Here is a 259,733-nt window from a genome sequence, read left to right as displayed (position 1 = left end):
GGGTTGTTTGTTGTTAGGGTGTTAGTGTTGTTTGTTGTTAGGGTGTTAGGGTTGTTTGTTGTTAGGGTGTTAGTGTTGTTTGTTGTTAGGGGTTTAGGGTTGTTTGTTGTTAGGGGTTTAAGGTTCTTTCTTGTTGGGGTTTAGTGGTTTTTGTTGTTCGGGTGTTAGTGTTTATTGTGGTTAGGGGGTTAGTGTTGTTGGTTGTTCGGGGGTTAGGATTGTTTGTTTTTAGGGGGTTAGGGTTGTTTGTTGTTTGGGTGTTAGGGTTGTTTGTTGTTACTGGGTTAGTGTTGTTTGTTGTTACGGGGTTAGGGTAGTTTCTTGTTAGGGGTTTAGTGTTGTTTGTTGTTAGGGGGTTAGTGTTTTTTGTTAGGGGTTTAGGGTTGTTTCTTGTTGGGGTTTAGTGGTTTTTGTTGTTAGGGTGTTAGTGTTGTTTGTTCTTAGGGTGTTAGTGTTTTGTGTTGTTAGTGGGTTAGTGTTGTTTGATGTTAGGGGTTTAGGGTTGTTTGATGTTATGAGGTTAGTGTTGTTTGTTGTTAGGGTGTTAGGGTTGTTTGTTGTTAGTGGTTTAGGGTTGTTTGTTGTTCGTGGGTTAGGGTTGTTTTTTGTTAGGGTGTTAGTGTTGTTTGTTGTTAGTGGGTTAGAGTTTTTTGCTGTTTGGTTAGGGTTGTTTGTTGTTAGGGAGTGGTGTTGTTTGTTGTTAGGGGTTTAGGGTTGTTTCTTGTTGGGGTTTAGTGGTTTTTGTTGTTAGGGTGTTAGTGTTGTTTGTTGTTAGGGTGTTAGTGTCTTGTGTTGTTAGTGGGTTAGTGTTGTTAGATGTTAGGGGTTTAGGGTTGTTTGTTGTTAGGGGGTTAGTGTTTTTTGTTGTTAGGGTGTTAGGGTTGTTTGTTGATTGTTGGTTAGGGTTGTTTGCTGTTAGTGGGTTAGTGTTTTTGGTTTTTAGGAGTTAGGGTTTTTTGTTGCTTGGGGGTTAGTGTTTGTTGTTAGGGGGTTAGGGTTGTTTGTTGTTAGGGTGTTAGTGTTCTTTGATGTTAGGGGTTTAGGGTTGTTTGGTGTTTGGGGGTTAGGATTGTTTGTTGTTACGGGGTTAGTGTTGTTTGTTGTTACGGGGTTAGGGTAGTTTCTTGTTAGGGGTTTAGTGTTGTTTGTTGTTAGTGGGTTAGTGTTTGTTGTTAGGGGTTTAGGGTTGTTTTTTGTTGGTGTTTAGTGGTTTTTGTTGTTAGGGTGTTAGTGTTGTTTGTTGTTAGGGTGTTAGTGTTTTGTGTTGTTAGGGGGTTAGTGTTGTTTGATGTTAGGGGTTTAGGGTTGTTTGTTGTTAGTGGGTTAGTGTTTTTGGTTTTTAAGAGTTAGGGTTGTTTGTTGCTTGGGGGTTAGTGTTTGTTGTTAGGGGGTTAGGGTTGTTTGTTGTTAGGGGGTTAGTGTTGTTTGTTTTTAGGTGGATAGGGTTGTTTGTTGTTAGGGTGTTAGTGTTGTTTGTTGTTAGGGAGTTAGGGTTGTTTGTTGTTAGGGTGTTAGTGTTGTCTGTTGTTAGTGGGTTAGGGTTTTTTGTTGTTTGGTTAGGGTTGTTTGTTGTTAGGGGGTTAGTGTTGTTTGTTGTTAGGGGTTTAGGGTTGTTTCTTGTTGGGGTTTAGTGGTTTTTGTTGTTAGGGTGTTAGTGTTTATTGTGGTTAGTGGGTTAGTGTTGTTGGTTGTTCGGGGGTTAGGATTGTTTGTTGTTAGGGGGTTAGAGTTGTTTGTTGTTTGGGGTTTAGGGTTGTTTGTTGTTTGGGGGTTAGGATTGTTTGTTGTTACGGGTTTAGTGTTGTTTGTTGTTACGGGGTTATGGTAGTTTCTTGTTAGGGGTTTAGTGTTGTTTGTTGTTAGGGGGTTAGTGTTTGTTGTTAGGGGTTTAGGGTTGTTTCTTGTTGGGGTTTAGTGGTTTTTGTTGTTAGGGTGTTAGTGTTGTTTGTTGTTAGGGTGTTAGTGTTTTGTGTTGTTAGGGGGTTAGTGTTGTTTGATGTTAGGGGTTTAGGGTTGTTTGTTCTTAGGGGGTTAGTGTTATTTGTTGTTAGCGTGTTAGGGTTGTTTGTTGTTAGTGGTTTAGGGTTGTTTGTTGTTAGTGGGTTAGTGTTTCTGGTTTTTACGGGTTAGGGTTGTTTCTTGTTGGGGTTTAGTGGTTTTTGTTGTTAGGGTGTTAGTGTTTGCTGTGCTTAGGGGGTTAGTGTTGTTGGTTGTTCGGGGGTTAGGATTGTTTGTTGTTAGGGGGTTAGTGTTGTTTGTTGTTAGGAGGTTAGGGTTGTTTGTTGTTAGGGTGTTAGTGCTGTTTGTTGTTAGGGGGTTAGGGTTGTTTGTTGTTAGGGTGTTAGTGTTGTTTGTTGTTAGTGGGTTAGGGTTGTTTGTTGTTTGGTTAGGGTTGTTTGTTGTTAGGGGGTTAGTGTTTTTTGTTGTTAGGGGTTTCGGGTTGTTTCTTGTTGGGGTTTAGTGGTTTTTGTTGTTAGGGTGTTAGTGTTTATTGTGGTTAGGGGGTTAGTGTTGTTGGTTGTTCAGGGGTTAGGATTGTTTGTTCTTAGGGGGTTAGGGATGTTTGTTGTTTGGGGGTTAGGGTTGTTTGTTGCTACGGGATTAGTGTTGTTTTTTGTTACGGGGTTAGGGTAGTTTCTTGTTAGGGGTTTAGTGTTGTTTGTTGTTAGGGGGTTAGTGTTTGTTGTTAGGGGTTTAGGGTTGTTTCTTGTTGGGGTTTAGTGGTTTTTGTTGTTAGGGTGTTAGTGTTGTTTGTTGTTAGGGTGTTAGTGTTTTGTGTTGTTAGGGGGTTAGTGTTGTTTGATGTTAGGGGTTTAGGGTTGTTTGATGTTATGGGGTTAGTGTTGTTTGTTGCTAGGGTGTTAGGGTTGTTTGTTGTTAGTGGGTTAGGGTTGTTTGTTGTTAGTGGGTTAGTGTTTTTGGTTTCTAGGGGTTAGTGTTGTTTGTTGTTTGGGTGTTAGTGTTTGTTGTTAGGGGTTTAGGGTTGTTTGTTGTTAGGGTGTTAGTGTTCTTTGATGTTAGGGGTTTAGGGTTGTTTGATGTTAGGGGGTTAGTGTTCTTTGCTGTTAGGGGGTTAGGGTTGTTTGTTGTTAGGGTGTTAGTGTTGTTTGTTGTTAGGGTGTTAGGGTTGTTTGTTGTTAGGGTGTTAGTGTTGTTTGTTGTTAGGGGTTTAGGGTTGTTTGTTGTTAGGGGTTTAAGGTTCTTTCTTGTTGGGGTTTAGTGGTTTTTGTTGTTCGGGTGTTAGTGTTTATTGTGGTTAGGGGGTTAGTGTTGTTGGTTGTTCGGGGGTTAGGATTGTTTGTTTTTAGGGGGTTAGTGTTGTTTGTTGTTAGGGTGTTAGGGTTGCTTTTTGTTAGGGTGTTAGTGTTGTTTGTTGTTAGGGGTTTAGGGTTGTTTGTTGTTAGGGTGTTAGTGTTGTTTGTTGTCAGTGGGTTAGGTTTGTTTGTTGTTTGGTTAGGGTTGCTTGTTGTTAGGGGGTTAGTGTTGTTTGTTGTTAGGGGTTTAGGGTTGTTTCTTGTTGGAGTTTAGTGGTTTTTGTTGTTCGGGTGTTAGTGTTTATTGTGGTTAGGGGGTTAGTGTTGTTGGTTGTTCGGGGGTTAGGATTGTTTGTTGTTAGGGGGTTAGGGTTGTTTGTTGTTAGGGGATTAGTGTTGTTTGTTGTTTGGGGGTTAGAGTTGTTTCTTGTTACCGCGTTAGTGTTGTTTGTTGTTACGGGGTTAGGGTAGTTTCTTGTTAGGGGTTTAGTGTTGTTTGTTCTTAGGGGGTTAGGGTTTTTTGTTAGGGGTTTAGGGTTGTTTCTTGTTGGGGTTTAGTGGTTTTTGTTGTTAGGGTGTTAGTGTTGTTTGTTGTTAGGGTGTTAGTGTTTTGTGTTGTTAGGGGGTTAGTGTTGTTTGATGTTAGGGGTTTAGGGTTGTTTGTTTTTAGGGGGTTAGTGTTGTTTGTCGTTACGGGGTTACTGTTGTTTGTTGTTAGGGTGTTAGTGTTTTGTGTTGTTAGGGGGTTAGTGTTGTTTGATGTTAGGGGTTTAGGGTTGTTTGTTGTTAGGGGGATAGTGTTGTTTGTTTTTGGGGTGTGAGGGTTTTTTGTTGTTAGTGGGTTAGGGTTGTTTGTTGTTAGTGGGTTAGTGTTTTTGGATTTTAGGGGTTAGGATTGTTTGTTGTTAGGGGGTTAGGGTAGTTTCTTGTTAGGGGTTTAGTGTTGTTTGTTCTTAGGGGGTTAGGGTTTTTTGTTAGGGGTTTAGGGTTGTTTCTTGTTGGGGTTTAGTGGTTTTTGTTGTTAGGGTGTTAGTGTTGTTTGTTGTTAGGGTGTTAGTGTCTTGTGTTGTTAGTGGGTTAGTGTTGTTAGATGTTAGGGGTTTAGGGTTGTTTGTTGTTAGGGGGTTAGTGTTTTTTGTTGTTAGGGTGTTAGGGTTGTTTGTTGATTGTTGGTTAGGGTTGTTTGCTGTTAGTGGGTTAGTGTTTTTGGTTTTTAGGAGTTAGGGTTTTTTGTTGCTTGGGGGTTAGTGTTTGTTGTTAGGGGGTTAGGGTTGTTTGTTGTTAGGGTGTTAGTGTTCTTTGATGTTAGGGGTTTAGGGTTGTTTGTTGTTTGGGGGTTAGGATTGTTTGTTGTTACGGGGTTAGTGTTGTTTGTTGTTACGGGGTTAGGGTAGTTTCTTGTTAGGGGTTTAGTGTTGTTTGTTGTTAGGGGGTTAGTGTTTGTTGTTAGGGGTTTAGGGTTGTTTTTTGTTGGTGTTTAGTGGTTTTTGTTGTTAGGGTGTTAGTGTTGTTTGTTGTTAGGGTGTTAGTGTTTTGTGTTGTTAGGGGGTTAGTGTTGTTTGATGTTAGGGGTTTAGGGTTGTTTGTTGTTAGTGGGTTAGTGTTTTTGGTTTTTAAGAGTTAGGGTTGTTTGTTGCTTGGGGGTTAGTGTTTGTTGTTAGGGGGTTAGGGTTGTTTGTTGTTAGGGGGTTAGTGTTGTTTGTTTTTAGGTGGATAGGGTTGTTTGTTGTTAGGGTGTTAGTGTTGTTTGTTGTTAGGGAGTTAGGGTTGTTTGTTGTTAGGGTGTTAGTGTTGTCTGTTGTTAGTGGGTTAGGGTTTTTTGTTGTTTGGTTAGGGTTGTTTGTTGTTAGGGGGTTAGTGTTTGTTGTTAGGGGTTTAGGGTTGTTTCTTGTTGGGGTTTAGTGGTTTTTGTTGTTAAGGTGTTAGTGTTTATTGTGGTTAGTGGGTTAGTGTTGTTGGTTGTTCGGGGGTTAGGATTGTTTGTTGTTAGGGGGTTAGAGTTGTTTGTTGTTTGGGGTTTAGGGTTGTTTGTTGTTTGGGGGTTAGGATTGTTTGTTGTTACGGGTTTAGTGTTGTTTGTTGTTACGGGGTTATGGTAGTTTCTTGTTAGGGGTTTAGTGTTGTTTGTTGTTAGGGGGTTAGTGTTTGTTGTTAGGGGTTTAGGGTTGTTTCTTGTTGGGGTTTAGTGGTTTTTGTTGTTAGGGTGTTAGTGTTGTTTGTTGTTAGGGTGTTAGTGTTTTGTGTTGTTAGGGGGTTAGTGTTGTTTGATGTTAGGGGTTTAGGGTTGTTTGTTGTTAGGGGGTTAGTGTTATTTGTTGTTAGCGTGTTAGGGTTGTTTGTTGTTAGTGGTTTAGGGTTGTTTGTTGTTAGTGGGTTAGTGTTTCTGGTTTTTACGGGTTAGGGTTGTTTCTTGTTGGGGTTTAGTGGTTTTTGTTGTTAGGGTGTTAGTGTTTGCTGTGGTTAGGGGGTTAGTGTTGTTGGTTGTTCGGGGGTTAGGATTGTTTGTTGTTAGGGGGTTAGTGTTGTTTGTTGTTAGGAGGTTAGGGTTGTTTGTTGTTAGGGTGTTAGTGTTGTTTGTTGTTAGGGGGTTAGGGTTGTTTGTTGTTAGGGTGTTAGTGTTGTTTGTTGTTAGTGGGTTAGGGTTGTTTGTTGTTTGGTTAGGGTTGTTTGTTGTTAGGGGGTTAGTGTTTTTTGTTGTTAGGGGTTTCGGGTTGTTTCTTGTTGGGGTTTAGTGGTTTTTGTTGTTAGGGTGTTAGTGTTTATTGTGGTTAGGGGGTTAGTGTTGTTGGTTGTTCAGGGGTTAGGATTGTTTGTTCTTAGGGGGTTAGGGATGTTTGTTGTTTGGGGGTTAGGGTTGTTTGTTGCTACGGGATTAGTGTTGTTTTTTGTTACGGGGTTAGGGTAGTTTCTTGTTAGGGGTTTAGTGTTGTTTGTTGTTAGGGGGTTAGTGTTTGTTGTTAGGGGTTTAGGGTTGTTTCTTGTTGGGGTTTAGTGGTTTTTGTTGTTAGGGTGTTAGTGTTGTTTGTTGTTAGGGTGTTAGTGTTTTGTGTTGTTAGGGGGTTAGTGTTGTTTGATGTTAGGGGTTTAGGGTTGTTTGATGTTATGGGGTTAGTGTTGTTTGTTGCTAGGGTGTTAGGGTTGTTTGTTGTTAGTGGGTTAGGGTTGTTTGTTGTTAGTGGGTTAGTGTTTTTGGTTTCTAGGGGTTAGTGTTGTTTGTTGTTTGGGTGTTAGTGTTTGTTGTTAGGGGTTTAGGGTTGTTTGTTGTTAGGGTGTTAGTGTTCTTTGATGTTAGGGGTTTAGGGTTGTTTGATGTTAGGGGGTTAGTGTTCTTTGCTGTTAGGGGGTTAGGGTTGTTTGTTGTTAGGGTGTTAGTGTTGTTTGTTGTTAGGGTGTTAGGGTTGTTTGTTGTTAGGGTGTTAGTGTTGTTTGTTGTTAGGGGTTTAGGGTTGTTTGTTGTTAGGGGTTTAAGGTTCTTTCTTGTTGGGGTTTAGTGGTTTTTGTTGTTCGGGTGTTAGTGTTTATTGTGGTTAGGGGGTTAGTGTTGTTGGTTGTTCGGGGGTTAGGATTGTTTGTTTTTAGGGGGTTAGTGTTGTTTGTTGTTAGGGTGTTAGGGTTGCTTTTTGTTAGGGTGTTAGTGTTGTTTGTTGTTAGGGGTTTAGGGTTGTTTGTTGTTAGGGTGTTAGTGTTGTTTGTTGTCAGTGGGTTAGGTTTGTTTGTTGTTTGGTTAGGGTTGCTTGTTGTTAGGGGATTAGTGTTGTTTGTTGTTAGGGGTTTAGGGTTGTTTCTTGTTGGAGTTTAGTGGTTTTTGTTGTTCGGGTGTTAGTGTTTATTGTGGTTAGGGGGTTAGTGTTGTTGGTTGTTCGGGGGTTAGGATTGTTTGTTGTTAGGGGGTTAGGGTTGTTTGTTGTTAGGGGATTAGTGTTGTTTGTTGTTTGGGGGTTAGAGTTGTTTCTTGTTACCGCGTTAGTGTTGTTTGTTGTTACGGGGTTAGGGTAGTTTCTTGTTAGGGGTTTAGTGTTGTTTGTTCTTAGGGGGTTAGGGTTTTTTGTTAGGGGTTTAGGGTTGTTTCTTGTTGGGGTTTAGTGGTTTTTGTTGTTAGGGTGTTAGTGTTGTTTGTTGTTAGGGTGTTAGTGTTTTGTGTTGTTAGGGGGTTAGTGTTGTTTGATGTTAGGGGTTTAGGGTTGTTTGTTTTTAGGGGGTTAGTGTTGTTTGTCGTTACGGGGTTACTGTTGTTTGTTGTTAGGGTGTTAGTGTTTTGTGTTGTTAGGGGGTTAGTGTTGTTTGATGTTAGGGGTTTAGGGTTGTTTGTTGTTAGGGGGATAGTGTTGTTTGTTTTTGGGGTGTGAGGGTTTTTTGTTGTTAGTGGGTTAGGGTTGTTTGTTGTTAGTGGGTTAGTGTTTTTGGATTTTAGGGGTTAGGATTGTTTGTTGTTTGGGGGTTAGTGTTTGTTGTTAGGGGGTTAGGGTTTTTTGTTGTTAGGGTGTTAGTGATCTTTGATGTTAGGGGTTTAGGGTTGTTTTTTGTTAGGGGGTTAGTGTTGTTTGTTGTTAGGAGGTTAGGGTTGTTTGTTGTTAGGGTGTTAGTGTTGTTTGTTGTTAGGGGGTTAGGGTTGTTTGTTGTTAGGGTGTTAGTGTTGTTTGTTGTTAGTGGGTTAGGGTTGTTTTTTGTTTGGTTAGGGTTGTTTGTTGTTAGGGGGTTAGTGTTTTTTGTTGTTAGGGGTTTCGGGTTGTTTCTTGTTGGGGTTTAGTGGTTTTTGTTGTTAGGGTGTTAGTGTTTATTGTGGTTAGGGGGTTAGTGTTGTTGGTTGTTCAGGGGTTAGGATTGTTTGTTCTTAGGGGGTTAGGGATGTTTGTTGTTTGGGGGTTAGGGTTGTTTGTTGTTACGGGATTAGTGTTGTTTTTTGTTACGGGGTTAGGGTAGTTTCTTGTTAGGGGTTTAGTGTTGTTTGTTGTTAGGGGGTTAGTGTTTGTTGTTAGGGGTTTCGGGTTGTTTCTTGTTGGGGTTTAGTGGTTTTTGTTGTTAGGGTGTTAGTGTTGTTTGTTGTTAGGGTGTTAGTGTTTTGTGTTGTTAGGGGGTTAGTGTTGTTTGATGTTAGGGGTTTAGGGTTGTTTGATGTTATGGGGTTAGTGTTGTTTGTTGCTAGGGTGTTAGGGTTGTTTGTTGTTAGTGGGTTAGGGTTGTTTGTTGTTAGTGGGTTAGTGTTTTTGGTTTCTAGGGGTTAGTGTTGTTTGTTGTTTGGGTGTTAGTGTTTGTTGTTAGGGGTTTAGGGTTGTTTGTTGTTAGGGTGTTAGTGTTCTTTGATGTTAGGGGTTTAGGGTTGTTTGATGTTAGGGGGTTAGTGTTCTTTGCTGTTAGGGGGTTAGGGTTGTTTGTTGTTAGGGTGTTAGTGTTGTTTGTTGTTAGGGTGTTAGGGTTGTTTGTTGATAGGGTGTTAGTGTTGTTTGTTGTTAGGGGTTTAGGGTTGTTTGTTGTTAGGGGTTTAAGGTTCTTTCTTGTTGGGGTTTAGTGGTTTTTGTTGTTCGGGTGTTAGTGTTTATTGTGGTTAGGGGGTTAGTGTTGTTGGTTGTTCGGGGGTTAGGATTGTTTGTTTTTAGGGGGTTAGTGTTGTTTGTTGTTAGGGTGTTAGGGTTGCTTTTTGTTAGGGTGTTAGTGTTGTTTGTTGTTAGGGGTTTAGGGTTGTTTGTTGTTAGGGTGTTAGTGTTGTTTGTTGTCAGTGGGTTAGGTTTGTTTGTTGTTTGGTTAGGGTTGCTTGTTGTTAGGGGGTTAGTGTTGTTTGTTGTTAGGGGTTTAGGGTTGTTTCTTGTTGGAGTTTAGTGGTTTTTGTTGTTCGGGTGTTAGTGTTTATTGTGGTTAGGGGGTTAGTGTTGTTGGTTGTTCGGGGGTTAGGATTGTTTGTTGTTAGGGGGTTAGGGTTGTTTGTTGTTAGGGGATTAGTGTTGTTTGTTGTTTGGGGGTTAGAGTTGTTTCTTGTTACCGCGTTAGTGTTGTTTGTTGTTACGGGGTTAGGGTAGTTTCTTGTTAGGGGTTTAGTGTTGTTTGTTCTTAGGGGGTTAGGGTTTTTTGTTAGGGGTTTAGGGTTGTTTCTTGTTGGGGTTTAGTGGTTTTTGTTGTTAGGGTGTTAGTGTTGTTTGTTGTTAGGGTGTTAGTGTTTTGTGTTGTTAGGGGGTTAGTGTTGTTTGATGTTAGGGGTTTAGGGTTGTTTGTTTTTAGGGGGTTAGTGTTGTTTGTCGTTACGGGGTTACTGTTGTTTGTTGTTAGGGTGTTAGTGTTTTGTGTTGTTAGGGGGTTAGTGTTGTTTGATGTTAGGGGTTTAGGGTTGTTTGTTGTTAGGGGGATAGTGTTGTTTGTTTTTGGGGTGTGAGGGTTTTTTGTTGTTAGTGGGTTAGGGTTGTTTGTTGTTAGTGGGTTAGTGTTTTTGGATTTTAGGGGTTAGGATTGTTTGTTGTTAGGGGGTTAGGGTAGTTTCTTGTTAGGGGTTTAGTGTTGTTTGTTCTTAGGGGGTTAGGGTTTTTTGTTAGGGGTTTAGGGTTGTTTCTTGTTGGGGTTTAGTGGTTTTTGTTGTTAGGGTGTTAGTGTTGTTTGTTGTTAGGGTGTTAGTGTCTTGTGTTGTTAGTGGGTTAGTGTTGTTAGATGTTAGGGGTTTAGGGTTGTTTGTTGTTAGGGGGTTAGTGTTTTTTGTTGTTAGGGTGTTAGGGTTGTTTGTTGATTGTTGGTTAGGGTTGTTTGCTGTTAGTGGGTTAGTGTTTTTGGTTTTTAGGAGTTAGGGTTTTTTGTTGCTTGGGGGTTAGTGTTTGTTGTTAGGGGGTTAGGGTTGTTTGTTGTTAGGGTGTTAGTGTTCTTTGATGTTAGGGGTTTAGGGTTGTTTGTTGTTTGGGGGTTAGGATTGTTTGTTGTTACGGGGTTAGTGTTGTTTGTTGTTACGGGGTTAGGGTAGTTTCTTGTTAGGGGTTTAGTGTTGTTTGTTGTTAGGGGGTTAGTGTTTGTTGTTAGGGGTTTAGGGTTGTTTTTTGTTGGTGTTTAGTGGTTTTTGTTGTTAGGGTGTTAGTGTTGTTTGTTGTTAGGGTGTTAGTGTTTTGTGTTGTTAGGGGGTTAGTGTTGTTTGATGTTAGGGGTTTAGGGTTGTTTGTTGTTAGTGGGTTAGTGTTTTTGGTTTTTAAGAGTTAGGGTTGTTTGTTGCTTGGGGGTTAGTGTTTGTTGTTAGGGGGTTAGGGTTGTTTGTTGTTAGGGGGTTAGTGTTGTTTGTTTTTAGGTGGATAGGGTTGTTTGTTGTTAGGGTGTTAGTGTTGTTTGTTGTTAGGGAGTTAGGGTTGTTTGTTGTTAGGGTGTTAGTGTTGTCTGTTGTTAGTGGGTTAGGGTTTTTTGTTGTTTGGTTAGGGTTGTTTGTTGTTAGGGGGTTAGTGTTTGTTGTTAGGGGTTTAGGGTTGTTTCTTGTTGGGGTTTAGTGGTTTTTGTTGTTAAGGTGTTAGTGTTTATTGTGGTTAGTGGGTTAGTGTTGTTGGTTGTTCGGGGGTTAGGATTGTTTGTTGTTAGGGGGTTAGAGTTGTTTGTTGTTTGGGGTTTAGGGTTGTTTGTTGTTTGGGGGTTAGGATTGTTTGTTGTTACGGGTTTAGTGTTGTTTGTTGTTACGGGGTTATGGTAGTTTCTTGTTAGGGGTTTAGTGTTGTTTGTTGTTAGGGGGTTAGTGTTTGTTGTTAGGGGTTTAGGGTTGTTTCTTGTTGGGGTTTAGTGGTTTTTGTTGTTAGGGTGTTAGTGTTGTTTGTTGTTAGGGTGTTAGTGTTTTGTGTTGTTAGGGGGTTAGTGTTGTTTGATGTTAGGGGTTTAGGGTTGTTTGTTGTTAGGGGGTTAGTGTTATTTGTTGTTAGCGTGTTAGGGTTGTTTGTTGTTAGTGGTTTAGGGTTGTTTGTTGTTAGTGGGTTAGTGTTTCTGGTTTTTACGGGTTAGGGTTGTTTCTTGTTGGGGTTTAGTGGTTTTTGTTGTTAGGGTGTTAGTGTTTGCTGTGGTTAGGGGGTTAGTGTTGTTGGTTGTTCGGGGGTTAGGATTGTTTGTTGTTAGGGGGTTAGTGTTGTTTGTTGTTAGGAGGTTAGGGTTGTTTGTTGTTAGGGTGTTAGTGTTGTTTGTTGTTAGGGGGTTAGGGTTGTTTGTTGTTAGGGTGTTAGTGTTGTTTGTTGTTAGTGGGTTAGGGTTGTTTGTTGTTTGGTTAGGGTTGTTTGTTGTTAGGGGGTTAGTGTTTTTTGTTGTTAGGGGTTTCGGGTTGTTTCTTGTTGGGGTTTAGTGGTTTTTGTTGTTAGGGTGTTAGTGTTTATTGTGGTTAGGGGGTTAGTGTTGTTGGTTGTTCAGGGGTTAGGATTGTTTGTTCTTAGGGGGTTAGGGATGTTTGTTGTTTGGGGGTTAGGGTTGTTTGTTGCTACGGGATTAGTGTTGTTTTTTGTTACGGGGTTAGGGTAGTTTCTTGTTAGGGGTTTAGTGTTGTTTGTTGTTAGGGGGTTAGTGTTTGTTGTTAGGGGTTTAGGGTTGTTTCTTGTTGGGGTTTAGTGGTTTTTGTTGTTAGGGTGTTAGTGTTGTTTGTTGTTAGGGTGTTAGTGTTTTGTGTTGTTAGGGGGTTAGTGTTGTTTGATGTTAGGGGTTTAGGGTTGTTTGATGTTATGGGGTTAGTGTTGTTTGTTGCTAGGGTGTTAGGGTTGTTTGTTGTTAGTGGGTTAGGGTTGTTTGTTGTTAGTGGGTTAGTGTTTTTGGTTTCTAGGGGTTAGTGTTGTTTGTTGTTTGGGTGTTAGTGTTTGTTGTTAGGGGTTTAGGGTTGTTTGTTGTTAGGGTGTTAGTGTTCTTTGATGTTAGGGGTTTAGGGTTGTTTGATGTTAGGGGGTTAGTGTTCTTTGCTGTTAGGGGGTTAGGGTTGTTTGTTGTTAGGGTGTTAGTGTTGTTTGTTGTTAGGGTGTTAGGGTTGTTTGTTGTTAGGGTGTTAGTGTTGTTTGTTGTTAGGGGTTTAGGGTTGTTTGTTGTTAGGGGTTTAAGGTTCTTTCTTGTTGGGGTTTAGTGGTTTTTGTTGTTCGGGTGTTAGTGTTTATTGTGGTTAGGGGGTTAGTGTTGTTGGTTGTTCGGGGGTTAGGATTGTTTGTTTTTAGGGGGTTAGTGTTGTTTGTTGTTAGGGTGTTAGGGTTGCTTTTTGTTAGGGTGTTAGTGTTGTTTGTTGTTAGGGGTTTAGGGTTGTTTGTTGTTAGGGTGTTAGTGTTGTTTGTTGTCAGTGGGTTAGGTTTGTTTGTTGTTTGGTTAGGGTTGCTTGTTGTTAGGGGATTAGTGTTGTTTGTTGTTAGGGGTTTAGGGTTGTTTCTTGTTGGAGTTTAGTGGTTTTTGTTGTTCGGGTGTTAGTGTTTATTGTGGTTAGGGGGTTAGTGTTGTTGGTTGTTCGGGGGTTAGGATTGTTTGTTGTTAGGGGGTTAGGGTTGTTTGTTGTTAGGGGATTAGTGTTGTTTGTTGTTTGGGGGTTAGAGTTGTTTCTTGTTACCGCGTTAGTGTTGTTTGTTGTTACGGGGTTAGGGTAGTTTCTTGTTAGGGGTTTAGTGTTGTTTGTTCTTAGGGGGTTAGGGTTTTTTGTTAGGGGTTTAGGGTTGTTTCTTGTTGGGGTTTAGTGGTTTTTGTTGTTAGGGTGTTAGTGTTGTTTGTTGTTAGGGTGTTAGTGTTTTGTGTTGTTAGGGGGTTAGTGTTGTTTGATGTTAGGGGTTTAGGGTTGTTTGTTTTTAGGGGGTTAGTGTTGTTTGTCGTTACGGGGTTACTGTTGTTTGTTGTTAGGGTGTTAGTGTTTTGTGTTGTTAGGGGGTTAGTGTTGTTTGATGTTAGGGGTTTAGGGTTGTTTGTTGTTAGGGGGATAGTGTTGTTTGTTTTTGGGGTGTGAGGGTTTTTTGTTGTTAGTGGGTTAGGGTTGTTTGTTGTTAGTGGGTTAGTGTTTTTGGATTTTAGGGGTTAGGATTGTTTGTTGTTTGGGGGTTAGTGTTTGTTGTTAGGGGGTTAGGGTTTTTTGTTGTTAGGGTGTTAGTGATCTTTGATGTTAGGGGTTTAGGGTTGTTTTTTGTTAGGGGGTTAGTGTTGTTTGTTGTTAGGAGGTTAGGGTTGTTTGTTGTTAGGGTGTTAGTGTTGTTTGTTGTTAGGGGGTTAGGGTTGTTTGTTGTTAGGGTGTTAGTGTTGTTTGTTGTTAGTGGGTTAGGGTTGTTTTTTGTTTGGTTAGGGTTGTTTGTTGTTAGGGGGTTAGTGTTTTTTGTTGTTAGGGGTTTCGGGTTGTTTCTTGTTGGGGTTTAGTGGTTTTTGTTGTTAGGGTGTTAGTGTTTATTGTGGTTAGGGGGTTAGTGTTGTTGGTTGTTCAGGGGTTAGGATTGTTTGTTCTTAGGGGGTTAGGGATGTTTGTTGTTTGGGGGTTAGGGTTGTTTGTTGTTACGGGATTAGTGTTGTTTTTTGTTACGGGGTTAGGGTAGTTTCTTGTTAGGGGTTTAGTGTTGTTTGTTGTTAGGGGGTTAGTGTTTGTTGTTAGGGGTTTAGGGTTGTTTCTTGTTGGGGTTTAGTGGTTTTTGTTGTTAGGGTGTTAGTGTTGTTTGTTGTTAGGGTGTTAGTGTTTTGTTTTGTTAGGGGGTTAGTGTTGTTTGATGTTAGGGGTTTAGGGTTGTTTGATGTTATGGGGTTAGTGTTGTTTGTTGCTAGGGTGTTAGGGTTGTTTGTTGTTAGTGGGTTAGGGTTGTTTGTTGTTAGTGGGTTAGTGTTTTTGGTTTCTAGGGGTTAGTGTTGTTTGTTGTTTGGGTGTTAGTGTTTGTTGTTAGGGGTTTAGGGTTGTTTGTTGTTAGGGTGTTAGTGTTCTTTGATGTTAGGGGTTTAGGGTTGTTTGATGTTAGGGGGTTAGTGTTGTTTGCTGTTAGGGGGTTAGGGTTGTTTGTTGTTAGGGTGTTAGTGTTGTTTGTTTTTAAGGTGTTAGGGTTGTTTGTTGTTAGGGTGTTAGTGTTGTTTGTTGTTAGGGGTTTAGGGTTGTTTGTTGTTAGGGGTTTAAGGTTCTTTCTTGTTGGGGTTTAGTGGTTTTTGTTGTTCGGGTGTTAGTGTTTATTGTGGTTAGGGGGTTAGTGTTGTTGGTTGCTCGGGGGTTAGGATTGTTTGTTTTTAGGGGGTTAGTGTTGTTTGTTGTTAGGGTGTTAGGGTTGCTTTTTGTTAGGGTGTTAGTGTTGTTTGTTGTTAGGGGTTTAGGGTTGTTTGTTGTTAGGGTGTTAGTGTTGTTTGTTGTCAGTGGGTTAGGTTTGTTTGTTGTTTGGTTAGGGTTGCTTGTTGTTAGGGGGTTAGTGTTGTTTGTTGTTAGGGGTTTAGGGTTGTTTCTTGTTGGAGTTTAGTGGTTTTTGTTGTTCGGGTGTTAGTGTTTATTGTGGTTAGGGGGTTAGTGTTGTTGGTTGTTCGGGGGTTAGGATTGTTTGTTGTTAGGGGGTTAGGGTTGTTTGTTGTTAGGGGATAAGTGTTGTTTGTTGTTTGGGGGTTAGAGTTTTTCTTGTTACCGCGTTAGTGTTGTTTGTTGTTACGGGGTTAGGGTAGTTTCTTGTTAGGGGTTTAGTGTTGTTTGTTCTTAGGGGGTTAGGGTTTTTTGTTAGGGGTTTAGGGTTGTTTCTTGTTGGGGTTTAGTGGTTTTTGTTGTTAGGGTGTTAGTGTTGTTTGTTGTTAGGGTGTTAGTGTTTTGTGTTGTTAGGGGGTTAGTGTTGTTTGATGTTAGGGGTTTAGGGTTGTTTGTTTTTAGGGGGTTAGTGTTGTTTGTTGTTACGGGGTTACTGTTGTTTGTTGTTAGGGTGTTAGTGTTTTGTGTTGTTAGGGGGTTAGTGTTGTTTGATGTTAGGGGTTTAGGGTTGTTTGTTGTTAGGGGGATAGTGTTGTTTGTTTTTGGGGTGTGAGGGTTTTTTGTTGTTAGTGGGTTAGGGTTGTTTGTTGTTAGTGGGTTAGTGTTTTTGGATTTTAGGGGTTAGGATTGTTTGTTGTTTGGGGGTTAGTGTTTGTTGTTAGGGGGTTAGGGTTTTTTGTTGTTAGGGTGTTAGTGTTCTTTGATGTTAGGGGTTTAGGGTTGTTTTTTGTTAGGGGGTTAGTGTTGTTTGTTGTTAGGAGGTTAGGGTTGTTTGTTGTTAGGGTGTTAGTGTTGTTTGTTGTTAGGGGGTTAGGGTTGTTTGTTGTTAGGGTGTTAGTGTTGTTTGTTGTTAGTGGGTTAGGGTTGTTTGTTGTTTGGTTAGGGTTGTTTGTTGTTAGGGGGTTAGTGTTTTTTGTTGTTAGGGGTTTCGGGTTGTTTCTTGTTGGGGTTTAGTGGTTTTTGTTGTTAGGGTGTTAGTGTTTATTGTGGTTAGGGGGTTAGTGTTGTTGGTTGTTCAGGGGTTAGGATTGTTTGTTCTAAGGGGGTTAGGGATGTTTGTTGTTTGGGGGTTAGGGTTGTTTGTTGTTACGGGATTAGTGTTGTTTTTTGTTACGGGGTTAGGGTAGTTTCTTGTTAGGGGTTTAGTGTTGTTTGTTGTTAGGGGGTTAGTGTTTGTTGTTAGGGGTTTAGGGTTGTTTCTTGTTGGGGTTTAGTGGTTTTTGTTGTTAGGGTGTTAGTGTTGTTTTTTGTTAGGGTGTTAGTGTTTTGTGTTGTTAGGGGGTTAGTGTTGTTTGATGTTAGGGGTTTAGGGTTGTTTGATGTTATGGGGTTAGTGTTGTTTGTTGCTAGGGTGTTAGGGTTGTTTGTTGTTAGTGGGTTAGGGTTGTTTGTTGTTAGTGGGTTAGTGTTTTTGGTTTCTAGGGGTTAGTGTTGTTTGTTGTTTGGGTGTTAGTGTTTGTTGTTAGGGGTTTAGGGTTGTTTGTTGTTAGGGTGTTAGTGTTCTTTGATGTTAGGGGTTTAGGGTTGTTTGATGTTAGGGGTTAGTGTTGTTTGTTGTTAGGGGGTTAGGGTTGTTTGTTGTTAGGGTGTTAGTGTTGTTTGTTGTTAGGGTGCTAGGGTTGTTTGTTGTTAGGGTGTTAGTGTTGTTTGTTGTTAGGGGTTTAGGGTTGTTTGTTGTTAGGGGTTTAAGGTTCTTTCTTGTTGGGGTTTAGTGGTTTTTGTTGTTCGGGTGTTAGTGTTTATTGTGGTTAGGGGGTTAGTGTTGTTGGTTGTTCGGGGGTTAGGATTGTTTGTTTTTAGGGGGTTAGGGTTGTTTGTTGTTTGGGTGTTAGGGTTGTTTGTTGTTACTGGGTTAGTGTTGTTTGTTGTTACGGGGTTAGGGTAGTTTCTTGTTAGGGGTTTAGTGTTGTTTGTTGTTAGGGGGTTAGTGTTTTTTGTTAGGGGTTTAGGGTTGTTTCTTGTTGGGGTTTAGTGGTTTTTGTTGTTAGGGTGTTAGTGTTGTTTGTTCTTAGGGTGTTAGTGTTTTGTGTTGTTAGTGGGTTAGTGTTGTTTGATGTTAGGGGTTTAGGGTTGTTTGATGTTATGAGGTTAGTGTTGTTTCTTGTCAGGGTGTTAGGGTTGTTTGTTGTTAGTGGTTTAGGGTTGTTTGTTGTTCGTGGGTTAGGGTTGTTTTTTGTTAGGGTGTTAGTGTTGTTTGTTGTTAGTGGGTTAGAGTTTTTTGCTGTTTGGTTAGGGTTGTTTGTTGTTAGGGAGTGGTGTTGTTTGTTGTTAGGGGTTTAGGGTTGTTTCTTGTTGGGGTTTAGTGGTTTTTGTTGTTAGGGTGTTAGTGTTGTTTGTTGTTAGGGTGTTAGTGTCTTGTGTTGTTAGTGGGTTAGTGTTGTTAGATGTTAGGGGTTTAGGGTTGTTTGTTGTTAGGGGGTTAGTGTTTTTTGTTGTTAGGGTGTTAGGGTTGTTTGTTGATTGTGGGTTAGGGTTGTTTGCTGTTAGTGGGTTAGTGTTTTTGGTTTTTAGGAGTTAGGGTTTTTTGTTGCTTGGGGGTTAGTGTTTGTTGTTAGGGGGTTAGGGTTGTTTGTTGTTAGGGTGTTAGTGTTCTTTGATGTTAGGGGTTTAGGGTTGTTTGTTGTTAGGGGGTTAGTGTTGTTTGTTTTTAGGTGGATAGGGTTGTTTGTTGTTACGGTGTTAGTGTTGTTTGTTGTTAGGGGGTTAGTGTTTTTTGTTGTTAGGGTGTTAGGGTTGTTTGTTGATTTTGGTTATGGTTGTTTGTTGTTAGTGGGTTAGTGTTTTTGGTTTTTAGGAGTTAGGGTTGTTTGTTGCTTGGGGGTTAGTGTTTGTTGTTAGGGGGTTAGTTTTGTTTGTTGATAGGGTGTTACTGTTCTTTGATGTTAGGGGTTTAGGGTTGTTTGTTCTTAGGGGGTTAGGGTTGTTTGTTGTTAGGGGGTTAGGGTTGTTTGTTGTTACGGGGTTAGTGTTGTTTGTTGTTACGGGGTTAGGTTAGTTTCTTGTTAGGGGTTTAGTGTTGTTTGTTGTTAGGGGGTTAGTGTTGTTTGTTGTTAGGGGGTTAGGGTTGTTTGTTGTTAGGGTGTTAGTGTTGTTTGTTGTTAGGGGGTTAGGGTTGTTTGTTCTTAGGGTGTTAGTGTTGTTTGTTGTTAGTGGGTTAGGGTTGTTTGTTGTTTGGTTAGGGTTGTTTGTTGTTACGGGGTTAGTGTTGTTTGTTGTTAGGGGTTTAGGATTGTTTCTTGTTGGGGTTTAGTGGTTTTTGTTGTTAGGGTGTTAGTGTTTATTTTGGTAAGGGGGTTAGTGTTGTTGGTTGTTCGGGGGTTAGGATTGTTTGTTGTTAGGGGGTTAGGGTTGTTTGTTGTTTGGGGGTTAGGGTTGTTTGTTGTTACGGGGTTAGTGTTGTTTGTTGTTACGGGGTTAGGGTAGTTTCTTGTTAGGGGTTTAGTGTTGTTTGTTGTTAGGGGGTTAGTGTTTATTGATAGGGGTTCAGGGTTGTTTCTTGTTGGGGTTTATTGGTTTTTGTTGTTAGGGTGTTAGTGTTTTGTGTTGTTAGGGGGTTAGTGTTGTTTGATGTTAGGGGTTTAGGGTTGTTTGTTTTTAGGGGGTTAGTGTTGTTTGTCGTTACGGGGTTACTGTTGTTTGTTGTTAGGGTGTTAGTGTTTTGTGTTGTTAGGGGGTTAGTGTTGTTTGATGTTAGGGGTTTAGGGTTGTTTGTTGTTAGGGGGATAGTGTTGTTTGTTTTTGGGGTGTGAGGGTTTTTTGTTGTTAGTGGGTTAGGGTTGTTTGTTGTTAGTGGGTTAGTGTTTTTGGATTTTAGGGGTTAGGATTGTTTGTTGTTTGGGGGTTAGTGTTTGTTGTTAGGGGGTTAGGGTTTTTTGTTGTTAGGGTGTTAGTGTTCTTTGATGTTAGGGGTTTAGGGTTGTTTTTTGTTAGGGGGTTAGTGTTGTTTGTTGTTAGGAGGTTAGGGTTGTTTGTTGTTAGGGTGTTAGTGTTGTTTGTTGTTAGGGGGTTAGGGTTGTTTGTTGTTAGGGTGTTAGTGTTGTTTGTTGTTAGTGGGTTAGGGTTGTTTGTTGTTTGGTTAGGGTTGTTTGTTGTTAGGGGGTTAGTGTTTTTTGTTGTTAGGGGTTTCGGGTTGTTTCTTGTTGGGGTTTAGTGGTTTTTGTTGTTAGGGTGTTAGTGTTTATTGTGGTTAGGGGGTTAGTGTTGTTGGTTGTTCCGGGGTTAGGATTGTTTGTTCTAAGGGGGTTAGGGATGTTTGTTGTTTGGGGGTTAGGGTTGTTTGTTGTTACGGGATTAGTGTTGTTTTTTGTTACGGGGTTAGGGTAGTTTCTTGTTAGGGGTTTAGTGTTGTTTGTTGTTAGGGGGTTAGTGTTTGTTGTTAGGGGTTTAGGGTTGTTTCTTGTTGGGGTTTAGTGGTTTTTGTTGTTAGGGTGTTAGTGTTGTTTGTTGTTATGGTGTTAGTGTTTTGTGTTGTTAGGGGGTTAGTGTTGTTTGATGTTAGGGGTTTAGGGTTGTTTGATGTTATGGGGTTAGTGTTGTTTGTTGCTAGGGTGTTAGGGTTGTTTGTTGTTAGTGGGTTAGGGTTGTTTGTTGTTAGTGGGTTAGTGTTTTTGGTTTCTAGGGGTTAGTGTTGTTTGTTGTTTGGGTGTTAGTGTTTGTTGTTAGGGGTTTAGGGTTGTTTGTTGTTAGGGTGTTAGTGTTCTTTGATGTTAGGGGTTTAGGGTTGTTTGATGTTAGGGGTTAGTGTTGTTTGTTGTTAGGGGGTTAGGGTTGTTTGTTGTTAGGGTGTTAGTGTTGTTTGTTGTTAGGGTGTTAGGGTTGTTTGTTGTTAGGGTGTTAGTGTTGTTTGTTGTTAGGGGTTTAGGGTTGTTTGTTGTTAGGGGTTTAAGGTTCTTTCTTGTTGGGGTTTAGTGGTTTTTGTTGTTCGGGTGTTAGTGTTTATTGTGGTTAGGGGGTTAGTGTTGTTGGTTGTTCGGGGGTTAGGATTGTTTGTTTTTAGGGGGTTAGGGTTGTTTGTTGTTTGGGTGTTAGGGTTGTTTGTTGTTACTGGGTTAGTGTTGTTTGTTGTTACGGGGTTAGGGTAGTTTCTTGTTAGGGGTTTAGTGTTGTTTGTTGTTAGGGGGTTAGTGTTTTTTGTTAGGGGTTTAGGGTTGTTTCTTGTTGGGGTTTAGTGGTTTTTGTTGTTAGGGTGTTAGTGTTGTTTGTTCTTAGGGTGTTAGTGTTTTGTGTTGTTAGTGGGTTAGTGTTGTTTGATGTTAGGGGTTTAGGGTTGTTTGATCTTATGAGGTTAGTGTTGTTTCTTGTTAGGGTGTTAGGGTTGTTTGTTGTTAGTGGTTTAGGGTTGTTTGTTGTTCGTGGGTTAGGGTTGTTTTTTGTTAGGGTGTTAGTGTTGTTTGTTGTTAGTGGGTTAGAGTTTTTTGCTGTTTGGTTAGGGTTGTTTGTTGTTAGGGAGTGGTGTTGTTTGTTGTTAGGGGTTTAGGGTTGTTTCTTGTTGGGGTTTAGTGGTTTTTGTTGTTAGGGTGTTAGTGTTGTTTGTTGTTAGGGTGTTAGTGTCTTGTGTTGTTAGTGGGTTAGTGTTGTTAGATGTTAGGGGTTTAGGGTTGTTTGTTGTTAGGGGGTTAGTGTTTTTTGTTGTTAGGGTGTTAGGGTTGTTTGTTGATTGTGGGTTAGGGTTGTTTGCTGTTAGTGGGTTAGTGTTTTTGGTTTTTAGGAGTTAGGGTTTTTTGTTGCTTGGGGGTTAGTGTTTGTTGTTAGGGGGTTAGGGTTGTTTGTTGTTAGGGTGTTAGTGTTCTTTGATGTTAGGGGTTTAGGGTTGTTTGTTGTTAGGGGGTTAGTGTTGTTTGTTTTTAGGTGGATAGGGTTGTTTGTTGTTAGGGTGTTAGTGTTGTTTGTTGTTAGGGGGTTAGTGTTTTTTGTTGTTAGGGTGTTAGGGTTGTTTGTTGATTTTGGTTATGGTTGTTTGTTGTTAGTGGGTTAGTGTTTTTGGTTTTTAGGAGTTAGGGTTGTTTGTTGCTTGGGGGTTAGTGTTTGTTGTTAGGGGGTTAGTTTTGTTTGTTGATAGGGTGTTACTGTTCTTTGATGTTAGGGGTTTAGGGTTGTTTGTTCTTAGGGGGTTAGGGTTTTTTGTTAGGGGTTTAGGGTTGTTTCTTGTTGGGGTTTAGTGGTTTTTGTTGTTAGGGTGTTAGTGTTGTTTGTTGTTAGGGTGTTAGTGTTTTGTGTTGTTAGGGGGTTAGTGTTGTTTGATGTTAGGGGTTTAGGGTTGTTTGTTTTTAGGGGGTTAGTGTTGTTTGTTGTTACGGGGTTACTGTTGTTTGTTGTTAGGGTGTTAGTGTTTTGTGTTGTTAGGGGGTTAGTGTTGTTTGATGTTAGGGGTTTAGGGTTGTTTGTTGTTAGGGGGATAGTGTTGTTTGTTTTTGGGGTGTGAGGGTTTTTTGTTGTTAGTGGGTTAGGGTTGTTTGTTGTTAGTGGGTTAGTGTTTTTGGATTTTAGGGGTTAGGATTGTTTGTTGTTTGGGGGTTAGTGTTTGTTGTTAGGGGGTTAGGGTTTTTTGTTGTTAGGGTGTTAGTGTTCTTTGATGTTAGGGGTTTAGGGTTGTTTTTTGTTAGGGGGTTAGTGTTGTTTGTTGTTAGGAGGTTAGGGTTGTTTGTTGTTAGGGTGTTAGTGTTGTTTGTTGTTAGGGGGTTAGGGTTGTTTGTTGTTAGGGTGTTAGTGTTGTTTGTTGTTAGTGGGTTAGGGTTGTTTGTTGTTTGGTTAGGGTTGTTTGTTGTTAGGGGGTTAGTGTTTTTTGTTGTTAGGGGTTTCGGGTTGTTTCTTGTTGGGGTTTAGTGGTTTTTGTTGTTAGGGTGTTAGTGTTTATTGTGGTTAGGGGGTTAGTGTTGTTGGTTGTTCAGGGGTTAGGATTGTTTGTTCTAAGGGGGTTAGGGATGTTTGTTGTTTGGGGGTTAGGGTTGTTTGTTGTTACGGGATTAGTGTTGTTTTTTGTTACGGGGTTAGGGTAGTTTCTTGTTAGGGGTTTAGTGTTGTTTGTTGTTAGGGGGTTAGTGTTTGTTGTTAGGGGTTTAGGGTTGTTTCTTGTTGGGGTTTAGTGGTTTTTGTTGTTAGGGTGTTAGTGTTGTTTGTTGTTAGGGTGTTAGTGTTTTGTGTTGTTAGGGGGTTAGTGTTGTTTGATGTTAGGGGTTTAGGGTTGTTTGATGTTATGGGGTTAGTGTTGTTTGTTGCTAGGGTGTTAGGGTTGTTTGTTGTTAGTGGGTTAGGGTTGTTTGTTGTTAGTGGGTTAGTGTTTTTGGTTTCTAGGGGTTAGTGTTGTTTGTTGTTTGGGTGTTAGTGTTTGTTGTTAGGGGTTTAGGGTTGTTTGTTGTTAGGGTGTTAGTGTTCTTTGATGTTAGGGGTTTAGGGTTGTTTGATGTTAGGGGTTAGTGTTGTTTGTTGTTAGGGGGTTAGGGTTGTTTGTTGTTAGGGTGTTAGTGTTGTTTGTTGTTAGGGTGTTAGGGTTGTTTGTTGTTAGGGTGTTAGTGTTGTTTGTTGTTAGGGGTTTAGGGTTGTTTGTTGTTAGGGGTTTAAGGTTCTTTCTTGTTGGGGTTTAGTGGTTTTTGTTGTTCGGGTGTTAGTGTTTATTGTGGTTAGGGGGTTAGTGTTGTTGGTTGTTCGGGGGTTAGGATTGTTTGTTTTTAGGGGGTTAGGGTTGTTTGTTGTTTGGGAGTTAGGGTTGTTTGTTGTTACTGGGTTAGTGTTGTTTGTTGTTACGGGGTTAGGGTAGTTTCTTGTTAGGGGTTTAGTGTTGTTTGTTGTTAGGGGGTTAGTGTTTTTTGTTAGGGGTTTAGGGTTGTTTCTTGTTGGGGTTTAGTGGTTTTTGTTGTTAGGGTGTTAGTGTTGTTTGTTCTTAGGGTGTTAGTGTTTTGTGTTGTTAGTGGGTTAGTGTTGTTTGATGTTAGGGGTTTAGGGTTGTTTGATGTTATGAGGTTAGTGTTGTTTGTTGTTAGGGTGTTAGGGTTGTTTGTTGTTAGTGGTTTAGGGTTGTTTGTTGTTCGTGGGTTAGGGTTGTTTTTTGTTAGGGTGTTAGTGTTGTTTGTTGTTAGTGGGTTAGAGTTTTTTGCTGTTTGGTTAGGGTTGTTTGTTGTTAGGGAGTGGTGTTGTTTGTTGTTAGGGGTTTAGGGTTGTTTCTTGTTGGGGTTTAGTGGTTTTTGTTGTTAGGGTGTTAGTGTTGTTTGTTGTTAGGGTGTTAGTGTCTTGTGTTGTTAGTGGGTTAGTGTTGTTAGATGTTAGGGGTTTAGGGTTGTTTGTTGTTAGGGGGTTAGTGTTTTTTGTTGTTAGGGTGTTAGGGTTGTTTGTTGATTGTGGGTTAGGGTTGTTTGCTGTTAGTGGGTTAGTGTTTTTGGTTTTTAGGACTTAGGGTTTTTTGTTGCTTGGGGGTTAGTGTTTGTTGTTAGGGGGTTAGGGTTGTTTGTTGTTAGGGTGTTAGTGTTCTTTGATGTTAGGGGTTTAGGGTTGTTTGTTGTTAGGGGGATAGTGTTGTTTGTTTTTAGGTGGATAGGGTTGTTTGTTGTTAGGGTGTTAGTGTTGTTTGTTGTTAGGGGGTTAGTGTTTTTTGTTGTTAGGGTGTTAGGGTTGTTTGTTGATTTTGGTTATGGTTGTTTGTTGTTAGTGGTTTAGTGTTTTTGGTTTTTAGGAGTTAGGGTTGTTTGTTGCTTGGGGGTTAGTGTTTGTTGTTAGGGGGTTAGTTTTGTTTGTTGATAGGGTGTTACTGTTCTTTGATGTTAGGGGTTTAGGGTTGTTTGTTCTTAGGGGGTTAGGGTTGTTTGTTGTTAGGGGGTTAGGGTTGTTTGTTGTTACGGGGTTAGTGTTGTTTGTTGTTACGGGGTTAGGTTAGTTTCTTGTTAGGGGTTTAGTGTTGTTTGTTGTTAGGGGGTTAGTGTTGTTTGTTGTTAGGGGGTTAGGGTTGTTTGTTGTTAGGGTGTTAGTGTTGTTTGTTGTTAGGGGGTTAGTGTTTTGTGTTGTTAGGGGGTTAGTGTTGTTTGATGTTAGGGGTTTAGGGTTGTTTGTTTTTAGGGGGTTAGTGTTGTTTGTTGTTACGGGGTTACTGTTGTTTGTTGTTAGGGTGTTAGTGTTTTGTGTTGTTAGGGGGTTAGTGTTGTTTGATGTTAGGGGTTTAGGGTTGTTTGTTGTTAGGGGGATAGTGTTGTTTGTTTTTGGGGTGTGAGGGATTTTTGTTGTTAGTGGGTTAGGGTTGTTTGTTGTTAGTGGGTTAGTGTTTTTGGATTTTAGGGGTTAGGATTGTTTGTTGTTTGGGGGTTAGTGTTTGTTGTTAGGGGGTTAGGGTTTTTTGTTGTTAGGGTGTTAGTGTTCTTTGATGTTAGGGGTTTAGGGTTGTTTTTTGTTAGGGGGTTAGTGTTGTTTGTTGTTAGGAGGTTAGGGTTGTTTGTTGTTAGGGTGTTAGTGTTGTTTGTTGTTAGGGGGTTAGTGTTGTTTGTTGTTAGTGGGTTAGGGTTGTTTGTTGTTTGGTTAGGGTTGTTTGTTGTTAGGGGGTTAGTGTTTTTTGTTGTTAGGGGTTTCGGGTTGTTTCTTGTTGGGGTTTAGTGGTTTTTGTTGTTAGGGTGTTAGTGTTTATTGTGGTTAGGGGGTTAGTGTTGTTGGTTGTTCAGGGGTTAGGATTGTTTGTTCTAAGGGGGTTAGGGATGTTTGTTGTTTGGGGGTTAGGGTTGTTTGTTGTTACGGGATTAGTGTTGTTTTTTGTTACGGGGTTAGGGTAGTTTCTTGTTAGGGGTTTAGTGTTGTTTGTTGTTAGGGGGTTAGTGTTTGTTGTTAGGGGTTTAGGGTTGTTTCTTGTTGGGGTTTAGTGGTTTTTGTTGTTAGGGTGTTAGTGTTGTTTGTTGTTAGGGTGTTAGTGTTTTGTGTTGTTAGGGGGTTAGTGTTGTTTGATGTTAGGGGTTTAGGGTTGTTTGATGTTATGGGGTTAGTGTTGTTTGTTGCTAGGGTGTTAGGGTTGTTTGTTGTTAGTGGGTTAGGGTTGTTTGTTGTTAGTGGGTTAGTGTTTTTGGTTTCTAGGGGTTAGTGTTGTTTGTTGTTTGGGTGTTAGTGTTTGTTGTTAGGGGTTTAGGGTTGTTTGTTGTTAGGGTGTTAGTGTTCTTTGATGTTAGGGGTTTAGGGTTGTTTGATGTTAGGGGTTAGTGTTGTTTGTTGTTAGGGGGTTAGGGTTGTTTGTTGTTAGGGTGTTAGTGTTGTTTGTTGTTAGGGTGTTAGGGTTGTTTGTTGTTAGGGTGTTAGTGTTGTTTGTTGTTAGGGGTTTAGGGTTGTTTGTTGTTAGGGGTTTAAGGTTCTTTCTTGTTGGGGTTTAGTGGTTTTTGTTGTTCGGGTGTTAGTGTTTATTGTGGTTAGGGGGTTAGTGTTGTTGGTTGTTCGGGGGTTAGGATTGTTTGTTTTTAGGGGGTTAGGGTTGTTTGTTGTTTGGGAGTTAGGGTTGTTTGTTGTTACTGGGTTAGTGTTGTTTGTTGTTACGGGGTTAGGGTAGTTTCTTGTTAGGGGTTTAGTGTTGTTTGTTGTTAGGGGGTTAGTGTTTTTTGTTAGGGGTTTAGGGTTGTTTCTTGTTGGGGTTTAGTGGTTTTTGTTGTTAGGGTGTTAGTGTTGTTTGTTCTTAGGGTGTTAGTGTTTTGTGTTGTTAGTGGGTTAGTGTTGTTTGATGTTAGGGGTTTAGGGTTGTTTGATGTTATGAGGTTAGTGTTGTTTGTTGTTAGGGTGTTAGGGTTGTTTGTTGTTAGTGGTTTAGGGTTGTTTGTTGTTCGTGGGTTAGGGTTGTTTTTTGTTAGGGTGTTAGTGTTGTTTGTTGTTAGTGGGTTAGAGTTTTTTGCTGTTTGGTTAGGGTTGTTTGTTGTTAGGGAGTGGTGTTGTTTGTTGTTAGGGGTTTAGGGTTGTTTCTTGTTGGGGTTTAGTGGTTTTTGTTGTTAGGGTGTTAGTGTTGTTTGTTGTTAGGGTGTTAGTGTCTTGTGTTGTTAGTGGGTTAGTGTTGTTAGATGTTAGGGGTTTAGGGTTGTTTGTTGTTAGGGGGTTAGTGTTTTTTGTTGTTAGGGTGTTAGGGTTGTTTGTTGATTGTGGGTTAGGGTTGTTTGCTGTTAGTGGGTTAGTGTTTTTGGTTTTTAGGAGTTAGGGTTTTTTGTTGCTTGGGGGTTAGTGTTTGTTGTTAGGGGGTTAGGGTTGTTTGTTGTTAGGGTGTTAGTGTTCTTTGATGTTAGGGGTTTAGGGTTGTTTTTTGTTAGGGGGTTAGTGTTGTTTGTTGTTAGGAGGTTAGGGTTGTTTGTTGTTAGGGTGTTAGTGTTGTTTGTTGTTAGGGGGTTAGTGTTGTTTGTTGTTAGTGGGTTAGGGTTGTTTGTTGTTTGGTTAGGGTTGTTTGTTGTTAGGGGGTTAGTGTTTTTTGTTGTTAGGGGTTTCGGGTTGTTTCTTGTTGGGGTTTAGTGGTTTTTGTTGTTAGGGTGTTAGTGTTTATTGTGGTTAGGGGGTTAGTGTTGTTGGTTGTTCAGGGGTTAGGATTGTTTGTTCTAAGGGGGTTAGGGATGTTTGTTGTTTGGGGGTTAGGGTTGTTTGTTGTTACGGGATTAGTGTTGTTTTTTGTTACGGGGTTAGGGTAGTTTCTTGTTAGGGGTTTAGTGTTGTTTGTTGTTAGGGGGTTAGTGTTTGTTGTTAGGGGTTTAGGGTTGTTTCTTGTTGGGGTTTAGTGGTTTTTGTTGTTAGGGTGTTAGTGTTGTTTGTTGTTAGGGTGTTAGTGTTTTGTGTTGTTAGGGGGTTAGTGTTGTTTGATGTTAGGGGTTTAGGGTTGTTTGATGTTATGGGGTTAGTGTTGTTTGTTGCTAGGGTGTTAGGGTTGTTTGTTGTTAGTGGGTTAGGGTTGTTTGTTGTTAGTGGGTTAGTGTTTTTGGTTTCTAGGGGTTAGTGTTGTTTGTTGTTTGGGTGTTAGTGTTTGTTGTTAGGGGTTTAGGGTTGTTTGTTGTTAGGGTGTTAGTGTTCTTTGATGTTAGGGGTTTAGGGTTGTTTGATGTTAGGGGTTAGTGTTGTTTGTTGTTAGGGGGTTAGGGTTGTTTGTTGTTAGGGTGTTAGTGTTGTTTGTTGTTAGGGTGTTAGGGTTGTTTGTTGTTAGGGTGTTAGTGTTGTTTGTTGTTAGGGGTTTAGGGTTGTTTGTTGTTAGGGGTTTAAGGTTCTTTCTTGTTGGGGTTTAGTGGTTTTTGTTGTTCGGGTGTTAGTGTTTATTGTGGTTAGGGGGTTAGTGTTGTTGGTTGTTCGGGGGTTAGGATTGTTTGTTTTTAGGGGGTTAGGGTTGTTTGTTGTTTGGGAGTTAGGGTTGTTTGTTGTTACTGGGTTAGTGTTGTTTGTTGTTACGGGGTTAGGGTAGTTTCTTGTTAGGGGTTTAGTGTTGTTTGTTGTTAGGGGGTTAGTGTTTTTTGTTAGGGGTTTAGGGTTGTTTCTTGTTGGGGTTTAGTGGTTTTTGTTGTTAGGGTGTTAGTGTTGTTTGTTCTTAGGGTGTTAGTGTTTTGTGTTGTTAGTGGGTTAGTGTTGTTTGATGTTAGGGGTTTAGGGTTGTTTGATGTTATGAGGTTAGTGTTGTTTGTTGTTAGGGTGTTAGGGTTGTTTGTTGTTAGTGGTTTAGGGTTGTTTGTTGTTCGTGGGTTAGGGTTGTTTTTTGTTAGGGTGTTAGTGTTGTTTGTTGTTAGTGGGTTAGAGTTTTTTGCTGTTTGGTTAGGGTTGTTTGTTGTTAGGGAGTGGTGTTGTTTGTTGTTAGGGGTTTAGGGTTGTTTCTTGTTGGGGTTTAGTGGTTTTTGTTGTTAGGGTGTTAGTGTTGTTTGTTGTTAGGGTGTTAGTGTCTTGTGTTGTTAGTGGGTTAGTGTTGTTAGATGTTAGGGGTTTAGGGTTGTTTGTTGTTAGGGGGTTAGTGTTTTTTGTTGTTAGGGTGTTAGGGTTGTTTGTTGATTGTGGGTTAGGGTTGTTTGCTGTTAGTGGGTTAGTGTTTTTGGTTTTTAGGAGTTAGGGTTTTTTGTTGCTTGGGGGTTAGTGTTTGTTGTTAGGGGGTTAGGGTTGTTTGTTGTTAGGGTGTTAGTGTTCTTTGATGTTAGGGGTTTAGGGTTGTTTGTTGTTAGGGGGATAGTGTTGTTTGTTTTTAGGTGGATAGGGTTGTTTGTTGTTAGGGTGTTAGTGTTGTTTGTTGTTAGGGGGTTAGTGTTTTTTGTTGTTAGGGTGTTAGGGTTGTTTGTTGATTTTGGTTATGGTTGTTTGTTGTTAGTGGTTTAGTGTTTTTGGTTTTTAGGAGTTAGGGTTGTTTGTTGCTTGGGGGTTAGTGTTTGTTGTTAGGGGGTTAGTTTTGTTTGTTGATAGGGTGTTACTGTTCTTTGATGTTAGGGGTTTAGGGTTGTTTGTTCTTAGGGGGTTAGGGTTGTTTGTTGTTAGGGGGTTAGGGTTGTTTGTTGTTACGGGGTTAGTGTTGTTTGTTGTTACGGGGTTAGGTTAGTTTCTTGTTAGGGGTTTAGTGTTGTTTGTTGTTAGGGGGTTAGTGTTGTTTGTTGTTAGGGGGTTAGGGTTGTTTGTTGTTAGGGTGTTAGTGTTGTTTGTTGTTAGGGGGTTAGGGTTGTTTGTTCTTAGGGTGTTAGTGTTGTTTGTTGTTAGTGGGTTAGGGTTGTTTGTTGTTTGGTTAGGGTTGTTTGTTGTTAGGGGGTTAGTGTTGTTTGTTGTTAGGGGTTTAGGATTGTTTCTTGTTGGGGTTTAGTGGTTTTTGTTGTTAGGGTGTTAGTGTTTATTTTGGTAAGGGGGTTAGTGTTGTTGGTTGTTCGGGGGTTAGGATTGTTTGTTGTTAGGGGGTTAGGGTTGTTTGTTTTTTGGGGGTTAGGGTTGTTTGTTGTTACGGGGTTAGTGTTGTTTGTTGTTACGGGGTTAGGGTAGTTTCTTGTTAGGGGTTTAGTGTTGTTTGTTGTTGGGGGTTAGTGTTTATTGATAGGGGTTCAGGGTTGTTTCTTGTTGGGGTTTATTGGTTTTTGTTGTTAGGGTGTTAGTGTTGTTTGTTGTTAGGGTGTTAGTGTTTTGTGTTGTTAGGGGGTTAGTGTTGTTTGATGTTAGGGGTTTAGGGTTGTTTGGTGTTATGGGGTTAGTGTTGTTTGTTGTTAGGGTGTTAGGGGTGTTTGTTGTTAGGGGGTTAGGGTTGTTTGTTGTTAGGGTGTTAGTGTTGTTTGTTCTTAGTGGGTTAGGGTTGTTTGTTGTTTGGTTAGGGTTGTTTGTTGTTAGGGGGTTAGTGTTGTTTGTTGTTAGGGGGTTAGGGTTGCTTTTTGTTAGGGTGTTAGTGTTGTTTGTTGTTAGGGGTTTAGGGTTGTTTGTTGTTAGGGTGTTAGTGTTGTTTGTTGTCAGTGGGTTAGGTTTGTTTGTTGTTTGGTTAGGGTTGCTTGTTGTTAGGGGGTTAGTGTTGTTTGTTGTTAGGGGTTTAGGGTTGTTTCTTGTTGGAGTTTATTGGTTTTTGTTGTTCGGGTGTTAGTGTTTATTGTGGTTAGGGGGTTAGTGTTGTTGGTTGTTCGGGGGTTAGGATTGTTTGTTGTTAGGGGGTTAGGGTTGTTTGTTGTTAGGGGGTTAGTGTTGTTTGTTGTTTGGGGGTTAGAGTTGTTTCTTGTTACCGCGTTAGTGTTGTTTGTTGTTACGGGGTTAGGGTAGTTTCTTGTTAGGGGTTTAGTGTTGTTTGTTCTTAGGGGGTTAGGGTTTTTTGTTAGGGGTTTAGGGTTGTTTCTTGTTGGGGTTTAGTGGTTTTTGTTGTTAGGGTGTTAGTGTTGTTTGTTGTTAGGGTGTTAGTGTTTTCTGTTGTTAGGGGGTTAGTTTTGTTTGATGTTAGGGGTTTAGGGTTGTTTGTTTTTAGGGGGTTAGTGTTGTTTGTCGTTACGGGGTTACTGTTGTTTGTTGTTAGGGTGTTAGTGTTCTTTGATGTTAGGGGTTTAGGGTTGTTTTTTGTTAGGGGGTTAGTGTTGTTTGTTGTTAGGAGGTTAGGGTTGTTTGTTGTTAGGGTGTTAGTGTTGTTTGTTGTTAGGGGGTTAGGGTTGTTTGTTGTTAGGGTGTTAGTGTTGTTTGTTGTTAGTGGGTTAGGGTTGTTTGTTGTTTGGTTAGGGTTGTTTGTTGTTAGGGGGTTAGTGTTTTTTGTTGTTAGGGGTTTCGGGTTGTTTCTTGTTGGGGTTTAGTGGTTTTTGTTGTTAGGGTGTTAGTGTTTATTGTGGTTAGGGGGTTAGTGTTGTTGGTTGTTCAGGGGTTAGGATTGTTTGTTCTAAGGGGGTTAGGGATGTTTGTTGTTTGGGGGTTAGGGTTGTTTGTTGTTACGGGATTAGTGTTGTTTTTTGTTACGGGGTTAGGGTAGTTTCTTGTTAGGGGTTTAGTATTGTTTGTTGTTAGGGGGTTAGTGTTTGTTGTTACGGGTTTAGGGTTGTTTCTTGTTGGGGTTTAGTGGTTTTTGTTGTTAGGGTGTTAGTGTTGTTTGTTGTTAGGGTGTTAGTGTTTTGTGTTGTTAGGGGGTTAGTGTTGTTTGATGTTAGGGGTTTAGGGTTGTTTGATGTTATGGGGTTAGTGTTGTTTGTTGCTAGGGTGTTAGGGTTGTTTGTTGTTAGTGGGTTAGGGTTGTTTGTTGTTAGTGGGTTAGTGTTTTTGGTTTCTAGGGGTTAGTGTTGTTTGTTGTTTGGGTGTTAGTGTTTGTTGTTAGGGGTTTAGGGTTGTTTGTTGTTAGGGTGTTAGTGTTCTTTGATGTTAGGGGTTTAGGGTTGTTTGATGTTAGGGGTTAGTGTTGTTTGTTGTTAGGGGGTTAGGGTTGTTTGTTGTTAGGGTGTTAGTGTTGTTTGTTGTTAGGGTGCTAGGGTTGTTTGTTGTTAGGGTGTTAGTGTTGTTTGTTGTTAGGGGTTTAGGGTTGTTTGTTGTTAGGGGTTTAAGGTTCTTTCTTGTTGGGGTTTAGTGGTTTTTGTTGTTCGGGTGTTAGTGTTTATTGTGGTTAGGGGGTTAGTGTTGTTGGTTGTTCGGGGGTTAGGATTGTTTGTTTTTAGGGGGTTAGGGTTGTTTGTTGTTTGGGTGTTAGGGTTGTTTGTTGTTACTGGGTTAGTGTTGTTTGTTGTTACGGGGTTAGGGTAGTTTCTTGTTAGGGGTTTAGTGTTGTTTGTTGTTAGGGGGTTAGTGTTTTTTGTTAGGGGTTTAGGGTTGTTTCTTGTTGGGGTTTAGTGGTTTTTGTTGTTAGGGTGTTAGTGTTGTTTGTTCTTAGGGTGTTAGTGTTTTGTGTTGTTAGTGGGTTAGTGTTGTTTGATGTTAGGGGTTTAGGGTTGTTTGATGTTATGAGGTTAGTGTTGTTTCTTGTTAGGGTGTTAGGGTTGTTTGTTGTTAGTGGTTTAGGGTTTTTTGTTGTTCGTGGGTTAGGGTTGTTTTTTGTTAGGGTGTTAGTGTTGTTTGTTGTTAGTGGGTTAGAGTTTTTTGCTGTTTGGTTAGGGTTGTTTGTTGTTAGGGAGTGGTGTTGTTTGTTGTTAGGGGTTTAGGGTTGTTTCTTGTTGGGGTTTAGTGGTTTTTGTTGTTAGGGTGTTAGTGTTGTTTGTTGTTAGGGTGTTAGTGTCTTGTGTTGTTAGTGGGTTAGTGTTGTTAGATGTTAGGGGTTTAGGGTTGTTTGTTGTTAGGGGGTTAGTGTTTTTTGTTGTTAGGGTGTTAGGGTTGTTTGTTGATTGTGGGTTAGGGTTGTTTGCTGTTAGTGGGTTAGTGTTTTTGGTTTTTAGGAGTTAGGGTTTTTTGTTGCTTGGGGGTTAGTGTTTGTTGTTAGGGGGTTAGGGTTGTTTGTTGTTAGGGTGTTAGTGTTCTTTGATGTTAGGGGTTTAGGGTTGTTTGTTGTTAGGGGGTTAGTGTTGTTTGTTTTTAGGTGGATAGGGTTGTTTGTTGTTAGGGTGTTAGTGTTGTTTGTTGTTAGGGGGTTAGTGTTTTTTGTTGTTAGGGTGTTAGGGTTGTTTGTTGATTTTGGTTATGGTTGTTTGTTGTTAGTGGGTTAGTGTTTTTGGTTTTTAGGAGTTAGGGTTGTTTGTTGCTTGGGGGTTAGTGTTTGTTGTTAGGGGGTTAGTTTTGTTTGTTGATAGGGTGTTACTGTTCTTTGATGTTAGGGGTTTAGGGTTGTTTGTTCTTAGGGGGTTAGGGTTGTTTGTTGTTAGGGGGTTAGGGTTGTTTGTTGTTACGGGGTTAGTGTTGTTTGTTGTTACGGGGTTAGGTTAGTTTCTTGTTAGGGGTTTAGTGTTGTTTGTTGTTAGGGGGTTAGTGTTGTTTGTTGTTAGGGGGTTAGGGTTGTTTGTTGTTAGGGTGTTAGTGTTGTTTGTTGTTAGGGGGTTAGGGTTGTTTGTTCTTAGGGTGTTAGTGTTGTTTGTTGTTAGTGGGTTAGGGTTGTTTGTTGTTTGGTTAGTGTTGTTTGTTGTTAGGGGGTTAGTGTTGTTTGTTGTTAGCGGTTTAGGATTGTTTCTTGTTGGGGTTTAGTGGTTTTTGTTGTTAGGGTGTTAGTGTTTATTTTGGTAAGGGGGTTAGTGTTGTTGGTTGTTCGGGGGTTAGGATTGTTTGTTGTTAGGGGGTTAGGGTTGTTTGTTGTTTGGGGGTTAGGGTTGTTTGTTGTTACGGGGTTAGTGTTGTTTGTTGTTACGGGGTTAGGGTAGTTTCTTGTTAGGGGTTTAGTGTTGTTTGTTGTTAGGGGGTTAGTGTTTATTGATAGGGGTTCAGGGTTGTTTCTTGTTGGGGTTTATTGGTTTTTGTTGTTAGGGTGTTAGTGTTGTTTGTTGTTAGGGTGTTAGTGTTTTGTGTTGTTAGGGGGTTAGTGTTGTTTGATGTTAGGGGTTTAGGGTTGTTTGGTGTTATGGGGTTAGTGTTGTTTGTTGTTAGGGTGTTAGGGGTGTTTGTTGTTAGGGGGTTAGGGTTGTTTGTTGTTAGGGTGTTAGTGTTGTTTGTTCTTAGTGGGTTAGGGTTGTTTGTTGTTTGGTTAGGGTTGTTTGTTGTTAGGGGGTTAGTGTTGTTTGTTGTTAGGGGGTTAGGGTTGCTTTTTGTTAGGGTGTTAGTGTTGTTTGTTGTTAGGGGTTTAGGGTTGTTTGTTGTTAGGGTGTTAGTGTTGTTTGTTGTCAGTGGGTTAGGTTTGTTTGTTGTTTGGTTAGGGTTGCTTGTTGTTAGGGGGTTAGTGTTGTTTGTTGTTAGGGGTTTAGGGTTGTTTCTTGTTGGAGTTTAGTGGTTTTTGTTGTTCGGGTGTTAGTGTTTATTGTGGTTAGGGGGTTAGTGTTGTTGGTTGTTCGGGGGTTAGGATTGTTTGTTGTTAGGGGGTTAGGGTTGTTTGTTGTTAGGGGATTAGTGTTGTTTGTTGTTTGGGGGTTAGAGTTGTTTCTTGTTACCGCGTTAGTGTTGTTTGTTGTTACGGGGTTAGGGTAGTTTCTTGTTAGGGGTTTAGTGTTGTTTGTTCTTAGGGGGTTAGGGTTTTTTGTTAGGGGTTTAGGGTTGTTTCTTGTTGGGGTTTAGTGGTTTTTGTTGTTAGGGTGTTAGTGTTGTTTGTTGTTAGGGTGTTAGTGTTTTGTGTTGTTAGGGGGTTAGTGTTGTTTGATGTTAGGGGTTTAGGGTTGTTTGTTTTTAGGGGGTTAGTGTTGTTTGTCGTTACGGGGTTACTGTTGTTTGTTGTTAGGGTGTTAGTGTTTTGTGTTGTTAGGGGGTTAGTGTTGTTTGATGTTAGGGGTTTAGGGTTGTTTGTTGTTAGGGGGATAGTGTTTGTTTTTGGGGTGTGAGGGTTTTTTGTTGTTAGTGGGTTAGGGTTGTTTGTTGTTAGTGGGTTAGTGTTTTTGGATTTTAGGGGTTAGGATTGTTTGTTGTTTGGGGGTTAGTGTTTGTTGTTAGGGGGTTAGGGTTTTTTGTTGTTAGGGTGTTAGTGATCTTTGATGTTAGGGGTTTAGGGTTGTTTTTTGTTAGGGGGTTAGTGTTGTTTGTTGTTAGGAGGTTAGGGTTGTTTGTTGTTAGGGTGTTAGTGTTGTTTGTTGTTAGGGGGTTAGGGTTGTTTGTTGTTAGGGTGTTAGTGTTGTTTGTTGTTAGTGGGTTAGGGTTGTTTGTTGTTTGGTTAGGGTTGTTTGTTGTTAGGGGGTTAGTGTTTTTTGTTGTTAGGGGTTTCGGGTTGTTTCTTGTTGGGGTTTAGTGGTTTTTGTTGTTAGGGTGTTAGTGTTTATTGTGGTTAGGGGGTTAGTGTTGTTGGTTGTTCAGGGGTTAGGATTGTTTGTTCTAAGGGGGTTAGGGATGTTTGTTGTTTGGGGGTTAGGGTTGTTTGTTGTTACGGGATTAGTGTTGTTTTTTGTTACGGGGTTAGGGTAGTTTCTTGTTAGGGGTTTAGTGTTGTTTGTTGTTAGGGGGTTAGTGTTTGTTGTTAGGGGTTTAGGGTTGTTTCTTGTTGGGGTTTAGTGGTTTTTGTTGTTAGGGTGTTAGTGTTGTTTGTTGTTAGGGTGTTAGTGTTTTGTGTTGTTAGGGGGTTAGTGTTGTTTGATGTTAGGGGTTTAGGGTTGTTTGATGTTATGGGGTTAGTGTTGTTTGTTGCTAGGGTGTTAGGGTTGTTTGTTGTTAGTGGGTTAGGGTTGTTTGTTGTTAGTGGGTTAGTGTTTTTGGTTTCTAGGGGTTAGTGTTGTTTGTTGTTTGGGTGTTAGTGTTTGTTGTTAGGGGTTTAGGGTTGTTTGTTGTTAGGGTGTTAGTGTTCTTTGATGTTAGGGGTTTAGGGTTGTTTGATGTTAGGGGTTAGTGTTGTTTGTTGTTAGGGGGTTAGGGTTGTTTGTTGTTAGGGTGTTAGTGTTGTTTGTTGTTAGGGTGTTAGGGTTGTTTGTTGTTAGGGTGTTAGTGTTGTTTGTTGTTAGGGGTTTAGGGTTGTTTGTTGTTAGGGGTTTAAGGTTCTTTCTTGTTGGGGTTTAGTGGTTTTTGTTGTTCGGGTGTTAGTGTTTATTGTGGTTAGGGGGTTAGTGTTGTTGGTTGTTCGGGGGTTAGGATTGTTTGTTTTTAGGGGGTTAGGGTTGTTTGTTGTTTGGGTGTTAGGGTTGTTTGTTGTTACTGGGTTAGTGTTGTTTGTTGTTACGGGGTTAGGGTAGTTTCTTGTTAGGGGTTTAGTGTTGTTTGTTGTTAGGGGGTTAGTGTTTTTTGTTAGGGGTTTAGGGTTGTTTCTTGTTGGGGTTTAGTGGTTTTTGTTGTTAGGGTGTTAGTGTTGTTTGTTCTTAGGGTGTTAGTGTTTTGTGTTGTTAGTGGGTTAGTGTTGTTTGATGTTAGGGGTTTAGGGTTGTTTGATGTTATGAGGTTAGTGTTGTTTGTTGTTAGGGTGTTAGGGTTGTTTGTTGTTAGTGGTTTAGGGTTGTTTGTTGTTCGTGGGTTAGGGTTGTTTTTTGTTAGGGTGTTAGTGTTGTTTGTTGTTAGTGGGTTAGAGTTTTTTGCTGTTTGGTTAGGGTTGTTTGTTGTTAGGGAGTGGTGTTGTTTGTTGTTAGGGGTTTAGGGTTGTTTCTTGTTGGGGTTTAGTGGTTTTTGTTGTTAGGGTGTTAGTGTTGTTTGTTGTTAGGGTGTTAGTGTCTTGTGTTGTTAGTGGGTTAGTGTTGTTAGATGTTAGGGGTTTAGGGTTGTTTGTTGTTAGGGGGTTAGTGTTTTTTGTTGTTAGGGTGTTAGGGTTGTTTGTTGATTGTGGGTTAGGGTTGTTTGCTGTTAGTGGGTTAGTGTTTTTGGTTTTTAGGAGTTAGGGTTTTTTGTTGCTTGGGGGTTAGTGTTTGTTGTTAGGGGGTTAGGGTTGTTTGTTGTTAGGGTGTTAGTGTTCTTTGATGTTAGGGGTTTAGGGTTGTTTGTTGTTAGGGGGTTAGTGTTGTTTGTTTTTAGGTGGATAGGGTTGTTTGTTGTTAGGGTGTTAGTGTTGTTTGTTGTTAGGGGTTTAGGATTGTTTGTTGTTAGGGTGTCAGTGTTGTTTGTTGTTAGTGGGTTAGAGTTTTTTGTTGTTTGGTTAGGGTTGTTTGTTGTTAGGGAGTGGTGTTGTTTGTTGTTAGGGGTTTGGGGTTGTTTCTTGTTGGTGTTTAGTGGTTTTTGTTGTTAGGGTGTTAGTGTTGTTTGTTGTTAGGGTATTAGTGTTTTGTGTTGTTAGGGGGTTAGTGTTGTTTGATGTTAGGGGTTTAGGGTTGTTTGTTGTTAGGGGGTTAGTGTTTTTTGTTGTTAGGGTGTTAGGGTTGTTTGTTGATTTTGGTTATGCTTGTTTGTTGTTAGTGGGTTAGTGTTTTTGGTTTTTAGGAGTTAGGGTTGTTTGTTGCTTGGGGGTTAGAGTTTGTTGTTAGGGGGTTAGTTTTGTTTGTTGATAGGGTGTTACTGTTCTTTGATGTTAGGGGTTTAGGGTTGTTTGTTCTTAGGGGGTTAGGGTTGTTTGTTGTTAGGGGGTTAGGGTTGTTTGTTGTTACGGGGTTAGTGTTGTTTGTTGTTACGGGGTTAGGTTAGTTTCTTGTTAGGGGTTTAGTGTTGTTTGTTGTTAGGGGGTTAGTGTTGTTTGTTGTTAGGAGGTTAGGGTTGTTTGTTGTTAGGGTGTTAGTGTTGTTTGTTGTTAGGGGGTTAGGGTTGTTTGTTCTTAGGGTGTTAGTGTTGTTTGTTGTTAGTGGGTTAGGGTTGTTTGTTGTTTGGTTAGGGTTGTTTGTTGTTAGGGGGTTAGTGTTGTTTGTTGTTAGGGGTTTAGGGTTGTTTCTTGTTGGGGTTTAGTGGTTTTTGTTGTTAGGGTGTTAGTGTTTATTTTGGTTAGGGGGTTAGTGTTGTTGGTTGTTCGGGGGTTAGGATTGTTTGTTGTTAGGGGGTTAGGGTTGTTTGTTGTTTGGGGGTTAGGGTTGTTTGTTGTTACGGGGTTAGTGTTGTTTGTTGTTACGGGGTTAGGGTAGTTTCTTGTTAGGGGTTTAGTGTTGTTTGTTGTTAGGGGGTTAGTGTTTATTGATAGGGGTTCAGGGTTGTTTCTTGTTGGGGTTTATTGGTTTTTGTTGTTAGGGTGTTAGTGTTGTTTGTTGTTAGGGTGTTAGTGTTTTGTGTTGTTAGGGGGTTAGTGTTGTTTGATGTTAGGGGTTTAGGGTTGTTTGGTGTTATGGGGTTAGTGTTGTTTGTTGTTAGGGTGTTAGGGTTGTTTGTTGTTAGGGGGTTAGGGTTGTTTTTTGTTAGGGTGTTAGTGTTGTTTGTTGTTAGTGGGTTAGGGTTGTTTGTTGTTTGGTTAGGGTTGTTTGTTGTTAGGGGGTTAGTGTTGTTTGTTGTTAGGGGGTTAGGGTTGCTTTTTGTTAGGGTGTTAGTGTTGTTTGTTGTTAGGGGTTTAGGGTTGTTTGTTGTTAGGGTGTTAGTGTTGTTTGTTGTCAGTGGGTTAGGTTTGTTTGTTGTTTGGTTAGGGTTGCTTGTTGTTAGGGGGTTAGTGTTGTTTGTTGTTAGGGGTTTAGGGTTGTTTCTTGTTGGAGTTTAGTGGTTTTTGTTGTTCGGGTGTTAGTGTTTATTGTGGTTAGGGGGTTAGTTTTGTTGGTTGTTCGGGGGTTAGGATTGTTTGTTGTTAGGGGGTTAGGGTTGTTTGTTGTTAGGGGGTTAGTGTTGTTTGTTGTTTGGGGGTTAGAGTTGTTTGTTGTTACCGCGTTAGTGTTGTTTGTTGTTACGGGGTTAGGGTAGTTTCTTGTTAGGGGTTTAGTGTTGTTTGTTCTTAGGGGGTTAGGGTTTTTTGTTAGGGGTTTAGGGTTGTTTCTTGTTGGGGTTTAGTGGTTTTTGTTGTTAGGGTGTTAGTGTTGTTTGTTGTTAGGGTGTTAGTGTTTTGTGTTGTTAGGGGGTTAGTGTTGTTTGATGTTAGGGGTTTAGGGTTGTTTGTTTTTAGGGGGTTAGTGTTGTTTGTCGTTACGGGGTTACTGTTGTTTGTTGTTAGGGTGTTAGTGTTTTGTGTTGTTAAGGGTTTAGTGTTGTTTGATGTTAGGGGTTTAGGGTTGTTTTTTGTTAGGGGGATAGTGTTGTTTGTTTTTGGGGTGTGAGGGTTTTTTGTTGTTAGTGGGTTAGGGTTGTTTGTTGTTAGTGGGTTAGTGTTTTTGGATTTTAGGGGTTAGGATTGTTTGTTGTTTTGGGGTTAGTGTTTGTTGTTAGGGGGTTAGGGTTTTTTGTTGTTAGGGTGTTAGTGTTCTTTGATGTTAGGGGTTTAGGGTTGTTTTTTGTTAGGGGGTTAGTGTTGTTTGTTGTTAGGAGGTTAGGGTTGTTTGTTGTTAGGGTGTTAGTGTTGTTTGTTGTTAGGGGGTTAGGGTTGTTTGTTGTTAGGGTGTTAGTGTTGTTTGTTGTTAGTGGGTTAGGGTTGTTTGTTGTTTGGTTAGGGTTGTTTGTTGTTAGGGGGTTAGTGTTTTTTGTTGTTAGGGGTTTCGGGTTGTTTCTTGTTGGGGTTTAGTGGTTTTTGTTGTTAGGGTGTTAGTGTTTATTGTGGTTAGGGGGTTAGTGTTGTTGGTTGTTCAGGGGTTAGGATTGTTTGTTCTTAGGGGGTTAGGGATGTTTGTTGTTTGGGGGTTAGGGTTGTTTGTTGTTACGGGATTAGTGTTGTTTTTTGTTACGGGGTTAGGGTAGTTTCTTGTTAGGGGTTTAGTGTTGTTTGTTGTTAGGGGGTTAGTGTTTGTTGTTAGGGGTTTAGGGTTGTTTCTTGTTGGGGTTTAGTGGTTTTTGTTGTTAGGGTGTTAGTGTTGTTTGTTGTTAGGGTGTTAGTGTTTTGTGTTGTTAGGGGGTTAGTGTTGTTTGATGTTAGGGGTTTAGGGTTGTTTGATGTTATGGGGTTAGTGTTGTTTGTTGCTAGGGTGTTAGGGTTGTTTGTTGTTAGTGGGTTAGGGTTGTTTGTTGTTAGTGGGTTAGTGTTTTTGGTTTCTAGGGGTTAGTGTTGTTTGTTGTTTGGGTGTTAGTGTTTGTTGTTAGGGGTTTAGGGTTGTTTGTTGTTAGGGTGTTAGTGTTCTTTGATGTTAGGGGTTTAGGGTTGTTTGATGTTAGGGGGTTAGTGTTGTTTGTTGTTAGGGGGTTAGGGTTGTTTGTTGTTAGGGTGTTAGTGTTGTTTGTTGTTAGGGGTTTAGGGTTGTTTGTTGTTAGGGGTTTAAGGTTCTTTCTTGTTGGGGTTTAGTGGTTTTTGTTGTTCGGTTGTTAGTGTTTATTGTGGTTAGGGGGTTAGTGTTGTTGTTTGTTCGGGGGTTAGGATTGTTTGTTTTTAGGGGGTTAGGGTTGTTTGTTGTTTGGGTGTTAGGGTTGTTTGTTGTTACTGGGTTAGTGTTGTTTGTTGTTACGGGGTTAGGGTAGTTTCTTGTTAGGGGTTTAGTGTTGTTTGTTGTTAGGGGGTTAGTGTTTTTTGTTAGGGGTTTAGGGTTGTTTCTTGTTGGGGTTTAGTGGTTTTTGTTGTTAGGGTGTTAGTGTTGTTTGTTCTTAGGGTGTTAGTGTTTTGTGTTGTTAGTGGGTTAGTGTTGTTTGATGTTAGGGGTTTAGGGTTGTTTGATCTTATGAGGTTAGTGTTGTTTCTTGTTAGGGTGTTAGGGTTGTTTGTTGTTAGTGGTTTAGGGTTGTTTGTTGTTCGTGGGTTAGGGTTGTTTTTTGTTAGGGTCTTAGTGTTGTTTGTTGTTAGTGGGTTAGAGTTTTTTGCTGTTTGGTTAGGGTTGTTTGTTGTTAGGGAGTGGTGTTGTTTGTTGTTAGGGGTTTAGGGTTGTTTCTTGTTGGGGTTTAGTGGTTTTTGTTGTTAGGGTGTTAGTGTTGTTTGTTGTTAGGGTGTTAGTGTCTTGTGTTGTTAGTGGGTTAGTGTTGTTAGGTGTTAGGGGTTTAGGGTTGTTTGTTGTTAGGGGGTTAGTGTTTTTTGTTGTTAGGGTGTTAGGGTTGTTTGTTGATTGTGGGTTAGGGTTGTTTGCTGTTAGTGGGTTAGTGTTTTTGGTTTTTAGGAGTTAGGGTTTTTTGTTGCTTGGGGGTTAGTGTTTGTTGTTAGGGGGTTAGGGTTGTTTGTTGTTAGGGTGTTAGTGTTCTTTGATGTTAGGGGTTTAGGGTTGTTTGTTGTTAGGGGGTTAGTGTTGTTTGTTTTTAGGTTGATAGGGTTGTTTGTTGTTAGGGTGTTAGTGTTGTTTGTTGTTAGGGAGTTAGGGTTGTTTGTTGTTAGAGTGTTAGTGTTGTTTGTTGTTAGTGGGTTAGGGTTTTTTGTTGTTTGGTCAGGGTTGTTTGTTGTTAGGGGGTTAGTGTTGTTTGTTGTTAGGGGTTTAGGGTTGTTTCTTGTTGGGGTTTAGTGGTTTTTGTTGTTAGGGTGTTAGTGTTTATTGTGGTTAGGGGGTTAGTGTTGTTGGTTGTTAGGGGGTTAGAGTTGTTTGTTGTTTGGGGTTTAGGGTTGTTTGTTGTTTGGGGGTTAGGATTGTTTGTTGTTACAGGGTTAGTGTTGTTTGTTGTTACGGGGTTAGGGTAGTTTCTTGTTAGGGGTTTAGTGTTGTTTGTTGTTAGGGGGTTAGTGTTTGTTGTTAGGGGTTTAGGGTTGTTTTTTGTTGGTGTTTAGTGGTTTTTGTTGTTAGGGTGTTAGTGTTGTTTGTTGTTAGGGTGTTAGTGTTTTGTGTTGTTAGGGGGTTAGTGTTGTTTGATGTTAGGGGTTTAGGGTTGTTTGTTGTTAGTGGGTTAGTGTTTTTGGTTTTTAAGAGTTAGGGTTGTTTGTTGCTTGGGGGTTAGTGTTTGTTGTTAGGGGGTTAGGGTTGTTTGTTGTTAGGGGGTTAGTGTTGTTTGTTTTTAGGTGGATAGGGTTGTTTGTTGTTAGGGTGTTAGTGTTGTTTGTTGTTAGGGAGTTAGGGTTGTTTGTTGTTAGGGTGTTAGTGTTGTCTGTTGTTAGTGGATTAGGGTTTTTTGTTGTTTGGTTAGGGTTGTTTGTTGTTAGGGGGTTAGTGTTGTTTGTTGTTAGGGGTTTAGGGTTGTTTCTTGTTGGGGTTTAGTGGTTTTTGTTGTTAGGGTGTTAGTGTTTATTGTGGTTAGGGGGTTAGTGTTGTTGGTTGTTCGGGGGTTAGGATTGTTTGTTGTTAGGGGGTTAGAGTTGTTTGTTGTTTGGGGTTTAGGGTTGTTTGTTGTTTGGGGGTTAGGATTGTTTGTTGTTACGGGTTTAGTGTTGTTTGTTGTTACGGGGTTAGGGTAGTTTCTTGTTAGGGGTTTAGTGTTGTTTGTTGTTAGGGGGTTAGTGTTTGTTGTTAGGGGTTTAGGGTTGTTTCTTGTTGGGGTTTAGTGGTTTTTGTTGTTAGGGTGTTAGTGTTGTTTGTTGTTAGGGTGTTAGTGTTTTGTGTTGTTAGGGGGTTAGTGTTGTTTGATGTTAGGGGTTTAGGGTTGTTTGTTGTTAGGGGGTTAGTGTTATTTGTTGTTAGTGTGTTAGGGTTGTTTGTTGTTAGTGGTTTAGGGTTGTTTGTTGTTAGTGGGTTAGGGTTGTTTGTTGTTAGTGGGTTAGTGTTTTTGGTTTCTAGGGGTTAGTGTTGTTTGTTGTTTGGGTGTTAGTGTTTGTTGTTAGGGGTTTAGGGTTGTTTGTTGTTAGGGTGTTAGTGTTCTTTGATGTTAGGGGTTTAGGGTTGTTTGATGTTAGGGGGTTAGTGTTGTTTGTTGTTAGGGGGTTAGGGTTGTTTGTTGTTAGGGTGTTAGTGTTGTTTGTTGTTAGGGGTTTAGGGTTGTTTGTTGTTAGGGGTTTAAGGTTCTTTCTTGTTGGGGTTTAGTGGTTTTTGTTGTTCGGTTGTTAGTGTTTATTGTGGTTAGGGGGTTAGTGTTGTTGTTTGTTCGGGGGTTAGGATTGTTTGTTTTTAGGGGGTTAGGGTTGTTTGTTGTTTGGGTGTTAGGGTTGTTTGTTGTTACTGGGTTAGTGTTGTTTGTTGTTACGGGGTTAGGGTAGTTTCTTGTTAGGGGTTTAGTGTTGTTTGTTGTTAGGGGGTTAGTGTTTTTTGTTAGGGGTTTAGGGTTGTTTCTTGTTGGGGTTTAGTGGTTTTTGTTGTTAGGGTGTTAGTGTTGTTTGTTCTTAGGGTGTTAGTGTTTTGTGTTGTTAGTGGGTTAGTGTTGTTTGATGTTAGGGGTTTAGGGTTGTTTGATCTTATGAGGTTAGTGTTGTTTCTTGTTAGGGTGTTAGGGTTGTTTGTTGTTAGTGGTTTAGGGTTGTTTGTTGTTCGTGGGTTAGGGTTGTTTTTTGTTAGGGTGTTAGTGTTGTTTGTTGTTAGTGGGTTAGAGTTTTTTGCTGTTTGGTTAGGGTTGTTTGTTGTTAGGGAGTGGTGTTGTTTGTTGTTAGGGGTTTAGGGTTGTTTCTTGTTGGGGTTTAGTGGTTTTTGTTGTTAGGGTGTTAGTGTTGTTTGTTGTTAGGGTGTTAGTGTCTTGTGTTGTTAGTGGGTTAGTGTTGTTAGGTGTTAGGGGTTTAGGGTTGTTTGTTGTTAGGGGGTTAGTGTTTTTTGTTGTTAGGGTGTTAGGGTTGTTTGTTGATTGTGGGTTAGGGTTGTTTGCTGTTAGTGGGTTAGTGTTTTTGGTTTTTAGGAGTTAGGGTTTTTTGTTGCTTGGGGGTTAGTGTTTGTTGTTAGGGGGTTAGGGTTGTTTGTTGTTAGGGTGTTAGTGTTCTTTGATGTTAGGGGTTTAGGGTTGTTTGTTGTTAGGGGGTTAGTGTTGTTTGTTTTTAGCTTGATAGGGTTGTTTGTTGTTAGGGTGTTAGTGTTGTTTGTTGTTAGGGAGTTAGGGTTGTTTGTTGTTAGAGTGTTAGTGTTGTTTGTTGTTAGTGGGTTAGGGTTTTTTGTTGTTTGGTCAGGGTTGTTTGTTGTTAGGGGGTTAGTGTTGTTTGTTGTTAGGGGTTTAGGGTTGTTTCTTGTTGGGGTTTAGTGGTTTTTGTTGTTAGGGTGTTAGTGTTTATTGTGGTTAGGGGGTTAGTGTTGTTGGTTGGTAGGGGGTTAGAGTTGTTTGTTGTTTGGGGTTTAGGGTTGTTTGTTGTTTGGGGGTTAGGATTGTTTGTTGTTACGGGGTTAGTGTTGTTTGTTGTTACGGGGTTAGGGTAGTTTCTTGTTAGGGGTTTAGTGTTGTTTGTTGTTAGGGGGTTAGTGTTTGTTGTTAGGGGTTTAGGGTTGTTTTTTGTTGGTGTTTAGTGGTTTTTGTTGTTAGGGTGTTAGTGTTGTTTGTTGTTAGGGTGTTAGTGTTTTGTGTTGTTAGGGGGTTAGTGTTGTTTGATGTTAGGGGTTTAGGGTTGTTTGTTGTTAGTGGGTTAGTGTTTTTGGTTTTTAAGAGTTAGGGTTGTTTGTTGCTTGGGGGTTAGTGTTTGTTGTTAGGGGGTTAGGGTTGTTTGTTGTTAGGGGGTTAGTGTTGTTTGTTTTTAGGTGGATAGGGTTGTTTGTTGTTAGGGTGTTAGTGTTGTTTGTTGTTAGGGAGTTAGGGTTGTTTGTTGTTAGGGTGTTAGTGTTGTCTGTTTTTAGTGGGTTAGGGTTTTTTGTTGTTTGGTTAGGGTTGTTTGTTGTTAGGGGGTTAGTGTTGTTTGTTGTTAGGGGTTTAGGGTTGTTTCTTGTTGGGGTTTAGTGGTTTTTGTTGTTAGGGTGTTAGTGTTTATTGTGGTTAGGGGGTTAGTGTTGTTGGTTGTTCGGGGGTTAGGATTGTTTGTTGTTAGGGGGTTAGAGTTGTTTGTTGTTTGGGGTTTAGGGTTGTTTGTTGTTTGGGGGTTAGGATTGTTTGTTGTTATGGGTTTAGTGTTGTTTGTTGTTACGGGGTTATGGTAGTTTCTTGTTAGGGGTTTAGTGTTGTTTGTTGTTAGGGGGTTAGTGTTTGTTGTTAGGGGTTTAGGGTTGTTTCTTGTTGGGGTTTAGTGGTTTTTGTTGTTAGGGTGTTAGTGTTGTTTGTTGTTAGGGTGTTAGTGTTTTGTGTTGTTAGGGGGTTAGTGTTGTTTGATGTTAGGGGTTTAGGGTTGTTTGTTGTTAGGGGGTTAGTGTTATTTGTTGTTAGCGTGTTAGGGTTGTTTGTTGTTAGTGGTTTAGGGTTGTTTGTTGTTAGTGGGTTAGTGTTTCTGGTTTTTACGGGTTAGGGTTGTTTCTTGTTGGGGTTTAGTGGTTTTTGTTGTTAGGGTGTTAGTGTTTGCTGTGGTTAGGGGGTTAGTGTTGTTGGTTGTTCGGGGGTTAGGATTGTTTGTTGTTAGGGGGTTAGTGTTGTTTGTTGTTAGGAGGTTAGGGTTGTTTGTTGTTAGGGTGTTAGTGTTGTTTGTTGTTAGGGGGTTAGGGTTGTTTGTTGTTAGGGTGTTAGTGTTGTTTGTTGTTAGTGGGTTAGGGTTGTTTGTTGTTTGGTTAGGGTTGTTTGTTGTTAGGGGGTTAGTGTTTTTTGTTGTTAGGGGTTTCGGGTTGTTTCTTGTTGGGGTTTAGTGGTTTTTGTTGTTAGGGTGTTAGTGTTTATTGTGGTTAGGGGGTTAGTGTTGTTGGTTGTTCAGGGGTTAGGATTGTTTGTTCTTAGGGGGTTAGGGATGTTTGTTGTTTGGGGGTTAGGGTTGTTTGTTGTTACGGGATTAGTGTTGTTTTTTGTTACGGGGTTAGGGTAGTTTCTTGTTAGGGGTTTAGTGTTGTTTGTTGTTAGGGGGTTAGTGTTTGTTGTTAGGGGTTTAGGGTTGTTTCTTGTTGGGGTTTAGTGGTTTTTGTTGTTAGGGTGTTAGTGTTGTTTGTTGTTAGGGTGTTAGTGTTTTGTGTTGTTAGGGGGTTAGTGTTGTTTGATGTTAGGGGTTTAGGGTTGTTTGATGTTATGGGGTTAGTGTTGTTTGTTGCTAGGGTGTTAGGGTTGTTTGTTGTTAGTGGGTTAGGGTTGTTTGTTGTTAGTGGGTTAGTGTTTTTGGTTTCTAGGGGTTAGTGTTGTTTGTTGTTTGGGTGTTAGTGTTTGTTGTTAGGGGTTTAGGGTTGTTTGTTGTTAGGGTGTTAGTGTTCTTTGATGTTAGGGGTTTAGGGTTGTTTGATGTTAGGGGGTTAGTGTTGTTTGCTGTTAGGGGGTTAGGGTTGTTTGTTGTTAGGGTGTTAGTGTTGTTTGTTGTTAGGGTGTTAGGGTTGTTTGTTGTTAGGGTGTTAGTGTTGTTTGTTGTTAGGGGTTTAGGGTTGTTTGTTGTTAGGGGTTTAAGGTTCTTTCTTGTTGGGGTTTAGTGGTTTTTGTTGTTCGGGTGTTAGTGTTTATTGTGGTTAGGGGGTTAGTGTTGTTGGTTGTTCGGGGGTTAGGATTGTTTGTTTTTAGGGGGTTAGTGTTGTTTGTTGTTAGGGTGTTAGGGTTGCTTTTTGTTAGGGTGTTAGTGTTGTTTGTTGTTAGGGGTTTAGGGTTGTTTGTTGTTAGGGTGTTAGTGTTGTTTGTTGTCAGTGGGTTAGGTTTGTTTGTTGTTTGGTTAGGGTTGCTTGTTGTTAGGGGGTTAGTGTTGTTTGTTGTTAGGGGTTTAGGGTTGTTTCTTGTTGGAGTTTAGTGGTTTTTGTTGTTCGGGTGTTAGTGTTTATTGTGGTTAGGGGGTTAGTGTTGTTGGTTGTTCGGGGGTTAGGATTGTTTGTTGTTAGGGGGTTAGGGTTGTTTGTTGTTAGGGGATTAGTGTTGTTTGTTGTTTGGGGGTTAGAGTTGTTTCTTGTTACCGCGTTAGTGTTGTTTGTTGTTACGGGGTTAGGGTAGTTTCTTGTTAGGGGTTTAGTGTTGTTTGTTCTTAGGGGGTTAGGGTTTTTTGTTAGGGGTTTAGGGTTGTTTCTTGTTGGGGTTTAGTGGTTTTTGTTGTTAGGGTGTTAGTGTTGTTTGTTGTTAGGGTGTTAGTGTTTTGTGTTGTTAGGGGGTTAGTGTTGTTTGATGTTAGGGGTTTAGGGTTGTTTGTTGTTAGGGGGATAGTGTTGTTTGTTTTTGGGGTGTGAGGGTTTTTTGTTGTTAGTGGGTTAGGGTTGTTTGTTGTTAGTGGGTTAGTGTTTTTGGATTTTAGGGGTTAGGATTGTTTGTTGTTTGGGGGTTAGTGTTTGTTGTTAGGGGGTTAGGGTTTTTTGTTGTTAGGGTGTTAGTGATCTTTGATGTTAGGGGTTTAGGGTTGTTTTTTGTTAGGGGGTTAGTGTTGTTTGTTGTTAGGAGGTTAGGGTTGTTTGTTGTTAGGGTGTTAGTGTTGTTTGTTGTTAGGGGGTTAGGGTTGTTTGTTGTTAGGGTGTTAGTGTTGTTTGTTGTTAGTGGGTTAGGGTTGTTTGTTGTTTGGTTAGGGTTGTTTGTTGTTAGGGGGTTAGTGTTTTTTGTTGTTAGGGGTTTCGGGTTGTTTCTTGTTGGGGTTTAGTGGTTTTTGTTGTTAGGGTGTTAGTGTTTATTGTGGTTAGGGGGTTAGTGTTGTTGGTTGTTCAGGGGTTAGGATTGTTTGTTCTAAGGGGGTTAGGGATGTTTGTTGTTTGGGGGTTAGGGTTGTTTGTTGTTACGGGATTAGTGTTGTTTTTTGTTACGGGGTTAGGGTAGTTTCTTGTTAGGGGTTTAGTGTTGTTTGTTGTTAGGGGGTTAGTGTTTGTTTTTAGGGGTTTAGGGTTGTTTCTTGTTGGGGTTTAGTGGTTTTTGTTGTTAGGGTGTTAGTGTTGTTTGTTGTTAGGGTGTTAGTGTTTTGTGTTGTTAGGGGGTTAGTGTTGTTTGATGTTAGGGGTTTAGGGTTGTTTGATGTTATGGGGTTAGTGTTGTTTGTTGCTAGGGTGTTAGGGTTGTTTGTTGTTAGTGGGTTAGGGTTGTTTGTTGTTAGTGGGTTAGTGTTTTTGGTTTCTAGGGGTTAGTTTTGTTTGTTGTTTGGGTGTTAGTGTTTGTTGTTAGGGGTTTAGGGTTGTTTGTTGTTAGGGTGTTAGTGTTCTTTGATGTTAGGGGTTTAGGGTTGTTTGATGTTAGGGGTTAGTGTTGTTTGTTGTTAGGGGGTTAGGGTTGTTTGTTGTTAGGGTGTTAGTGTTGTTTGTTGTTAGGGTGTTAGGGTTGTTTGTTGTTAGGGTGTTAGTGTTGTTTGTTGTTAGGGGTTTAGGGTTGTTTGTTGTTAGGGGTTTAAGGTTCTTTCTTGTTGGGGTTTAGTGGTTTTTGTTGTTCGGGTGTTAGTGTTTATTGTGGTTAGGGGGTTAGTGTTGTTGGTTGTTCGGGGGTTAGGATTGTTTGTTTTTAGGGGGTTAGGGTTGTTTGTTGTTTGGGTGTTAGGGTTGTTTGTTGTTACTGGGTTAGTGTTGTTTGTTGTTACGGGGTTAGGGTAGTTTCTTGTTAGGGGTTTAGTGTTGTTTGTTGTTAGGGGGTTAGTGTTTTTTGTTAGGGGTTTAGGGTTGTTTCTTGTTGGGGTTTAGTGGTTTTTGTTGTTAGGGTGTTAGTGTTGTTTGTTCTTAGGGTGTTAGTGTTTTGTGTTGTTAGTGGGTTAGTGTTGTTTGATGTTAGGGGTTTAGGGTTGTTTGATGTTATGAGGTTAGTGTTGTTTGTTGTTAGGGTGTTAGGGTTGTTTGTTGTTAGTGGTTTAGGGTTGTTTGTTGTTCGTGGGTTAGGGTTGTTTTTTGTTAGGGTGTTAGTGTTGTTTGTTGTTAGTGGGTTAGAGTTTTTTGCTGTTTGGTTAGGGTTGTTTGTTGTTAGGGAGTGGTGTTGTTTGTTGTTAGGGGTTTAGGGTTGTTTCTTGTTGGGGTTTAGTGGTTTTTGTTGTTAGGGTGTTAGTGTTGTTTGTTGTTAGGGTGTTAGTGTCTTGTGTTGTTAGTGGGTTAGTGTTGTTAGATGTTAGGGGTTTAGGGTTGTTTGTTGTTAGGGGGTTAGTGTTTTTTGTTGTTAGGGTGTTAGGGTTGTTTGTTGATTGTTGGTTAGGGTTGTTTGCTGTTAGTGGGTTAGTGTTTTTGGTTTTTAGGAGTTAGGGTTTTTTGTTGCTTGGGGGTTAGTGTTTGTTGTTAGGGGGTTAGGGTTGTTTGTTGTTAGGGTGTTAGTGTTCTTTGATGTTAGGGGTTTAGGGTTGTTTGTTGTTTGGGGGTTAGGATTGTTTGTTGTTACGGGGTTAGTGTTGTTTGTTGTTACGGGGTTAGGGTAGTTTCTTGTTAGGGGTTTAGTGTTGTTTGTTGTTAGTGGGTTAGTGTTTGTTGTTAGGGGTTTAGGGTTGTTTTTTGTTGGTGTTTAGTGGTTTTTGTTGTTAGGGTGTTAGTGTTGTTTGTTGTTAGGGTGTTAGTGTTTTGTGTTGTTAGGGGGTTAGTGTTGTTTGATGTTAGGGGTTTAGGGTTGTTTGTTGTTAGTGGGTTAGTGTTTTTGGTTTTTAAGAGTTAGGGTTGTTTGTTGCTTGGGGGTTAGTGTTTGTTGTTAGGGGGTTAGGGTTGTTTGTTGTTAGGGGGTTAGTGTTGTTTGTTTTTAGGTGGATAGGGTTGTTTGTTGTTAGGGTGTTAGTGTTGTTTGTTGTTAGGGAGTTAGGGTTGTTTGTTGTTAGGGTGTTAGTGTTGTCTGTTGTTAGTGGGTTAGGGTTTTTTGTTGTTTGGTTAGGGTTGTTTGTTGTTAGGGGGTTAGTGTTGTTTGTTGTTAGGGGTTTAGGGTTGTTTCTTGTTGGGGTTTAGTGGTTTTTGTTGTTAGGGTGTTAGTGTTTATTGTGGTTAGTGGGTTAGTGTTGTTGGTTGTTCGGGGGTTAGGATTGTTTGTTGTTAGGGGGTTAGAGTTGTTTGTTGTTTGGGGTTTAGGGTTGTTTGTTGTTTGGGGGTTAGGATTGTTTGTTGTTACGGGTTTAGTGTTGTTTGTTGTTACGGGGTTATGGTAGTTTCTTGTTAGGGGTTTAGTGTTGTTTGTTGTTAGGGGGTTAGTGTTTGTTGTTAGGGGTTTAGGGTTGTTTCTTGTTGGGGTTTAGTGGTTTTTGTTGTTAGGGTGTTAGTGTTGTTTGTTGTTAGGGTGTTAGTGTTTTGTGTTGTTAGGGGGTTAGTGTTGTTTGATGTTAGGGGTTTAGGGTTGTTTGTTGTTAGGGGGTTAGTGTTATTTGTTGTTAGCGTGTTAGGGTTGTTTGTTGTTAGTGGTTTAGGGTTGTTTGTTGTTAGTGGGTTAGTGTTTCTGGTTTTTACGGGTTAGGGTTGTTTCTTGTTGGGGTTTAGTGGTTTTTGTTGTTAGGGTGTTAGTGTTTGCTGTGGTTAGGGGGTTAGTGTTGTTGGTTGTTCGGGGGTTAGGATTGTTTGTTGTTAGGGGGTTAGTGTTGTTTGTTGTTAGGAGGTTAGGGTTGTTTGTTGTTAGGGTGTTAGTGTTGTTTGTTGTTAGGGGGTTAGGGTTGTTTGTTGTTAGGGTGTTAGTGTTGTTTGTTGTTAGTGGGTTAGGGTTGTTTGTTGTTTGGTTAGGGTTGTTTGTTGTTAGGGGGTTAGTGTTTTTTGTTGTTAGGGGTTTCGGGTTGTTTCTTGTTGGGGTTTAGTGGTTTTTGTTGTTAGGGTGTTAGTGTTTATTGTGGTTAGGGGGTTAGTGTTGTTGGTTGTTCAGGGGTTAGGATTGTTTGTTCTTAGGGGGTTAGGGATGTTTGTTGTTTGGGGGTTAGGGTTGTTTGTTGTTACGGGATTAGTGTTGTTTTTTGTTACGGGGTTAGGGTAGTTTCTTGTTAGGGGTTTAGTGTTGTTTGTTGTTAGGGGGTTAGTGTTTGTTGTTAGGGGTTTAGGGTTGTTTCTTGTTGGGGTTTAGTGGTTTTTGTTGTTAGGGTGTTAGTGTTGTTTGTTGTTAGGGTGTTAGTGTTTTGTGTTGTTAGGGGGTTAGTGTTGTTTGATGTTAGGGGTTTAGGGTTGTTTGATGTTATGGGGTTAGTGTTGTTTGTTGCTAGGGTGTTAGGGTTGTTTGTTGTTAGTGGGTTAGGGTTGTTTGTTGTTAGTGGGTTAGTGTTTTTGGTTTCTAGGGGTTAGTGTTGTTTGTTGTTTGGGTGTTAGTGTTTGTTGTTAGGGGTTTAGGGTTGTTTGTTGTTAGGGTGTTAGTGTTCTTTGATGTTAGGGGTTTAGGGTTGTTTGATGTTAGGGGGTTAGTGTTGTTTGCTGTTAGGGGGTTAGGGTTGTTTGTTGTTAGGGTGTTAGTGTTGTTTGTTGTTAGGGTGTTAGGGTTGTTTGTTGTTAGGGTGTTAGTGTTGTTTGTTGTTAGGGGTTTAGGGTTGTTTGTTGTTAGGGGTTTAAGGTTCTTTCTTGTTGGGGTTTAGTGGTTTTTGTTGTTCGGGTGTTAGTGTTTATTGTGGTTAGGGGGTTAGTGTTGTTGGTTGTTCGGGGGTTAGGATTGTTTGTTTTTAGGGGGTTAGTGTTGTTTGTTGTTAGGGTGTTAGGGTTGCTTTTTGTTAGGGTGTTAGTGTTGTTTGTTGTTAGGGGTTTAGGGTTGTTTGTTGTTAGGGTGTTAGTGTTGTTTGTTGTCAGTGGGTTAGGTTTGTTTGTTGTTTGGTTAGGGTTGCTTGTTGTTAGGGGGTTAGTGTTGTTTGTTGTTAGGGGTTTAGGGTTGTTTCTTGTTGGAGTTTAGTGGTTTTTGTTGTTCGGGTGTTAGTGTTTATTGTGGTTAGGGGGTTAGTGTTGTTGGTTGTTCGGGGGTTAGGATTGTTTGTTGTTAGGGGGTTAGGGTTGTTTGTTGTTAGGGGATTAGTGTTGTTTGTTGTTTGGGGGTTAGAGTTGTTTCTTGTTACCGCGTTAGTGTTGTTTGTTGTTACGGGGTTAGGGTAGTTTCTTGTTAGGGGTTTAGTGTTGTTTGTTCTTAGGGGGTTAGGGTTTTTTGTTAGGGGTTTAGGGTTGTTTCTTGTTGGGGTTTAGTGGTTTTTGTTGTTAGGGTGTTAGTGTTGTTTGTTGTTAGGGTGTTAGTGTTTTGTGTTGTTAGGGGGTTAGTGTTCTTTGATGTTAGGGGTTTAGGGTTGTTTGTTTTTAGGGGGTTAGTGTTGTTTGTCGTTACGGGGTTACTGTTGTTTGTTGTTAGGGTGTTAGTGTTTTGTGTTGTTAGGGGGTTAGTGTTGTTTGATGTTAGGGGTTTAGGGTTGTTTGTTGTTAGGGGGATAGTGTTGTTTGTTTTTGGGGTGTGAGGGTTTTTTGTTGTTAGTGGGTTAGGGTTGTTTGTTGTTAGTGGGTTAGTGTTTTTGGATTTTAGGGGTTAGGATTGTTTGTTGTTTGGGGGTTAGTGTTTGTTGTTAGGGGGTTAGGGTTTTTTGTTGTTAGGGTGTTAGTGATCTTTGATGTTAGGGGTTTAGGGTTGTTTTTTGTTAGGGGGTTAGTGTTGTTTGTTGTTAGGAGGTTAGGGTTGTTTGTTGTTAGGGTGTTAGTGTTGTTTGTTGTTAGGGGGTTAGGGTTGTTTGTTGTTAGGGTGTTAGTGTTGTTTGTTGTTAGTGGGTTAGGGTTGTTTTTTGTTTGGTTAGGGTTGTTTGTTGTTAGGGGGTTAGTGTTTTTTGTTGTTAGGGGTTTCGGGTTGTTTCTTGTTGGGGTTTAGTGGTTTTTGTTGTTAGGGTGTTAGTGTTTATTGTGGTTAGGGGGTTAGTGTTGTTGGTTGTTCAGGGGTTAGGATTGTTTGTTCTTAGGGGGTTAGGGATGTTTGTTGTTTGGGGGTTAGGGTTGTTTGTTGTTACGGGATTAGTGTTGTTTTTTGTTACGGGGTTAGGGTAGTTTCTTGTTAGGGGTTTAGTGTTGTTTGTTGTTAGGGGGTTAGTGTTTGTTGTTAGGGGTTTAGGGTTGTTTCTTGTTGGGGTTTAGTGGTTTTTGTTGTTAGGGTGTTAGTGTTGTTTGTTGTTAGGGTGTTAGTGTTTTGTGTTGTTAGGGGGTTAGTGTTGTTTGATGTTAGGGGTTTAGGGTTGTTTGATGTTATGGGGTTAGTGTTGTTTGTTGCTAGGGTGTTAGGGTTGTTTGTTGTTAGTGGGTTAGGGTTGTTTGTTGTTAGTGGGTTAGTGTTTTTGGTTTCTAGGGGTTAGTGTTGTTTGTTGTTTGGGTGTTAGTGTTTGTTGTTAGGGGTTTAGGGTTGTTTGTTGTTAGGGTGTTAGTGTTCTTTGATGTTAGGGGTTTAGGGTTGTTTGATGTTAGGGGGTTAGTGTTGTTTGCTGTTAGGGGGTTAGGGTTGTTTGTTGTTAGGGTGTTAGTGTTGTTTGTTGTTAGGGTGTTAGGGTTGTTTGTTGTTAGGGTGTTAGTGTTGTTTGTTGTTAGGGGTTTAGGGTTGTTTGTTGTTAGGGGTTTAAGGTTCTTTCTTGTTGGGGTTTAGTGGTTTTTGTTGTTCGGGTGTTAGTGTTTATTGTGGTTAAGGGGTTAGTGTTGTTGGTTGTTCGGGGGTTAGGATTGTTTGTTTTTAGGGGGTTAGTGTTGTTTGTTGTTAGGGTGTTAGGGTTGCTTTTTGTTAGGGTGTTAGTGTTGTTTGTTGTTAGGGGTTTAGGGTTGTTTGTTGTTAGGGTGTTAGTGTTGTTTGTTGTCAGTGGGTTAGGTTTGTTTGTTGTTTGGTTAGGGTTGCTTGTTGTTAGGGGGTTAGTGTTGTTTGTTGTTAGGGGTTTAGGGTTGTTTCTTGTTGGAGTTTAGTGGTTTTTGTTGTTCGGGTGTTAGTGTTTATTGTGGTTAGGGGGTTAGTGTTGTTGGTTGTTCGGGGGTTAGGATTGTTTGTTGTTAGGGGGTTAGGGTTGTTTGTTGTTAGGGGATTAGTGTTGTTTGTTGTTTGGGGGTTAGAGTTGTTTCTTGTTACCGCGTTAGTGTTGTTTGTTGTTACGGGGTTAGGGTAGTTTCTTGTTAGGGGTTTAGTGTTGTTTGTTCTTAGGGGGTTAGGGTTTTTTGTTAGGGGTTTAGGGTTGTTTCTTGTTGGGGTTTAGTGGTTTTTGTTGTTAGGGTGTTAGTGTTGTTTGTTGTTAGGGTGTTAGTGTTTTGTGTTGTTAGGGGGTTAGTGTTGTTTGATGTTAGGGGTTTAGGGTTGTTTGTTTTTAGGGGGTTAGTGTTGTTTGTCGTTACGGGGTTACTGTTGTTTGTTGTTAGGGTGTTAGTGTTTTGTGTTGTTAGGGGGTTAGTGTTGTTTGATGTTAGGGGTTTAGGGTTGTTTGTTGTTAGGGGGATAGTGTTGTTTGTTTTTGGGGTGTGAGGGTTTTTTGTTGTTAGTGGGTTAGCGTTGTTTGTTGTTAGTGGGTTAGTGTTTTTGGATTTTAGGGGTTAGGATTGTTTGTTGTTTGGGGGTTAGTGTTTGTTGTTAGGGGGTTAGGGTTTTTTGTTGTTAGGGTGTTAGTGATCTTTGATGTTAGGGGTTTAGGGTTGTTTTTTGTTAGGGGGTTAGTGTTGTTTGTTGTTAGGAGGTTAGGGTTGTTTGTTGTTAGGGTGTTAGTTTTGTTTGTTGTTAGGGGGTTAGGGTTGTTTGTTGTTAGGGTGTTAGTGTTGTTTGTTGTTAGTGGGTTAGGGTTGTTTGTTGTTTGGTTAGGGTTGTTTGTTGTTAGGGGGTTAGTGTTTTTTGTTGTTAGGGGTTTCGGGTTGTTTCTTGTTGGGGTTTAGTGGTTTTTGTTGTTAGGGTGTTAGTGTTTATTGTGGTTAGGGGGTTAGTGTTGTTGGTTGTTCAGGGGTTAGGATTGTTTGTTCTAAGGGGGTTAGGGATGTTTGTTGTTTGGGGGTTAGGGTTGTTTGTTGTTACGGGATTAGTGTTGTTTTTTGTTACGGGGTTAGGGTAGTTTCTTGTTAGGGGTTTAGTGTTGTTTGTTGTTAGGGGGTTAGTGTTTGTTGTTAGGGGTTTAGGGTTGTTTCTTGTTGGGGTTTAGTGGTTTTTGTTGTTAGGGTGTTAGTGTTGTTTGTTGTTAGGGTGTTAGTGTTTTGTGTTGTTAGGGGGTTAGTGTTGTTTGATGTTAGGGGTTTAGGGTTGTTTGATGTTATGGGGTTAGTGTTGTTTGTTGCTAGGGTGTTAGGGTTGTTTGTTGTTAGTGGGTTAGGGTTGTTTGTTGTTAGTGGGTTAGTGTTTTTGGTTTCTAGGGGTTAGTTTTGTTTGTTGTTTGGGTGTTAGTGTTTGTTGTTAGGGGTTTAGGGTTGTTTGTTGTTAGGGTGTTAGTGTTCTTTGATGTTAGGGGTTTAGGGTTGTTTGATGTTAGGGGTTAGTGTTGTTTGTTGTTAGGGGGTTAGGGTTGTTTGTTGTTAGGGTGTTAGTGTTGTTTGTTGTTAGGGTGTTAGGGTTGTTTGTTGTTAGGGTGTTAGTGTTGTTTGTTGTTAGGGGTTTAGGGTTGTTTGTTGTTAGGGGTTTAAGGTTCTTTCTTGTTGGGGTTTAGTGGTTTTTGTTGTTCGGGTGTTAGTGTTTATTGTGGTTAGGGGGTTAGTGTTGTTGGTTGTTCGGGGGTTAGGATTGTTTGTTTTTAGGGGGTTAGGGTTGTTTGTTGTTTGGGTGTTAGGGTTGTTTGTTGTTACTGGGTTAGTGTTGTTTGTTGTTACGGGGTTAGGGTAGTTTCTTGTTAGGGGTTTAGTGTTGTTTGTTGTTAGGGGGTTAGTGTTTTTTGTTAGGGGTTTAGGGTTGTTTCTTGTTGGGGTTTAGTGGTTTTTGTTGTTAGGGTGTTAGTGTTGTTTGTTCTTAGGGTGTTAGTGTTTTGTGTTGTTAGTGGGTTAGTGTTGTTTGATGTTAGGGGTTTAGGGTTGTTTGATGTTATGAGGTTAGTGTTGTTTCTTGTTAGGGTGTTAGGGTTGTTTGTTGTTAGTGGTTTAGGGTTGTTTGTTGTTCGTGGGTTAGGGTTGTTTTTTGTTAGGGTGTTAGTGTTGTTTGTTGTTAGTGGGTTAGAGTTTTTTGCTGTTTGGTTAGGGTTGTTTGTTGTTAGGGAGTGGTGTTGTTTGTTGTTAGGGGTTTAGGGTTGTTTCTTGTTGGGGTTTAGTGGTTTTTGTTGTTAGGGTGTTAGTGTTGTTTGTTGTTAGGGTGTTAGTGTCTTGTGTTGTTAGTGGGTTAGTGTTGTTAGATGTTAGGGGTTTAGGGTTGTTTGTTGTTAGGGGGTTAGTGTTTTTTGTTGTTAGGGTGTTAGGGTTGTTTGTTGATTGTTGGTTAGGGTTGTTTGCTGTTAGTGGGTTAGTGTTTTTGGTTTTTAGGAGTTAGGGTTTTTTGTTGCTTGGGGGTTAGTGTTTGTTGTTAGGGGTTTAGGGTTGTTTGTTGTTAGGGGGTTAGTGTTTTTTGTTGTTAGGGTGTTAGGGTTGTTTGTTGATTTTGGTTATGGTTGTTTGTTGTTAGTGGGTTAGTGTTTTTGGTTTTTAGGAGTTAGGGTTGTTTGTTGCTTGGGGGTTAGAGTTTGTTGTTAGGGTGTTAGTGTTTGCTGTGGTTAGGGGGTTAGTGTTGTTGGTTGTTCGGGGGTTAGGATTGTTTGTTGTTAGGGGGTTAGTGTTGTTTGTTGTTAGGAGGTTAGGGTTGTTTGTTGTTAGGGTGTTAGTGTTGTTTGTTGTTAGGGGGTTAGGGTTGTTTGTTGTTAGGGTGTTAGTGTTGTTTGTTGTTAGTGGGTTAGGGTTGTTTGTTGTTTGGTTAGGGTTGTTTGTTGTTAGGGAGTTAGTGTTTTTTGTTGTTAGGGGTTTCGGGTTGTTTCTTGTTGGGGTTTAGTGGTTTTTGTTGTTAGGGTGTTAGTGTTTATTGTGGTTAGGGGGTTAGTGTTGTTGGTTGTTCAGGGGTTAGGATTGTTTGTTCTTAGGGGGTTAGGGATGTTTGTTGTTTGGGGGTTAGGGTTGTTTGTTGTTACGGGATTAGTGTTGTTTTTTGTTACGGGGTTAGGGTAGTTTCTTGTTAGGGGTTTAGTGTTGTTTGTTGTTAGGGGGTTAGTGTTTGTTGTTAGGGGTTTAGGGTTGTTTCTTGTTGGGGTTTAGTGGTTTTTGTTGTTAGGGTGTTAGTGTTGTTTGTTGTTAGGGTGTTAGTGTTTTGTGTTGTTAGGGGGTTAGTGTTGTTTGATGTTAGGGGTTTAGGGTTGTTTGATGTTATGGGGTTAGTGTTGTTTGTTGCTAGGGTGTTAGGGTTGTTTGTTGTTAGTGGGTTAGGGTTGTTTGTTGTTAGTGGGTTAGTGTTTTTGGTTTCTAGGGGTTAGTGTTGTTTGTTGTTTGGGTGTTAGTGTTTGTTGTTAGGGGTTTAGGGTTGTTTGTTGTTAGGGTGTTAGTGTTCTTTGATGTTAGGGGTTTAGGGTTGTTTGATGTTAGGGGGTTAGTGTTGTTTGCTGTTAGGGGGTTAGGGTTGTTTGTTGTTAGGGTGTTAGTGTTGTTTGTTGTTAGGGTGTTAGGGTTGTTTGTTGTTAGGGTGTTAGTGTTGTTTGTTGTTAGGGGTTTAGGGTTGTTTGTTGTTAGGGGTTTAAGGTTCTTTCTTGTTGGGGTTTAGTGGTTTTTGTTGTTCGGGTGTTAGTGTTTATTGTGGTTAGGGGGTTAGTGTTGTTGGTTGTTCGGGGGTTAGGATTGTTTGTTTTTAGGGGGTTAGTGTTGTTTGTTGTTAGGGTGTTAGGGTTGCTTTTTGTTAGGGTGTTAGTGTTGTTTGTTGTTAGGGGTTTAGGGTTGTTTGTTGTTAGGGTGTTAGTGTTGTTTGTTGTCAGTGGGTTAGGTTTGTTTGTTGTTTGGTTAGGGTTGCTTGTTGTTAGGGGGTTAGTGTTGTTTGTTGTTAGGGGTTTAGGGTTGTTTCTTGTTGGAGTTTAGTGGTTTTTGTTGTTCGGGTGTTAGTGTTTATTGTGGTTAGGGGGTTAGTGTTGTTGGTTGTTCGGGGGTTAGGATTGTTTGTTGTTAGGGGGTTAGGGTTGTTTGTTGTTAGGGGATTAGTGTTGTTTGTTGTTTGGGGGTTAGAGTTGTTTCTTGTTACCGCGTTAGTGTTGTTTGTTGTTACGGGGTTAGGGTAGTTTCTTGTTAGGGGTTTAGTGTTGTTTGTTCTTAGGGGGTTAGGGTTTTTTGTTAGGGGTTTAGGGTTGTTTCTTGTTGGGGTTTAGTGGTTTTTGTTGTTAGGGTGTTAGTGTTGTTTGTTGTTAGGGTGTTAGTGTTTTGTGTTGTTAGGGGGTTAGTGTTGTTTGATGTTAGGGGTTTAGGGTTGTTTGTTTTTAGGGGGTTAGTGTTGTTTGTCGTTACGGGGTTACTGTTGTTTGTTGTTAGGGTGTTAGTGTTTTGTGTTGTTAGGGGGTTAGTGTTGTTTGATGTTAGGGGTTTAGGGTTGTTTGTTGTTAGGGGGATAGTGTTGTTTGTTTTTGGGGTGTGAGGGTTTTTTGTTGTTAGTGGGTTAGGGTTGTTTGTTGTTAGTGGGTTAGTGTTTTTGGATTTTAGGGGTTAGGATTGTTTGTTGTTTGGGGGTTAGTGTTTGTTGTTAGGGGGTTAGGGTTTTTTGTTGTTAGGGTGTTAGTGATCTTTGATGTTAGGGGTTTAGGGTTGTTTTTTGTTAGGGGGTTAGTGTTGTTTGTTGTTAGGAGGTTAGGGTTGTTTGTTGTTAGGGTGTTAGTGTTGTTTGTTGTTAGGGGGTTAGGGTTGTTTGTTGTTAGGGTGTTAGTGTTGTTTGTTGTTAGTGGGTTAGGGTTGTTTTTTGTTTGGTTAGGGTTGTTTGTTGTTAGGGGGTTAGTGTTTTTTGTTGTTAGGGGTTTCGGGTTGTTTCTTGTTGGGGTTTAGTGGTTTTTGTTGTTAGGGTGTTAGTGTTTATTGTGGTTAGGGGGTTAGTGTTGTTGGTTGTTCAGGGGTTAGGATTGTTTGTTCTTAGGGGGTTAGGGATGTTTGTTGTTTGGGGGTTAGGGTTGTTTGTTGTTACGGGATTAGTGTTGTTTTTTGTTACGGGGTTAGGGTAGTTTCTTGTTAGGGGTTTAGTGTTGTTTGTTGTTAGGGGGTTAGTGTTTGTTGTTAGGGGTTTAGGGTTGTTTCTTGTTGGGGTTTAGTGGTTTTTGTTGTTAGGGTGTTAGTGTTGTTTGTTGTTAGGGTGTTAGTGTTTTGTGTTGTTAGGGGGTTAGTGTTGTTTGATGTTAGGGGTTTAGGGTTGTTTGATGTTATGGGGTTAGTGTTGTTTGTTGCTAGGGTGTTAGGGTTGTTTGTTGTTAGTGGGTTAGGGTTGTTTGTTGTTAGTGGGTTAGTGTTTTTGGTTTCTAGGGGTTAGTGTTGTTTGTTGTTTGGGTGTTAGTGTTTGTTGTTAGGGGTTTAGGGTTGTTTGTTGTTAGGGTGTTAGTGTTCTTTGATGTTAGGGGTTTAGGGTTGTTTGATGTTAGGGGGTTAGTGTTGTTTGCTGTTAGGGGGTTAGGGTTGTTTGTTGTTAGGGTGTTAGTGTTGTTTGTTGTTAGGGTGTTAGGGTTGTTTGTTGTTAGGGTGTTAGTGTTGTTTGTTGTTAGGGGTTTAGGGTTGTTTGTTGTTAGGGGTTTAAGGTTCTTTCTTGTTGGGGTTTAGTGGTTTTTGTTGTTCGGGTGTTAGTGTTTATTGTGGTTAAGGGGTTAGTGTTGTTGGTTGTTCGGGGGTTAGGATTGTTTGTTTTTAGGGGGTTAGTGTTGTTTGTTGTTAGGGTGTTAGGGTTGCTTTTTGTTAGGGTGTTAGTGTTGTTTGTTGTTAGGGGTTTAGGGTTGTTTGTTGTTAGGGTGTTAGTGTTGTTTGTTGTCAGTGGGTTAGGTTTGTTTGTTGTTTGGTTAGGGTTGCTTGTTGTTAGGGGGTTAGTGTTGTTTGTTGTTAGGGGTTTAGGGTTGTTTCTTGTTGGAGTTTAGTGGTTTTTGTTGTTCGGGTGTTAGTGTTTATTGTGGTTAGGGGGTTAGTGTTGTTGGTTGTTCGGGGGTTAGGATTGTTTGTTGTTAGGGGGTTAGGGTTGTTTGTTGTTAGGGGATTAGTGTTGTTTGTTGTTTGGGGGTTAGAGTTGTTTCTTGTTACCGCGTTAGTGTTGTTTGTTGTTACGGGGTTAGGGTAGTTTCTTGTTAGGGGTTTAGTGTTGTTTGTTCTTAGGGGGTTAGGGTTTTTTGTTAGGGGTTTAGGGTTGTTTCTTGTTGGGGTTTAGTGGTTTTTGTTGTTAGGGTGTTAGTGTTGTTTGTTGTTAGGGTGTTAGTGTTTTGTGTTGTTAGGGGGTTAGTGTTGTTTGATGTTAGGGGTTTAGGGTTGTTTGTTTTTAGGGGGTTAGTGTTGTTTGTCGTTACGGGGTTACTGTTGTTTGTTGTTAGGGTGTTAGTGTTTTGTGTTGTTAGGGGGTTAGTGTTGTTTGATGTTAGGGGTTTAGGGTTGTTTGTTGTTAGGGGGATAGTGTTGTTTGTTTTTGGGGTGTGAGGGTTTTTTGTTGTTAGTGGGTTAGCGTTGTTTGTTGTTAGTGGGTTAGTGTTTTTGGATTTTAGGGGTTAGGATTGTTTGTTGTTTGGGGGTTAGTGTTTGTTGTTAGGGGGTTAGGGTTTTTTGTTGTTAGGGTGTTAGTGATCTTTGATGTTAGGGGTTTAGGGTTGTTTTTTGTTAGGGGGTTAGTGTTGTTTGTTGTTAGGAGGTTAGGGTTGTTTGTTGTTAGGGTGTTAGTTTTGTTTGTTGTTAGGGGGTTAGGGTTGTTTGTTGTTAGGGTGTTAGTGTTGTTTGTTGTTAGTGGGTTAGGGTTGTTTGTTGTTTGGTTAGGGTTGTTTGTTGTTAGGGGGTTAGTGTTTTTTGTTGTTAGGGGTTTCGGGTTGTTTCTTGTTGGGGTTTAGTGGTTTTTGTTGTTAGGGTGTTAGTGTTTATTGTGGTTAGGGGGTTAGTGTTGTTGGTTGTTCAGGGGTTAGGATTGTTTGTTCTAAGGGGGTTAGGGATGTTTGTTGTTTGGGGGTTAGGGTTGTTTGTTGTTACGGGATTAGTGTTGTTTTTTGTTACGGGGTTAGGGTAGTTTCTTGTTAGGGGTTTAGTGTTGTTTGTTGTTAGGGGGTTAGTGTTTGTTGTTAGGGGTTTAGGGTTGTTTCTTGTTGGGGTTTAGTGGTTTTTGTTGTTAGGGTGTTAGTGTTGTTTGTTGTTAGGGTGTTAGTGTTTTGTGTTGTTAGGGGGTTAGTGTTGTTTGATGTTAGGGGTTTAGGGTTGTTTGATGTTATGGGGTTAGTGTTGTTTGTTGCTAGGGTGTTAGGGTTGTTTGTTGTTAGTGGGTTAGGGTTGTTTGTTGTTAGTGGGTTAGTGTTTTTGGTTTCTAGGGGTTAGTTTTGTTTGTTGTTTGGGTGTTAGTGTTTGTTGTTAGGGGTTTAGGGTTGTTTGTTGTTAGGGTGTTAGTGTTCTTTGATGTTAGGGGTTTAGGGTTGTTTGATGTTAGGGGTTAGTGTTGTTTGTTGTTAGGGGGTTAGGGTTGTTTGTTGTTAGGGTGTTAGTGTTGTTTGTTGTTAGGGTGTTAGGGTTGTTTGTTGTTAGGGTGTTAGTGTTGTTTGTTGTTAGGGGTTTAGGGTTGTTTGTTGTTAGGGGTTTAAGGTTCTTTCTTGTTGGGGTTTAGTGGTTTTTGTTGTTCGGGTGTTAGTGTTTATTGTGGTTAGGGGGTTAGTGTTGTTGGTTGTTCGGGGGTTAGGATTGTTTGTTTTTAGGGGGTTAGGGTTGTTTGTTGTTTGGGTGTTAGGGTTGTTTGTTGTTACTGGGTTAGTGTTGTTTGTTGTTACGGGGTTAGGGTAGTTTCTTGTTAGGGGTTTAGTGTTGTTTGTTGTTAGGGGGTTAGTGTTTTTTGTTAGGGGTTTAGGGTTGTTTCTTGTTGGGGTTTAGTGGTTTTTGTTGTTAGGGTGTTAGTGTTGTTTGTTCTTAGGGTGTTAGTGTTTTGTGTTGTTAGTGGGTTAGTGTTGTTTGATGTTAGGGGTTTAGGGTTGTTTGATGTTATGAGGTTAGTGTTGTTTCTTGTTAGGGTGTTAGGGTTGTTTGTTGTTAGTGGTTTAGGGTTGTTTGTTGTTCGTGGGTTAGGGTTGTTTTTTGTTAGGGTGTTAGTGTTGTTTGTTGTTAGTGGGTTAGAGTTTTTTGCTGTTTGGTTAGGGTTGTTTGTTGTTAGGGAGTGGTGTTGTTTGTTGTTAGGGGTTTAGGGTTGTTTCTTGTTGGGGTTTAGTGGTTTTTGTTGTTAGGGTGTTAGTGTTGTTTGTTGTTAGGGTGTTAGTGTCTTGTGTTGTTAGTGGGTTAGTGTTGTTAGATGTTAGGGGTTTAGGGTTGTTTGTTGTTAGGGGGTTAGTGTTTTTTGTTGTTAGGGTGTTAGGGTTGTTTGTTGATTGTTGGTTAGGGTTGTTTGCTGTTAGTGGGTTAGTGTTTTTGGTTTTTAGGAGTTAGGGTTTTTTGTTGCTTGGGGGTTAGTGTTTGTTGTTAGGGGTTTAGGGTTGTTTGTTGTTAGGGGGTTAGTGTTTTTTGTTGTTAGGGTGTTAGGGTTGTTTGTTGATTTTGGTTATGGTTGTTTGTTGTTAGTGGGTTAGTGTTTTTGGTTTTTAGGAGTTAGGGTTGTTTGTTGCTTGGGGGTTAGAGTTTGTTGTTAGGGGGTTAGTTTTGTTTGTTGATAGGGTGTTACTGTTCTTTGATGTTAGGGGTTTAGGGTTGTTTGTTCTTAGGGGGTTAGGGTTGTTTGTTGTTAGGGGGTTAGCGTTGTTTGTTGTTACGGGGTTAGTGTTGTTTGTTGTTACGGGGTTAGGTTAGTTTCTTGTTAGGGGTTTAGTGTTGTTTGTTGTTAGGGGGTTAGTGTTGTTTGTTGTTAGGGGGTTAGGGTTGTTTGTTGTTAGGGTGTTAGTGTTGTTTGTTGTTAGGGGGTTAGGGTTGTTTGTTCTTAGGGTGTTAGTGTTGTTTGTTGTTAGTGGGTTAGGGTTGTTTGTTGTTTGGTTAGGGTTGTTTGTTGTTAGGGGGTTAGTGTTGTTTGTTGTTAGGGGTTTAGGGTTGTTTCTTGTTGGGGTTTAGTGGTTTTTGTTGTTAGGGTGTTAGTGTTTATTTTGGTTAGGGGGTTAGTGTTGTTGGTTGTTCGGGGGTTAGGATTGTTTGTTGTTAGGGGGTTAGGGTTGTTTGTTGTTTGGGGGTTAGGGTTGATTGTTGTTACGGGGTTAGTGTTGTTTGTTGTTACGGGGTTAGGGTAGTTTCTTGTTAGGGGTTTAGTGTTGTTTGTTGTTAGGGGGTTAGTGTTTATTGATAGGGGTTCAGGGTTGTTTCTTGTTGGGGTTTATTGGTTTTTGTTGTTAGGGTGTTAGTGTTGTTTCTTGTTAGGGTGTTAGTGTTTTGTGTTGTTAGGGGGTTAGTGTTGTTTGATGTTAGGGGTTTAGGGTTGTTTGGTGTTATGGGGTTAGTGTTGTTTGTTGTTAGGGTGTTAGGGTTGTTTGTTGTTAGGGGGTTAGGGTTGTTTTTTGTTAGGGTGTTAGTGTTGTTTGTTGTTAGTGGGTTAGGGTTGTTTGTTGTTTGGTTAGGGTTGTTTGTTGTTAGGGGGTTAGTGTTGTTTGTTGTTAGGGGGTTAGGGTTGCTTTTTGTTAGGGTGTTAGTGTTGTTTGTTGTTAGGGGTTTAGGGTTGTTTGTTGTTAGGGTGTTAGTGTTGTTTGTTGTCAGTGGGTTAGGTTTGTTTGTTGTTTGGTTAGGGTTGCTTGTTGTTAGGGGGTTAGTGTTGTTTGTTGTTAGGGGTTTAGGGTTGTTTCTTGTTGGAGTTTAGTGGTTTTTGTTGTTCGGGTGTTAGTGTTTATTGTGGTTAGGGGGTTAGTGTTGTTGGTTGTTCGGGGGTTAGGATTGTTTGTTGTTAGGGGGTTAGGGTTGTTTGTTGTTAGGGGGTTAGTGTTGTTTGTTGTTTGGGGGTTAGAGTTGTTTGTTGTTACCGCGTTAGTGTTGTTTGTTGTTACGGGGTTAGGGTAGTTTCTTGTTAGGGGTTTAGTGTTGTTTGTTCTTAGGGGGTTAGGGTTTTTTGTTAGGGGTTTAGGGTTGTTTCTTGTTGGGGTTTAGTGGTTTTTGTTGTTAGGGTGTTAGTGTTGTTTGTTGTTAGGGTGTTAGTGTTTTGTGTTGTTAGGGGGTTAGTGTTGTTTGATGTTAGGGGTTTAGGGTTGTTTGTTTTTAGGGGGTTAGTGTTGTTTGTCGTTACGGGGTTACTGTTGTTTGTTGTTAGGGTGTTAGTGTTTTGTGTTGTTAGGGGGTTAGTGTTGTTTGATGTTAGGGGTTTAGGGTTGTTTTTTGTTAGGGGGATAGTGTTGTTTGTTTTTGGGGTGTGAGGGTTTTTTGTTGTTAGTGGGTTAGGGTTGTTTGTTGTTAGTGGGTTAGTGTTTTTGGATTTTAGGGGTTAGGATTGTTTGTTGTTTTGGGGTTAGTGTTTGTTGTTAGGGGGTTAGGGTTTTTTGTTGTTAGGGTGTTAGTGTTCTTTGATGTTAGGGGTTTAGGGTTGTTTTTTGTTAGGGGGTTAGTGTTGTTTGTTGTTAGGAGGTTAGGGTTGTTTGTTGTTAGGGTGTTAGTGTTGTTTGTTGTTAGGGGGTTAGGGTTGTTTGTTGTTAGGGTGTTAGTGTTGTTTGTTGTTAGTGGGTTAGGGTTGTTTGTTGTTTGGTTAGGGTTGTTTGTTGTTAGGGGATTAGTGTTTTTTGTTGTTAGGGGTTTCGGGTTGTTTCTTGTTGGGGTTTAGTGGTTTTTGTTGTTAGGGTGTTAGTGTTTATTGTGGTTAGGGGGTTAGTGTTGTTGGTTGTTCAGGGGTTAGGATTGTTTGTTCTTAGGGGGTTAGGGATGTTTGTTGTTTGGGGGTTAGGGTTGTTTGTTGTTACGGGATTAGTGTTGTTTTTTGTTACGGGGTTAGGGTAGTTTCTTGTTAGGGGTTTAGTGTTGTTTGTTGTTAGGGGGTTAGTGTTTGTTGTTAGGGGTTTAGGGTTGTTTCTTGTTGGGGTTTAGTGGTTTTTGTTGTTAGGGTGTTAGTGTTGTTTGTTGTTAGGGTGTTAGTGTTTTGTGTTGTTAGGGGGTTAGTGTTGTTTGATGTTAGGGGTTTAGGGTTGTTTGATGTTATGGGGTTAGTGTTGTTTGTTGCTAGGGTGTTAGGGTTGTTTGTTGTTAGTGGGTTAGGGTTGTTTGTTGTTAGTGGGTTAGTGTTTTTGGTTTCTAGGGGTTAGTGTTGTTTGTGGTTTGGGTGTTAGTGTTTGTTGTTAGGGGTTTAGGGTTGTTTGTTGTTAGGGTGTTAGTGTTCTTTGATGTTAGGGGTTTAGGGTTGTTTGATGTTAGGGGGTTAGTGTTGTTTGTTGTTAGGGGGTTAGGGTTGTTTGTTGTTAGGGTGTTAGTGTTGTTTGTTGTTAGGGGTTTAGGGTTGTTTGTTGTTAGGGGTTTAAGGTTCTTTCTTGTTGGGGTTTAGTGGTTTTTGTTGTTCGGTTGTTAGTGTTTATTGTGGTTAGGGGGTTAGTGTTGTTGTTTGTTCGGGGGTTAGGATTGTTTGTTTTTAGGGGGTTAGGGTTGTTTGTTGTTTGGGTGTTAGGGTTGTTTGTTGTTACTGGGTTAGTGTTGTTTGTTGTTACGGGGTTAGGGTAGTTTCTTGTTAGGGGTTTAGTGTTGTTTGTTGTTAGGGGGTTAGTGTTTTTTGTTAGGGGTTTAGGGTTGTTTCTTGTTGGGGTTTAGTGGTTTTTGTTGTTAGGGTGTTAGTGTTGTTTGTTCTTAGGGTGTTAGTGTTTTGTGTTGTTAGTGGGTTAGTGTTGTTTGATGTTAGGGGTTTAGGGTTGTTTGATCTTATGAGGTTAGTGTTGTTTCTTGTTAGGGTGTTAGGGTTGTTTGTTGTTAGTGGTTTAGGGTTGTTTGTTGTTCGTGGGTTAGGGTTGTTTTTTGTTAGGGTGTTAGTGTTGTTTGTTGTTAGTGGGTTAGAGTTTTTTGCTGTTTGGTTAGGGTTGTTTGTTGTTAGGGAGTGGTGTTGTTTGTTGTTAGGGGTTTAGGGTTGTTTCTTGTTGGGGTTTAGTGGTTTTTGTTGTTAGGGTGTTAGTGTTGTTTGTTTTTAGGGTGTTAGTGTCTTGTGTTGTTAGTGGGTTAGTGTTGTTAGGTGTTAGGGGTTTAGGGTTGTTTGTTGTTAGGGGGTTAGTGTTTTTTGTTGTTAGGGTGTTAGGGTTGTTTGTTGATTTTGGGTTAGGGTTGTTTGCTGTTAGTGGGTTAGTGTTTTTGGTTTTTAGGAGTTAGGGTTTTTTGTTGCTTGGGGGTTAGTGTTTGTTGTTAGGGGGTTAGGGTTGTTTGTTGTTAGGGTGTTAGTGTTCTTTGATGTTAGGGGTTTAGGGTTGTTTGTTGTTAGGGGGTTAGTGTTGTTTGTTTTTAGGTTGATAGGGTTGTTTGTTGTTAGGGTGTTAGTGTTGTTTGTTGTTAGGGAGTTAGGGTTGTTTGTTGTTAGAGTGTTAGTGTTGTTTGTTGTTAGTGGGTTAGGGTTTTTTGTTGTTTGGTCAGGGTTGTTTGTTGTTAGGGGGTTAGTGTTGTTTGTTGTTAGGGGTTTCGGGTTGTTTCTTGTTGGGGTTTAGTGGTTTTTGTTGTTAGGGTGTTAGTGTTTATTGTGGTTAGGGGGTTAGTGTTGTTGGTTGTTCAGGGGTTAGGATTGTTTGTTCTTAGGGGGTTAGGGATGTTTGTTGTTTGGGGGTTAGGGTTGTTTGTTGTTACGGGATTAGTGTTGTTTTTTGTTACGGGGTTAGGGTAGTTTCTTGTTAGGGGTTTAGTGTTGTTTGTTGTTAGGGGGTTAGTGTTTGTTGTTAGGGGTTTAGGGTTGTTTCTTGTTGGGGTTTAGTGGTTTTTGTTGTTAGGGTGTTAGTGTTGTTTGTTGTTAGGGTGTTAGTGTTTTGTGTTGTTAGGGGGTTAGTGTTGTTTGATGTTAGGGGTTTAGGGTTGTTTGATGTTATGGGGTTAGTGTTGTTTGTTGCTAGGGTGTTAGGGTTGTTTGTTGTTAGTGGGTTAGGGTTGTTTGTTGTTAGTGGGTTAGTGTTTTTGGTTTCTAGGGGTTAGTGTTGTTTGTTGTTTGGGTGTTAGTGTTTGTTGTTAGGGGTTTAGGGTTGTTTGTTGTTAGGGTGTTAGTGTTCTTTGATGTTAGGGGTTTAGGGTTGTTTGATGTTAGGGGGTTAGTGTTGTTTGCTGTTAGGGGGTTAGGGTTGTTTGTTGTTAGGGTGTTATTGTTGTTTGTTGTTAGGGTGTTAGGGTTGTTTGTTGTTAGGGTGTTAGTGTTGTTTGTTGTTAGGGGTTTAGGGTTGTTTGTTGTTAGGGGTTTAAGGTTCTTTCTTGTTGGGGTTTAGTGGTTTTTGTTGTTCGGGTGTTAGTGTTTATTGTGGTTAGGGGGTTAGTGTTGTTGGTTGTTCGGGGGTTAGGATTGTTTGTTTTTAGGGGGTTAGGGTTGTTTGTTGTTTGGGTGTTAGGGTTGTTTGTTGTTACTGGGTTAGTGTTGTTTGTTGTTACGGGGTTAGGGTAGTTTCTTGTTAGGGGTTTAGTGTTGTTTGTTGTTAGGGGGTTAGTGTTTTTTGTTAGGGGTTTAGGGTTGTTTCTTGTTGGGGTTTAGTGGTTTTTGTTGTTAGGGTGTTAGTGTTGTTTGTTCTTAGGGTGTTAGTGTTTTGTGTTGTTAGTGGGTTAGTGTTGTTTGATGTTAGGGGTTTAGGGTTGTTTGATGTTATGAGGTTAGTGTTGTTTGTTGTTAGGGTGTTAGGGTTGTTTGTTGTTAGTGGTTTAGGGTTGTTTGTTGTTCGTGGGTTAGGGTTGTTTTTTGTTAGGGTGTTAGTGTTGTTTGTTGTTAGTGGGTTAGAGTTTTTTGCTGTTTGGTTAGGGTTGTTTGTTGTTAGGGAGTGGTGTTGTTTGTTGTTAGGGGTTTAGGGTTGTTTCTTGTTGGGCTTTAGTGGTTTTTGTTGTTAGGGTGTTAGTGTTGTTTGTTGTTAGGGTGTTAGTGTCTTGTGTTGTTAGTGGGTTAGTGTTGTTAGATGTTAGGGGTTTAGGGTTGTTTGTTGTTAGGGGGTTAGTGTTTTTTGTTGTTAGGGTGTTAGGGTTGTTTGTTGATTGTGGGTTAGGGTTGTTTGCTGTTAGTGGGTTAGTGTTTTTGGTTTTTAGGAGTTAGGGTTTTTTGTTGCTTGGGGGTTAGTGTTTGTTGTTAGGGGGTTAGGGTTGTTTGTTGTTAGGGTGTTAGTGTTCTTTAATGTTAGGGGTTTAGGGTTGTTTGTTGTTAGGGGGTTAGTGTTGTTTGTTTTTAGGTGGATAGGGTTGTTTGTTGTTAGGGTGTTAGTGTTGTTTGTTGTTAGGGGGTTAGGATTGTTTGTTGTTAGGGTGTCAGTGTTGTTTGTTGTTAGTGGGTTAGAGTTTTTTGTTGTTTGGTTAGGGTTGTTTGTTGTTAGGGAGTGGTGTTGTTTGTTGTTAGGGGTTTGGGGTTGTTTCTTGTTGGTGTTTAGTGGTTTTTGTTGTTAGGGTGTTAGTGTTGTTTGTTGTTAGGGTATTAGTGTTTTGTGTTGTTAGGGGGTTAGTGTTGTTTGATGTTAGGGGTTTAGGGTTGTTTGTTGTTAGGGGGTTAGTGTTTTTTGTTGTTCGGGTGTTAGGGTTGTTTGTTGATTTTGGTTATGGTTGTTTGTTGTTAGTGGGTTAGTGTTTTTGGTTTTTAGGAGTTAGGGTTGTTTGTTCTTGGGGGTTAGAGTTTGTTGTTAGGGGGTTAGTTTTGTTTGTTGATAGGGTGTTACTGTTCTTTGATGTTAGGGGTTTAGGGTTGTTTGTTCTTAGGGGGTTAGGGTTGTTTGTTGTTAGGGGGTTAGGGTTGTTTGTTGTTACGGGGTTAGTGTTGTTTGTTGTTACGGGGTTAGGTTAGTTTCTTGTTAGGGGTTTAGTGTTGTTTGTTGTTAGGGGGTTAGTGTTGTTTGTTGTTAGGGGGTTAGGGTTGTTTGTTGTTAGGGTGTTAGTGTTGTTTGTTGTTAGGGGGTTAGGTTTGTTTGTTCTTAGGGTGTTAGTGTTGTTTGTTGTTAGTGGGTTAGGGTTGTTTGTTGTTTGGTTAGGGTTGTTTGTTGTTAGGGGGTTAGTGTTGTTTGTTGTTAGGGGTTTAGGGTTGTTTCTTGTTGGGGTTTAGTGGTTTTTGTTGTTAGGGTGTTAGTGTTTATTTTGGTTAGGGGGTTAGTGTTGTTGGTTGTTCGGGGGTTAGGATTGTTTGTTGTTAGGGGGTTAGGGTTGTTTGTTGTTTGGGGGTTAGGGTTGTTTGTTGTTACGGGGTTAGTGTTGTTTGTTGTTACGGGGTTAGGGTAGTTTCTTGTTAGGGGTTTAGTGTTGTTTGTTGTTAGGGGGTTAGTGTTTATTGATAGGGGTTCAGGGTTGTTTCTTGTTGGGGTTTATTGGTTTTTGTTGTTAGGGTGTTAGTGTTGTTTGTTGTTAGGGTGTTAGTGTTTTGTGTTGTTAGGGGGTTAGTGTTGTTTGATGTTAGGGGTTTAGGGTTGTTTGATGTTATGGGGTTAGTGTTGTTTGTTGCTAGGGTGTTAGGGTTGTTTGTTGTTAGTGGGTTAGGGTTGTTTGTTGTTAGTGGGTTAGTGTTTTTGGTTTCTAGGGGTTAGTGTTGTTTGTTGTTTGGGTGTTAGTGTTTGTTGTTAGGGGTTTAGGGTTGTTTGTTGTTAGGGTGTTAGTGTTCTTTGATGTTAGGGGTTTAGGGTTGTTTGATGTTAGGGGGTTAGTGTTGTTTGCTGTTAGGGGGTTAGGGTTGTTTGTTGTTAGGGTGTTAGTGTTGTTTGTTGTTAGGGTGTTAGGGTTGTTTGTTGTTAGGGTGTTAGTGTTGTTTGTTGTTAGGGGTTTAGGGTTGTTTTTTGTTAGGCGTTTAAGGTTCTTTCTTGTTGGGGTTTAGTGGTTTTTGTTGTTCGGGTGTTAGTGTTTATTGTGGTTAGGGGGTTAGTGTTGTTGGTTGTTCGGGGGTTAGGATTGTTTGTTTTTAGGGGGTTAGGGTTGTTTGTTGTTTGGGTGTTAGGGTTGTTTGTTGTTACTGGGTTAGTGCTGTTTGTTGTTACGGGGTTAGGGTAGTTTCTTGTTAGGGGTTTAGTGTTGTTTGTTGTTAGGGGGTTAGTGTTTTTTGTTAGGGGTTTAGGGTTGTTTCTTGTTGGGGTTTAGTGGTTTTTGTTGTTAGGGTGTTAGTGTTGTTTGTTCTTAGGGTGTTAGTGTTTTGTGTTGTTAGTGGGTTAGTGTTGTTTGATGTTAGGGGTTTAGGGTTGTTTGATGTTATGAGGTTAGTGTTGTTTGTTGTTAGGGTGTTAGGGTTGTTTGTTGTTAGTGGTTTAGGGTTGTTTGTTGTTCGTGGGTTAGGGTTGTTTTTTGTTAGGGTGTTAGTGTTGTTTGTTGTTAGTGGGTTAGAGTTTTTTGCTGTTTGGTTAGGGTTGTTTGTTGTTAGGGAGTGGTGTTGTTTGTTGTTAGGGGTTTAGGGTTGTTTCTTGTTGGGCTTTAGTGGTTTTTGTTGTTAGGGTGTTAGTGTTGTTTGTTGTTAGGGTGTTAGTGTCTTGTGTTGTTAGTGGGTTAGTGTTGTTAGATGTTAGGGGTTTAGGGTTGTTTGTTGTTAGGGGGTTAGTGTTTTTTGTTGTTAGGGTGTTAGGGTTGTTTGTTGATTGTGGGTTAGGGTTGTTTGCTGTTAGTGGGTTAGTGTTTTTGGTTTTTAGGAGTTAGGGTTTTTTGTTGCTTGGGGGTTAGTGTTTGTTGTTAGGGGGTTAGGGTTGTTTGTTGTTAGGGTGTTAGTGTTCTTTGATGTTAGGGGTTTAGGGTTGTTTGTTGTTAGGGGGTTAGTGTTGTTTGTTTTTAGGTGGATAGAGTTGTTTGTTGTTAGGGTGTTAGTGTTGTTTGTTGTTAGGGGGTTAGGATTGTTTGTTGTTAGGGTGTCAGTGTTGTTTGTTGTTAGTGGGTTAGAGTTTTTTGTTGTTTGGTTAGGGTTGTTTGTTGTTAGGGAGTGGTGTTGTTTGTTGTTAGGGGTTTGGGGTTGTTTCTTGTTGGTGTTTAGTGGTTTTTGTTGTTAGGGTGTTAGTGTTGTTTGTTGTTAGGGTATTAGTGTTTTGTGTTGTTAGGGGGTTAGTGTTGTTTGATGTTAGGGGTTTAGGGTTGTTTGTTGTTAGGGGGTTAGTGTTTTTTGTTGTTCGGGTGTTAGGGTTGTTTGTTGATTTTGGTTATGGTTGTTTGTTGTTAGTGGGTTAGTGTTTTTGGTTTTTAGGAGTTAGGGTTGTTTGTTGCTTGGGGGTTAGAGTTTGTTGTTAGGGGGTTAGTTTTGTTTGTTGATAGGGTGTTACTGTTCTTTGATGTTAGGGGTTTAGGGTTGTTTGTTCTTAGGGGGTTAGGGTTGTTTGTTGTTAGGGGGTTAGGGTTGTTTGTTGTTACGCGGTTAGTGTTGTTTGTTGTTACGGGGTTAGGTTAGTTTCTTGTTAGGGGTTTAGTGTTGTTTGTTGTTAGGGGGTTAGTGTTGTTTGTTGTTAGGGGGTTAGGGTTGTTTGTTGTTAGGGTGTTAGTGTTGTTTGTTGTTAGGGGGTTAGGTTTGTTTGTTCTTAGGGTGTTAGTGTTGTTTGTTGTTAGTGGGTTAGGGTTGTTTGTTGTTTGGTTAGGGTTGTTTGTTGTTAGGGGGTTAGTGTTGTTTGTTGTTAGGGGTTTAGGGTTGTTTCTTGTTGGGGTTTAGTGGTTTTTGTTGTTAGGGTGTTAGTGTTTATTTTGGTTAGGGGGTTAGTGTTGTTGGTTGTTCGGGGGTTAGGATTGTTTGTTGTTAGGGGGTTAGGGTTGTTTGTTGTTTGGGGGTTAGGGTTGTTTGTTGTTACGGGGTTAGTGTTGTTTGTTGTTACGGGGTTAGGGTAGTTTCTTGTTAGGGGTTTAGTGTTGTTTGTTGTTAGGGGGTTAGTGTTTATTGATAGGGGTTCAGGGTTGTTTCTTGTTGGGGTTTATTGGTTTTTGTTGTTAGGGTGTTAGTGTTGTTTGTTGTTAGGGTGTTAGTGTTTTGTGTTGTTAGGGGGTTAGTGTTGTTTGATGTTAGGGGTTTAGGGTTGTTTGATGTTATGGGGTTAGTGTTGTTTGTTGCTAGGGTGTTAGGGTTGTTTGTTGTTAGTGGGTTAGGGTTGTTTGTTGTTAGTGGGTTAGTGTTTTTGGTTTCTAGGGGTTAGTGTTGTTTGTTGTTTGGGTGTTAGTGTTTGTTGTTAGGGGTTTAGGGTTGTTTGTTGTTAGGGTGTTAGTGTTCTTTGATGTTAGGGGTTTAGGGTTGTTTGATGTTAGGGGGTTAGTGTTGTTTGCTGTTAGGGGGTTAGGGTTGTTTGTTGTTAGGGTGTTAGTGTTGTTTGTTGTTAGGGTGTTAGGGTTGTTTGTTGTTAGGGTGTTAGTGTTGTTTGTTGTTAGGGGTTTAGGGTTGTTTTTTGTTAGGCGTTTAAGGTTCTTTCTTGTTGGGGTTTAGTGGTTTTTGTTGTTCGGGTGTTAGTGTTTATTGTGGTTAGGGGGTTAGTGTTGTTGGTTGTTCGGGGGTTAGGATTGTTTGTTTTTAGGGGGTTAGGGTTGTTTGTTGTTTGGGTGTTAGGGTTGTTTGTTGTTACTGGGTTAGTGTTGTTTGTTGTTACGGGGTTAGGGTAGTTTCTTGTTAGGGGTTTAGTGTTGTTTGTTGTTAGGGGGTTAGTGTTTTTTGTTAGGGGTTTAGGGTTGTTTCTTGTTGGGGTTTAGTGGTTTTTGTTGTTAGGGTGTTAGTGTTGTTTGTTCTTAGGGTGTTAGTGTTTTGTGTTGTTAGTGGGTTAGTGTTGTTTGATGTTAGGGGTTTAGGGTTGTTTGATGTTATGAGGTTAGTGTTGTTTGTTGTTAGGGTGTTAGGGTTGTTTGTTGTTAGTGGTTTAGGGTTGTTTGTTGTTCGTGGGTTAGGGTTGTTTTTTGTTAGGGTGTTAGTGTTGTTTGTTGTTAGTGGGTTAGAGTTTTTTGCTGTTTGGTTAGGGTTGTTTGTTGTTAGGGAGTGGTGTTGTTTGTTGTTAGGGGTTTAGGGTTGTTTCTTGTTGGGGTTTAGTGGTTTTTGTTGTTAGGGTGTTAGTGTTGTTTGTTGTTAGTGTGTTAGTGTCTTGTGTTGTTAGTGGGTTAGTGTTGTTAGATGTTAGGGGTTTAGGGTTGTTTGTTGTTAGGGGGTTAGTGTTTTTTGTTGTTAGGGTGTTAGGGTTGTTTGTTGATTGTGGGTTAGGGTTGTTTGCTGTTAGTGGGTTAGTGTTTTTGGTTTTTAGGAGTTAGGGTTTTTTGTTGCTTGGGGGTTAGTGTTTGTTGTTAGGGGGTTAGGGTTGTTTGTTGTTAGGGTGTTAGTGTTCTTTGATGTTAGGGGTTTAGGGTTGTTTGTTGTTAGGGGGTTAGTGTTGTTTGTTTTTAGGTGGATAGAGTTGTTTGTTGTTAGGGTGTTAGTGTTGTTTGTTGTTAGGGGGTTAGGATTGTTTGTTGTTAGGGTGTCAGTGTTGTTTGTTGTTAGTGGGTTAGAGTTTTTTGTTGTTTGGTTAGGGTTGTTTGTTGTTAGGGAGTGGTGTTGTTTGTTGTTAGGGGTTTGGGGTAGTTTCTTGTTGGTGTTTAGTGGTTTTTGTTGTTAGGGTGTTAGTGTTGTTTGTTGTTAGGGTATTAGTGTTTTGTGTTGTTAGGGGGTTAGTGTTGTTTGATGTTAGGGGTTTAGGGTTGTTTGTTGTTAGGGGGTTAGTGTTTTTTGTTGTTAGGGTGTTAGGGTTGTTTGTTGATTTTGGTTATGGTTGTTTGTTGTTAGTGGGTTAGTGTTTTTGGTTTTTAGGAGTTAGGGTTGTTTGTTGCTTGGGGGTTAGAGTTTGTTGTTAGGGGGTTAGTTTTGTTTGTTGATAGGGTGTTACTGTTCTTTGATGTTAGGGGTTTAGGGTTGTTTGTTCTTAGGGGGTTAGGGTTGTTTGTTGTTAGGGGGTTAGGGTTGTTTGTTGTTACGGGGTTAGTGTTGTTTGTTGTTACGGGGTTAGGTTAGTTTCTTGTTAGGGGTTTAGTGTTGTTTGTTGTTAGGGGGTTAGTGTTGTTTGTTGTTGGGGGTTAGGGTTGTTTGTTGTTAGGGTGTTAGTGTTGTTTGTTGTTAGGGGGTTAGTGTTGTTTGTTCTTAGGGTGTTAGTGTTGTTTGTTGTTAGTGGGTTAGGGTTGTTTGTTGTTTGGTTAGGGTTGTTTGTTGTTAGGGGGTTAGTGTTGTTTGTTGTTAGGGGTTTAGGGTTGTTTCTTGTTGGGGTTTAGTGGTTTTTGTTGTTAGGGTGTTAGTGTTTATTTTGGTTAGGGGGTTAGTGTTGTTGGTTGTTCGGGGGTTAGGATTGTTTGTTGTTAGGGGGTTAGGGTTGTTTGTTGTTTGGGGGTTAGGGTTGTTTGTTGCTACGGGGTTAGTGTTGTTTGTTGTTACGGGGTTAGGGTAGTTTCTTGTTAGGGGTTTAGTGTTGTTTGTTGTTAGGGGGTTAGTGTTTATTGATAGGGGTTCAGGGTTGTTTCTTGTTGGGGTTTATTGGTTTTTGTTGTTAGGGTGTTAGTGTTGTTTGTTGTTAGGGTGTTAGTGTTTTGTGTTGTTAGGGGGTTAGTGTTGTTTGATGTTAGGGGTTTAGGGTTGTTTGGTGTTATGGGGTTAGTGTTGTTTGTTGTTAGGGTGTTAGGGTTGTTTGTTGTTAGGGGGTTAGGGTTGTTTGTTGTTAGGGTGTTAGTGTTGTTTGTTGTTAGTGGGTTAGGGTTGTTTGTTGTTTGGTTAGGGTTGTTTGTTGTTAGGGGGTTAGTGTTGTTTGTTGTTAGGGGGTTAGGGTTGCTTTTTGTTAGGGTGTTAGTGTTGTTTGTTGTTAGGGGTTTAGGGTTGTTTGTTGTTAGGGTGTTAGTGTTGTTTGTTGTCAGTGGGTTAGGTTTGTTTGTTGTTTGGTTAGGGTTGCTTGTTGTTAGGGGGTTAGTGTTGTTTGTTGTTAGGGGTTTAGGGTTGTTTCTTGTTGGAGTTTAGTGGTTTTTGTTGTTCGGGTGTTAGTGTTTATTGTGGTTAGGGGGTTAGTGTTGTTGGTTGTTCGGGGGTTAGGATTGTTTGTTGTTAGGGGGTTAGGGTTGTTTGTTGTTAGGGGGTTAGTGTTGTTTGTTGTTTGGGGGTTAGAGTTGTTTGTTGTTACCGCGTTAGTGTTGTTTGTTGTTACGGGGTTAGGGTAGTTTCTTGTTAGGGGTTTAGTGTTGTTTGTTCTTAGGGGGTTAGGGTTTTTTGTTAGGGGTTCAGGGTTGTTTCTTGTTGGGGTTTAGTGGTTTTTGTTGTTAGGGTGTTAGTGTTGTTTGTTGTTAGGGTGTTAGTGTTTTGTGTTGTTAGGGGGTTAGTGTTGTTTGATGTTAGGGGTTTAGGGTTGTTTGTTTTTAGGGGGTTAGTGTTGTTTGTCGTTACGGGGTTACTGTTGTTTGTTGTTAGGGTGTTAGTGTTTTGTGTTGTTAGGGGGTTAGTGTTGTTTGATGTTAGGGGTTTAGGGTTGTTTTTTGTTAGGAGGATAGTGTTGTTTGTTTTTGGGGTGTGAGGGTTTTTTGTTGTTAGTGGGTTAGGGTTGTTTGTTGTTAGTGGGTTAGTGTTTTTGGATTTTAGGGGTTAGGATTGTTTGTTGTTTGGGGGTTAGTGTTTGTTGTTAGGGGGTTAGGGTTTTTTGTTGTTAGGGTGTTAGTCTTCTTTGATGTTAGGGGTTTAGGGTTGTTTTTTGTTAGGGGGTTAGTGTTGTTTGTTGTTAGGCGGTTAGGGTTGTTTGTTGTTAGGGTGTTAGTGTTGTTTGTTGTTAGGGGGTTAGGGTTGTTTGTTGTTAGGGTGTTAGTGTTGTTTGTTGTTAGTGGGTTAGGGTTGTTTGTTGTTTGGTTAGGGTTGTTTGTTGTTAGGGGGTTAGTGTTTTTTGTTGTTAGGGGTTTCGGGTTGTTTCTTGTTGGGGTTTAGTGGTTTTTGTTGTTAGGGTGTTAGTGTTTATTGTGGTTAGGGGGTTAGTGTTGTTGGTTGTTCAGGGGTTAGGATTGTTTGTTCTTAGGGGGTTAGGGATGTTTGTTGTTTGGGGGTTAGGGTTGTTTGTTGTTACGGGATTAGTGTTGTTTTTTGTTACGGGGTTAGGGTAGTTTCTTGTTAGGGGTTTAGTGTTGTTTGTTGTTAGGGGGTTAGTGTTTGTTGTTAGGGGTTTAGGGTTGTTTCTTGTTGGGGTTTAGTGGTTTTTGTTGTTAGGGTGTTAGTGTTGTTTGTTGTTAGGGTGTTAGTGTTTTGTGTTGTTAGGGGGTTAGTGTTGTTTGATGTTAGGGGTTTAGGGTTGTTTGATGTTATGGGGTTAGTGTTGTTTGTTGCTAGGGTGTTAGGGTTGTTTGTTGTTAGTGGGTTAGGGTTGTTTGTTGTTAGTGGGTTAGTGTTTTTGGTTTCTAGGGGTTAGTGTTGTTTGTTGTTTGGGTGTTAGTGTTTGTTGTTAGGGGTTTAGGGTTGTTTGTTGTTAGGGTGTTAGTGTTCTTTGATGTTAGGGGTTTAGGGTTGTTTGATGTTAGGGGGTTAGTGTTGTTTGTTGTTAGGGGGTTAGGGTTGTTTGTTGTTAGGGTGTTAGTGTTGTTTGTTGTTAGGGTGTTAGGGTTGTTTGTTGTTAGGGTGTTAGTGTTGTTTGTTGTTAGGGGTTTAGGGTTGTTTGTTGTTAGGGGTTTAAGGTTCTTTCTTGTTGGGGTTTAGTGGTTTTTGTTGTTCGGTTGTTAGTGTTTATTGTGGTTAGGGGTTAGTGTTGTTGGTTGTTCGGGGGTTAGGATTGTTTGTTTTTAGGGGGTTAGGGTTGTTTGTTGTTTGGGTGTTAGGGTTGTTTGTTGTTACTGGGTTAGTGTTGTTTGTTGTTACGGGGTTAGGGTAGTTTCTTGTTAGGGGTTTAGTGTTGTTTGTTGTTAGGGGGTTAGTGTTTTTTGTTAGGGGTTTAGGGTTGTTTCTTGTTGGGGTTTAGTGGTTTTTGTTGTTAGGGTGTTAGTGTTGTTTGTTCTTAGGGTGTTAGTGTTTTGTGTTGTTAGTGGGTTAGTGTTGTTTGATGTTAGGGGTTTAGGGTTGTTTGATCTTATGAGGTTAGTGTTGTTTCTTGTTAGGGTGTTAGGGTTGTTTGTTGTTAGTGGTTTAGGGTTGTTTGTTGTTCGTGGGTTAGGGTTGTTTTTTGTTAGGGTGTTAGTGTTGTTTGTTGTTAGTGGGTTAGAGTTTTTTGCTGTTTGGTTAGGGTTGTTTGTTGTTAGGGAGTGGTGTTGTTTGTTGTTAGGGGTTTAGGGTTGTTTCTTGTTGGGGTTTAGTGGTTTTTGTTGTTAAGGTGTTAGTGTTGTTTGTTGTTAGGGTGTTAGTGTCTTGTGTTGTTAGTGGGTTAGTGTTGTTAGATGTTAGGGGTTTAGGGTTGTTTGTTGTTAGGGGGTTAGTGTTTTTTGTTGTTAGGGTGTTAGGGTTGTTTGTTGATTGTGGGTTAGGGTTGTTTGCTGTTAGTGGGTTAGTGTTTTTGGTTTTTAGGAGTTAGGGTTTTTTGTTGCTTGGGGGTTAGTGTTTGTTGTTAGGGGGTTAGGGTTGTTTGTTGTTAGGGTGTTAGTGTTCTTTGATGTTAGGGGTTTAGGGTTGTTTGTTGTTAGGGGGTTAGTGTTGTTTGTTTTTAGGTTGATAGGGTTGTTTGTTGTTAGGGTGTTAGTGTTGTTTGTTGTTAGGGAGTTAGGGTTGTTTGTTGTTAGAGTGTTAGTGTTGTTTGTTGTTAGTGGGTTAGGGTTTTTTCTTGTTTGGTCAGGGTTGTTTGTTGTTGGGGGTTAGTGTTGTTTGTTGTTAGGGGTTTAGGGTTGTTTCTTGTTGGGGTTTAGTGGTTTTTGTTGTTAGGGTGTTAGTGTTTATTGTGGTTAGGGGGTTAGTGTTGTTGGTTGTTCGGGGGTTAGGATTGTTTGTTGTTAGGGGGTTAGAGTTGTTTGTTGTTTGGGGTTTAGGGTTGTTTGTTGTTTGGGGGTTAGGATTGTTTGTTGTTACGGGTTTAGTGTTGTTTGTTGTTACGGGGTTAGGGTAGTTTCTTGTTAGGGGTTTAGTGTTGTTTGTTGTTAGGGTGTTAGTGTTTGTTGTTAGGGGTTTAGGGTTGTTTCTTGTTGGGGTTTAGTGGTTTTTGTTGTTAGGGTGTTAGTGTTGTTTGTTGTTAGGGTGTTAGTGTTTTGTGTTGTTAGGGGGTTAGTGTTGTTTGATGTTAGGGGTTTAGGGTTGTTTGTTGTTAGGGGGTTAGTGTTGTTTGTTGTTAGGGTGTTAGGGTTGTTTGTGGTTAGTGGTTTAGGGTTGTTTGTTGTTAGTGGGTTAGTGTTTTTGGTTTTTAGGGGTTAGGGTTGTTTGTTGTTTGGGGGTTAGGGTTTGTTGTTAGGGGGTTAGGGTTGTTTGTTGTTAGGGTGTTAGTGTTGTTTGTTGTTAGGGGGTTATGGTTGTTTGTTGTTAGGGTGTTAGTGTTTTTTGTTGTTAGTGGGTGAGGGTTTTTTGTTGTTTGGTTAGGGTTGTTTGTTGTTAGGGGGTTAGTGTTGTTTGTTGTTAGGGGTTTAGGGTTGTTTCTTGTTGGGGTTTAGTGGTTTTTGTTGTTAGGGTGTTAGTGTTTGCTGTGGTTAGTGGGTTAGTGTTGTTGGTTGTTCGGGGGTTAGGATTGTTTGTTGTTAGGGGGTTATGGTTGTTTGTTGTTTAGGGGTTAGGGTTGTTTGTTGTTACGGGTTTAGGATTGTTTGTTGTTATGGGGTTAGGGTAGTTTCTTGTTAGGGGTTTAGTGTTGTTTGTTGTTAGGGGGTTAGTGTTGTTTGATGTTAGGGGTTTAGGGTTGTTTGTTGTTAGCGGGTTAGGGTTGTTTGCTGTTAGTGGGTTAGGGTTGTTTGTTGTTAGTGGGTTAGTGTTTTTGGATTTTAGGGGTTAGGATTGTTTGTTGTTTGGTTGTTAGTGTTTGTTGTTAGGGGGTTAGGGTGGTTTGTTGTTAGGGTGTTAGTGTTCTTTGATGTTAGGGGTTTAGGGTTGATTGTTGTTAGGGGGTTAGTGTTGTTTGTTCTTAGGGTGTTAGTGTTTATTGTTAGGGGTTCAGGGTTGTTTCTTGTTGGGGTTTAGTGGTTTTTGTTGTTAGGGTGTTAGTGTTGTTTGTTGTTAGGGGGTTAGTGTTGTTTGATGTTAGGGGTTTAGGGTTGTTTGTTGTTAGCGGGTTAGGGTTGTTTGCTGTTAGTGGGTTAGGGTTGTTTGTTGTTAGTGGGTTAGTGTTTTTGGATTTTAGGGGTTAGGATTGTTTGTTGTTTGGTTGTTAGTGTTTGTTGTTAGGGGGTTAGGGTGGTTTGTTGTTAGGGTGTTAGTGTTCTTTGATGTTAGGGGTTTAGGGTTGATTGTTGTTAGGGGGTTAGTGTTGTTTGTTCTTAGGGTGTTAGTGTTTATTGTTAGGGGTTCAGGGTTGTTTCTTGTTGGGGTTTAGTGGTTTTTGTTGTTAGGGTGTTAGTGTTGTTTGTTGTTAGGGTGTTAGTGTTTTGTGTTGTTAGGGGGTTAGTGTTGTTTGATGTTAGGGGTTTAGGGTTGTTTGATATTATGGGGTTAGTGTTGTCTGTTGTTAGGGTGTTAGGGTTGTTTGTTGTTAGTGGGTTAGGGTTGTTTGTTGTTAGTGGGTTAGTGTTTTTGGTTTTTAGGGGTTAGTGTTGTTTGTTGTTTGGGGGTTAGTGTTTGTTGTTAGGGGGTTAGGGTTGTTTGTTGTTAGGTGTTAGTGTTCTTTGATGTTAGGGGTTTAGGGTTGTTTGTTGTTAGGGCGTAGTGTTGTTTGTTTTTAGGGGGTTAGGGTTGTTTGTTGTTAGGGTGTTAGTGTTGTTTGTTGTTAGGGGGTTAGGGTTGTTTGTTTTTAGGGTGTTAGTGTTGTTTGTTGTTAGTGGGTTAGGGTTGTTTGTTGTTTGGTTAGGATTGTTTGTTGTTAGGGGGTTAGTGTTTTTTGTTGTTAGGGGTTTAGGGTTGTTTCTTGTTGGGGTTTAGTGGTTTTTGTTGTTAGGGTGTTAGTGTTTATTGTGGTTAGGGGGTTAGTGTTGTTGGTTGTTCGGGGGTTAGGATTGGTTATTGTTAGGGGGTTAGGGTTGTTTGTTGTTAGTGGGTTAGTGTTTTTGGTTTTTAGGGGTTAGGGTTGTTTGTTGTTTGGGGGTTAGTGTTTGTTGTTAGGGGGTTAGGGTTGTTTGTTGTTCGGGTGTTAGTGTTGTTTGATGTTAGGGGTTTAGGGTTCTTTGTTGTTAGGGGGTTAGTGCTGTTTGTTGTAAGGGGGTTAGGGTTGTTTGTTGTTTGGGGGTTATGGTTGTTTGTTGTTACCGGGTTAGTGTTGTTTGTTGTTACGGGGTTAGGGTACTTTCTTGTTAGGGGTTTAGTGTTGTTTGTTGTTAGGAGGTTAGTGTTGTTTGTTGTTATGGGGTTAGGGTAGTTTCTTGTTAGGGGTTTAGTGTTGTTTGTTGTTAGGGGGATAGTGTTTGTTATTAGGGGTTTAGGGTTTTTTCTTGTTGGGTTTTAGTGGTTTTTGTTGTTAGGGTGTTAGTGTTTGTTGTGAGGGTGTTAGTGTTGTTTGTTGTTAGGATGTTAGGGTTGTTTGTTGTTACTGGTTTAGTGCTTTTGGTTTTTAGGGGTTAGGTTTGTTTGTTGTTTGGGGGTTAGTGTTTGTTGTTGGGGGTTAGGGTTGTTTGTTCTTAGGGTGTTAGTGTTCTTTGATGTTAGGGGTTTAGGGTTGTTTGTTGTTGGGGGTTAGTGTTGTTTGTTGTTAGGGGGTTAGGGTTGTTTGTTGTTAGGGTGTTAGTGTTGTTTGTTGTTAGGGGGTTAGGATTGTTTGGTGTTAGGGTGTTAGTGTTGTTTGTTGTTAGTGGGTTAAAGTTTTTTGTTGTTTGGTTAGGGTTGTTTGTTGTTAGGGAGTGGTGTTGTTTGTTGTTAGGGGTTTGGGGTTGTTTCTTGTTGGTGTTTAGTGGTTTTTGTTGTTAGGGTGTTAGTGTTGTTTGTTTTTAGGGTATTAGTGTTTTGTGTTGTTAGGGGGTTAGTGTTGTTTGATGTTAGGGGTTTAGGGTTGTTTGTTGTTAGGGGGTTAGTGTTTTTTGTTGTTAGGGTGTTAGGGTTGTTTGTTTATTTTGGTTATGGTTGTTTGTTGTTAGTGGGTTAGTGTTTTTGGTTTTTAGGAGTTAGGGTTGTTTGTTGCTTGGGGGTTAGTGTTTGTTGTTAGGGGGTTAGTTTTGTTTGTTGTTAGGGTGTTACTGTTCTTTGATGTTAGGGGTTTAGGGTTGTTTGTTCTTAGGGGGTTAGGGTTGTTTGTTGTTAGGGGGTTAGGGTTGTTTGTTGTTACGGGGTTAGTGTTGTTTGTTGTTACGGGGTTAGGTTAGTTTCTTGTTAGGGGTTTAGTGTTGTTTGTTGTTAGGGGGTTAGTGTTGTTTGTTGTTAGGGGGTTAGGGTTGTTTGTTGTTAGGGTGTTAGTGTTGTTTGTTGTTAGGGGGTTAGGGTTGTTTGTTCTTAGGGTGTTAGTGTTGTTTGTTGTTAGTGGGTTAGGGTTTTTTGTTGTTTGGTCAGGGTTGTTTGTTGTTAGGGGGTTAGTGTTGTTTGTTGTTAGGGGTTTAGGGTTGTTTCTTGTTGGGGTTTAGTGGTTTTTGTTGTTAGGGTGTTAGTGTTTATTGTGGTTAGGGGGTTAGTGTTGTTGGTTGTTAGGGGGTTAGAGTTGTTTGTTGTTTGGGGTTTAGGGTTGTTTGTTGTTTGGGGGTTAGGATTGTTTGTTGTTACGGGGTTAGTGTTGTTTGTTGTAACGGGGTTAGGGTAGTTTCTTGTTAGGGGTTTAGTGTTGTTTGTTGTTAGGGGGTTAGTGTTTGTTGTTAGGGGTTTAGGGTTGTTTTTTGTTGGTGTTTAGTGGTTTTTGTTGTTAGGGTGTTAGTGTTGTTTGTTGTTAGGGTGTTAGTGTTTTGTGTTGTTAGGGGGTTAGTGTTGTTTGATGTTAGGGGTTTAGGGTTGTTTGTTGTTAGTGGGTTAGTGTTTTTGGTTTTTAAGAGTTAGGGTTGTTTGTTGCTTGGGGGTTAGTGTTTGTTGTTAGGGGGTTAGGGTTGTTTGTTGTTAGGGGGTTAGTGTTGTTTGTTTTTAGGTGGATAGGGTTGTTTGTTGTTAGGGTGTTAGTGTTGTTTGTTGTTAGGGAGTTAGGGTTGTTTGTTGTTAGGGTGTTAGTGTTGTCTGTTGTTAGTGGGTTAGGGTTTTTTGTTGTTTGGTTAGGGTTGTTTGTTGTTAGGGGGTTAGTGTTGTTTGTTGTTAGGGGTTTAGGGTTGTTTCTTGTTGGGGTTTAGTGGTTTTTGTTGTTAGGGTGTTAGTGTTTATTGTGGTTAGGGGGTTAGTGTTGTTGGTTGTTCGGGGGTTAGGATTGTTTGTTGTTAGGGGGTTAGAGTTGTTTGTTGTTTGGGGTTTAGGGTTGTTTGTTGTTTGGGGGTTAGGATTGTTTGTTGTTACGGGATTAGTGTTGTTTGTTGTTACGGGGTTAGGGTAGTTTCTTGTTAGGGGTTTAGTGTTGTTTGTTGTTAGGGGGTTAGTTTTTGTTGTTAGGGGTTTAGGGTTGTTTCTTGTTGGGGTTTAGTGGTTTTTGTTGTTAGGGTGTTAGTGTTGTTTGTTGTTAGGGTGTTAGTGTTTTGTGTTGTTAGGGGGTTAGTGTTGTTTGATGTTAGGGGTTTAGGGTTGTTTGTTGTTAGGGGGTTAGTGTTATTTGTTGTTAGGGTGTTAGGGTTGTTTGTTGTTAGTGGTTTAGGGTTGTTTGTTGTTAGTGGGTTAGTGTTTCTGGTTTTTACGGGTTAGGGTTGTTTGTTGTTTGGGGGTTAGGGTTTGTTGTTAGGGGGTTAGGGTTGTTTGTTGTTAGGGTGTTAGTGTTGTTTGTTGTTAGGGGGTTATGGTTGTTTGTTGTTAGGGTGTTAGTGTTTTTTGTTGTTAGTGGGTGAGGGTTTTTTGTTGTTTGGTTAGGGTTGTTTGTTGTTAGGGGGTTAGTGTTGTTTGTTGTTAGGGGTTTAGGGTTGTTTCTTGTTGGGGTTTAGTGGTTTTTGTTGTTAGGGTGTTAGTGTTTGCTGTGGTTAGGGGGTTAGTGTTGTTGGTTGTTCGGGGGTTAGGATTGTTTGTTGTTAGGGGGTTAGTGTTGTTTGTTGTTAGGAGGTTAGGGTTGTTTGTTGTTAGGGTGTTAGTGTTGTTTGTTGTTAGGGGGTTAGGGTTGTTTGTTGTTAGGGTGTTAGTGTTGTTTGTTGTTAGTGGGTTAGGGTTGTTTGTTGTTTGGTTAGGGTTTTTTGTTGTTAGGGGGTTAGTGTTTTTTGTTGTTAGGGGTTTCGGGTTGTTTCTTGTTGGGGTTTAGTGGTTTTTGTTGTTAGGGTATTAGTGTTTATTGTGGTTAGGGGGTTAGTGTTGTTGGTTGTTCAGGGGTTAGGATTGTTTGTTCTTAGGGGGTTAGGGATGTTTGTTGTTTGGGGGTTAGGGTTGTTTGTTGTTACGGGATTAGTGTTGTTTTTTGTTACGGGGTTAGGGTAGTTTCTTGTTGGGGTTTAGTGTTGTTTGTTGTTAGGGGGTTAGTGTTTGTTGTTAGGGGTTTAGGGTTGTTTCTTGTTGGGGTTTAGTGGTTTTTGTTGTTAGGGTGTTAGTGTTGTTTGTTGTTAGGGTGTTAGTGTTTTGTGTTGTTAGGGGGTTAGTGTTGTTTGATGTTAGGGGTTTAGGGTTGTTTGATGTTATGGGGTTAGTGTTGTTTGTTGCTAGGGTGTTAGGGTTGTTTGTTGTTAGTGGGTTAGGGTTGTTTGTTGTTAGTGGGTTAGTGTTTTTGGTTTCTAGGGGTTAGTGTTGTTTGTTGTTTGGGTGTTAGTGTTTGTTGTTAGGGGTTTAGGGTTGTTTGTTGTTAGGGTGTTAGTGTTCTTTGATGTTAGGGGTTTAGGGTTGTTTGATGTTAGGGGGTTAGTGTTGTTTGTTGTTAGGGGGTTAGGGTTGTTTGTTGTTAGGGTGTTAGTGTTGTTTGTTGTTAGGGTGTTAGGGTTGTTTGTTGTTAGGGTGTTAGTGTTGTTTGTTGTTAGGGGTTTAGGGTTGTTTGTTGTTAGGGGTTTAAGGTTCTTTCTTGTTGGGGTTTAGTGGTTTTTGTTGTTCGGGTGTTAGTGTTTATTGTGGTTAGGGGGTTAGTGTTGTTGGTTGTTCGGGGGTTAGGATTGTTTGTTTTTAGGGGGTTAGGGTTGTTTGTTGTTTGGGTGTTAGGGTTGTTTGTTGTTACTGGGTTAGTGTTGTTTGTTGTTACGGGGTTAGGGTAGTTTCTTGTTAGGGGTTTAGTGTTGTTTGTTGTTAGGGGGTTAGTGTTTTTTGTTAGGGGTTTAGGGTTGTTTCTTGTTGGGGTTTAGTGGTTTTTGTTGTTAGGGTGTTAGTGTTGTTTGTTCTTAGGGTGTTAGTGTTTTGTGTTGTTAGTGGGTTAGTGTTGTTTGATGTTAGGGGTTTAGGGTTGTTTGATGTTATGAGGTTAGTGTTGTTTCTTGTTAGGGCGTTAGGTTTGTTTGTTGTTAGTGGTTTAGGGTTGTTTGTTGTTCGTGGGTTAGGGTTGTTTTTTGTTAGGGTGTTAGTGTTGTTTGTTGTTAGTGGGTTAGAGTTTTTTGCTGTTTGGTTAGGGTTGTTTGTTGTTAGGGAGTGGTGTTGTTTGTTGTTAGGGGTTTTGGGTTGTTTCTTGTTGGGGTTTAGTGGTTTTTGTTGTTAGGGTGTTAGTGTTGTTTGTTGTTAGGGTGTTAGTGTCTTGTGTTGTTAGTGGGTTAGTGTTGTTAGATGTTAGGGGTTTAGGGTTGTTTGTTGTTAGGGGGTTAGTGTTTTTTGTTGTTAGGGTGTTAGGGTTGTTTGTTGATTGTGGGTTAGGGTTGTTTGCTGTTAGTGGGTTAGTGTTTTTTGTTTTTAGGAGTTAGGGTTTTTTGTTGCTTGGGGGTTAGTGTTTGTTGTTAGGGGGTTAGGGTTGTTTGTTGTTAGGGTGTTAGTGTTCTTTGATGTTAGGGGTTTAGGGTTGTTTGTTGTTAGGGGGTTAGTGTTGTTTGTTTTTAGGTGGATAGGGTTTTTTGTTGTTTGGTTAGGGTTGTTTGTTGTTAGGGGGTTAGCGTTGTTTGTTGTTAGGGGTTTAGGGTTGTTTCTTGTTGGGGTTTAGTGGTTTTTGTTGTTAGGGTGTTAGTGTTTATTGTGGTTAGGGGGTTAGTGTTGTTGGTTGTTAGGGGGTTAGAGTTGTTTGTTGTTTGGGGTTTACGGTTGTTTGTTGTTTGGGGGTTAGGATTGTTTGTTGTTACGGGGTTAGTGTTGTTTGTTGTTACGGGGTTAGGGTAGTTTCTTGTTAGGGGTTTAGTGTTGTTTGTTGTTAGGGGGTTAGTGTTTGTTGTTAGGGGTTTAGGGTTGTTTCTTGTTGGGGTTTAGTGGTTTTTGTTGTTAGGGTGTTAGTGTTGTTTGTTGTTAGGGTGTTAGTGTTTTGTGTTGTTAGGGGGTTAGTGTTGTTTGATGTTAGGGGTTTAGGGCTGTTTGTTGTTAGGGGGTTAGTGTTGTTTGTTGTTAGGGTGTTAGGGTTGTTTGTTGTTAGTGGTTTAGGGTTGTTTGTTGTTAGTGGGTTAGTGTTTTTGGTTTTTAGGGGTTAGGGTTGTTTGTTGTTTGGGGGTTAGGGTTTGTTGTTAGGGGGTTAGGGTTGTTTGTTGTTAGGGTGTTAGTGTTGTTTGTTGTTAGGGGGTTATGGTTGTTTGTTGTTAGGGTGTTAGTGTTTTTTGTTGTTAGTGGGTGAGGGTTTTTTGTTGTTTGGTTAGGGTTGTTTGTTGTTAGGGGGTTAGTGTTGTTTGTTGTTAGGCGTTTAGGGTTGTTTCTTGTTGGGGTTTAGTGGTTTTTGTTGTTAGGGTGTTAGTGTTTGCTGTGGTTAGGGGGTTAGTGTTGTTGGTTGTTCGGGGTTAGGATTGTTTGTTGTTAGGGGGTTATGGTTGTTTGTTGTTTAGGGGTTAGGGTTGTTTGTTGTTACGGGGTTAGGATTGTTTGTTGTTATGGGGTTAGGGTAGTTTCTTGTTAGGGGTTTAGTGTTGTTTGTTGTTAGGGGGTTAGGGTTGTTTCTTGTTGGGGTTTAGTGGTTTTTGTTGTTAGGGTGTTAGTGTTGTTTGTTGTTAGGGTGTTAGTGTTTTGTGTTGTTAGGGGGTTAGTGTTGTTTGATGTTAGGGGATTAGGGTTGTTTGTTGTTAGCGGGTTAGGGTTGTTTGCTGTTAGTGGGTTAGGGTTGTTTGTTGTTAGTGGGTTATTGTTTTTGGATTTTAGGGGTTAGGATTGTTTGTTGTTTGGTTGTTAGTGTTTGTTGTTAGGGGGTTAGGGTGGTTTGTTGTTAGGGTGTTAGTGTTCTTTGATGTTAGGGGTTTAGGGTTGATTGTTGTTAGGGGGTTAGTGTTGTTTGTTCTTAGGGTGTTAGTTTTTATTGTTAGGGGTTCAGGGTTGTTTCTTGTTGGGGTTTAGTGGTTTTTGTTGTTAGGGTGTTAGTGTTGTTTGTTGTTAGGGGGTTAGGATTGTTTGTTGTTAGGGTGTCAGTGTTGTTTGTTGTTAGTGGGTTAGAGTTTTTTGTTGTTTGGTTAGGGTTGTTTGTTGTTAGGGAGTGGTGTTGTTTGTTGTTAGGGGTTTGGGGTTGTTTCTTGTTGGTGTTTAGTGGTTTTTGTTCTTAGGGTGTTAGTGTTGTTTGTTGTTAGGGTATTAGTGTTTTGTGTTGTTAGGGGGTTAGTGTTGTTTGATGTTAGGGGTTTAGGGTTGTTTGTTGTTAGGGGGTTAGTGTTTTTTGTTGTTAGGGTGTTAGGGTTGTTTGTTGATTTTGGTTATGGTTGTTTGTTGTTAGTGGGTTAGTGTTTTTGGTTTTTAGGAGTTAGGGTTTTTTGTTGCTTGGGGGTTAGTGTTTGTTGTTAGGGGGTTAGTTTTGTTTGTTGATAGGGTGTTACTGTTCTTTGATGTTAGGGGTTTAGGGTTGTTTGTTCTTAGGGGGTTAGGGTTGTTTGTTGTTAGGGGGTTAGGGTTGTTTGTTGTTACGGGGTTAGTGTTGTTTGTTGTTACGGGGTTAGGTTAGTTTCTTGTTAGGGGTTTAGTGTTGTTTGTTGTTAGGGGGTTAGTGTTGTTTGTTGTTAGGGGGTTAGGGTTGTTTGTTGTTAGGGTGTTAGTGTTGTTTGTTGTTAGGGGGTTAGGGTTGTTTGTTGTTAGGGTGTTAGTGTTGTTTGTTGTTAGTGGGTTAGGGTTGTTTGTTGTTTGGTTAGGGTTGTTTGTTGTTAGGGGGTTAGTGTTGTTTGTTGTTAGGGGTTTAGGGTTGTTTCTTGTTGGGGTTTAGTGGTTTTTGTTGTTAGGGTGTTAGTGTTTATTTTGGTTAGGGGGTTAGTGTTGTTGGTTGTTCGGGGGTTAGGATTGTTTGTTGTTAGGGGGTTAGGGTTGTTTGTTGTTTGGGGGTTAGGGTTGTTTGTTGTTACGGGGTTAGTGTTGTTTGTTGTTACGGGGTTAGGGTAGTTTCTTGTTAGGGGTTTAGTGTTGTTTGTTGTTAGGGGGTTAGTGTTTATTGATAGGGGTTCAGGGTTGTTTCTTGTTGGGGTTTATTGGTTTTTGTTGTTAGGGTGTTAGTGTTGTTTGTTGTTAGGGTGTTAGTGTTTTGTGTTGTTAGGGGGTTAGTGTTGTTTGATGTTAGGGGTTTAGGGTTGTTTGGTGTTATGGGGTTAGTGTTGTTTGTTGTTAGAGTGTTAGGGTTGTTTGTTGTTAGGGGGTTAGGGTTGTTTGTTGTTAGGGTGTTAGTGTTGTTTGTTCTTAGTGGGTTAGGGTTGTTTGTTGTTTGGTTAGGGTTGTTTGTTGTTAGGGGGTTAGTGTTGTTTGTTGTTAGGGGGTTAGGGTTGCTTTTTGTTAGGGTTTTAGTGTTGTTTGTTGTTAGGGGTTTAGGGTTGTTTGTTGTTAGGGTGTTAGTGTTGTTTGTTGTCAGTGGGTTAGGTTTGTTTGTTGTTTGGTTAGGGTTGCTTGTTGTTAGGGGGTTAGTGTTGTTTGTTGTTAGGGGTTTAGGGTTGTTTCTTGTTGGAGTTTAGTGGTTTTTGTTGTTCGGGTGTTAGTGTTTATTGTGGTTAGGGGGTTAGTGTTGTTGGTTGTTCGGGGGTTAGGATTGTTTGTTGTTAGGGGGTTAGGGTTGTTTGTTGTTAGGGGGTTAGTGTTGTTTGTTGTTTGGGGGTTAGAGTTGTTTGTTGTTACCGCGTTAGTGTTGTTTGTTGTTACGGGGTTAGGGTAGTTTCTTGTTAGGGGTTTAGTGTTGTTTGTTCTTAGGGGGTTAGGGTTTTTTGTTAGGGGTTTAGGGTTGTTTCTTGTTGGGGTTTAGTGTTTTTTGTTGTTAGGGTGTTAGTGTTGTTTGTTGTTAGGGTGTTAGTGTTTTGTGTTGTTAGGGGGTTAGTGTTGTTTGATGTTAGGGGTTTAGGGTTGTTTGTTTTTAGGGGGTTAGTGTTGTTTGTCGTTACGGGGTTACTGTTGTTTGTTGTTAGGGTGTTAGTGTTTTGTGTTGTTAGGGGGTTAGTGTTGTTTGATGTTAGGGGTTTAGGGTTGTTTGTTGTTAGGGGGATAGTGTTGTTTGTTTTTGGGGTGTGAGGGTTTTTTGTTGTTAGTGGGTTAGGGTTGTTTGTTGTTAGTGGGTTAGTGTTTTTGGATTTTAGGGGTTAGGATCGTTTGTTGTTTGGGGGTTAGTGTTTGTTGTTAGGGGGTTAGGGTTTTTTGTTGTTAGGGTGTTAGTGTTCTTTGATGTTAGGGGTTTAGGGTTGTTTTTTGTTAGGGGGTTAGTGTTGTTTGTTGTTAGGAGGTTAGGGTTGTTTGTTGTTAGGGTGTTAGTGTTGTTTGTTGTTAGGGGGTTAGGGTTGTTTGTTGTTAGGGTGTTAGTGTTGTTTGTTGTTAGTGGGTTAGGGTTGTTTGTTGTTTGGTTAGGGTTGTTTGTTGTTAGGGGGTTAGTGTTTTTTGTTGTTAGGGGTTTCGGGTTGTTTCTTGTTGGGGTTTAGTGGTTTTTGTTGTTAGGGTGTTAGTGTTTATTGTGGTTAGGGGGTTAGTGTTGTTGGCTGTTCAGGGGTTAGGATTGTTTGTTCTTAGGGGGTTAGGGATGTTTGTTGTTTGGGGGTTAGGGTTGTTTGTTGTTACGGGATTAGTGTTGTTTTTTGTTACGGGGTTAGGGTAGTTTCTTGTTAGGGGTTTAGTGTTGTTTGTTGTTAGGGGGTTAGTGTTTGTTGTTAGGGGTTTAGGGTTGTTTCTTGTTGGGGTTTAGTGGTTTTTGTTGTTAGGGTGTTAGTGTTGTTTGTTGTTAGGGTGTTAGTGTTTTGTGTTGTTAGGGGGTTAGTGTTGTTTGATGTTAGGGGTTTAGGGTTGTTTGTTGTTAGTGGGTTAGTGTTTTTGGTTTTTAAGAGTTAGGGTTGTTTGTTGCTTGGGGGTTAGTGTTTGATAGGGGGTTAGGGTTGTTTGTTGTTAGGGGGTTAGTGTTGTTTGTTTTTAGGTGGATAGGGTTGTTTGTTGTTAGGGTGTTAGTGTTGTTTGTTGTTAGGGAGTTAGGGTTGTTTGTTGTTAGGGTGTTAGTGTTGTCTGTTGTTAGTGGGTTAGGGTTTTTTGTTGTTTGGTTAGGGTTGTTTGTTGTTAGGGGGTTAGTGTTGTTTGTTGTTAGGGGTTTAGGGTTGTTTCTTGTTGGGGTTTAGTGGTTTTTGTTGTTAGGGTGTTAGTGTTTATTGTGGTTAGGGGGTTAGTGTTGTTGGTTGTTCGGGGGTTAGGATTGTTTGTTGTTAGGGGGTTAGAGTTGTTTGTTGTTTGGGGTTTAGGGTTGTTTGTTGTTTGGGGGTTAGGATTGTTTGTTGTTACGGGTTTAGTGTTGTTTGTTGTTACGGGGTTATGGTAGTTTCTTGTTAGGGGTTTAGTGTTGTTTGTTGTTAGGGGGTTAGTGTTTGTTGTTAGGGGTTTAGGGTTGTTTCTTGTTCGGGTTTAGTGGTTTTTGTTGTTAGGGTGTTAGTGTTGTTTGTTGTTAGGGTGTTAGTGTTTTGTGTTGTTAGGGGGTTAGTGTTGTTTGATGTTAGGGGTTTAGGGTTGTTTGTTGTTAGGGGGTTAGTGTTATTTGTTGTTAGCGTGTTAGGGTTGTTTGTTGTTAGTGGTTTAGGGTTGTTTGTTGTTAGTGGGTTAGTGTTTCTGGTTTTTACGGGTTAGGGTTGTTTCTTGTTGGGGTTTAGTGGTTTTTGTTGTTAGGGTGTTAGTGTTTGCTGTGGTTAGGGGGTTAGTGTTGTTGGTTGTTCGGGGGTTAGGATTGTTTGTTGTTAGGGGGTTAGTGTTGTTTGTTGTTAGGAGGTTAGGGTTGTTTGTTGTTAGGGTGTTAGTGTTGTTTGTTGTTAGGGGGTTAGGGTTGTTTGTTGTTAGGGTGTTAGTGTTGTTTGTTGTTAGTGGGTTAGGGTTCTTTGTTGTTTGGTTAGGGTTGTTTGTTGTTAGGGGGTTAGTGTTTTTTGTTGTTAGGGGTTTCGGGTTGTTTCTTGTTGGGGTTTAGTGGTTTTTGTTGTTAGGGTGTTAGTGTTTATTGTGGTTAGGGGGTTAGTGTTGTTGGTTGTTCAGGGGTTAGGATTGTTTGTTCTTAGGGGGTTAGGGATGTTTGTTGTTTGGGGGTTAGGGTTGTTTGTTGTTACGGGATTAGTGTTGTTTTTTGTTACGGGGTTAGGGTAGTTTCTTGTTAGGGGTTTAGTGTTGTTTGTTGTTAGGGGGTTAGTGTTTGTTGTTAGGGGTTTAGGGTTGTTTCTTGTTGGGGTTTAGTGGTTTTTGTTGTTAGGGTGTTAGTGTTGTTTGTTGTTAGGGTGTTAGTGTTTTGTGTTGTTAGGGGGTTAGTGTTGTTTGATGTTAGGGGTTTAGGGTTGTTTGATGTTATGGGGTTAGTGTTGTTTGTTGCTAGGGTGTTAGGGTTGTTTGTTGTTAGTGGGTTAGGGTTGTTTGTTGTTAGTGGGTTAGTGTTTTTGGTTTCTAGGGGTTAGTGTTGTTTGTTGTTTGGGTGTTAGTGTTTGTTGTTAGGGGTTTAGGGTTGTTTGTTGTTAGGGTGTTAGTGTTCTTTGATGTTAGGGGTTTAGGGTTGTTTGATGTTAGGGGGTTAGTGTTGTTTGCTGTTAGGGGGTTAGGGTTGTTTGTTGTTAGGGTGTTAGTGTTGTTTGTTGTTAGGGTGTTAGGGTTGTTTGTTGTTAGGGTGTTAGTGTTGTTTGTTGTTAGGGGTTTAGGGTTGTTTGTTGTTAGGGGTTTAAGGTTCTTTCTTGTTGGGGTTTAGTGGTTTTTGTTGTTCGGGTGTTAGTGTTTATTGTGGTTAGGGGGTTAGTGTTGTTGGTTGTTCGGGGGTTAGGATTGTTTGTTTTTAGGGGGTTAGTGTTGTTTGTTGTTAGGGTGTTAGGGTTGCTTTTTGTTAGGGTGTTAGTGTTGTTTGTTGTTAGGGGTTTAGGGTTGTTTGTTGTTAGGGTGTTAGTGTTGTTTGTTGTCAGTGGGTTAGGTTTGTTTGTTGTTTGGTTAGGGTTGCTTGTTGTTAGGGGGTTAGTGTTGTTTGTTGTTAGGGGTTTAGGGTTGTTTCTTGTTGGAGTTTAGTGGTTTTTGTTGTTCGGGTGTTAGTGTTTATTGTGGTTAGGGGGTTAGTGTTGTTGGTTGTTCGGGGGTTAGGATTGTTTGTTGTTAGGGGGTTAGGGTTGTTTGTTGTTAGGGGATTAGTGTTGTTTGTTGTTTGGGGGTTAGAGTTGTTTCTTGTTACCGCGTTAGTGTTGTTTGTTGTTACGGGGTTAGGGTAGTTTCTTGTTAGGGGTTTAGTGTTGTTTGTTCTTAGGGGGTTAGGGTTTTTTGTTAGGGGTTTAGGGTTGTTTCTTGTTGGGGTTTAGTGGTTTTTGTTGTTAGGGTGTTAGTGTTGTTTGTTGTTAGGGTGTTAGTGTTTTGTGTTGTTAGGGGGTTAGTGTTGTTTGATGTTAGGGGTTTAGGGTTGTTTGTTTTTAGGGGGTTAGTGTTGTTTGTCGTTACGGGGTTACTGTTGTTTGTTGTTAGGGTGTTAGTGTTTTGTGTTGTTAGGGGGTTAGTGTTGTTTGATGTTAGGGGTTTAGGGTTGTTTGTTGTTAGGGGGATAGTGTTGTTTGTTTTTGGGGTGTGAGGGTTTTTTGTTGTTAGTGGGTTAGGGTTGTTTGTTGTTAGTGGGTTAGTGTTTTTGGATTTTAGGGGTTAGGATTGTTTGTTGTTTGGGGGTTAGTGTTTGTTGTTAGGGGGTTAGGGTTTTTTGTTGTTAGGGTGTTAGTGATCTTTGATGTTAGGGGTTTAGGGTTGTTTTTTGTTAGGGGGTTAGTGTTGTTTGTTGTTAGGAGGTTAGGGTTGTTTGTTGTTAGGGTGTTAGTGTTGTTTGTTGTTAGGGGGTTAGGGTTGTTTGTTGTTAGGGTGTTAGTGTTGTTTGTTGTTAGTGGGTTAGGGTTGTTTGTTGTTTGGTTAGGGTTGTTTGTTGTTAGGGGGTTAGTGTTTTTTGTTGTTAGGGGTTTCGGGTTGTTTCTTGTTGGGGTTTAGTGGTTTTTGTTGTTAGGGTGTTAGTGTTTATTGTGGTTAGGGGGTTAGTGTTGTTGGTTGTTCAGGGGTTAGGATTGTTTGTTCTTAGGGGGTTAGGGATGTTTGTTGTTTGGGGGTTAGGGTTGTTTGTTGTTACGGGATTAGTGTTGTTTTTTGTTACGGGGTTAGGGTAGTTTCTTGTTAGGGGTTTAGTGTTGTTTGTTGTTAGGGGGTTAATGTTTGTTGTTAGGGGTTTAGGGTTGTTTCTTGTTGGGGTTTAGTGGTTTTTGTTGTTAGGGTGTTAGTGTTGTTTGTTGTTAGGGTGTTAGTGTTTTGTGTTGTTAGGGGGTTAGTGTTGTTTGATGTTAGGGGTTTAGGGTTGTTTGATGTTATGGGGTTAGTGTTGTTTGTTGCTAGGGTGTTAGGGTTGTTTGTTGTTAGTGGGTTAGGGTTGTTTGTTGTTAGTGGGTTAGTGTTTTTGGTTTCTAGGGGTTAGTGTTGTTTGTTGTTTGGGTGTTAGTGTTTGTTGTTAGGGGTTTAGGGTTGTTTGTTGTTAGGGTGTTAGTGTTCTTTGATGTTAGGGGTTTAGGGTTGTTTGATGTTAGGGGGTTAGTGTTGTTTGCTGTTAGGGGGTTAGGGTTGTTTGTTGTTAGGGTGTTAGTGTTGTTTGTTGTTAGGGTGTTAGGGTTGTTTGTTGTTAGGGTGTTAGTGTTGTTTGTTGTTAGGGGTTTAGGGTTGTTTGTTGTTAGGGGTTTAAGGTTCTTTCTTGTTGGGGTTTAGTGGTTTTTGTTGTTCGGGTGTTAGTGTTTATTGTGGTTAGGGGGTTAGTGTTGTTGGTTGTTCGGGGGTTAGGATTGTTTGTTTTTAGGGGGTTAGTGTTGTTTGTTGTTAGGGTGTTAGGGTTGCTTTTTGTTAGGGTGTTAGTGTTGTTTGTTGTTAGGGGTTTAGGGTTGTTTGTTGTTAGGGTGTTAGTGTTGTTTGTTGTCAGTGGGTTAGGTTTGTTTGTTGTTTGGTTAGGGTTGCGTGTTGTTAGGGGGTTAGTGTTGTTTGTTGTTAGGGGTTTAGGGTTGTTTCTTGTTGGAGTTTAGTGGTTTTTGTTGTTCGGGTGTTAGTGTTTATTGTGGTTAGGGGGTTAGTGTTGTTGGTTGTTCGGGGGTTAGGATTGTTTGTTGTTAGGGGGTTAGGGTTGTTTGTTGTTAGGGGATTAGTGTTGTTTGTTGTTTGGGGGTTAGAGTTGTTTCTTGTTACCGCGTTAGTGTTGTTTGTTGTTACGGGGTTAGGGTAGTTTCTTGTTAGGGGTTTAGTGTTGTTTGTTCTTAGGGGGTTAGGGTTTTTTGTTAGGGGTTTAGGGTTGTTTCTTGTTGGGGTTTAGTGGTTTTTGTTGTTAGGGTGTTAGTGTTGTTTGTTGTTAGGGTGTTAGTGTTTTGTGTTGTTAGGGGGTTAGTGTTGTTTGATGTTAGGGGTTTAGGGTTGTTTGTTTTTAGGGGGTTAGTGTTGTTTGTCGTTACGGGGTTACTGTTGTTTGTTGTTAGGGTGTTAGTGTTTTGTGTTGTTAGGGGGTTAGTGTTGTTTGATGTTAGGGGTTTAGGGTTGTTTGTTGTTAGGGGGATAGTGTTGTTTGTTTTTGGGGTGTGAGGGTTTTTTGTTGTTAGTGGGTTAGGGTTGTTTGTTGTTAGTGGGTTAGTGTTTTTGGATTTTAGGGGTTAGGATTGTGTGTTGTTTGGGGGTTAGTGTTTGTTGTTAGGGGGTTAGGGTTTTTTGTTGTTAGGGTGTTAGTGATCTTTGATGTTAGGGGTTTAGGGTTGTTTTTTGTTAGGGGGTTAGTGTTGTTTGTTGTTAGGAGGTTAGGGTTGTTTGTTGTTAGGGTGTTAGTGTTGTTTGTTGTTAGGGGGTTAGGGTTGTTTGTTGTTAGGGTGTTAGTGTTGTTTGTTGTTAGTGGGTTAGGGTTGTTTGTTGTTTGGTTAGGGTTGTTTGTTGTTAGGGGGTTAGTGTTTTTTGTTGTTAGGGGTTTCGGGTTGTTTCTTGTTGGGGTTTAGTGGTTTTTGTTGTTAGGGTGTTAGTGTTTATTGTGGTTAGGGGGTTAGTGTTGTTGGTTGTTCAGGGGTTAGGATTGTTTGTTCTAAGGGGGTTAGGGATGTTTGTTGTTTGGGGGTTAGGGTTGTTTGTTGTTACGGGATTAGTGTTGTTTTTTGTTACAGGGTTAGGGTAGTTTCTTGTTAGGGGTTTAGTGTTGTTTGTTGTTAGGGGGTTAGTGTTTGTTGTTAGGGGTTTAGGGTTGTTTCTTGTTGGGGTTTAGTGGTTTTTGTTGTTAGGGTGTTAGTGTTGTTTGTTGTTAGGGTGTTAGTGTTTTGTGTTGTTAGGGGGTTAGTGTTGTTTGATGTTAGGGGTTTAGGGTTGTTTGATGTTATGGGGTTAGTGTTGTTTGTTGCTAGGGTGTTAGGGTTGTTTGTTGTTAGTGGGTTAGGGTTGTTTGTTGTTAGTGGGTTAGTGTTTTTGGTTTCTAGGATTTAGTTCTGTTTGTTGTTTGGGTGTTAGTGTTTGTTGTTAGGGGTTTAGGGTTGTTTGTTGTTAGGGTGTTAGTGTTCTTTGATGTTAGGGGTTTAGGGTTGTTTGATGTTAGGGGTTAGTGTTGTTTGTTGTTAGGGGGTTAGGGTTGTTTGTTGTTAGGGTGTTAGTGTTGTTTGTTGTTAGGGTGTTAGGGTTGTTTGTTGTTAGGGTGTTAGTGTTGTTTGTTGTTAGGGGTTTAGGGTTGTTTGTTGTTAGGGGTTTAAGGTTCTTTCTTGTTGGGGTTTAGTGGTTTTTGTTGTTCGGGTGTTAGTGTTTATTGTGGTTAGGGGGTTAGTGTTGTTGGTTGTTCGGGGGTTAGGATTGTTTGTTTTTAGGGGGTTAGGGTTGTTTGTTGTTTGGGTGTTAGGGTTGTTTGTTGTTACTGGGTTAGTGTTGTTTGTTGTTACGGGGTTAGGGTAGTTTCTTGTTAGGGGTTTAGTGTTGTTTGTTGTTAGGGGGTTAGTGTTTTTTGTTAGGGGTTTAGGGTTGTTTCTTGTTGGGGTTTAGTGGTTTTTGTTGTTAGGGTGTTAGTGTTGTTTGTTCTTAGGGTGTTAGTGTTTTCTGTTGTTAGTGGGTTAGTGTTGTTTGATGTTAGGGGTTTAGGGTTGTTTGATGTTATGAGGTTAGTGTTGTTTGTTGTTAGGGTGTTAGGGTTGTTTGTTGTTAGTGGTTTAGGGTTGTTTGTTGTTCGTGGGTTAGGGTTGTTTTTTGTTAGGGTGTTAGTGTTGTTTGTTGTTAGTGGGTTAGAGTTTTTTGCTGTTTGGTTAGGGTTGTTTGTTGTTAGGGAGTGGTGTTGTTTGTTGTTAGGGGTTTAGGGTTGTTTCTTGTTGGGGTTTAGTGGTTTTTGTTGTTAGGGTGTTAGTGTTGTTTGTTGTTAGGGTGTTAGTGTCTTGTGTTGTTAGTGGGTTAGTGTTGTTAGATGTTAGGGGTTTAGGGTTGTTTGTTGTTAGGGGGTTAGTGTTTTTTGTTGTTAGGGTGTTAGGGTTGTTTGTTGATTGTTGGTTAGGGTTGTTTGCTGTTAGTGGGTTAGTGTTTTTGGTTTTTAGGAGTTAGGGTTTTTTGTTGCTTGGGGGTTAGTGTTTGTTGTTAGGGGGTTAGGGTTGTTTGTTGTTAGGGTGTTAGTGTTCTTTGATGTTAGGGGTTTAGGGTTGTTTGTTGTTAGGGGGTTAGTGTTGTTTGTTTTTAGGTGGATAGGGTTGTTTGTTGTTAGGGTGTTAGTGTTGTTTGTTGTTAGGGGGTTAGGATTGTTTGTTGTTAGGGTGTCAGTGTTGTTTGTTGTTAGTGGGTTAGAGTTTTTTGTTGTTTGGTTAGGGTTGTTTGTTGTTAGGGAGTGGTGTTGTTTGTTGTTAGGGGTTTGGGGTTGTTTCTTGTTGGTGTTTAGTGGTTTTTGTTGTTAGGGTGTTAGTGTTGTTTGTTGTTAGGGTATTAGTGTTTTGTGTTGTTAGGGGGTTAGTGTTGTTTGATGTTAGGGGTTTAGGGTTGTTTGTTGTTAGGGGGTTAGTGTTTTTTGTTGTTAGGGTGTTAGGGTTGTTTGTTGATTTTGGTTATGGTTGTTTGTTGTTAGTGGGTTAGTGTTTTTGGTTTTTAGGAGTTAGGGTTGTTTGTTGCTTGGGGGTTAGAGTTTGTTGTTAGGGGGTTAGTTTTGTTTGTTGATAGGGTGTTACTGTTCTTTGATGTTAGGGGTTTAGGGTTGTTTGTTCTTAGGGGGTTAGGGTTGTTTGTTGTTAGGGGGTTAGCGTTGTTTGTTGTTACGGGGTTAGTGTTGTTTGTTGTTACGGGGTTAGGTTAGTTTCTTGTTAGGGGTTTAGTGTTGTTTGTTGTTAGGGGGTTAGTGTTGTTTGTTGTTAGGGGGTTAGGGTTGTTTGTTGTTAGGGTGTTAGTGTTGTTTGTTGTTAGGGGGTTAGGGTTGTTTGTTCTTAGGGTGTTAGTGTTGTTTGTTGTTAGTGGGTTAGGGTTGTTTGTTGTTTGGTTAGGGTTGTTTGTTGTTAGGGGGTTAGTGTTGTTTGTTGTTAGGGGTTTAGGGTTGTTTCTTGTTGGGGTTTAGTGGTTTTTGTTGTTAGGGTGTTAGTGTTTATTTTGGTTAGGGGGTTAGTGTTGTTGGTTGTTCGGGGGTTAGGATTGTTTGTTGTTAGGGGGTTAGGGTTGTTTGTTGTTTGGGGGTTAGGGTTGTTTGTTGTTACGGGGTTAGTGTTGTTTGTTGTTACGGGGTTAGGGTAGTTTCTTGTTAGGGGTTTAGTGTTGTTTGTTGTTAGGGGGTTAGTGTTTATTGATAGGGGTTCAGGGTTGTTTCTTGTTGGGGTTTATTGGTTTTTGTTGTTAGGGTGTTAGTGTTGTTTCTTGTTAGGGTGTTAGTGTTTTGTGTTGTTAGGGGGTTAGTGTTGTTTGATGTTAGGGGTTTAGGGTTGTTTGGTGTTATGGGGTTAGTGTTGTTTGTTGTTAGGGTGTTAGGGTTGTTTGTTGTTAGGGGGTTAGGGTTGTTTTTTGTTAGGGTGTTAGTGTTGTTTGTTGTTAGTGGGTTAGGGTTGTTTGTTGTTTGCTTAGGGTTGTTTGTTGTTAGGGGGTTAGTGTTGTTTGTTGTTAGGGGGTTAGGGTTGCTTTTTGTTAGGGTGTTAGTGTTGTTTGTTGTTAGGGGTTTAGGGTTGTTTGTTGTTAGGGTGTTAGTGTTGTTTGTTGTCAGTGGGTTAGGTTTGTTTGTTGTTTGGTTAGGGTTGCTTGTTGTTAGGGGGTTAGTGTTGTTTGTTGTTAGGGGTTTAGGGTTGTTTCTTGTTGGAGTTTAGTGGTTTTTGTTGTTCGGGTGTTAGTGTTTATTGTGGTTAGGGGGTTAGTGTTGTTGGTTGTTCGGGGGTTAGGATTGTTTGTTGTTAGGGGGTTAGGGTTGTTTGTTGTTTGGGGGTTAGAGTTGTTTGTTGTTACCGCGTTAGTGTTGTTTGTTGTTACGGGGTTAGGGTAGTTTCTTGTTAGGGGTTTAGTGTTGTTTGTTCTTAGGGGGTTAGGGTTTTTTGTTAGGGGTTTAGGGTTGTTTCTTGTTGGGGTTTAGTGGTTTTTGTTGTTAGGGTGTTAGTGTTGTTTGTTGTTAGGGTGTTAGTGTTTTGTGTTGTTAGGGGGTTAGTGTTGTTTGATGTTAGGGGTTTAGGGTTGTTTGTTTTTAGGGGGTTAGTGTTGTTTGTCGTTACGGGGTTACTGTTGTTTGTTGTTAGGGTGTTAGTGTTTTGTGTTGTTAGGGGGTTAGTGTTGTTTGATGTTAGGGGTTTAGGGTTGTTTTTTGTTAGGGGGATAGTGTTGTTTGTTTTTGGGGTGTGAGGGTTTTTTGTTGTTAGTGGGTTAGGGTTGTTTGTTGTTAGTGGGTTAGTGTTTTTGGATTTTAGGGGTTAGGATTGTTTGTTGTTTTGGGGTTAGTGTTTGTTGTTAGGGGGTTAGGGTTTTTTGTTGTTAGGTTGTTAGTGTTCTTTGATGTTAGGGGTTTAGGGTTGTTTTTTGTTAGGGGGTTAGTGTTGTTTGTTGTTAGGAGGTTAGGGTTGTTTGTTGTTAGGGTGTTAGTGTTGTTTGTTGTTAGGGGGTTAGGGTTGTTTGTTGTTAGGGTGTTAGTGTTGTTTGTTGTTAGTGGGTAAGGGTTGTTTGTTGTTTGGTTAGGGTTGTTTGTTGTTAGGGGATTAGTGTTTTTTGTTGTTAGGGGTTTCGGGTTGTTTCTTGTTGGGGTTTAGTGGTTTTTGTTGTTAGGGTGTTAGTGTTTATTGTGGTTAGAGGGTTAGTGTTGTTGGTTGTTCAGGGGTTAGGATTGTTTGTTCTTAGGGGGTTAGGGATGTTTGTTGTTTGGGGGTTAGGGTTGTTTGTTGTTACGGGATTAGTGTTGTTTTTTGTTACGGGGTTAGGGTAGTTTCTTGTTAGGGGTTTAGTGTTGTTTGTTGTTAGGGGGTTAGTGTTTGTTGTTAGGGGTTTAGGGTTGTTTCTTGTTGGGGTTTAGTGGTTTTTGTTGTTAGGGTGTTAGTGTTGTCTGTTGTTAGGGTGTTAGTGTTTTGTGTTGTTAGGGGGTTAGTGTTGTTTGATGTTAGGGGTTTAGGGTTGTTTGATGTTATGGGGTTAGTGTTGTTTGTTGCTAGGGTGTTAGGGTTGTTTGTTGTTAGTGGGTTAGGGTTGTTTGTTGTTAGTGGGTTAGTATTTTTGGTTTCTAGGGGTTAGTGTTGTTTGTTGTTTGGGTGTTAGTGTTTGTTGTTAGGGGTTTAGGGTTGTTTGTTGTTAGGGTGTTAGTGTTCTTTGATGTTAGGGGTTTAGGGTTGTTTGATGTTAGGGGGTTAGTGTTGTTTGTTGTTAGGGGGTTAGGGTTGTTTGTTGTTAGGGTGTTAGTGTTGTTTGTTGTTAGGGGTTTAGGGTTGTTTGTTGTTAGGGGTTTAAGGTTCTTTCTTGTTGGGGTTTAGTGGTTTTTGTTGTTCGGTTGTTAGTGTTTATTGTGGTTAGGGGGTGAGTGTTGTTGTTTGTTCGGGGGTTAGGATTGTTTGTTTTTAGGGGGTTAGGGTTGTTTGTTGTTTGGGTGTTAGGGTTGTTTGTTGTTACTGGGTTAGTGTTGTTTGTTGTTACGGGGTTAGGGTAGTTTCTTGTTAGGGGTTTAGTGTTGTTTGTTGTTAGGGGGTTAGTGTTTTTTGTTAGGGGTTTAGGGTTGTTTCTTGTTGGGGTTTAGTGGTTTTTGTTGTTAGGGTGTTAGTGTTGTTTGTTCTTAGGGTGTTAGTGTTTTGTGTTGTTAGTGGGTTAGTGTTGTTTGATGTTAGGGGTTTAGGGTTGTTTGATGTTATGAGGTTAGTGTTGTTTCTTGTTAGGGTGTTAGGGTTGTTTGTTGTTAGTGGTTTAGGGTTGTTTGTTGTTCGTGGGTTAGGGTTGTTTTTTGTTAGGGTGTTAGTGTTGTTTGTTGTTAGTGGGTTAGAGTTTTTTGCTGTTTGGTTAGGGTTGTTTGTTGTTAGGGAGTGGTGTTGTTTGTTGTTAGGGGTTTAGGGTTGTTTCTTGTTGGGGTTTAGTGGTTTTTGTTGTTAGGGTGTTAGTGTTGTTTGTTTTTAGGGTGTTAGTGTCTTGTGTTGTTAGTGGGTTAGTGTTGTTAGGTGTTAGGGGTTTAGGGTTGTTTGTTGTTAGGGGGTTAGTGTTTTTTGTTGTTAGGGTGTTAGGGTTGTTTGTTGATTTTGGGTTAGGGTTGTTTGCTGTTAGTGGGTTAGTGTTTTTGGTTTTTAGGAGTTAGGGTTTTTTGTTGCTTGGGGGTTAGTGTTTGTTGTTAGGGGGTTAGGGTTGTTTGTTGTTAGGGTGTTAGTGTTCTTTGATGTTAGGGGTTTAGGGTTGTTTGTTGTTAGGGGGTTAGTGTTGTTTGTTTTTAGGTTGATAGGGTTGTTTGTTGTTAGGGTGTTAGTGTTGTTTGTTGTTAGGGAATTAGGGTTGTTTGTTGTTAGAGTGTTAGTGTTGTTTGTTGTTAGTGGGTTAGGGTTTTTTGTTGTTTGGTCAGGGTTGTTTGTTGTTAGGGGGTTAGTGTTGTTTGTTGTTAGGGGTTTAGGGTTGTTTCTTGTTGGGGTTTAGTGGTTTTTGTTGTTAGGGTGTTAGTGTTTATTGTGGTTAGGGGGTTAGTGTTGTTGGTTGTTAGGGGGTTAGAGTTGTTTGTTGTTTGGGGTTTAGGGTTGTTTGTTGTTTGGGGGTTAGGATTGTTTGTTGTTACGGGGTTAGTGTTGTTTGTTGTTACGGGGTTAGGGTAGTTTCTTGTTAGGGGTTTAGTGTTGTTTGTTGTTAGGGGGTTAGTGTTTGTTGTTAGGGGTTTAGGGTTGTTTTTTGTTGGTGTTTAGTGGTTTTTGTTGTTAGGGTGTTAGTGTTGTTTGTTGTTAGGGTGTTAGTGTTTTGTGTTGTTAGGGGGTTAGTGTTGTTTGATGTTAGGGGTTTAGGGTTGTTTGTTGTTAGTGGGTTAGTGTTTTTGGTTTTTAAGAGTTAGGGTTGTTTGTTGCTTGGGGGTTAGTGTTTGTTGTTAGGGGGTTAGGGTTGTTTGTTGTTAGGGGGTTAGTGTTGTTTGTTTTTAGGTGGATAGGGTTGTTTGTTGTTAGGGTGTTAGTGTTGTTTGTTGTTAGGGAGTTAGGGTTGTTTGTTGTTAGGGTGTTAGTGTTGTCTGTTGTTAGTGGGTTAGGGTTTTTTGTTGTTTGGTTAGGGTTGTTTGTTGTTAGGGGGTTAGTGTTGTTTGTTGTTAGGGGTTTAGGGTTGTTTCTTGTTGGGGTTTAGTGGTTTTTGTTGTTAGGGTGTTAGTGTTTATTGTGGTTAGGGGGTTAGTGTTGTTGGTTGTTCGGGGGTTAGGATTGTTTGTTGTTAGGGGGTTAGAGTTGTTTGTTGTTTGGGGTTTAGGGTTGTTTGTTGTTTGGGGGTTAGGATTGTTTGTTGTTACGGGTTTAGTGTTGTTTGTTGTTACGGGGTTAGGGTAGTTTCTTGTTAGGGGTTTAGTGTTGTTTGTTGTTAGGGGGTTAGTGTTTGTTGTTAGGGGTTTAGGGTTGTTTCTTGTTGGGGTTTAGTGGTTTTTGTTGTTAGGGTGTTAGTGTTGTTTGTTGTTAGGGTGTTAGTGTTTTGTGTTGTTAGGGGGTTAGTGTTGTTTGATGTTAGGGGTTTAGGGTTGTTTGTTGTTAGGGGGTTAGTGTTATTTGTTGTTAGCGTGTTAGGGTTGTTTGTTGTTAGTGGTTTAGGGTTGTTTGTTGTTAGTGGGTTAGGGTTGTTTGTTGTTAGTGGGTTAGTGTTTTTGGTTTCTAGGGGTTAGTGTTGTTTGTTGTTTGGGTGTTAGTGTTTGTTGTTAGGGGTTTAGGGTTGTTTGTTGTTAGGGTGTTAGTGTTCTTTGATGTTAGGGGTTTAGGGTTGTTTGATGTTAGGGGGTTAGTGTTGTTTGTTGTTAGGGGGTTAGGGTTGTTTGTTGTTAGGGTGTTAGTGTTGTTTGTTGTTAGGGGTTTAGGGTTGTTTGTTGTTAGGGGTTTAAGGTTCTTTCTTGTTGGGGTTTAGTGGTTTTTGTTGTTCGGTTGTTAGTGTTTATTGTGGTTAGGGGGTTAGTGTTGTTGTTTGTTCGGGGGTTAGGATTGTTTGTTTTTAGGGGGTTAGGGTTGTTTGTTGTTTGGGTGTTAGGGTTGTTTGTTGTTACTGGGTTAGTGTTGTTTGTTGTTACGGGGTTAGGGTAGTTTCTTGTTAGGGGTTTAGTGTTGTTTGTTGTTAGGGGGTTAGTGTTTTTTGTTAGGGGTTTAGGGTTGTTTCTTGTTGGGGTTTAGTGGTTTTTGTTGTTAGGGTGTTAGTGTTGTTTGTTCTTAGGGTGTTAGTGTTTTGTGTTGTTAGTGGGTTAGTGTTGTTTGATGTTAGGGGTTTAGGGTTGTTTGATCTTATGAGGTTAGTGTTGTTTCTTGTTAGGGTGTTAGGGTTGTTTGTTGTTAGTGGTTTAGGGTTGTTTGTTGTTCGTGGGTTAGGGTTGTTTTTTGTTAGGGTGTTAGTGTTGTTTGTTGTTAGTGGGTTAGAGTTTTTTGCTGTTTGGTTAGGGTTGTTTGTTGTTAGGGAGTGGTGTTGTTTGTTGTTAGGGGTTTAGGGTTGTTTCTTGTTGGGGTTTAGTGGTTTTTGTTGTTAGGGTGTTAGTGTTGTTTGTTGTTAGGGTGTTAGTGTCTTGTGTTGTTAGTGGGTTAGTGTTGTTAGGTGTTAGGGGTTTAGGGTTGTTTGTTGTTAGGGGGTTAGTGTTTTTTGTTGTTAGGGTGTTAGGGTTGTTTGTTGATTGTGGGTTAGGGTTGTTTGCTGTTAGTGGGTTAGTGTTTTTGGTTTTTAGGAGTTAGGGTTTTTTGTTGCTTGGGGGTTAGTGTTTGTTGTTAGGGGGTTAGGGTTGTTTGTTGTTAGGGTGTTAGTGTTCTTTGATGTTAGGGGTTTAGGGTTGTTTGTTGTTAGGGGGTTAGTGTTGTTTGTTTTTAGGTTGATAGGGTTGTTTGTTGTTAGGGTGTTAGTGTTGTTTGTTTTTAGGGAGTTAGGGTTGTTTGTTGTTAGAGTGTTAGTGTTGTTTGTTGTTAGTGGGTTAGGGTTTTTTGTTGTTTGGTCAGGGTTGTTTGTTGTTAGGGGGTTAGTGTTGTTTGTTGTTAGGGGTTTAGGGTTGTTTCTTGTTGGGGTTTAGTGGTTTTTGTTGTTAGGGTGTTAGTGTTTATTGTGGTTAGGGGGTTAGTGTTGTTGGTTGGTAGGGGGATAGAGTTGTTTGTTGTTTGGGGTTTAGGGTTGTTTGTTGTTTGGGGGTTAGGATTGTTTCTTGTTACGGGGTTAGGGTAGTTTCTTGTTAGGGGTTTAGTGTTGTTTGTTGTTAGTGGGTTAGTGTTTGTTGTTAGGGGTTTAGGGTTGTTTTTTGTTGGTGTTTAGTGGTTTTTGTTGTTAGGGTGTTAGTGTTGTTTGTTGTTAGGGTGTTAGTGTTTTGTGTTGTTAGGGGGTTAGTGTTGTTTGATGTTAGGGGTTTAGGGTTGTTTGTTGTTAGTGGGTTAGTGTTTTTGGTTTTTAAGAGTTAGGGTTGTTTGTTGCTTGGGGGTTAGTGTTTGTTGTTAGGGGGTTAGGGTTGTTTGTTGTTAGGGGGTTAGTGTTGTTTGTTTTAGATGGATAGGGTTGTTTGTTGTTAGGGTGTTAGTGTTGTTTGTTGTTAGGGAGTTAGGGTTGTTTGTTGTTAGGGTGTTAGTGTTGTCTGTTGTTAGTGGGTTAGGGTTTTTTGTTGTTTGGTTAGGGTTGTTTGTTGTTAGGGGGTTAGTGTTGTTTGTTGTTAGGGGTTTAGGGTTGTTTCTTGTTGGGGTTTAGTGGTTTTTGTTGTTAGGGTGTTAGTGTTTATTGTGGTTAGGGGGTTAGTGTTGTTGGTTGTTCGGGGGTTAGGATTGTTTGTTGTTAGGGGGTTAGAGTTGTTTGTTGTTTGGGGTTTAGGGTTGTTTGTTGTTTGGGGGTTAGGATTGTTTGTTGTTACGGGTTTAGTGTTGTTTGTTGTTACGGGGTTAGGGTAGTTTCTTGTTAGGGGTTTAGTGTTGTTTGTTGTTAGGGGGTTAGTGTTTGTTGTTAGGGGTTTAGGGTTGTTTCTTGTTGGGGTTTAGTGGTTTTTGTTGTTAGGGTGTTAGTGTTGTTTGTTGTTAGGGTGTTAGTGTTTTGTGTTGTTAGGGGGTTAGTGTTGTTTGATGTTAGGGGTTTAGGGTTGTTTGTTGTTAGGGGGTTAGTGTTATTTGTTGTTAGCGTGTTAGGGTTGTTTGTTGTTAGTGGTTTAGGGTTGTTTCTTGTTAGTGGGTTAGTGTTTCTGGTTTTTACGGGTTAGGGTTGTTTCTTGTTGGGGTTTAGTGGTTTTTGTTGTTAGGGTGTTAGTGTTTGCTGTGGTTAGGGGGTTAGTGTTGTTGGTTGTTCGGGGGTTAGGATTGTTTGTTGTTAGGGGGTTAGTGTTGTTTGTTGTTAGGAGGTTAGGGTTGTTTGTTGTTAGGGTGTTAGTGTTGTTTGTTGTTAGGGGGTTAGGGTTGTTTGTTGTTAGGGTGTTAGTGTTGTTTGTTGTTAGTGGGTTAGGGTTGTTTGTTGTTTGGTTAGGGTTGTTTGTTGTTAGGGGGTTAGTGTTTTTTGTTGTTAGGGGTTTCGGGTTGTTTCTTGTTGGGGTTTAGTGGTTTTTGTTGTTAGGGTGTTAGTGTTTATTGTGGTTAGGGGGTTAGTGTTGTTGGTTGTTCAGGGGTTAGGATTGTTTGTTCTTAGGGGGTTAGGGATGTTTGTTGTTTGGGGGTTAGGGTTGTTTGTTGTTACGGGATTAGTGTTGTTTTTTGTTACGGGGTTAGGGTAGTTTCTTGTTAGGGGTTTAGTGTTGTTTGTTGTTAGGGGGTTAGTGTTTGTTGTTAGGGGTTTAGGGTTGTTTCTTGTTGGGGTTTAGTGGTTTTTGTTGTTAGGGTGTTAGTGTTGTTTGTTGTTAGGGTGTTAGTGTTTTGTGTTGTTAGGGGGTTAGTGTTGTTTGATGTTAGGGGTTTAGGGTTGTTTGATGTTATGGGGTTAGTGTTGTTTGTTGCTAGGGTGTTAGGGTTGTTTGTTGTTAGTGGGTTAGGGTTGTTTGTTGTTAGTGGGTTAGTGTTTTTGGTTTCTAGGGGTTAGTGTTGTTTGTTGTTTGGGTGTTAGTGTTTGTTGTTAGGGGTTTAGGGTTGTTTGTTTTTAGGGTGTTAGTGTTCTTTGATGTTAGGGGTTTAGGGTTGTTTGATGTTAGGGGGTTAGTGTTGTTTGCTGTTAGGGGGTTAGGGTTGTTTGTTGTTAGGGTGTTAGTGTTGTTTGTTGTTAGGGTGTTAGGGTTGTTTGTTGTTAGGGTGTTAGTGTTGTTTGTTGTTAGGGGTTTAGGGTTGTTTGTTGTTAGGGGTTTAAGGTTCTTTCTTGTTGGGGTTTAGTGGTTTTTGTTGTTCGGGTGTTAGTGTTTATTGTGGTTAGGGGGTTAGTGTTGTTGGTTGTTCGGGGGTTAGGATTGTTTGTTTTTAGGGGGTTAGGGTTGTTTGTTGTTTGGGTGTTAGGGTTGTTTGTTGTTACTGGGTTAGTGTTGTTTGTTGTTACGGGGTTAGGGTAGTTTCTTGTTAGGGGTTTAGTGTTGTTTGTTGTTAGGGGGTTAGTGTTTTTTGTTAGGGGTTTAGGGTTGTTTCTTGTTGGGGTTTAGTGGTTTTTGTTGTTAGGGTGTTAGTGTTGTTTGTTCTTAGGGTGTTAGTGTTTTGTGTTGTTAGTGGGTTAGTGTTGTTTGATGTTAGGGGTTTAGGGTTGTTTGATGTTACGAGGTTAGTGTTGTTTGTTGTTAGGGTGTTAGGGTTGTTTGTTGTTAGTGGTTTAGGGTTGTTTGTTGTTCGTGGGTTAGGGTTGTTTTTTGTTAGGGTGTTAGTGTTGTTTGTTGTTAGTGGGTTAGAGTTTTTTGCTGTTTGGTTAGGGTTGTTTGTTGTTAGGGAGTGGTGTTGTTTGTTGTTAGGGGTTTAGGGTTGTTTCTTGTTGGGATTTAGTGGTTTTTGTTGTTAGGGTGTTAGTGTTGTTTGTTGTTAGGGTGTTAGTGTCTTGTGTTGTTAGTGGGTTAGTGTTGTTAGATGTTAGGGGTTTAGGGTTGTTTGTTGTTAGGGGGTTAGTGTTTTTTGTTGTTAGGGTGTTAGGGTTGTTTGTTGATTGTGGGTTAGGGTTGTTTGCTGTTAGTGGGTTAGTGTTTTTGGTTTTTAGGAGTTAGGGTTTTTTGTTGCTTGGGGGTTAGTGTTTGTTGTTAGGGGGTTAGGGTTGTTTGTTGTTAGGGTGTTAGTGTTCTTTAATGTTAGGGGTTTAGGGTTGTTTGTTGTTAGGGGGTTAGTGTTGTTTGTTTTTAGGTGGATAGGGTTGTTTGTTGTTAGGGTGTTAGTGTTGTTTGTTGTTAGGGGGTTAGGATTGTTTGTTGTTAGGGTGTCAGTGTTGTTTGTTGTTAGTGGGTTAGAGTTTTTTGTTGTTTGGTTAGGGTTGTTTGTTGTTAGGGAGTGGTGTTGTTTGTTGTTAGGGGTTTGGGGTTGTTTCTTGTTGGTGTTTAGTGGTTTTTGTTGTTAGGGTGTTAGTGTTGTTTGTTGTTAGGGTATTAGTGTTTTGTGTTGTTAGGGGGTTAGTGTTGTTTGATGTTAGGGGTTTAGGGTTGTTTGTTGTTAGGGGGTTAGTGTTTTTTGTTGTTCGGGTGTTAGGGTTGTTTGTTGATTTTGGTTATGGTTGTTTGTTGTTAGTGGGTTAGTGTTTTTGGTTTTTAGGAGTTAGGGTTGTTTGTTGCTTGGGGGTTAGAGTTTGTTGTTAGGGGGTTAGTTTTGTTTCTTGATAGGGTGTTACTGTTCTTTGATGTTAGGGGTTTAGGGTTGTTTGTTCTTAGGGGGTTAGGGTTGTTTGTTGTTAGGGGGTTAGGGTTGTTTGTTGTTACGGGGTTAGTGTTGTTTGTTGTTACGGGGTTAGGTTAGTTTCTTGTTAGGGGTTTAGTGTTGTTTGTTGTTAGGGGGTTAGTGTTGTTTGTTGTTAGGGGGTTAGGGTTGTTTGTTGTTAGGGTGTTAGTGTTGTTTGTTGTTAGGGGGTTAGGTTTGTTTGTTCTTAGGGTGTTAGTGTTGTTTGTTGTTAGTGGGTTAGGGTTGTTTGTTGTTTGGTTAGGGTTGTTTGTTGTTAGGGGGTTAGTGTTGTTTGTTGTTAGGGGTTTAGGGTTGTTTCTTGTTGGGGTTTAGTGGTTTTTGTTGTTAGGGTGTTAGTGTTTATTTTGGTTAGGGGGTTAGTGTTGTTGGTTGTTCGGGGGTTAGGATTGTTTGTTGTTAGGGGGTTAGGGTTGTTTGTTGTTTGGGGGTTAGGGTTGTTTGTTGTTACGGGGTTAGTGTTGTTTGTTGTTACGGGGTTAGGGTAGTTTCTTGTTAGGGGTTTAGTGTTGTTTGTTGTTAGGGGGTTAGTGTTTATTGATAGGGGTTCAGGGTTGTTTCTTGTTGGGGTTTATTGGTTTTTGTTGTTAGGGTGTTAGTGTTGTTTGTTGTTAGGGTGTTAGTGTTTTGTGTTGTTAGGGGGTTAGTGTTGTTTGATGTTAGGGGTTTAGGGTTGTTTGATGTTATGGGGTTAGTGTTGTTTGTTGCTAGGGTGTTAGGGTTGTTTGTTGTTAGTGGGTTAGGGTTGTTTGTTGTTAGTGGGTTAGTGTTTTTGGTTTCTAGGGGTTAGTGTTGTTTGTTGTTTGGGTGTTAGTGTTTGTTGTTAGGGGTTTAGGGTTGTTTGTTGTTAGGGTGTTAGTGTTCTTTGATGTTAGGGGTTTAGGGTTGTTTGATGTTAGGGGGTTAGTGTTGTTTGCTGTTAGGGGGTTAGGGTTGTTTGTTGTTAGGGTGTTAGTGTTGTTTGTTGTTAGGGTGTTAGGGTTGTTTGTTGTTAGGGTGTTAGTGTTGTTTGTTGTTAGGGGTTTAGGGTTGTTTTTTGTTAGGCGTTTAAGGTTCTTTCTTGTTGGGGTTTAGTGGTTTTTGTTGTTCGGGTGTTAGTGTTTATTGTGGTTAGGGGGTTAGTGTTGTTGGTTGTTCGGGGGTTAGGATTGTTTGTTTTTAGGGGGTTAGGGTTGTTTGTTGTTTGGGTGTTAGGGTTGTTTGTTGTTACTGGGTTAGTGTTGTTTGTTGTTACGGGGTTAGGGTAGTTTCTTGTTAGGGGTTTAGTGTTGTTTGTTGTTAGGGGGTTAGTGTTTTTTGTTAGGGGTTTAGGGTTGTTTCTTGTTGGGGTTTAGTGGTTTTTGTTGTTAGGGTGTTAGTGTTGTTTGTTCTTAGGGTGTTAGTGTTTTGTGTTGTTAGTGGGTTAGTGTTGTTTGATGTTAGGGGTTTAGGGTTGTTTGATGTTATGAGGTTAGTGTTGTTTGTTGTTAGGGTGTTAGGGTTGTTTGTTGTTAGTGGTTTAGGGTTGTTTGTTGTTCGTGGGTTAGGGTTGTTTTTTGTTAGGGTGTTAGTGTTGTTTGTTGTTAGTGGGTTAGAGTTTTTTGCTGTTTGGTTAGGGTTGTTTTTTGTTAGGGAGTGGTGTTGTTTGTTGTTAGGGGTTTAGGGTTGTTTCTTGTTGGGGTTTAGTGGTTTTTGTTGTTAGGGTGTTAGTGTTGTTTGTTGTTAGGGTGTTAGTGTCTTGTGTTGTTAGTGGGTTAGTGTTGTTAGATGTTAGGGGTTTAGGGTTGTTTGTTGTTAGGGGGTTAGTGTTTTTTGTTGTTAGGGTGTTAGGGTTGTTTGTTGATTGTGGGTTAGGGTTGTTTGCTGTTAGTGGGTTAGTGTTTTTGGTTTTTAGGAGTTAGGGTTTTTTGTTGCTTGGGGGTTAGTGTTTGTTGTTAGGGGGTTAGGGTTGTTTGTTGTTAGGGTGTTAGTGTTCTTTGATGTTAGGGGTTTAGGGTTGTTTGTTGTTAGGGGGTTAGTGTTGTTTGTTTTTAGGTGGATAGAGTTGTTTGTTGTTAGGGTGTTAGTGTTGTTTGTTGTTAGGGGGTTAGGATTGTTTGTTGTTAGGGTGTCAGTGTTGTTTGTTGTTAGTGGGTTAGAGTTTTTTGTTGTTTGGTTAGGGTTGTTTGTTGTTAGGGAGTGGTGTTGTTTGTTGTTAGGGGTTTGGGGTTGTTTCTTGTTGGTGTTTAGTGGTTTTTGTTGTTAGGGTGTTAGTGTTGTTTGTTGTTAGGGTATTAGTGTTTTGTGTTGTTAGGGGGTTAGTGTTGTTTGATGTTAGGGGTTTAGGGTTGTTTGTTGTTAGGGGGTTAGTGTTTTTTGTTGTTCGGGTGTTAGGGTTGTTTGTTGATTTTGGTTATGGTTGTTTGTTGTTAGTGGGTTAGTGTTTTTGGTTTTTAGGAGTTAGGGTTGTTTGTTGCTTGGGGGTTAGAGTTTGTTGTTAGGGGGTTAGTTTTGTTTGTTGATAGGGTGTTACTGTTCTTTGATGTTAGGGGTTTAGGTTGTTTGTTCTTAGGGGGTTAGGGTTGTTTGTTGTTAGGGGGTTAGGGTTGTTTGTTGTTACGGGGTTAGTGTTGTTTGTTGTTACGGGGTTAGGTTAGTTTCTTGTTAGGGGTTTAGTGTTGTTTGTTGTTAGGGGGTTAGTGTTGTTTGTTGTTAGGGGGTTAGGGTTGTTTGTTGTTAGGGTGTTAGTGTTGTTTGTTGTTAGGGGGTTAGGTTTGTTTGTTCTTAGGGTGTTAGTGTTGTTTGTTGTTAGTGGGTTAGGGTTGTTTGTTGTTTGGATAGGGTTGTTTGTTGTTAGGGGGTTAGTGTTGTTTGTTGTTAGGGGTTTAGGGTTGTTTCTTGTTGGGGTTTAGTGGTTTTTGTTGTTAGGGTGTTAGTGTTTATTTTGGTTAGGGGGTTAGTGTTGTTGGTTGTTCAGGGGTTAGGATTGTTTGTTGTTAGGGGGTTCGGGTTGTTTGTTGTTTGGGGGTTAGGGTTGTTTGTTGTTACGGGGTTAGTGTTGTTTGTTTTACGGGGTTAGGGTAGTTTCTTGTTAGGGGTTTAGTGTTGTTTGTTGTTAGGGGGTTAGTGTTTATTGATAGGGGTTCAGGGTTGTTTCTTGTTGGGGTTTATTGGTTTTTGTTGTTAGGGTGTTAGTGTTGTTTGTTGTTAGGGTGTTAGTGTTTTGTGTTGTTAGGGGGTTAGTGTTGTTTGATGTTAGGGGTTTAGGGTTGTTTGATGTTATGGGGTTAGTGTTGTTTGTTGCTAGGGTGTTAGGGTTGTTTGTTGTTAGTGGGTTAGGGTTGTTTGTTGTTAGTGGGTTAGTGTTTTTGGTTTCTAGGGGTTAGTGTTGTTTGTTGTTTGGGTGTTAGTGTTTGTTGTTAGGGGTTTAGGGTTGTTTGTTGTTAGGGTGTTAGTGTTCTTTGATGTTAGGGGTTTAGGGTTGTTTGATGTTAGGGGTTAGTGTTGTTTGTTGTTAGGGGGTTAGGGTTGTTTGTTGTTAGGGTGTTAGTGTTGTTTGTTGTTAGGGTGTTAGGGTTGTTTGTTGTTAGGGTGTTAGTGTTGTTTGTTGTTAGGGGTTTAGGGTTGTTTTTTGTTAGGCGTTTAAGGTTCTTTCTTGTTGGGGTTTAGTGGTTTTTGTTGTTCGGGTGTTAGTGTTTATTGTGGTTAGGGGGTTAGTGTTGTTGGTTGTTCGGGGGTTAGGATTGTTTGTTTTTAGGGGGTTAGGGTTGTTTGTTGTTTGGGTGTTAGGGTTGTTTGTTGTTACTGGGTTAGTGTTGTTTGTTGTTACGGGGTTAGGGTAGTTTCTTGTTAGGGGTTTAGTGTTGTTTGTTGTTAGGGGGTTAGTGTTTTTTGTTAGGGGTTTAGGGTTGTTTCTTGTTGGGGTTTAGTGGTTTTTGTTGTTAGGGTGTTAGTGTTGTTTGTTCTTAGGGTGTTAGTGTTTTGTGTTGTTAGTGGGTTAGTGTTGTTTGATGTTAGGGGTTTAGGGTTGTTTGATGTTATGAGGTTAGTGTTGTTTGTTGTTAGGGTGTTAGGGTTGTTTGTTGTTAGTGGTTTAGGGTTGTTTGTTGTTCGTGGGTTAGGGTTGTTTTTTGTTAGGGTGTTAGTGTTGTTTGTTGTTAGTGGGTTAGAGTTTTTTGCTGTTTGGTTAGGGTTGTTTGTTGTTAGGGAGTGGTGTTGTTTGTTGTTAGGGGTTTAGGGTTGTTTCTTGTTGGGGTTTAGTGGTTTTTGTTGTTAGGGTGTTAGTGTTGTTTGTTGTTAGGGTGTTAGTGTCTTGTGTTGTTAGTGGGTTAGTGTTGTTAGATGTTAGGGGTTTAGGGTTGTTTGTTGTTAGGGGGTTAGTGTTTTTTGTTGTTAGGGTGTTAGGGTTGTTTGTTGATTGTGGGTTAGGGTTGTTTGCTGTTAGTGGGTTAGTGTTTTTGGTTTTTAGGAGTTAGGGTTTTTTGTTGCTTGGGGGTTAGTGTTTGTTGTTAGGGGGTTAGGGTTGTTTGTTGTTAGGGTGTTAGTGTTCTTTGATGTTAGGGGTTTAGGGTTGTTTGTTGTTAGGGGGTTAGTGTTGTTTGTTTTTAGGTGGATAGAGTTGTTTGTTGTTAGGGTGTTAGTGTTGTTTGTTGTTAGGGGGTTAGGATTGTTTGTTGTTAGGGTGTCAGTGTTGTTTGTTGTTAGTGGGTTAGAGTTTTTTGTTGTTTGGTTAGGGTTGTTTGTTGTTAGGGAGTGGTGTTGTTTGTTGTTAGGGGTTTGGGGTTGTTTCTTGTTGGTGTTTAGTGGTTTTTGTTGTTAGGGTGTTAGTGTTGTTTGTTGTTAGGGTATTAGTGTTTTGTGTTGTTAGGGGGTTAGTGTTGTTTGATGTTAGGGGTTTAGGGTTGTTTGTTGTTAGGGGGTTAGTGTTTTTTGTTGTTAGGGTGTTAGGGTTGTTTGTTGATTTTGGTTATGGTTGTTTGTTGTTAGTGGGTTAGTGTTTTTGGTTTTTAGGAGTTAGGGTTGTTTGTTGCTTGGGGGTTAGAGTTTGTTGTTAGGGGGTTAGTTTTGTTTGTTGATAGGGTGTTACTGTTCTTTGATGTTAGGGGTTTAGGGTTGTTTGTTCTTAGGGGGTTAGGGTTGTTTGTTGTTAGGGGGTTAGGGTTGTTTGTTGTTACGGGGTTAGTGTTGTTTGTTGTTACGGGGTTAGGTTAGTTTCTTGTTAGGGGTTTAGTGTTGTTTGTTGTTAGGGGGTTAGTGTTGTTTGTTGTTAGGGGGTTAGGGTTGTTTGTTGTTAGGGTGTTAGTGTTGTTTGTTGTTAGGGGGTTAGGGTTGTTTGTTCTTAGGGTGTTAGTGTTGTTTGTTGTTAGTGGGTTAGGGTTGTTTGTTGTTTGGTTAGGGTTGTTTGTTGTTAGGGGGTTAGTGTTGTTTGTTGTTAGGGGTTTAGGGTTGTTTCTTGTTGGGGTTTAGTGGTTTTTGTTGTTAGGGTGTTAGTGTTTATTTTGGTTAGGGGGTTAGTGTTGTTGGTTGTTCGGGGGTTAGGATTGTTTGTTGTTAGGGGGTTAGGGTTGTTTGTTGTTTGGGGGTTAGGGTTGTTTGTTGTTACGGGGTTAGTGTTGTTTGTTGTTACGGGGTTAGGGTAGTTTCTTGTTAGGGGTTTAGTGTTGTTTGTTGTTAGGGGGTTAGTGTTTATTGATAGGGGTTCAGGGTTGTTTCTTGTTGGGGTTTATTGGTTTTTGTTGTTAGGGTGTTAGTGTTGTTTGTTGTTAGGGTGTTAGTGTTTTGTGTTGTTAGGGGGTTAGTGTTGTTTGATGTTAGGGGTTTAGGGTTGTTTGGTGTTAGGGGGTTAGTGTTGTTTGTTGTTAGGGTGTTAGGGTTGTTTGTTGTTAGGGGGTTAGGGTTGTTTGTTGTTAGGGTGTTAGTGTTGTTTGTTGTTAGTGGGTTAGGGTTGTTTGTTGTTTGGTTAGGGTTGTTTGTTGTTAGGGGGTTAGTGTTGTTTGTTGTTAGGGGGTTAGGGTTGCTTTTTGTTAGGGTGTTAGTGTTGTTTGTTGTTAGGGGTTTAGGGTTGTTTGTTGTTAGGGTGTTAGTGTTGTTTGTTGTCAGTGGGTTAGGTTTGTTTGTTGTTTGGTTAGGGTTGCTTGTTGTTAGGGGGTTAGTGTTGTTTGTTGTTAGGGGTTTAGGGTTGTTTCTTGTTGGAGTTTAGTGGTTTTTGTTGTTCGGGTGTTAGTGTTTATTGTGGTTAGGGGGTTAGTGTTGTTGGTTGTTCGGGGGTTAGGATTGTTTGTTGTTAGGGGGTTAGGGTTGTTTGTTGTTAGGGGGTTAGTGTTGTTTGTTGTTTGGGGGTTAGAGTTGTTTGTTGTTACCGCGTTAGTGTTGTTTGTTGTTACGGGGTTAGGGTAGTTTCTTGTTAGGGGTTTAGTGTTGTTTGTTCTTAGGGGGTTAGGGTTTTTTGTTAGGGGTTCAGGGTTGTTTCTTGTTGGGGTTTAGTGGTTTTTGTTGTTAGGGTGTTAGTGTTGTTTGTTGTTAGGGTGTTAGTGTTTTGTGTTGTTAGGGGGTTAGTGTTGTTTGATGTTAGGGGTTTAGGGTTGTTTGTTTTTAGGGGGTTAGTGTTGTTTGTCGTTACGGGGTTACTGTTGTTTGTTGTTAGGGTGTTAGTGTTTTGTGTTGTTAGGGGGTTAGTGTTGTTTGATGTTAGGGGTTTAGGGTTGTTTTTTGTTAGGAGGATAGTGTTGTTTGTTTTTGGGGTGTGAGGGTTTTTTGTTGTTAGTGGGTTAGGGTTGTTTGTTGTTAGTGGGTTAGTGTTTTTGGATTTTAGGGGTTAGGATTGTTTGTTGTTTGGGGGTTAGTGTTTGTTGTTAGGGGGTTAGGGTTTTTTGTTGTTAGGGTGTTAGTCTTCTTTGATGTTAGGGGTTTAGGGTTGTTTTTTGTTAGGGGGTTAGTGTTGTTTGTTGTTAGGAGGTTAGGGTTGTTTGTTGTTAGGGTGTTAGTGTTGTTTGTTGTTAGGGGGTTAGGGTTGTTTGTTGTTAGGGTGTTAGTGTTGTTTGTTGTTAGTGGGTTAGGGTTGTTTGTTGTTTGGTTAGGGTTGTTTGTTGTTAGGGGGTTAGTGTTTTTTGTTGTTAGGGGTTTCGGGTTGTTTCTTGTTGGGGTTTAGTGGTTTTTGTTGTTAGGGTGTTAGTGTTTATTGTGGTTAGGGGGTTAGTGTTGTTGGTTGTTCAGGGGTTAGGATTGTTTGTTCTTAGGGGGTTAGGGATGTTTGTTGTTTGGGGGTTAGGGTTGTTTGTTGTTACGGGATTAGTGTTGTTTTTTGTTACGGGGTTAGGGTAGTTTCTTGTTAGGGGTTTAGTGTTGTTTGTTGTTAGGGGGTTAGTGTTTGTTGTTAGGGGTTTAGGGTTGTTTCTTGTTGGGGTTTAGTGGTTTTTGTTGTTAGGGTGTTAGTGTTGTTTGTTGTTAGGGTGTTAGTGTTTTGTGTTGTTAGGGGGTTAGTGTTGTTTGATGTTAGGGGTTTAGGGTTGTTTGATGTTATGGGGTTAGTGTTGTTTGTTGCTAGGGTGTTAGGGTTGTTTGTTGTTAGTGGGTTAGGGTTGTTTGTTGTTAGTGGGTTAGTGTTTTTGGTTTCTAGGGGTTAGTGTTGTTTGTTGTTTGGGTGTTAGTGTTTGTTGTTAGGGGTTTAGGGTTGTTTGTTGTTAGGGTGTTAGTGTTCTTTGATGTTAGGGGTTTAGGGTTGTTTGATGTTAGGGGGTTAGTGTTGTTTGTTGTTAGGGGGTTAGGGTTGTTTGTTGTTAGGGTGTTAGTGTTGTTTGTTGTTAGGGTGTTAGGGTTGTTTGTTGTTAGGGTGTTAGTGTTGTTTGTTGTTAGGGGTTTAGGGTTGTTTGTTGTTAGGGGTTTAAGGTTCTTTCTTGTTGGGGTTTAGTGGTTTTTGTTGTTCGGTTGCTAGTGTTTATTGTGGTTAGGGGGTTAGTGTTGTTGGTTGTTCGGGGGTTAGGATTGTTTGTTTTTAGGGGGTTAGGGTTGTTTGTTGTTTGGGTGTTAGGGTTGTTTGTTGTTACTGGGTTAGTGTTGTTTGTTGTTACGGGGTTAGGGTAGTTTCTTGTTAGGGGTTTAGTGTTGTTTGTTGTTAGGGGGTTAGTGTTTTTTGTTAGGGGTTTAGGGTTGTTTCTTGTTGGGGTTTAGTGGTTTTTGTTGTTAGGGTGTTAGTGTTGTTTGTTCTTAGGGTGTTAGTGTTTTGTGTTGTTAGTGGGTTAGTGTTGTTTGATGTTAGGGGTTTAGGGTTGTTTGATCTTATGAGGTTAGTGTTGTTTCTTGTTAGGGTGTTAGGGTTGTTTGTTGTTAGTGGTTTAGGGTTGTTTGTTGTTCGTGGGTTAGGGTTGTTTTTTGTTAGGGTGTTAGTGTTGTTTGTTGTTAGTGGGTTAGAGTTTTTTGCTGTTTGGTTAGGGTTGTTTGTTGTTAGGGAGTGGTGTTGTTTGTTGTTAGGGGTTTAGGGTTGTTTCTTGTTGGGCTTTAGTGGTTTTTGTTGTTAGGGTGTTAGTGTTGTTTGTTGTTAGGGTGTTAGTGTCTTGTGTTGTTAGTGGGTTAGTGTTGTTAGATGTTAGGGGTTTAGGGTTGTTTGTTGTTAGGGGGTTAGTGTTTTTTGTTGTTAGGGTGTTAGGGTTGTTTGTTGATTGTGGGTTAGGGTTGTTTGCTGTTAGTGGGTTAGTGTTTTTGGTTTTTAGGAGTTAGGGTTTTTTGTTGCTTGGGGGTTAGTGTTTGTTGTTAGGGGGTTAGGGTTGTTTGTTGTTAGGGTGTTAGTGTTCTTTGATGTTAGGGGTTTAGGGTTGTTTGTTGTTAGGGGGTTAGTGTTGTTTGTTTTTAGGTTGATAGGGTTGTTTGTTGTTAGGGTGTTAGTGTTGTTTGTTGTTAGGGAGTTAGGGTTGTTTGTTGTTAGAGTGTTAGTGTTGTTTGTTGTTAGTGGGTTAGGGTTTTTTGTTGTTTGGTCAGGGTTGTTTGTTGTTGGGGGTTAGTGTTGTTTGTTGTTAGGGGATTAGGGTTGTTTCTTGTTGGTGTTTAGTGGTTTTTGTTGTTAGGGTGTTAGTGTTTATTGTGGTTAGGGGGTTAGTGTTGTTGGTTGTTCGGGGGTTAGGATTGTTTGTTGTTAGGGGGTTAGAGTTGTTTGTTGTTTGGGGTTTAGGGTTGTTTGTTTTTTGGGGGTTAGGATTGTTTGTTGTTACGGGTTTAGTGTTGTTTGTTGTTACGGGGTTAGGGTAGTTTCTTGTTAGGGGTTTAGTGTTGTTTGTTGTTAGGGGGTTAGTGTTTGTTGTTAGGGGTTTAGGGTTGTTTCTTGTTGGGGTTTAGTGGTTTTTGTTGTTAGGGTGTTAGTGTTGTTTGTTGTTAGGGTGTTAGTGTTTTGTGTTGTTAGGGGGTTAGTGTTGTTTGATGTTAGGGGTTTAGGGTTGTTTGTTGTTAGGGGGTTAGTGTTGTTTGTTGTTAGGGTGTTAGGGTTGTTTGTGGTTAGTGGTTTAGGGTTGTTTGTTGTTAGTGGGTTAGTGTTTTTGGTTTTTAGGGGTTAGGGTTGTTTGTTGTTTGGGGGTTAGGGTTTGTTGTTAGGGTGTTAGGGTTGTTTGTTGTTAGGGTGTTAGTGTTGTTTGTTGTTAGGGGGTTATGGTTGTTTGTTGTTAGGGTGTTAGTGTTTTTTGTTGTTAGTGGGTGAGGGTTTTTTGTTGTTTGGTTAGGGTTGTTTGTTGTTAGGGGGTTAGTGTTGTTTGTTGTTAGGGGTTTAGGGTTGTTTCTTGTTGGGGTTTAGTGGTTTTTGTTGTTAGGGTGTTAGTGTTTGCTGTGGTTAGTGGGTTAGTGTTGTTGGTTGTTCGGGGGTTAGGATTGTTTGTTGTTAGGGGGTTATGGTTGTTTGTTGTTTAGGGGTTAGGGTTGTTTGTTGTTACGGGTTTAGGATTGTTTGTTGTTATGGGGTTAGGGTAGTTTCTTGTTAGGGGTTTAGTGTTGTTTGTTGTTAGGGGGTTAGTGTTGTTTGATGTTAGGGGTTTAGGGTTGTTTGTTGTTAGCGGGTTAGGGTTGTTTGCTGTTAGTGGGTTAGGGTTGTTTGTTGTTAGTAGGTTAGTGTTTTTGGATTTTAGGGGTTAGGATTGTTTGTTGTTTGGTTGTTAGTGTTTGTTGTTAGGGGGTTAGGGTGGTTTGTTGTTAGGGTGTTAGTGTTCTTTGATGTTAGGGGTTTAGGGTTGATTGTTGTTAGGGGGTTAGTGTTGTTTGTTCTTAGGGTGTTAGTGTTTATTGTTAGGGGTTCAGGGTTGTTTCTTGTTGGGGTTTAGTGGTTTTTGTTGTTAGGGTGTTAGTGTTGTTTGTTGTTAGGGGGTTAGTGTTGTTTGATGTTAGGGGTTTAGGGTTGTTTGTTGTTAGCGGGTTAGGGTTGTTTGCTGTTAGTGGGTTAGGGTTGTTTGTTGTTAGTGGGTTAGTGTTTTTGGATTTTAGGGGTTAGGATTGTTTGTTGTTTGGTTGTTAGTGTTTGTTGTTAGGGGGTTAGGGTGGTTTGTTGTTAGGGTGTTAGTGTTCTTTGATGTTAGGGGTTTAGGGTTGATTGTTGTTAGGGGGTTAGTGTTGTTTGTTCTTAGGGTGTTAGTGTTTATTGTTAGGGGTTCAGGGTTGTTTCTTGTTGGGGTTTAGTGGTTTTTGTTGTTAGGGTGTTAGTGTTGTTTGTTGTTAGGGTGTTAGTGTTTTGTGTTGTTAGGGGGTTAGTGTTGTTTGATGTTAGGGGTTTAGGGTTGTTTGATATTATGGGGTTAGTGTTGTCTGTTGTTAGGGTGTTAGGGTTGTTTGTTGTTAGTGGGTTAGGGTTGTTTGTTGTTAGTGGGTTAGTGTTTTTGGTTTTTAGGGGTTAGTGTTGTTTGTTGTTTGGGGGTTAGTGTTTGTTGTTAGGGGGTTAGGGTTGTTTGTTGTTAGGTGTTAGTGTTCTTTGATGTTAGGGGTTTAGGGTTGTTTGTTGTTAGGGCGTAGTGTTGTTTGTTTTTAGGGGGTTAGGGTTGTTTGTTGTTAGGGTGTTAGTGTTGTTTGTTGTTAGGGGGTTAGGGTTGTTTGTTTTTAGGGTGTTAGTGTTGTTTGTTGTTAGTGGGTTAGGGTTGTTTGTTGTTTGGTTAGGATTGTTTGTTGTTAGGGGGTTAGTGTTTTTTGTTGTTAGGGGTTTAGGGTTGTTTCTTGTTGGGGTTTAGTGGTTTTTGTTGTTAGGGTGTTAGTGTTTATTGTGGTTAGGGGGTTAGTGTTGTTGGTTGTTCGGGGGTTAGGATTGGTTATTGTTAGGGGGTTAGGGTTGTTTGTTGTTAGTGGGTTAGTGTTTTTGGTTTTTAGGGGTTAGGGTTGTTTGTTGTTTGGGGGTTAGTGTTTGTTGTTAGGGGGTTAGGGTTGTTTGTTGTTCGGGTGTTAGTGTTGTTTGATGTTAGGGGTTTAGGGTTCTTTGTTGTTAGGGGGTTAGTGCTGTTTGTTGTAAGGGGGTTAGGGTTGTTTGTTGTTTGGGGGTTATGGTTGTTTGTTGTTACCGGGTTAGTGTTGTTTGTTGTTACGGGGTTAGGGTACTTTCTTGTTAGGGGTTTAGTGTTGTTTGTTGTTAGGAGGTTAGTGTTGTTTGTTGTTATGGGGTTAGGGTAGTTTCTTGTTAGGGGTTTAGTGTTGTTTGTTGTTAGGGGGATAGTGTTTGTTATTAGGGGTTTAGGGTTTTTTCTTGTTGGGTTTTAGTGGTTTTTGTTGTTAGGGTGTTAGTGTTGTTTGTTGTGAGGGTGTTAGTGTTGTTTGTTGTTAGGATGTTAGGGTTGTTTGTTGTTAGTGGTTTAGTGTTTTTGGTTTTTAGGGGTTAGGTTTGTTTGTTGTTTGGGGGTTAGTGTTTGTTGTTGGGGGTTAGGGTTGATTGTTCTTAGGGTGTTAGTGTTCTTTGATGTTAGGGGTTTAGGGTTGTTTGTTGTTGGGGGTTAGTGTTGTTTGTTGTTAGGGGGTTAGGGTTGTTTGTTGTTAGGGTGTTAGTGTTGTTTGTTGTTAGGGGGTTAGGATTGTTTGGTGTTAGGGTGTTAGTGTTGTTTGTTGTTAGTGGGTTAAAGTTTTTTGTTGTTTGGTTAGGGTTGTTTGTTGTTAGGGAGTGGTGTTGTTTGTTGTTAGGGGTTTGGGGTTGTTTCTTGTTGGTGTTTAGTGGTTTTTGTTGTTAGGGTGTTAGTGTTGTTTGTTTTTAGGGTATTAGTGTTTTGTGTTGTTAGGGGGTTAGTGTTGTTTGATGTTAGGGGTTTAGGGTTGTTTGTTGTTAGGGGGTTAGTGTTTTTTGTTGTTAGGGTGTTAGGGTTGTTTGTTGATTTTGGTTATGGTTGTTTGTTGTTAGTGGGTTAGTGTTTTTGGTTTTTAGGAGTTAGGGTTGTTTGTTGCTTGGGGGTTAGTGTTTGTTGTTAGGGGGTTAGTTTTGTTTGTTGTTAGGGTGTTACTGTTCTTTGATGTTAGGGGTTTAGGGTTGTTTGTTCATAGGGGGTTAGGGTTGTTTGTTGTTAGGGGGTTAGGGTTGTTTGTTGTTACGGGGTTAGTGTTGTTTGTTGTTACGGGGTTAGGTTAGTTTCTTGTTAGGGGTTTAGTGTTGTTTGTTGTTAGGGGGTTAGTGTTGTTTGTTGTTAGGGGGTTAGGGTTGTTTGTTGTTAGGGTGTTAGTGTTGTTTGTTGTTAGGGGGTTAGGGTTGTTTGTTCTTAGGGTGTTAGTGTTGTTTGTTGTTAGTGGGTTAGGGTTTTTTGTTGTTTGGTCAGGGTTGTTTGTTGTTAGGGGGTTAGTGTTGTTTGTTGTTAGGGGTTTAGGGTTGTTTCTTGTTGGGGTTTAGTGGTTTTTGTTGTTAGGGTGTTAGTGTTTATTGTGGTTAGGGGGTTAGTGTTGTTGGTTGTTAGGGGGTTAGAGTTGTTTGTTGTTTGGGGTTTAGGGTTGTTTGTTGTTTGGGGGTTAGGATTGTTTGTTGTTACGGGGTTAGTGTTGTTTGTTGTTACGGGGTTAGGGTAGTTTCTTGTTAGGGGTTTAGTGTTGTTTGTTGTTAGGGGGTTAGTGTTTGTTGTTAGGGGTTTAGGGTTGTTTTTTGTTGGTGTTTAGTGGTTTTTGTTGTTAGGGTGTTAGTGTTGTTTGTTGTTAGGGTGTTAGTGTTTTGTGTTGTTAGGGGGTTAGTGTTGTTTGATGTTAGGGGTTTAGGGTTGTTTGTTGTTAGTGGGTTAGTGTTTTTGGTTTTTAAGAGTTAGGGTTGTTTGTTGCTTGGGGGTTAGTGTTTGTTGTTAGGGGGTTAGGGTTGTTTGTTGTTAGGGGGTTAGTGTTGTTTGTTTTTAGGTGCATAGGGTTGTTTGTTGTTAGGGTGTTAGTGTTGTTTGTTGTTAGGGAGTTAGGGTTGTTTGTTGTTAGGGTGTTAGTGTTGTCTGTTGTTAGTGGGTTAGGGTTTTTTGTTGTTTGGTTAGGGTTGTTTGTTGTTAGGGGGTTAGTGTTGTTTGTTGTTAGGGGTTTAGGGTTGTTTCTTGTTGGGGTTTAGTGGTTTTTGTTGTTAGGGTGTTAGTGTTTATTGTGGTTAGGGGGTTAGTGTTGTTGGTTGTTCGGGGGTTAGGATTGTTTGTTGTTAGGGGGTTAGAGTTGTTTGTTGTTTGGGGTTTAGGGTTGTTTGTTGTTTGGGGGTTAGGATTGTTTGTTGTTACGGGTTTAGTGTTGTTTGTTGTTACGGGGTTAGGGTAGTTTCTTGTTAGGGGTTTAGTGTTGTTTGTTGTTAGGGGGTTAGTGTTTGTTGTTAGGGGTTTAGGGTTGTTTCTTGTTGGGGTTTAGTGGTTTTTGTTGTTAGGGTGTTAGTGTTGTTTGTTGTTAGGGTGTTAGTGTTTTGTGTTGTTAGGGGGTTAGTGTTGTTTGATGTTAGGGGTTTAGGGTTGTTTGTTGTTAGGGGGTTAGTGTTATTTGTTGTTAGGGTGTTAGGGTTGTTTGTTGTTAGTGGTTTAGGGTTGTTTGTTGTTAGTGGGTTAGTGTTTCTGGTTTTTACGGGTTAGGGTTGTTTGTTGTTTGGGGGTTAGGGTTTGTTGTTAGGGGGTTAGGGTTGTTTGTTGTTAGGGTGTTAGTGTTGTTTGTTGTTAGGGGGTTATGGTTGTTTGTTGTTAGGGTGTTAGTGTTTTTTGTTGTTAGTGGGTGAGGGTTTTTTGTTGTTTGGTTAGGGTTGTTTGTTGTTAGGGGGTTAGTGTTGTTTGTTGTTAGTGGTTTAGGGTTGTTTCTTGTTGGGGTTTAGTGGTTTTTGTTGTTAGGGTGTTAGTGTTTGCTGTGGTTAGGGGGTTAGTGTTGTTGGTTGTTCGGGGGTTAGGATTGTTTGTTGTTAGGGGGTTAGTGTTGTTTGTTGTTAGGAGGTTAGGGTTGTTTGTTGTTAGGGTGTTAGTGTTGTTTGTTGTTAGGGGGTTAGGGTTGTTTGTTGTTAGGGTGTTAGTGTTGTTTGTTGTTAGTGGGTTAGGGTTGTTTGTTGTTTGGTTAGGGTTTTTTGTTGTTAGGGGGTTAGTGTTTTTTGTTGTTAGGGGTTTCGGGTTGTTTCTTGTTGGGGTTTAGTGGTTTTTGTTGTTAGGGTGTTAGTGTTTATTGTGGTTAGGGGGTTAGTGTTGTTGGTTGTTCAGGGGTTAGGATTGTTTGTTCTTAGGGGGTTAGGGATGTTTGTTGTTTGGGGGTTAGGGTTGTTTGTTGTTACGGGATTAGTGTTGTTTTTTGTTACGGGGTTAGGGTAGTTTCTTGTTGGGGTTTAGTGTTGTTTGTTGTTAGGGGGTTAGTGTTTGTTGTTAGGGGTTTAGGGTTGTTTCTTGTTGGGGTTTAGTGGTTTTTGTTGTTAGGGTGTTAGTGTTGTTTGTTGTTAGGGTGTTAGTGTTTTGTGTTGTTAGGGGGTTAGTGTTGTTTGATGTTAGGGGTTTAGGGTTGTTTGATGTTATGGGGTTAGTGTTGTTTGTTGCTAGGGTGTTAGGGTTGTTTGTTGTTAGTGGGTTAGGGTTGTTTGTTGTTAGTGGGATAGTGTTTTTGGTTTCTAGGTGTTAGTGTTGTTTGTTGTTTGGGTGTTAGTGTTTGTTGTTAGGGGTTTAGGGTTGTTTGTTGTTAGGGTGTTAGTGTTCTTTGATGTTCGGGGTTTAGGGTTGTTTGATGTTAGGGGGTTAGTGTTGTTTGTTGTTAGGGGGTTAGGGTTGTTTGTTGTTAGGGTGTTAGTGTTGTTTGTTGTTAGGGTGTTAGGGTTGTTTGTTGTTAGGGTGTTAGTGTTGTTTGTTGTTAGGGGTTTAGGGTTGTTTGTTGTTAGGGGTTTAAGGTTCTTTCTTGTTGGGGTTTAGTGGTTTTTGTTGTTCGGGTGTTAGTGTTTATTGTGGTTAGGGGGTTAGTGTTGTTGGTTGTTCGGGGGTTAGGATTGTTTGTTTTTAGGGGGTTAGGGTTGTTTGTTGTTTGGGTGTTAGGGTTGTTTGTTGTTACTGGGTTAGTGTTGTTTGTTGTTACGGGGTTAGGGTAGTTTCTTGTTAGGGGTTTAGTGTTGTTTGTTGTTAGGGGGATAGTGTTTTTTGTTAGGGGTTTAGGGTTGTTTCTTGTTGGGGTTTAGTGGTTTTTGTTGTTAGGGTGTTAGTGTTGTTTGTTCTTAGGGTGTTAGTGTTTTGTGTTGTTAGTGGGTTAGTGTTGTTTGATGTTAGGGGTTTAGGGTTGTTTGATGTTATGAGGTTAGTGTTGTTTTTGTTAGGGCGTTAGGTTTGTTTGTTGTTAGTGGTTTAGGGTTGTTTGTTGTTCGTGGGTTAGGGTTGTTTTTTGTTAGGGTGTTAGTGTTGTTTGTTGTTAGTGGGTTAGAGTTTTTTGCTGTTTGGTTAGGGTTGTTTGTTGTTAGGGAGTGGTGTTGTTTGTTGTTAGGGGTTTTGGGTTGTTTCTTGTTGGGGTTTAGTGGTTTTTGTTGTTAGGGTGTTAGTGTTGTTTGTTGTTAGGGTGTTAGTGTCTTGTGTTGTTAGTGGGTTAGTGTTGTTAGATGTTAGGGGTTTAGGGTTGTTTGTTGTTAGGGGGTTAGTGTTTTTTGTTGTTAGGGTGTTAGGGTTGTTTGTTGATTGTGGGTTAGGGTTGTTTGCTGTTAGTGGGTTAGTGTTTTTTGTTTTTAGGAGTTAGGGTTTTTTGTTGCTTGGGGGTTAGTGTTTGTTGTTAGGGGGTTAGGGTTGTTTGTTGTTAGGGTGTTAGTGTTCTTTGATGTTAGGGGTTTAGGGTTGTTTGTTGTTAGGGGGTTAGTGTTGTTTGTTTTTAGGTGGATAGGGTTTTTTGTTGTTAGGGTGTTAGTGTTGTTTGTTGTTAGGGAGTTAGGGTTGTTTGTTGTTAGGGTGTTAGTATTGTTTGTTGTTAGTGGGTTAGGGTTTTTTGTTGTTTGGTTAGGGTTGTTTGTTGTTAGGGGGTTAGCGTTGTTTGTTGTTAGGGGTTTAGGGTTGTTTCTTGTTGGGGTTTAGTGGTTTTTGTTGTTAGGGTGTTAGTGTTTATTGTGGTTAGGGGGTTAGTGTTGTTGGTTGTTAGGGGGTTAGAGTTGTTTGTTGTTTGGGGTTTAGGGTTGTTTGTTGTTTGGGGGTTAGGATTGTTTGTTGTTACGGGGTTAGTGTTGTTTGTTGTTACGGGGTTAGGGTAGTTTCTTGTTAGGGGTTTAGTGTTGTTTGTTGTTAGGGGGTTAGTGTTTGTTGTTAGGGGTTTAGGGTTGTTTTTTGTTGGTGTTTAGTGGTTTTTGTTGTTAGGGTGTTAGTGTTGTTTGTTGTTAGGGTGTTAGTGTTTTGTGTTGTTAGGGGGTTAGTGTTGTTTGATGTTAGGGGTTTAGGGTTGTTTGTTGTTAGTGGGTTAGTGTTTTTGGTTTTTAAGAGTTAGGGTTGTTTGTTGCTTGGGGGTTAGTGTTTGTTGTTAGGGGGTTAGGGTTGTTTGTTGTTAGGGGGTTAGTGGTGTTTGTTTTTAGGTGGATAGGGTTGTTTGTTGTTAGGGTGTTAGTGTTGTTTGTTGTTAGGGAGTTAGGGTTGTTTGTTGTTAGGGTGTTAGTGTTGTCTGTTGTTAGTGGGTTAGGGTTTTTTGTTGTTTGGTTAGGGTTGTTTGTTGTTAGGGGGTTAGTGTTGTTTGTTGTTAGGGGTTTAGGGTTGTTTCTTGTTGGGGTTTAGTGGTTTTTGTTGTTAGGGTGTTAGTGTTTATTGTGGTTAGGGGGTTAGTGTTGTTGGTTGTTCGGGGGTTAGGATTGTTTGTTGTTAGGGGGTTAGAGTTGTTTGTTGTTTGGGGTTTAGGGTTGTTTGTTGTTTGGGGGTTAGGATTGTTTGTTGTTACGGGTTTAGTGTTGTTTGTTGTTACGGGGTTAGGGTAGTTTCTTGTTAGGGGTTTAGTGTTGTTTGTTGTTAGGGGGTTAGTGTTTGTTGTTAGGGGTTTAGGGTTGTTTCTTGTTGGGGTTTAGTGGTTTTTGTTGTTAGGGTGTTAGTGTTGTTTGTTGTTAGGGTGTTAGTGTTTCGTGTTGTTAGGGGGTTAGTGTTGTTTGATGTTAGGGGTTTAGGGTTGTTTGTTGTTAGGGGGTTAGTGTTATTTGTTGTTAGGGTGTTAGGGTTGTTTGTTGTTAGTGGTTTAGGGTTGTTTGTTGTTAGTGGGTTAGTGTTTCTGGTTTTTACGGGTTAGGGTTGTTTGTTGTTTGGGGGTTAGGGTTTGTTGTTAGGGGGTTAGGGTTGTTTGTTGTTAGGGTGTTAGTGTTGTTTGTTGTTAGGGGGTTATGGTTGTTTGTTGTTAGGGTGTTAGTGTTTTTTGTTGTTAGTGGGTGAGGGTTTTTTGTTGTTTGGTTAGGGTTGTTTGTTGTTAGGGGGTTAGTGTTGTTTGTTGTTAGTGGTTTAGGGTTGTTTCTTGTTGGGGTTTAGTGGTTTTTGTTGTTAGGGTGTTAGTGTTTGCTGTGGTTAGGGGGTTAGTGTTGTTGGTTGTTCGGGGGTTAGGATTGTTTGTTGTTAGGGGGTTAGTGTTGTTTGTTGTTAGGAGGTTAGGGTTGTTTGTTGTTAGGGTGTTAGTGTTGTTTGTTGTTAGGGGGTTAGGGTTGTTTGTTGTTAGGGTGTTAGTGTTGTTTGTTGTTAGTGGGTTAGGGTTGTTTGTTGTTTGGTTAGGGTTTTTTGTTGTTAGGGGGTTAGTGTTTTTTGTTGTTAGGGGTTTCGGGTTGTTTCTTGTTGGGGTTTAGTGGTTTTTGTTGTTAGGGTGTTAGTGTTTATTGTGGTTAGGGGGTTAGTGTTCTTGGTTGTTCAGGGGTTAGGATTGTTTGTTCTTAGGGGGTTAGGGATGTTTGTTGTTTGGGGGTTAGGGTTGTTTGTTGTTACGGGATTAGTGTTGTTTTTTGTTACGGGGTTAGGGTAGTTTCTTGTTGGGGTTTAGTGTTGTTTGTTGTTAGGGGGTTAGTGTTTGTTGTTAGGGGTTTAGGGTTGTTTCTTGTTGGGGTTTAGTGGTTTTTGTTGTTAGGGTGTTAGTGTTTTTTGTTGTTAGTGGGTGAGGGTTTTTTGTTGTTTGGTTAGGGTTGTTTGTTGTTAGGGGGTTAGTGTTGTTTGTTGTTAGGGGTTTAGGGTTGTTTCTTGTTGGGGTTTAGTGGTTTTTGTTGTTAGGGTGTTAGTGTTTGCTGTGGTTAGGGGGTTAGTGTTGTTGGTTGTTCGGGGGTTAGGATTGTTTGTTGTTAGGGGGTTATGGTTGTTTGTTGTTTAGGGGTTAGGGTTGTTTGTTGTTACGGGGTTAGGATTGTTTGTTGTTATGGGGTTAGGGTAGTTTCTTGTTAGGGGTTTAGTGTTGTTTGTTGTTAGGGGGTTAGGGTTGTTTCTTGTTGGGGTTTAGTGGTTTTTGTTGTTAGGGTGTTAGTGTTGTTTGTTGTTAGGGTGTTAGTGTTTTGTGTTGTTAGGGGGTTAGTGTTGTTTGATGTTAGGGGTTTAGGGTTGTTTGTTGTTAGCGGGTTAGGGTTGTTTGCTGTTAGTGGGTTAGGGTTGTTTGTTGTTAGTGGGTTATTGTTTTTGGATTTTAGGGGTTAGGATTGTTTGTTGTTTGGTTGTTAGTGTTTGTTGTTAGGGGGTTAGGGTGGTTTGTTGTTAGGGTGTTAGTGTTCTTTGATGTTAGGGGTTTAGGGTTGATTGTTGTTAGGGGGTTAGTGTTGTTTGTTCTTAGGGTGTTAGTTTTTATTGTTAGGGGTTCAGGGTTGTTTCTTGTTGGGGTTTAGTGGTTTTTGTTGTTAGGGTGTTAGTGTTGTTTGTTGTTAGGGTGTTAGTGTTTTGTGTTGTTAGGGGGTTAGTGTTGTTTGATGTTAGGGGTTTAGGGTTGCTGGATATTATGGGGTTAGTGTTGTTTGTTGTTAGGGTGTTAGGGTTGTTTGTTGTTAGTGGGTTAGGGTTGTTTGTTGTTAGTGGGTTAGTGTTTTTGGTTTTTAGGGGTTAGTGTTGTTTGTTGTTTGTGGGTTAGTGTTTGTTGTTAGGGGGTTAGGGTTGTTTGTTGTTAGGTGTTAGTGTTCTTTGATGTTAGGGGTTTAGGGTTGTTTGTTGTTAGGGCGTAGTGTTGTTTGTTGTTAGGGGGTTAGGGATGTTTGTTGTTAGGGTGTTAGTGTTGTTTGTTGTTAGGGGGTTAGGGTTGTTTGTTTTTAGGGTGTTAGTGTTGTTTGTTGTTAGTGGGTTAAGGTTGTTTGTTGTTTGGTTAGGATTGTTTGTTGTTAGGGGGTTAGTGTTGTTTGTTGTTAGGGGTTTAGGGTTGTTTCTTGTTGGGGTTTAGTGGTTTTTGTTGTTAGGGTGTTAGTGTTTATTGTGGTTAGGGGGTTAGTGTTGTTGGTTGTTCGGGGGTTAGGATTGGTTATTGTTAGGGGGTTAGGGTTGTTTGTTGTTAGTGGGTTAGTGTTTTTGGTTTTTAGGGGTTAGGGTTGTTTGTTGTTTGGGGGTTAGTGTTTGTTGTTAGGGGGTTAGGGTTGTTTGTTGTTCGGGTGTTAGTGTTGTTTGATGTTAGGGGTTTAGGGTTCTTTGTTGTTAGGGGGTTAGTGCTTTTTGTTGTAAGGGGGTTAGGGTTGTTTGTTGTTTGGGGGTTATGGTTGTTTGTTGTTACCGGGTTAGTGTTGTTTGTTGTTACGGGGTTAGGGTACTTTCTTGTTAGGGGTTTAGTGTTGTTTGTTGTTAGGAGGTTAGTGTTGTTTGTTGTTATGGGGTTAGGGTAGTTTCTTGTTAGGGGTTTAGTGTTGTTTGTTGTTAGGGGGATAGTGTTTGTTATTAGGGGTTTAGGGTTTTTTCTTGTTGGGTTTTAGTGGCTTTTGTTGTTAGGGTGTTAGTGTTGTTTGTTGTGAGGGTGTTAGTGTTGTTTGTTGTTAGGATGTTAGGGTTGTTTGTTGTTAGTGGGTTAGGGTTGTTTGTTGTTAGTGGTTTAGTGTTTTTGGTTTTTAGGGGTTAGGTTTGTTTGTTGTTTGGGGGTTAGTGTTTGTTGTTGGGGGTTAGGGTTGTTTGTTCTTAGGGTGTTAGTGTTCTTTGATGTTAGGGGTTTAGGGTTGTTTGTTGTTGGGGGTTAGTGTTGTTTGTTGTTAGGGGGTTAGGGTTGTTTGTTGTTAGGGTGTTAGTGTTGTTTGTTGTTAGGGGGTTAGGATTGTTTGTTGTTAGGGTGTCAGTGTTGTTTGTTGTTAGTGGGTTAGAGTTTTTTGTTGTTTGGTTAGGGTTGTTTGTTGTTAGGGAGTGGTGTTGTTTGTTGTTAGGGGTTTGGGGTTGTTTCTTGTTGGTGTTTAGTGGTTTTTGTTGTTAGGGTGTTAGTGTTGTTTGTTGTTAGGGTATTAGTGTTTTGTGTTGTTAGGGGGTTAGTGTTGTTTGATGTTAGGGGTTTAGGGTTGTTTGTTGTTAGGGGGTTAGTGTTTTTTGTTGTTAGGGTGTTAGGGTTGTTTGTTGATTTTGGTTATGGTTGTTTGTTGTTAGTGGGTTAGTGTTTTTGGTTTTTAGGAGTTAGGGTTTTTTGTTGCTTGGGGGTTAGTGTTTGTTGTTAGGGGGTTAGTTTTGTTTGTTGATAGGGTGTTACTGTTCTTTGATGTTAGGGGTTTAGGGTTGTTTGTTCTTAGGGGGTTAGGGTTGTTTGTTGTTAGGGGGTTAGGGTTGTTTGTTGTTACGGGGTTAGTGTTGTTTGTTGTTACGGGGTTAGGTTAGTTTCTTGTTAGGGGTTTAGTGTTGTTTGTTGTTAGGGGGTTAGTGTTGTTTGTTGTTAGGGGGTTAGGGTTGTTTGTTGTTAGGGTGTTAGTGTTGTTTGTTGTTAGGGGGTTAGGGTTGTTTGTTCTTAGGGTGTTAGTGTTGTTTGTTGTTAGTGGGTTAGGGTTGTTTGTTGTTTGGTTAGGGTTGTTTGTTGTTAGGGGGTTAGTGTTGTTTGTTGTTAGGGGTTTAGGGTTGTTTCTTGTTGGGGTTTAGTGGTTTTTGTTGTTAGGGTGTTAGTGTTTATTTTGGTTAGGGGGTTAGTGTTGTTGGTTGTTCGGGGGTTAGGATTGTTTGTTGTTAGGGGGTTAGGGTTGTTTGTTGTTTGGGGGTTAGGGTTGTTTGTTGTTACGGGGTTAGTGTTGTTTGTTGTTACGGGGTTAGGGTAGTTTCTTGTTAGGGGTTTAGTGTTGTTTGTTGTTAGGGGGTTAGTGTTTATTGATAGGGGTTCAGGGTTGTTTCTTGTTGGGGTTTATTGGTTTTTGTTGTTAGGGTGTTAGTGTTGTTTGTTGTTAGGGTGTTAGTGTTTTGTGTTGTTAGGGGGTTAGTGTTGTTTGATGTTAGGGGTTTAGGGTTGTTTGGTGTTATGGGGTTAGTGTTGTTTGTTGTTAGAGTGTTAGGGTTGTTTGTTGTTAGGGGGTTAGGGTTGTTTGTTGTTAGGGTGTTAGTGTTGTTTGTTCTTAGTGGGTTAGGGTTGTTTGTTGTTTGGTTAGGGTTGTTTGTTGTGAGGGGGTTAGTGTTGTTTGTTGTTAGGGGGTTAGGGTTGCTTTTTGTTAGGGTTTTAGTGTTGTTTGTTGTTAGGGGTTTAGGGTTGTTTGTTGTTAGGGTGTTAGTGTTGTTTGTTGTCAGTGGGTTAGGTTTGTTTGTTGTTTGGTTAGGGTTGCTTGTTGTTAGGGGGTTAGTGTTGTTTGTTGTTAGGGGTTTAGGGTTGTTTCTTGTTGGAGTTTAGTGGTTTTTGTTGTTCGGGTGTTAGTGTTTATTGTGGTTAGGGGGTTAGTGTTGTTGGTTGTTCGGGGGTTAGGATTGTTTGTTGTTAGGGGGTTAGGGTTGTTTGTTGTTAGGGGGTTAGTGTTGTTTGTTGTTTGGGGGTTAGAGTTGTTTGTTGTTACCGCGTTAGTGTTGTTTGTTGTTACGGGGTTAGGGTAGTTTCTTGTTAGGGGTTTAGTGTTGTTTGTTCTTAGGGGGTTAGGGTTTTTTGTTAGGGGTTTAGGGTTGTTTCTTGTTGGGGTTTAGTGTTTTTTGTTGTTAGGGTGTTAGTGTTGTTTGTTGTTAGGGTGTTAGTGTTTTGTGTTGTTAGGGGGTTAGTGTTGTTTGATGTTAGGGGTTTAGGGTTGTTTGTTTTTAGGGGGTTAGTGTTGTTTGTCGTTACGGGGTTACTGTTGTTTGTTGTTAGGGTGTTAGTGTTTTGTGTTGTTAGGGGGTTAGTGTTGTTTGATGTTAGGGGTTTAGGGTTGTTTGTTGTTAGGGGGATAGTGTTGTTTGTTTTTGGGGTGTGAGGGTTTTTTGTTGTTAGTGGGTTAGGGTTGTTTGTTGTTAGTGGGTTAGTGTTTTTGGATTTTAGGGGTTAGGATCGTTTGTTGTTTGGGGGTTAGTGTTTGTTGTTAGGGGGTTAGGGTTTTTTGTTGTTAGGGTGTTAGTGTTCTTTGATGTTAGGGGTTTAGGGTTGTTTTTTGTTAGGGGGTTAGTGTTGTTTGTTGTTAGGAGGTTAGGGTTGTTTGTTGTTAGGGTGTTAGTGTTGTTTGTTGTTAGGGGGTTAGGGTTGTTTGTTGTTAGGGTGTTAGTGTTGTTTGTTGTTAGTGGGTTAGGGTTGTTTGTTGTTTGGTTAGGGTTGTTTGTTGTTAGGGGGTTAGTGTTTTTTGTTGTTAGGGGTTTCGGGTTGTTTCTTGTTGGGGTTTAGTGGTTTTTGTTGTTAGGGTGTTAGTGTTTATTGTGGTTAGGGGGTTAGTGTTGTTGGCTGTTCAGGGGTTAGGATTGTTTGTTCTTAGGGGGTTAGGGATGTTTGTTGTTTGGGGTTAAGGTTGTTTGTTGTTACGGGATTAGTGTTGTTTTTTGTTACGGGGTTAGGGTAGTTTCTTGTTAGGGGTTTAGTGTTGTTTGTTGTTAGGGGGTTAGTGTTTGTTGTTAGGGGTTTAGGGTTGTTTCTTGTTGGGGTTTAGTGGTTTTTGTTGTTAGGGTGTTAGTGTTGTTTGTTGTTAGGGTGTTAGTGTTTTGTGTTGTTAGGGGGTTAGTGTTGTTTGATGTTAGGGGTTTAGGGTTGTTTGATGTTATGGGGTTAGTGTTGTTTGTTGCTAGGGTGTTAGGGTTGTTTGTTGTTAGTGGGTTAGGGTTGTTTGTTGTTAGTGGGTTAGTGTTTTTGGTTTCTAGGTGTTAGTGTTGTTTGTTGTTTGGGTGTTAGTGTTTGGTGTTAGGGGTTTAGGGTTGTTTGTTGTTAGGGTGTTAGTGTTCTTTGATGTTAGGGGTTTAGGGTTGTTTGATGTTAGGGGGTTAGTGTTGTTTGTTGTTAGGGGGTTAGGGTTGTTTGTTGTTAGGGTGTTAGTGTTGTTTGTTGTTAGGGTGTTAGGGTTGTTTGTTGTTAGGGTGTTAGTGTTGTTTGTTGTTAGGGGTTTAGGGTTGTTTGTTGTTAGGGGTTTAAGGTTCTTTCTTGTTGGGGTTTAGTGGTTTTTGTTGTTCGGGTGTTAGTGTTTATTGTGGTTAGGGGGTTAGTGTTGTTGGTTGTTCGGGGGTTAGGATTGTTTGTTTTTAGGGGGTTAGGGTTGTTTGTTGTTTGGGTGTTAGGGTTGTTTGTTGTTACTGGGTTAGTGTTGTTTGTTGTTACGGGGTTAGGGTAGTTTCTTGTTAGGGGTTTAGTGTTGTTTGTTGTTAGGGGGTTAGTGTTTTTTGTTAGGGGTTTAGGGTTGTTTCTTGTTGGGGTTTAGTGGTTTTTGTTGTTAGGGTGTTAGTGTTGTTTGTTCTTAGGGTGTTAGTGTTTTGTGTTGTTAGTGGGTTAGTGTTGTTTGATGTGAGGGGTTTAGGGTTGTTTGATGTTATGAGGTTAGTGTTGTTTCTTGTTAGGGTGTTAGGGTTGTTTGTTGTTAGTGGTTTAGGGTTGTTTGTTGTTCGTGGGTTAGGGTTGTTCTTTGTTAGGGTGTTAGTGTTGTTTGTTGTTAGTGGGTTAGAGTTTTTTGCTGTTTGGTTAGGGTTGTTTGTTGTTACGGAGTGGTGTTGTTTGTTGTTAGGGGTTTAGGGTTGTTTCTTGTTGGGGTTTAGTGGTTTTTGTTGTTAGGGTGTTAGTGTTGTTTGTTGTTAGGGTGTTAGTGTCTTGTGTTGTTAGTGGGTTAGTGTTGTTAGATGTTAGGGGTTTAGGGTTGTTTGTTGTTAGGGGGTTAGTGTTTTTTGTTGTTAGGGTGTTAGGGTTGTTTGTTGACTGTGGGTTAGGGTTGTTTGCTGTTAGTGGGTTAGTGTTTTTGGTTTTTAGGAGTTAGGGTTTTTTGTTGCTTGGGGGTTAGTGTTTGTTGTTAGGGGGTTAGGGTTGTTTGTTGTTAGGGTGTTAGTGTTCTTTGATGTTAGGGGTTTAGGGTTGTTTGTTGTTAGGGGGTTAGTGTTGTTTGTTTTTAGGTGGATAGGGTTGTTTGTTGTTAGGGTGTTAGTGTTGTTTGTTGTTAGGGGGTTAGGATTGTTTGTTGTTAGGGTGTTAGTGTTGTTTGTTGTTAGTGGGTTAGAGTTTTTTGTTGTTTGGTTAGGGTTGTTTGTTGTTAGGGAGTGGTGTTGTTTGTTGTTAGGGGTTTGGGGTTGTTTCTTGTTGGTGTTTAGTGGTTTTTGTTGTTAGGGTGTTAGTGTTGTTTGTTGTTAGGGTATTAGTGTTTTGTGTTGTTAGGGGGTTAGTGTTGTTTGATGTTAGGGGTTTAGGGTTGTTTGTTGTTAGGTGGTTAGTGTTTTTTGTTGTTAGGGTGTTAGGGTTGTTTGTTGATTTTGGTTATGGTTGTTTGTTGTTAGTGGGTTAGTGTTTTTGGTTTTTAGGAGTTAGGGTTGTTTGTTGCTTGGGGGTTAGAGTTTGTTGTTAGGGGGTTAGTTTTGTTTGTTGATAGGGTGTTACTGTTCTTTGATGTTAGGGGTTTAGGGTTGTTTGTTCTTAGGGGGTTAGGGTTGTTTGTTGTTAGGGGGTTAGGGTTGTTTGTTGTTACGGGGTTAGTGTTGTTTGTTGTTACGGGGTTAGGTTAGTTTCTTGTTAGGGGTTTAGTGTTGTTTGTTGTTAGGGGGTTAGTGTTGTTTGTTGTTAGGGGGTTAGGGTTGTTTGTTGTTAGGGTGTTAGTGTTGTTTGTTGTTAGGGGGTTAGAGTTGTTTGTTCTTAGGGTGTTAGTGTTGTTTGTTGTTAGTGGGTTAGGGTTTTTTGTTGTTTGGTCAGGGTTGTTTGTTGTTAGGGGGTTAGTGTTGTTTGTTGTTAGGGGTTTAGGGTTGTTTCTTGTTGGGGTTTAGTGGTTTTTGTTGTTAGGGTGTTAGTGTTTATTGTGGTTAGGGGGTTAGTGTTGTTGGTTGTTAGGGGGTTAGAGTTGTTTGTTGTTTGGGGTTTAGGGTTGTTTGTTGTTTGGGGGTTAGGATTGTTTGTTGTTACGGGGTTAGTGTTGTTTGTTGTTACGGGGTTAGGGTAGTTTCTTGTTAGGGGTTTAGTGTTGTTTGTTGTTAGGGGGTTAGTGTTTGTTGTTAGGGGTTTAGGGTTGTTTTTTGTTGGTGTTTAGTGGTTTTTGTTGTTAGGGTGTTAGTGTTGTTTGTTGTTAGGGTGTTAGTGTTTTGTGTTGTTAGGGGGTTAGTGTTGTTTGATGTTAGGGGTTTAGGGTTGTTTGTTGTTAGTGGGTTAGTGTTTTTGGTTTTTAAGAGTTAGGGTTGTTTGTTGCTTGGGGGTTAGTGTTTGTTGTTAGGGGGTTAGGGTTGTTTGTTGTTAGGGGGTTAGTGTTGTTTGTTTTTAGGTGGATAGGGTTGTTTGTTGTTAGGGTGTTAGTGTTGTTTGTTGTTAGGGAGTTAGGGTTGTTTGTTGTTAGGGTGTTAGTGTTGTCTGTTGTTAGTGGGTTAGGGTTTTTTGTTGTTTGGTTAGGGTTGTTTGTTGTTAGGGGGTTAGTGTTGTTTGTTGTTAGGGGTTTAGGGTTGTTTCTTGTTGGGGTTTAGTGGTTTTTGTTGTTAGGGTGTTAGTGTTTATTGTGGTTAGGGGGTTAGTGTTGTTGGTTGTTCGGGGGTTAGGATTGTTTGTTGTTAGGGGGTTAGAGTTGTTTGTTGTTTGGCTTTTAGGGTTGTTTGTTGTTTGGGGGTTAGGATTGTTTGTTGTTACGGGTTTAGTGTTGTTTGTTGTTACGGGGTTAGGGTAGTTTCTTGTTAGGGGTTTAGTGTTGTTTGTTGTTAGGGGGTTAGTGTTTGTTGTTAGGGGTTTAGGGTTGTTTCTTGTTGGGGTTTAGTGGTTTTTGTTGTTAGGGTGTTAGTGTTGTTTGTTGTTAGGGTGTTAGTGTTTTGTGTTGTTAGGGGGTTAGTGTTGTTTGATGTTAGGGGTTTAGGGTTGTTTGTTGTTAGGGGGTTAGTGTTATTTGTTGTTAGGGTGTTAGGGTTGTTTGTTGTTAGTGGTTTAGGGTTGTTTGTTGTTAGTGGGTTAGTGTTTCTGGTTTTTACGGGTTAGGGTTGTTTGTTGTTTGGGGGTTAGGGTTTGTTGTTAGGGGGTTAGGGTTGTTTGTTGTTAGGGTGTTAGTGTTGTTTGTTGTTAGGGGGTTATGGTTGTTTGTTGTTAGGGTGTTAGTGTTTTTTGTTGTTAGTGGGTGAGGGTTTTTTGTTGTTTGGTTAGGGTTGTTTGTTGTTAGGGGGTTAGTGTTGTTTGTTGTTAGGGGTTTAGGGTTGTTTCTTGTTGGGGTTTAGTGGTTTTTGTTGTTAGGGTGTTAGTGTTTGCTGTGGTTAGGGGGTTAGTGTTGTTGGTTGTTCGGGGGTTAGGATTGTTTGTTGTTAGGGGGTTAGTGTTGTTTGTTGTTAGGAGGTTAGGGTTGTTTGTTGTTAGGGTGTTAGTGTTGTTTGTTGTTAGGGGGTTAGGGTTGTTTGTTGTTAGGGTGTTAGTGTTGTTTGTTGTTAGTGGGTTAGGGTTGTTTGTTGTTTGGTTAGGGTTTTTTGTAGTTAGGGGGTTAGTGTTTTTTGTTGTTAGGGGTTTCGGGTTGTTTCTTGTTGGGGTTTAGTGGTTTTTGTTGTTAGGGTGTTAGTGTTTATTGTGGTTAGGGGGTTAGTGTTGTTGGTTGTTCAGGGGTTAGGATTGTTTGTTCTTAGGGGGTTAGGGATGTTTGTTGTTTGGGGGTTAGGGTTGTTTGTTGTTACGGGATTAGTGTTGTTTTTTGTTACGGGGTTAGGGTAGTTTCTTGTTGGGGTTTAGTGTTGTTTGTTGTTAGGGGGTTAGTGTTTGTTGTTAGGGGTTTAGGGTTGTTTCTTGTTGGGGTTTAGTGGTTTTTGTTGTTAGGGTGTTAGTGTTGTTTGTTGTTAGGGTGTTAGTGTTTTGTGTTGTTAGGGGGTTAGTGTTGTTTGATGTTAGGGGTTTAGGGTTGTTTGATGTTATGGGGTTAGTGTTGTTTGTTGCTAGGGTGTTAGGGTTGTTTGTTGTTAGTGGGTTAGGGTTGTTTGTTGTTAGTGGGTTAGTGTTTTTGGTTTCTAGGGGTTAGTGTTGTTTGTTGTTTGGATGTTAGTGTTTGTTGTTAGGGGTTTAGGGTTGTTTGTTGTTAGGGTGTTAGTGTTCTTTGATGTTAGGGGTTTAGGGTTGTTTGATGTTAGGGGGTTAGTGTTGTTTGTTGTTAGGGGGTTAGGGTTGTTTGTTGTTAGGGTGTTAGTGTTGTTTGTTGTTAGGGTGTTAGGGTTGTTTGTTGTTAGGGTGTTAGTGTTGTTTGTTGTTAGGGGTTTAGGGTTGTTTGTTGTTAGGGGTTTAAGGTTCTTTCTTGTTGGGTTTTAGTGGTTTTTGTTGTTCGGGTGTTAGTGTTTATTGTGGTTAGGGGGTTAGTGTTGTTGGTTGTTCGGGGGTTAGGATTGTTTGTTTTTAGGGGGTTAGGGTTGTTTGTTGTTTGGGTGTTAGGGTTGTTTGTTGTTACTGGGTTAGTGTTGTTTGTTGTTACGGGGTTAGGGTAGTTTCTTGTTAGGGGTTTAGTGTTGTTTGTTGTTAGGGGGTTAGTGTTTTTTGTTAGGGGTTTAGGGTTGTTTCTTGTTGGGGTTTAGTGGTTTTTGTTGTTAGGGTGTTAGTGTTGTTTGTTCTTAGGGTGTTAGTGTTTTGTGTTGTTAGTGGGTTAGTGTTGTTTGATGTTAGGGGTTTAGGGTTGTTTGATGTTATGAGGTTAGTGTTGTTTCTTGTTAGGGCGTTAGGGTTGTTTGTTGTTAGTGGTTTAGGGTTGTTTGTTGTTCGTGGGTTAGGGTTGTTTTTTGTTAGGGTGTTAGTGTTGTTTGTTGTTAGTGGGTTAGAGTTTTTTGCTGTTTGGTTAGGGTTGTTTGTTGTTAGGGAGTGGTGTTGTTTGGTGTTAGGGGTTTTGGGTTGTTTCTTCTTGGGGTTTAGTGGTTTTTGTTGTTAGGGTGTTAGTGTTGTTTGTTGTTAGGGTGTTAGTGTCTTGTGTTGTTAGTGGGTTAGTGTTGTTAGATGTTAGGGGTTTAGGGTTGTTTGTTGTTTGGGGGTTAGTGTTTTTGTTGTTAGGGTGTTAGGGTTGTTTGTTGATTGTGGGTTAGGGTTGTTTGCTGTTAGTGGGTTAGTGTTTTTTGTTTTTAGGAGTTAGGGTTTTTTGTTGCTTGGGGGTTAGTGTTTGTTGTTAGGGGGTTAGGGTTGTTTGTTGTTAGGGTGTTAGTGTTCTTTGATGTTAGGGGTTTAGGGTTGTTTGTTGTTAGGGGGTTAGTGTTGTTTGTTTTTAGGTGGATAGAGTTGTTTGTTGTTAGGGTGTTAGTGTTGTTTGTTGTTAGGGAGTTAGGGTTGTTTGTTGTTAGGGTGTTAGTATTGTTTGTTGTTAGTGGGTTAGGGTTTTTTGTTGTTTGGTTAGGGTTGTTTGTTGTTAGGGGGTTAGCGTTGTTTGTTGTTAGGGGTTTAGGGTTGTTTCTTGTTGGGGTTTAGTGGTTTTTGTTGTTAGGGTGTTAGTGTTTATTGTGGTTAGGGGGTTAGTGTTGTTGGTTGTTAGGGGGTTAGAGTTGTTTGTTGTTTGGGGTTTACGGTTGTTTGTTGTTTGGGGGTTAGGATTGTTTGTTGTTACGGGGTTAGTGTTGTTTGTTGTTACGGGGTTAGGGTAGTTTCTTGTTAGGGGTTTAGTGTTGTTTGTTGTTAGTGGGTTAGTGTTTGTTGTTAGGGGTTTAGGGTTGTTTCTTCTTGGGGTTTAGTGGTTTTTGTTGTTAGGGTGTTAGTGTTGTTTGTTGTTAGGGTGTTAGTGTTTTGTGTTGTTAGGGGGTTAGTGTTGTTTGATGTTAGGGGTTTAGGGTTGTTTGTTGTTAGGGGGTTAGTGTTGTTTGTTGTTAGGGTGTTAGGGTTGTTTGTTGTTAGTGGTTTAGGGTTGTTTGTTGTTAGTGGGTTAGTGTTTTTGGTTTTTAGGGGTTAGGGTTGTTTGTTGTTTGGGGGTTAGTGTTTGTTGTTAGGGGGTTAGGGTTGTTTGTTGTTAGGGTGTTAGTGTTGTTTGTTGTTAGGGGGTTATGGTTGTTTGTTGTTAGGGTGTTAGTGTTTTTTGTTGTTAGTGGGTGAGGGTTTTTTGTTGTTTGGTTAGGGTTGTTTGTTGTTAGGGGGTTAGTGTTGTTTGTTGTTAGGGGTTTAGGGTTGTTTCTTGTTGGGGTTTAGTGGTTTTTGTTGTTAGGGTGTTAGTGTTTGCTGTGGTTAGGGGGTTAGTGTTGTTGGTTGTTCGGGGGTTAGGATTGTTTGTTGTTAGGGGGTTATGGTTGTTTGTTGTTTAGGGGTTAGGGTTGTTTGTTGTTACGGGGTTAGGATTGTTTGTTGTTATGGGGTTAGGGTAGTTTCTTGTTAGGGGTTTAGTGTTGTTTGTTGTTAGGGGGTTAGGGTTGTTTCTTGTTGGGGTTTAGTGGTTTTTGTTGTTAGGGTGTTAGTGTTGTTTGTTGTTAGGGTGTTAGTGTTTTGTGTTGTTAGGGGGTTAGTGTTGTTTGATGTTAGGGGTTTAGGGTTGTTTGTTGTTAGCGGGTTAGGGTTGTTTGCTGTTAGTGGGTTAGGGTTGTTTGTTGTTAGTGGGTTATTGTTTTTGGATTTTAGGGGTTAGGATTGTTTGTTGTTTGGTTGTTAGTGTTTGTTGTTAGGGGGTTAGGGTGGTTTGTTGTTAGGGTGTTAGTGTTCTTTGATGTTAGGGGTTTAGGGTTGATTGTTGTTAGGGGGTTAGTGTTGTTTGTTCTTAGGGTGTTAGTGTTTATTGTTAGGGGTTCAGGGTTGTTTCTTGTTGGGGTTTAGTGGTTTTTGTTGTTAGGGTGTTAGTGTTGTTTGTTGTTAGGGTGTTAGTGTTTTGTGTTGTTAGGGGGTTAGTGTTGTTTGATGTTAGGGGTTTAGGGTTGTTTGATATTATGGGGTTAGTGTTGTTTGTTGTTAGGGTGTTAGGGTTGTTTGTTGTTAGTGGGTTAGGGTTGTTTGTTGTTAGTGGGTTAGTGTTTTTGGTTTTTAGGGGTTAGTGTTGTTTGTTGTTTGTGGGTTAGTGTTTGTTGTTAGGGGGTTAGGTTTGTTTGTTGTTCGGGTGTTAGTGTTGTTTGATGTTAGGGGTTTAGGGTTCTTTGTTGTTAGGGGGTTAGTGCTGTTTGTTGTAAGGGGGTTAGGGTTGTTTGTTGTTTGGGGGTTATGGTTGTTTGTTGTTACCGGGTTAGTGTTGCTTGTTGTTACAGGGTTAGGGTACTTTCTTGTTAGGGGTTTAGTGTTGTTTGTTGTTAGGAGGTTAGTGTTGTTTGTTGTTATGGGGTTAGGGTAGTTTCTTGTTAGGGGTTTAGTGTTGTTTGTTGTTAGGGGGATAGTGTTTGTTATTAGGGGTTTAGGGTTTTTTCTTGTTGGGTTTTAGGGGCTTTTGTTGTTAGGGTGTTAGTGTTGTTTGTTGTGAGGGTGTTAGTGTTGTTTGTTGTTAGGATGTTAGGGTTGTTTGTTGTTAGTGGGTTAGGGTTGTTTGTTGTTAGTGGTTTAGTGTTTTTGGTTTTTAGGGGTTAGGTTTGTTTGTTGTTTGGGGGTTAGTGTTTGTTGTTGGGGGTTAGGGTTGTTTGTTCTTAGGGTGTTAGTGTTCTTTGATGTTAGGGGTTTAGGGTTGTTTGTTGTTGGGGGTTAGTGTTGTTTGTTGTTAGGGGGTTAGGGTTGTTTGTTGTTAGGGTGTTAGTGTTGTTTGTTGTTAGGGGGTTAGGATTGTTTGTTGTTAGGGTGTCAGTGTTGTTTGTTGTTAGTGGGTTAGAGTTTTTTGTTGTTTGGTTAGGGTTGTTTGTTGTTAGGGAGTGGTGTTGTTTGTTGTTAGGGGTTTGGGGTTGTTTCTTGTTGGTGTTTAGTGGTTTTTGTTGTTAGGGTGTTAGTGTTGTTTGTTGTTAGGGTATTAGTGTTTTGTGTTGTTAGGGGGTTAGTGTTGTTTGATGTTAGGGGTTTAGGGTTGTTTGTTGTTAGGGGGTTAGTGTTTTTTGTTGTTAGGGTGTTAGGGTTGTTTGTTGATTTTGGTTATGGTTGTTTGTTGTTAGTGGGTTAGTGTTTTTGGTTTTTAGGAGTTAGGGTTTTTTGTTGCTTGGGGGTTAGTGTTTGTTGTTAGGGGGTTAGTTTTGTTTGTTGATAGGGTGTTACTGTTCTTTGATGTTAGGGGTTTAGGGTTGTTTGTTCTTAGGGGGTTAGGGTTGTTTGTTGTTAGGGGGTTAGGGTTGTTTGTTGTTACGGGGTTAGTGTTGTTTGTTGTTACGGGGTTAGGTTAGTTTCTTGTTAGGGGTTTCCTGTTGTTTGTTGTTAGGGGGTTAGTGTTGTTTGTTGTTAGGGGGTTAGGGTTGTTTGTTGTTAGGGTGTTAGTGTTGTTTGTTGTTAGGGGGTTAGGGTTGTTTGTTCTTAGGGTGTTAGTGTTGTTTGTTGTTAGTGGGTTAGGGTTGTTTGTTGTTTGGTTAGGGTTGTTTGTTGTTAGGGGGTTAGTGTTGTTTGTTGTTAGGGGTTTAGGGTTGTTTCTTGTTGGGGTTTAGTGGTTTTTGTTGTTAGGGTGTTAGTGTTTATTTTGGTTAGGGGGTTAGTGTTGTTGGTTGTTCGGGGGTTAGGATTGTTTGTTGTTAGGGGGTTAGGGTTGTTTGTTGTTTGGGGGTTAGGGTTGTTTGTTGTTACGGGGTTAGTGTTGTTTGTTGTTACGGGGTTAGGGTAGTTTCTTGTTAGGGGTTTAGTGTTGTTTGTTGTTAGGGGGTTAGTGTTTATTGATAGGGGTTCAGGGTTGTTTCTTGTTGGGGTTTATTGGTTTTTGTTGTTAGGGTGTTAGTGTTGTTTGTTGTTAGGGTGTTAGTGTTTTGTGTTGTTAGGGGGTTAGTGTTGTTTGATGTTAGGGGTTTAGGGTTGTTTGGTGTTATGGGGTTAGTGTTGTTTGTTGTTAGAGTGTTAGGGTTGTTTGTTGTTAGGGGGTTAGGGTTGTTTGTTGTTAGGGTGTTAGTGTTGTTTGTTCTTAGTGGGTTAGGGTTGTTTGTTGTTTGGTTAGGGTTGTTTGTTGTTAGGGGGTTAGTGTTGTTTGTTGTTAGGGGGTTAGGGTTGCTTTTTGTTAGGGTTTTAGTGTTGTTTGTTGTTAGGGGTTTAGGGTTGTTTGTTGTTAGGGTGTTAGTGTTGTTTGTTGTCAGTGGGTTAGGTTTGTTTGTTGTTTGGTTAGGGTTGCTTGTTGTTAGGGGGTTAGTGTTGTTTGTTGTTAGGGGTTTAGGGTTGTTTCTTGTTGGAGTTTAGTGGTTTTTGTTGTTCGGGTGTTAGTGTTTACTGTGGTTAGGGGGTTAGTGTTGTTGGTTGTTCGGGGGTTAGGATTGTTTGTTGTTAGGGGGTTAGGGTTGTTTGTTGTTAGGGGGTTAGTGTTGTTTGTTGTTTGGGGGTTAGAGTTGTTTGTTGTTACCGCGTTAGTGTTGTTTGTTGTTACGGGGTTAGGGTAGTTTCTTGTTAGGGGTTTAGTGTTGTTTGTTCTTAGGGGGTTAGGGTTTTTTGTTAGGGGTTTAGGGTTGTTTCTTGTTGGGGTTTAGTGTTTTTTGTTGTTAGGGTGTTAGTGTTGTTTGTTGTTAGGGTGTTAGTGTTTTGTGTTGTTAGGGGGTTAGTGTTGTTTGATGTTAGGGGTTTAGGGTTGTTTGTTTTTAGGGGGTTAGTGTTGTTTGTCGTTACGGGGTTACTGTTGTTTGTTGTTAGGGTGTTAGTGTTTTGTGTTGTTAGGGGGTTAGTGTTGTTTGATGTTAGGGGTTTAGGGTTGTTTGTTGTTAGGGGGATAGTGTTGTTTGTTTTTGGGGTGTGAGGGTTTTTTGTTGTTAGTGGGTTAGGGTTGTTTGTTGTTAGTGGGTTAGTGTTTTTGGATTTTAGGGGTTAGGATCGTTTGTTGTTTGGGGGTTAGTGTTTGTTGTTAGGGGGTTAGGGTTTTTTGTTGTTAGGGTGTTAGTGTTCTTTGATGTTAGGGGTTTAGGGTTGTTTTTTGTTAGGGGGTTAGTGTTGTTTGTTGTTAGGAGGTTAGGGTTGTTTGTTGTTAGGGTGTTAGTGTTGTTTGTTGTTAGGGGGTTAGGGTTGTTTGTTGTTAGGGTGTTAGTGTTGTTTGTTGTTAGTGGGTTAGGGTTGTTTGTTGTTTGGTTAGGGTTGTTTGTTGTTAGGGGGTTAGTGTTTTTTGTTGTTAGGGGTTTCGGGTTGTTTCTTGTTGGGGTTTAGTGGTTTTTGTTGTTAGGGTGTTAGTGTTTATTGTGGTTAGGGGGTTAGTGTTGTTGGCTGTTCAGGGGTTAGGATTGTTTGTTCTTAGGGGGTTAGGGATGTTTGTTGTTTGGGGGTTAGGGTTGTTTGTTGTTACGGGATTAGTGTTGTTTTTTGTTACGGGGTTAGGGTAGTTTCTTGTTAGGGGTTTAGTGTTGTTTGTTGTTAGGGGGTTAGTGTTTGTTGTTAGGGGTTTAGGGTTGTTTCTTGTTGGGGTTTAGTGGTTTTTGTTGTTAGGGTGTTAGTGTTGTTTGTTGTTAGGGTGTTAGTGTTTTGTGTTGTTAGGGGGTTAGTGTTGTTTGATGTTAGGGGTTTAGGGTTGTTTGATGTTATGGGGTTAGTGTTGTTTGTTGCTAGGGTGTTAGGGTTGTTTGTTGTTAGTGGGTTAGGGTTGTTTGTTGTTAGTGGGTTAGTGTTTTTGGTTTCTAGGTGTTAGTGTTGTTTGTTGTTTGGGTGTTAGTGTTTGGTGTTAGGGGTTTAGGGTTGTTTGTTGTTAGGGTGTTAGTGTTCTTTGATGTTAGGGGTTTAGGGTTGTTTGATGTTAGGGGGTTAGTGTTGTTTGTTGTTAGGGGGTTAGGGTTGTTTGTTGTTAGGGTGTTAGTGTTGTTTGTTGTTAGGGTGTTAGGGTTGTTTGTTGATTGTGGGTTAGGGTTGTTTGCTGTTAGTGGGTTAGTGTTTTTGGTTTTTAGGAGTTAGGGTTTTTTGTTGCTTGGGGGTTAGTGTTTGTTGTTAGGGGGTTAGGGTTGTTTGTTGTTAGGGTGTTAGTGTTCTTTGATGTTAGGGGTTTAGGGTTGTTTGTTGTTAGGGGGTTAGTGTTGTTTGTTTTTAGGTGGATAGGGTTGTTTGTTGTTAGGGTGTTAGTGTTGTTTGTTGTTAGGGGGTTAGGATTGTTTGTTGTTAGGGTGTTAGTGTTGTTTGTTGTTAGTGGGTTAGAGTTTTTTGTTGTTTGGTTAGGGTTGTTTGTTGTTAGGGAGTGGTGTTGTTTGTTGTTAGGGGTTTGGGGTTGTTTCTTGTTGGTGTTTAGTGGTTTTTGTTGTTAGGGTGTTAGTGTTGTTTGTTGTTAGGGTATTAGTGTTTTGTGTTGTTAGGGGGTTAGTGTTGTTTGATGTTAGGGGTTTAGGGTTGTTTGTTGTTAGGGGTTTAGTGTTTTTTGTTGTTAGGGTGTTAGGGTTGTTTGTTGATTTTGGTTATGGTTGTTTGTTGTTAGTGGGTTAGTGTTTTTGGTTTTTAGGAGTTAGGGTTGTTTGTTGCTTGGGGGTTAGTGTTTGTTGTTAGGGGGTTAGTTTTGTTTGTTGATAGGGTGTTACTGTTCTTTGAAGTTAGGGGTTTAGGGTTGTTTGTTCTTAGGGGGTTAGGGTTGTTTGTTGTTAGGGGGTTAGGGTTGTTTGTTGTTACGGGGTTAGTGTTGTTTGTTGTTACGGGGTTAGGTTAGTTTCTTGTTAGGGGTTTAGTGTTGTTTGTTGTTAGGGGGTTAGTGTTGTTTGTTGTTAGGGGGTTAGGGTTGTTTGTTGTTAGGGTGTTAGTGTTGTTTGTTGTTAGGGGGTTAGGGTTGTTTGTTCTTAGGGTGTTAGTGTTGTTTGTTGTTAGTGGGTTAGGGTTGTTTGTTGTTTGGTTAGGGTTGTTTGTTGTTAGGGGGTTAGTGTTGTTTGTTGTTGGGGTTTAGTGGTTTTTGTTGTTAGGGTGTTAGTGTTTATTTTGGTTAGGGGGTTAGTGTTGTTGGTTGTTCGGGGGTTAGGATTGTTTGTTGTTAGGGGGTTAGGGTTGTTTGTTGTTAGGGGTTTAGGGTTGTTTGTTGTTAGGGTGTTAGTGTTCTTTGATGTTAGGGGTTTAGGGTTGTTTTTTGTTAGGGGGTTAGTGTTGTTTGTTGTTAGGAGGTTAGGGTTGTTTGTTGTTAGGGTGTTAGTGTTGTTTGTTGTTAGGGGGTTAGGGTTGTTTGTTGTTAGGGTGTTAGTGTTGTTTGTTGTTAGTGGGTTAGGGTTGTTTGTTGTTTGGTTAGGGTTGTTTGTTGTTAGGGGGTTAGTGTTTTTTGTTGTTAGGGGTTTCGGGTTGTTTCTTGTTGGGGTTTAGTGGTTTTTGTTGTTAGGGTGTTAGTGTTTATTGTGGTTAGGGGGTTAGTGTTGTTCGTTGTTCAGGGGTTAGGATTGTTTGTTCTTAGGGGGTTAGGGATGTTTGTTGTTTGGGGGTTAGGGTTGTTTGTTGTTACGGGATTAGTGTTGTTTTTTGTTACGGGGTTAGGGTAGTTTCTTGTTAGGGGTTTAGTGTTGTTTGTTGTTAGGGGGTTAGTGTTTGTTGTTAGGGGTTTAGGGTTGTTTCTTGTTGGGGTTTAGTGGTTTTTGTTGTTAGGGTGTTAGTGTTGTTTGTTGTTAGGGTGTTAGTGTTTTGTGTTGTTAGGGGGTTAGTGTTGTTTGATGTTAGGGTGTTAGGGTTGTTTGTTGTTAGTGGGTTAGGGTTGTTTGTTGTTAGTGGGTTAGTGTTTTTGGTTTCTAGGGGTTAGTGTTGTTTGTTGTTTGGGTGTTAGTGTTTGTTGTTAGGGGTTTAGGGTTGTTTGTTGTTAGGGTGTTAGTGTTCTTTGATGTTAGGGGTTTAGGGTTTTTTGATGTTAGGGGGTTAGTGTTGTTTGTTGTTAGGGTGTTAGGGTTGTTTGTTGTTAGGGTGTTAGTGTTGTTTGTTGTTAGGGGTTTAGGGTTGTTTGTTGTTAGGGGTTTAAGGTTCTTTCTTGTTGGGGTTTAGTGGTTTTTGTTGTTCGGGTGTTAGTGTTTATTGTGGTTAGGGGGTTAGTGTTGTTGGTTGTTCGGGGGTTAGGATTGTTTGTTTTTAGGGGGTTAGGGTTGTTTGTTGTTTGGGTGTTAGGGTTGTTTGTTGTTACTGGGTTAGTGTTGTTTGTTGTTACGGGGTTAGGGTAGTTTCTTGTTAGGGGTTTAGTGTTGTTTGTTGTTAGGGGGTTAGTGTTTTTTGTTAGGGGTTTAGGGTTGTTTCTTGTTGGGGTTTAGTGGTTTTTGTTGTTAGGGTGTTAGTGTTGTTTGTTCTTAGGGTGTTAGTGTTTTGTGTTGTTAGTGGGTTAGTGTTGTTTGATGTTAGGGGTTTAGGGTTGTTTGATGTTATGAGGTTAGTGTTGTTTCTTGTTAGGGCGTTAGGGTTGTTTGTTGTTAGTGGTTTAGGGTTGTTTGTTGTTCGTGGGTTAGGGGTGTTTTTTGTTAGGGTGTTAGTGTTGTTTGTTGTTAGTGGGTTAGAGTTTTTTGCTGTTTGGTTAGGGTTGTTTGTTGTTAGGGAGTGGTGTTGTTTGTTGTTAGGGGTTTTGGGTTGTTTCTTGTTGGGGTTTAGTGGTTTTTGTTGTTAGGGTGTTAGTGTTGTTTGTTGTTAGGGTGTTAGTGTCTTGTGTTGTTAGTGGGTTAGTGTTGTTAGATGTTAGGGGTTTAGGGTTGTTTGTTGTTAGGGGGTTAGTGTTTTTTGTTGTTAGGGTGTTAGGGTTGTTTGTTGATTGTGGGTTAGGGTTGTTTGCTGTTAGTGGGTTAGTGTTTTTTGTTTTTAGGAGTTAGGGTTTTTTGTTGCTTGGGGGTTAGTGTTTGTTGTTAGGGGGTTAGGGTTGTTTGTTGTTAGGGTGTTAGTGTTCTTTGATGTTAGGGGTTTAGGGTTGTTTGTTGTTAGGGGGTTAGTGTTGTTTGTTTTTAGGTGGATAGGGTTGTTTGTTGTTAGGGTGTTAGTGTTGTTTGTTGTTAGGGAGTTAGGGTTGTTTGTTGTTAGGGTGTTAGTATTGTTTGTTGTTAGTGGGTTAGGGTTTTTTGTTGTTTGGTTAGGGTTGTTTGTTGTTAGGGGGTTAGCGTTGTTTGTTGTTAGGGGTTTAGGGTTGTTTCTTGTTGGGGTTTAGTGGTTTTTGTTGTTAGGGTGTTAGTGTTTATTGTGGTTAGGGGGTTAGTGTTGTTGGTTGTTAGGGGGTTAGAGTTGTTTGTTGTTTGGGGTTTACGGTTGTTTGTTGTTTGGGGGTTAGGATTGTTTGTTGTTACGGGGTTAGTGTTGTTTGTTGTTACGGGGTTAGGGTAGTTTCTTGTTAGGGGTTTAGTGTTGTTTGTTGTTAGTGGGTTAGTGTTTGTTGTTAGGGGTTTAGGGTTGTTTCTTGTTGGGGTTTAGTGGTTTTTGTTGTTAGGGTGTTAGTGTTGTTTGTTGTTAGGGTGTTAGTGTTTTGTGTTGTTAGGGGGTTAGTGTTGTTTGATGTTAGGGGTTTAGGGTTGTTTGTTGTTAGGGGGTTAGTGTTGTTTGTTGTTAGGGTGTTAGGGTTGTTTGTTGTTAGTGGTTTAGGGTTGTTTGTTGTTAGTGGGTTAGTGTTTTTGGTTTTTAGGGGTTAGGGTTGTTTGTTGTTTGGGGGTTAGGGTTTGTTGTTAGGGGGTTAGTGTTGTTTGTTGTTAGGGTGTTAGTGTTGTTTGTTGTTAGGGGGTTATGGTTGTTTGTTGTTAGGGTGTTAGTGTTTTTTGTTGTTAGTGGGTGAGGGTTTTTTGTTGTTTGGTTAGGGTTGTTTGTTGTTAGGGGGTTAGTGTTGTTTGTTGTTAGGGGTTTAGGGTTGTTTCTTGTTGGGGTTTAGTGGTTTTTGTTGTTAGGGTGTTAGTGTTTGCTGTGGTTAGGGGGTTAGTGTTGTTGGTTGTTCGGGGGTTAGGATTGTTTGTTGTTAGGGGGTTATGGTTGTTTGTTGTTTAGGGGTTAGGTTTGTTTGTTGTTACGGGGTTAGGATTGTTTGTTGTTATGGGGTTAGGGTAGTTTCTTGTTAGGGGTTTAGTGTTGTTTGTTGTTAGGGGGTTAGGGTTGTTTCTTGTTGGGGTTTAGTGGTTTTTGTTGTTAGGGTGTTAGTGTTGTTTGTTGTTAGGGTGTTAGTGTTTTGTGTTGTTAGGGGGTTAGTGTTGTTTGATGTTAGGGGTTTAGGGTTGTTTGTTGTTAGCGGGTTAGGGTTGTTTGCTGTTAGTGGGTTAGGGTTGTTTGTTGTTAGTGGGTTATTGTTTTTGGATTTTAGGGGTTAGGATTGTTTGTTGTTTGGTTGTTAGTGTTTGTTGTTAGGGGGTTAGGGTGGTTTGTTGTTAGGGTGTTAGTGTTCTTTGATGTTAGGGGTTTAGGGTTGATTGTTGTTAGGGGGTTAGTGTTGTTTGTTCTTAGGGTGTTAGTGTTTATTGTTAGGGGTTCAGGGTTGTTTCTTGTTGGGGTTTAGTGGTTTTTGTTGTTAGGGTGTTAGTGTTGTTTGTTGTTAGGGTGTTAGTGTTTTGTGTTGTTAGGGGGTTAGTGTTGTTTGATGTTAGGGGTTTAGGGTTGTTTGATATTATGGGGTTAGTGTTGTTTGTTGTTAGGGTGTTAGGGTTGTTTGTTGTTAGTGGGTTTGGGTTGTTTGTTGTTAGTGGGTTAGTGTTTTTGGTTTTTAGGGGTTAGTGTTGTTTGTTGTTTGTGGGTTAGTGTTTGTTGTTAGGGGGTTAGGGTTGTTTGTTGTTCGGGTGTTAGTGTTGTTTGATGTTAGGGGTTTAGGGTTCTTTGTTGTTAGGGGGTTAGTGCTGTTTGTTGTAAGGGGGTTAGGGTTGTTTGTTGTTTGGGGGTTATGGTTGTTTGTTGTTACCGGGTTAGTGTTGCTTGTTGTTACGGGGTTAGGGTACTTTCTTGTTAGGGGTTTAGTGTTGTTTGTTGTTAGGAGGTTAGTGTTGTTTGTTGTTATGGGGTTAGGGTAGTTTCTTGTTAGGGGTTTAGTGTTGTTTGTTGTTAGGGGGATAGTGTTTGTTATTAGGGGTTTAGGGTTTTTTCTTGTTGGGTTTTAGGGGCTTTTGTTGTTAGGGTGTTAGTGTTGTTTGTTGTGAGGGTGTTAGTGTTGTTTGTTGTTAGGATGTTAGGGTTGTTTGTTGTTAGTGGGTTAGGGTTGTTTGTTGTTAGTGGTTTAGTGTTTTTGGTTTTTAGGGGTTAGGTTTGTTTGTTGTTTGGGGGTTAGTGTTTGTTGTTGGGGGTTAGGGTTGTTTGTTCTTAGGGTGTTAGTGTTCTTTGATGTTAGGGGTTTAGGGTTGTTTGTTGTTGGGGGTTAGTGTTGTTTGTTGTTATTGGGTTAGGGTTGTTTGTTGTTAGGGTGTTAGTGTTGTTTGTTGTTAGGGGGTTAGGATTGTTTGTTGTTAGGGTGTCAGTGTTGTTTGTTGTTAGTGGGTTAGAGTTTTTTGTTGTTTGGTTAGGGTTGTTTGTTGTTAGGGAGTGGTGTTGTTTGTTGTTAGGGGTTTGGGGTTGTTTCTTGTTGGTGTTTAGTGGTTTTTGTTGTTAGGGTGTTAGTTTTGTTTGTTGTTAGGGTATTAGTGTTTTGTGTTGTTAGGGGGTTAGTGTTGTTTGATGTTAGGGGTTTAGGGTTGTTTGTTGTTAGGGGGTTAGTGTTTTTTGTTGTTAGGGTGTTAGGGTTGTTTGTTGATTTTGGTTATGGTTGTTTGTTGTTAGTGGGTTAGTGTTTTTGGTTTTTAGGAGTTAGGGTTTTTTGTTGCTTGGGGGTTAGTGTTTGTTGTTAGGGGGTTAGTTTTGTTTGTTGATAGGGTGTTACTGTTCTTTGATGTTAGGGGTTTAGGGTTGTTTGTTCTTAGGGGGTTAGGGTTGTTTGTTGTTAGGGGGTTAGGGTTGTTTGTTGTTACGGGGTTAGTGTTGTTTGTTGTTACGGGGTTAGGTTAGTTTCTTGTTAGGGGTTTCCTGTTGTTTGTTGTTAGGGGGTTAGTGTTGTTTGTTGTTAGGGGGTTAGGGTTGTTTGTTGTTAGGGTGTTAGTGTTGTTTGTTGTTAGGGGGTTAGGGTTGTTTGTTCTTAGGGTGTTAGTGTTGTTTGTTGTTAGTGGGTTAGGGTTGTTTGTTGTTTGGTTAGGGTTGTTTGTTGTTAGGGGGTTAGTGTTGTTTGTTGTTAGGGGTTTAGGGTTGTTTCTTGTTGGGGTTTAGTGGTTTTTGTTGTTAGGGTGTTAGTGTTTATTTTGGTTAGGGGGTTAGTGTTGTTGGTTGTTCGGGGGTTAGGATTGTTTGTTGTTAGGGGGTTAGGGTTGTTTGTTGTTTGGGGGTTAGGGTTGTTTGTTGTTACGGGGTTAGTGTTGTTTGTTGTTACGGGGTTAGGGTAGTTTCTTGTTAGGGGTTTAGTGTTGTTTGTTGTTAGGGGGTTAGTGTTTATTGATAGGGGTTCAGGGTTGTTTCTTGTTGGGGTTTATTGGTTTTTGTTGTTAGGGTGTTAGTGTTGTTTGTTGTTAGGGTGTTAGTGTTTTGTGTTGTTAGGGGGTTAGTGTTGTTTGATGTTAGGGGTTTAGGGTTGTTTGGTGTTATGGGGTTAGTGTTGTTTGTTGTTAGCGTGTTAGGGTTGTTTGTTGTTAGGGGGTTAGGGTTGTTTGTTGTTAGGGTGTTAGTGTTGTTTGTTCTTAGTGGGTTAGGGTTGTTTGTTGTTTGGTTAGGGTTGTTTGTTGTTAGGGGGTTAGTGTTGTTTGTTGTTAGGGGGTTAGGGTTGCTTTTTGTTAGGGTTTTAGTGTTGTTTGTTGTTAGGGGTTTAGGGTTGTTTGTTGTTAGGGTGTTAGTGTTGTTTGTTGTCAGTGGGTTAGGTTTGTTTGTTGTTTGGTTAGGGTTGCTTGTTGTTAGGGGGTTAGTGTTGTTTGTTGTTAGGGGTTTAGGGTTGTTTCTTGTTGGAGTTTAGTGGTTTTTGTTGTTCGGGTGTTAGTGTTTATTGTGGTTAGGGGGTTAGTGTTGTTGGTTGTTCGGGGGTTAGGATTGTTTGTTGTTAGGGGGTTAGGGTTGTTTGTTGTTAGGGGGTTAGTGTTGTTTGTTGTTTGGGGGTTAGAGTTGTTTGTTGTTACCGCGTTAGTGTTGTTTGTTGTTACGGGGTTAGGGTAGTTTCTTGTTAGGGGTTTAGTGTTGTTTGTTCTTAGGGGGTTAGGGTTTTTTGTTAGGGGTTTAGGGTTGTTTCTTGTTGGGGTTTAGTGTTTTTTGTTGTTAGGGTGTTAGTGTTGTTTGTTGTTAGGGTGTTAGTGTTTTGTGTTGTTAGGGGGTTAGTGTTGTTTGATGTTAGGGGTTTAGGGTTGTTTGTTTTTAGGGGGTTAGTGTTGTTTGTCGTTACGGGGTTACTGTTGTTTGTTGTTAGGGTGTTAGTGTTTTGTGTTGTTAGGGGGTTAGTGTTGTTTGATGTTAGGGGTTTAGGGTTGTTTGTTGTTAGGGGGATAGTGTTGTTTGTTTTTGGGGTGTGAGGGTTTTTTGTTGTTAGTGGGTTAGGGTTGTTTGTTGTTAGTGGGTTAGTGTTTTTGGATTTTAGGGGTTAGGATCGTTTGTTGTTTGGGGGTTAGTGTTTGTTGTTAGGGGGTTAGGGTTTTTTGTTGTTAGGGTGTTAGTGTTCTTTGATGTTAGGGGTTTAGGGTTGTTTTTTATTAGGGGGTTAGTGTTGTTTGTTGTTAGGAGGTTAGGGTTGTTTGTTGTTAGGGTGTTAGTGTTGTTTGTTGTTAGGGGGTTAGGGTTGTTTGTTGTTAGGGTGTTAGTGTTGTTTGTTGTTAGTGGGTTAGGGTTGTTTGTTGTTTGGTTAGGGTTGTTTGTTGTTAGGGGGTTAGTGTTTTTTGTTGTTAGGGGTTTCGGGTTGTTTCTTGTTGGGGTTTAGTGGTTTTTGTTGTTAGGGTGTTAGTGTTTATTGTGGTTAGGGGGTTAGTGTTGTTGGCTGTTCAGGGGTTAGGATTGTTTGTTCTTAGGGGGTTAGGGATGTTTGTTGTTTGGGGGTTAGGGTTGTTTGTTGTTACGGGATTAGTGTTGTTTTTTGTTACGGGGTTAGGGTAGTTTCTTGTTAGGGGTTTAGTGTTGTTTGTTGTTAGGGGGTTAGTGTTTGTTGTTAGGGGTTTAGGGTTGTTTCTTGTTGGGGTTTAGTGGTTTTTGTTGTTAGGGTGTTAGTGTTGTTTGTTGTTAGGGTGTTAGTGTTTTGTGTTGTTAGGGGGTTAGTGTTGTTTGATGTTAGGGGTTTAGGGTTGTTTGATGTTATGGGGTTAGTGTTGTTTGTTGCTAGGGTGTTAGGGTTGTTTGTTGTTAGTGGGTTAGGGTTGTTTGTTGTTAGTGGGTTAGTGTTTTTGGTTTCTAGGTGTTAGTGTTGTTTGTTGTTTGGGTGTTAGTGTTTGTTGTTAGGGGTTTAGGGTTGTTTGTTGTTAGGGTGTTAGTGTTCTTTGATGTTAGGGGTTTAGGGTTGTTTGATGTTAGGGGGTTAGTGTTGTTTGTTGTTAGGGGGTTAGGGTTGTTTGTTGTTAGGGTGTTAGTGTTGTTTGTTGTTAGGGTGTTAGGGTTGTTTGTTGTTAGGGTGTTAGTGTTGTTTGTTGTTTCGGGTTTAGGGTTGTTTGTTGTTAGGGGTTTAAGGTTCTTTCTTGTTGGGGTTTAGTGGTTTTTGTTGTTCGGGTGTTAGTGTTTATTGTGGTTAGGGGGTTAGTGTTGTTGGTTGTTCGGGGGTTAGGATTGTTTGTTTTTAGGGGGTTAGGGTTGTTTGTTGTTTGGGTGTTAGGGTTGTTTGTTGTTACTGGGTTAGTGTTGTTTGTTGTTACGGGGTTAGGGTAGTTTCTTGTTAGGGGTTTAGTGTTGTTTGTTGTTAGGGGGTTAGTGTTTTTTGTTAGGGGTTTAGGGTTGTTTCTTGTTGGGGTTTAGTGGTTTTTGTTGTTAGGGTGTTAGTGTTGTTTGTTCTTAGGGTGTTAGTGTTTTGTGTTGTTAGTGGGTTAGTGTTGTTTGATGTTAGGGGTTTAGGGTTGTTTGATGTTATGAGGTTAGTGTTGTTTCTTGTTAGGGTGTTAGGGTTGTTTGTTGTTAGTGGTTTAGGGTTGTTTGTTGTTCGTGGGTTAGGGTTGTTTTTTGTTAGGGTGTTAGTGTTGTTTGTTGTTAGTGGGTTAGAGTTTTTTGCTGTTTGGTTAGGGTTGTTTGTTGTTAGGGAGTGGTGTTGTTTGTTGTTAGGGGTTTAGGGTTGTTTCTTGTTGGGGTTTAGTGGTTTTTGTTGTTAGGGTGTTAGTGTTGTTTGTTGTTAGGGTGTTAGTGTCTTGTGTTGTTAGTGGGTTAGTGTTGTTAGATGTTAGGGGTTTAGGGTTGTTTGTTGTTAGGGGGTTAGTGTTTTTTGTTGTTAGGGTGTTAGGGTTGTTTGTTGATTGTGGGTTAGGGTTGTTTGCTGTTAGTGGGTTAGTGTTTTTGGTTTTTAGGAGTTAGGGTTTTTTGTTGCTTGGGGGTTAGTGTTTGTTGTTAGGGGGTTAGGGTTGTTTGTTGTTCGGGTGTTAGTGTTCTTTGATGTTAGGGGTTTAGGGTTGTTTGTTGTTAGGGGGTTAGTGTTGTTTGTTTTTAGGTGGATAGGGTTGTTTGTTGTTAGGGTGTTAGTGTTGTTTGTTGTTAGGGGGTTAGGATTGTTTGTTGTTAGGGTGTTAGTGTTGTTTGTTGTTAGTGGGTTAGAGTTTTTTGTTGTTTGGTTAGGGGTGTTTGTTGTTAGGGAGTGGTGTTGTTTGTTGTTAGGGGTTTGGGGTTGTTTCTTGTTGGTGTTTAGTGGTTTTTGTTGTTAGGGTGTTAGTGTTGTTTGTTGTTAGGGTATTAGTGTTTTGTGTTGTTAGGGGGTTAGTGTTGTTTGATGTTAGGGGTTTAGGGTTGTTTGTTGTTAGGGGGTTAGTGTTTTTTGTTGTTAGGGTGTTAGGGTTGTTTGTTTATTTTGGTTATGGTTGTTTGTTGTTAGTGGGTTAGTGTTTTTGGTTTTTAGGAGTTAGGGTTGTTTGTTGCTTGGGGGTTAGTGTTTGTTGTTAGGGGGTTAGTTTTGTTTGTTGATAGGGTGTTACTGTTCTTTGATGTTAGGGGTTTAGGGTTGTTTGTTCTTAGGGGGTTAGGGTTGTTTGTTGTTAGGGGGTTAGTGTTGTTTGTTGTTACGAGGTTAGTGTTGTTTGTTGTTACGGGGTTAGGTTAGTTTCTTGTTAGGGGTTTAGTGTTGTTTGTTGTTAGGGGGTTAGTGTTGTTTGTTGTTAGGGGGTTAGGGTTGTTTGTTGTTAGGGTGTTAGTGTTGTTTGTTGTTAGGGGGTTAGGGTTGTTTGTTCTTAGGGTGTTAGTGTTGTTTGTTGTTAGTGGGTTAGGGTTTTTTGTAGTTTGGTCAGGGTTGTTTGTTGTTAGGGGGTTAGTGTTGTTTGTTGTTAGGGGTTTAGGGTTGTTTCTTGTTGGGGTTTAGTGGTTTTTGTTGTTAGGGTGTTAGTGTTTATTGTGGTTAGGGGGTTAGTGTTGTTGGTTGTTAGGGGGTTAGAGTTGTTTGTTGTTTGGGGTTTAGGGTTGTTTGTTGTTTGGGGGTTAGGATTGTTTGTTGTTACGGGGTTAGTGTTGTTTGTTGTTACGGGGTTAGGGTAGTTTCTTGTTAGGGGTTTAGTGTTGTTTGTTGTTAGGGGGTTAGTGTTTGTTGTTAGGGGTTTAGGGTTGTTTTTTGTTGGTGTTTAGTGGTTTTTGTTGTTAGGGTGTTAGTGTTGTTTGTTGTTAGGGTGTTAGTGTTTTGTGTTGTTAGGGGGTTAGTGTTGTTTGATGTTAGGGGTTTAGGGTTGTTTGTTGTTAGTGGGTTAGTGTTTTTGGTTTTTAAGAGTTAGGGTTGTTTGTTGCTTGGGGGTTAGTGTTTGTTGTTAGGGGGTTAGGGTTGTTTGTTGTTAGGGGGTTAGTGTTGTTTGTTTTTAGGTGGATAGGGTTGTTTGTTGTTAGGGTGTTAGTGTTGTTTGTTGTTAGGGAGTTAGGGTTGTTTGTTGTTAAGGTGTTAGTGTTGTCTGTTGTTAGTGGGTTAGGGTTTTTTGTTGTTTGGTTAGGGTTGTTTGTTGTTAGGGGGTTAGTGTTGTTTGTTGTTAGGGGTTTAGGGTTGTTTCTTGTTGCGGTTTAGTGGTTTTTGTTGTTAGGGTGTTAGTGTTTATTGTGGTTAGGGGGTTAGTGTTGTTGGTTGTTCGGGGGTTAGGATTGTTTGTTGTTAGGGGGTTAGAGTTGTTTGTTGTTTGGGGTTTAGGGTTGTTTGTTGTTTGGGGGTTAGGATTGTTTGTTGTTACGGGTTTAGTGTTGTTTGTTGTTACGGGGTTAGGGTAGTTTCTTGTTAGGGGTTTAGTGTTGTTTGTTGTTAGGGGGTTAGTGTTTGTTGTTAGGGGTTTAGGGTTGTTTCTTGTTGGGGTTTAGTGGTTTTTGTTGTTAGGGTGTTAGTGTTGTTTGTTGTTAGGGTGTTAGTGTTTTGTGTTGTTAGGGGGTTAGTGTTGTTTGATGTTAGGGGTTTATGGTTGTTTGTTGTTAGGGGGTTAGTGTTATTTGTTGTTAGGGTGTTAGGGTTGTTTGTTGTTAGTGGTTTAGGGTTTTTGTTGTTAGTGGGTTAGTGTTTCTGGTTTTTACGGGTTAGGGTTGTTTGCTGTTTGGGGGTTAGGGTTTGTTGTTAGGGGGTTAGGGTTGTTTGTTGTTAGGGTGTTAGTGTTGTTTGTTGTTCGGCGGTTATGGTTGTTTGTTGTTAGGGTGTTAGTGTTTTTTGTTGTTAGTGGGTGAGGGTTTTTTGTTGTTTGGTTAGGGTTGTTTGTTGTTAGGGGGTTAGTGTTGTTTGTTGTTAGGGGTTTAGGGTTGTTTCTTGTTGGGGTTTAGTGGTTTTTGTTGTTAGGGTGTTAGTGTTTGCTGTGGTTAGGGGCTTAGTGTTGTTGGTTGTTCGGGGGTTAGGATTGTTTGTTGTTAGGGGGTTAGTGTTGTTTGTTGTTAGGAGGTTAGGGTTGTTTGTTGTTAGGGTGTTAGTGTTGTTTGTTGTTAGGGGGTTAGGGTTGTTTGTTGTTAGGGTGTTAGTGTTGTTTGTTGTTAGTGGGTTAGGGTTGTTTGTTGTTTGGTTAGGGTTTTTTGTTGTTAGGGGGTTAGTGTTTTTTGTTGTTATGGGTTTCGGGTTGTTTCTTGTTGGGGTTTAGTGGTTTTTGTTGTTAGGGTGTTAGTGTTTATTGTGGTTAGGGGGTTAGTGTTGTTGGTTGTTCAGGGGTTAGGATTGTTTGTTCTTAGGGGGTTAGGGATGTTTGTTGTTTGGGGGTTAGGGTTGTTTGTTGTTACGGGATTAGTGTTGTTTTTTGTTACGGGGTTAGGGTAGTTTCTTGTTAGGGGTTTAGTGTTGTTTGTTGTTAGGGGGTTAGTGTTTGTTGTTAGGGGTTTAGGGTTGTTTCTTGTTGGGGTTTAGTGGTTTTTGTTGTTAGGGTGTTAGTGTTGTTTGTTGTTAGGGTGTTAGTGTTTTGTGTTGTTAGGGGGTTAGTGTTGTTTGATGTTAGGGGTTTAGGGTTGTTTGATGTTATGGGGTTAGTGTTGTTTGTTGCTAGGGTGTTAGGGTTGTTTGTTCTTAGTGGGTTAGGGTTGTTTGTTGTTAGTGGGTTAGTGTTTTTGGTTTCTAGGTGTTAGTGTTGTTTGTTGTTTGGGTGTTAGTGTTTGTTGTTAGGGGTTTAGGGTTGTTTGTTGTTAGGGTGTTAGTGTTCTTTGATGTTAGGGGTTTAGGGTTGTTTGATGTTAGGGGGTTAGTGTTGTTTGTTGTTAGGGGGTTAGGGTTGTTTGTTGTTAGGGTGTTAGTGTTGTTTGTTGTTAGGGTGTTAGGGTTGTTTGTTGTTAGGGTGTTAGTGTTGTTTGTTGTTAGGGGTTTAGGGTTGTTTGTTGTTAGGGGTTTAAGGTTCTTTCTTGTTGGGGTTTAGTGGTTTTTGTTGTTCGGGTGTTAGTGTTTATTGTGGTTAGGGGGTTAGTGTTGTTGGTTGTTCGGGGGTTAGGATTGTTTGTTTTTAGGGGGTTAGGGTTGTTTGTTGTTTGGGTGTTAGGGTTGTTTGTTGTTACTGGGTTAGTGTTGTTTGTTGTTACGGGGTTAGGGTAGTTTCTTGTTAGGGGTTTAGTGTTGTTTGTTGTTAGGGGGTTAGTGTTTTTTGTTAGGGGTTTAGGGTTGTTTCTTGTTGGGGTTTAGTGGTTTTTGTTGTTAGGGTGTTAGTGTTGTTTGTTGTTAGGGTGTTAGTGTCTTGTGTTGTTAGTGGGTTAGTGTTGTTAGATGTTAGGGGTTTAGGGTTGTTTGTTGTTAGGGGGTTAGTGTTTTTTGTTGTTAGGGTGTTAGGGTTGTTTGTTGATTGTGGGTTAGGGTTGTTTGCTGTTAGTGGGTTAGTGTTTTTGGTTTTTAGGAGTTAGGGTTTTTTGTTGCTTGGGGGTTAGTGTTTGTTTTTAGGGGGTTAGGGTTGTTTGTTGTTAGGGTGTTAGTGTTCTTTGATGTTAGGGGTTTAGGGTTGTTTGTTGTTAGGGGGTTAGTGTTGTTTGTTTTTAGGTGGATAGGGTTGTTTGTTGTTAGGGTGTTAGTGTTGTTTGTTGTTAGGGGGTTAGGATTGTTTGTTGTTAGGGTGTTAGTGTTGTTTGTTGTTAGTGGGTTAGAGTTTTTTGTTGTTTGGTTAGGGTTGTTTGTTGTTAGGGAGTGGTGTTGTTTGTTGTTAGGGGTTTGGGGTTGTTTCTTGTTGGTGTTTAGTGGTTTTTGTTGTTAGGGTGTTAGTGTTGTTTGTTGTTAGGGTATTAGTGTTTTGTGTTGTTAGGGGGTTAGTGTTGTTTGATGTTAGGGGTTTAGGGTTGTTTGTTGCTTGGGGGTTAGTGTTTGTTGTTAGGGGGTTAGTTTTGTTTGTTGATAGGGTGTTACTGTTCTTTGAAGTTAGGGGTTTAGGGTTGTTTGTTCTTAGGGGGTTAGGGTTGTTTGTTGTTAGGGGGTTAGGGTTGTTTGTTGTTACGGGGTTAGTGTTGTTTGTTGTTACGGGGTTAGGTTAGTTTCTTGTTAGGGGTTTAGTGTTGTTTGTTGTTAGGGGGTTAGTGTTGTTTGTTGTTAGGGGGTTAGGGTTGTTTGTTGTTAGGGTGTTAGTGTTGTTTGTTGTTAGGGGGTTAGGGTTGTTTGTTCTTAGGGTGTTAGTGTTGTTTGTTGTTAGTGGGTTAGGGTTGTTTGTTGTTTGGTTAGGGTTGTTTGTTGTTAGGGGGTTAGTGTTGTTTGTTGTTGGGGTTTAGTGGTTTTTGTTGTTAGGGTGTTAGTGTTTATTTTGGTTAGGGGGTTAGTGTTGTTGGTTGTTCGGGGGTTAGGATTGTTTGTTGTTAGGGGGTTAGGGTTGTTTGTTGTTTGGGGGTTAGGGTTGTTTGTTGTTAGGGGGATAGTGTTGTTTGTTTTTGGGGTGTGAGGGTTTTTTGTTGTTAGTGGGTTAGGGTTGTTTGTTGTTAGTGGGTTAGTGTTTTTGGATTTTAGGGGTTAGGATTGTTTGTTCTTTGGGGGTTAGTGTTTGTTGTTAGGGGGTTAGGGTTTTTTGTTGTTAGGGTGTTAGTGTTCTTTGATGTTAGGGGTTTAGGGTTGTTTTTTGTTAGGGGGTTAGTGTTGTTTGTTGTTAGGAGGTTAGGGTTGTTTGTTGTTAGGGTGTTAGTGTTGTTTGTTGTTAGGGGGTTAGGGTTGTTTGTTGTTAGGGTGTTAGTGTTGTTTGTTGTTAGTGGGTTAGGGTTGTTTGTTGTTTGGTTAGGGTTGTTTGTTGTTAGGGGGTTAGTGTTTTTTGTTGTTAGGGGTTTCGGGTTGTTTCTTGTTGGGGTTTAGTGGTTTTTGTTGTTAGGGTGTTAGTGTTTATTGTGGTTAGGGGGTTAGTGTTGTTCGTTGTTCAGGGGTTAGGATTGTTTGTTCTTAGGGGGTTAGGGATGTTTGTTGTTTGGGGGTTAGGGTTGTTTGTTGTTACGGGATTAGTGTTGTTTTTTGTTACGGGGTTAGGGTAGTTTCTTGTTAGGGGTTTAGTGTTGTTTGTTGTTAGGGGGTTAGTGTTTGTTGTTAGGGGTTTAGGGTTGTTTCTTGTTGGGGTTTAGTGGTTTTTGTTGTTAGGGTGTTAGTGTTGTTTGTTGTTAGGGTGTTAGTGTTTTGTGTTGTTAGGGGGTTAGTGTTGTTTGATGTTAGGGTGTTAGGGTTGTTTGTTGTTAGTGGGTTAGGGTTGTTTGTTGTTAGTGGGTTAGTGTTTTTGGTTTCTAGGGGTTAGTGTTGTTTGTTGTTTGGGTGTTAGTGTTTGTTGTTAGGGGTTTAGGGTTGTTTGTTGTTAGGGTGTTAGTGTTCTTTGATGTTAGGGGTTTAGGGTTTTTTGATGTTAGGGGGTTAGTGTTGTTTGTTGTTAGGGTGTTAGGGTTGTTTGTTGTTAGGGTGTTAGTGTTGTTTGTTGTTAGGGGTTTAGGGTTGTTTGTTGTTAGGGGTTTAAGGTTCTTTCTTGTTGGGGTTTAGTGGTTTTTGTTGTTCGGGTGTTAGTGTTTATTGTGGTTAGGGGGTTAGTGTTGTTGGTTGTTCGGGGGTTAGGATTGTTTGTTTTTAGGGGGTTAGGGTTGTTTGTTGTTTGGGTGTTAGGGTTGTTTGTTGTTACTGGGTTAGTGTTGTTTGTTGTTACGGGGTTAGGGTAGTTTCTTGTTAGGGGTTTAGTGTTGTTTGTTGTTAGGGGGTTAGTGTTTTTTGTTAGGGGTTTAGGGTTGTTTCTTGTTGGGGTTTAGTGGTTTTTGTTGTTAGGGTGTTAGTGTTGTTTGTTCTTAGGGTGTTAGTGTTTTGTGTTGTTAGTGGGTTAGTGTTGTTTGATGTTAGGGGTTTAGGGTTGTTTGATGTTATGAGGTTAGTGTTGTTTCTTGTTAGGGTGTTAGGGTTGTTTGTTGTTAGTGGTTTAAGGTTGTGTGTTGTTCGTGGGTTAGGGTTGTTTTTTGTTAGGGTGTTAGTGTTGTTTGTTGTTAGTGGGTTAGAGTTTTTTGCTGTTTGGTTAGGGTTGTTTGTTGTTACGGAGTGGTGTTGTTTGTTGTTAGGGGTTTACGGTTGTTTCTTGTTGGGGTTTAGTGGTTTTTGTTGTTAGGGTGTTAGTGTTGTTTGTTGTTAGGGTGTTAGTGTTTTGTGTTGTTAGGGGGTTAGTGTTGTTTGATGTTAGGGGTTTAGGGTTGTTTGATGTTATGGGGTTAGTGTTGTTTGTTGCTAGGGTGTTAGGGTTGTTTGTTGTTAGTGGGTTAGGGTTGTTTGTTGTTAGTGGGTTAGTGTTTTTGGTTTCTAGGTGTTAGTGTTGTTTGTTGTTTGGGTGTTAGTGTTTGTTGTTAGGGGTTTAGGGTTGTTTGTTGTTAGGGTGTTAGTGTTCTTTGATGTTAGGGGTTTAGGGTTGTTTGATGTTAGGGGGTTAGTGTTGTTTGTTGTTAGGGGGTTAGGGTTGTTTGTTGTTAGGGTGTTAGTGTTGTTTGTTGTTAGGGTGTTAGGGTTGTTTGTTGTTAGGGTGTTAGTGTTGTTTGTTGTTTCGGGTTTAGGGTTGTTTGTTGTTAGGGGTTTAAGGTTCTTTCTTGTTGGGGTTTAGTGGTTTTTGTTGTTCGGGTGTTAGTGTTTATTGTGGTTAGGGGGTTAGTGTTGTTGGTTGTTCGGGGGTTAGGATTGTTTGTTTTTAGGGGGTTAGGGTTGTTTGTTGTTTGGGTGTTAGGGTTGTTTGTTGTTACTGGGTTAGTGTTGTTTGTTGTTACGGGGTTAGGGTAGTTTCTTGTTAGGGGTTTAGTGTTGTTTGTTGTTAGGGGGTTAGTGTTTTTTGTTAGGGGTTTAGGGTTGTTTCTTGTTGGGGTTTAGTGGTTTTTGTTGTTAGGGTGTTAGTGTTGTTTGTTCTTAGGGTGTTAGTGTTTTGTGTTGTTAGTGGGTTAGTGTTGTTTGATGTTAGGGGTTTAGGGTTGTTTGATGTTATGAGGTTAGTGTTGTTTCTTGTTAGGGTGTTAGGGTTGTTTGTTGTTAGTGGTTTAGGGTTGTTTGTTGTTCGTGGGTTAGGGTTGTTTTTTGTTAGGGTGTTAGTGTTGTTTGTTGTTAGTGGGTTAGAGTTTTTTGCTGTTTGGTTAGGGTTGTTTGTTGTTAGGGAGTGGTGTTGTTTGTTGTTAGGGGTTTAGGGTTGTTTCTTGTTGGGGTTTAGTGGTTTTTGTTGTTAGGGTGTTAGTGTTGTTTGTTGTTAGGGTGTTAGTGTCTTGTGTTGTTAGTGGGTTAGTGTTGTTAGATGTTAGGGGTTTAGGGTTGTTTGTTGTTAGGGGGTTAGTGTTTTTTGTTGTTAGGGTGTTAGGGTTGTTTGTTGATTGTGGGTTAGGGTTGTTTGCTGTTAGTGGGTTAGTGTTTTTGGTTTTTAGGAGTTAGGGTTTTTTGTTGCTTGGGGGTTAGTGTTTGTTGTTAGGGGGTTAGGGTTGTTTGTTGTTCGGGTGTTAGTGTTCTTTGATGTTAGGGGTTTAGGGTTGTTTGTTGTTAGGGGGTTAGTGTTGTTTGTTTTTAGGTGGATAGGGTTGTTTGTTGTTAGGGTGTTAGTGTTGTTTGTTGTTAGGGGGTTAGGATTGTTTGTTGTTAGGGTGTTAGTGTTGTTTGTTGTTAGTGGGTTAGAGTTTTTTGTTGTTTGGTTAGGGGTGTTTGTTGTTAGGGAGTGGTGTTGTTTGTTGTTAGGGGTTTGGGGTTGTTTCTTGTTGGTGTTTAGTGGTTTTTGTTGTTAGGGTGTTAGTGTTGTTTGTTGTTAGGGTATTAGTGTTTTGTGTTGTTAGGGGGTTAGTGTTGTTTGATGTTAGGGGTTTAGGGTTGTTTGTTGTTAGGGGGTTAGTGTTTTTTGTTGTTAGGGTGTTAGGGTTGTTTGTTTATTTTGGTTATGGTTGTTTGTTGTTAGTGGGTTAGTGTTTTTGGTTTTTAGGAGTTAGGGTTGTTTGTTGCTTGGGGGTTAGTGTTTGTTGTTAGGGGGTTAGTTTTGTTTGTTGATAGGGTGTTACTGTTCTTTGATGTTAGGGGTTTAGGGTTGTTTGTTCTTAGGGGGTTAGGGTTGTTTGTTGTTAGGGGGTTAGTGTTGTTTGTTGTTACGGGGTTAGTGTTGTTTGTTGTTACGGGGTTAGGTTAGTTTCTTGTTAGGGGTTTAGTGTTGTTTGTTGTTAGGGGGTTAGTGTTGTTTGTTGTTAGGGGGTTAGTGTTGTTTGTTGTTGGGGTTTAGTGGTTTTTGTTGTTAGGGTGTTAGTGTTTATTTTGGTTAGGGGGTTAGTGTTGTTGGTTGTTCGGGGGTTAGGATTGTTTGTTGTTAGGGGGTTAGGGTTGTTTGTTGTTTGGGGGTTAGGGTTGTTTGTTGTTAGGGGGATAGTGTTGTTTGTTTTTGGGGTGTGAGGGTTTTTTGTTGTTAGTGGGTTAGGGTTGTTTGTTGTTAGTGGGTTAGTGTTTTTGGATTTTAGGGGTTAGGATTGTTTGTTCTTTGGGGGTTAGTGTTTGTTGTTAGGGGGTTAGGGTTTTTTGTTGTTAGGGTGTTAGTGTTCTTTGATGTTAGGGGTTTAGGGTTGTTTTTTGTTAGGGGGTTAGTGTTGTTTGTTGTTAGGAGGTTAGGGTTGTTTGTTGTTAGGGTGTTAGTGTTGTTTGTTGTTAGGGGGTTAGGGTTGTTTGTTGTTAGGGTGTTAGTGTTGTTTGTTGTTAGTGGGTTAGGGTTGTTTGTTGTTTGGTTAGGGTTGTTTGTTGTTAGGGGGTTAGTGTTTTTTGTTGTTAGGGGTTTCGGGTTGTTTCTTGTTGGGGTTTAGTGGTTTTTGTTGTTAGGGTGTTAGTGTTTATTGTGGTTAGGGGGTTAGTGTTGTTCGTTGTTCAGGGGTTAGGATTGTTTGTTCTTAGGGGGTTAGGGATGTTTGTTGTTTGGGGGTTAGGGTTGTTTGTTGTTACGGGATTAGTGTTGTTTTTTGTTACGGGGTTAGGGTAGTTTCTTGTTAGGGGTTTAGTGTTGTTTGTTGTTAGGGGGTTAGTGTTTGTTGTTAGGGGTTTAGGGTTGTTTCTTGTTGGGGTTTAGTGGTTTTTGTTGTTAGGGTGTTAGTGTTGTTTGTTGTTAGGGTGTTAGTGTTTTGTGTTGTTAGGGGGTTAGTGTTGTTTGATGTTAGGGTGTTAGGGTTGTTTGTTGTTAGTGGGTTAGGGTTGTTTGTTGTTAGTGGGTTAGTGTTTTTGGTTTCTAGGGGTTAGTGTTGTTTGTTGTTTGGGTGTTAGTGTTTGTTGTTAGGGGTTTAGGGTTGTTTGTTGTTAGGGTGTTAGTGTTCTTTGATGTTAGGGGTTTAGGGTTTTTTGATGTTAGGGGGTTAGTGTTGTTTGTTGTTAGGGTGTTAGGGTTGTTTGTTGTTAGGGTGTTAGTGTTGTTTGTTGTTAGGGGTTTAGGGTTGTTTGTTGTTAGGGGTTTAAGGTTCTTTCTTGTTGGGGTTTAGTGGTTTTTGTTGTTCGGGTGTTAGTGTTTATTGTGGTTAGGGGGTTAGTGTTGTTGGTTGTTCGGGGGTTAGGATTGTTTGTTTTTAGGGGGTTAGGGTTGTTTGTTGTTTGGGTGTTAGGGTTGTTTGTTGTTACTGGGTTAGTGTTGTTTGTTGTTACGGGGTTAGGGTAGTTTCTTGTTAGGGGTTTAGTGTTGTTTGTTGTTAGGGGGTTAGTGTTTTTTGTTAGGGGTTTAGGGTTGTTTCTTGTTGGGGTTTAGTGGTTTTTGTTGTTAGGGTGTTAGTGTTGTTTGTTCTTAGGGTGTTAGTGTTTTGTGTTGTTAGTGGGTTAGTGTTGTTTGATGTTAGGGGTTTAGGGTTGTTTGATGTTATGAGGTTAGTGTTGTTTCTTGTTAGGGTGTTAGGGTTGTTTGTTGTTAGTGGTTTAGGGTTGTGTGTTGTTCGTGGGTTAGGGTTGTTTTTTGTTAGGGTGTTAGTGTTGTTTGTTGTTAGTGGGTTAGAGTTTTTTGCTGTTTGGTTAGGGTTGTTTGTTGTTACGGAGTGGTGTTGTTTGTTGTTAGGGGTTTACGGTTGTTTCTTGTTGGGGTTTAGTGGTTTTTGTTGTTAGGGTGTTAGTGTTGTTTGTTGTTAGGGTGTTAGTGTTTTGTGTTGTTAGGGGGTTAGTGTTGTTTGATGTTAGGGGTTTAGGGTTGTTTGATGTTATGGGGTTAGTGTTGTTTGTTGCTAGGGTGTTAGGGTTGTTTGTTGTTAGTGGGTTAGGGTTGTTTGTTGTTAGTGGGTTAGTGTTTTTGGTTTCTAGGTGTTAGTGTTGTTTGTTGTTTGGGTGTTAGTGTTTGTTGTTAGGGGTTTAGGGTTGTTTGTTGTTAGGGTGTTAGTGTTCTTTGATGTTAGGGGTTTAGGGTTGTTTGATGTTAGGGGGTTAGTGTTGTTTGTTGTTAGGGGGTTAGGGTTGTTTGTTGTTAGGGTGTTAGTGTTGTTTGTTGTTAGGGTGTTAGGGTTGTTTGTTGTTAGGGTGTTAGTGTTGTTTGTTGTTTCGGGTTTAGGGTTGTTTGTTGTTAGGGGTTTAAGGTTCTTTCTTGTTGGGGTTTAGTGGTTTTTGTTGTTCGGGTGTTAGTGTTTATTGTGGTTAGGGGGTTAGTGTTGTTGGTTGTTCGGGGGTTAGGATTGTTTGTTTTTAGGGGGTTAGGGTTGTTTGTTGTTTGGGTGTTAGGGTTGTTTGTTGTTACTGGGTTAGTGTTGTTTGTTGTTACGGGGTTAGGGTAGTTTCTTGTTAGGGGTTTAGTGTTGTTTGTTGTTAGGGGGTTAGTGTTTTTTGTTAGGGGTTTAGGGTTGTTTCTTGTTGGGGTTTAGTGGTTTTTGTTGTTAGGGTGTTAGTGTTGTTTGTTCTTAGGGTGTTAGTGTTTTGTGTTGTTAGTGGGTTAGTGTTGTTTGATGTTAGGGGTTTAGGGTTGTTTGATGTTATGAGGTTAGTGTTGTTTCTTGTTAGGGTGTTAGGGTTGTTTGTTGTTAGTGGTTTAGGGTTGTTTGTTGTTCGTGGGTTAGGGTTGTTTTTTGTTAGGGTGTTAGTGTTGTTTGTTGTTAGTGGGTTAGAGTTTTTTGCTGTTTGGTTAGGGTTGTTTGTTGTTAGGGAGTGGTGTTGTTTGTTGTTAGGGGTTTAGGGTTGTTTCTTGTTGGGGTTTAGTGGTTTTTGTTGTTAGGGTGTTAGTGTTGTTTGTTGTTAGGGTGTTAGTGTCTTGTGTTGTTAGTGGGTTAGTGTTGTTAGATGTTAGGGGTTTAGGGTTGTTTGTTGTTAGGGGGTTAGTGTTTTTTGTTGTTAGGGTGTTAGGGTTGTTTGTTGATTGTGGGTTAGGGTTGTTTGCTGTTAGTGGGTTAGTGTTTTTGGTTTTTAGGAGTTAGGGTTTTTTGTTGCTTGGGGGTTAGTGTTTGTTGTTAGGGGGTTAGGGTTGTTTGTTGTTCGGGTGTTAGTGTTCTTTGATGTTAGGGGTTTAGGGTTGTTTGTTGTTAGGGGGTTAGTGTTGTTTGTTTTTAGGTGGATAGGGTTGTTTGTTGTTAGGGTGTTAGTGTTGTTTGTTGTTAGGGGGTTAGGATTGTTTGTTGTTAGGGTGTTAGTGTTGTTTGTTGTTAGTGGGTTAGAGTTTTTTGTTGTTTGGTTAGGGGTGTTTGTTGTTAGGGAGTGGTGTTGTTTGTTGTTAGGGGTTTGGGGTTGTTTCTTGTTGGTGTTTAGTGGTTTTTGTTGTTAGGGTGTTAGTGTTGTTTGTTGTTAGGGTATTAGTGTTTTGTGTTGTTAGGGGGTTAGTGTTGTTTGATGTTAGGGGTTTAGGGTTGTTTGTTGTTAGGGGGTTAGTGTTTTTTGTTGTTAGGGTGTTAGGGTTGTTTGTTTATTTTGGTTATGGTTGTTTGTTGTTAGTGGGTTAGTGTTTTTGGTTTTTAGGAGTTAGGGTTGTTTGTTGCTTGGGGGTTAGTGTTTGTTGTTAGGGGGTTAGTTTTGTTTGTTGATAGGGTGTTACTGTTCTTTGATGTTAGGGGTTTAGGGTTGTTTGTTCTTAGGGGGTTAGGGTTGTTTGTTGTTAGGGGGTTAGTGTTGTTTGTTGTTACGGGGTTAGTGTTGTTTGTTGTTACGGGGTTAGGTTAGTTTCTTGTTAGGGGTTTAGTGTTGTTTGTTGTTAGGGGGTTAGTGTTGTTTGTTGTTAGGGGGTTAGGGTTGTTTGTTGTTAGGGTGTTAGTGTTGTTTGTTGTTAGGGGGTTAGGGTTGTTTGTTCTTAGGGTGTTAGTGTTGTTTGTTGTTAGTGGGTTAGGGTTTTTTGTAGTTTGGTCAGGGTTGTTTGTTGTTAGGGGGTTAGTGTTGTTTGTTGTTAGGGGTTTAGGGTTGTTTCTTGTTGGGGTTTAGTGGTTTTTGTTGTTAGGGTGTTAGTGTTTATTGTGGTTAGGGGGTTAGTGTTGTTGGTTGTTAGGGGGTTAGAGTTGTTTGTTGTTTGGGGTTTAGGGTTGTTTGTTGTTTGGGGGTTAGGATTGTTTGTTGTTACGGGGTTAGTGTTGTTTGTTGTTACGGGGTTAGGGTAGTTTCTTGTTAGGGGTTTAGTGTTGTTTGTTGTTAGGGGGTTAGTGTTTGTTGTTAGGGGTTTAGGGTTGTTTTTTGTTGGTGTTTAGTGGTTTTTGTTGTTAGGGTGTTAGTGTTGTTTGTTGTTAGGGTGTTAGTGTTTTGTGTTGTTAGGGGGTTAGTGTTGTTTGATGTTAGGGGTTTAGGGTTGTTTGTTGTTAGTGGGTTAGTGTTTTTGGTTTTTAAGAGTTAGGGTTGTTTGTTGCTTGGGGGTTAGTGTTTGTTGTTAGGGGGTTAGGGTTGTTTGTTGTTAGGGGGTTAGTGTTGTTTGTTTTTAGGTGGATAGGGTTGTTTGTTGTTAGGGTGTTAGTGTTGTTTGTTGTTAGGGAGTTAGGGTTGTTTGTTGTTAAGGTGTTAGTGTTGTCTGTTGTTAGTGGGTTAGGGTTTTTTGTTGTTTGGTTAGGGTTGTTTGTTGTTAGGGGGTTAGTGTTGTTTGTTGTTAGGGGTTTAGGGTTGTTTCTTGTTGCGGTTTAGTGGTTTTTGTTGTTAGGGTGTTAGTGTTTATTGTGGTTAGGGGGTTAGTGTTGTTGGTTGTTCGGGGGTTAGGATTGTTTGTTGTTAGGGGGTTAGAGTTGTTTGTTGTTTGGGGTTTAGGGTTGTTTGTTGTTTGGGGGTTAGGATTGTTTGTTGTTACGGGTTTAGTGTTGTTTGTTGTTACGGGGTTAGGGTAGTTTCTTGTTAGGGGTTTAGTGTTGTTTGTTGTTAGGGGGTTAGTGTTTGTTGTTAGGGGTTTAGGGTTGTTTCTTGTTGGGGTTTAGTGGTTTTTGTTGTTAGGGTGTTAGTGTTGTTTGTTGTTAGGGTGTTAGTGTTTTGTGTTGTTAGGGGGTTAGTGTTGTTTGATGTTAGGGGTTTATGGTTGTTTGTTGTTAGGGGGTTAGTGTTATTTGTTGTTAGGGTGTTAGGGTTGTTTGTTGTTAGTGGTTTAGGGTTTTTGTTGTTAGTGGGTTAGTGTTTCTGGTTTTTACGGGTTAGGGTTGTTTGCTGTTTGGGGGTTAGGGTTTGTTGTTAGGGGGTTAGGGTTGTTTGTTGTTAGGGTGTTAGTGTTGTTTGTTGTTCGGCGGTTATGGTTGTTTGTTGTTAGGGTGTTAGTGTTTTTTGTTGTTAGTGGGTGAGGGTTTTTTGTTGTTTGGTTAGGGTTGTTTGTTGTTAGGGGGTTAGTGTTGTTTGTTGTTAGGGGTTTAGGGTTGTTTCTTGTTGGGGTTTAGTGGTTTTTGTTGTTAGGGTGTTAGTGTTTGCTGTGGTTAGGGGCTTAGTGTTGTTGGTTGTTCGGGGGTTAGGATTGTTTGTTGTTAGGGGGTTAGTGTTGTTTGTTGTTAGGAGGTTAGGGTTGTTTGTTGTTAGGGTGTTAGTGTTGTTTGTTGTTAGGGGGTTAGGGTTGTTTGTTGTTAGGGTGTTAGTGTTGTTTGTTGTTAGTGGGTTAGGGTTGTTTGTTGTTTGGTTAGGGTTTTTTGTTGTTAGGGGGTTAGTGTTTTTTGTTGTTATGGGTTTCGGGTTGTTTCTTGTTGGGGTTTAGTGGTTTTTGTTGTTAGGGTGTTAGTGTTTATTGTGGTTAGGGGGTTAGTGTTGTTGGTTGTTCAGGGGTTAGGATTGTTTGTTCTTAGGGGGTTAGGGATGTTTGTTGTTTGGGGGTTAGGGTTGTTTGTTGTTACGGGATTAGTGTTGTTTTTTGTTACGGGGTTAGGGTAGTTTCTTGTTAGGGGTTTAGTGTTGTTTGTTGTTAGGGGGTTAGTGTTTGTTGTTAGGGGTTTAGGGTTGTTTCTTGTTGGGGTTTAGTGGTTTTTGTTGTTAGGGTGTTAGTGTTGTTTGTTGTTAGGGTGTTAGTGTTTTGTGTTGTTAGGGGGTTAGTGTTGTTTGATGTTAGGGGTTTAGGGTTGTTTGATGTTATGGGGTTAGTGTTGTTTGTTGCTAGGGTGTTAGGGTTGTTTGTTCTTAGTGGGTTAGGGTTGTTTGTTGTTAGTGGGTTAGTGTTTTTGGTTTCTAGGTGTTAGTGTTGTTTGTTGTTTGGGTGTTAGTGTTTGTTGTTAGGGGTTTAGGGTTGTTTGTTGTTAGGGTGTTAGTGTTCTTTGATGTTAGGGGTTTAGGGTTGTTTGATGTTAGGGGGTTAGTGTTGTTTGTTGTTAGGGGGTTAGGGTTGTTTGTTGTTAGGGTGTTAGTGTTGTTTGTTGTTAGGGTGTTAGGGTTGTTTGTTGTTAGGGTGTTAGTGTTGTTTGTTGTTAGGGGTTTAGGGTTGTTTGTTGTTAGGGGTTTAAGGTTCTTTCTTGTTGGGGTTTAGTGGTTTTTGTTGTTCGGGTGTTAGTGTTTATTGTGGTTAGGGGGTTAGTGTTGTTGGTTGTTCGGGGGTTAGGATTGTTTGTTTTTAGGGGGTTAGGGTTGTTTGTTGTTTGGGTGTTAGGGTTGTTTGTTGTTACTGGGTTAGTGTTGTTTGTTGTTACGGGGTTAGGGTAGTTTCTTGTTAGGGGTTTAGTGTTGTTTGTTGTTAGGGGGTTAGTGTTTTTTGTTAGGGGTTTAGGGTTGTTTCTTGTTGGGGTTTAGTGGTTTTTGTTGTTAGGGTGTTAGTGTTGTTTGTTGTTAGGGTGTTAGTGTCTTGTGTTGTTAGTGGGTTAGTGTTGTTAGATGTTAGGGGTTTAGGGTTGTTTGTTGTTAGGGGGTTAGTGTTTTTTGTTGTTAGGGTGTTAGGGTTGTTTGTTGATTGTGGGTTAGGGTTGTTTGCTGTTAGTGGGTTAGTGTTTTTGGTTTTTAGGAGTTAGGGTTTTTTGTTGCTTGGGGGTTAGTGTTTGTTGTTAGGGGGTTAGGGTTGTTTGTTGTTAGGGTGTTAGTGTTCTTTGATGTTAGGGGTTTAGGGTTGTTTGTTGTTAGGGGGTTAGTGTTGTTTGTTTTTAGGTGGATAGGGTTGTTTGTTGTTAGGGTGTTAGTGTTGTTTGTTGTTAGGGGGTTAGGATTGTTTGTTGTTAGGGTGTTAGTGTTGTTTGTTGTTAGTGGGTTAGAGTTTTTTGTTGTTTGGTTAGGGTTGTTTGTTGTTAGGGAGTGGTGTTGTTTGTTGTTAGGGGTTTGGGGTTGTTTCTTGTTGGTGTTTAGTGGTTTTTGTTGTTAGGGTGTTAGTGTTGTTTGTTGTTAGGGTATTAGTGTTTTGTGTTGTTAGGGGGTTAGTGTTGTTTGATGTTAGGGGTTTAGGGTTGTTTGTTGTTAGGGGGTTAGTGTTTTTTGTTGTTAGGGTGTTAGGGTTGTTTGTTGATTTTGGTTATGGTTGTTTGTTGTTAGTGGGTTAGTGTTTTTGGTTTTTAGGAGTTAGGGTTGTTTGTTGCTTGGGGGTTAGTGTTTGTTGTTAGGGGGTTAGTTTTGTTTGTTGATAGGGTGTTACTGTTCTTTGAAGTTAGGGGTTTAGGGTTGTTTGTTCTTAGGGGGTTAGGGTTGTTTGTTGTTAGGGGGTTAGGGTTGTTTGTTGTTACGGGGTTAGTGTTGTTTGTTGTTACGGGCTTAGGTTAGTTTCTTGTTAGGGGTTTAGTGTTGTTTGTTGTTAGGGGGTTAGTGTTGTTTGTTGTTAGGGGGTTAGGGTTGTTTGTTGTTAGGGTGTTAGTGTTGTTTGTTGTTAGGGGGTTAGGGTTGTTTGTTCTTAGGGTGTTAGTGTTGTTTGTTGTTAGTGGGTTAGGGTTGTTTGTTGTTTGGTTAGGGTTGTTTGTTGTTAGGGGGTTAGTGTTGTTTGTTGTTAGGGGTTTAGGGTTGTTTCTTGTTGGGGTTTAGTGGTTTTTGTTGTTAGGGTGTTAGTGTTTATTTGGTTAGGGGGTTAGTGTTGTTGGTTGTTCGGGGGTTAGGATTGTTTGTTGTTAGGGGGTTAGGGTTGTTTGTTGTTTGGGGGTTAGGGTTGTTTGTTGTTAGGGGGATAGTGTTGTTTGTTTTTGGGGTGTGAGGGTTTTTTGTTGTTAGTGGGTTAGGGTTGTTTGTTGTTACGGGATTAGTGTTGTTTTTTGTTACGGGGTTAGGGTAGTTTCTTGTTAGGGGTTTAGTGTTGTTTGTTGTTAGGGGGTTAGTGTTTGTTGTTAGGGGTTTAGGGTTGTTTCTTGTTGGGGTTTAGTGGTTTTTGTTGTTAGGGTGTTAGTGTTGTTTGTTGTTAGGGTGTTAGTGTTTTGTGTTGTTAGGGGGTTAGTGTTGTTTGATGTTAGGGGTTTAGGGTTGCTTGATGTTATGGGGTTAGTGTTGTTTGTTGCTAGGGTGTTAGGGTTGTTTGTTGTTAGTGGGTTAGGGTTGTTTGTTGTTAGTGGGTTAGTGTTTTTGGTTTCTAGGGGTTAGTGTTGTTTGTTGTTTGGGTGTTAGTGTTTGTTGTTAGGGGTTTAGGGTTGTTTGTTGTTAGGGTGTTAGTGTTCTTTGATGTTAGGGGTTTAGGGTTTTTTGATGTTAGGGGGTTAGTGTTGTTTGTTGTTAGGGTGTTAGGGTTGTTTCTTGTTGGGGTTTAGTGGTTTTTGTTGTTAGGGTGTTAGTGTTGTTTGTTGTTAGGGTGTTAGTGTTTTGTGTTGTTAGGGGGTTAGTGTTGTTTGATGTTAGGGTGTTAGGGTTGTTTGTTGTTAGTGGGTTAGGGTTGTTTGTTGTTAGTGGGTTAGTGTTTTTGGTTTCTAGGGGTTAGTGTTGTTTGTTGTTTGGGTGTTAGTGTTTGTTGTTAGGGGTTTAGGGTTGTTTGTTGTTAGGGTGTTAGTGTTCTTTGATGTTAGGGGTTTAGGGTTTTTTGATGTTAGGGGGTTAGTGTTGTTTGTTGTTAGGGTGTTAGGGTTGTTTGTTGTTAGGGTGTTAGTGTTGTTTGTTGTTATTGGTTTAGGGTTGTTTGTTGTTAGGGGTTTAAGGTTCTTTCTTGTTGGGGTTTAGTGGTTTTTGTTGTTCGGGTGTTAGTGTTTATTGTGGTTAGGGGGTTAGTGTTGTTGGTTGTTCGGGGGTTAGGATTGTTTGTTTTTAGGGGGTTAGGGTTGTTTGTTGTTTGGGTGTTAGGGTTGTTTGTTGTTACTGGGTTAGTGTTGTTTGTTGTTACGGGGTTAGGGTAGTTTCTTGTTAGGGGTTTAGTGTTGTTTGTTGTTAGGGGGTTAGTGTTTTTTGTTAGGGGTTTAGGGTTTTTTCTTGTTGGGGTTTAGTGGTTTTTGTTGTTAGGGTGTTAGTGTTGTTTGTTCTTAGGGTGTTAGTGTTTTGTGTTGTTAGTGGGTTAGTGTTGTTTGATGTTAGGGGTTTAGGGTTGTTTGATGTTATGAGGTTAGTGTTGTTTCTTGTTAGGGTGTTAGGGTTGTTTGTTGTTAGTGGTTTAGGGTTGTTTGTTGTTCGTGGGTTAGGGTTGTTTTTTGTTAGGGTGTTAGTGTTGTTTGTTGTTAGTGGGTTAGAGTTTTTTGCTGTTTGGTTAGGGTTGTTTGTTGTTACGGAGTGGTGTTGTTTGTTGTTAGGGGTTTAGGGTTGTTTCTTGTTGGGGTTTAGTGGTTTTTGTTGTTAGGGTGTTAGTGTTGTTTGTTGTTAGGGTGTTAGTGTCTTGTGTTGTTAGTGGGTTAGTGTTGTTAGATTTTAGGGGTTTAGGGTTGTTTGTTGTTAGGGGGTTAGTGTTTTTTGTTGTTAGGGTGTTAGGGTTGTTTGTTGATTGTGGGTTAGGGTTGTTTGCTGTTAGTGGGTTAGTGTTTTTGGTTTTTAGGAGTTAGGGTTTTTTGTTGCTTGGGGGTTAGTGTTTGTTGTTAGGGGGTTAGGGTTGTTTGTTGTTAGGGTGTTAGTGTTCTTTGATGTTAGGGGTTTAGGGTTGTTTGTTGTTAGGGGGTTAGTGTTGTTTGTTTTTAGGTGGATAGGGTTGTTTGTTGTTAGGGTGTTAGTGTTGTTTGTTGTTAGGGGGTTAGGATTGTTTGTTGTTAGGGTGTTAGTGTTGTTTGTTGTTAGTGGGTTAGAGTTTTTTGTTGTTTGGTTAGGGTTGTTTGTTGTTAGGGAGTGGTGTTGTTTGTTGTTAGGGGTTTGGGGTTGTTTCTTGTTGGTGTTTAGTGGTTTTTGTTGTTAGGGTGTTAGTGTTGTTTGTTGTTAGGGTATTAGTGTTTTGTGTTGTTAGGGGGTTAGTGTTGTTTGATGTTAGGGGTTTAGGGTTGTTTGTTGTTAGGGGGTTAGTGTTTTTTGTTGTTAGGGTGTTAGGGTTGTTTGTTGATTTTGGTTATGGTTGTTTGTTGTTAGTGGGTTAGTGTTTTTGGTTTTTAGGAGTTAGGGTTGTTTGTTGCTTGGGGGTTAGTGTTTGTTGTTAGGGGGTTAGTTTTGTTTGTTGATAGGGTGTTACTGTTCTTTGAAGTTAGGGGTTTAGGGTTGTTTGTTCTTAGGGGGTTAGGGTTGTTTGTTGTTAGGGGGTTAGGGTTGTTTGTTGTTACGGGGTTAGTGTTGTTTGTTGTTACGGGCTTAGGTTAGTTTCTTGTTAGGGGTTTAGTGTTGTTTGTTGTTGGGGGTTAGTGTTGTTTGTTGTTAGGGGGTTAGGGTTGTTTGTTGTTAGGGTGTTAGTGTTGTTTGTTGTTAGGGGGTTAGGGTTGTTTGTTCTTAGGGTGTTAGTGTTGTTTGTTGTTAGTGGGTTAGGGTTGTTTGTTGTTTGGTTAGGGTTGTTTGTTGTTAGGGGGTTAGTGTTGTTTGTTGTTAGGGGTTTAGGGTTGTTTCTTGTTGGGGTTTAGTGGTTTTTGTTGTTAGGGTGTTAGTGTTTATTTTGGTTAGGGGGTTAGTGTTGTTGGTTGTTCGGGGGTTAGGATTGTTTGTTGTTAGGGGGTTAGGGTTGTTTGTTGTTTGGGGGTTAGGGTTGTTTGTTGTTAGGGGGATAGTGTTGTTTGTTTTTGGGGTGTGAGGGTTTTTTGTTGTTAGTGGGTTAGGGTTGTTTGTTGTTAGTGGGTTAGTGTTTTTGGATTTTAGGGGTTAGGATTGTTTGTTCTTTGGGGGTTAGTGTTTGTTGTTAGGGGGTTAGGGTTTTTTGTTGTTAGGGTGTTAGTGTTCTTTGATGTTAGGGGTTTAGGGTTGTTTTTTGTTAGGGGGTTAGTGTTGTTTGTTGTTAGGAGGTTAGGGTTGTTTGTTGTTAGGGTGTTAGTGTTGTTTGTTGTTAGGGGGTTAGGGTTGTTTGTTGTTAGGGTGTTAGTGTTGTTTGTTGTTAGTGGGTTAGGGTTGTTTGTTGTTTGGTTAGGGTTGTTTGTTGTTAGGGGGTTAGTGTTTTTTGTTGTTAGGGGTTTCGGGTTGTTTCTTGTTGGGGTTTAGTGGTTTTTGTTGTTAGGGTGTTAGTGTTTATTGTGGTTAGGGGGTTAGTTTTGTTCGTTGTTCAGGGGTTAGGATTGTTTGTTCTTAGGGGGTTAGGGATGTTTGTTGTTTGGGGGTTAGGGTTGTTTGTTGTTACGGGATTAGTGTTGTTTTTTGTTACGGGGTTAGGGTAGTTTCTTGTTAGGGGTTTAGTGTTGTTTGTTGTTAGGGGGTTAGTGTTTGTTGTTAGGGGTTTAGGGTTGTTTCTTGTTGGGGTTTAGTGGTTTTTGTTGTTAGGGTGTTAGTGTTGTTTGTTGTTAGGGTGTTAGTGTTTTGTGTTGTTAGGGGGTTAGTGTTGTTTGATGTTAGGGTGTTAGGGTTGTTTGTTGTTAGTGGGTTAGGGTTGTTTGTTGTTAGTGGGTTAGTGTTTTTGGTTCCTAGGGGTTAGTGTTGTTTGTTGTTTGGGTGTTAGTGTTTGTTGTTAGGGGTTTAGGGTTGTTTGTTGTTAGGGTGTTAGTGTTCTTTGATGTTAGGGGTTTAGGGTTTTTTGATGTTAGGGGGTTAGTGTTGTTTGTTGTTAGGGTGTTAGGGTTGTTTGTTGTTAGGGTGTTAGTGTTGTTTGTTGTTAGGGGTTTAGGGTTGTTTGTTGTTAGGGGTTTAAGGTTCTTTCTTGTTGGGGTTTAGTGGTTTTTGTTGTTCGGGTGTTAGTGTTTATTGTGGTTAGGGGGTTAGTGTTGTTGGTTGTTCGGGGGTTAGGATTGTTTGTTTTTAGGGGGTTAGGGTTGTTTGTTGTTTGGGTGTTAGGGTTGTTTGTTGTTACTGAGTTAGTGTTGTTTGTTGTTACGGGGTTAGGGTAGTTTCTTGTTAGGGGTTTAGTGTTGTTTGTTGTTAGGGGGTTAGTGTTTTTTGTTAGGGGTTTAGGGTTGTTTCTTGTTGGGGTTTAGTGGTTTTTGTTGTTAGGGTGTTAGTGTTGTTTGTTCTTAGGGTGTTAGTGTTTTGTGTTGTTAGTGGGTTAGTGTTGTTTGATGTTAGGGGTTTAGGGTTGTTTGATGTTATGAGGTTAGTGTTGTTTCTTGTTAGGGTGTTAGGGTTGTTTGTTGTTAGTGGTTTAGGGTTGTTTGTTGTTCGTGGGTTAGGGTTGTTTTTTGTTAGGGTGTTAGTGTTGTTTGTTGTTAGTGGGTTAGAGTTTTTTGCTGTTTGGTTAGGGTTGTTTGTTGTTACGGAGTGGTGTTGTTTGTTGTTAGGGGTTTAGGGTTGTTTCTTGTTGGGGTTTAGTGGTTTTTGTTGTTAGGGTGTTAGTGTTGTTTGTTGTTAGGGTGTTAGTGTCTTGTGTTGTTAGTGGGTTAGTGTTGTTAGATGTTAGGGGTTTAGGGTTGTTTGTTGTTAGGGGGTTAGTGTTTTTTGTTGTTAGGGTGTTAGGGTTGTTTGTTGATTGTGGGTTAGGGTTGTTTGCTGTTAGTGGGTTAGTGTTTTTGGTTTTTAGGAGTTAGGGTTTTTTGTTGCTTGGGGGTTAGTGTTTGTTGTTAGGGGGTTAGGGTTGTTTGTTGTTAGGGTGTTAGTGTTCTTTGATGTTAGGGGTTTAGGGTTGTTTGTTGTTAGGGGGTTAGTGTTGTTTGTTTTTAGGTGGATAGGGTTGTTTGTTGTTAGGGTGTTAGTGTTGTTTGTTGTTAGGGGGTTAGGATTGTTTGTTGTTAGGGTGTTAGTGTTGTTTGTTGTTAGTGGGTTAGAGTTTTTTGTTGTTTGGTTAGGGTTGTTTGTTGTTAGGGAGTGGTGTTGTTTGTTGTTAGGGGTTTGGGGTTGTTTCTTGTTGGTGTTTAGTGGTTTTTGTTGTTAGGGTGTTAGTGTTGTTTGTTGTTAGGGTATTAGTGTTTTGTGTTGTTAGGGGGTTAGTGTTGTTTGATGTTAGGGGTTTAGGGTTGTTTGTTGTTAGGGGGTTAGTGTTTTTTGTTGTTAGGGTGTTAGGGTTGTTTGTTGATTTTGGTTATGGTTGTTTGTTGTTAGTGGGTTAGTGTTTTTGGTTTTTAGGAGTTAGGGTTGTTTGTTGTTTGGGGGTTAGTGTTTGTTGTTAGGGGGTTAGGGTTTTTTGTTGTTAGGGTGTTAGTGTTCTTTGATGTTAGGGGTTTAGGGTTGTTTTTTGTTAGGGGGTTAGTGTTGTTTGTTGTTAGGAGGTTAGGGTTGTTTGTTGTTAGGGTGTTAGTGTTGTTTGTTGTTAGGGGGTTAGGGTTGTTTGTTGTTAGGGTGTTAGTGTTGTTTGTTGTTAGTGGGTTAGGGTTGTTTGTTGTTAGTGGGTTAGTGTTTTTGGATTTTAGGGGTTAGGATTGTTTGTTGTTTGGGGGTTAGTGTTTGTTGTTAGGGGGTTAGGGTTTTTTGTTGTTAGGGTGTTAGTGTTCTTTGATGTTAGGGGTTTAGGGTTGTTTTTTGTTAGGGGGTTAGTGTTGTTTGTTGTTAGGAGGTTAGGGTTGTTTGTTGTTAGGGTGTTAGTGTTGTTTGTTGTTAGGGGGTTAGGGTTGTTTGTTGTTAGGGTGTTAGTGTTGTTTGTTGTTAGTGGGTTAGGGTTGTTTGTTGTTTGGTTAGGGTTGTTTGTTGTTAGGGGGATAGTGTTTTTTGTTGTTAGGGGTTTCGGGTTGTTTCTTGTTGGGGTTGAGTGGTTTTTGTTGTTAGGGTGTTAGTGTTTATTGTGGTTAGGGGGTTAGTGTTGTTCGTTGTTCAGGGGTTAGGATTGTTTGTTCTTAGGGGGTTAGGGATGTTTGTTGTTTGGGGGTTAGGGTTGTTTGTTGTTACGGGATTAGTGTTGTTTTTTGTTACGGGGTTAGGGTAGTTTCTTGTTAGGGGTTTAGTGTTGTTTGTTGTTAGGGGGTTAGTGTTTGTTGTTAGGGGTTTAGGGTTGTTTCTTGTTGGGGTTTAGTGGTTTTTGTTGTTAGGGTGTTAGTGTTGTTTGTTGTTAGGGTGTTAGTGTTTTGTGTTGTTAGGGGGTTAGTGTTGTTTGATGTTAGGGGTTTAGGGTTGTTTGATGTTATGGGGTTAGTGTTGTTTGTTGCTAGGGTGTTAGGGTTGTTTGTTGTTAGTGGGTTAGGGTTGTTTGTTGTTAGTGGGTTAGTGTTTTTGGTTTCTAGGGGTTAGTGTTGTTTGTTGTTTGGGTGTTAGTGTTTGTTGTTAGGGGTTTAGGTTTGTTTGTTGTTAGGGTGTTAGTGTTCTTTGATGTTAGGGGTTTAGGGTTGTTTGATGTTAGGGGGTTAGTGTTGTTTGTTGTTAGGGGGTTAGGGTTGTTTGTTGTTAGGGTGTTAGTGTTGTTTGTTGTTAGGGTGTTAGGGTTGTTTGTTGTTAGGGTGTTAGTGTTGTTTGTTGTTAGGGGTTTAGGGTTGTTTGTTGTTAGGGGTTTAAGGTTCTTTCTTGTTGGGGTTTAGTGGTTTTTGTTGTTCGGGTGTTAGTGTTTATTGTGGTTAGGGGGTTAGTGTTGTTGGTTGTTCAGGGGTTAGGATTGTTTGTTTTTAGGGATTTAGGGTTGTTTGTTGTTTGGGTGTTAGGGTTGTTTGTTGTTACTGGGTTAGTGTTGTTTGTTGTTACGGGGTTAGGGTAGTTTCTTGTTAGGGGTTTAGTGTTGTTTGTTGTTAGGGGGTTAGTGTTTTTTGTTAGGGGTTTAGGGTTGTTTCTTGTTGGGGTTTAGTGGTTTTTGTTGTTAGGGTGTTAGTGTTGTTTGTTCTTAGGGTGTTAGTGTTTTGTGTTGTTAGTGGGTTAGTGTTGTTTGATGTTAGGGGTTTAGGGTTGTTTGATGTTATGAGGTTAGTGTTGTTTCTTGTTAGGGTGTTAGGGTTGTTTGTTGTTAGTGGTTTAGGGTTGTTTGTTGTTCGTGGGTTAGGGTTGTTTTTTGTTAGGGTGTTAGTGTTGTTTGTTGTTAGTGGGTTAGAGTTTTTTGCTGTTTGGTTAGGGTTGTTTGTTGTTAGGGAGTGGTGTTGTTTGTTGTTAGGGGTTTAGGGTTGTTTCTTGTTGGGGTTTAGTGGTGTTTGTTGTTAGGGTGTTAGTGTTGTTTGTTGTTAGGGTGTTAGTGTCTTGTGTTGTTAGTGGGTTAGTGTTGTTTGATGTTAGGGGTTTAGGGTTGTTTGTTGTTAGGGGGTTAGTGTTTTTTGTTGTTAGGGTGTTAGGGTTGTTTGTTGATTGTGGGTTAGGGTTGTTTCCTGTTAGTGGGTTAGTGTTTTTGGTTTTTAGGAGTTAGGGTTTTTTGTTGCTTGGGTGTTAGTGTTTGTTGTTAGGGGGTTAGGGTTGTTTGTTGTTAGGGTGTTAGTGTTCTTTGATGTTAGGGGTTTAGGGTTGTTTGTTGTTAGGGGGTTAGTGTTGTTTGTTTTTAGGTGGATAGGGTTGTTTGTTGTTAGGGTGTTAGTGTTTGTTGTTAGGGAGTTAGGGTTGTTTGTTGTTAGGGTGTTAGTGTTGTTTGTTGTTAGTGGGTTAGGGTTTTTTGTTGTTTTGTCAGGGTTGTTTGTTGTTAGGGGGTTAGTGTTGTTTGTTGTTAGGGGTTTAGGGTTGTTTCTTCTTGGGGTTTAGTGGTTTTTGTTGTTAGGGTGTTAGTGTTTATTGTGGTTAGGGGGTTAGTGTTGTTGGTTGTTAGGGGGTTAGAGTTGTTTGTTGTTTGGGGTTTAGGGTTGTGTGTTGTTTGGGGGTTAGGATTGTTTGTTGTTACGGGGTTAGTGTTGTTTGTTGTTACGGGGTTAGGGTAGTTTCTTGTTAGGGGTTTAGTGTTGTTTGTTGTTAGGGGGTTAGTGTTTGTTGTTAGGGGTTTAGGGTTGTTTCTTGTTGGGGTTTAGTGGTTTTTGTTGTTAGGGTGTTAGTGTTGTTTGTTGTTAGGGTGTTAGTGTTTTGTGTTGTTAGGGGTTTAGTGTTGTTTGATGTTAGGGGTTTAGGGTTGTTTGTTGTTAGGGGGTTAGTGTTGTTTGTTGTTAGGTTGTTAGGGTTGTTTGTTGTTAGTGGTTTAGGGTTGTTTGTTGTTAGTGGGTTAGTGTTTTTGGTTTTTAGGGGTTAGGGTTGTTTGTTGTTTGGGGGTTAGGGTTTGTTGTTAGGGGGTTAGGGTTGTTTGTTGTTAGGGTGTTAGTGTTGTTTGTTGTTAGGGGGTTATGGTTGTTTGTTGTTAGGGTGTTAGTGTTTTTTGTTGTTAGTGGGTGAGGGTTTTTTGTTGTTTGGTTAGGGTTGTTTGTTGTTAGGGGGTTAGTGTTGTTTGTTGTTAGGGGTTTAGGGTTGTTTCTTGTTGGGGTTTAGTGGTTTTTGTTGTTAGGGTGTTAGTGTTTGCTGTGGTTAGGGGGTTAGTGTTGTTGGTTGTTCGGGGGTTAGGATTGTTTGTTGTTAGGGGTTTATGGTTGTTTGTTGTTTAGGGGTTAGGGTTGTTTGTTGTTACGGGGTTAGGATTGTTTGTTGTTATGGGGTTAGGGTAGTTTCTTGTTAGGGGTTTAGTGTTGTTTGTTGTTAGGGGGTTAGGGTTGTTTCTTGTTGGGGTTTAGTGGTTTTTGTTGTTAGGGTGTTAGTGTTGTTTGTTGTTAGGGTGTTAGTGTTTTGTGTTGTTAGGGGGTTAGTGTTGTTTGATGTTAGGGGTTTAAGTTTGTTTGTTGTTAGCGGGTTAGGGTTGTTTGCTGTTAGTGGGTTAGGGTTGTTTGTTGTTAGTGGGTTAGTGTTTTTGGATTTTAGGGGTTAGGATTGTTTGTTGTTTGGTTGTTAGTGTTTGTTGTTAGGGGGTTAGGGTGGTTTGTTGTTAGGGTGTTAGTGTTCTTTGATGTTAGGGGTTTAGGGTTGATTGTTGTTAGGGGGTTAGTGTTGTTTGTTCTTAGGGTGTTAGTGTTTATTGTTAGGGGTTCAGGGTTGTTTCTTGTTGGGGTTTAGTGGTTTTTGTTGTTAGGGTGTTAGTGTTGTTTGTTGTTAGGGTGTTAGTGTTTTGTGTTGTTAGGGGGCTAGTGTTGTTTGATGTTAGGGGTTTAGGGTTGTTTGAGATTATGGGGTTAGTGTTGTTTGTTGTTAGGGTGTTAGGGTTGTTTGTTGTTAGTGGGTTAGGGTTGTTTGTTGTTAGTGGGTTAGTGTTTTTGGTTTTTAGGGGTTAGTGTTGTTTGTTGTTTGGGGGTTAGTGTTTGTTGTTAGGGGGTTAGGGTTGTTTGTTGTTAGGTGTTAGTGTTCTTTGATGTTAGGGGTTTAGGGTTGTTTGTTGTTAGGGCGTAGTGTTGTTTGTTGTTAGGGGGTTAGGGATGTTTGTTGTTAGGGTGTTAGTGTTGTTTGTTGTTAGGGGGTTAGGGTTGTTTGTTTTTAGGGTGTTAGTGTTGTTTGTTGTTAGTGGGTTAGGGTTGTTTGTTGTTTGGTTAGGATTGTTTGTTGTTAGGGGGTTAGTGTTGTTTGTTGTTAGGGGTTTAGGGTTGTTTCTTGTTGGGGTTTAGTGGTTTTTATTGTTAGGGTGTTAGTGTTTATTGTGGTTAGGGGGTTAGTGTTGTTGGTTGTTCGGGGGTTAGGATTGGTTATTGTTAGGGGGTTAGGGTTGTTTGTTGTTAGTGGGTTAGTGTTTTTGGTTTTTAGGGGTTAGGGTTGTTTGTTGTTTGGGGGTTAGTGTTTGTTGTTAGGGGATTAGGGTTGTTTGTTGTTCGGGTGTTAGTGTTGTTTGATGTTAGGGGTTTAGGGTTCTTTGTTGTTAGGGGGTTAGTGCTGTTTGTTGTAAGGGGGTTAGGGTTGTTTGTTGTTTGGGGGTTATGGTTGTTTGTTGTTACCGGGTTAGTGTTGTTTGTTGTTACGGGGTTAGGGTACTTTCTTGTTAGGGGTTTAGTGTTGTTTGTTGTTAGGAGGTTAGTGTTGTTTGTTGTTATGGGGTTAGGGTAGTTTCTTGTTAGGGGTTTAGTGTTGTTTGTTGTTAGGGGGATAGTGTTTGTTATTAGGGGTTTAGGGTTTTTTCTTGTTGGGTTTTAGTGGTTTTTGTTGTTAGGGTGTTAGTGTTGTTTGTTGTGAGGGTGTTAGTGTTGTTTGTTGTTAGGATGTTAGGGTTGTTTGTTGTTAGTGGGTTAGGGTTGTTTGTTGTTAGTGTTTTAGTGTTTTTGGTTTTTAGGGGTTAGGTTTGTTTGTTGTTTGGGGGTTAGTGTTTGTTGTTGGGGGTTAGGGTTGTTTGTTCTTAGGGTGTTAGTGTTCTTTGATGTTAGGGGTTTAGGGTTGTTTTTTGTTGGGGGTTAGTGTTGTTTGTTCTTAGGGGGTTAGGGTTGTTTGTTGTTAGGGTGTTAGTGTTGTTTGTTGTTAGGGGGTTAGGATTGTTTGTTGTTAGGGTGTCAGTGTTGTTTGTTGTTAGTGGGTTAGAGTTTTTTGTTGTTTGGTTAGGGTTGTTTGTTGTTAGGGGGTTAGTGTTGTTTCTTGTTAGGGGTTTAGGGTTGTTTCTTGTTGGGGTTTAGTGTTTTTTGTTGATCGGGTGTTAGTGTTTATTGTGGTTAGGGGGTTAGTGTTGTTGGTTGTTCGGGGGTTAGGATTGTTTGTTGTTAGGGGGTTAGGGTTGTTTGTTGTTACGGGGTTAGGGTAGTTTCTTGTTAAGGGTTTAGTGTTGTTTGTTGTTAGGGTGTTAGTGTTGTTTGTTGTTAGGGGATTAGGGTTGTTTGTTCTTAGGGTGTTAGTGTTGTTTGTTGTTAGTGGGTTAGGGTTGTTTGTTGTTTGGTTAGGGTTGTTTGTTGTTAGGGGGTTAGTGTTGTTTGTTGTTAGGGGTTTAGGGTTGTTTCTTGTTGGGGTTTAGTGTTTTTTGTTGTTAGGGTGTTAGTGTTGTTTGTTGTTAGGGGTTTAGGGTTGTTTCTTGTTGGGGTTTAGTGGTTTTTGTTGTTAGGGTGTTAGTGTTTATTGTGGTTAGGGGGTTAGTGTTGTTGGTTGTTCGGGGGTTAGGATTGTTTGTTGTTAGGGGGTTAGGTTTGTTTGTTGTTAGTGGGTTAGTATTTTTGGTTTTTAGTGGTTAGGGTTGTTTGTTGTTTGGGGGTTAGTGTTTGTTGTTAGGGGGTGAGGGTTATTTCTTGTTAGGGTGTTAGTGTTCTTTGATGTTAGGGTTTTAGGGTTCTTTGTTTTAGGGGGTTAGTGCTGTTTGTTGTTAGGGGGTTAGGGTTGTTTGTTGTTTGGGGGTTAGGGTTGTTTGTTGTTACCGGGTTAGTGTTGTTTGTTGTTACGGGGTTAGGGTAGTTTCTTGTTAGGGGTTTAGTGTTGTTTGTTGTTAGGGGTTTAGTGTTTGTTGTTAGGGGTTTAGGGTTGTTTCTTGTGGTGTTTAGTATTTTTTGTTGTTAGGGTGTTAGTGTTTATTGTGGTTAGGAGGTTAGTGTTGTTGGTTGTTCGGGAGTTAGGATTGTTTGTTGTTAGGGGGTTAAGGTTGTTTGTTATTTGGGGGTTAGGGTTGTTTGTTGTTACGGGGTTAGTGTTGTTTGTTGTTACGGGGTTAGGGTAGTTTCTTGTTAGGGGTTTAGTGTTGTTTGTTGTTAGGGGGATAGTGTTTGTTGTTAGGGGTTTAGGGTTTTTTCTTGTTGGGTTTTAGTGGTTTTTGTTGTTAGGGTGTTAGTGTTGTTTGTTGTTAGGGTGTTAGTGTTGTTTGTTGTTAGTGGGTTAGAGTTTTTTGTTGTTTGGTTAGGGTTGTTTGTTGTTAGGGAGTGGTGTTGTTTGTTGTTAGGGGTTTGGGGTTGTTTCTTGTTGGTGTTTAGTGGTTTTTGTTCTTAGGGTGTTAGTGTTGTTTGTTGTTAGGGTATTAGTGTTTTGTGTTGTTAGGGGGTTAGTGTTGTTTGATGTTAGGGGTTTAGGGTTGTTTGTTGTTAGGGGGTTAGTGTTTTTTGTTGTTAGGGTGTTAGGGTTGTTTGTTGACTTTGGTTATGGTTGTTTGTTGTTAGTGGGTTAGTGTTTTTGGTTTTTAGGAGTTAGGGTTGTTTGTTGCTTGGGGGTTAGTGTTTGTTGTTAGGGGGTTAGTTTTGTTTGTTGATAGGGTGTTACTGTTCTTTGATGTTAGGGGTTTAGGGTTGTTTGTTCTTAGGGGGTTAGGGTTGTTTGTTGTTAGGGGGTTAGGGTTGTTTGTTGTTACGGGGTTAGTGTTGTTTGTTGTTACGGGGTTAGGTTAGTTTCTTGTTAGGGGTTTAGTGTTGTTTGTTGTTAGGGGGTTAGGGTTGTTTGTTGTTAGGGTGTTAGTGTTGTTTGTTGTTAGGGGGTTAGGGTTGTTTGTTCTTAGGGTGTTAGTGTTGTTTGTTGTTAGTGGGTTAGGGTTGTTTGTTCTTTGGTTAGGGTTGTTTGTTGTTAGGGGGTTAGTGTTGTTTGTTGTTAGGGGTTTAGGGTTGTTTCTTGTTGGGGTTTAGTGGTTTTTGTTGTTAGGGTGTTAGTGTTTATTTTGGTTAGGGGGTTAGTGTTGTTGGTTGTTCGGGGGTTAGGATTGTTTGTTGTTAGGGGGTTAGGGTTGTTTGTTGTTTGGGGGTTAGGGTTGTTTGTTGTTACGGGGTTAGTGTTGTTTGTTGTTACGGGGTTAGGGTAGTTTCTTGTTAGGGGTTTAGTGTTGTTTGTTGTTAGGGGGTTAGTGTTTATTGATAGGGGTTCAGGGTTGTTTCTTGTTGGGGTTTATTGGTTTTTGTTGTTAGGGTGTTAGTGTTGTTTGTTGTTAGGGTGTTAGTGTTTTGTGTTGTTATGGGGTTAGTGTTGTTTGATGTTAGGGGTTTAGGGTTGCTTGGTGTTATGGGGTTAGTGTTGTTTGTTGTTAGGGTGTTAGGGTTGTTTGTTGTTAGGGGGTTAGGGTTGTTTGTTGTTAGGGTGTTAGTGTTGTTTGTTGTTAGTGGGTTAGGGTTGTTTGTTGTTTGGTTAGGGTTGTTTTTTGTTAGGGGGTTAGTGTTGTTTGTTGTTAGGGGGTTAGGGTTGCTTTTTGTTAGGGTGTTAGTGTTGTTTGTTGTTAGGGGTTTAGGGTTGTTTGTTGTTAGGGTGTTAGTGTTGTTTGTTGTCAGTGGGTTAGGTTTGTTTGTTGTTTGGTTAGAGTTGCTTGTTGTTAGGGGGTTAGTGTTGTTTGTTGTTAGGGGTTTAGGGTTGTTTCTTGTTGGAGTTTAGTGGTTTTTGTTGTTCGGGTGTTAGTGTTTATTGTGGTTAGGGTGTTAGTGTTGTTGGTTGTTCGGGGGTTAGGATTGTTTGTTGTTAGGGGGTTAGGTTTGTTTGTTGTTAGGGGGTTAGTGTTGTTTGTTGTTAGTGGGTTACGGTTGTTTGTTGTTTGGTTCGGGTTGTTTGTTGTTAGGGGGTTAGTGTTTTTTGTTGTTAGGGGTTTCGGGTTGTTTCTTGTTGGGGTTTAGTGGTTTTTGTTGTTAGGGTGTTAGTGTTTATTGTGGTTAGGGGGTTAGTGTTGTTGGTTGTTCGGGGGTTAGGATTGTTTGTTCTTAGGGGGTTAGGGATGTTTGTTTTTTGGGGGTTAGGGTTGTTTGTTGTTACGGGATTAGTGTTGTTTTTTGTTACGGGGTTAGGGTAGTTTCTTGTTAGGGGTTTAGTGTTGTTTGTTGTTAGGGGGTTAGTGTTTGTTGTTAGGGGTTTAGGGTTGTTTCTTGTTGGGGTTTAGTGGTTTTTGTTGTTAGGGTGTTAGTGTTGTTTGTTGTTAGGGTGTTAGTGTTTTGTGTTGTTAGGGGGTTAGTGTTGTTTGATGTTAGGGGTTTAGGGTTGTTTGATGTTATGGGGTTAGTGTTGTTTGTTGCTAGGGTGTTAGGGTTGTTTGTTGTTAGTGGGTTAGGGTTGTTTGTTGTTAGTGGGTTAGTGTTTTTGGTTTCTAGGGGTTAGTGTTGTTTGTTGTTTGGGTGTTAGGGTTTGTTGTTAGGGGGTTAGGGTTGTTTGTTGTTAGGGTGTTAGTGTTCTTTGATGTTAGGGGTTTAGGGTTGTTTGAAGTCAGGGGGTTACTGTTGTTTGTTGTTAGGGGTTTAGGGTTGTTTGTTGTTAGGGTGTTAGTGTTGTTTGTTGTTAGGGTGTTAGGGTTGTTTGTTGTTAGGGTGTTAGTGTTGTTTGTTGTTAGGGGTTTAGGGTTGTTTGTTGTTAGGGGTTTAAGGTTCTTTCTTGTTGGGGTTTAGTGGTTTTTGTTGTTCGGGTGTTAGTGTTTATTGTGGTTAGGGGGTTAGTGTTGTTGGTTGTTCGGGGGTTAGGATTGTTTGTTTTTAGGGGGTTAGGGTTGTTTGTTGTTTGGGTGTTAGGGTTGTTTGTTGTTACTGGGTTAGTGTTGTTTGTTGTTACGGGGTTAGGGTAGTTTCTTGTTAGGGGTTTAGTGTTGTTTGTTGTTAGGGGGTTAGTGTTTTTTGTTAGGGGTTTAGGGTTGTTTCTTGTTGGGGTTTAGTGGTTTTTGTTGTTAGGGTGTTAGTGTTGCTTGTTCTTAGGGTGTTAGTGTTTTGTGTTGTTAGTGGGTTAGTGTTGTTTGATGTGAGGGGTTTAGGGTTGTTTGATGTTATGAGGTTAGTGTTGTTTCTTGTTAGGGTGTTAGGGTTGTTTGTTGTTAGTGGTTTAGGGTTGTTTGTTGTTCGTGGGTTAGGGGTGTTTTTTGTTAGGGTGTTAGTGTTGTTTGTTGTTAGTGGGTTAGAGTTTTTTGCTGTTTGGTTAGGGTTGTTTGTTGTTAGGGAGTGGTGTTGTTTGTTGTTAGGGGTTTAGGGTTGTTTCTTGTTGGGGTTTAGTGGTTTTTGTTGTTAGGGTGTTAGTGTTGTTTGTTGTTAGGGTGTTAGTGTTTTGTGTTGTTAGTGGGTTAGTGTTGTATGATCTTAGGGGTTTAGGGTTGTTTGTTGTTAGGGGGTTAGTGTTTTTTGTTGTTAGGGTGTTAGGGTTGTTTGTTGATTGTGGGTTAGGGTTGTTTGCTGTTAGTGGGTTAGTGTTTTTGGTTTTTAAGAGTTAGGATTGTTTGTTGCTTGGGGGTTAGTGTTTGTTGTTAGGGGGTTAGGGTTGTTTGTTGTTAGGGGGTTAGTGTTGTTTCTTTTTAGGTGGATAGGGTTGTTTGTTGTTAGGGTGTTAGTGTTGTTTGTTGTTAGGGAGTTAGGGTTGTTTGTTGTTAGGGTGTTAGTGTTGTTTGTTGTTAGTGGGTTAGGGTTTTTTGTTGTTTGGTTAGGGTTGTTTGTTGTTAGGGGGTTAGTGTTGTTTGTTGTTAGGGGTTTAGGGTTGTTTCTTGTTGGGGTTTAGTGGTTTTTGTTGTTAGGGTGTTAGTGTTTATTGTGGTTAGGGGGTTAGTGTTGTTGGTTGTTCGGGGGTTAGGATTGTTTGTTGTTAGGGGGTTAGAGTTGTTTGCTGTTTGGGGTTTAGGGTTGTTTGTTGTTTGGGGGTTAGGATTGTTTGTTGTTACGGGGTTAGTGTTGTTTGTTGTTACGGGGTTAGGGTAGTTTCTTGTTAGGGGTTTAGTGTTGTTTGTTGTTAGGGGGTTAGTGTTTGTTGTTAGGGGTTTAGGGTTGTTTCTTGTTGGGGTTTAGTGGTTTTTGTTGTTAGGGTGTTAGTGTTGTTTGTTGTTAGGGTGTTAGTGTTTTGTGTTGTTAGGGGGTTAGTGTTGTTTGATGTTAGGGGTTTAGGGTTGTTTGTTGTGAGGGGGTTAGTGTTGTTTGTTGTTAGGGTGTTAGGGTTGTTTGTTGTTAGTGTTTTAGGGTTGTTTGTTGTTAGTGGGTTAGTGTTTCTGGTTTTTAGGGGTTAGGGTTGGTTGTTGTTTGGGGGTTAGGGTTTGTTGTTAGGGAGTTAGGGTTGTTTGTTGTTAGGGTGTTAGTGTTGTTTGTTGTTAGGGGGTTATGGTTGTTTGTTGTTAGGGTGTTAGTGTTTTTTGTTGTTAGTGGGTGAGGGTTTTTTGTTGTTTGGTTAGGGTTGTTTGTTGTTAGGGGGTTAGTGTTGTTGGTTGTTCGGGGGTTAGGATTGTTTGTTGTTAGGGGGTTAGGGTTGTTTGTTGTTTGGGGGTTAGGGTTGTTTGTTGTTACGGGGTTAGTGTTGTTTGTTGTTACGGGGTTAGGGTAGTTTCTTGTTAGGGGTTTAGTGTTGTTTGTTGTTAGGGGGTTAGTGTTTATTGATAGGGGTTCAGGGTTGTTTCTTGTTGGGGTTTATTGGTTTTTGTTGTTAGGGTGTTAGTGTTGTTTGTTGTTAGGGTGTTAGTGTTTTGTGTTGTTAGGGGGTTAGTGTTGTTTGATGTTAGGGGTTTAGGGTTGTTTGGTGTTATGGGGTTAGTGTTGTTTGTTGTTAGGGTGTTAGGGTTGTTTGTTGTTAGGGGGTTAGGGTTGTTTGTTGTTAGGGTGTTAGTGTTGTTTGTTGTTAGTGGGTTAGGGTTGTTTGTTGTTTGGTTAGGGTTGTTTGTTCTTAGGGGGCTGGTGTTGTTTGTTGTTAGGGGGTTAGGGTTGCTTTTTGTTAGGGTGTTAGTGTTGTTTGTTGTTAGGGGTTTAGGGTTGTTTGTTGTTAGGGTGTTAGTGTTGTTTGTTGTCAGTGGGTTAGGTTTGTTTGTTGTTTGGTTAGGGTTGCTTGTTGTTAGGGGGTTAGTGTTGTTTGTTGTTAGGGGTTTAGGGTTGTTTCTTGTTGGAGTTTAGTGGTTTTTGTTGTTCGGGTGTTAGTGTTTATTGTGGTTAGGGGGTTAGTGTTGTTGGTTGTTCGGGGGTTAGGATTGTTTGTTGTTAGGGGGTTAGGGTTGTTTGTTGTTTGGGGGTTAGAGTTGTTTTTTGTTACCGCGTTAGTGTTGTTTGTTGTTACGGGGTTACGGTAGTTTCTTGTTAGGGGTTTAGTGTTGTTTGTTGTTAGGTGGTTAGGGTTTTTTGTTAGGGGTTTAGGGTTGTTTCTTGTTGGGGTTTAGTGGTTTTTGTTGTTAGGGTGTTAGTGTTGTTTGTTGTTAGGGTGTTACTGTTTTGTGTTGTTAGGGGGTTAGTGTTGTTTGATGTTAGGGGTTTAGGGTTGTTTGTTGTTAGGGGGGTAGTGTTGTTTGTTGTTAGGGTGTTAGGGTTGTTTGTTGTTAGTGGTTTAGGGTTGTTTGTTGTTAGTGGTTTAGGGTTGTTTGTTGTTTGGGGGTTAGTGTTTGTTTTTAGGGGGTTAGGGATATTTGTTGTTAGGTGTTAGTGTTCTTTGATGTTAGGGGTTTAGGGTTGTTTGTTGTTAGGGGGTAGTGTTGTTTGTTGTTAGGGGGTTAGGGTTGTTTGTTGTTAGGGTGTTAGGGTTGTTTGTTAGGGGGTTAGGGTTTTTTGTTGTTAGGGTGTTAGTGTTGTTTGTTGTTAGTGGGTTAGGGTTGTTTCTTGTTTGGTTAGGGTTGTTTTTTAGGGGGTTAGTGTTGTTTGTTGTTAGGGGTTTAGGGTTGTTTCTTGTTGGGGTTTAGTGGTTTTTGTTGTTAGGGTGTTAGTGTTTATTGTGGTTAGGGGGTTAGTGTTGTTGGTTGTTCGGGGGTTAGGATTCTTTCTTGTTAGGGGGTTAGGGTTGTTTGTTGTTAGTGGGTTAGTGTTTTTGGTTTTTAGGGGTTAGGGTTGTTTGTTGTTTGGGGCTTAGTGTTTGTTGTTAGGGGGTGAGGGTTATTTCTTGTTAGGGTGTTAGTGTTCTTTGATGTTAGGGGTTTAGGGTTCTTTGTTTTTAGGGGGTTAGTGCTGTTTGTTGTTAGGGGGTTAGGGTTGTTTGTTGTTTGGGGGTTAGGGTTGTTTGTTGTTACCGGGTTAGTGTTGTTTGTTGTTACAGGGTTAGGGTAGTTTCTTGTTAGGGGTTTAGTGTTGTTTGTTGTTAGGGGTTTAGTGTTTGTTGTTAGGGGTTTAGGGTTGTTTCTTGTTGGTGTTTAGTGGTTTTTGTTGTTAGGGTGTTAGTGTTTATTGTGGTTAGGGGGTTAGTGTTGTTGGTTGTTCGGGAGTTAGGATTGTTTGTTGTTAGGGGGTTAGGGTTGTTTGTTATTTGGGGGTTAGGGTTGTTTGTTGTTTGGGTGTTAGTGTTTGTTGTTGGGGGTTAGGGTTGTTTGTTGTTAGGGTGTTAGTGTTCTTTGATGTTAGGGGTTTAGGGTTGTTTGTTGATAGGGGGTTAGTGTTGTTTGTTGTTAGGGGGTTAGGGTTGTTTGTTGTTAGGGTGTTAGTGTTGTTTGTTGTTAGGGGATTAGGGTTGTTTGTTGTTAGGGTGTTAGGGTTGTTTGTTAGGGGGTTAGGGTTTTTTGTTGTTAGGGTGTTAGTGTTGTTTGTTGTTAGTGCGTTAGGGTTGTTTCTTGTTTGGTTAGGGTTGTATTTAGGGGGTCAGTGTTGTTTGTTGTTAGGGGTTTAGGGTTGTTTCTTGTTGGGGTTTAGTGGTTTTTGTTGTTAGGGTGTTAGTGTTTATTGTGGTTAGGGGGTTAGTGTTGTTGGTTGTTCGGGGGTTAGGATTCTTTCTTGTTAGGGGGTTAGGGTTGTTTGTTGTTAGTGGGTTAGTGTTTTTGGTTTTTAGGGGTTAGGGTTGTTTGTTGTTTGGGGGTTAGTGTTTGTTGTTAGGGGGTGAGGGTTATTTCTTGTTAGGGTGTTAGTGTTCTTTGATGTTAGGGGTTTAGGGTTCTTTGTTTTTAGGGGGTTAGTGCTGTTTGTTGTTAGGGGGTTAGGGTTGTTTGTTGTTTGGGGGTTAGGGTTGTTTGTTGTTACCGGGTTAGTGTTGTTTGTTGTTACAGGGTTAGGGTAGTTTCTTGTTAGGGGTTTAGTGTTGTTTGTTGTTAGGGGTTTAGTGTTTGTTGTTAGGGGTTTAGGGTTGTTTCTTGTTGGTGTTTAGTGGTTTTTGTTGTTAGGGTGTTAGTGTTTATTGTGGTTAGGGGGTTAGTGTTGTTGGTTGTTCGGGAGTTAGGATTGTTTGTTGTTAGGGGGTTAGGGTTGTTTGTTATTTGGGGGTTAGGGTTGTTTGTTGTTTGGGTGTTAGTGTTTGTTGTTGGGGGTTAGGGTTGTTTGTTGTTAGGGTGTTAGTGTTCTTTGATGTTAGGGGTTTAGGGTTGTTTGTTGATAGGGGGTTAGTGTTGTTTGTTGTTAGGGGGTTAGGGTTGTTTGTTGTTAGGGTGTTAGTGTTGTTTGTTGTTAGGGGGTTAGGGTTGTTTGTTGTTAGGGTGTTAGTGTCTTGTGTTGTTAGTGGGTTAGTGTTGTTTGATGTTAGGGGTTTAGGGTTGTTTGTTGTTAGGGGGTTAGTGTTTTTTGTTGTTAGGGTGTTAGGGTTGTTTGTTGATTGTGGGTTAGGGTTGTTTGCTGTTAGTGGGTTAGTGTTTTTGGTTTTTAGGAGTTAGGGTTGTTTGTTGCTTGGGGGTTAGTGTTTGTTGTTAGGGGGTTAGGGTTGTTTGTTGTTAGGGTGTTAGTGTTCTTTGATGTTAGGGGTTTAGGGTTGTTTCTTGTTACGGGATTAGTGTTGTTTGTTGTTACGGGGTTAGGGTAGTTTCTTGTTAGGGGTTTAGTGTTGTTTGTTGTTAGGGGGTTAGTGTTTTTTGTTAGGGGTTTAGGGTTGTTTCTTGTTGGGGTTTAGTGGTTTTTGTTGTTAGGGTGTTAGTGTTTGCTGTGGTTAGGGGGTTAGTGTTGTTGGTTGTTCGGGGGTTAGGATTGTTGTTGTTAGGGGGTTATGGTTGTTTGTTGTTTAGGGGTTAGGGTTGTTTGTTGTTACGGGGTTAGGATTGTTTGTTGTTATGGGGTTAGGGTAGTTTCTTGTTAGGGGTTTAGTGTTGTTTGTTGTTAGGGGGTTAGGGTTGTTTCTTGTTGGGGTTTAGTGGTTTTTGTTGTTAGGGTGTTAGTGTTGTTTGTTGTTAGGGTGTTAGTGTTTTGTGTTGTTAGGGGGTTAGTGTTGTTTGATGTTAGGGGTTTAGGGTTGTTGTTAGCGGATTAGGGTTGTTTGCTGTTAGTGGGTTAGGGTTGTTTGTTGTTAGTGGGTTAGTGTTTTTGGATTTTAGGGGTTAGGATTGTTTGTTGTTTGGTTGTTAGTGTTTGTTGTTAGGGTGTTAGGGTGGTTTGTTGTTAGGGGGTAGTGTTGTTTGTTGTTAGGGGGTTAGGGTTGTTTGTTGTTCGGGTGTTAGTGTTGTTTGTTGTTAGGGGGTTAGGGTTGTTTGTTGTTAGGGTGTTAGTGTTGTTTGTTGTTAGTGGGTTAGGGTTGTTTCTTGTTTGGTTAGGGTTGTTTGTTAGGTGTTTAGTGTTGTTTGTTGTTAGGGGTTTAGGGTTGTTTCTTGTTGGGATTTAGTGGTTTTTGTTGTTAGGGTGTTAGTGTTTATTGTGGTTAGGGGGTTAGTGTTGTTGGTTGTTCGGGGGTTAGGATTGTTTGTTGTTAGGGGGTTAGGTTTGTTTGTTGTTAGTGGGTTAGTGTTTTTGGTTTTTAGTGGTTAGGGTTGTTTGTTGTTTGGGGGTTAGTGTTTGTTGTTAGGGGGTGAGGGTTATTTCTTGTTAGGGTGTTAGTGTTCTTTGATGTTAGGGGTTTAGGGTTCTTTGTTTTAGGGGGTTAGTGCTGTTTGTTGTTAGGGGGTTAGGGTTGTTTGTTGTTTGGGGGTTAGGGTTGTTTGTTGTTACCGGGTTAGTGTTGTTTGTTGTTCCGGGTTAGGGTAGTTTCTTGTTAGGGGTTTAGTGTTGTTTGTTGTTAGGGGTTTAGTGTTTGTTGTTAGGGGTTTAGGGTTGTTTCTTGTGGTGTTTAGTGGTTTTTGTTGTTAGGGTGTTAGTGTTTATTGTGGTTAGGAGGTTAGTGTTGTTGGTTGTTCGGGAGTTAGGATTGTTTGTTGTTAGGGGGTTAGGGTTGTTTGTTATTTGGGGGTTAGGGTTGTTTGTTGTTACGGGGTTAGTGTTGTTTGTTGTTACGGGGTTAGGGTAGTTTCTTGTTAGGGGTTTAGTGTTGTTTGTTGTTAGGGGGATAGTGTTTGTTGTTAGGGGTTTAGGGTTTTTTCTTGTTGGGTTTTAGTGGTTTTTGTTGTTAGGGTGTTAGTGTTGTTTGTTGTTAGGGTGTTAGTGTTGTTTGTTGTTACGGGGTTAGGGTAGTTTCTTGTTAGGGGTTTAGTGTTGTTTGTTGTTAGGGGGTTAGTGTTTGTTGTTAGGGGTTTAGGGTTGTTTCTTGTTGGAGTTTAGTGGTTTTTGTTGTTAGGGTGTTAGTGTTGTTTGTTGTTAGGGTGTTAGTGTTTTGTGTTGTTAGGGGGTTAGTGTTGTTTGATGTTAGGGGTTTAGGGTTGTTTGATGTTATGGGGTTAGTGTTGTTTGTTGTTAGGGTGTTAGGGTTGTTTGTTGTTAGTGGGTTAGGGTTGTTTGTTGTTAGTGGGTTAGTGTTTTTTCGTTTTTAGGGGTTAGTGTTGTTTGTTGTTTGGGGGTTAGTGTTTGTTGTTAGGGGTTTAGGGTTTTTTCTTGTTGGGTTTTAGTGTTTTCTGTTCTTAGGGTGTTAGCATTGTTTGTTGTTAGGGTGTTAGTGTTGTTTGTTGTTAGGATGTTAGGGTTGTTTGTTGTTAGTGGGTTAGGGTTGTTTGTTGTTAGTGGGTTAGTGTTTTTGGTTTTTAGGGGTTAGGGTTGTTTGTTGTTTGGGGGTTAGTGTTTGTTGTTGGGGGTTATGGTTGTTTGTTGTTATGGTGTTAGTGTTCTTTGATGTTAGGGGTTTAGGGTTGTTTGTTGTTAGGGGGTTAGTGTTGTTTGCTGTTAGGGGGTTAGGGTTGTTTGTTGTTAGGGTGTTAGTGTTGTTTGTTGTTAGGGGGTTAGAGTTGTTTTTTGTTAGGGTGTTAGTGTCGTTTGTTGTTAGTGGATTAGAGTTTTTTGTTGTTTGGTTAGGGTTGTTTGTTGTTAGGGAGTGGTGTTGTTTGTTGTTAGGGGTTTAGGGTTGTTTCTTGTTGGGGTTTAGTGGTTTTTGTTGTTAGGGTGTTAGTGTTGTTTGTTGTTAGGGTGTTAGTGTTTTGTGTTGTTAGGGGGTTAGTGTTGTTTGATGTTCGGGGTTTAGGGTTGTTTGTTGTTAGGGGGTTAGTGTTGTTTGTTGTTAGGGTGTTAGGGTTGTTTGTTGTTAGTGGTTTACGGTAGTTTGTTGTTAGTGGGTTAGTGTTTTTGGTTTTTAGGGTTTAGGGTTGTTTGTTGTTAGGGTGTTAGTGTTGTTTGTTGTTAGGGAGTTAGGGTTGTTTTTTGTTAGGGTGTTAGTGATGTTTGTTGTTGGTGGGTTAGGGTTTTTTGTTGTTTGGTTAGGGTTGTTTTTTGTTAGGGAGTTAGTGTTGTTTGTTGTGAGGGGTTTAAGGTTGTTTCTTGTTGGGGTTTAGTGGTTTTTGTTGTTAGGGTGTTAGTGTTTTTTGTGGTTAGGGGGTTAGTGTTGTTGGTTGTTCGGGGGGTTAGGATTGTTTGTTGTTAAGGGGTTAGGGTTGTTTGTTGTTTGGGGTTTAGGGTTGTTTGTTGTTACGGGTTAGTGTTGTTTGTTGTTACGGGGTTAGGGTATTTTCTTGTTAGGGGTTCAGTGTTGTTTGTTGTTAGGGGTTTAGTGTTTGTTGTTAGAGGTTTAGGGTTGTTTCTTGTTGGGGTTTAGTGGTTTCTGTTGTTAGGGTGTTAGTGTTGTTTGTTGTTAGGGTGTTAGTGTTTTGTGTTGTTAGGGGGTTAGTGTTGTTTCATGTTAGGGGGTAAGGGTTGTTTGTTGTTAGGGGGTTAGTGTTGTTTGTTGTTAGGGTGTTAGGGTTGTTTGTTGTTAGTGGGTTAGGGTTGTTTGTTGTTAGTGGGTTAGTTTTTTTGGTTTTTAGGGGTTAGGGTTGTTTGTTGTTGGGGGTTAGGGTTGTTTGTTGTTAGGGTGTTAGTGTTCTTTGATGTTAGGGGTTTAGGGTTGTTTGTTGTTAGGGGGTTAGTGTTGTTTGTTGTTAGGGGGTTAGGGTTGTTTGTTGTTAGGGTGTTAGTGTTGTTTGTTGTTAGGGGGTTAGGGTTGTTTGTTGTTAGGGTGTTAGTGTTGTTTGTTGTTAGTAGGTTAGGGTTTTTTGTTGTTTGGTTAGGGTTGTTTGTTGTTAGGGGGTTAGTGTTGTTTGTTCTTAGGGGTTTAGGGTTGTTTCTTGTTGGGGTTTAGGGGTTTTTGTTGTTAGGGTGTTAGTGTTGTTTGTTGTTAGGGTGTTAGTGTTTTGTGTTGTTAGGGGGTTAGTGTTGTTTGATATTAGGGGTTTAGGGTTGTTTGTTGTTAGGGGGTTAGTGTTGTTTGTTGTTAGGTTGTTAGGGTTGTTTGTTGTTAGGGTGTTAGTGTTGTTTGTTGTTAGGGAGTTAGGGTTGTTTTTTGTTAGGGTGTTAGTGTTGTTTGTTGTTGGTGGGTTAGGGTTTTTTGTTGTTTGGTTAGGGTTGTTTTTTGTTAGGGGGTTAGTGTTGTTTGTTGTGAGGGGTTTAGGGTTGTTTCTTGTTGGGGTTTAGTGGTTTTTGTTGTTAGGGTGTTAGTGTTTATTGTGGTTAGGGGGTTAGTGTTGTTGGTTGTTCGGGGGGTTAGGATTGTTTGTTGTTAAGGGGTTAGGGTTGTTTGTTGTTTGGGGTTTAGGGTTGTTTGTTGTTTGGGGGTTAGGGTTGTTTGTTGTTACGGGTTAGTGTTGTTTGTTGTTACGGGGTTAGGGTATTTTCTTGTTAGGGGTTCAGTGTTGTTTGTTGTTAGGGGGTTAGTGTTTGCTGTTAGCTGTTTAGGGTTGTTTCTTGTTGGGGTTTAGTGGTTTCTGTTGTTAGGGTGTTAGTGTTGTTTGTTGTTAGGGTGTTAGTATTTTGTGTTGTTAGGGGGTTAGTGTTGTTTGATGTTAGGGTGTTAGGGTTGTTTGTTGTTAGGGGGATAGGGTTGTTTGTTGTTAGTGGGTTAGTTTTTTTGGTTTTTAGGGGTTAGGGTTGTTTGTTGTTTGGGGGTTAGTGTTTGTTGTTAGGGGGTTAGGGTTGTTTGTTGTTAGGGTGTTAGTGTTCTTTGATGTTAGGGGTTTAGGGTTGTTTGTTGTTAGGGGGTTAGTGTTGTTTGTTGTTAGGGGGTTAGGGTTGTTTGTTGGTAGGGTGTTAGTGTTGCTTGTTGTTAGTGGGTTAGGGTTTTTTGTTGTTTGGTTAGGGTTGTTTGTTGTTAGGGGGTTAGTGTTGTTTTTTCTTAGGGGTTTAGGGTTGTTTCTTGTTGGGGTTTAGTGGGTTTGTTGTTAGGGTGTTAGTGTTGTTTGTTGTTAGGGTGTTAGTGTTTTGTGATGTTAGGGTGTTAGTGTTGTTTGATGGTAGGGGTTTAGGGTTGTTTGTTGTTAGGGGGTTAGTGTTTTTTGTTGTTAGGGTGTTAGGGTTGTTTGTTGTTAGTGGGTTAGGGTTGTTTGTTGTTAGTGGGTTAGTGTTTTTGGTTTTTAGGGGTTAGGGTTGTTTGTTCTTAGGTGGTTAGTGTTTGTTGCTAGAGGGTTAGGGTTGTTTGTTGTTAGGGTGTTAGTGTTCTTTGAAGTTAGGGGTTTAGGGTTGTTTGTTGTTAGGGGGTTAGTGTTTTTGGTTGTTCGGGGGTTAGGATTGGTTGTTGTTAGGGGGTTAGGGTTGTTTGTTGTTTGGGGTTAGGGCTGTTTGTTGTTACGGGGTTAGTGTTGTTTGTTGTTACGGGGTTAGGGTAGTTTCTTGTTAGGGGTTTAGTGTTGTTTGTTGTTAGGGGGTTAGTGTTTGTTGTTAGGGGTTTCGGGTTGTTTCTTGTTGGGGTTTAGTGGTTTTTGTTGTTAGGGTGTTAGTGTTTTGTGTTGTTAGGGGGTTAGTGTTGTTTGATGTTAGGGGTTTAGGGTTGTTTGTTGTTAGGGGGTTAGTGTTGTTTGTTGTTAGGGTGTTAGGGTTGTTTCTTGTTAGTGGTTTAGGGTTGTTTGTTGTTAGTGGGTTAGTGTTTTTGGTTTTTAGGGGTTAGGGTTGTTTGTTGTTTGGGGGTTAGTGTTTGTTGTTACGGGGTTAGGGTTGTTTGTTGTTAGGGTGTTTGTGTTCTTTGATGTTAGTGGTTTAGGGTTGTTTGTTGTTAGGGGGTTAGTGTTGTTCGTTGTTAGGGGGTTAGGGTTGTTTCTTCTAACGGGGTTAGTGTTGTTTGTTGTTACGGGGTTAGGGTAGTTTCTTGTTAGGGGTTTATTGTTGTTTGTTGTTAGGGGGTTAGTGTTTGTTGTTAGGGGTTTAGGGTTGTTTCTTGTTGGGGTTTAGTGGTTTCTGTTGTTAGGGTGTTAGTGTTGTTTGTTGTTAGGGTGTTAGGGTTGTTTGTTGTTAGTGGGTTAGTGTTGTTTGTTGTTAGTGGGTTAGTTTTTTTGGTTTTTAGGGGTTAGGGTTGTTCGTTGTTACGGGGATAGGGTTGTTTGTTGTTAGGGTGTTAGTGTTCTTTGATGTTAGGGGTTTAGGGTTGTTTGTTGTTAGGGGGTTAGTGTTGTTTGTTTTTAGGGGGTTAGGGTTGTTTGTTGTTAGGGTGTTAGTGTTGTTTGTTGTTAGGGGGTTAGGGTTGTTTGCTGTTAGGGTGTTAGTGTTGTTTGTTGTTAGTGGGTTAGGGTTTTTTGTTGTTTGGTTAGGGTGGTTGTTGTTAGGGGGTTAGTGTTGTTTGTTCTTAGGGGTTTAGAGTTGTTTCTTATTGGGGTTTAGTGGTTTTTGTTGTTAGGGTGTTAGTGTTGTTTGTTGTTAGGGTGTTAGTGTTTTGTGATGTTAGGGGGTTAGTGTTGTTTGATGTTAGGTGTTTAGGGTTGTTTGTTGTTAGGGGGTTAGTGTTGTTTGTTGTTATGGTGTTAGGGTTGTTTGTTGTTAGTGGGTTAGGGTTGTTTGTTGTTAGTGGGTTTGTGTTTTTGGTTTTTAGGGGTTAGGGTTGTTTGTTGTTTGGGGGTTAGTGTTTGTTGTTAGGGAGTTAGGGTTGTTTGTTGTTAGGGTGTTAGTGTTCTTTGATGTTAGCGGTTTAGGGTTGTTTGTTGTTAGCGGGTTAGTGTTGTTTGTTGTTGGGGGGTTAGGGTTGTTTGTTGTTAGGGTGTTAGTGTTGTTTGTTGTTAGGGGGTTAGGGTTGTTTGTTGTTAGGGTGTTAGTGTTGTTTGCTGTTAGTGGGTTAGGGTTTTTTGTTGTTTGGTTAGGATTGTTTGTTGTTAGGGGGTTAGTGTTGTTTGTTGTTAGGGGGTTAGTGTTGTTTGTTGTTAGGGGTTTAGGGTTGTTTCTTGTTGGGGTTTAGTGGTTTTTGTTGTTAGGGTGTTAGTCTTTATTCTGGTTAGGGGGTTAGAGTTGTTGGTTGTTCGGGGGGTTAGGATTGTTTGTTGTTAAGGGGTTAGGGTTGTTTGTTGTTTGGGGTTTAGGGTTGTTTGTTGTTTGGGGGTTAGGGTTGTTTGTTGTTACGGGTTAGTGTTGTTTGTTGTTACGGGGTAGGGTATTTTCTTGTTAGGGGTTCAGTGTTGTTTGTTGTTCGGGTGTTAGTGTTTTGTGTTGTTAGGGGGTTAGTGTTGTTTGATGTTAGGGGTTTAGGGTTGTTTGTTGTTAGGGGGTTAGTGTTGTTTGTTGTTAGGGTGTTAGTGTTGTTTGTTGTTAGTGGTTTAGGGTAGTTTGTTGTTAGTGGGTTACTGTTTTTGGTTTTTAGGGTTTAGGGTTGTTTGTTGTTAGGGTGTTAGTGTTGTTTGTTGTTAGGGGGTTAGGGTTGTTTGTACTTAATAGGTTAGGGTTGTTTGTTGTTTGGTTAGGGTTGTTTGTTGTTCGGTTAGGGTTGTTTGTTGTTAGGGGTTTAGGGTTGTTTCTTGTTGGGGTTTAGTGGTTTTTGTTGGTAGGGTGTTAGTGTTGTTTGTTGTTAGGTGTTAGTGTTTTGTGTTGTTAGGGGGTTAGTGTTGTTTGATGTTAGGGGTTTAGGGTTGTTTGTTGTTAGGGGGTCAGGGTTGTTTGCTGTTAGTGGGTTAGGGTTGTTTGTTGTTAGTGGGTTAGTGTTTTTGGTTTTTAGGGGTTAGGTTTGTTTGTTGTTTGGTGGTTAGTGTTTGCTGTTAGGGGGTTAGGGTTGTTTGTTGTTAGGGTGTTAGTGTTCTTTGATGTTAGGGGTTTAGGGTTGTTTGTTGTTAGGGGGTTAGTGTTGTTTGTTGTTAGGGGGTTAGGGTTGTTTGTTGTTAGGGTGTTAGTGTTGTTTGTTGTTAGGGGGTTAGGGTTGTTTGTTGCTGGGGTGTTAGTGTTGTTTTTTGTTAGTGGGTTAGGTTTGCTTGTTGTTCGGTTAGGGTTGTTTGTTGTTAGGGGGTTAGTGTTGTTTGTTTTTAGGGGTTTAGGGTTGTTTCTTGTTGAGGTTTAGTGGTTTTTGTTGTTCGGGTGTTAGTGTTTATTGTGGTTAGGGGGTTAGTGTTTTTGGTTGTTCGGGGGTTAGATTGTTTGTTATTACGGGGTTAGTGTTGTTTCTTGTTACGGGGTTAGGGTAGTTTCTTGTTAGGGGTTTAGTGTTGTTTGTTGTTAGGGGGTTAGTGTTTGTTGTTAGGGGTTTCGGGTCGTTTCTTGTTGGGGTTTAGTGGTTTTTGTTGTTAGGGTGTTAGTGTTGTTTGTTGTTAGGGTGTTAGTGTTTTGTGTTGTTAGGGGGTTAGTCTTGTTTGATGTTAGGGGTTTAGGGTTGTTTCTTGTTAGGGGGTTAGTGTTGTTTGTTGTTAGGGTGTTAGGGTTGTTTGTTGTTAGTGGTTTAGGGTAGTTTGTTGTTAGTGGGTTAGTGTTTTTGGTTTTTAGGGGTTAGGGTTGTTTGTTGTTTCGGGGTTAGTGTTTGTTGTTAGGGTGTTAGTGTTGTTTGTGGTTAGTGGGTCAAGATTTTTTGTTGTTTGGTTAGGGTTGTTTTTTGTTAGGGGGTTAGTGTTGTTTGTTGTTAGGGTGTTAGTATTTTGTGTTGTTAGGGGGTTTGTGTTGTTTAATGTTAGGGTGTTAGGGTTGTTTGTTGTTAGTGGGTTAGGTTTGTTTGTTGTTAGTGGGTTAGTTTTTTTGGTTTTTAGGGGTTAGGGTTGTTTGTTTTTTGGGGGTTAGTGTTTGTTGTTAGGGGTTTAGGGTTGTTTGTTGTTAGGGGGTTAGTGTTGTTCGTTGTTAGGGGGTTAGGGTTGTTTCTTGTTACGGGGTTAGTGTTGTTTGTTGTTACGGGGTTAGGATAGTTTCTTGTTCGGGGTTTAGTGTTGTTTTTTGTTAGGGGGTTAGTGTTTGTTGTTAGGGGTTTAGGGTTGTTTGTTGTTAGGGTGTTAGTGTTCTTTGATGTTAGGGGTTTAGGGTTGTTTGTTGTTAGGGGGTTAGAGTTGTTTGTTGTTAGGGGGTTAGGTTTGTTTGTTGTTAGGGTGTTAGTGTTGTTTGTTGTTAGGGAGTTAGTGTTTTGTGATGTTAGGGTGTTAGTGTTGTTTGATGTTAGGGGTTTAGGGTTGTTTGTTGTTAGGGGCTTAGTGTTGTTTGTTTTAAGGGGTTCAGTGTTGTTTGTTTTTAGGGTTTTAGGGCTGTTTGTTTTTAGGGGGTTAGTGTTGTCTGTTGTTAGGGGGTTAGTGTTTTTGTTCTTAGAGGTTAGTGCTGTTTGTTTTTAGAGGGTTAGTGTTGTTTGTTCTTAGGGGATGAGTGTTGTTTGTTTTTCGGGGTTTATTGTTGTTTATTTTAGGGGGTTAGTGTTGTTTGTTGTTAGGTGGTTAGGACTGTTGTTAGGGGTTAGTGTTGTTTGTTCTTACGGGGTTAGTGTTGTTTGTGGTTAGTGGGTTAGTGTTGTAGGTTGTAAGTGGGTTAGGATTGTTTGTTGTTAGGGGTTTAGGTGTGTTTGTTGTTAGGTGTTTAGGGTTGTTTGTTGTTAGGGTGTTAGTGTTCTTTGATGTTAGGGGTTTAGGGTTGTTTGTTGTTAGGGGGTTAGTGTTGTTTGTTGTTATGGGGTTAGGGTTGTTTGTTGTTAGGGTGTTAGTGTTGTTTGTTGTTAGGGGGTTAGGGTTGTTTGTTGTTAGGGTGTTAGTGTTGTTTGGTGTTACTGGGTTAGGTTTGTTTGTTGTTTGGTTAGGGTTGTTTCTTGTTAGGGGGTTAGTGTTGTTTGTTGTTAGGGGTTTAGGGTTGTTTCTTGTTGGGGTTTAGTGGTTTTTGATGTTAGGCTGTTAGTGTTGTTCGTTGTTAGGGTGTTAGTGTTTTCTGTTGTTAGGGGGTTAGTGTTGGTTGATGTTAGGGTTTTAGGGTTGTTTGTTGTTAGGGGGTTAGTGTTGTTTGTTGTTAGGATGTTAGTGTTTTTTGTTCTTATGGTGTTAGTGTTTTGTGTTGTTAGGGGCTTAGTGTTGTTTGATGTTAGGGGTTTAGGGTTGTTTGTTGTTAGGGGGTTAGTGTTGTTTGTTGTTAGGGTGTTAGGGTTGTTTGTTGTTAGTGGGTTAGGGTTGTTTGTTGTTAGTGGGTTAGTGTTTTTGATTTTTAGGGGTTAGGGTTGTTTGTTGTTTGGGGGTTAGTGTTTGTTGTTAGGGGGTTAGGGTTGTTTGTTGTTAGGGTGTTAGTGTTCCTTGATGTTAGGTGTTTAGGGTTGTTTGTTGTTAGGGGGTTAGTGTTGTTTGTTGTTAGGGGGTTAGGATTGTTTGTTGTTAGGGTGTTAGTGTTGTTTGTTGTTAGGGGGTTAGGGTTGTTTGTTCTTAGGGTGTTAGTGTTGTTTGTTGTTACTGGGTTAGGGTTTTTTGTTGTTTGGTTAGGATTGTTTGTTGTTCGGGGGTTAGTGTTGTTTGTTGTTAGGGGGTTAGTGTTGTTTGTTGTTAGGGGTTTAGGGTTGTTTCTTGTTGGGGTTTAGTGGTTTTTGTTGTTAGGGTGTTAGTCTTTATTGTGGTTAGGGGGTTAGTGTTGTTGGTTGTTCGGGGGTTAGGATTGTTTGTTGTTAGGGGCTTAGGGTTGTTTGTTGTTTGGGGGTTAGGGCTGTTTGTTGTTACGGGGTTAGTGTTGTTTGCTGTTACGGAGTTAGGGTAGTTTCTTGTTAGGGGTTTAGTGTTGTTTGTTGTTAGGGGGTTAGTGTTTGTTGTTAGGGGTTTCGGGTTGTTTCTTGTTGGGGTTTAGTGGTTTTTGTTGTTAGGGTGTTAGTGTTGTTTGTTGTTAGGGTGTTAGTCTTTTGTGCTGTTAGGGGGTTAGTGTTGTTTGATGTTAGGGGTTTAGGGTTATTTGTTGTTAGGGGGTTAGTGTTGTTTGTTGTTAGGATGTTAGGGTTGTTTGTTGGTAGTGGGTTAGTGTTTTTGGTTTTTAGCGGTTAGGGTTGTTTGTTGTTTGGGGGTTAGTGTTTGTTGTTGGGGGTTAGGGTTGTTTGTTGTTAGGGTGTAAGTGTTCTTTGATGTTAGGGGTTTAGGGTTGTTTGTTGTTAGGGGGTTAGTGTTGTTTGTTGTTAGGGGGTTAGGGTTGTTTGTTGTTAGGGTGTTAGTGTTGTTTGTTGTTAGGGGGTTAGGGTTGTTTGTTGTTAGGGTGTTAGTGTTGTTTGTTGTTAGTTTGTTACAGTTTTTTGTTGTTTGGTTAGGGTTGTTTGTTGTTAGGGAGTGGTGTTGTTTGTTGTTAGGGGTGTAGGGGTGTTTCTTGTTGCGGTTTAGTGGTTTTTGTTGTTAGGGTGTTAGTGTTGTTTGTTGTTAGTGTGTTAGTGTTTTGTGTTGTTAGGGGGTTAGTGTTGTTTGATGTTAGGGTGTTAGTGTTGTTTGTTGTTAGGGGGTTAGTGTTTTTTGTTGTTAGGGTGTTAGGGTTGTTTGTTGATTGTGGGCTAGGGTGGTTTGTTGTTAGTGGGTTAGTGTTTTGGTTTTTAGGAGTTAGTGTTGTTTCTTGCTTGGGGGTTAGTGTTTGTTGTTAGGGTGTTAGTTTTGTTTGTTGTTAGGGTGTTAGTGTTCTTTGATGTTAGGGGTTTAGGGTTGTTTGTTGTTAGGGGGTTAGTGTTCTTTGTTTTTAGGGGGTTAGGGTTGTTTGTTGTTAGGGTGTTAGTGTTGTTTGTTGTTAGGGGGTTAGGGTTGTTTGTTGTTAGGGTGTTAGTGTTGTTTGCTGTTAGTGGGTTAGGGTTTTTTGTTGTTTGGTTAGGATTGTTTGTTGTTAGGGGGTTAGTGTTGTTTGTTGTTAGGGGGTTAGTGTTGTTTGTTGTTAGGGGTTTAGGGTTGTTTGTTGTTGGGGTTTAGTGGTTTTTGTTGTTAGGGTGTTAGTCTTTATTCTGGTTAGGGGGTTAGAGTTGTTGGTTGTTCGGGGGGTTAGGATTGTTTGTTGTTAAGGGGTTAGGGTTGTTTGTTGTTTGGGGTTTAGGGTTGTTTGTTGTTTGGGGGTTAGGGTTGTTTGTTGTTACGGGTTAGTGTTGTTTGTTGTTACGGGGTTAGGGTATTTTCTTGTTAGGGGTTCAGTGTTATTTGTTGTTCGGGTGTTAGTGTTTTGTGTTGTTAGGGGGTTAGTGTTGTTTGATGTTAGGGGTTTAGGGTTGTTTGTTGTTAGGGGGTTAGTGTTGTTTGTTGTTAGGGTGTTAGGGTTGTTTGTTGTTAGTGGTTTAGGGTAGTTTGTTGTTAGTGGGTTACTGTTTTTGGTTTTTAGGGTTTAGGGTTGTTTGTTGTTAGGGTGTTAGTGTTGTTTGTTGTTAGGGGGTTAGGGTTGTTTGTTGTTAGGGTGTTAGGGTTGTTTGTACTTAATAGGTTAGGGTTGTTTGTTGTTTGGTTAGGGTTGTTTGTTGTTCGGTTAGGGTTGTTTGTTGTTAGGGGTTTAGGGTTGTTTCTTGTTGGGGTTTAGTGGTTTTTGTTGGTAGGGTGTTAGTGTTGTTTGTTGTTAGGTGTTAGTGTTTTGTGTTGTTAGGGGGTTAGTGTTGTTTGATGTTAGGGGTTTAGGGTTGTTTGTTGTTAGGGGGTCAGGGTTGTTTGCTGTTAGTGGGTTAGGGTTGTTTGTTGTTAGTGGGTTAGTGTTTTTGGTTTTTAGGGGTTAGGTTTGTTTGTTGTTTGGTGGTTAGTGTTTGTTGTCAGGGGGTTAGGGTTGTTTGTTGTTAGGGTGTTAGTGTTCTTTGATGTTAGGGGTTTAGGGTTGTTTGTTGTTAGGGGGTTAGTGTTGTTTGTTGTTAGGGGGTTAGGGTTGTTTGTTGTTAGGGTGTTAGTGTTGTTTGTTGTTAGGGGGTTAGGGTTGTTTGTTGCTGGGGTGTTAGTGTTGTTTTTTGTTAGTGGGTTAGGTTTGCTTGTTGTTCGGTTAGGGTTGTTTGTTGTTAGGGGGTTAGTGTTGTTTGTTTTTAGGGGTTTAGGGTTGTTTCTTGTTGAGGTTTAGTGGTTTTTGTTGTTCGGGTGTTAGTGTTTATTGTGGTTAGGGGGTTAGTGTTTTTGGTTGTTCGGGGGTTAGATTGTTTGTTATTACGGGGTTAGTGTTGTTTCTTGTTACGGGGTTAGGGTAGTTTCTTGTTAGGGGTTTAGTGTTGTTTGTTGTTAGGGGGTTAGTGTTTGTTGTTAGGGGTTTCGGGTTGTTTCTTGTTGGGGTTTAGTGGTTTTTGTTGTTAGGGTGTTAGTGTTGTTTGTTGTTAGGGTGTTAGTGTTTTGTGTTGTTAGGGGGTTAGTCTTGTTTGATGTTAGGGGTTTAGGGTTGTTTCTTGTTAGGGGGTTAGTGTTGTTTGTTGTTAGGGTGTTATGGTTGTTTGTTGTTAGTGGGTTAGTGTTTTTGGTTTTTAGGGGTTAGGGTTGTTTGTTGTTTCGGGGTTAGTGTTTGTTGTTAGGGTGTTAGTGTTGTTTGTGGTTAGTGGGTTAAGATTTTTTGTTGTTTGGTTAGGGTTGTTTTTTGTTAGGGGGTTAGTGTTGTTTGTTGTTAGGGTGTTAGTATTTTGTGTTGTTAGGGGGTTTGTGTTGTTTAATGTTAGGGTGTTAGGGTTGTTTGTTGTTAGTGGGTTAGGTTTGTTTGTTGTTAGTGGGTTAGTTTTTTTGGTTTTTAGGGGTTAGGGTTGTTTGTTTTTTGGGGGTTAGTGTTTGTTGTTAGGGGTTTAGGGTTGTTTGTTGTTAGGGGGTTAGTGTTGTTCGTTGTTAGGGGGTTAGGGTTGTTTCTTGTTACGGGGTTAGTGTTGTTTGTTGTTACGGGGTTAGGATAGTTTCTTGTTCGGGGTTTAGTGTTGTTTTTTGTTAGGGGGTTAGTGTTTGTTGTTAGGGGTTTAGGGTTGTTTGTTGTTAGGGTGTTAGTGTTCTTTGATGTTAGGGGTTTAGGGTTGTTTGTTGTTAGGGTGTTAGTGTTGTTTGTTGTTAGGGGGTTAGGGTTGTTTGTTCTTAGGGTGTTAGTGTTGTTTGTTGTTACTGGGTTAGGGTTTTTTGTTGTTTGGTTAGGATTGTTTGTTGTTAGGGGGTTAGTGTTGTTTGTTGTTAGGGGGTTAGTGTTGTTTGTTGTTAGGGGTTTAGGGTTGTTTCTTGTTGGGGTTTAGTGGTTTTTGTTGTTAGGGTGTTAGCGTTTATTGTGGTTAGGGGTTTAGTGTTGTTGGTTGTTAGGGGGTTAGAGTTGTTTGTTGTTTGGGGTTTAGGGTTGTTTGTTGTTTGGGGGTTAGGATTGTTTGTTGTTACGGGGTTAGTGTTGTTTGCTGTTACGGGGTTAGGGTAGTTTCTTGTTAGGGGTTTAGTGTTGTTTGTTGTTAGGGGGTTAGTGTTTGTTGTTAGGGGTTTAGGGTTGTTTCTTGTTGGGGTTTAGTGGTTTTTGTTGTTAGGGTGTTAGTGTTGTTTGTTGTTAGGGTGTTAGTGTTTTGTGTTGTTAGGGGGTTAGTGTTGTTTGATGTTAGGGGTTTAGGGTTGTTTGTTGTTAGGGGGTTAGTGTTGTTTGTTGTTAGGGTGTTAGGGTTGTTTGTTGTTAGTGGTTTAGGGTTGTTTGTTGTTAGTGGGTTAGTGTTTTTGGTTTTTAGGGGTTAGGGTTGTTTGTTGTTTGGGGGTTAGGGTTTGTTGTTAGGGGGTTAGGGTTGTTTGTTGTTAGGGTGTTAGTGTTGTTTGTTGTTAGGGGGTTATGGTTGTTTGTTGTTAGGGTGTTAGTGTTTTTTGTTGTTAGTGGGTGAGGGTTTTTTGTTGTTTGGTTAGGGTTGTTTGTTGTTAGGGGGTTAGTGTTGTTTGTTGTTAGGGGTTTAGGGTTGTTTCTTGTTGGGGTTTAGTGGTTTTTGTTGTTAGGGTGTTAGTGTTTGCTGTGGTTAGGGGGTTAGTGTTGTTGGTTGTTCGGGGGTTAGGATTGTTTGTTGTTAGGGGGTTATGGTTGTTTGTTGTTTAGGGGTTAGGGTTGTTTGTTGTTACGGGGTTAGGATTGTTTGTTGTTATGGGGTTAGGGTAGTTTCTTGTTAGGGGTTTAGTGTTGTTTGTTGTTAGGGGGTTAGGGTTGTTTCTTGTTGGGGTTTAGTGGTTTTTGTTGTTAGGGTGTTAGTGTTGTTTGTTGTTAGGGTGTTAGTGTTTTGTGTTGTTAGGGGGTTAGTGTTGTTTGATGTTAGGGGTTTAGGGTTGTTTGTTGTTAGCGGGTTAGGGTTGTTTGCTGTTAGTGGGTTAGGGTTGTTTGTTGTTAGTGGGTTAGTGTTTTTGGATTTTAGGGGTTAGGATTGTTTGTTGTTTGGTTGTTAGTGTTTGTTGTTAGGGGGTTAGGGTGGTTTGTTGTTAGGGTGTTAGTGTTCTTTGATGTTAGGGGTTTAGGGTTGATTGTTGTTAGGGGGTTAGTGTTGTTTGTTCTTAGGGTGTTAGTGTTTATTGTTAGGGGTTCAGGGTTGTTTCTTGTTGGGGTTTAGTGGTTTTTGTTGTTAGGGTGTTAGTGTTGTTTGTTGTTAGGGTGTTAGTGTTTTGTGTTGTTAGGGGGTTAGTGTTGTTTGATGTTAGGGGTTTAGGGTTGTTTGATATTATGGGGTTAGTGTTGTTTGTTGTTAGGGTGTTAGGGTTGTTTGTTGTTAGTGGGTTAGGGTTGTTTGTTGTTAGGGGTTAGTGTTTTTGGTTTTTAGGGGTTAGTGTTGTTTGTTGTTTGGGGGTTAATGTTTGTTGTTAGGGGGTTAGGGTTGTTTGTTGTTAGGTGTTAGTGTTCTTTGATGTTAGGGGTTTAGGGTTGTTTGTTGTTAGGGCGTAGTGTTGTTTGTTGTTAGGGGGTTAGGGATGTTTGTTGTTAGGGTGTTAGTGTTGTTTGTTGTTAGGGGGTTAGGGTTGTTTGTTTTTAGGGTGTTAGTGTTGTTTGTTGTTAGTGGGTTAGGGTTGTTTGTTGTTTGGTTAGGATTGTTTGTTGTTAGGGGGTTAGTGTTGTTTGTTGTTAGGGGTTTAGGGTTGTTTCTTGTTGGGGTTTAGTGGTTTTTGTTGTTAGGGTGTTAGTGTTTATTGTGGTTAGGGGGTTAGTGTTGTTGGTTGTTCGGGGGTTAGGATTGGTTATTGTTAGGGGGTTAGGGTTGTTTGTTGTTAGTGGGTTAGTGTTTTTGGTTTTTAGGGGTTAGGGTTGTTTGTTGTTTGGGGGTTAGTGTTTGTTGTTAGGGGGTTAGGGTTGTTTGTTGTTCGGGTGTTAGTGTTGTTTGATGTTAGGGGTTTAGGGTTCTTTGTTGTTAGGGGGTTAGTGCTGTTTGTTGTAAGGGGGTTAGGGTTGTTTGTTGTTTGGGGGTTATGGTTGTTTGTTGTTACCGGGTTAGTGTTGTTTGTTGTTACGGGGTTAGGGTACTTTCTTGTTAGGGGTTTAGTGTTGTTTGTTGTTAGGAGGTTAGTGTTGTTTGTTGTTATGGGGTTAGGGTAGTTTCTTGTTAGGGGTTTAGTGTTGTTTGTTGTTAGGGGGATAGTGTTTGTTATTAGGGGTTTAGGGTTTTTTCTTGTTGGGTTTTAGTGGTTTTTGTTGTTAGGGTGTTAGTGTTGTTTGTTGTGAGGGTGTTAGTGTTGTTTGTTGTTAGGATGTTAGGGTTGTTTGTTGTTAGTGGGTTAGGGTTGTTTGTTGTTAGTGGTTTAGTGTTTTTGGTTTTTAGGGGTTAGGTTTGTTTGTTGTTTGGGGGTTAGTGTTTGTTGTTGGGGGTTAGGGTTGTTTCTTCTTAGGGTGTTAGTGTTCTTTGATGTTAGGGGTTTAGGGTTGTTTGTTGTTGGGGGTTAGTGTTGTTTGTTGTTAGGGGGTTAGGGTTGTTTGTTGTTAGGGTGTTAGTGTTGTTTGTTGTTAGGGGGTTAGGATTGTTTGTTGTTAGGGTGTTAGTGTTGTTTGTTGTTAGTGGGTTAGAGTTTTTTGTTGTTTGGTTAGGGTTGTTTGTTGTTAGGGAGTGGTGTTGTTTGTTGTTAGGGGTTTGGGGTTGTTTCTTGTTGGTGTTTAGTGGTTTTTGTTGTTAGGGTGTTAGTGTTGTTTGTTGTTAGGGTATTAGTGTTTTGTGTTGTTAGGGGGTTAGTGTTGTTTGATGTTAGGGTTTTAGGGTTGTTTGTTGTTAGGGGGTTAGTGTTTTTTGTTGTTAGGGTCTTAGGGTTGTTTGTTGATTTTGGTTATGGTTGTTTGTTGTTAGTGGGTTAGTGTTTTTGGTTTTTAGGAGTTAGGGTTGTTTGTTGCTTGGGGGTTAGTGTTTGTTGTTAGGGGGTTAGTTTTGTTTGTTGATAGGGTGTTACTGTTCTTTGATGTTAGGGGGTTAGGGTTGTTTGTTCTTAGGGTGTTAGTGTTGTTTGTTGTTAGTGGGTTAGGGTTGTTTGTTGTTTGGTTAGGGTTGTTTGTTGTTAGGGGGTTAGTGTTGTTTGTTGTTAGGGGTTTAGGGTTGTTTCTTGTTGGGGTTTAGTGGTTTTTGTTGTTAGGGTGTTAGTGTTTATTTTGGTTAGGGGGTTAGTGTTGTTGGTTGTTCGGGGGTTAAGATTGTTTGTTGTTAGGGGGTTAGGGTTGTTTGTTGTTTGGGGGTTAGGGTTGTTTGTTCTTACGGGGTTAGTGTTGTTTGTTGTTACGGGGTTAGGGTAGTTTCTTGTTAGGGGTTTAGTGTTGTTTGTTGTTAGGGGGTTAGTGTTTATTGATAGGGGTTCAGGGTTGTTTCTTGTTGGGGTTTATTGGTTTTTGTTGTTAGGGTGTTAGCGTTGTTTGTTGTTAGGGTGTTAATGTTTTGTGTTGTTAGGGGGTTAGTGTTGTTTGATGTTAGGGGTTTAGGGTTGTTTGGTGTTATGGGGTTAGTGCTGTTTGTTGTTAGGGTGTTAGGGTTGTTTGTTGTTAGGGTGTTAGTGTTGTTTGTTGTTAGGGGTTTAGGGTTGTTTGTTGTTAGGGGTTTAAGGTTCTTTCTTGTTGGGGTTTAGTGGTTTTTGTTGTTCGGGTGTTAGTGTTTATTGTGGTTAGGGGGTTAGTGTTGTTGGTTGTTAGGGGGTTAGGATTGTTTGTTTTTAGGGGGTTAGGTTTGTTTGTTGTTTGGGTGTTAGGGTTGTTTGTTGTTACTGGGTTAGTGTTGTTTGTTGTTACGGGGTTAGGGTAGTTTCTTGTTAGGGGTTTAGTGTTGTTTGTTGTTAGGGGGTTAGTGTTTTTTGTTAGGGGTTTAGGGTTGTTTCTTGTTGGGGTTTAGTGGTTTTTGTTGTTAGGGTGTTAGTGTTGTTTGTTCTTAGGGTGTTAGTGTTTTGTGTTGTTAGTGGGTTAGTGTTGTTTGATGTTAGGGGTTTAGGGTTGTTTGATGTTATGAGGTTAGTGTTGTTTCTTGTTAGGGTGTTAGGGTTGTTTGTTGTTAGTGGTTTAGGGTTGTTTGTTGTTCGTGGGTTAGGGTTGTTTTTTGTTAGGGTGTTAGTGTTTTTTGTTGTTAGTGGGTTAGAGTTTTTTGCTGTTTGGTTAGGGTTGTTTGTTGTTAGGGAGTGGTGTTGTTTGTTGTTAGGGGTTTAGGGTTGTTTCTTGTTGGGGTTTAGTGGTTTTTGTTGTTAGGGTGTTAGTGTTGTTTGTTGTTAGGGTGTTAGTGTCTTGTGTTGTTAGTGGGTTAGTGTTGTTAGATGTTAGGGGTTTAGGGTTGTTTGTTGTTAGGGGGTTAGTGTTTTTTGTTGTTAGGGTGTTAGGGTTGTTTGTTGATTGTGGGTTAGGGTTGTTTGCTGTTAGTGGGTTAGTGTTTTTGGTTTTTAGGAGTTAGGGTTTTTTGTTGCTTGGGGGTTAGTGTTTGTTTTTAGGGGGTTAGGGTTGTTTGTTGTTAGGGTGTTAGTGTTCTTTGATGTTAGGGGTTTAGGGTTGTTTGTTGTTAGGGGGTTAGTGTTGTTTGTTTTTAGGTGGATAGGGTTGTTTGTTGTTAGGGTGTTAGTGTTGTTTGTTGTTAGTGGGTTAGGGTTTTTTGTTGTTTGGTCAGGGTTGTTTGTTGTTAGGGGGTTAGTGTTGTTTGTTGTTAGGGGTTTAGGGTTGTTTCTTGTTGGGGTTTAGTGGTTTTTGTTGTTAGGGTGTTAGTGTTTATTGTGGTTAGGGGGTTAGTGTTGTTGGTTGTTAGGGGGTTAGAGTTGTTTGTTGTTTGGGGTTTAGGGTTGTGTGTTGTTTGGGGGTTAGGATTGTTTGTTGTTACGGGGTTAGTGTTGTTTGCTGTTACGGGGTTAGGGTAGTTTCTTGTTAGGGGTTTAGTGTTGTTTGTTGTTAGGCTGTTAGTGTTTGTTGTTAGGGGTTTAGGGTTGTTTCTTGTTGGGGTTTAGTGGTTTTTGTTGTTAGGGTGTTAGTGTTGTTTGTTGTTAGGGTGTTAGTGTTTTGTGTTGTTAGGGGGTTAGTGTTGTTTGATGTTAGGGGTTTAGGGTTGTTTGTTGTTAGGGGGTTAGTGTTGTTTGTTGTTAGGGTGTTAGGGTTGTTTGTTGTTAGTGGTTTAGGGTTGTTTGTTGTTAGTGGGTTAGTGTTTTTGGTTTTTAGGGGTTAGGGTTGTTTGTTGTTTGGGGGTTAGGGTTTGTTGTTAGGGGGTTAGGGTTGTTTGTTGTTAGGGTGTTAGTGTTGTTTGTTGTTAGGGGGTTATGGTTGTTTGTTGTTAGGGTGTTAGTGTTTTTTGTTGTTAGTGGGTGAGGGTTTTTTGTTGTTTGGTTAGGGTTGTTTGTTGTTAGGGGGTTAGTGTTGTTTGTTGTTAGGGGTTTAGGGTTGTTTCTTGTTGGGGTTTAGTGGTTTTTGTTGTTAGGGTGTTAGTGTTTGCTGTGGTTAGGGGGTTAGTGTTGTTGGTTGTTCGGGGGTTAGGATTGTTTGTTGTTAGGGGGTTATGGTTGTTTGTTGTTTAGGGGTTAGGGTTGTTTGTTGTTACGGGGTTAGGATTGTTTGTTGTTATGGGGTTAGGGTAGTTATTTGTTAGGGGTTTAGTGTTGTTTGTTGTTAGGGGGTTAGGGTTGTTTCTTGTTGGGGTTTAGTGGTTTTTGTTGTTAGGGTGTTAGTGTTGTTTGTTGTTAGGGTGTTAGTGTTTTGTGTTGTTAGGGGGTTAGTGTTGTTTGATGTTAGGGGTTTAGGGTTGTTTGTTGTTAGCGGGTTAGGGTTGTTTGCTGTTAGTGGGTTAGGGTTGTTTGTTGTTAGTGGGTTAGTGTTTTTGGATTTTAGGGGTTAGGATTGTTTGTTGTTTGGTTGTTAGTGTTTGTTGTTAGGGGTTTAGGGTGGTTTGTTGTTAGGGTGTTAGTGTTCTTTGATGTTAGGGGTTTAGGGTTGATTGTTGTTAGGGGGTTAGTGTTGTTTGTTCTTAGGGGTTTAGAGTTGTTTCTTATTGGGGTTTAGTGGTTTTTGTTGTTAGGGTGTTAGTGTTGTTTGTTGTTAGGGTGTTAGTGTTTTGTGATGTTAGGGGGTTAGTGTTGTTTGATGTTAGGTGTTTAGGGTTGTTTGTTGTTAGGGGGTTAGTGTTGTTTGTTGTTATGGTGTTAGGGTTGTTTGTTGTTAGTGGGTTAGGGTTGTTTGTTGTTAGTGGGTTTGTGTTTTTGGTTTTTAGGGGTTAGGGTTGTTTGTTGTTTGGGGGTTAGTGTTTGTTGTTAGGGAGTTAGGGTTGTTTGTTGTTAGGGTGTTAGTGTTCTTTGATGTTAGCGGTTTAGGGTTGTTTGTTGTTAGCGGGTTAGTGTTGTTTGTTGTTGGGGGGTTAGGGTTGTTTGTTGTTAGGGTGTTAGTGTTGTTTGTTGTTAGGGGGTTAGGGTTGTTTGTTGTTAGGGTGTTAGTGTTGTTTGCTGTTAGTGGGTTAGGGTTTTTTGTTGTTTGGTTAGGATTGTTTGTTGTTAGGGGGTTAGTGTTGTTTGTTGTTAGGGGGTTAGTGTTGTTTGTTGTTAGGGGTTTAGGGTTGTTTCTTGTTGGGGTTTAGTGGTTTTTGTTGTTAGGGTGTTAGTCTTTATTCTGGTTAGGGGGTTAGAGTTGTTGGTTGTTCGGGGGGTTAGGATTGTTTGTTGTTAAGGGGTTAGGGTTGTTTGTTGTTTGGGGTTTAGGGTTGTTTGTTGTTTGGGGGTTAGGGTTGTTTGTTGTTACGGGTTAGTGTTGTTTGTTGTTACGGGGTAGGGTATTTTCTTGTTAGGGGTTCAGTGTTGTTTGTTGTTCGGGTGTTAGTGTTTTGTGTTGTTAGGGGGTTAGTGTTGTTTGATGTTAGGGGTTTAGGGTTGTTTGTTGTTAGGGGGTTAGTGTTGTTTGTTGTTAGGGTGTTAGTGTTGTTTGTTGTTAGTGGTTTAGGGTAGTTTGTTGTTAGTGGGTTACTGTTTTTGGTTTTTAGGGTTTAGGGTTGTTTGTTGTTAGGGTGTTAGTGTTGTTTGTTGTTAGGGGGTTAGGGTTGTTTGTACTTAATAGGTTAGGGTTGTTTGTTGTTTGGTTAGGGTTGTTTGTTGTTCGGTTAGGGTTGTTTGTTGTTAGGGGTTTAGGGTTGTTTCTTGTTGGGGTTTAGTGGTTTTTGTTGGTAGGGTGTTAGTGTTGTTTGTTGTTAGGTGTTAGTGTTTTGTGTTGTTAGGGGGTTAGTGTTGTTTGATGTTAGGGGTTTAGGGTTGTTTGTTGTTAGGGGGTCAGGGTTGTTTGCTGTTAGTGGGTTAGGGTTGTTTGTTGTTAGTGGGTTAGTGTTTTTGGTTTTTAGGGGTTAGGTTTGTTTGTTGTTTGGTGGTTAGTGTTTGCTGTTAGGGGGTTAGGGTTGTTTGTTGTTAGGGTGTTAGTGTTCTTTGATGTTAGGGGTTTAGGGTTGTTTGTTGTTAGGGGGTTAGTGTTGTTTGTTGTTAGGGGGTTAGGGTTGTTTGTTGTTAGGGTGTTAGTGTTGTTTGTTGTTAGGGGGTTAGGGTTGTTTGTTGCTGGGGTGTTAGTGTTGTTTTTTGTTAGTGGGTTAGGTTTGCTTGTTGTTCGGTTAGGGTTGTTTGTTGTTAGGGGGTTAGTGTTGTTTGTTTTTAGGGGTTTAGGGTTGTTTCTTGTTGAGGTTTAGTGGTTTTTGTTGTTCGGGTGTTAGTGTTTATTGTGGTTAGGGGGTTAGTGTTTTTGGTTGTTCGGGGGTTAGATTGTTTGTTATTACGGGGTTAGTGTTGTTTCTTGTTACGGGGTTAGGGTAGTTTCTTGTTAGGGGTTTAGTGTTGTTTGTTGTTAGGGGGTTAGTGTTTGTTGTTAGGGGTTTCGGGTCGTTTCTTGTTGGGGTTTAGTGGTTTTTGTTGTTAGGGTGTTAGTGTTGTTTGTTGTTAGGGTGTTAGTGTTTTGTGTTGTTAGGGGGTTAGTCTTGTTTGATGTTAGGGGTTTAGGGTTGTTTCTTGTTAGGGGGTTAGTGTTGTTTGTTGTTAGGGTGTTAGGGTTGTTTGTTGTTAGTGGTTTAGGGTAGTTTGTTGTTAGTGGGTTAGTGTTTTTGGTTTTTAGGGGTTAGGGTTGTTTGTTGTTTCGGGGTTAGTGTTTGTTGTTAGGGTGTTAGTGTTGTTTGTGGTTAGTGGGTCAAGATTTTTTGTTGTTTGGTTAGGGTTGTTTTTTGTTAGGGGGTTAGTGTTGTTTGTTGTTAGGGTGTTAGTATTTTGTGTTGTTAGGGGGTTTGTGTTGTTTAATGTTAGGGTGTTAGGGTTGTTTGTTGTTAGTGGGTTAGGTTTGTTTGTTGTTAGTGGGTTAGTTTTTTTGGTTTTTAGGGGTTAGGGTTGTTTGTTTTTTGGGGGTTAGTGTTTGTTGTTAGGGGTTTAGGGTTGTTTGTTGTTAGGGGGTTAGTGTTGTTCGTTGTTAGGGGGTTAGGGTTGTTTCTTGTTACGGGGTTAGTGTTGTTTGTTGTTACGGGGTTAGGATAGTTTCTTGTTCGGGGTTTAGTGTTGTTTTTTGTTAGGGGGTTAGTGTTTGTTGTTAGGGGTTTAGGGTTGTTTGTTGTTAGGGTGTTAGTGTTCTTTGATGTTAGGGGTTTAGGGTTGTTTGTTGTTAGGGGGTTAGAGTTGTTTGTTGTTAGGGGGTTAGGTTTGTTTGTTGTTAGGGTGTTAGTGTTGTTTGTTGTTAGGGAGTTAGTGTTTTGTGATGTTAGGGTGTTAGTGTTGTTTGATGTTAGGGGTTTAGGGTTGTTTGTTGTTAGGGGCTTAGTGTTGTTTGTTTTAAGGGGTTCAGTGTTGTTTGTTTTTAGGGTTTTAGGGCTGTTTGTTTTTAGGGGGTTAGTGTTGTCTGTTGTTAGGGGGTTAGTGTTTTTGTTCTTAGAGGTTAGTGCTGTTTGTTTTTAGAGGGTTAGTGTTGTTTGTTCTTAGGGGATGAGTGTTGTTTGTTTTTCGGGGTTTATTGTTGTTTATTTTAGGGGGTTAGTGTTGTTTGTTGTTAGGTGGTTAGGACTGTTGTTAGGGGTTAGTGTTGTTTGTTCTTACGGGGTTAGTGTTGTTTGTGGTTAGTGGGTTAGTGTTGTAGGTTGTAAGTGGGTTAGGATTGTTTGTTGTTAGGGGTTTAGGTGTGTTTGTTGTTAGGTGTTTAGGGTTGTTTGTTGTTAGGGTGTTAGTGTTCTTTGATGTTAGGGGTTTAGGGTTGTTTGTTGTTAGGGGGTTAGTGTTGTTTGTTGTTATGGGGTTAGGGTTGTTTGTTGTTAGGGTGTTAGTGTTGTTTGTTGTTAGGGGGTTAGGGTTGTTTGTTGTTAGGGTGTTAGTGTTGTTTGGTGTTACTGGGTTAGGTTTGTTTGTTGTTTGGTTAGGGTTGTTTCTTGTTAGGGGGTTAGTGTTGTTTGTTGTTAGGGGTTTAGGGTTGTTTCTTGTTGGGGTTTAGTGGTTTTTGATGTTAGGCTGTTAGTGTTGTTCGTTGTTAGGGTGTTAGTGTTTTCTGTTGTTAGGGGGTTAGTGTTGGTTGATGTTAGGGTTTTAGGGTTGTTTGTTGTTAGGGGGTTAGTGTTGTTTGTTGTTAGGATGTTAGTGTTTTTTGTTCTTATGGTGTTAGTGTTTTGTGTTGTTAGGGGCTTAGTGTTGTTTGATGTTAGGGGTTTAGGGTTGTTTGTTGTTAGGGGGTTAGTGTTGTTTGTTGTTAGGGTGTTAGGGTTGTTTGTTGTTAGTGGGTTAGGGTTGTTTGTTGTTAGTGGGTTAGTGTTTTTGATTTTTAGGGGTTAGGGTTGTTTGTTGTTTGGGGGTTAGTGTTTGTTGTTAGGGGGTTAGGGTTGTTTGTTGTTAGGGTGTTAGTGTTCCTTGATGTTAGGTGTTTAGGGTTGTTTGTTGTTAGGGGGTTAGTGTTGTTTGTTGTTAGGGGGTTAGGATTGTTTGTTGTTAGGGTGTTAGTGTTGTTTGTTGTTAGGGGGTTAGGGTTGTTTGTTCTTAGGGTGTTAGTGTTGTTTGTTGTTACTGGGTTAGGGTTTTTTGTTGTTTGGTTAGGATTGTTTGTTGTTCGGGGGTTAGTGTTGTTTGTTGTTAGGGGGTTAGTGTTGTTTGTTGTTAGGGGTTTAGGGTTGTTTCTTGTTGGGGTTTAGTGGTTTTTGTTGTTAGGGTGTTAGTCTTTATTGTGGTTAGGGGGTTAGTGTTGTTGGTTGTTCGGGGGTTAGGATTGTTTGTTGTTAGGGGCTTAGGGTTGTTTGTTGTTTGGGGGTTAGGGCTGTTTGTTGTTACGGGGTTAGTGTTGTTTGCTGTTACGGAGTTAGGGTAGTTTCTTGTTAGGGGTTTAGTGTTGTTTGTTGTTAGGGGGTTAGTGTTTGTTGTTAGGGGTTTCGGGTTGTTTCTTGTTGGGGTTTAGTGGTTTTTGTTGTTAGGGTGTTAGTGTTGTTTGTTGTTAGGGTGTTAGTCTTTTGTGCTGTTAGGGGGTTAGTGTTGTTTGATGTTAGGGGTTTAGGGTTATTTGTTGTTAGGGGGTTAGTGTTGTTTGTTGTTAGGATGTTAGGGTTGTTTGTTGGTAGTGGGTTAGTGTTTTTGGTTTTTAGCGGTTAGGGTTGTTTGTTGTTTGGGGGTTAGTGTTTGTTGTTGGGGGTTAGGGTTGTTTGTTGTTAGGGTGTAAGTGTTCTTTGATGTTAGGGGTTTAGGGTTGTTTGTTGTTAGGGGGTTAGTGTTGTTTGTTGTTAGGGGGTTAGGGTTGTTTGTTGTTAGGGTGTTAGTGTTGTTTGTTGTTAGGGGGTTAGGGTTGTTTGTTGTTAGGGTGTTAGTGTTGTTTGTTGTTAGTTTGTTACAGTTTTTTGTTGTTTGGTTAGGGTTGTTTGTTGTTAGGGAGTGGTGTTGTTTGTTGTTAGGGGTGTAGGGGTGTTTCTTGTTGCGGTTTAGTGGTTTTTGTTGTTAGGGTGTTAGTGTTGTTTGTTGTTAGTGTGTTAGTGTTTTGTGTTGTTAGGGGGTTAGTGTTGTTTGATGTTAGGGTGTTAGTGTTGTTTGTTGTTAGGGGGTTAGTGTTTTTTGTTGTTAGGGTGTTAGGGTTGTTTGTTGATTGTGGGCTAGGGTGGTTTGTTGTTAGTGGGTTAGTGTTTTGGTTTTTAGGAGTTAGTGTTGTTTCTTGCTTGGGGGTTAGTGTTTGTTGTTAGGGTGTTAGTTTTGTTTGTTGTTAGGGTGTTAGTGTTCTTTGATGTTAGGGGTTTAGGGTTGTTTGTTGTTAGGGGGTTAGTGTTCTTTGTTTTTAGGGGGTTAGGGTTGTTTGTTGTTAGGGTGTTAGTGTTGTTTGTTGTTAGGGGGTTAGGGTTGTTTGTTGTTAGGGTGTTAGTGTTGTTTGCTGTTAGTGGGTTAGGGTTTTTTGTTGTTTGGTTAGGATTGTTTGTTGTTAGGGGGTTAGTGTTGTTTGTTGTTAGGGGGTTAGTGTTGTTTGTTGTTAGGGGTTTAGGGTTGTTTGTTGTTGGGGTTTAGTGGTTTTTGTTGTTAGGGTGTTAGTCTTTATTCTGGTTAGGGGGTTAGAGTTGTTGGTTGTTCGGGGGGTTAGGATTGTTTGTTGTTAAGGGGTTAGGGTTGTTTGTTGTTTGGGGTTTAGGGTTGTTTGTTGTTTGGGGGTTAGGGTTGTTTGTTGTTACGGGTTAGTGTTGTTTGTTGTTACGGGGTTAGGGTATTTTCTTGTTAGGGGTTCAGTGTTATTTGTTGTTCGGGTGTTAGTGTTTTGTGTTGTTAGGGGGTTAGTGTTGTTTGATGTTAGGGGTTTAGGGTTGTTTGTTGTTAGGGGGTTAGTGTTGTTTGTTGTTAGGGTGTTAGGGTTGTTTGTTGTTAGTGGTTTAGGGTAGTTTGTTGTTAGTGGGTTACTGTTTTTGGTTTTTAGGGTTTAGGGTTGTTTGTTGTTAGGGTGTTAGTGTTGTTTGTTGTTAGGGGGTTAGGGTTGTTTGTTGTTAGGGTGTTAGGGTTGTTTGTACTTAATAGGTTAGGGTTGTTTGTTGTTTGGTTAGGGTTGTTTGTTGTTCGGTTAGGGTTGTTTGTTGTTAGGGGTTTAGGGTTGTTTCTTGTTGGGGTTTAGTGGTTTTTGTTGGTAGGGTGTTAGTGTTGTTTGTTGTTAGGTGTTAGTGTTTTGTGTTGTTAGGGGGTTAGTGTTGTTTGATGTTAGGGGTTTAGGGTTGTTTGTTGTTAGGGGGTCAGGGTTGTTTGCTGTTAGTGGGTTAGGGTTGTTTGTTGTTAGTGGGTTAGTGTTTTTGGTTTTTAGGGGTTAGGTTTGTTTGTTGTTTGGTGGTTAGTGTTTGTTGTCAGGGGGTTAGGGTTGTTTGTTGTTAGGGTGTTAGTGTTCTTTGATGTTAGGGGTTTAGGGTTGTTTGTTGTTAGGGGGTTAGTGTTGTTTGTTGTTAGGGGGTTAGGGTTGTTTGTTGTTAGGGTGTTAGTGTTGTTTGTTGTTAGGGGGTTAGGGTTGTTTGTTGCTGGGGTGTTAGTGTTGTTTTTTGTTAGTGGGTTAGGTTTGCTTGTTGTTCGGTTAGGGTTGTTTGTTGTTAGGGGGTTAGTGTTGTTTGTTTTTAGGGGTTTAGGGTTGTTTCTTGTTGAGGTTTAGTGGTTTTTGTTGTTCGGGTGTTAGTGTTTATTGTGGTTAGGGGGTTAGTGTTTTTGGTTGTTCGGGGGTTAGATTGTTTGTTATTACGGGGTTAGTGTTGTTTCTTGTTACGGGGTTAGGGTAGTTTCTTGTTAGGGGTTTAGTGTTGTTTGTTGTTAGGGGGTTAGTGTTTGTTGTTAGGGGTTTCGGGTTGTTTCTTGTTGGGGTTTAGTGGTTTTTGTTGTTAGGGTGTTAGTGTTGTTTGTTGTTAGGGTGTTAGTGTTTTGTGTTGTTAGGGGGTTAGTCTTGTTTGATGTTAGGGGTTTAGGGTTGTTTCTTGTTAGGGGGTTAGTGTTGTTTGTTGTTAGGGTGTTATGGTTGTTTGTTGTTAGTGGGTTAGTGTTTTTGGTTTTTAGGGGTTAGGGTTGTTTGTTGTTTCGGGGTTAGTGTTTGTTGTTAGGGTGTTAGTGTTGTTTGTGGTTAGTGGGTTAAGATTTTTTGTTGTTTGGTTAGGGTTGTTTTTTGTTAGGGGGTTAGTGTTGTTTGTTGTTAGGGTGTTAGTATTTTGTGTTGTTAGGGGGTTTGTGTTGTTTAATGTTAGGGTGTTAGGGTTGTTTGTTGTTAGTGGGTTAGGTTTGTTTGTTGTTAGTGGGTTAGTTTTTTTGGTTTTTAGGGGTTAGGGTTGTTTGTTTTTTGGGGGTTAGTGTTTGTTGTTAGGGGTTTAGGGTTGTTTGTTGTTAGGGGGTTAGTGTTGTTCGTTGTTAGGGGGTTAGGGTTGTTTCTTGTTACGGGGTTAGTGTTGTTTGTTGTTACGGGGTTAGGATAGTTTCTTGTTCGGGGTTTAGTGTTGTTTTTTGTTAGGGGGTTAGTGTTTGTTGTTAGGGGTTTAGGGTTGTTTGTTGTTAGGGTGTTAGTGTTCTTTGATGTTAGGGGTTTAGGGTTGTTTGTTGTTAGGGTGTTAGTGTTGTTTGTTGTTAGGGGGTTAGGGTTGTTTGTTCTTAGGGTGTTAGTGTTGTTTGTTGTTACTGGGTTAGGGTTTTTTGTTGTTTGGTTAGGATTGTTTGTTGTTAGGGGGTTAGTGTTGTTTGTTGTTAGGGGGTTAGTGTTGTTTGTTGTTAGGGGTTTAGGGTTGTTTCTTGTTGGGGTTTAGTGGTTTTTGTTGTTAGGGTGTTAGTCTTTATTGTGGTTAGGGGGTTAGTGTTGTTGGTTGTTCGGGGGTTAGGATTGTTTGTTGTTAGGGGCTTAGGGTTGTTTGTTGTTTGGGGGTTAGGGCTGTTTGTTGTTACGGGGTTAGTGTTGTTTGCTGTTACGGGGTTAGGGTAGTTTCTTGTTAGGGGTTTAGTGTTGTTTGTTGTTAGGGGGTTAGTGTTTGTTGTTAGGGGTTTCGGGTTGTTTCTTGTTGGGGTTTAGTGGTTTTTGTTGTTAGGGTGTTAGTGTTGTTTGTTGTTAGGGTGTTAGTCTTTTGTGCTGTTAGGGGGTTAGTGTTGTTTGATGTTAGGGGTTTAGGGTTATTTGTTGTTAGGGGGTTAGTGTTGTTTGTTGTTAGGATGTTAGGGTTGTTTGTTGGTAGTGGGTTAGTGTTTTTGGTTTTTAGCGGTTAGGGTTGTTTGTTGTTTGGGGGTTAGTGTTGTTTGTTGTTAGTTTGTTAGAGTTTTTTGTTGTTTGGTTAGGGTTGTTTGTTGTTAGGGGGTTAGGGTTGTTTGTTGTTAGGGGTTTAGGGGTGTTTCTTGTTGCGGTTTAGTGGTTTTTGTTGTTAGGGTGTTAGTGTTGTTTGTTGTTAGGGTGTTAGTGTTTTGTGTTGTTAGGGGGTTAGTGTTGTTTGATGTTAGGGTGTTAGTGTTGTTTGTTGTTAGGGGGTTAGTGTTTTTTGTTGTTAGGGTGTTAGGGTTGTTTGTTGATTGTGGGCTAGGGTGGTTTGTTGTTAGTGGGTTAGTGTTTTGGTTTTTAGGAGTTAGTGTTGTTTCTTGCTTGGGGGTTAGTGTTTGTTGTTAGGGGGTTAGTTTTGTTTGTTGTTAGGGTGTTAGTGTTCTTTGATGTTAGGGGTTTAGGGTTGTTTGTTGTTAGGGGGTTAGTGTTCTTTCTTTTTAGGGGGTTAGGGTTGTTTGTTGTTTGGGGGTTAGGGTTGTTTGTTGTTACGGGGTTAGGGTAGTTTCTTGCTAGGGGTTTAGTGTTGTTTGTTGTTAGGCGGTTAGTGTTTGTTGTTAGGGGTTTAGGGTTGTTTCTTGTTGGGGTTTAGTGGTTTTTGTTGTTAGGGTGTTAGTGTTGTTTGTTGTTCGGGTGTTAGTGTTTTGTGTTGTTAGGGGGTTAGTGTTGTTTGATGTTAGGGGTTTAGGGTTGTTTGTTGTTAGGGGGTTAGTGTTGTTTGTTGTTAGGGGGTTAGGGTTGTTTGTTGTTAGGGGGTTAGTGTTGTTTGTTGTTAGGGGGTTAGGGTTGTTTGTTGTTAGGGTGTTAGTGTTGTTTGTTGTTAGGGGGTTCGGGTTGTTTGTTGTTAGGGTGTTAGTGTTGTTTGTTGTTAGTAGGTTAGGGTTTTTTGTTGTTTGGTTAGGGTTTTTTGTTGTTAGGGGGTTAGTGTTGTTTGTTCTTAGGGGTTTAGGGTTGTTTCTTGTTGGGGTTTAGGGGTTTTTGTTGTTAGGGTGTTAGTGTTGTTTGTGGTTAGTGGGTTAGGATTTTTTGTTGTTTGGTTAGGGTTGTTTTTTGTTAGGGGGTTAGTGTTGTTTGTTGTTAGGGTGTTAGTATTTTGTGTTGTTAGGGGGTTAGTGTTGTTTAATGTTAGGGTGTTAGGGTTGTTTGTTGTTAGTGGGTTAGGGTTGTTTGTTGTTAGTGGGTTAGTTTTTTTGGTTTTTAGGGGTTAGGGTTGTTTGTTGTTTGGGGGTTAGTGTTTGTTGTTAGGGGTTTAGGGTTGTTTGTTGTTAGGGGGTTAGTGTTGTTCGTTGTTAGGGGGTTAGGGTTGTTTCTTGTTACGGGGTTAGTGTTGTTTGTTGTTACGGGGTTAGGGTAGTTTCTTGTTCGGGGTTTAGTGTTGTTTTTTGTTAGGGGGTTAGTGTTTGTTGTTAGGGGTTTAGGGTTGTTTGTTGCTAGGGTGTTAGTGTTGTTTGTTGTTAGGGACTTAGGGTTGTTTGTTGTTTGGGGGTTAGTGTTTGTTGTTAGGGCGTTAGGGTTGTTTGTTGTTAGGGTGTTAGTGTTCTTTGATATTAGGGGTTTAGGGTTGTTTGTTGTTAGTGGGTTAGAGTTGTTTGTTGTTAGGGGGTTAGGTTTGTTTGTTGTTAGGGTGTTAGTGTTGTTTGTTGTTAGGGTGTTAGTGTTTTGTGATGTTAGGGGGTTAGTGTTGTTTGATGTTAGGGGTTTAGGGTTGTTTGTTGTTAGGGGTTTAGGGTTGTTTCTTGTTGGGGTTTAGTGGTTTTTGTTGTTAGGGTGTTAGTGTTGTTTGTTGTTAGGGTGTTAGTGTCTTGTGTTGTTAGTGGGTTAGTGTTGTTAGATGTTAGGGGTTTAGGGTTGTTTGTTGTTAGGGGGTTAGTGTTTTTTGTTGTTAGGGTGTTAGGGTTGTTTGTTGATTGTGGGTTAGGGTTGTTTGCTGTTAGTGGGTTACTGTTTTTGGTTTTTAGGAGTTAGGGTTTTTTGTTGCTTGGGGGTTAGTGTTTGTTTTTAGGGGGTTAGGGTTGTTTGTTGTTAGGGTGTTAGTGTTCTTTGATGTTAGGGGTTTAGGGTTGTTTGTTGTTAGGGGGTTAGTGTTGTTTGTTTTTAGGTGGATAGGGTTGTTTGTTGTTAAGGTGTTAGTGTTGTTTGTTGTTAGTGGGTTAGGGTTTTTTGTTGTTTGGTCAGGGTTGTTTGTTGTTAGGGGGTTAGTGTTGTTTGTTGTTAGGGGTTTAGGGTTGTTTCTTGTTGGGGTTTAGTGGTTTTTGTTGTTAGGGTGTTAGCGTTTATTGTGGTTAGGGGTTTAGTGTTGTTGGTTGTTAGGGGGTTAGAGTTGTTTGTTGTTTGGGGTTTAGGGTTGTTTGTTGTTTGGGGGTTAGGATTGTTTGTTGTTACGGGGTTAGTGTTGTTTGCTGTTACGGGGTTAGGGTAGTTTCTTGTTAGGGGTTTAGTGTTGTTTGTTGTTAGGGGGTTAGTGTTTGTTGTTAGGGGTTTAGGGTTGTTTCTTGTTGGGGTTTAGTGGTTTTTGTTGTTAGGGTGTTAGTGTTGTTTGTTGTTAGGGTGTTAGTGTTTTGTGTTGTTAGGGGGTTAGTGTTGTTTGATGTTAGGGGTTTAGGGTTGTTTGTTGTTAGGGGGTTAGTGTTGTTTGTTGTTAGGGTGTTAGGGTTGTTTGTTGTTAGTGGTTTAGGGTTGTTTGTTGTTAGTGGGTTAGTGTTTTTGGTTTTTAGGGGTTAGGGTTGTTTGTTGTTTGGGGGTTAGGGTTTGTTGTTAGGGGGTTAGGGTTGTTTGTTGTTAGGGTGTTAGTGTTGTTTGTTGTTAGGGGGTTATGGTTGTTTGTTGTTAGGGTGTTAGTGTTTTTTGTTGTTAGTGGGTGAGGGTTTTTTGTTGTTTGGTTAGGGTTGTTTGTTGTTAGGGGGTTAGTGTTGTTTGTTGTTAGGGGTTTAGGGTTGTTTCTTGTTGGGGTTTAGTGGTTTTTGTTGTTAGGGTGTTAGTGTTTGCTGTGGTTAGGGGGTTAGTGTTGTTGGTTGTTCGGGGGTTAGGATTGTTTGTTGTTAGGGGGTTATGGTTGTTTGTTGTTTAGGGGTTAGGGTTGTTTGTTGTTACGGGGTTAGGATTGTTTGTTGTTATGGGGTTAGGGTAGTTTCTTGTTAGGGGTTTAGTGTTGTTTGTTGTTAGGGGGTTAGGGTTGTTTCTTGTTGGGGTTTAGTGGTTTTTGTTGTTAGGGTGTTAGTGTTGTTTGTTGTTAGGGTGTTAGTGTTTTGTGTTGTTAGGGGGTTAGTGTTGTTTGATGTTAGGGGTTTAGGGTTGTTTGTTGTTAGCGGGTTAGGGTTGTTTGCTGTTAGTGGGTTAGGGTTGTTTGTTGTTAGTGGGTTAGTGTTTTTGGATTTTAGGGGTTAGGATTGTTTGTTGTTTGGTTGTTAGTGTTTGTTGTTAGGGGGTTAGGGTGGTTTGTTGTTAGGGTGTTAGTGTTCTTTGATGTTAGGGGTTTAGGGTTGATTGTTGTTAGGGGGTTAGTGTTGTTTGTTCTTAGGGTGTTAGTGTTTATTGTTAGGGGTTCAGGGTTGTTTCTTGTTGGGGTTTAGTGGTTTTTGTTGTTAGGGTGTTAGTGTTGTTTGTTGTTAGGGTGTTAGTGTTTTGTGTTGTTAGGGGGTTAGTGTTGTTTGATGTTAGGGGTTTAGGGTTGTTTGATATTATGGGGTTAGTGTTGTTTGTTGTTAGGGTGTTAGGGTTGTTTGTTGTTAGTGGGTTAGGGTTGTTTGTTGTTAGGGGTTAGTGTTTTTGGTTTTTAGGGGTTAGTGTTGTTTGTTGTTTGGGGGTTAATGTTTGTTGTTAGGGGGTTAGGGTTGTTTGTTGTTAGGTGTTAGTGTTCTTTGATGTTAGGGGTTTAGGGTTGTTTGTTGTTAGGGCGTAGTGTTGTTTGTTGTTAGGGGGTTAGGGATGTTTGTTGTTAGGGTGTTAGTGTTGTTTGTTGTTAGGGGGTTAGGGTTGTTTGTTTTTAGGGTGTTAGTGTTGTTTGTTGTTAGTGGGTTAGGGTTGTTTGTTGTTTGGTTAGGATTGTTTGTTGTTAGGGGGTTAGTGTTGTTTGTTGTTAGGGGTTTAGGGTTGTTTCTTGTTGGGGTTTAGTGGTTTTTGTTGTTAGGGTGTTAGTGTTTATTGTGGTTAGGGGGTTAGTGTTGTTGGTTGTTCGGGGGTTAGGATTGGTTATTGTTAGGGGGTTAGGGTTGTTTGTTGTTAGTGGGTTAGTGTTTTTGGTTTTTAGGGGTTAGGGTTGTTTGTTGTTTGGGGGTTAGTGTTTGTTGTTAGGGGGTTAGGGTTGTTTGTTGTTCGGGTGTTAGTGTTGTTTGATGTTAGGGGTTTAGGGTTCTTTGTTGTTAGGGGGTTAGTGCTGTTTGTTGTAAGGGGGTTAGGGTTGTTTGTTGTTTGGGGGTTATGGTTGTTTGTTGTTACCGGGTTAGTGTTGTTTGTTGTTACGGGGTTAGGGTACTTTCTTGTTAGGGGTTTAGTGTTGTTTGTTGTTAGGAGGTTAGTGTTGTTTGTTGTTATGGGGTTAGGGTAGTTTCTTGTTAGGGGTTTAGTGTTGTTTGTTGTTAGGGGGATAGTGTTTGTTATTAGGGGTTTAGGGTTTTTTCTTGTTGGGTTTTAGTGGTTTTTGTTGTTAGGGTGTTAGTGTTGTTTGTTGTGAGGGTGTTAGTGTTGTTTGTTGTTAGGATGTTAGGGTTGTTTGTTGTTAGTGGGTTAGGGTTGTTTGTTGTTAGTGGTTTAGTGTTTTTGGTTTTTAGGGGTTAGGTTTGTTTGTTGTTTGGGGGTTAGTGTTTGTTGTTGGGGGTTAGGGTTGTTTCTTCTTAGGGTGTTAGTGTTCTTTGATGTTAGGGGTTTAGGGTTGTTTGTTGTTGGGGGTTAGTGTTGTTTGTTGTTAGGGGGTTAGGGTTGTTTGTTGTTAGGGTGTTAGTGTTGTTTGTTGTTAGGGGGTTAGGATTGTTTGTTGTTAGGGTGTTAGTGTTGTTTGTTGTTAGTGGGTTAGAGTTTTTTGTTGTTTGGTTAGGGTTGTTTGTTGTTAGGGAGTGGTGTTGTTTGTTGTTAGGGGTTTGGGGTTGTTTCTTGTTGGTGTTTAGTGGTTTTTGTTGTTAGGGTGTTAGTGTTGTTTGTTGTTAGGGTATTAGTGTTTTGTGTTGTTAGGGGGTTAGTGTTGTTTGATGTTAGGGTTTTAGGGTTGTTTGTTGTTAGGGGGTTAGTGTTTTTTGTTGTTAGGGTCTTAGGGTTGTTTGTTGATTTTGGTTATGGTTGTTTGTTGTTAGTGGGTTAGTGTTTTTGGTTTTTAGGAGTTAGGGTTGTTTGTTGCTTGGGGGTTAGTGTTTGTTGTTAGGGGGTTAGTTTTGTTTGTTGATAGGGTGTTACTGTTCTTTGATGTTAGGGGGTTAGGGTTGTTTGTTCTTAGGGTGTTAGTGTTGTTTGTTGTTAGTGGGTTAGGGTTGTTTGTTGTTTGGTTAGGGTTGTTTGTTGTTAGGGGGTTAGTGTTGTTTGTTGTTAGGGGTTTAGGGTTGTTTCTTGTTGGGGTTTAGTGGTTTTTGTTGTTAGGGTGTTAGTGTTTATTTTGGTTAGGGGGTTAGTGTTGTTGGTTGTTCGGGGGTTAAGATTGTTTGTTGTTAGGGGGTTAGGGTTGTTTGTTGTTTGGGGGTTAGGGTTGTTTGTTCTTACGGGGTTAGTGTTGTTTGTTGTTACGGGGTTAGGGTAGTTTCTTGTTAGGGGTTTAGTGTTGTTTGTTGTTAGGGGGTTAGTGTTTATTGATAGGGGTTCAGGGTTGTTTCTTGTTGGGGTTTATTGGTTTTTGTTGTTAGGGTGTTAGCGTTGTTTGTTGTTAGGGTGTTAATGTTTTGTGTTGTTAGGGGGTTAGTGTTGTTTGATGTTAGGGGTTTAGGGTTGTTTGGTGTTATGGGGTTAGTGCTGTTTGTTGTTAGGGTGTTAGGGTTGTTTGTTGTTAGGGTGTTAGTGTTGTTTGTTGTTAGGGGTTTAGGGTTGTTTGTTGTTAGGGGTTTAAGGTTCTTTCTTGTTGGGGTTTAGTGGTTTTTGTTGTTCGGGTGTTAGTGTTTATTGTGGTTAGGGGGTTAGTGTTGTTGGTTGTTAGGGGGTTAGGATTGTTTGTTTTTAGGGGGTTAGGTTTGTTTGTTGTTTGGGTGTTAGGGTTGTTTGTTGTTACTGGGTTAGTGTTGTTTGTTGTTACGGGGTTAGGGTAGTTTCTTGTTAGGGGTTTAGTGTTGTTTGTTGTTAGGGGGTTAGTGTTTTTTGTTAGGGGTTTAGGGTTGTTTCTTGTTGGGGTTTAGTGGTTTTTGTTGTTAGGGTGTTAGTGTTGTTTGTTCTTAGGGTGTTAGTGTTTTGTGTTGTTAGTGGGTTAGTGTTGTTTGATGTTAGGGGTTTAGGGTTGTTTGATGTTATGAGGTTAGTGTTGTTTCTTGTTAGGGTGTTAGGGTTGTTTGTTGTTAGTGGTTTAGGGTTGTTTGTTGTTCGTGGGTTAGGGTTGTTTTTTGTTAGGGTGTTAGTGTTTTTTGTTGTTAGTGGGTTAGAGTTTTTTGCTGTTTGGTTAGGGTTGTTTGTTGTTAGGGAGTGGTGTTGTTTGTTGTTAGGGGTTTAGGGTTGTTTCTTGTTGGGGTTTAGTGGTTTTTGTTGTTAGGGTGTTAGTGTTGTTTGTTGTTAGGGTGTTAGTGTCTTGTGTTGTTAGTGGGTTAGTGTTGTTAGATGTTAGGGGTTTAGGGTTGTTTGTTGTTAGGGGGTTAGTGTTTTTTGTTGTTAGGGTGTTAGGGTTGTTTGTTGATTGTGGGTTAGGGTTGTTTGCTGTTAGTGGGTTAGTGTTTTTGGTTTTTAGGAGTTAGGGTTTTTTGTTGCTTGGGGGTTAGTGTTTGTTTTTAGGGGGTTAGGGTTGTTTGTTGTTAGGGTGTTAGTGTTCTTTGATGTTAGGGGTTTAGGGTTGTTTGTTGTTAGGGGGTTAGTGTTGTTTGTTTTTAGGTGGATAGGGTTGTTTGTTGTTAGGGTGTTAGTGTTGTTTGTTGTTAGTGGGTTAGGGTTTTTTGTTGTTTGGTCAGGGTTGTTTGTTGTTAGGGGGTTAGTGTTGTTTGTTGTTAGGGGTTTAGGGTTGTTTCTTGTTGGGGTTTAGTGGTTTTTGTTGTTAGGGTGTTAGTGTTTATTGTGGTTAGGGGGTTAGTGTTGTTGGTTGTTAGGGGGTTAGAGTTGTTTGTTGTTTGGGGTTTAGGGTTGTGTGTTGTTTGGGGGTTAGGATTGTTTGTTGTTACGGGGTTAGTGTTGTTTGCTGTTACGGGGTTAGGGTAGTTTCTTGTTAGGGGTTTAGTGTTGTTTGTTGTTAGGCTGTTAGTGTTTGTTGTTAGGGGTTTAGGGTTGTTTCTTGTTGGGGTTTAGTGGTTTTTGTTGTTAGGGTGTTAGTGTTGTTTGTTGTTAGGGTGTTAGTGTTTTGTGTTGTTAGGGGGTTAGTGTTGTTTGATGTTAGGGGTTTAGGGTTGTTTGTTGTTAGGGGGTTAGTGTTGTTTGTTGTTAGGGTGTTAGGGTTGTTTGTTGTTAGTGGTTTAGGGTTGTTTGTTGTTAGTGGGTTAGTGTTTTTGGTTTTTAGGGGTTAGGGTTGTTTGTTGTTTGGGGGTTAGGGTTTGTTGTTAGGGGGTTAGGGTTGTTTGTTGTTAGGGTGTTAGTGTTGTTTGTTGTTAGGGGGTTATGGTTGTTTGTTGTTAGGGTGTTAGTGTTTTTTGTTGTTAGTGGGTGAGGGTTTTTTGTTGTTTGGTTAGGGTTGTTTGTTGTTAGGGGGTTAGTGTTGTTTGTTGTTAGGGGTTTAGGGTTGTTTCTTGTTGGGGTTTAGTGGTTTTTGTTGTTAGGGTGTTAGTGTTTGCTGTGGTTAGGGGGTTAGTGTTGTTGGTTGTTCGGGGGTTAGGATTGTTTGTTGTTAGGGGGTTATGGTTGTTTGTTGTTTAGGGGTTAGGGTTGTTTGTTGTTACGGGGTTAGGATTGTTTGTTGTTATGGGGTTAGGGTAGTTATTTGTTAGGGGTTTAGTGTTGTTTGTTGTTAGGGGGTTAGGGTTGTTTCTTGTTGGGGTTTAGTGGTTTTTGTTGTTAGGGTGTTAGTGTTGTTTGTTGTTAGGGTGTTAGTGTTTTGTGTTGTTAGGGGGTTAGTGTTGTTTGATGTTAGGGGTTTAGGGTTGTTTGTTGTTAGCGGGTTAGGGTTGTTTGCTGTTAGTGGGTTAGGGTTGTTTGTTGTTAGTGGGTTAGTGTTTTTGGATTTTAGGGGTTAGGATTGTTTGTTGTTTGGTTGTTAGTGTTTGTTGTTAGGGGTTTAGGGTGGTTTGTTGTTAGGGTGTTAGTGTTCTTTGATGTTAGGGGTTTAGGGTTGATTGTTGTTAGGGGGTTAGTGTTGTTTGTTCTTAGGGTGTTAGTGTTTATTGTTAGGGGTTCAGGGTTGTTTCTTGTTGGGGTTTAGTGGTTTTTGTTGTTAGGGTGTTAGTGTTGTTTGTTGTTAGGGTGTTAGTGTTTTGTGTTGTTAGGGGGTTAGTGTTGTTTGATGTTAGGGGTTTAGGGTTGTTTGATATTATGGGGTTAGTGTTGTTTGTTGTTAGGGTGTTAGGGTTGTTTGTTGTTAGTGGGTTAGGGTTGTTTGTTGTTAGTGGGTTAGTGTTTTTGGTTTTTAGGGGTTAGTGTTGTTGTTGTTTAGGGGTTAGTGTTTGTTGTTAGGGGGTTAGGGTTGTTTGTTGTTAGGTGTTAGTGTTCTTTGATGTTAGGGGTTTAGGGTTGTTTGTTGTTAGGGCGTAGTGTTGTTTGTTGTTAGGGGGTTAGGGATGTTTGTTGTTAGGGTGTTAGTGTTGTTTGTTGTTAGGGGGTTAGGGTTGTTTGTTTTTAGGGTGTTAGTGTTTGTTGTTAGTGGGTTAGGGTTGTTTGTTGTTTGGTTAGGATTGTTTGTTGTTAGGGGGTTAGTGTTGTTTGTTGTTAGGGGTTTAGGGTTGTTTCTTGTTGGGGTTTAGTGGTTTTTGTTGTTAGGGTGTTAGTGTTTATTGTGGTTAGGGGGTTAGTGTTGTTGGTTGTTCGGGGGTTAGGATTGGTTATTGTTAGGGGGTTAGGGTTGTTTGTTGTTAGTGGGTTAGTGTTTCTGGTTTTTAGGGGTTAGGGTTGTTTGTTGTTTGGGGGTTAGTGTTTGTTGTTAGGGGGTTAGGGTTGTTTGTTGTTCGGGTGTTAGTGTTGTTTGATGTTAGGGGTTTAGGGTTCTTTGTTGTTAGGGGGTTAGTGCTGTTTGTTGTAAGGGGGTTAGGGTTGTTTGTTGTTTGGGGGTTATGGTTGTTTGTTGTTACCGGGTTAGTGTTGTTTGTTGTTACGGGGTTAGGGTACTTTCTTGTTAGGGGTTTAGTGTTGTTTGTTGTTAGGAGGTTAGTGTTGTTTGTTGTTATGGGGTTAGGGTAGTTTCTTGTTAGGGGTTTAGTGTTGTTTGTTGTTAGGGGGATAGTGTTTGTTATTAGGGGTTTAGGGTTTTTTCTTGTTGGGTTTTAGTGGTTTTTGTTGTTAGGGTGTTAGTGTTGTTTGTTGTGAGGGTGTTAGTGTTGTTTGTTGTTAGGATGTTAGGGTTGTTTGTTGTTAGTGGGTTAGGGTTGTTTGTTGTTAGTGGTTTAGTGTTTTTGGTTTTTAGGGGTTAGGTTTGTTTGTTGTTTGGGGGTTAGTGTTTGTTGTTGGGGGTTAGGGTTGTTTCTTCTTAGGGTGTTAGTGTTCTTTGATGTTAGGGGTTTAGGGTTGTTTGTTGTTGGGGGTTAGTGTTGTTTGTTGTTAGGGGGTTAGGGTTGTTTGTTGTTAGGGTGTTAGTGTTGTTTGTTGTTAGGGGGTTAGGATTGTTTGTTGTTAGGGTGTTAGTGTTGTTTGTTGTTAGTGGGTTAGAGTTTTTTGTTGTTTGGTTAGGGTTGTTTGTTGTTAGGGAGTGGTGTTGTTTGTTGTTAGGGGTTTGGGGTTGTTTCTTGTTGGTGTTTAGTGGTTTTTGTTGTTAGGGTGTTAGTGTTGTTTGTTGTTAGGGTATTAGTGTTTTGTGTTGTTAGGGGGTTAGTGTTGTTTGATGTTAGGGTTTTAGGGTTGTTTGTTGTTAGGGGGTTAGTGTTTTTTGTTGTTAGGGTCTTAGGGTTGTTTGTTGATTTTGGTTATGGTTGTTTGTTGTTAGTGGGTTAGTGTTTTTGGTTTTTAGGAGTTAGGGTTGTTTGTTGCTTGGGGGTTAGTGTTTGTTGTTAGGGGGTTAGTTTTGCTTGTTGATAGGGTGTTACTGTTCTTTGATGTTAGGGGGTTAGGGTTGTTTGTTCTTAGGGTGTTAGTGTTGTTTGTTGTTAGTGGGTTAGGGTTGTTTGTTGTTTGGTTAGGGTTGTTTGTTGTTAGGGGGTTAGTGTTGTTTGTTCTTAGGGGTTTAGGGTTGTTTCTTGTTGGGGTTTAGTGGTTTTTGTTGTTAGGGTGTTAGTGTTTATTTTGGTTAGGGGGTTAGTGTTGTTGGTTGTTCGGGGGTTAGGATTGTTTGTTGTTAGGGGGTTAGGGTTGTTTGTTGTTTGGGGGTTAGGATTGTTTGTTCTTACGGGGTTAGTGTTGTTTGTTGTTACGGGGTTAGGGTAGTTTCTTGTTAGGGGTTTAGTGTTGTTTGTTGTTAGGGGGTTAGTGTTTATTGATAGGGGTTCAGGGTTGTTTCTTGTTGGGGTTTATTGGTTTTTGTTGTTAGGGTGTTAGTGTTGTTTGTTGTTAGGGTGTTAGTGTTTTGTGTTGTTAGGGGGTTAGTGTTGTTTGATGTTAGGGGTTTAGGGTTGTTTGGTGTTATGGGGTTAGTGTTGTTTGTTGTTAGGGTGTTAGGGTTGTTTGTTGTTAGGGGGTTAGGGTTGTTTGTTGTTAGGGTGTTAGTGTTGTTTGTTGTCAGTGGGTTAGGTTTGTTTGTTGTTTGGTTAGGGTTGCTTGTTGTTAGGGGGTTAGTGTTGTTTGTTGTTAGGGGTTTAGGGTTGTTTCTTGTTGGAGTTTAGTGGTTTTTGTTGTTCGGGTGTTAGTGTTTATTGTGGTTAGGGGGTTAGTGTTGTTGGTTGTTCGGGGGTTAGGATTGTTTGTTGTTAGGGGGTTAGGGTTGTTTGTTGTTAGGGGGTTAGTGTTGTTTGTTTTTTGGGGGTTAGAGTTGTTTCTTGTTACCGCGTTAGTGTTGTTTGTTGTTACGGGGTTAGGGTAGTTTCTTGTTAGGGGTTTAGTGTTGTTTGTTGTTAGGGGGTTAGGGTTTTTTGTTAGGGGTTTAGGGTTGTTTCTTGTTGCGGTTTAGTGGTTTTTGTTGTTAGGGTGTTAGTGTTGTCTGTTGTTAGGGTGTTAGTGTTTTGTGTTGTTAGGGGGTTAGTGTTGTTTGATGTTAGGGGTTTAGGGTTGTTTGTTTTTAGGGGGTTAGTGTTGTTTGTCGTTACGGGGTTACTGTTGTTTGTTGTTAGGGTGTTAGTGTTTTGTGTTGTTAGGGGGTTAGTGTTGTTTGATGTTAGGGGATTAGGGTTGTTTGTTGTTAGGGGGATAGTGTTGTTTGTTTTTGGGGTGTGAGGGTTTTTTGTTGTTAGTGGGTTAGGGTTGTTTGTTGTTAGTGGGTTAGTGTTTTTGGATTTTAGGGGTTAGGATTGTTTGTTGTTTGGGGGTTAGTGTTTGTTGTTAGGGGGTTGGGTTTTTTGTTGTTAGGGTGTTAGTGTTCTTTGATGTTAGGGGTTTAGGGTTGTTTTTTGTTAGGGGGTTAGTGTTGTTTGTTGTTAGGAGGTTAGGGTTGTTTGTTGTTAGGGTGTTAGTGTTGTTTGTTGTTAGGGGGTTAGGGTTGTTTGTTGTTAGGGTGTTAGTGTTGTTTGGTGTTAGTGGGTTAGGGTTGTTTGTTGTTAGGGGTTTCGGGTTGTTTCTTGTTGGGGTTTAGTGGTTTTTGTTGTTACGGTGTTAGTGTTTATTGTGGTTAGGGGGTTAGTGTTGTTGGTTGTTCGGGGGTTAGGATTGTTTGTTCTTAGGGGGTTAGAGATGTTTGTTGTTTGGGGGTTAGGGTTGTTTGTTGTTACGGGATTAGTGTTGTTTTTTGTTACGGGGTTAGGGTAGTTTCTTGTTAGGGGTTTAGTGTTGTTTGTTAGGGGGTTAGTGTTTGTTGTTAGGGGTTTAGGGTTGTTTCTTGTTGGGGTTTAGTGGTTTTTGTTGTTAGGGTGTTAGTGTTGTTTGTTGTTAGGGTGGTAGTGTTTTGTGTTGTTAGGGGGTTAGTGTTGTTTGATGTTAGGGGTTTAGGGTTGTTTGATGTTATGGGGTTAGTGTTGTTTGTTGCTAGGGTGTTAGGGTTGTTTGTTGTTAGTGGGTTAGGGTTGTTTGTTGTTAGTGGGTTAGTGTTTTTGGTTTCTAGGGGTTAGTGTTGTTTGTTGTTTGGGTGTTAGTGTTTGTTGTTAGGGGTTTAGGGTTGTTTGTTGTTAGGGTGTTAGTGTTCTTTGATGTTAGGGGTTTAGGGTTGTTTGATGTTAGGGGGTTAGTGTTGTTTGTTGTTAGGGGGTTAGGGTTGTTTGTTGTTAGGGTGTTAGTGTTGTTTGTTGTTAGGGTGTTAGGTTTGTTTGTTGTTAGGGTGTTAGTGTTGTTTGTTGTTAGGGGTTTAGGGTTGTTTGTTGTTAGGGGTTTAAGGTTCTTTCTTGTTGGGGTTTAGTGGTTTTTGTTGTTCGGGTGTTAGTGTTTATTGTGGTTAGGGGGTTAGTGTTGTTGGTTGTTCGGGGGTTAGGATTGTTTGTTTTTAGGGGGTTAGGGTTGTTTGTTGTTTGGGTGTTAGGGTTGTTTGTTTTTACTGGGTTAGTGCTGTTTGTTGTTACGGGGTTAGGGTAGTTTCTTGTTAGGGGTTTAGTGTTGTTTGTTGTTAGGGGGTTAGTGTTTTTTGTTAGGGGTTTAGGGTTGTTTCTTGTTGGGGTTTAGTGGTTTTTGTTGTTAGGGTGTTAGTGTTGTTTGTTGTTAGGGTGTTAGTGTTTTGTGTTGTTAGGGGGTTAGTGTTGTTTGATGTTAGGGGTTTAGGGTTGTTTGATATTATGGGGTTAGTGTTGTTTGTTGTTAGGGTGTTAGGGTTGTTTGTTGTTAGTGGGTTAGGGTTGTTTGTTGTTAGTGGGTTAGTGTTTTTGGTTTTTAGGGGTTAGTGTTGTTTGTTGTTTGGGGGTTAGTGTTTGTTGTTAGGGGGTTAGGGTTGTTTGTTGTTAGGTGTTAGTGTTCTTTGATGTTAGGGGTTTAGGGTTGTTTGTTGTTAGGGCGTAGTGTTGTTTGTTGTTAGGGGTTAGGGATGTTTGTTGTTAGGGTGTTAGTGTTGTTTGTTGTTAGGGGGTTAGGGTTGTTTGTTTTTAGGGTGTTAGTGTTGTTTGTTGTTAGTGGGTTAGGGTTGTTTGTTGTTTGGTTAGGATTGTTTGTTGTTAGGGGGTTAGTGTTGTTTGTTGTTAGGGGTTTAGGGTTGTTTCTTGTTGGGGTTTAGTGGTTTTTGTTGTTAGGGTGTTAGTGTTTATTGTGGTTAGGGGGTTAGTGTTGTTGGTTGTTCGGGGGTTAGGATTGGTTATTGTTAGGGGGTTAGGGTTGTTTGTTGTTAGTGGGTTAGTGTTTTTGGTTTTTAGGGGTTAGGGTTGTTTGTTGTTTGGGGGTTAGTGTTTGTTGTTAGGGGGTTAGGGTTGTTTGTTGTTCGGGTGTTAGTGTTGTTTGATGTTAGGGGTTTAGGGTTCTTTGTTGTTAGGGGGTTAGTGCTGTTTGTTGTAAGGGGGTTAGGGTTGTTTGTTGTTTGGGGGTTATGGTTGTTTGTTGTTACCGGGTTAGTGTTGTTTGTTGTTACGGGGTTAGGGTACTTTCTTGTTAGGGGTTTAGTGTTGTTTGTTGTTAGGAGGTTAGTGTTGTTTGTTGTTATGGGGTTAGGGTAGTTTCTTGTTAGGGGTTTAGTGTTGTTTGTTGTTAGGGGGATAGTGTTTGTTATTAGGGGTTTAGGGTTTTTTCTTGTTGGGTTTTAGTGGTTTTTGTTGTTAGGGTGTTAGTGTTGTTTGTTGTGAGGGTGTTAGTGTTGTTTGTTGTTAGGATGTTAGGGTTGTTTGTTGTTAGTGGGTTAGGGTTGTTTGTTGTTAGTGGTTTAGTGTTTTTGGTTTTTAGGGGTTAGGTTTGTTTGTTGTTTGGGGGTTAGTGTTTGTTGTTGGGGGTTAGGGTTGTTTCTTCTTAGGGTGTTAGTGTTCTTTGATGTTAGGGGTTTAGGGTTGTTTGTTGTTGGGGGTTAGTGTTGTTTGTTGTTAGGGGGTTAGGGTTGTTTGTTGTTAGGGTGTTAGTGTTGTTTGTTGTTAGGGGGTTAGGGTTGTTTGTTGTTAGGGTGTTAGTGTCTTGTGTTGTTAGTGGGTTAGTGTTGTTTGATGTTAGGGGTTTAGGGTTGTTTGTTGTTAGGGGGTTAGTGTTTTTTGTTGTTAGGGTGTTAGGGTTGTTTGTTGATTGTGGGTTAGGGTTGTTTGCTGTTAGTGGGTTAGTGTTTTTGGTTTTTAGGAGTTAGGGTTGTTTGTTGCTTGGGGGTTAGTGTTTGTTGTTAGGGGGTTAGGGTTGTTTGTTGTTAGGGTGTTAGTGTTCTTTGATGTTAGGGGTTTAGGGTTGTTTCTTGTTACGGGATTAGTGTTGTTTGTTGTTAGGGGGTTAGGGTTGTTTGTTGTTAGGGTGTTAGTGTTGTTTGTTGTTAGGGTGTTAGGGTTGTTTGTTGTTAGGGTGTTAGTGTTGTTTGTTGTTAGGGGTTTAGGGTTGTTTGTTGTTAGGGGTTTAAGGTTCTTTCTTGTTGGGGTTTAGTGGTTTTTGTTGTTCGGGTGTTAGTGTTTATTGTGGTTAGGGGGTTAGTGTTGTTGGTTGTTCGGGGGTTAGGATTGTTTGTTTTTAGGGGGTTAGGGTTGTTTGTTGTTTGGGTGTTAGGGTTGTTTGTTGTTACTGGGTTAGTGTTGTTTGTTGTTACGGGGTTAGGGTAGTTTCTTGTTAGGGGTTTAGTGTTGTTTGTTGTTAGGGGGTTAGTGTTTTTTGTTAGGGGTTTAGGGTTGTTTCTTGTTGGGGTTTAGTGGTTTTTGTTGTTAGGGTGTTAGTGTTTGCTGTGGTTAGGGGGTTAGTGTTGTTGGTTGTTCGGGGGTTAGGATTGTTGTTGTTAGGGGGTTATGGTTGTTGTTTAGGGGTTAGGGTTGTTTGTTGTTACGGGGTTAGGATTGTTTGTTGTTATGGGGTTAGGGTAGTTTCTTGTTAGGGGTTTAGTGTTGTTTGTTGTTAGGGGGTTAGGGTTGTTTCTTGTTGGGGTTTAGTGGTTTTTGTTGTTAGGGTGTTAGTGTTGTTTGTTGTTAGGGTGTTAGTGTTTTGTGTTGTTAGGGGGTTAGTGTTGTTTGATGTTAGGGGTTTAGGGTTGTTGTTAGCGGATTAGGGTTGTTTGCTGTTAGTGGGTTAGGGTTGTTTGTTGTTAGTGGGTTAGTGTTTTTGGATTTTAGGGGTTAGGATTGTTTGTTGTTTGGTTGTTAGTGTTTGTTGTTAGGGTGTTAGGGTGGTTTGTTGTTAGGGGGTAGTGTTGTTTGTTGTTAGGGGGTTAGGGTTGTTTGTTGTTCGGGTGTTAGTGTTGTTTGTTGTTAGGGGGTTAGGGTTGTTTGTTGTTAGGGTGTTAGTGTTGTTTGTTGTTAGTGGGTTAGGGTTGTTTCTTGTTTGGTTAGGGTTGTTTGTTAGGTGTTTAGTGTTGTTTGTTGTTAGGGGTTTAGGGTTGTTTCTTGTTGGGATTTAGTGGTTTTTGTTGTTAGGGTGTTAGTGTTTATTGTGGTTAGGGGGTTAGTGTTGTTGGTTGTTCGGGGGTTAGGATTGTTTGTTGTTAGGGGGTTAGGTTTGTTTGTTGTTAGTGGGTTAGTGTTTTTGGTTTTTAGTGGTTAGGGTTGTTTGTTGTTTGGGGGTTAGTGTTTGTTGTTAGGGGGTGAGGGTTATTTCTTGTTAGGGTGTTAGTGTTCTTTGATGTTAGGGGTTTAGGGTTCTTTGTTTTAGGGGGTTAGTGCTGTTTGTTGTTAGGGGGTTAGGGTTGTTTGTTGTTTGGGGGTTAGGGTTGTTTGTTGTTACCGGGTTAGTGTTGTTTGTTGTTCCGGGTTAGGGTAGTTTCTTGTTAGGGGTTTAGTGTTGTTTGTTGTTAGGGGTTTAGTGTTTGTTGTTAGGGGTTTAGGGTTGTTTCTTGTGGTGTTTAGTGGTTTTTGTTGTTAGGGTGTTAGTGTTTATTGTGGTTAGGAGGTTAGTGTTGTTGGTTGTTCGGGAGTTAGGATTGTTTGTTGTTAGGGGGTTAGGGTTGTTTGTTATTTGGGGGTTAGGGTTGTTTGTTGTTACGGGGTTAGTGTTGTTTGTTGTTACGGGGTTAGGGTAGTTTCTTGTTAGGGGTTTAGTGTTGTTTGTTGTTAGGGGGATAGTGTTTGTTGTTAGGGGTTTAGGGTTTTTTCTTGTTGGGTTTTAGTGGTTTTTGTTGTTAGGGTGTTAGTGTTGTTTGTTGTTAGGGTGTTAGTGTTGTTTGTTGTTACGGGGTTAGGGTAGTTTCTTGTTAGGGGTTTAGTGTTGTTTGTTGTTAGGGGGTTAGTGTTTGTTGTTAGGGGTTTAGGGTTGTTTCTTGTTGGGGTTTAGTGGTTTTTGTTGTTAGGGTGTTAGTGTTGTTTGTTGTTAGGGTGTTAGTGTTTTGTGTTGTTAGGGGGTTAGTGTTGTTTGATGTTAGGGGTTTAGGGTTGTTTGATGTTATGGGGTTAGTGTTGTTTGTTGTTAGGGTGTTAGGGTTGTTTGTTGTTAGTGGGTTAGGGTTGTTTGTTGTTAGTGGGTTAGTGTTTTTTCGTTTTTAGGGGTTAGTGTTGTTTGTTGTTTGGGGGTTAGTGTTTGTTGTTAGGGGTTTAGGGTTTTTTCTTGTTGGGTTTTAGTGTTTTCTGTTCTTAGGGTGTTAGCATTGTTTGTTGTTAGGGTGTTAGTGTTGTTTGTTGTTAGGATGTTAGGGTTGTTTGTTGTTAGTGGGTTAGGGTTGTTTGTTGTTAGTGGGTTAGTGTTTTTGGTTTTTAGGGGTTAGGGTTGTTTGTTGTTTGGGGTTTAGTGTTTGTTGTTGGGGGTTATGGTTGTTTGTTGTTATGGTGTTAGTGTTCTTTGATGTTAGGGGTTTAGGGTTGTTTGTTGTTAGGGGGTTAGTGTTGTTTGCTGTTAGGGGGTTAGGGTTGTTTGTTGTTAGGGTGTTAGTGTTGTTTGTTGTTAGGGGGTTAGAGTTGTTTTTTGTTAGGGTGTTAGTGTCGTTTGTTGTTAGTGGATTAGAGTTTTTTGTTGTTTGGTTAGGGTTGTTTGTTGTTAGGGAGTGGTGTTGTTTGTTGTTAGGGGTTTAGGGTTGTTTCTTGTTGGGGTTTAGTGGTTTTTGTTGTTAGGGTGTTAGTGTTGTTTGTTGTTAGGGTGTTAGTGTTTTGTGTTGTTAGGGGGTTAGTGTTGTTTGATGTTCGGGGTTTAGGGTTGTTTGTTGTTAGGGGGTTAGTGTTGTTTGTTGTTAGGGTGTTAGGGTTGTTTGTTGTTAGTGGTTTACGGTAGTTTGTTGTTAGTGGGTTAGTGTTTTTGGTTTTTAGGGTTTAGGGTTGTTTGTTGTTAGGGTGTTAGTGTTGTTTGTTGTTAGGGAGTTAGGGTTGTTTTTTGTTAGGGTGTTAGTGATGTTTGTTGTTGGTGGGTTAGGGTTTTTTGTTGTTTGGTTAGGGTTGTTTTTTGTTAGGGAGTTAGTGTTGTTTGTTGTGAGGGGTTTAAGGTTGTTTCTTGTTGGGGTTTAGTGGTTTTTGTTGTTAGGGTGTTAGTGTTTTTTGTGGTTAGGGGGTTAGTGTTGTTGGTTGTTCGGGGGGTTAGGATTGTTTGTTGTTAAGGGGTTAGGGTTGTTTGTTGTTTGGGGTTTAGGGTTGTTTGTTGTTACGGGTTAGTGTTGTTTGTTGTTACGGGGTTAGGGTATTTTCTTGTTAGGGGTTCAGTGTTGTTTGTTGTTAGGGGTTTAGTGTTTGTTGTTAGAGGTTTAGGGTTGTTTCTTGTTGGGGTTTAGTGGTTTCTGTTGTTAGGGTGTTAGTGTTGTTTGTTGTTAGGGTGTTAGTGTTGTTTGTTGTTAGGGGGTTAGGGTTGTTTGTTCTTAGGGTGTTAGTGTTGTTTGTTGTTACTGGGTTAGGGTTTTTTGTTGTTTGGTTAGGATTGTTTGTTGTTAGGGGGTTAGTGTTGTTTGTTGTTAGGGGGTTAGTGTTGTTTGTTGTTAGGGGTTTAGGGTTGTTTCTTGTTGGGGTTTAGTGGTTTTTGTTGTTAGGGTGTTAGTCTTTATTGTGGTTAGGGGGTTAGTGTTGTTGGTTGTTCGGGGGTTAGGATTGTTTGTTGTTAGGGGCTTAGGGTTGTTTGTTGTTTGGGGGTTAGGGCTGTTTGTTGTTACGGGGTTAGTGTTGTTTGCTGTTACGGAGTTAGGGTAGTTTCTTGTTAGGGGTTTAGTGTTGTTTGTTGTTAGGGGGTTAGTGTTTGTTGTTAGGGGTTTCGGGTTGTTTCTTGTTGGGGTTTAGTGGTTTTTGTTGTTAGGGTGTTAGTGTTGTTTGTTGTTAGGGTGTTAGTCTTTTGTGCTGTTAGGGGGTTAGTGTTGTTTGATGTTAGGGGTTTAGGGTTATTTGTTGTTAGGGGGTTAGTGTTGTTTGTTGTTAGGATGTTAGGGTTGTTTGTTGGTAGTGGGTTAGTGTTTTTGGTTTTTAGCGGTTAGGGTTGTTTGTTGTTTGGGGGTTAGTGTTTGTTGTTGGGGGTTAGGGTTGTTTGTTGTTAGGGTGTAAGTGTTCTTTGATGTTAGGGGTTTAGGGTTGTTTGTTGTTAGGGGGTTAGTGTTGTTTGTTGTTAGGGGGTTAGGGTTGTTTGTTGTTAGGGTGTTAGTGTTGTTTGTTGTTAGGGGGTTAGGGTTGTTTGTTGTTAGGGTGTTAGTGTTGTTTGTTGTTAGTTTGTTACAGTTTTTTGTTGTTTGGTTAGGGTTGTTTGTTGTTAGGGAGTGGTGTTGTTTGTTGTTAGGGGTGTAGGGGTGTTTCTTGTTGCGGTTTAGTGGTTTTTGTTGTTAGGGTGTTAGTGTTGTTTGTTGTTAGTGTGTTAGTGTTTTGTGTTGTTAGGGGGTTAGTGTTGTTTGATGTTAGGGTGTTAGTGTTGTTTGTTGTTAGGGGGTTAGTGTTTTTTGTTGTTAGGGTGTTAGGGTTGTTTGTTGATTGTGGGCTAGGGTGGTTTGTTGTTAGTGGGTTAGTGTTTTGGTTTTTAGGAGTTAGTGTTGTTTCTTGCTTGGGGGTTAGTGTTTGTTGTTAGGGTGTTAGTTTTGTTTGTTGTTAGGGTGTTAGTGTTCTTTGATGTTAGGGGTTTAGGGTTGTTTGTTGTTAGGGGGTTAGTGTTCTTTGTTTTTAGGGGGTTAGGGTTGTTTGTTGTTAGGGTGTTAGTGTTGTTTGTTGTTAGGGGGTTAGGGTTGTTTGTTGTTAGGGTGTTAGTGTTGTTTGCTGTTAGTGGGTTAGGGTTTTTTGTTGTTTGGTTAGGATTGTTTGTTGTTAGGGGGTTAGTGTTGTTTGTTGTTAGGGGGTTAGTGTTGTTTGTTGTTAGGGGTTTAGGGTTGTTTGTTGTTGGGGTTTAGTGGTTTTTGTTGTTAGGGTGTTAGTCTTTATTCTGGTTAGGGGGTTAGAGTTGTTGGTTGTTCGGGGGGTTAGGATTGTTTGTTGTTAAGGGGTTAGGGTTGTTTGTTGTTTGGGGTTTAGGGTTGTTTGTTGTTTGGGGGTTAGGGTTGTTTGTTGTTACGGGTTAGTGTTGTTTGTTGTTACGGGGTTAGGGTATTTTCTTGTTAGGGGTTCAGTGTTATTTGTTGTTCGGGTGTTAGTGTTTTGTGTTGTTAGGGGGTTAGTGTTGTTTGATGTTAGGGGTTTAGGGTTGTTTGTTGTTAGGGGGTTAGTGTTGTTTGTTGTTAGGGTGTTAGGGTTGTTTGTTGTTAGTGGTTTAGGGTAGTTTGTTGTTAGTGGGTTACTGTTTTTGGTTTTTAGGGTTTAGGGTTGTTTGTTGTTAGGGTGTTAGTGTTGTTTGTTGTTAGGGGGTTAGGGTTGTTTGTTGTTAGGGTGTTAGGGTTGTTTGTACTTAATAGGTTAGTGTTGTTTGTTGTTAGGGGGTTAGGGTTGTTTGTTGTTAGGGTGTTAGTGTTGTTTGTTGTTAGGAGGTTAGTGTTGTTGGTTGTTCGGGAGTTAGGATTGTTTGTTGTTAGGGGGTTAGGGTTGTTTGTTATTTGGGGGTTAGGGTTGTTTGTTGTTACGGGGTTAGTGTTGTTTGTTGTTATGGGGTTAGGGTAGTTTCTTGTTAGGGGTTTAGTGTTGTTTGTTGTTAGGGGGATAGTGTTTGTTGTTAGGGGTTTAGGGTTTTTTCTTGTTGGGTTTTAGTGGTTTTTGTTGTTAGGGTGTTAGTGTTGTTTGTTGTTAGGGTGTTAGTGTTGTTTGTTGTTACGGGGTTAGGGTAGTTTCTTGTTAGGGGTTTAGTGTTGTTTGTTGTTAGGGGGTTAGTGTTTGTTGTTAGGGGTTTAGGGTTGTTTCTTGTTGGGGTTTAGTGGTTTTTGTTGTTAGGGTGTTAGTGTTGTTTGTTGTTAGGGTGTTAGTGTTTTGTGTTGTTAGGGGGTTAGTGTTGTTTGATGTTAGGGGTTTAGGGTTGTTTGATGTTATGGGGTTAGTGTTGTTTGTTGTTAGGGTGTTAGGGTTGTTTGTTGTTAGTGGGTTAGGGTTGTTTGTTGTTAGTGGGTTAGTGTTTTTTCGTTTTTAGGGGTTAGTGTTGTTTGTTGTTTGGGGGTTAGTGTTTGTTGTTAGGGGTTTAGGGTTTTTTCTTGTTGGGTTTTAGTGTTTTCTGTTCTTAGGGTGTTAGCATTGTTTGTTGTTAGGGTGTTAGTGTTGTTTGTTGTTAGGATGTTAGGGTTGTTTGTTGTTAATGGGTTAGGGTTGTTTGTTGTTAGTGGGTTAGTGTTTTTGGTTTTTAGGGGTTAGGGTTGTTTGTTGTTTGGGGTTTAGTGTTTGTTGTTGGGGGTTATGGTTGTTTGTTGTTATGGTGTTAGTGTTCTTTGATGTTAGGGGTTTAGGGTTGTTTGTTGTTAGGGGGTTAGTGTTGTTTGCTGTTAGGGGGTTAGGGTTGTTTGTTGTTAGGGTGTTAGTGTTGTTTGTTGTTAGGGGGTTAGAGTTGTTTTTTGTTAGGGTGTTAGTGTCGTTTGTTGTTAGTGGATTAGAGTTTTTTGTTGTTTGGTTAGGGTTGTTTGTTGTTAGGGAGTGGTGTTGTTTGTTGTTAGGGGTTTAGGGTTGTTTCTTGTTGGGGTTTAGTGGTTTTTGTTGTTAGGGTGTTAGTGTTGTTTGTTGTTAGGGTGTTAGTGTTTTGTGTTGTTAGGGGGTTAGTGTTGTTTGATGTTCGGGGTTTAGGGTTGTTTGTTGTTAGGGGGTTAGTGTTGTTTGTTGTTAGGGTGTTAGGGTTGTTTGTTGTTAGTGGTTTACGGTAGTTTGTTGTTAGTGGGTTAGTGTTTTTGGTTTTTAGGGTTTAGGGTTGTTTGTTGTTAGGGTGTTAGTGTTGTTTGTTGTTAGGGAGTTAGGGTTGTTTTTTGTTAGGGTGTTAGTGATGTTTGTTGTTGGTGGGTTAGGGTTTTTTGTTGTTTGGTTAGGGTTGTTTTTTGTTAGGGAGTTAGTGTTGTTTGTTGTGAGGGGTTTAAGGTTGTTTCTTGTTGGGGTTTAGTGGTTTTTGTTGTTAGGGTGTTAGTGTTTTTTGTGGTTAGGGGGTTAGTGTTGTTGGTTGTTCGGGGGGTTAGGATTGTTTGTTGTTAAGGGGTTAGGGTTGTTTGTTGTTTGGGGTTTAGGGTTGTTTGTTGTTACGGGTTAGTGTTGTTTGTTGTTACGGGGTTAGGGTATTTTCTTGTTAGGGGTTCAGTGTTGTTTGTTGTTAGGGGTTTAGTGTTTGTTGTTAGAGGTTTAGGGTTGTTTCTTGTTGGGGTTTAGTGGTTTCTGTTGTTAGGGTGTTAGTGTTGTTTGTTGTTAGGGTGTTAGTGTTGTTTGTTGTTAGGGGGTTAGGGTTGTTTGTTCTTAGGGTGTTAGTGTTGTTTGTTGTTACTGGGTTAGGGTTTTTTGTTGTTTGGTTAGGATTGTTTGTTGTTAGGGGGTTAGTGTTGTTTGTTGTTAGGGGGTTAGTGTTGTTTGTTGTTAGGGGTTTAGGGTTGTTTCTTGTTGGGGTTTAGTGGTTTTTGTTGTTAGGGTGTTAGTCTTTATTGTGGTTAGGGGGTTAGTGTTGTTGGTTGTTCGGGGGTTAGGATTGTTTGTTGTTAGGGGCTTAGGGTTGTTTGTTGTTTGGGGGTTAGGGCTGTTTGTTGTTACGGGGTTAGTGTTGTTTGCTGTTACGGAGTTAGGGTAGTTTCTTGTTAGGGGTTTAGTGTTGTTTGTTGTTAGGGGGTTAGTGTTTGTTGTTAGGGGTTTCGGGTTGTTTCTTGTTGGGGTTTAGTGGTTTTTGTTGTTAGGGTGTTAGTGTTGTTTGTTGTTAGGGTGTTAGTCTTTTGTGCTGTTAGGGGGTTAGTGTTGTTTGATGTTAGGGGTTTAGGGTTATTTGTTGTTAGGGGGTTAGTGTTGTTTGTTGTTAGGATGTTAGGGTTGTTTGTTGGTAGTGGGTTAGTGTTTTTGGTTTTTAGCGGTTAGGGTTGTTTGTTGTTTGGGGGTTAGTGTTTGTTGTTGGGGGTTAGGGTTGTTTGTTGTTAGGGTGTAAGTGTTCTTTGATGTTAGGGGTTTAGGGTTGTTTGTTGTTAGGGGGTTAGTGTTGTTTGTTGTTAGGGGGTTAGGGTTGTTTGTTGTTAGGGTGTTAGTGTTGTTTGTTGTTAGGGGGTTAGGTTTGTTTGTTGTTAGGGTGTTAGTGTTGTTTGTTGTTAGTTTGTTACAGTTTTTTGTTGTTTGGTTAGGGTTGTTTGTTGTTAGGGAGTGGTGTTGTTTGTTGTTAGGGGTGTAGGGGTGTTTCTTGTTGCGGTTTAGTGGTTTTTGTTGTTAGGGTGTTAGTGTTGTTTGTTGTTAGTGTGTTAGTGTTTTGTGTTGTTAGGGGGTTAGTGTTGTTTGATGTTAGGGTGTTAGTGTTGTTTGTTGTTAGGGGGTTAGTGTTTTTTGTTGTTAGGGTGTTAGGGTTGTTTGTTGATTGTGGGCTAGGGTGGTTTGTTGTTAGTGGGTTAGTGTTTTGGTTTTTAGGAGTTAGTGTTGTTTCTTGCTTGGGGGTTAGTGTTTGTTGTTAGGGTGTTAGTTTTGTTTGTTGTTAGGGTGTTAGTGTTCTTTGATGTTAGGGGTTTAGGGTTGTTTGTTGTTAGGGGGTTAGTGTTCTTTGTTTTTAGGGGGTTAGGGTTGTTTGTTGTTAGGGTGTTAGTGTTGTTTGTTGTTAGGGGGTTAGGGTTGTTTGTTGTTAGGGTGTTAGTGTTGTTTGCTGTTAGTGGGTTAGGGTTTTTTGTTGTTTGGTTAGGATTGTTTGTTGTTAGGGGGTTAGTGTTGTTTGTTGTTAGGGGGTTAGTGTTGTTTGTTGTTAGGGGTTTAGGGTTGTTTGTTGTTGGGGTTTAGTGGTTTTTGTTGTTAGGGTGTTAGTCTTTATTCTGGTTAGGGGGTTAGAGTTGTTGGTTGTTCGGGGGGTTAGGATTGTTTGTTGTTAAGGGGTTAGGGTTGTTTGTTGTTTGGGGTTTAGGGTTGTTTGTTGTTTGGGGGTTAGGGTTGTTTGTTGTTACGGGTTAGTGTTGTTTGTTGTTACGGGGTTAGGGTATTTTCTTGTTAGGGGTTCAGTGTTATTTGTTGTTCGGGTGTTAGTGTTTTGTGTTGTTAGGGGGTTAGTGTTGTTTGATGTTAGGGGTTTAGGGTTGTTTGTTGTTAGGGGGTTAGTGTTGTTTGTTGTTAGGGTGTTAGGGTTGTTTGTTGTTAGTGGTTTAGGGTAGTTTGTTGTTAGTGGGTTACTGTTTTTGGTTTTTAGGGTTTAGGGTTGTTTGTTGTTAGGGTGTTAGTGTTGTTTGTTGTTAGGGGGTTAGGGTTGTTTGTTGTTAGGGTGTTAGGGTTGTTTGTACTTAATAGGTTAGGGTTGTTTGTTGTTTGGTTAGGGTTGTTTGTTGTTCGGTTAGGGTTGTTTGTTGTTAGGGGTTTAGGGTTGTTTCTTGTTGGGGTTTAGTGGTTTTTGTTGGTAGGGTGTTAGTGTTGTTTGTTGTTAGGTGTTAGTGTTTTGTGTTGTTAGGGGGTTAGTGTTGTTTGATGTTAGGGGTTTAGGGTTGTTTGTTGTTAGGGGGTCAGGGTTGTTTGCTGTTAGTGGGTTAGGGTTGTTTGTTGTTAGTGGGTTAGTGTTTTTGGTTTTTAGGGGTTAGGTTTGTTTGTTGTTTGGTGGTTAGTGTTTGTTGTCAGGGGGTTAGGGTTGTTTGTTGTTAGGGTGTTAGTGTTCTTTGATGTTAGGGGTTTAGGGTTGTTTGTTGTTAGGGGGTTAGTGTTGTTTGTTGTTAGGGGGTTAGGGTTGTTTGTTGTTAGGGTGTTAGTGTTGTTTGTTGTTAGGGGGTTAGGGTTGTTTGTTGCTGGGGTGTTAGTGTTGTTTTTTGTTAGTGGGTTAGGTTTGCTTGTTGTTCGGTTAGGGTTGTTTGTTGTTAGGGGGTTAGTGTTGTTTGTTTTTAGGGGTTTAGGGTTGTTTCTTGTTGAGGTTTAGTGGTTTTTGTTGTTCGGGTGTTAGTGTTTATTGTGGTTAGGGGGTTAGTGTTTTTGGTTGTTCGGGGGTTAGATTGTTTGTTATTACGGGGTTAGTGTTGTTTCTTGTTACGGGGTTAGGGTAGTTTCTTGTTAGGGGTTTAGTGTTGTTTGTTGTTAGGGGGTTAGTGTTTGTTGTTAGGGGTTTCGGGTTGTTTCTTGTTGGGGTTTAGTGGTTTTTGTTGTTAGGGTGTTAGTGTTGTTTGTTGTTAGGGTGTTAGTGTTTTGTGTTGTTAGGGGGTTAGTCTTGTTTGATGTTAGGGGTTTAGGGTTGTTTCTTGTTAGGGGGTTAGTGTTGTTTGTTGTTAGTGTGTTATGGTTGTTTGTTGTTAGTGGGTTAGTGTTTTTGGTTTTTAGGGGTTAGGGTTGTTTGTTGTTTCGGGGTTAGTGTTTGTTGTTAGGGTGTTAGTGTTGTTTGTGGTTAGTGGGTTAAGATTTTTTGTTGTTTGGTTAGGGTTGTTTTTTGTTAGGGGGTTAGTGTTGTTTGTTGTTAGGGTGTTAGTATTTTGTGTTGTTAGGGGGTTTGTGTTGTTTAATGTTAGGGTGTTAGGGTTGTTTGTTGTTAGTGGGTTAGGTTTGTTTGTTGTTAGTGGGTTAGTTTTTTTGGTTTTTAGGGGTTAGGGTTGTTTGTTTTTTGGGGGTTAGTGTTTGTTGTTAGGGGTTTAGGGTTGTTTGTTGTTAGGGGGTTAGTGTTGTTCGTTGTTAGGGGGTTAGGGTTGTTTCCTGTTACGGGGTTAGTGTTGTTTGTTGTTACGGGGTTAGGATAGTTTCTTGTTCGGGGTTTAGTGTTGTTTTTTGTTAGGGGGTTAGTGTTTGTTGTTAGGGGTTTAGGGTTGTTTGTTGTTAGGGTGTTAGTGTTCTTTGATGTTAGGGGTTTAGGGTTGTTTGTTGTTAGGGGGTTAGAGTTGTTTGTTGTTAGGGGGTTAGGTTTGTTTGTTGTTAGGGTGTTAGTGTTGTTTGTTGTTAGGGAGTTAGTGTTTTGTGATGTTAGGGTGTTAGTGTTGTTTGATGTTAGGGGTTTAGGGTTGTTTGTTGTTAGGGGGTTAGAGTTGTTTGTTGTTAGGGGGTTAGGTTTGTTTCTTGTTAGGGTGTTAGTGCTGTTTGTGGTTAGGGTGTTAGTGTTTTGTGATGTTAGGGTGTTAGTGTTGTTTGATGTTAGGGGTTTAGGGTTGTTTGTTGTTAGGGGGTTAGTGTTGTTTGTTGTTAGGGTGTTAGGGTTGTTTGTTGTTAGTGGGTTAGGGTTGTTTGTTGTTAGTGGGTTAGTGTTTTTGATTTTTAGGGGTTAGGGTTGTTTGTTGTTTGGGGGTTAGTGTTTGTTGTTAGGGGGTTAGGGTTGTTTGTTGTTAGGGTGTTAGTGTTCTTTGATGTCAGGGGTTTAGGGTTGTTTGTTGTTAGGGGGTTAGGGTTGTTTGTTGTTAGGGTGTTAGTGTTGTTTGTTGTTAGGGTGTTAGGGTTGTTTGTTGTTAGGGTGTTAGTGTTGTTTGTTGTTAGTGGGTTAGGGTTTTTTGTTGTTTGGTTAGGGTTGTTTGTTGTTAGGGGGTTAGGGTTGTTTGTTGTTAGGGGGTTAGTGTTGTTTGTTGTTAGGGGTTTAGGGTTGTTTCTTGTTGGGGTTTAGTGGTTTTTGTTGTTATGGTGTTAGTGTTTACTGTGGTTAGGGGGTTAGTGTTGTTGGTTGTTTGGGGGTTAGGATTGTTGTTAGGGGGTTAGGGTTGTTTGTTGTTAGGGGGTTAGTGTTGTTTGTGGTTAGGGTGTTAGGGTTGTTTGTTGTTAGTGGGTTACGGTTGTTTGTTGTTAGTGGGTTAGTGTTTTTGGTTTTTAGGGGTTACGGTTGTTTGTTGTTTGGGGGTTAGCGTTTGTTGTTAGGGGGTTAGGGTTGTTTGTTGTTAGGGTGTTAGTGTTCTTTGATGTTAGGGGTTTAGGGTTGTTTGTTGTTAGGGGGATAGTGTTGTTTGATGTTAGGGGTTTAGGGTTGTTTGTTGTTAGGGGGTTAGTGTTGTTTGTTGTTAGGCTGTTAGGGTTGTTTGTTGTTAGTGGTTTAGGGTTGTTTGTTGTTAGTGGGTTAGTGTTTTTGGTTTTTAGGGGTTAGGGTTGTTTGTTGTTTGGGGGTTAGTGTTTGTTTTTAGGGGGTTAGTGTTGTTTGTTGTTAGGGTGTTAGTGTTCTTTGATGTTAGGAGTTTAGGGTTGTTTGTTGTTAGGGGGTTAGTGTTGTTTGTTCTTAGGGGGTTAGGGGTGTTTGTTGTTAGGGTGTTAGTGTTGTTTGTTGTTAGTGGGTTAGGTTTGTTTGTTGTTTGCTTAGGGTTGTTTGTTGTTAGGGCGTTAGTGTTGTTTGTTGTTAGGGGTTTAGGGTTGTTTCTTGTTGGAGTTTAGTGGTTTTTGTTAGGGTGTTAGTGTTTACTGTGGTTAGGGGTTTAGTGTTGTTGGTTGTTCGGGGGTTAGGATTGTTTGTTGTTAGGGGGTTAGGGTTGTTTGTTGTTAGGGGGTTAGTGTTGTTTGTGGTTAGGGTGTTAGGGTTGTTTGTTGTTAGTGGGTTAGGGTTGTTTGTTGTTAGTGGGTTAGTGTTTTTGGTTTTTAGGGGTTAGGGTTGTTTGTTGTTAGGGGGTTAGTGTTGTTTGTTGTTAGGGGTTTAGGGTTGTTTCTTGTTGGGGTTTAGTGGTTTTTGTTGTTAGGGTGTTAGTGTTGTTTGTTGTTAGGGTGTTAGTGTTTTGTGTTGTTAGGGGTTTAGTTTTGTTTGTTTTTAGGGTGTTAGGGTTGTTTGTTGTTAGTGGGTTAGGGTTGTGTGTTGTTAGTGGTTTAGTGTTTTTGGTTTTCAGGGGTTAGGGTTGTTTGTTTTTTGGGGGTTAGTGTTTGTTGTTAGGGTGTTAGTGTTGTTTGTTGTTAGGGTGTTAGTGTTCTTTGATGTTAGGGGTTTAGGGTTGTTTGTTGTTAGGGGGTTAGTGTTGTTTGTTAGGGGGTTAGGGTTGTTTGTTGTTAGGGTGTTAGTGTTGTTTGTTGTTTGGGGATTAGGGTTGTTTGTCGTTAGGGTCTTAGTGTTGTTTCATGTTAGTGGGTTAGGTTTGTTTGTTGTTTGGTTAGGGTTGTTTGTTGTTAGGGGGTTAGTGTTTTTTGTTGTTAGGGGTTTAGGGTTGTTTCTTGTTGGGGTTTAGTGGTTTTTGTTGTTCGGGTGTTAGTGTTTATTTTGGTTAGGGGGTTAGTGTTGTTGGTTGTTCGGGGGTGAGGATTGTTTGTTGTTAGGGGGTTAGGGTTGTTTGTTGTTTGGGGGTTAGGGTTGTTTGTTGTTACGCGGTTAGGGTAGTTTCTTGTTAGGGGTTTAGTGTTGTTTGTTGTTAGGGGGTTAGTGTTTGTTGTTAGGGGTTTAGGGTTGTTTCTTGTTGGGGTTTAGTGGTTTTTGTTGTTAGGGTGTTAGTGTTGTTTGTTGTTAGGGTGTTAGTGTTTTGTGTTGTTAGGGGGTTAGTGATGTTTGATGTTAGTGGTTTAGGGTTGTTTGTTGTTAGGGGGTTAGTGTTGTTTCTTGTTAGTGGGTTAGGGTTTTTTGTTGTTTGGTTAGGGTTGCTTGTTGTTAGGGGGTTAGTGTTGTTTTTTGTTAGGGGTTTAGGGTTGTTTCTTGTTGGGGTTTAGTGGTTTTTGTTGTTAGGGTGTTAGTGTTTACTGTGGTTAGGGGGTTAGTGTTGTTGGTTGTTCGGGGGTTAGGATTGTTTGTTGTTAGGGGGTTAGGGTTGTTTGTTGTTAGGGGGTTAGTGTTGTTTGTGGTTAGGGTGTTAGGGTGGTTTGTTGTTAGTGGGTTAGGGTTGTTTGTTGTTAGTGGGTTAGTGTTTTTGGTTTTTAGGGGTTAGGGTTGTTTGTTGTTAGGGGGTTAGTGTTGTTTGTTGTTAGGGGTTTAGGGTTGTTTCTTGATGGGGTTTAGTGGTTTTTGTTGTTAGGGTGTTAGTGTTGTTTGTTGTTAGGGTGTTAGTGTTTTGTGTTGTTAGGGGTTTAGTGTTGTTTGTTTTTAGGGTGTTAGGGTTGTTTGTTGTTAGTGGGTTAGGGTTGTTTGTTGTTAGTGGTTTAGTGTTTTTGGTTTTCAGGGGTTAGGGTTGTTTGTTGTTTGGGGGTTAGTGTTTGTTGTTAGGGGGTTAGGGTTGTTTGTTGTTAGGGTGTTAGTGTTCTTTGATGTTAGGGGTTTAGGGTTGGTTGTTGTTAGGGTGTTAGTGTTGTTTGTTGTTAGGGGGTTAGTGTTGTTTGTTGTTAGGGGGTTAGTGTTGTTTCTTGTTAGGGGGTTAGTGTTGTTTGTTCTTAGGGGGTTAGGGTTGTTTGTTGTTTGGGGGTTAGGGTTGTTTGTTGTTACGGGGTTAGTGTTGTTTGTTGTTACGGGGTTAGGGTAGTTTCTTGTTAGAGGTTTAGTGTTGTTTGTTGTTAGGGGGTTTGTGTTTGTTGTTAGGGGTTTAGGGTTGTTTCTTGTTGGGGTTTAGTGGTTTTTGTTGTTAGGGTGTTAGTGTTGTTTGTTGTTAGGGTGTTAGTGTTTTGTGTTGTTAGGGGGTTAGTGATGTTTGATGTGAGTGGTTTAGGGTTGTTTGTTGTTATGGGGTTAGTGTTGCTTGTTGTTAGGGTGTTAGGGTTGTTTGTTGTTAGTGGGTTAGGGTTGTTTGTTGAAAAGGGGTTAGGTTTTGTGTTGTTAGGGGTTTAGTATTGTTCGTTGCTGGGGGTTAGTGTTGTTTGTTCTTAGGGCGTTAGTGTTGTTTGTTCTTAGGGGTTAGGGTTGGTTGTTGTTAGGGTGTTAGTGTTTTGTGTTGTTAGGGGGTAGTGTTGTTTGATGTTAGGGGTTTAGGGTTGTTTGTTGTTATTGGGTTAGTGTTTTTTGTTGTTAGGGTGTTAGGGTTGTTTGTTGTTAGTGGGTTAGGGTTGTTTGTTGTTAGTGGGTTAGTGTTTTTGGTTTTCAGGGGTTAGGTTTGTTTGTTGTTTGGGGGTTAGTGTTTGTTGTTAGGGGGTTAGGGTTGTTTGTTGTTAGGGTGTTAGTGTTCTTTGATGTCAGGGGTTTAGGGTTGTTTGTTGTTAGGGGGTTAGGGTTGTTTGTTGTTAGGGTGTTAGTGTTCTTTGTTGTTAGGGTGTTAGGGTTGTTTGTTGTTAGGGTGTTAGTGTTGTTTGTTGTTAGTGGGTTAGGGTTTTTTGTTGTTTGGTTAGGGTTGTTTGTTGTTAGGGGGTTAGGGTTGTTTGTTGTTAGGGGGTTAGTGTTGTTTGTTGTTAGGGGTTTAGGGTTGTTTCTTGTTGGGGTTTAGTGGTTTTTGTTGTTATGGTGTTAGTGTTTACTGTGGTTAGGGGGTTAGTGTTGTTGGTTGTTTGGGGGTTAGGATTGTTGTTAGGGGGTTAGGGTTGTTTGTTGTTAGGGGGTTAGTGTTGTTTGTGGTTAGGGTGTTAGGGTTGTTTGTTGTTAGTGGGTTACGGTTGTTTGTTGTTAGTGGGTTAGTGTTTTTGGTTTTTAGGGGTTACGGTTGTTTGTTGTTTGGGGGTTAGCGTTTGTTGTTAGGGGGTTAGGGTTGTTTGTTGTTAGGGTGTTAGTGTTCTTTGATGTTAGGGGTTTAGGGTTGTTTGTTGTTAGGGGGATAGTGTTGTTTGATGTTAGGGGTTTAGGGTTGTTTGTTGTTAGGGGGTTAGTGTTGTTTGTTGTTAGGCTGTTAGGGTTGTTTGTTGTTAGTGGTTTAGGGTTGTTTGTTGTTAGTGGGTTAGTGTTTTTGGTTTTTAGGGGTTAGGGTTGTTTGTTGTTTGGGGGTTAGTGTTTGTTTTTAGGGGGTTAGTGTTGTTTGTTGTTAGGGTGTTAGTGTTCTTTCATGTTAGGAGTTTAGGGTTGTTTGTTGTTAGGGGGTTAGTGTTGTTTGTTGTTAGGGGGTTAGGGGTGTTTGTTGTTAGGGTGTTAGTGTTGTTTGTTGTTAGTGGGTTAGGTTTGTTTGTTGTTTGCTTAGGGTTGTTTGTTGTTAGGGCGTTAGTGTTGTTTGTTGTTAGGGGTTTAGGGTTGTTTCTTGTTGGAGTTTAGTGGTTTTTGTTAGGGTGTTAGTGTTTACTGTGGTTAGGGGTTTAGTGTTGTTGGTTGTTCGGGGGTTAGGATTGTTTGTTGTTAGGGGGTTAGGGTTGTTTGTTGTTAGGGGGTTAGTGTTGTTTGTGGTTAGGGTGTTAGGGTTGTTTGTTGTTAGTGGGTTAGGGTTGTTTGTTGTTAGTGGGTTAGTGTTTTTGGTTTTTAGGGGTTAGGGTTGTTTGTTGTTAGGGGGTTAGTGTTGTTTGTTGTTAGGGGTTTAGGGTTGTTTCTTGTTGGGGTTTAGTGGTTTTTGTTGTTAGGGTGTTAGTCTTTATTGTGGTTAGGGGGTTAGTGTTGTTGGTTGTTCGGGGGTTAGGATTGTTTGTTGTTAGGGGCTTAGGGTTGTTTGTTGTTTGGGGGTTAGGGCTGTTTGTTGTTACGGGGTTAGTGTTGTTTGCTGTTACGGGGTTAGGGTAGTTTCTTGTTAGGGGTTTAGTGTTGTTTGTTGTTAGGGGGTTAGTGTTTGTTGTTAGGGGTTTCGGGTTGTTTCTTGTTGGGGTTTAGTGGTTTTTGTTGTTAGGGTGTTAGTGTTGTTTGTTGTTAGGGTGTTAGTCTTTTGTGCTGTTAGGGGGTTAGTGTTGTTTGATGTTAGGGGTTTAGGGTTATTTGTTGTTAGGGGGTTAGTGTTGTTTGTTGTTAGGATGTTAGGGTTGTTTGTTGGTAGTGGGTTAGTGTTTTTGGTTTTTAGCGGTTAGGGTTGTTTGTTGTTTGGGGGTTAGTGTTGTTTGTTGTTAGTTTGTTAGAGTTTTTTGTTGTTTGGTTAGGGTTGTTTGTTGTTAGGGGGTTAGGGTTGTTTGTTGTTAGGGGTTTAGGGGTGTTTCTTGTTGCGGTTTAGTGGTTTTTGTTGTTAGGGTGTTAGTGTTGTTTGTTGTTAGGGTGTTAGTGTTTTGTGTTGTTAGGGGGTTAGTGTTGTTTGATGTTAGGGTGTTAGTGTTGTTTGTTGTTAGGGGGTTAGTGTTTTTTGTTGTTAGGGTGTTAGGGTTGTTTGTTGATTGTGGGCTAGGGTGGTTTGTTGTTAGTGGGTTAGTGTTTTGGTTTTTAGGAGTTAGTGTTGTTTCTTGCTTGGGGGTTAGTGTTTGTTGTTAGGGGGTTAGTTTTGTTTGTTGTTAGGGTGTTAGTGTTCTTTGATGTTAGGGGTTTAGGGTTGTTTGTTGTTAGGGGGTTAGTGTTCTTTCTTTTTAGGGGGTTAGGGTTGTTTGTTGTTTGGGGGTTAGGGTTGTTTGTTGTTACGGGGTTAGGGTAGTTTCTTGCTAGGGGTTTAGTGTTGTTTGTTGTTAGGCGGTTAGTGTTTGTTGTTAGGGGTTTAGGGTTGTTTCTTGTTGGGGTTTAGTGGTTTTTGTTGTTAGGGTGTTAGTGTTGTTTGTTGTTCGGGTGTTAGTGTTTTGTGTTGTTAGGGGGTTAGTGTTGTTTGATGTTAGGGGTTTAGGGTTGTTTGTTGTTAGGGGGTTAGTGTTGTTTGTTGTTAGGGGGTTAGGGTTGTTTGTTGTTAGGGGGTTAGTGTTGTTTGTTGTTAGGGAGTTAGGGTTGTTTGTTGTTAGGGTGTTAGTGTTGTTTGTTGTTAGGGGGTTCGGGTTGTTTGTTGTTAGGGTGTTAGTGTTGTTTGTTGTTAGTAGGTTAGGGTTTTTTGTTGTTTGGTTAGGGTTTTTTGTTGTTAGGGGGTTAGTGTTGTTTGTTCTTAGGGGTTTAGGGTTGTTTCTTGTTGGGGTTTAGGGGTTTTTGTTGTTAGGGTGTTAGTGTTGTTTGTGGTTAGTGGGTTAGGATTTTTTGTTGTTTGGTTAGGGTTGTTTTTTGTTAGGGGGTTAGTGTTGTTTGTTGTTAGGGTGTTAGTATTTTGTGTTGTTAGGGGGTTAGTGTTGTTTAATGTTAGGGTGTTAGGGTTGTTTGTTGTTAGTGGGTTAGGGTTGTTTGTTGTTAGTGGGTTAGTTTTTTTGGTTTTTAGGGGTTAGGGTTGTTTGTTGTTTGGGGGTTAGTGTTTGTTGTTAGGGGTTTAGGGTTGTTTGTTGTTAGGGGGTTAGTGTTGTTCGTTGTTAGGGGGTTAGGGTTGTTTCTTGTTACGGGGTTAGTGTTGTTTGTTGTTACGGGGTTAGGGTAGTTTCTTGTTCGGGGTTTAGTGTTGTTTTTTGTTAGGGGGTTAGTGTTTGTTGTTAGGGGTTTAGGGTTGTTTGTTGTTAGGGTGTTAGTGTTGTTTGTTGTTAGGGACTTAGGGTTGTTTGTTGTTTGGGGGTTAGTGTTTGTTGTTAGGGCGTTAGGGTTGTTTGTTGTTAGGGTGTTAGTGTTCTTTGATATTAGGGGTTTAGGGTTGTTTGTTGTTAGTGGGTTAGAGTTGTTTGTTGTTAGGGGGTTAGGTTTGTTTGTTGTTAGGGTGTTAGTGTTGTTTGTTGTTAGGGTGTTAGTGTTTTGTGATGTTAGGGGGTTAGTGTTGTTTGATGTTAGGGGTTTAGGGTTGTTTGTTGTTAGGGGTTTAGGGTTGTTTCTTGTTGGGGTTTAGTGGTTTTTGTTGTTAGGGTGTTAGTGTTGTTTGTTGTTATGGTGTTAGTGTTTTGTGTTGTTAGGGGGTTAGTGTTGTTTGATGTTAGGGGTTTAGGGTTGTTTGATGTTATGGGGTTAGTGTTGTTTGTTGCTAGGGTGTTAGGGTTGTTTGTTGTTAGTGGGTTAGGGTTGTTTGTTGTTAGTGGGTTAGTGTTTTTGGTTTCTAGGGGTTAGTGTTGTTTGTTGTTTGGGTGTTAGTGTTTGTTGTTAGGGGTTCAGGGTTGTTTGTTGTTAGGGGTTTAAGGTTCTTTCTTGTTGGGGTTTAGTGGTTTTTGTTGTTCGGGTGTTAGTGTTTATTGTGGTTAGGGGGTTAGTGTTGTTGGTTGTTCGGGGGTTAGGATTGTTTGTTTTTAGGGGGTTAGGGTTGTTTGTTGTTTGGGTGTTAGGGTTGTTTGTTGTTACTGGGTTAGTGTTGTTTGTTGTTACGGGGTTAGGGTAGTTTCTTGTTAGGGGTTTAGTGTTGTTTGTTGTTAGGGGGTTAGTGTTTTTTGTTAGGGGTTTAGGGTTGTTTCTTGTTGGGGTTTAGTGGTTTTTGTTGTTAGGGTGTTAGTGTTGTTTGTTCTTAGGGTGTTAGTGTTTTGTGTTGTTAGTGGGTTAGTGTTGTTTGATGTTAGGGGTTTAGGGTTGTTTGATGTTATGAGGTTAGTGTTGTTTCTTGTTAGGGTGTTAGGGTTGTTTGTTGTTAGTGGTTTAGGGTTGTTTGTTGTTCGTGGGTTAGGGTTGTTTTTTGTTAGGGTGTTAGTGTTGTTTGTTGTTAGTGGGTTAGAGTTTTTTGCTGTTTGGTTAGGGTTGTTTGTTGTTAGGGAGTGGTGTTGTTTGTTGTTAGGGGTTTAGGGTTGTTTCTTGTTGGGGTTTAGTGGTTTTTGTTGTTAGGGTGTTAGTGTTGTTTGTTGTTAGGGTGTTAGTGTCTTGTGTTGTTAGTGGGTTAGTGTTGTTAGATGTTAGGGGTTTAGGGTTGTTTGTTGTTAGGGGGTTAGTGTTTTTTGTTGTTAGGGTGTTAGGGTTGTTTGTTGATTGTGGGTTAGGGTTGTTTGCTGTTAGTGGGTTACTGTTTTTGGTGTTTAGGAGTTAGGGTTTTTTGTTGCTTGGGGGTTAGTGTTTGTTTTTAGGGGGTTAGGGTTGTTTGTTGTTAGGGTGTTAGTGTTCTTTGATGTTAGGGGTTTAGGGTTGTTTGTTGTTAGGGGGTTAGTGTTGTTTGTTTTTAGGTGGATAGGGTTGTTTGTTGTTAAGGTGTTAGTGTTGTTTGTTGTTAGTGGGTTAGGGTTTTTTGTTGTTTGGTCAGGGTTGTTTGTTGTTAGGGGGTTAGTGTTGTTTGTTGTTAGGGGTTTAGGGTTGTTTCTTGTTGGGGTTTAGTGGTTTTTGTTGTTAGGGTGTTAGCGTTTATTGTGGTTAGGGGTTTAGTGTTGTTGGTTGTTAGGGGGTTAGAGTTGTTTGTTGTTTGGGGTTTAGGGTTGTTTGTTGTTTGGGGGTTAGGATTGTTTGTTGTTACGGGGTTAGTGTTGTTTGCTGTTACGGGGTTAGGGTAGTTTCTTGTTAGGGGTTTAGTGTTGTTTGTTGTTAGGGGGTTAGTGTTTGTTGTTAGGGGTTTAGGGTTGTTTCTTGTTGGGGTTTAGTGGTTTTTGTTGTTAGGGTGTTAGTGTTGTTTGTTGTTAGGGTGTTAGTGTTTTGTGTTGTTAGGGGGTTAGTGTTGTTTGATGTTAGGGGTTTAGGGTTGTTTGTTGTTAGGGGGTTAGTGTTGTTTGTTGTTAGGGTGTTAGGGTTGTTTGTTGTTAGTGGTTTAGGGTTGTTTGTTGTTAGTGGGTTAGTGTTTTTGGTTTTTAGGGGTTAGGGTTGTTTGTTGTTTGGGGGTTAGGGTTTGTTGTTAGGGGGTTAGGGTTGTTTGTTGTTAGGGTGTTAGTGTTGTTTGTTGTTAGGGGGTTATGGTTGTTTGTTGTTAGGGTGTTAGTGTTTTTTGTTGTTAGTGGGTGAGGGTTTTTTGTTGTTTGGTTAGGGTTGTTTGTTGTTAGGGGGTTAGTGTTGTTTGTTGTTAGGGGTTTAGGGTTGTTTCTTGTTGGGGTTTAGTGGTTTTTGTTGTTAGGGTGTTAGTGTTTGCTGTGGTTAGGGGGTTAGTGTTGTTGGTTGTTCGGGGGTTAGGATTGTTTGTTGTTAGGGGGTTATGGTTGTTTGTTGTTTAGGGGTTAGGGTTGTTTGTTGTTACGGGGTTAGGATTGTTTGTTGTTATGGGGTTAGGGTAGTTTCTTGTTAGGGGTTTAGTGTTGTTTGTTGTTAGGGGGTTAGGGTTGTTTCTTGTTGGGGTTTAGTGGTTTTTGTTGTTAGGGTGTTAGTGTTTATTGTGGTTAGGGGGTTAGTGTTGTTGGTTGTTAGGGGGTTAGAGTTGTTTGTTGTTTGGGGTTTAGGGTTGTTTGTTGTTTGGGGGTTAGGATTGTTTGTTGTTACGGGGTTAGTGTTGTTTGCTGTTACGGGGTTAGGGTAGTTTCTTGTTAGGGGTTTAGTGTTGTTTGTTGTTAGGCTGTTAGTGTTTGTTGTTAGGGGTTTAGGGTTGTTTCTTGTTGGGGTTTAGTGGTTTTTGTTGTTAGGGTGTTAGTGTTGTTTGTTGTTAGGGTGTTAGTGTTTTGTGTTGTTAGGGGGTTAGTGTTGTTTGATGTTAGGGGTTTAGGGTTGTTTGTTGTTAGGGGGTTAGTGTTGTTTGTTGTTAGGGTGTTAGGGTTGTTTGTTGTTAGTGGTTTAGGGTTGTTTGTTGTTAGTGGGTTAGTGTTTTTGGTTTTTAGGGGTTAGGGTTGTTTGTTGTTTGGGGGTTAGGGTTTGTTGTTAGGGGGTTAGGGTTGTTTGTTGTTAGGGTGTTAGTGTTGTTTGTTGTTAGGGGGTTATGGTTGTTTGTTGTTAGGGTGTTAGTGTTTTTTGTTGTTAGTGGGTGAGGGTTTTTTGTTGTTTGGTTAGGGTTGTTTGTTGTTAGGGGGTTAGTGTTGTTTGTTGTTAGGGGTTTAGGGTTGTTTCTTGTTGGGGTTTAGTGGTTTTTGTTGTTAGGGTGTTAGTGTTTGCTGTGGTTAGGGGGTTAGTGTTGTTGGTTGTTCGGGGGTTAGGATTGTTTGTTGTTAGGGGGTTACGGTTGTTTGTTGTTTAGGGGTTAGGGTTGTTTGTTACGGGGTTAGGATTGTTTGTTGTTATGGGGTTAGGGTAGTTATTTGTTAGGGGTTTAGTGTTGTTTGTTGTTAGGGGGTTAGGGTTGTTTCTTGTTGGGGTTTAGTGGCTTTTGTTGTTAGGGTGTTAGTGTTGTTTGTTGTTAGGGTGTTAGTGTTTTGTGTTGTTAGGGGGTTAGTGTTGTTTGATGTTAGGGGTTTAGGGTTGTTTGTTGTTAGCGGGTTAGGGTTGTTTGCTGTTAGTGGGTTAGGGTTGTTTGTTGTTAGTGGGTTAGTGTTTTTGGATTTTAGGGGTTAGGATTGTTTCTTGTTTGGTTGTTAGTGTTTGTTGTTAGGGGTTTAGGGTGGTTTGTTGTTAGGGTGTTAGTGTTCTTTGATGTTAGGGGTTTAGGGTTGATTGTTGTTAGGGGGTTAGTGTTGTTTGTTCTTAGGGTGTTAGTGTTTATTGTTAGGGGTTCAGGGTTGTTTCTTGTTGGGGTTTAGTGGTTTTTGTTGTTAGGGTGTTAGTGTTGTTTGTTGTTAGGGTGTTAGTGTTTTGTGTTGTTAGGGGGTTAGTGTTGTTTGATGTTAGGGGTTTAGGGTTGTTTGATATTATGGGGTTAGTGTTGTTTGTTGTTAGGGTGTTAGGGTTGTTTGTTGTTAGTGGGTTAGGGTTGTTTGTTGTTAGTGGGTTAGTGTTTTTGGTTTTTAGGGGTTAGTGTTGTTTGTTGTTTGGGGGTTAGTGTTTGTTGTTAGGGGGTTAGGGTTGTTTGTTGTTAGGTGTTAGTGTTCTTTGATGTTAGGGGTTTAGGGTTGTTTGTTGTTAGGGCGTAGTGTTGTTTGTTGTTAGGGGGTTAGGGATGTTTGTTGTTAGGGTGTTAGTGTTGTTTGTTGTTAGGGGTTTAGGGTGGTTTCTTGTTGGGGTTTAGTGGTTTTTGTTGTTAGGGTGTTAGTGTTTATTGTGGTTAGGGGGTTAGTGTTGTTGGTTGTTCGGGGGTTAGGATTGGTTATTGTTAGGGGGTTAGGGTTGTTTGTTGTTAGTGGGTTAGTGTTTCTGGTTTTTAGGGGTTAGGGTTGTTTGTTGTTTGGGGGTTAGTGTTTGTTGTTAGGGGGTTAGGGTTGTTTGTTGTTCGGGTGTTAGTGTTGTTTGATGTTAGGGGTTTAGGGTTCTTTGTTGTTAGGGGGTTAGTGCTGTTTGTTGTAAGGGGGTTAGGGTTGTTTGTTGTTTGGGGGTTATGGTTGTTTGTTGTTACCGGGTTAGTGTTGTTTGTTGTTACGGGGTTAGGGTACTTTCTTGTTAGGGGTTTAGTGTTGTTTGTTGTTAGGAGGTTAGTGTTGTTTGTTGTTATGGGGTTAGGGTAGTTTCTTGTTAGGGGTTTAGTGTTGTTTGTTGTTAGGGGGATAGTGTTTGTTATTAGGGGTTTAGGGTTTTTTCTTGTTGGGTTTTAGTGGTTTTTGTTGTTAGGGTGTTAGTGTTGTTTGTTGTGAGGGTGTTAGTGTTGTTTGTTGTTAGGATGTTAGGGTTGTTTGTTGTTAGTGGGTTAGGGTTGTTTGTTGTTAGTGGTTTAGTGTTTTTGGTTTTTAGGGGTTAGGTTTGTTTGTTGTTTGGGGGTTAGTGTTTGTTGTTGGGGGTTAGGGTTGTTTCTTCTTAGGGTGTTAGTGTTCTTTGATGTTAGGGGTTTAGGGTTGTTTGTTGTTGGGGGTTAGTGTTGTTTGTTGTTAGGGGGTTAGGGTTGTTTGTTGTTAGGGTGTTAGTGTTGTTTGTTGTTAGGGGGTTAGGATTGTTTGTTGTTAGGGTGTTAGTGTTGTTTGTTGTTAGTGGGTTAGAGTTTTTTGTTGTTTGGTTAGGGTTGTTTGTTGTTAGGGAGTGGTGTTGTTTGTTGTTAGGGGTTTGGGGTTGTTTCTTGTTGGTGTTTAGTGGTTTTTGTTGTTAGGGTGTTAGTGTTGTTTGTTGTTAGGGTATTAGTGTTTTGTGTTGTTAGGGGGTTAGTGTTGTTTGATGTTAGGGTTTTAGGGTTGTTTGTTGTTAGGGGGTTAGTGTTTTTTGTTGTTAGGGTCTTAGGGTTGTTTGTTGATTTTGGTTATGGTTGTTTGTTGTTAGTGGGTTAGTGTTTTTGGTTTTTAGGAGTTAGGGTTGTTTGTTGCTTGGGGGTTAGTGTTTGTTGTTAGGGGGTTAGTTTTGCTTGTTGATAGGGTGTTACTGTTCTTTGATGTTAGGGGGTTAGGGTTGTTTGTTCTTAGGGTGTTAGTGTTGTTTGTTGTTAGTGGGTTAGGGTTGTTTGTTGTTTGGTTAGGGTTGTTTGTTGTTAGGGGGTTAGTGTTGTTTGTTCTTAGGGGTTTAGGGTTGTTTCTTGTTGGGGTTTAGTGGTTTTTGTTGTTAGGGTGTTAGTGTTTATTTTGGTTAGGGGGTTAGTGTTGTTGGTTGTTCGGGGGTTAGGATTGTTTGTTGTTAGGGGGTTAGGGTTGTTTGTTGTTTGGGGGTTAGGATTGTTTGTTCTTACGGGGTTAGTGTTGTTTGTTGTTACGGGGTTAGGGTAGTTTCTTGTTAGGGGTTTAGTGTTGTTTGTTGTTAGGGGGTTAGTGTTTATTGATAGGGGTTCAGGGTTGTTTCTTGTTGGGGTTTATTGGTTTTTGTTGTTAGGGTGTTAGTGTTGTTTGTTGTTAGGGTGTTAGTGTTTTGTGTTGTTAGGGGGTTAGTGTTGTTTGATGTTAGGGGTTTAGGGTTGTTTGGTGTTATGGGGTTAGTGTTGTTTGTTGTTAGGGTGTTAGGGTTGTTTGTTGTTAGGGGGTTAGGGTTGTTTGTTGTTAGGGTGTTAGTGTTGTTTGTTGTCAGTGGGTTAGGTTTGTTTGTTGTTTGGTTAGGGTTGCTTGTTGTTAGGGGGTTAGTGTTGTTTGTTGTTAGGGGTTTAGGGTTGTTTCTTGTTGGAGTTTAGTGGTTTTTGTTGTTCGGGTGTTAGTGTTTATTGTGGTTAGGGGGTTAGTGTTGTTGGTTGTTCGGGGGTTAGGATTGTTTGTTGTTAGGGGGTTAGGGTTGTTTGTTGTTAGGGGGTTAGTGTTGTTTGTTGTTTGGGGGTTAGAGTTGTTTCTTGTTACCGCGTTAGTGTTGTTTGTTGTTACGGGGTTAGGGTAGTTTCTTGTTAGGGGTTTAGTGTTGTTTGTTGTTAGGGGGTTAGGGTTTTTTGTTAGGGGTTTAGGGTTGTTTCTTGTTGGGGTTTAGTGGTTTTTGTTGTTAGGGTGTTAGTGTTGTCTGTTGTTAGGGTGTTAGTGTTTTGTGTTGTTAGGGGGTTAGTGTTGTTTGATGTTAGGGGTTTAGGGTTGTTTGTTTTTAGGGGGTTAGTGTTGTTTGTCGTTACGGGGTTACTGTTGTTTGTTGTTAGGGTGTTAGTGTTTTGTGTTGTTAGGGGGTTAGTGTTGTTTGATGTTAGGGGATTAGGGTTGTTTGTTGTTAGGGGGATAGTGTTGTTTGTTTTTGGGGTGTGAGGGTTTTTTGTTGTTAGTGGGTTAGGGTTGTTTGTTGTTAGTGGGTTAGTGTTTTTGGATTTTAGGGGTTAGGATTGTTTGTTGTTTGGGGGTTAGTGTTTGTTGTTAGGGGGTTGGGTTTTTTGTTGTTAGGGTGTTAGTGTTCTTTGATGTTAGGGGTTTAGGGTTGTTTTTTGTTAGGGGGTTAGTGTTGTTTGTTGTTAGGAGGTTAGGGTTGTTTGTTGTTAGGGTGTTAGTGTTGTTTGTTGTTAGGGGGTTAGGGTTGTTTGTTGTTAGGGTGTTAGTGTTGTTTGGTGTTAGTGGGTTAGGGTTGTTTGTTGTTAGGGGTTTCGGGTTGTTTCTTGTTGGGGTTTAGTGGTTTTTGTTGTTACGGTGTTAGTGTTTATTGTGGTTAGGGGGTTAGTGTTGTTGGTTGTTCGGGGGTTAGGATTGTTTGTTCTTAGGGGGTTAGAGATGTTTGTTGTTTGGGGGTTAGGGTTGTTTGTTGTTACGGGATTAGTGTTGTTTTTTGTTACGGGGTTAGGGTAGTTTCTTGTTAGGGGTTTAGTGTTGTTTTGTTAGGGGGTTAGTGTTTGTTGTTAGGGGTTTAGGGTTGTTTCTTGTTGGGGTTTAGTGGTTTTTGTTGTTAGGGTGTTAGTGTTGTTTGTTGTTAGGGTGGTAGTGTTTTGTGTTGTTAGGGGGTTAGTGTTGTTTGATGTTAGGGGTTTAGGGTTGTTTGATGTTATGGGGTTAGTGTTGTTTGTTGCTAGGGTGTTAGGGTTGTTTGTTGTTAGTGGGTTAGGGTTGTTTGTTGTTAGTGGGTTAGTGTTTTTGGTTTCTAGGGGTTAGTGTTGTTTGTTGTTTGGGTGTTAGTGTTTGTTGTTAGGGGTTTAGGGTTGTTTGTTGTTAGGGTGTTAGTGTTCTTTGATGTTAGGGGTTTAGGGTTGTTTGATGTTAGGGGGTTAGTGTTGTTTGTTGTTAGGGGGTTAGGGTTGTTTGTTGTTAGGGTGTTAGTGTTGTTTGTTGTTAGGGTGTTAGGTTTGTTTGTTGTTAGGGTGTTAGTGTTGTTTGTTGCTAGGGGTTTAGGGTTGTTTGTTGTTAGGGGTTTAAGGTTCTTTCTTGTTGGGGTTTAGTGGTTTTTGTTGTTCGGGTGTTAGTGTTTATTGTGGTTAGGGGGTTAGTGTTGTTGGTTGTTCGGGGGTTAGGATTGTTTGTTTTTAGGGGGTTAGGGTTGTTTGTTGTTTGGGTGTTAGGGTTGTTTGTTTTTACTGGGTTAGTGCTGTTTGTTGTTACGGGGTTAGGGTAGTTTCTTGTTAGGGGTTTAGTGTTGTTTGTTGTTAGGGGGTTAGTGTTTTTTGTTAGGGGTTTAGGGTTGTTTCTTGTTGGGGTTTAGTGGTTTTTGTTGTTAGGGTGTTAGTGTTGTTTGTTGTTAGCGTGTTAGTGTTTTGTGTTGTTAGGGGGTTAGTGTTGTTTGATGTTAGGGGTTTAGGGTTGTTTGTTGTTAGCGGGTTAGGGTTGTTTGCTGTTAGTGGGTTAGGGTTGTTTGTTGTTAGTGGGTTAGTGTTTTTGGATTTTAGGGGTTAGGATTGTTTGTTGTTTGATTGTTAGTGTTTGTTGTTAGGGGGTTAGGGTGGTTTGTTGTTAGGGTGTTAGTGTTCTTTGATGTTAGGGGTTTAGGGTTGATTGTTGTTAGGGGGTTAGTGTTGTTTGTTCTTAGGGTGTTAGTGTTTATTGTTAGGGGTTCAGGGTTGTTTCTTGTTGGGGTTTAGTGGTTTTTGTTGTTAGGGTGTTAGTGTTGTTTGTTGTTAGGGTGTTAGTGTTTTGTGTTGTTAGGGGGTTAGTGTTGTTTGATGTTAGGGGTTTAGGGTTGTTTGATATTATGGGGTTAGTGTTGTTTGTTGTTAGGGTGTTAGGGTTGTTTGTTGTTAGTGGGTTAGGGTTGTTTGTTGTTAGTGGGTTAGTGTTTTTGGTTTTTAGGGGTTAGTGTTGTTTGTTGTTTGGGGGTTAGTGTTTGTTGTTAGGGGGTTAGGGTTGTTTGTTGTTAGGTGTTAGTGTTCTTTGATGTTAGGGGTTTAGGGTTGTTTGTTGTTAGGGCGTAGTGTTGTTTGTTGTTAGGGGTTAGGGATGTTTGTTGTTAGGGTGTTAGTGTTGTTTGTTGTTAGGGGGTTAGGGTTGTTTGTTTTTAGGGTGTTAGTGTTGTTTGTTGTTAGTGGGTTAGGGTTGTTTGTTGTTTGGTTAGGATTGTTTGTTGTTAGGGGGTTAGTGTTGTTTGTTGTTAGGGGTTTAGGGTTGTTTCTTGTTGGGGTTTAGTGGTTTTTGTTGTTAGGGTGTTAGTGTTTATTGTGGTTAGGGGGTTAGTGTTGTTGGTTGTTCGGGGGTTAGGATTGGTTATTGTTAGGGGGTTAGGGTTGTTTGTTGTTAGTGGGTTAGTGTTTTTGGTTTTTAGGGGTTAGGGTTGTTTGTTGTTTGGGGGTTAGTGTTTGTTGTTAGGGGGTTAGGGTTGTTTGTTGTTCGGGTGTTAGTGTTGTTTGATGTTAGGGGTTTAGGGTTCTTTGTTGTTAGGGGGTTAGTGCTGTTTGTTGTAAAGGGGTTAGGGTTGTTTGTTGTTTGGGGGTTATGGTTGTTTGTTGTTACCGGGTTAGTGTTGTTTGTTGTTACGGGGTTAGGGTACTTTCTTGTTAGGGGTTTAGTGTTGTTTGTTGTTAGGAGGTTAGTGTTGTTTGTTGTTATGGGGTTAGGGTAGTTTCTTGTTAGGGGTTTAGTGTTGTTTGTTGTAAGGGGGATAGTGTTTGTTATTAGGGGTTTAGGGTTTTTTCTTGTTGGGTTTTAGTGGTTTTTGTTGTTAGGGTGTTAGTGTTGTTTGTTGTGAGGGTGTTAGTGTTGTTTGTTGTTAGGATGTTAGGGTTGTTTGGTGTTAGTGGGTTAGGGTTGTTTGTTGTTAGTGGTTTAGTGTTTTTGGTTTTTAGGGGTTAGGTTTGTTTGTTGTTTGGGGGTTAGTGTTTGTTGTTGGGGGTTAGGGTTGTTTGTTCTTAGGGTGTTAGTGTTCTTTGATGTTAGGGGTTTAGGGTTGTTTGTTGTTGGGGGTTAGTGTTGTTTGTTGTTAGGGGGTTAGGGTTGTTTGTTGTTAGGGTGTTAGTGTTGTTTGTTGTTAGGGGGTTAGGATTGTTTGTTGTTAGGGTGTTAGTGTTGTTTGTTGTTAGGGTGTTAGTGTTTTGTGTTGTTAGGGGGTTAGTGTTGTTTGATGTTAGGGGTTTAGGGTTGTTTGGTGTTATGGGGTTAGTGTTGTTTGTTGTTAGGGTGTTAGTATTGTTTGTTGTTAGGGGGTTAGGGTTGTTTGTTGTTAGGGTGTTAGTGTTGTTTGTTGTTAGTGGGTTAGGGTTGTTTGTTGTTTGGTTAGGGTTGTTTGTTGTTAGGGGGTTAGTGTTGTTTGTTGTTAGGGGGTTAGGGTTGCTTTTTGTTAGGGTGTTAGTGTTGTTTGTTGTTAGGGGTTTAGGGTTGTTTGTTGTTAGGGTGTTAGTGTTGTTTGTTGTTAGGGTGTTAGTGTTTTGTGTTGTTAGGGGGTTAGTGTTGTTTGATGTTAGGGGTTTAGGGTTGTTTGGTGTTATGGGGTTAGTGTTGTTTGTTGTTAGGGTGTTAGGGTTGTTTGTTGTTAGGGGGTTAGGGTTGTTTGTTGTTAGGGTGTTAGTGTTGTTTGTTGTCAGTGGGTTAGGTTTGTTTGTTGTTTGGTTAGGGTTGCTTGTTGTTAGGGGGTTAGTGTTCTTTGTTGTTAGGGGTTTAGGGTTGTTTCTTGTTGGAGTTTAGTGGTTTTTGTTGTTCGGGTGTTAGTGTTTATTGTGGTTAGGGGGTTAGTGTTGTTGGTTGTTCGGGGGTTAGGATTGTTTGTTGTTAGGGGGTTAGGGTTGTTTGTTGTTAGGGGGTTAGTGTTGTTTGTTGTTTGGGGGTTAGAGTTGTTTCTTGTTACCGCGTTAGTGTTGTTTGTTGTTACGGGGTTAGGGTAGTTTCTTGTTAGGGGTTTAGTGTTGTTTGTTGTTAGGGGGTTAGGGTTTTTTGTTAGGGGTTTAGGGTTGTTTCTTGTTGGGGTTTAGTGGTTTTTGTTGTTAGGGTGTTAGTGTTGTTTGTTGTTAGGGTGTTAGTGTTTTGTGTTGTTAGGGGGTTAGTGTTGTTTGATGTTAGGGGTTTAGGGTTGTTTGTTTTTAGGGGGTTAGTGTTGTTTGTCGTTACGGGGTTACTGTTGTTTGTTGTTAGGGTGTTAGTGTTTTGTGTTGTTAGGGGGTTAGTGTTGTTTGATGTTAGGGGTTTAGGATTGTTTGTTGTTAGGGGGATAGTGTTGTTTGTTTTTGGGGTGTGAGGGTTTTTTGTTGTTAGTGGGTTAGGGTTGTTTGTTGTTAGTGGGTTAGTGTTTTTGGATTTCAGGGTTAGGATTGTTTGTTGTTTGGGGGTTAGTGTTTGTTGTTAGGGGGTTGGGTTTTTTGTTGTTAGGGTGTTAGTGTTCTTTGATGTTAGGGGTTTAGGGTTGTTTTCTGTTACGGGGTTAGTGTTGTTTGTTGTTAGGAGGTTAGGGTTGTTTGTTGTTAGGGTGTTAGTGTTGTTTGTTGTTAGGGGGTTAGGGTTGTTTGTTGTTAGGGTGTTAGTGTTGTTTGTTGTTAGGGGGTTAGTGTTTTTTGTTGTTAGGGGTTTCGGGTTGTTTCTTGTTGGGGTTTAGTGGTTTTTGTTGTTAGGGTGTTAGTGTTTATTGTGGTTAGGGGGTTAGTGTTGTTGGTTGTTCGGGGGTTAGGATTGTTTGTTGTTAGGGGGTTAGAGTTGTTTGTTGTTTGGGGTTTAGGGTTGTTTGTTGTTTGGGGGTTAGGATTGTTTGTTGTTACGGGGTTAGTGTTGTTTGTTGTTACGGGGTTAGGGTAGTTTCTTGTTAGGGGTTTAGTGTTGTTTGTTGTTAGGGGGTTAGTGTTTGTTGTTAGGGGTTTAGGGTTGTTTCTTGTTGGGGTTTAGTGGTTTTTGTTGTTAGGGTGTTAGTGTTGTTTGTTGTTAGGGTGTTAGTGTTTTGTGTTGTTAGGGGGTTAGTGTTGTTTGATGTTAGGGGTTTAGGGTTGTTTGATGTTATGGGGTTAGTGTTGTTTGTTGCTAGGGTGTTAGGGTTGTTTGTTGTTAGTGGGTTAGGGTTGTTTGTTGTTAGTGGGTTAGTGTTTTTGGTTTCTAGGGGTTAGTGTTGTTTGTTGTTTGGGTGTTAGTGTTTGTTGTTAGGGGTTTAGGGTTGTTTGTTGTTAGGGTGTTAGTGTTCTTTGATGTTAGGGGTTTAGGGTTGTTTGATGTTAGGGGGTTAGTGTTGTTTGTTGTTAGGGGGTTAGGGTTGTTTGTTGTTAGGGTGTTAGTGTTGTTTGTTGTTAGGGTGTTAGGGTTGTTTGTTGTTAGGGTGTTAGTGTTGTTTGTTGTTAGGGGTTTAGGGTTGTTTGTTGTTAGGGGTTTAAGGTTCTTTCTTGTTGGGGTTTAGTGGTTTTTGTTGTTCGGGTGTTAGTGTTTATTGTGGTTAGGGGGTTAGTGTTGTTGGTTGTTCGGGGGTTAGGATTGTTTGTTTTTAGGGGGTTAGGGTTGTTTGTTGTTTGGGTGTTAGGGTTGTTTGTTGTTACTGGGTTAGTGTTGTTTGTTGTTACGGGGTTAGGGTAGTTTCTTGTTAGGGGTTTAGTGTTGTTTGTTGTTAGGGGGTTAGTGTTTTTTGTTAGGGGTTTAGGGTTGTTTCTTGTTGGGGTTTAGTGGTTTTTGTTGTTAGGGTGTTAGTGTTGTTTGTTGTTAGGGTGTTAGTGTTTTGTGTTGTTAGGGGGTTAGTGTTGTTTGATGTTAGGGGTTTAGGGTTGTTTGTTGTTAGCGGGTTAGGGTTGTTTGCTGTTAGTGGGTTAGGGTTGTTTGTTGTTAGTGGGTTAGTGTTTTTGGATTTTAGGGGTTAGGATTGTTTGTTGTTTGATTGTTAGTGTTTGTTGTTAGGGGGTTAGGGTGGTTTGTTGTTAGGGTGTTAGTGTTCTTTGATGTTAGGGGTTTAGGGTTGATTGTTGTT

This window comes from Elephas maximus, chromosome 13, assembly GCF_024166365.1.
Source record: "Elephas maximus indicus isolate mEleMax1 chromosome 13, mEleMax1 primary haplotype, whole genome shotgun sequence".
Taxonomy (NCBI): Eukaryota; Metazoa; Chordata; class Mammalia; order Proboscidea; family Elephantidae; genus Elephas; species Elephas maximus.
Note: the sequence above shows the minus strand (reverse complement) of the source record.